General features: G+C 46.3%; 2 protein-coding genes and 1 long non-coding RNA gene across 9 annotated transcripts; 2 read left to right on the plus strand and 1 right to left on the minus strand.

Moving 5' to 3' along the window:
- The first annotated feature begins 57,591 nt into the window (after nucleotides 1-57,591).
- WSCD2 (WSC domain containing 2) lies at nucleotides 57,592-179,121 on the plus strand. 3 transcript variants are annotated; one of them, XM_522520.8, is made up of 9 exons: nucleotides 57,598-58,289; nucleotides 123,709-124,641; nucleotides 134,750-134,864; nucleotides 138,571-138,755; nucleotides 153,210-153,331; nucleotides 155,456-155,630; nucleotides 161,193-161,357; nucleotides 168,794-168,994; nucleotides 176,993-179,121. In XM_522520.8, exons 2-9 carry the CDS (start codon nucleotides 124,260-124,262, stop codon nucleotides 177,343-177,345), a joined length of 1,698 nt encoding a protein of 565 aa, XP_522520.2. In that variant the 5' UTR covers nucleotides 57,598-58,289; nucleotides 123,709-124,259; the 3' UTR covers nucleotides 177,346-179,121. The 3 variants fall into 3 exon arrangements, with proteins under 3 accessions (XP_016779602.1, XP_522520.2, XP_016779601.1); XM_016924112.4 differs by lacking the exon at nucleotides 57,598-58,289 and adding an exon at nucleotides 59,929-60,204; XM_016924113.4 differs by lacking the exons at nucleotides 134,750-134,864; nucleotides 138,571-138,755 and having other exon boundaries at nucleotides 57,592-58,289.
- Nucleotides 179,122-217,082: 37,961 nt separating this feature from the next.
- On the minus strand, nucleotides 217,083-268,324 carry CMKLR1 (chemerin chemokine-like receptor 1). 5 transcript variants are annotated; one of them, XM_016924114.4, is made up of 4 exons: nucleotides 268,029-268,324; nucleotides 258,983-259,195; nucleotides 222,629-222,704; nucleotides 217,083-221,999 (listed from the first exon to the last, which is right to left on the minus strand). In XM_016924114.4, the coding sequence occupies exons 3-4, from the start codon at nucleotides 222,629-222,631 to the stop codon at nucleotides 220,881-220,883; spliced, it is 1,122 nt and encodes a 373-aa protein (XP_016779603.1). In that variant the 5' UTR covers nucleotides 222,632-222,704; nucleotides 258,983-259,195; nucleotides 268,029-268,324; the 3' UTR covers nucleotides 217,083-220,880. The 5 variants fall into 5 exon arrangements, with proteins under 5 accessions (XP_016779603.1, XP_016779605.1, XP_016779604.1 ...); XM_016924116.4 differs by lacking the exon at nucleotides 222,629-222,704; XM_016924115.4 differs by lacking the exon at nucleotides 258,983-259,195 and having other exon boundaries at nucleotides 268,029-268,313.
- Nucleotides 239,777-241,501, plus strand: LOC107967632 (uncharacterized). The gene is made up of 2 exons (XR_001708256.2): nucleotides 239,777-239,948; nucleotides 241,192-241,501. It is a non-coding gene; the product is annotated as an uncharacterized LOC107967632 (long non-coding RNA).
- Nucleotides 268,325-288,358: the final 20,034 nt, after the last annotated feature.

Consider the following 288,358-nt stretch of genomic DNA (forward strand, 5'->3'; position numbering starts at 1 on the left):
AAGAGGGTCAGGTTGGGGCATGCACTCCAGATCCTGATTTTCTGGGCTGCAACATTTCACTGGTGTTGGTTAACAGCATTATCTTAGACATTTGTCTTCTCTCACTTCCTTTGTGGGATATGCAATAATAATGTCCCCTAACACTCTGGCTGTGAGGATCAAAGAGGTAATTCATGCAAACTCTTTAGCAGAGTGCCTGTGCCCAGTAGGTCTTCACATGTTAGCAGTTAGATGATCAGCTAGAATTAGAATAATGACAGCTAGTATATATGATGGCATTATACTAGCCATGCCTTTTGCTGGTTGCTTGATGCTCCTCATCCACTTTAAGCCCCATTAACACTCCCCTGAGATACAAAATATTGTCTATATTTACAGATGAGGAAACTGAAGCCCACAGAAGAGCTAACTCCTTTTGTCCACAGGATGAAACTGTAGAAAGGCTGATTAGGGCTTTCACAACCTGGCCCCCTCCACCTCATTAGCTGAGCAGAATGACTGCAAGAGCGGATTCTAGACCCAGCTGACCGGGGTTAAAATCTTGTCTCTGCCACTCACCAGCTATGTGACCTGGCAGCTATGTGACTTCTCCTCTCTGAACCTCAATTTCATCATCTGTTAAATGGGGACAATCTAGTGCAAAGGGACCTTGTGAAGATTTAATGAGTTAATATATGAACGGTAGGCACAGAGTAAGTTGTGCATAAGTGAAAGTCACTTTTATTAATGGTCACTTCCTATCTCCACTCTAAGCTCCAGGAGGACTGCATTACTGACAGTCCCCTTCCCATATAGACTACATTTTCTATTTCCATAATATGGGTCTCTGCCCAACCTGATGCAACCTAATCCCTACATCATGTTTCTTCCTCCCCTATTTCTTTGCAACTTGCTGCCCCTTCCTCCAGGAGATCTGGACTCAGTCCCCTCCAAAGAGCATCAACTGTCCCTGTTCCTCCCTCCCCATGTGGCCCTGGGATGAATGCTTGTCCCTGTCCCAGGACAAATGCTTCATCAGGACAGGACTGTGTCCATCTTTACCCCAACCCTAAGCACAGGACCTGGCCCAGGGAGAACACTCAAAAACACCTTTGACCCAGACAGAGTCTTCCCAATCCTTTAAAAAGAGGCAGTGACCATACTTTTACTGCCTTGATTCATACTGGCTGTTGGACAATGGCATAGCTCATTTTCCACTTGTAACAGGGTGAGTCTTTTTCCTCCAATACTCAAGGCATAATTTTCACACAGCAAAATGTGCAAATCTTAAGTCTACAGCTCAATTAATTTTGCCAAAGAAACACCCCTGGAAGTATCACCAGATCAACTTATATAAACCAACTCCAGAAGCCTCCTTTGTACCCTTCTCATTCAGTAACCTTTCCCCTGCAGGGCAGCTGTTCTGATTTCTATCACCTTCTAGTCACTTTGCCTGTTCTTGAACTTTAGATGGATGGAATCCTACAATATGTATTCTTCTGTGTCTAGCTTCTTCCACGGAGCATAATTTCCCTGAGATTCTGCCATGCTCTTGCCAAGATCGGTGTTCATTGCTTTTTAATGATGAGTAGTATTTCATTGTGTGGAGACATATTTTTTATCCATTCCCCTGTTTATGGACATTGGTGGTGTTGGCTGTACAAATGTTTTTTACACATGTATGTTTTTGTTTCTTTTACATAAATACCTCAGAGTAGAATGGTGAGGTTGTATGGTAAGAGTTTGTGTTACTTTATTATAAACTAGCAAACAGAGTTCCAAACTCGTTGCACTATTTCACTTTTGGCTTTAAGCCTTTGTTTTCTCTGCTGTAAAATGGGGATGATGCATGACATTCTGTGATGCAGGCATGTAAGGAGATACTAGTGTTGTCAGATACTTGCATGTCAACTGGCTTAGCTATGATAGCTGTCATTTGCATTTCCTCTCCTAGGGGGGTAATTCCCACCAGTGGTTAGGGGGCAAAGAAAGGGGAAGGTCCTAGTCCCATGGGCACCTGCAGGAAGCTCTCAGGGCATCATGGGACCCTCTTGTCAACATTGAACGGGGGAGTTTCACCTTAGAGGTGACCTTCCTCACCCACTCCTTGGTAGGATTTTATTTTCTCCTTGCTCTGTAAGGCAATTCAAATAATGGTGATTATTTGCACATCCTCAGATGAGAGAGAGCAGAGGACTAATGACCCACATAGCACACCCCTGCCACCTTGGAGAGGGACGTTCAGGTATCCTTCCGGAGCTGGTGTAAACCTCCTCCCTGCCTGGTTCACCTTGGGGAGGAAGGGACTTTCTAAAAGGAATTCATAGCCTGCTCCCCATGTCCTGTAAGTGCAGCATAGTATTTAGGCTGTTGTAATTAAGGCTCTGTCACAGCTTCGACAGAAACAAGTGTTTCCTGGGGATCTGGATTCAGTTGTCAAAATGACCTTGCTGTGAAACCCTGCATATGATTTTCAAGCCCTGAAGCCTGTGAGTTTGAAGGTGTGTCTCCGTGTATTTGTGGAATTTCTCCTCTATATCTTTTTATATGGGTTTCATTTTTTTCCATTAAAAAAATTATTGTGGTAAGAACACTCCACATGAGTTGAGTGTCCAATTTGAAGTGTACAATACATTATTGTTGAGTATAGGTATAATGTTGTGCAGTAGATCTTTAGTGCTTGTTCATTTTACGTAACTGATATTTCGTGCCTGTTTATCAATAACTTCCTATTTTCCCCAGCCCTCAGCCCCTGGTAGCCACCATTCTAGTCTTTGATTTCATGAATTTGACTATTTTATGTATTTATTATTTTTGACTGTCACTATGTCCTTTTTATTTTTATTTTAAATTTTTTATTTCCATAGGTTTTTGAGAAACAGGTGGACACTGCTGGTAGGAATATAAACTAGTACAACCACTATGGAAAACAGTGTGGAGATTCACAATTTGTAATTGCAAAAATGTGGAACCAGCCCAAATCCCCATCAATCAACAAGTGGATAAATAAACTGTGAGATATATATATACATATATATATATATAGTTTCTTGTGTGTACATATACATATAAGTACACACACACACACACACACACACATATATATATATATTTCTCAGTTACAGGTACCTCAGGAATGGAAAACCAAACATTGTATGCTCTCATTCATAAGTGGGAGCTAAGCTATGAGGATGCAAAGGCATAAGAATTGCACAATGGACTTTGGGGACTCGGGGAAAGGGTGGGAAGTGGGTGAGGGATAAATGACTACAAATTGGGTTCAGTGTATACTGCTCAGGTGATGGGTGCACCAAAATCTCACAAATCAACACAAAAGAAGTTTTTATATAGATTTCAAAAGACCCAGTGGCTCAGGGCCAAAGAAACATTGGTTCAACTGCTGGCTCTGCCATGTACCATCATACCATCATCATATGGTACCATGTACCATCATGGTCACCTGTGACAAGTCACTTCCCCCTCTTGGAGCCTCAGTTTCCTCATCTGAAAAGCAGGATTGTTGTTAATAGTAGTGGCACTGTGGCCAAGACCACAGTCATCCTCCTAGCATCCAATAGCCATTCTTCCCATTTCTTTCCCTTACTTTTAACCTTTTAATTTCCGTGTTCACCTGGAGTAAAAACTTCATATCCTAACACTCCCTGCTATTAGAGGTAGGCATTGTGACTACATTCTGGTGGAGAGATATAAGCAAAAGCATCATATGCAGATGCCTAGAAGGAACCTAAAAGAGAAGAGAGAGCCTTTTTTTTTTGAGATGGAGTCTCGCTCTGTTGCCCAGGCTGGAGTGCAGTGGCGAGAGGGAGCCTTTCTTTGTCCCTTCCTCCTTCCTGCTGGCTGGAATGTGGTTGTGATGCAGGAGCTCAAACAGCTCTGTTGGGCCATGAGGAGAAAGCTGCATGCTGAGGATGGCAGAACCTCAAGAAAGAAGGAGTTGCAGTCATTGACATATGTCCTGGACCAACTATACTAAGCTTGTTTAACATTGTAGAGAGATAAACTCCTTTCTTCCTTAAGCCACTGTTATTTTGTTTCCTATCCTTGCAACCCATCCCAATCCTAATTAAGACATGCTGTTGGGAAAGAGGACAGGCCAAATTCCCGGAAAGGCTTCAGCACAGTGACCGGTACCTAGTAATCACTCTGTATATTATGGATATTTGTGTTATCTTAAAGGCAAGAGTAAAAGAAATGGTGAATTGTGGATGGGCAATCTGGTGTCTTATTTCAGGTTTGATTTGGGTGAGGGAAATTAATTCCAAATGGAGCTCATTAAGTGTGTGTGTGTGTGTGTGTGTGTGTGTTTGTAACACCCAGGGCCTGTACTTCTACCAGAAGCTCACAGATGCATGTGTGGGGTCTGTGTATTCTCAGGACTTTTGTCTTCATAGAGCTGGCCCCCTCTCCTAAGGCAGCTCCTTATTTTTCTGAGTCTGGAATCCCATTTCTGCATCTTTAATCAGCTGGTTTGGGGCCATGGTCTGGAAGCCCTGGGCTGTGCTGTTATTCCTCACCTTTTCACCAGCACACAGAACACTGCACTGATGAAATTGGCCCTAATGATACTTTACTGCCTTTTGAAACTAGCAATTAGGTTCCTCTAGTACAGTTCCAGAGGAGGCTGGGGAAGAACAAGGAACCTGTTGCCCCAGCTCTGATTTCCTAAAAGAAGAAACCTGAAAATAAAGGCCCTGCAGTACCCAGTGCAGTCCTCCCTCCATACCTTTGCCCTTGCTGTTCCCACCAGCTATGGTGCTCCCCTCACCATCATCCATGATAGCAACATTATTGCATATGAACCCCTGCTCTGTGCTAGGCATGGGCTAACCTTCATGGCTAGGATTGTGCCCATCTTGCAGTGTGGAAGCAGAGGCTCAGCGAGGCCAAAGAACTTGCCCAAGATCACACAGCAGCCTAGAGTCAGGCTCCGTGGGCTCTGCTGGTAACCATTCCTTCCCCAAATTGCCTTTTCCCTCTGAGCCCTCTGCCACAAACCATGCATAGAGTAGGCACTCAAGACTTACTCATGGGCTCTCTGAGAATACACATGCTGTTGTTGCCATGGGAGACGGGATTCTCAGACATAGCTGGCCTCAGAATCCCTCTGCTCATTCTTATTAAACAAACATTTTCCTTCCAAACAGAAAAAGCTCTATTGTTCCTTTTTGATTATAAAAGTAATCTGTGCTCTTTTTAAAAATGCAGATGGTACACAAAGGCACAGAGAAAAGGCACTTCACCATTCAGAGATTAATTTATGTGAATATGTTGAGCTTTCCTGTGGGTCAGCCCCGAATGGGTGCACAGCAGTAGTCAAGACTGACCAGCACAGATTCACCCCTGCTCCCAGGGAGCTTCCTACTAAAACCTGGACACAGATCCTTCCAGCCTCTTTTCTATATGAAAAGTCAAGCAACACACTTTTTTTTAAAAAGAACGAGGCCATCCTACAGAATTGTCATAATTTTTCTGTTACTAGCAACTAATGATGCCTTTCCATTTGCTCCCAGAAAATAGACTGTGGAATGTCTATTCTGGAAAATCTGAAAACAAATTACTTTGGGTTCTGACAACCTGGATGAGGACTATTCTCCTGCAGCCTCAACTCTCTGCTCCATTTCCCTGATTTGCAAAACAAATGCTAATTTCTTCCCAATGTTCTGTTAAACAGTAAATGAGATGACACAGAGAAAGCCCCTAGCAACAGTGTCTGATACACAGTAGGTGTTTTTAAAATGCTGGATTCCTTATGCTATGACTCAATTTTACTCCAAGCCTGGCTGAGTGGTTTTGTCTTTGTGTTTCTTTACTTTTTCAGATCTGGGATGCTGAGGCTTGAGGCACTCATACTCCTTGGCTTATGACACATTCACATTATTGTCTGCAAGCATCTCCTGTGTGCCATTCATCCATTCATTTATTCCCCTTGATCTTCATGCCTCACTCTCCTCCTCTCCCTTCTCCTCTCACACACACCCCACTGGCAGCCTACCTAATCTGTTTGATGTATATCTTTTTATTTGTATTCGTTCCTGGGAAAGGTTTCAGGTGCATGAGTTTTTCATTTACCTAAATGATACTGTGCTGTGGATTTCATCCTGTCTATTATTTTCTTCATGGCACTGTGATTTTAAGATCCACTCATGCTGTCATTCATACATCTAGGACTGCTGCATGGTACTCCCTGGTGTGTGTTCCCCATATTTTAATCATTCAAGTATTTAGGGACAGAAACCTAGAGGGCTTCAGCTTGCTACCACTGCAGACTGCATGGTGGTAGTGTACATCTTCATGCATGCTCCGGTGTGGGTCTGAGTGGGAACTTCTCCAAGGTGGAGAAGTTCACCTAAACCCTCCAGCATGGCTGCCCTGGGCTGCCCTTGCAATCAACACCTTCATGTGATGCAAATGTCAGCAAGTATCTTCTGGTCAACTCCATCTGGATCCCTTTGCATCAGGGCCTTCCCCATCCTCTGCTTAGGATCATTTCTGAAAAGGCAAATGTTCGATATTTTGGTGTAATTGCATAAAGCTTCTAACAGCTGTTTGGCATCTCTTTCCGCCTCAGAACTACTACCTCTCAGAGCCTCATCGTCCTCACTTATACAATGAGTGGGGTGGATGAGATCACCTAGAAAACCAGAGTGGGAAAAGTTGGAAGACATTGGGTTCAAATCCTAGCTCTGCCACTTCCCAACTATGTGCCACTGGGCAAGTGTCTTCACTGCATTAAGCCTCAGCTTCCTCCTCTCTAAAATGGATACCTAATAGTAGCTATCTCATAGGGGTGTTGCAAGAACAAAATGAAACAATGCACAAGAACCTCTTAGCACCTTGCCAGGCAATACATATCAGGCACTCTTAGGCTGTTGATGTGAAGATTGATGATAATTACCATAACAACAGGCCAACAACAACAACATATCTCCATGTTCTGATAATCCATGAGCCTATGATAATTGTAGTGGCATGATTGATTGACTGATTGCCTTTCATGTCTTCCGTGCATTTTGCCGGACCACCTTGAGGAGGCACTAATGTATAATGGACCTGTGGTCTGAGTGATGAACATACAGTAGATGCATCCAAAACCTTCTGCTGAACCTCTTTCTGTGGGTTTCGAACCATGGGTCTTGCTTTTAGATCTCTTTTCTGTGCTCCCCAACTTCCACCCCATGCCAACTTGTTAAGAAGGCTGATGGGCAGTTGCCAGTCTTCTATGGAAACTGCCAGGCTCCACTAGTGTATCATTTATATGTTAATGCAGATGCCCAAGTTTCATTGCTTGTTCTATCTCTGGGCCCTACTCCAATGGGACAATATGTCTCACTTTTATAGAATCCAGTAGCTGTATGCCTGGCTGCAGGTTGGCTTTTCTCTAAACCATTCAGTCATACTGAATTCCATTTTTTTTAGTATATCTGCATATTAGTATAGTCAACAAATATTTATTGAGTACCTACTATGGGGCTGACAATGTGTTTGGCTAGAATAAAGCACTGTTCTCATGAAACTGTCAGGCCATAGAAGGAGGAGTTTGAAGAACTAATTACATAAATAATAAGTGAAATTAAATTGTCATAAATCTTTAATTATTAATACAAAGTGCCATATGATAGCATATTACAAAAGGAACTATGATTATATTATACAACACAAACATACATACACACACACACACACACGCACACGTATGGGAGGAGACCTACCAAAATGTGAATGTTGATTTTATTTGGGTGATGGATGTATTGAACCATATTCTTTCAGTTGCAAGAGCCAGAAACTCAATTTTAAGTTACTTAAGTAGGAAAGGAAATTTGTTTTCTCATGTATTGAGTTAAACCATATGAAATCATCATTTTCAGGTCAAAAATTGTCAAATACTGGCAATTGTATATGATTCAATTTACTACCTGAAAAGTCTATGTGCACTGGCTTCAGGTATAGTTGGATCCAGACACTCAGACAATATCAAAATTCTACTTCTACACATGCCTCAACTCCTCTGTGGGACTGGCTTTATTCTCAGGTAAGCTCTCCACAGACTGGGTCAAGAATGACCACTATCTGCTCCCATCCTCTTTGCAGTTAGGAAGAGGAAAAAAAAAATTGTTTCCCAATGATTCCATTGAAAGTTTTGGGCAGAGCTCTTATTGGCTAGGATTGGTGGTATACCGTGCCATGAGCCAATCACTGTGGCCAGGACTGTGATGCTCTGATTGGCCATTTCTGGGTCACATGCTCTTCTAACCCCATTAAAGGCAGGGGCATGGAATAAGCTTTACCTTAATGAGTTGGGTGGAGAGTGGGGGATATATGGTTTCTCAGGGCAAAATTGTAACATTTGAGTACTATTACTAGATCCAACAGGATAAAATGACTACTTCAGGGAGATTTCAGGTGATTGTTTTCTTTCTTTTTTTTTTTTTTCTTTTGCCTCTGCATTTTCTAAACTTCTACAATGAACATGAATTGCTCCCCCAAAAATGTTTTTTAAGTTATAAAAAAAAAAAAAAGTATTGAGAATGGAATTTGGACATGAATGTGGTCTGGCTTTGTTCCAGGCTGATAATGGTTTTCTGTGTTATCCATTCCAGGTATGATTTGCATTTTAACCAGAGTCAAAAAGCTGTGACTCCAAGGAGAGTGTAGTAAAGGAATTTAGGGCACTGAGCAAGCCCAAGATCACACGCCAGCCTAGAGTCAGGCTCCGTGGGCTCTGCTGGTAACCATTCCTTCCCCAAATTGCCTTTTCCCTCTGAGCCCTCTGCCACGAACCATGCATAGAGTAGGCACTCAAGACTTACTCATGGGCTCTCTGAGAATACACATGCTGTTGTTGCCATGGGAGACGGGCCCTGCGAGGGCCCCAGTCTATTGTCTGCTTTTGCCAGGGTCATATAGACATGAAATCCAATCGGCCTCAAAGAGCGTTCCTGAGGATTAAATCAATGACCTTGGAAGTGGCATTTAGCTCCAAATCTCAGTTTTCCCACCTTCGAGGCATGAGTAATAACCGTATAATTCCTCCCTTACAGAATTGCTGTGGGATGAAGGAGATAACAGGACTTATAGGACTTAATCCTTAAACAATGCTTGCCCCATTTCTTTCCTCCCATAGGCCCTCTTCCGGCCAGGTCATGTGGGGAAATGGTGACAGCATGGGATTTGGGACTGAGCAAAACTGAATTCAAAGCTAGCTCTGCCACCTACTAGCTGTGTGTCCCCAAGCAGGACATGTGCAGCCTCATTGCACCTCAGTTCCCGCACCTGAGAAACGGGGATGGTGATGCCCTCTGCACAGAGTTGTGAGAAGATCTGGCAGGGTAGCATTTAATTAAACAACTTGACCCTTGGTGGACACTCAATAAATGCTTGCTCTCATTCCTTTCCCAGTGGCCTTTGACCTAATTCTATTCCAGAGGCATCAATAGAAATCGCATCCTTGTATTTAGAGACTGTCTTTATAAATATATTTACATGCATGCTTGTGATTGTTGCATAATGCAAGTGAAGATGACAAATTCATGCAGCCAGCAAATTCTTAGCCTGTGATTTTTAAAATGTTGGTTTACTTGTTCTGTTTTAAAAACATCGTATACCTACCTATTCCAAAATGGTAATTTACCAAAGGTATTCATTTATAACATTTCTTAACCATGACTTGGGTCTGATATTTCACACTATGATTTGTCCATCCATCTGTCAATCCGTCCATCTCTATCTGTCTGCCTGTCTCTCTATCTATCCATCCATCCATCCATCTATCCATCCATCCATCCATCCATCCATCCATCCACCTACCTACCCACCTATCCATCCATCTACTTAACATGTAATGACTACTTTGTACCAGGCCCATGTTTCAGACACTGGGCACACAGTGATACATAAGATAGGCATGTTTCCTGACCTCATGGAACTTACTCCAGATTCTTGGGAAGTGGGATATGACTGGAAAGCTGAGGCTAAGCACTGCAATTTGGTGCGTGGGAGTGGAGCACTCCTCTACTGACATCCAGTAAGTGGTTCGTGCAAAGTCCAGTCCAGTCCTGCAATGCTGCTGATCAGGCCACATCACAGCCATCTTCACAGCAGCCCAAAAGTTAGCCAAGCACAGCAATGGTGCCTTGCCTGGACTCCAGCCTTTACTGTCTTCTGGGGAAGCTGCTCCCTGTGGACATTCTGCCCCGGGATCCACGAACTGTTCAAGAAGTGTTGGCCAACACCAAGTGAGGGTGCAAGTGGGATTTTAGGAGGAAGATGTTGAACTTCCTGCATGTGGGGGTCTGGAGTGATTGCTTGAAAATTTATACATGACGTGACTTATTTTGCATTCCAAGACTGAGTTTGTGCCCTTTCTGAGCAAATCCTCACCCTGCTTTTTTCTGCTTTAATTAGTCTGAGTGGGTTTCTGTTACAGCCAAAATTTCCTCAACCTCAGCCCATGAGGATTATTTTGCTTAATCTTTGAAGCAATCCTATGAGGCTGAATCAATTACTGACACCATTTGAGAGATGAGGAAATAAATGATCATATAGATGGAAGGACTTGTCCTGTGTCACAGAGTTAGACAACCTCAGAGCTGAGATTTGTACCTACAGTTCTAAAGGGTTTTAAAGACAAAAGTAGGAAAGGACATTCCCTGAAGTGTAAATGCACATGCAAGAGTTCAGAGTGGGCAGCAGTTCTGCAGTTCTGCTTGAAGAGAAGTAGGAGATGAGGTGGGTACAGAGGTCTTAGTCTTATTCCTGCACTCCTCTAATACGTTGGGTCCTTATGTGCTAGAGAACACCGTCAAAGGAAAGTTGCTTTTCACAGCTCAGAATGGAACTATCATGAACACTCCCTATCCCTGGTTGTGCCTCCGTCGGAGGTGACTGCTCTAGTGACACCCTGGACTGGGGCCTTTTTCTGCAAACAGATTACATCATTACCACAAGAGAGGCTTGAGTTGTGAGGATGACAGTTTTATGGCCCATAGACCCCCCACAACTGGAACCATCTGGACTTTTAAAAGCTTGGTAATGTAACATCATAAACAATCCTCTGCATGAGATGCACAGTGTGCTAAGATTTAGAATCAGGAGTTTGCCATGGGGGAGGCAGTGAGTTCTAACAGAGGACTCGGGTGATAAGGTTTTAGGTAGGGTGATTGCTGTTTGACCTCATGTGGATGTCTCCCCTTCTCTGTGCATCACTTTTCCTCCTGAATCAGCCTGGTTTACCTAGCACATAAGGAGACTCAGAACTAAGCATTATAGAGATGTTCTTTGTTAAACACTACCCAAGCCTGTTCTCTCAAGATCTAAGGACTTCCAATTATCCTGCATTATGGAGACATTGGCTTACAAATGGCTGGGAAATGGAATGGGTCCCCAGAGTGACAAGGGTGCTTATAGCAGAGGTCTGCCTTGGAGGCTCTAAGTGATCCATGCCAGGCAGAGACAGAGACAGTTGCAGAAATGCTGATGCACACCAGGGGTGTGAATAAAATACTCATTCTTAAGAGCCAGGTCATCTCTTTACCACAACATAGGCCTCCTCCCCTGCAGCCCAGGTTTTCAAAACTTGACCTGAGAAAGATAAAGAAAATGTTGCTTTTAGAGTGAGCTTATAAGCCATCTGCTCTCAAGTTGTCACTGGGAAAAGACAGAAAGAGAGTGCAGGGACATTTCTAGGTGTGGTGTATGGAGGATTTCAGAGGTTTTCATTTGAGCCACTGAGCTCAATGAAGGGGAAAAGACAAAATAAAATGGTGACAGACTAGTTTATATCATTTGGCTCTTGAGCTTCCATGGCATCATTCCACAGAGCAAGCAGATTAAAAAGAATGATAATATGTAATTAGGCAATTGTGGACACATGGCCACTCTCATGCCTTTGAATATAAATTGGTCCAGGTAGGAAAATTTTGCAGTATATATTAAAAACTTTGAAATATATGCACTTTGATCAAACAATTTTCCTCCTAGAAATTTATTCTAAAATAAAATTGGACAAAATCTCAATATATTTATTCATCATAGGGTCACTTCTAATCATGAAAACTTGAAAACAATCCATTTGGCTAACCAATGAGAATGGTTGAGTAAATTACATGATAGCCCCACACTGGAATATATATGGCTATTTTAGTATGAGCATAAAATACTTTTCTAAGTTAGAAAAATGATGTATATTTCTATTTCAAAAAGTGAAATACAATGACATCAGAAAACCAGTCTCATATTCACAGAGTTGTTTCTTATTTTACTCACTCCCCATGCTTTTGCCCTCAGAATAGTTCCTTCCTAGGCAGTTTCCTGGAGTTCATTTTGCACAGAGTTCACAAATCTTCTCTGGGGCTCCCAGCCCAGCTGGAAGTAAATGCTCTGTTTTCTCAACTGCTCTCTTCTGTTGTTTTTTATTGTCTGCCTGGTATTAAGATGATATGTGCCTATGATTTACATCCCTTCCTGGATGTCGAGATTTCTGAGGGCTAGATCCACATCTGATTCACCTCTGATTCCTTGGCATGGGTGATGGTAGGGGAGAGAATGAAGTGATGCTTGGTAAATGCTCTAGCATGAGAAAGGTGTTTAGATGAAGTACTGCAGCCAATTTTTAAACCAAACATGTTAGCTTCACTCTGATGTCCTAGGTGTTGTTGCCTTATACTTGCTCTCTGTCCTCGTCAAAGTTGGCACCACTTTTTGCTCACTCAGAGCAGAAAACCTTCGAGTATCAGGTCTTATGCTGGAGGAAATTGGCACCATGATGCTCTCTAGTGCAATGAGCCAGGGTGAGAGACTTAGAGGTGTTTGTGGTAAGTGGGAGAAACCCCTTTCTGTCTGCCTCTGTAAAATTCTTGAGTCTAGGTTAAGGAGTCCACTCCCATCCTCATTCCTGCTTCCAAAGTCCCACCAACCACCAGAGAAAGCCACAGAAAAAATTCAGAGAAGCAAGCGTGGTATCTCAGGATTGGAAACGGTTTGTGCCTTGATCCCCAGCTGCAAGGGAAGGCAGAGGTGCAAGGCACTCTCTTTAGGTTAGAGGCAGTATTCTTGGGGAGTGGTAGTTTATCTCTCTAGACATCATGATTGATTCTTACTGAAGATAGTTTCAACATCCATTTCTACATTCTTTTCTGTTGTTCTCACTTTTTCCCTTATGATTACAAAAGCAATATAAATTTTGACTGTAGAAACTTAAGAAAACACAGATAAGTAAAAAAAAAGAGAAAAATTTTAAAAGTCTAAATACCTCTTATTATTTTCATGAGGCTACCATGACACTGATAATGAAGAAATGGATGCTAAAATAAAATTACAGTCAACCATCCTTTATTAAATTAGGCAGAAAAATCATTAATCAAGTATTAACAAACCATATTCAGCTGTGTATGGTGTGTGTGGGGGGCGCATATATGAAGGATATTACATGACTGATATGGTTTGGATCTGTGTCCCTGCCCAATCTCATGTTGAAATATAATCCTCAGTACTGGAAGTGGGACATAGTGGGAGGTGTTTGGATCGTGGGGGTGGATTTCTCATGAATAGCTTAGCACCATCTCCTTGGTGATGAGTGAGTTCACGTGAGATCAGGTTGTTTAAAAGTTTGTAGCACCTCCCACTCTCTCTTTTGCTCCTGCTCTGACCGTGTGAGATGTCTGCTCCTGCTTCACCTTCCACAATGAATAAAATCTCCCTGAGGCCTCCTCAGAAGCCAAGCAGATGCCAGCACAATGCTTCCTGTACAGCCTGCAGAACTGTGAGCCAATTAAATCTCTTTTCTTTATAAATTACCCAGCCTCAGGTATTTCTTTATAGCAATGCAAGAACGACCTAATGCAATGACTAATGGGAACTTCTTTAGAAATAAAAAATAAGGCCGGGCACAGTGGCTAACACCTGTAAACCCAGCACTTTGGGAGGCCGAGGCAAGCAGATCACGAGGTCAGGAGATCGAGACCCATACTGGCTAACACGGTGAAACCCCCTCTCTACTAAAAATACAAAAAAAATTAGCCGGGCGTGGTGGCAGGTGCCTGTAATCCCAGCTACTCAGGAGGCTGAGGCAGGAGAATGGCATGAACCTGGGAGGCAGAGCTTGCAGTGAGCCGAGATCACGCCACTGCACTTCAGCCTGGGCAACAGACAGAGCAAGACTCTGTCTCAAAAAAAAAAAAAACCAAAAAGAAATAAATAAAAAATAAAAATTGTAACTCATGATATTATCAGATTAATGGAAAAAAACATACAATTTTAAGAAAAGCATTGAACAAAACAATTTTCATCTGTAATATTTAGAAAAACTCTCAGAAAACTAGGAAGAGAATGTACTTTCCTCAATCAGAAAAGGGACATCAGTAAAATACCTTAGGTAATGCTATACTTAATAATTGAATATTCAATGTTCTCCCCTTACTAGCAAAACAAGGACAGGCTGGACCATTTCTATTTAACATTTTACTTGAGACCATAATCATCCAAGAAGGCAAAAAGAAAAGATATTAATAGCATGCTGATGGAAAGGAATGAGTTAAGTAAAATCTATTTGTAAATGATGTGATTATTTCCATGGATAGTATTTATAAATCTACAAATAATCATAGGAAATACAAATTGAATATATAATTCCATGTTAATATGCAAAATATACAAAAATCAATTGTATATACTTGCTACAAACTATTAGAAACAGAAATTAATTAATTCTATTTACACTGGTGTTAATGAGCACAGAAAAGTTAGGAATGAACTTAACAAAAGACTTGCAATAATGTTAAAGTAAAAAAATCATAGTATTGCGGAAAGAGCTTAATAAAGAATTAAAGAAATGAAGTGGTGTGCCATATTTATAGATTGAAAAATCAAGGTGCTAATTTTCTGCAAGTTGATTTCTTAGAATTTTATTTTACTTTAGATTCAGGGGGTACGTGTGCATGTTTGTTACATGAGTATAAGGAAAAGAGGCAATTTAAAGACAACATTCTATTTCATGTTTTCTGTATGTTCATACACACAGAAGTATTTATATTTTATGTGACCAAACTATCCCCGTATTGTATATACAGTCTTTAGTTGCTTTTTACTCATGTAAAATATATTATGAATATTTTTTCATATTAAGTATTTATCAACACATTGTTTTTAATGGCTGGCTGGTGTTTTTCTGCAGCCAAGAGGAACCTCCAAAGTTCTGTATGTTTCAGATAAATGCCCTGTCCTCTGCTTTAGTCAGCACTGGCAGGGGTGAGGAGTATGCCTCAGGAGATCTGTATGCTCCTCATAAGACTCTCACCCCTTCCTCCTTCTCTGTCTCATCAAATGCTCACAGCCTCACTACAACTGTCTGCCAGGAGATGCTCGGAAATAATTTTGTCCTTTATACTTTTCACATTAGCCACCACAAGTAGCTCAGGACACCTGGAGTTTCTCTAATCCCCAAAGGACTCCATGGGCAGTGAGGTAAATCACCCTGCCAACCACAGAGGCATTGCCTAATGACTTTCCCTGATTTATTTTCTTCCTACTCCTACCATCATCAGAATATGTATGTGTGTGTGTGCATATATACATGCATGTATGTATGCATATATGTGTGTCTGTCTTTAATTACTAGGATACAAGCTATATGAGGTATATTGGATTTTTGAAGGCAGGAATTTTTGTCTTTTCTTATTAGGTTATAATCTCCAGTGCCTAAAATAGTGAATAGCACATGGTAGGCACACACTAAATATTTACTGAATTGATGGATGATTTCATGATAATAAAAAATACTGCCATAAACATCCTCATAGCAAATCATTGTACTCATTCAGAATGATTTACTTTTGATAAACTTTTACATGTGGAATTTGCTGGATTGAAAATAAAAAGTAGGCACCCCTTTTCCTTTTTTAAAAAAAGACATTTAGGCCATGAATGAGCAAACTGCAACATGTAGCATAACAGAAGCCTATTTCTTCATAATCTCAGTGATACTATTTAATAAATATTAGCACTTGAAAACATCATCACCCATTCTGGGAAAGACAAAACTCAAGAGAGAGTAAAATGAGCAGTTGATGCTAGGGATTTAGGGAGAGGGTATAGGGATGAGTAGGTGGAGCAAACGGATTTTTAAGAAAGTAATGAAATTCTGTATCACACTGTAATGGTGAATGCAAGACATTAAGTATTTGTCAAAATCCATAGAACTTTCAAGCACAAAGAGTGAAGCTTAATGAATGCAATTTAAAAAAATTATTTAAGGATCTGGGATCCCAGGAGGGAAAGCAGACTATGACAAAGAATCTAACTGTATGACAAATGCCTGAAGCAACCACATTGAAGGGAGTGTGACGGGAGGTGCTGGCATAACTTTGGAAATAAATGGAGTCTGCAAGACAAAAGGCAGAAGGAACTGCACATAAGGACTGTACTCTAGTTGATAAAGTTGTTTCCCACAGGAATACAGGTTAACAATTCTGATACTGCTATACATGTATACTAGAGTTGAAGAATTAAGTAAATGGATATAAGTTGGTGAAAGTCATGTTTCTCACTGTTGGAGTGGGAGTTTACAGATAAGCCAGGGCAGGAAGCTAGATGATCCATATGGCAATGAATCAGAGCTAGGGACATCAGTATGAACTCAATGTTTAGCTTAATATGGATACAGATGGTTACATACAGAAATATTTATAGATATGTGTATTTACACAGGTTAGTGAGTGTATTCACAGATCATAAGAAAATATGTCAGCTGAGAGGGCCTAGAAGCAAAGACACCCCTGTAGCAAGAAGAACACCTAATGCCCAGATCTTGGTTACTAATACCATTCTCTAATAAAAGGAACCAGAGGTACTTGGAGAAATAGCTGTTTCAATGACTGGGGCAGTAAAAGCACAAGATGAGCCTGGAGATTTTTATAGTGTCAGATTGCAAGGATGTGCTAAAACAAATGAGTGTATATCAAAGAAGCTCGGAAGCCAAGTGAGAGAGCTTCCAATGGCCAAAGCTGGAAAAATTGGAACAAGATAAATAAAGAATTGATTTATAACTCAAGGTATAAATCATATATCTCTGAGTGTATACTGATATAAATAAGTGACTGAATATCTTAATGAATGGGGGAGAAGAGACAAATCTCTCATGCAGCCTAATTCCAAACAATTTACCTAGATGCTCTGCCCTCAAAGAGGGATAGCATAACTCCTCACTCTTTCAGTGTGGGCTGGAGATACCTGACAAAGACTACCTTAGCCAGGTTATCAAGGCCAATACCAATTGTCATAAGTCATGCTGTTAGTATGTACCCTTGATATAATGTGATGAAAATTGCAGTTACCTCTCTGGTCTTACTCCCACAGACCCATAACCTGAGTCAATCCATTTAAAAAAGTCAGCTAATAGAGGGAGGGACATTCTACAAAATACCTGACCAGTGCTCCTCAAAACTCTCAAGGTAATAAAAAACAAGGAAAGTGCATAACTATCATAGACAAGAGGAATGTAAGGAGACATTATAACTATATGTAAATGCCACCTGGATGGGATTCTAGGCTCAAAACAAAGGACATTAGGTAAAACATAAGGATATTTGAATAAAATATAGACTTTAGTTAATAATTTTCTATCAATATTGGTTCATTAGCTGAAACAAATATATCACATTAAGATAAGATGTTACTAATAGGTAAGACTGGGAACTCCAAACTATCTTATTAAAATTTCTGTCAATCTAAAACTGTTCTAAAACATAAAGTCTGTATTTTAAAACATTGCCAATTGGACATAGGTGAAAACTAACACCTTGTTTTTTCTTTATTTGCCTTTCTTTGTTTACTAGTGTGATGAAGCCTTTTTATGTGTGCATGCATTGGCTGCTTATATTTCTTCTTTGAATTGCCAATTTTCATGTGTCCCTAAGGTTTTATGGTTATTTATTATGTGGCATTATTGTAGTTGCATCTAACTGATACAATCTCATAGAATTATCATAGTCCTATGAAGTATTATTTACCTGTTTTCCATAATTATATAAATATCCATTTTACGGGTAAAGATATGGAGGCTGAAAGAGACTGAATAATTTACCCAGTTCATAGAGTAACACCTAGGCTTTGAATTCACATCGGTCTGACTCCAGAATCCCCTAGGCACCATGTAATACCGTGAAGTACCAAGTGATGATGTTGGCAGAGGAAGGGGAGGGAGTCTTGGCAGATAGCTTGGGGTCCAGTGACAACCTTTGAATTCTGGGCTTTAGAATAATGACAGCACCCCAGAGAGGAGCACCACGTAGTCAAACTATATAGGAAGTCTCTGAGTGGCTGATGTGAGAAGTGGCTCCTGAGGGCACCAAATTTCCTGCAGGTCTCTCCAGACTCTGCCGAGAACAGCAAAATGGGTTCTCTGGAGTTGTGCCTGGAAGAAATGTAATTGTCAGGGGCCAGAAGGCAGCAGAATTCCATGCCATATATCATCATAATTTAATGTTGAGCCTCTTAAAACTGAAGCCAGGAAGGAGAACCTTCCTTCCCCAGAGTGCGTTAACAGCATCCAGGCTGCAGGGCCCTCCACTCGCCAGTACTTGCCTTTGCAAGGCTTGACCTCTAGGACCTGGGATGTAAAGGGCCAAAGATGTGGAGGTTCATAGCCACTAGTACTGATAGATCTCCGATGAGTGGAGGAACACCAGGGTTCTCCGTCTCGCACTGAATTGGATAAAACGACATGGACACATGTGGGGTGGTTTTAAGGAGCAAAAAGTTTAACAGGCAAGACAGAAGGAAGGAAGAAGAAAACAGCTCCCCCTTAAGAGACAGTGGGAGGGGGTACTTGAACAAAGAGAAAACCCGTGTGTAGAACAAAAGTGGCTGCTTATATGAGGACGTTGGAGGAGGTGGTGTCTGATTTGCATAGGGCTCAGGGGATCGGTTTGACCAGGTATGTCACTCATATAGCCCGTGAAAAACCTGGCCTTCCCACCCTAGCCTTTTAATATGCAAATGAAGGACGCCATGATGTTCTACACACATGGGGTTATGTGGGGGCAGCCATGTTGCCAGGCACTTGTGAGGGCAAGGGCAAGAAGAAGGCAGTGGGAATCGCCACGTATGGGTGGACCCAGTTTCTAATAGTCGGCATTTGCATATCAAAGGTTGCCCCCACCCCCGCTCCCCCACCAAGAGCTGGGGCTTTCCTGCTAGACAAGAAATTTTCTGAGGCTGCTTTAAAAGAAACGAAAACTTCCCAAGGACCCCTTTTCCTATCTGGCTAAAATAATTTCTTAATAACTCCTATAACAGTACCTGCCAGCTTAATGCTTGACCTCAAGGAGTTGGGATGATAGCCAAAGAGTCTAGGCTTAAGGAACTAAACTTGACCTCTGACTTGGCTGCTTGGTCCTGTGCAACCTTGGGCAAGTCGACTCGCCTCTCTGGTCCTTGGTTTGTTCATAACAAAATGAGGACCATAGTTTTGCTCTACTGACCTCACCGAATGTTTCAGTGGATAAATAATAGTACTGATGGCTAAGAACAACTTCATGCTCTCTTTCGACCTGCACCTTGCATGCATCATCTTGTTAAATATACACAGAAAACTTTTTAGGCATGTATTCATCTGATCCTCATTTTGTGGACAGGAAAACTGGTCCAGAGAGATGATGTCGCTTGTCTGAGGTCACCTGGCTTGCAAAGATTAAATTTAAACTTAGAGCTCATCCCAGTCGCCAGAGACTTGTGTTACTAATCAAATTCCAACATGATGCTAGACAGAAAAAATGCTGCAAGGAACAGACTTCTGGGGAAGAAATTACGGGCTGGCTGGGGAAGCTGGACATGTGGGGTGTGGCCAATAGCTGGAACTTGGTATTGATTGCAGGGTGGGTGTGCATGCGGAGGGAGTTTAGAGGAACAAGGTGGTTGAGGACAAGGGGTGGAGAGAGAAACAAGCATGACTGAGGAAGACTGGCAGAGAGGGAGAAGGGAGAGGCATGGCAACGTCCAGAAGAAATGGAAATCTAGGGAAGGCAGAGACACCAGAAGGGGATTTTTAGGGAGCTTTGCTCTTGGATATGCTTTGTAATCTCCACTCTCTGGGCCCTATTAAACCATCAGTAAAATCCAGAGTTTTTTGTCAATGCCTTCAGAAGTGCATCCAAGTTTGCTTTGGGGATTTAACAGCTTAAGAGACTGATCATGGGGTGGGCAGAGCCCAAGAAGCAGCTCAAGGCTAAGGGCCACACCCACTCTCCTTCCCCAGCCTCCTCGGCCTGCACCTAAGTTGGGGCCCAAAGCTGTCCCAGGGATCCCCAAGGCTGCAGCTTCCATGTGCCTCACTTTGGGGCCACAGAGGAGACAGCTTTTTACAGGCGGTAACCATGCAAGGTGTAGGAGTCTGGCTAGATCCTGGGAGAGAGAACTTCTCGAATATATGTTAGTGCTTTAAATCGAGGCAGAATCATCCTTCTCTCTCCTTCCCCTCCTTTCTACCTCATTTTTTCTTTCTCTTTTTCTCATTTCTCTCCTTTCTCTCTCTCTCCTTCCGTATTCCCTTGTTGTTCATCCAGCCCTCCCTCCATGTTCCAGGGCTGCAGTTTCAACCTCTATGTGCAAGTTACTGTGCTCTGCCCAGGATGCAGGGACGAGTGGCATCAATGTCCTGTGTTCTCTCACACATTTTTTATCTACCCTAGCTGGGCAACAGGGCTAGGAGCTGGAGATTTTACATATATCTCTCACAGCGCCTGGTCCCTGCTCCCCAAGTACCCAAATCCAGTGGGGAGACAAGCATGTGAGCCAATCCCCAAAATACTCACCCCTCCAGATTCAACTCCCCAGGGCAACCAGATTCTTACGAAGTTTCTTTTGTTTTCTCATTTAGTAAAATGCAGTTTTCACCTTTCACTGCCAGACTTAGTTTGTAAGCATCTTTTCCATATTGCTACACAATCTTTGTCCTCATTACTTTAATGGCCACATCATATGACACTAAGTAGCCTAATTTACATAATTGGCCTCCTGTTGTTGGACATTAGGTAGTTTCTAGTCTTTTCTTCATCTTTATAGTTTTAAAAGTATTAACTTTTTAGAGCCTGCCCTTTCTAGAGGATCATGGGTCCAATTTTAAATGAGAGAATGGAGGCATGGGTAGAAGGTTTGTGTCTTCCTGCCCTTTTCCCACCCCTGGTGCCACCGTGACTATATAGCATGGCTTGGTGGAGAGTACCTGCTGGCCCCTGTTCTAGGACCCATCACATTGCCTTAGAACTCTCCATGAAAGTGTCATCTCCATCACCTGTGACCTTTTTTCTTCTTTTCTTTTGTTAGAGACAGGGTCTCGCTATGTTGCCCAGGCTGATCTCTAACTCCTGGGCTCAAGAGACTCCCCCGCCTCAGCCTCCAGTGTAGCTGGGAGTACAGGTGCACATCACCATGCCTGGCAAGACTGTGTCTTTTCAATGGCCTTTTCATCTCTATGTCCCCAGTGCCTGATACAGGGAAGCCCTCTCAGAAATGAAGGGAAGGAAATAAAGAAAAGGAGGAATAAAGCCAGGGAATGGTTTCCTTTCTCATTCTGGCCACCTCTCATTACTAGGGCCTGAGACTGCTGAAGGGCATTAGTGACTGAACATGTTGACATTGTGTAATTTATTAGCCTGAACTGTTCAAATTATGCCTTCCCCCCAGGACTTGCCCGCAATGAAAGCAGATTTTATCCCGGGGCCCTGAATAAATACTCAGAGAAACAGAAACCTCATGAATTTTTTAAAGAGCTTATTGAAATCAGGGAAAAACCTGGCGTTCTGAGTCAGAAGTATCCAGTAGATCAGCATTCGTTTCTCTTTACCCTCTTTAATCTTTTTTAATCCCCTTGCTTTCCAGTATTAATCTGTGCTTCTCCCCCCGAATTCCCCTCCATTTTGGATCATCCGGAGAAAAATAACCCACCCACAAGACTCCCACCTCCATCTCCCATCATACTGGCAGGACTGGGGAACGTTGCCCAGCCCCTGTCAAAGGACAGGTCCTGGAACTCCAGAGGTGCCAAGACCCTGTCCCCTGCCTGCACCTGTTTGGGGGTGAGATTAGAGGTGTTGGGATCGTAATGCTGAAGCCCTCGTGTCCTCTTGAGAAGAAAAGCTTCCTGGCTATGAGTGACACCTGAGCTTGTCAACCCCCAAATGTCAGCCTTGCCGAAAGTTAAGCGGTTTACAAGGTCTTGCTGAGAAATTCTGTTTACTAGAAGCTAATAGAAGGTCAGCATTTTCCATTTTGATTTTTTTTCCTTCCCACTGCCTAGGGTCTCAGTAATGTTCCCTTTCTCTGGCATTTTGACACGGTTCCTATAAATTCTGGCAAGGTAGCTAAACACTTTGACTGTATGCTCCCCACAAGCCTAGGAAATACGGGTTGTTGTTATTTCCATTTTATACACGAGGAAACTGAATCTTGAACAGAGAGGGGTCCTTTGCCCAAAGTCATACACAGTAGCTGATCGAAGTGGCTTCAGGACTTATGTCTGTCTGAATCCAGAGGTCATGAGTCAGTGTGCTATGATTTATTCATTTCTTCTTCTGCTTGGCAAGCCAAGAATGACGCCTCCCCTGCCTCAGGTTCCCCCCTTGCAGTGACTTTTAGAATTGATGTAAACAGCCTGAGTTCTACCTTCCATCTCTGGTTTCCTTTAACTTCCTAGGTTAGAGGTGAGCAAACTATGGTCTATATTTGGCCCACTGCCAGTTTATGTAAATAAAGTTTTATTGGAACACAGCCATGCTCATTCATTTACATATTGTCTGTGCTTGCTTTCATGGTACAACAGCACAGTTGTGTAGCACAACAGACACCACATGGACCACAAAACCTGCAATACTTACAATCTGGCTCTTAAAGACAAATTTTCTGACCCCTGGTATCTAGGATAATCATTGCCCATTATCCCAGAATCTAAGGTAATGGATGATAACAACAACAGTAATAAGAATAGATCACATTTATTGAGGGTTATGTGATCTATAAGAATAGATTATGTTTCTTGAGTGCTAGTTGCTTTCTGTGGAATATCTCATGGAATCCTTCAACAATAGTGTCTGGCAGTGCTCAGAGAGGTGAGCCATTTCCCCACAGTCACAGAGCTAGAAAGAAGGGAATCTGGGACTTAAACCTGGAGCTCACTAACGAATAAATTCCAAAGTGCTCTATACTACTAAGGGCATAATGTTCACATACATTGTCTACCCAGTATCTGGCATTTGTGTTACCTGTTGGGATGGCAAGTGATACAAAATGAGTAAAGAAACATCTCTGTTTGTGGGAAACTGTGCGCTTGTGGGAAAGTCAGCCCTCCATGTAGACCAGCATCGAGATGGCTGTCACAGACAACCAAGAGCCCAGAGGAGGGGATTGGGAAAGAGGGCTCCGAGGTGACCCATCACACCCTTAATGGTGAACAGAAATGTCGTAATTGAGATGGAACAGAGAGGCGCATCCCAGGCCACAGGAACAAGTTAAGCAAAAGCTTAGAGCAAAGCAATTTTCATATGCCTGAGTTTAGAGTGAACGGAGGGGTAGGAGAGGATGAAGTGTTGACAGAAATAACAATAGGGGTTTGTTTGGAGTCAGGTGAGAAGAGTCTTGGATGTGAGGCTGAGAACTTTGGAATGTATTTCCTTCCCTTATCTAGAAAGAACCTCGGGTTTCTCATGGCATCCCATTTATTTCTGGTAAGCAGTAGGTCCTCAATAAATGCCTTTAAGAACAGAATGGCATCCCCCAGTAAGAGGGAGTGAGTCTCCTCTTGGCTTCTTCTACAGGAGGCTCACACAGCAGCAGATGCTGAGACCTGTCCAGGTGACAGTGACCCATCTGCCTGGGACCACATCTAGAGCTTCTGTAGAGTTACGAATTTGGGGTCAGCTCAATGGGTCTCTGGAGAGGGGTTTTCCAGAAGAGGCTTCTATTTTTCTGTCTATACACAGATGGTAGAGCAGCAGTCTTGTGCCCTTAAGGAACTACACTTCTGTTTTTTTTTTTTTTTTTTTTGAGATGCCGTCTCACTCCAACCCAGGTTGGAGTGCAGTGGAGTGATCTCGGCTCACTGCAACCTCTGCCTCCCAGGCTTAAGTGATCCTCCCACCTCAGCCTCCTGAGAAACTGGGACCACAGGCATGTGCCACCATGCCTGACTAATTTTTTGTATTTTTTTGTAGAGACAGGGTTTCATCATATTCCCCAGGCTGGTCTCAAACTCCTGTGCTCAGGCAATCCACCTGCCTTGGCCTCCCAAAGTGCTGGGATTACAGGCATGAGCCACCGTGCTCGGCTGATGCTTGTATTCTTGATCATTCACTTGAGTGGAGCAAAAGAGAGCAGGAAAATCTAGCCTTTGGGGCTCTTCAAATCCCAGCTCTGCAGATTTCGGATTGTATGACCTTGGACAAGTCCTCTAATTTCACAGAGCCTCAGCTTTCTCACCTCTAAAATAGAGATAATTATTCCTGTCTTATGATAAAGCCAACTTTATTTATTTATTTATTTAACAGTCCTGTGGATCATCTGGGGATGGCTCTGCAGGTTAGGAAAGACCCTGCTCCCTTTGTCTTTCATTCTGGAGCTAGTGGCCTTGCAGGACGTGCCCTTCTAAAGGAAGGGAAGAGAAATTTCAAGACAGCACGTGAAAACACAGGCAAAACTGTGTAAGGCTTAAGCTCAGAAGTGGCCCAGAGTTACTTCAGCATTTCTAAACATTTACTGTTGGCTAACACACATTGTATGGTCCAGCCCAGTATCAATGGGATAGGAAGGTACACTCCACCCACAGTGAAATGTAGTAAGAGTGGAGAAGGAAAAAAATTGTGAGCAAATTGTACCCCTACCACAATTGCCAAAACTCACAGCATGACTGTGGGCCATATGATCCCTTTTTCTGCCCAACATTGCCTTCTATGTTTCTCAAGGTTTATCATGTCATTGAAACCCTACCTTATAGGTGGATAAACCGAGGTTTGAGCGGCTTCCCATGGTTTGTCTCCAACCACAGAGGGTTGCCAAAATTAGGTTGGCTATTTACTCTGGACAGCCGTGTCTGTTATTAACCATACTCGTAGTGGTGGGGATGCTGTATCTCTCCTTTCATTTGGGTTCTAACCGGTAGCCTTCAGCATGAATTCCCAGAGGGAGACTAATTTACTGGGGGAATGTGAAGACAGCCACTGTCCTCTCCCACTGTGCCTCCAATGTGAGGCAAAATAACCAAACAGCCCCTATCTTGGATAGAGACCACCAAAATTCCAGTTAGAGGTAGTCAACCCTGCCCATTTTAATTCCTCTGGCTGAAATGTTTATTCTCCCACTGCCAAAACTAAGTTGGCTATTTATTCTGAACAACCATGTCTGTTATTAACCATACTCATAAAAAGGGCTTCCAAAATTATCTCAATACTAGGGACAACTCATTTAGGACACTAGCAGCAACACCACCACTGACAAAATCAGTAAGTGAGCCATGTGGTGTCCACCCTAACCCAAGGGAGTCTGTTGACAAGTTGATGAGTATATTTGGACGTAGATAACTTGGGCTTGGCCCAGATTCACTCATCTCTTCAGTAGAGCTTTCCAGAGAGTTCAAATTATTTCCTAATTTGTTCCAGATCCACCATCTTTTGTGGCTTCATTTGGGCATTGAGGTCATCCAGAGATTATTGAGTTGGGCAATGGAGAAAGCAATGAGAGGAAAGAAATTCTTCATTCATTCATTCACTCACTCATACCCTCACTCACTAGTTGCGGAGTGTTTCCAGTGTCCTAGATTCAAAGTTGAAAAAAAAAAAGCAGAAGTCCCACTGGGCTTGCCATTTAGCACACCAGATCCTTCTTAAATGCATTGTTTCAAAATAAATAGTTGGCTTCTCGTCAGACATTGCACTGCAGATGATTGGTTCCAGCTAATCACAGCAATACTATTCCCCTTGCCAATGATTGGTTTAAGGGTTAGCATGTGACCTGGTTCTGTCCAATGAGAGGTGAGAGAAAATTTGTTAGGGGCTTTTGGGAAACTTGCCATTACTAACAAGAAGGCATAAGAAGGGAGGGATACTCTTTACTGCTTGTAGCTATGTATTAATAAATGTGACACCTGCAATTCAGACAGCCATCTTACTATATGCCAGAAAAGGAAGCTAACTCTGAAGATAGCAGTGTTGAAAGATGAGGGAGCTACATCTTCCTTGACATCGTTGTGCTGCTAAATCTATACCCCAAAGGGGACTCTGCCTGGTGGACCTCCTGTTATGCAAGATGATAGATTCTGTCAATGTTTTGGCCAATGCGTGTTGGGGTTTCTTTTACCTGTACCCCCAAAGCATCCTAATGGGTGCAGCGCTATTACTGTAGAACCCTGATTTATCTCTGAAGGAGCAGGTGGACAGAGCACTGGATTAACTTGTTTAGAATCACACAGCTGGGAAATGTCTGATTAGGCTGTGAGCCCAGGACTCTGCCTTCAGTCCACCTCCCTCCCCAAGGGTGACTTACAGCTAGCCTCTAAGAATGAGCAGCCAGAAAATAACAGTTACTGAGTACTATCTAGTTTTTGGGCAGTGCTGGGTGCTGAGTGGTCGGGAGCTGATGCATAAAGAAAGAGAAAATGGTGAAGATCTTGATGGAACACAAAGTGGCAGCTGGGATTGAGGGATCATGCATGTGGGCTCTGGGCTAAAGTCCCTGCCCCATCTGCCCACACTCTTCATAACCCACACCTGCTTTACCTGGGGTAATCCTGTACAGTGGAGGACACTTCCGGTTTGGATTCGGGTAGACCTGGTCCAAATCCTGTCTCGGTTACTTCCTAGGTGTGCGGGGTTGGGCATCCTGTCACCCTTCTTGGCTTTGGTCAACTCATGCTGGGTCACAGTCAGGAGCAGACATGCGGCGTGACATTGCCGGACACCTAGAAGGTGCTGAATGAAGGATGACAGTGGGCACAATCATGACAGTTAGGACTATCCAGAAACCTGAGAGTCATATGGCAGGAGGGCTAATCTTAGTCCCTGCTCTGCTATGATGGGTTGTGTGACCTCAAGCAATTCCTGCCTTCTCTGGGCCATTCGCTTATGCCCCTGATCCTCGGAAATTGTGGGATTGGGCTTGATAGCCATTTTCAAACTCTGTTCCATGGAGATCTAGAGATTCCTTGGTTGTATAATGAGGATAGGGGCACAGGAGGAGAGACTGAAACCATCCCCTCCACACCCAACCTCATCTTCAACCATAGCAGCTCTTTGCTATTTCTTTCATGAGTCTAGGACTTTCTGTACGATGTTATTTGGAGAGAGATTCTGCTGCTATATATATGCAACTTGAAAACCCTCTAGATAGATCTCTACATTCCTTCTAGTTATTTAGTAGTTAATAGCATAAGCTTTGGTGTTCATTGCATCCAGATTTGAATGATGACTCTGCCGTTTATTATGTGTTAACTTGGGCAAGCCGATAACTTCCTGGCTCACAGTCTCCACATCTACCAGCCATTCAGGAGAACGTCCTTTCCCCTCATCTCCACCAGCAGGAGGTGTTAGAACTCTTTTTAATTTTTGTCAGTTCAATGGGTATAGAATAATATTTCATTGTTACTTTAGTTTGCATTTGTCTAACTTCTAGAGAATTGGAGCATCTTTTCCTCTGATTCTTGGCCATTTTGATTTCTTCCATAAATTCCTATTCTTTGCCCATTTTCTGTGGGGCCATTTGTCATTTTTCTGGTCTGTTTGTGAGAACTCTTTGACATCATATGGACATTATACTAATATAGCATGGATTTTATCTTTCACCTGCATTACAGTTTTTTTAAGAACCATCTTTTGTTCCTTCTAAAATGTTGCTATAATGGCATTACTGCACTGTCACGTGAGGATTAGATAGCCTAATGTATATAAGCACATAGTAGAAATCCTGGTAATTTCAATACAGCATTTCTATTATTTACAGGCTTTGAGTGTGGTTACATGGTTCTGGAGTTACCTGAATGTGTGTTGCTGATGGAGTTAGTTAAAATGACAGTGCCAGGCAAGGAGGTACTTGTGATCTATAATGTAAACACCTAGGAGAAGGGGAAAAAAGAATGTCACTGTCTTGTGTCTGCTCATTTGGGAGAGTGAGCAGAAGCGCTTGTCAGCAGAGTCGAGTCTAATGTGCATGTGACTGATGAACTGTGGAATTGACAGGGCTCCATTATTTACTCTGTGATAGGAAAAAGTATACTCATGCTTGAGAGCTCATGAGCAATGGAGATACCAAATAAATCAGAATAATAACTGAGGGGTGACACCCATGAGTCAGCTCCACCAGCAAGTCCTGCCCAGAACATCCCTTTTGCCAGAATCAGACTCCACCAAACATAGGTCAGCGTTAAGGGCTCCTCTTCTGTGCAGTCAGCGTGAACAGGTCCAAACTTTTATCAATTATTTACTGCTACGAAATGCTGCATAACAAACAACCTCAATGACATTAAACAATAAACACTTATTGATCATTGATCATTTGTGACTACTGGGTGGTCAGCAAAGCAGCTCTGCTGATCTTGGCTGGGTGCACTCACATGTCTGGGGTCAGTCGGCTGTCAGCCTGTCCTTCCATGCAGGATGTTGTCAGTGGCTTATGCATCAGAATTACCCATGGAGAAGAATATTAAAATACAGATTCCAGGGCCTCATTCCTAAAGAGTCCATTTTAAAAGGTCTGAGGGTAAGCTTAGGAAACTGGGTTTTAACTAATTGTAGATCCATGCTATTTCTATTTTACACTGGGACTTCTCGGTGCTAATTTTGGGTGACAGTGGTGGATAAAGAAACATTGTCAACAGTGATGACTGGAGTCTCCTCCACATGTATCTCATCCTCCAACAGGCAGCCTGGTGTGGTCTCATGGGAGAGGTATAGGCACCCACTTTTTAAGCCTCATCTTGGGTCATGCTTGCTAAAATCTCATTGGCCAAAGCAAGTCACTTGGTGGAGCCAACTTGAGAGAGGAGGAGCATTACAGTCACATGGGCAAGGACATAGGCACAGGGACAGATGAAGAATTGGGGCCACCACTGCAATCTACCACAATGGTTCAGCATGGAGGTTAAGATTACAGGATATAGAAACAGCTGGACCTGGACTTTGGTGCCTCTTCCTGCTGGGATTTTCATACTTCCTCCCATTTCTCCCCTAGGTGCCTACACCAAAGCCTTTTCCCGTAAGGCTTTGCTCTCGGCTAGCTGCCACAGTCAGAGATTTTCTTCAATGTTGCCTCCCAACTGCCAATGCCCTCTCTCTCTTTCAAGGATATTTGCATTAAAAGAGTCTTACTGCTTTTTCTGATTACAAGGGAATATGTGCTCTTTGCACAATGCTCAAGCCATACAGATAATCATGACCTAGCTCCATCACCCCTCTCTGAGTGGGAACTTTCCACTGTCAGTATGTTCTTTTTCATACAGACTTTTTCTTTGCCTATTTGAGATCTCTTTGTCAAATATGGGGTCAAGCTTTAGACAAGTTGCTTTATTCACTTAATATCAACAACAACAGCAACACTGTGTGGGTGTCTTTCCATGCAGGATGTTGTCACTGGCTTTTACATCAGAATTACCTATGGAGGAGAACATTAAAATACAGACTCCAGGGCCTCATTCCTAAAGAGTCTGTTTTAAAAGGTCTGAGGGGAAGCTCAGGAAACTGTGTTTTAACTAATTGGAGCTCCATACTATTTGTATTTTAACAGGGTCTCCTTGCCTGGTGCTAATTTTTGGTGACAGTGATGGAAAAAGAAATACCCAGTGAAGGGAGTGATGAGTGCAGGGGCTCCAAGCACTGTGGTAGCCGCTAGGGGAGACACTTGTGATTGAATCACATCACCTCAGGAGGCCAGTTTTTTTTTGTTTGTTTTTTGTTTCTTTTTTTTATTTTTCAGAGAAAGGAGACTGTATTGACTTGCACCTTCAGTTTCTTTGGAACCTGTCCAGGTATGGCCCCGTAAGTAACCAAATAACCACTAACCTAGGTTCAGGAATTTCCCAGCTGTGTGTTCTTAGGCAAGTGACTTCACCTCTCTGGGCCTCAGCCAGTTCATCATAACATGGAAATCATAATATCCACCTGGCTCAGCAGTTGAGAAAAGCAATGAGTTCACACCTAGAAAGAGCCCACCCAGCTGGGCTCATAATAGGTCTTCCATAAACAGTAGCTTCCCTTCCCCCATGCGATGTGGTGAGCAGGGACTTACTGGGCAGTCTGGGAAAAGCCAGAGAGCCCCCGAGGACAGCAGCAGCCATACCATGTGCCTTGATGAGTTAATTATGGAAAATTAGAGCAAGTCAGGTTTCTGCCTTCAGGAATCTCCTATTAAGGTCTGGATCATAGTGCAGGATTTTAATAATTCTCCAGGGGCTGGTGACAAGGAAGGTTCTTCCTGCTGGGGCTGATAAGTAGGGGAACCAATCAAAATGTACAAATACAGCCAAGAAAGAGGCTCGGGGAGGCCTTTGGAGTGGACCACAGCCTTTTTTGGATGTTTGCTGGCTGGGGACTCTGATCAGACAAATTCTGTGTGGGGCATTCCAGGTCTCCTGACATCAGTATTATGTGTGGTAGATGCAGAAATGGTGGCAATTTGCTGCCCTTCTCTGTATTTACTCTTTTTCCAATGTGCTTTTGTAGCTCCTCTCATTGAAAAGTGGAGTCTGGTTCCTGAAAAATCCTTGAATCTAAGCTGGCCTTATCACTTGTATTGGCCTATAGAGTATAGTGGAAGTGACTCAGAGAGTTCCTAGGGGTTCTCAGGAGTCAAGAGGACTAGAACACTTCTACTTTCTCTTTTGAAATCTTGCCCAGCTACTATGGGGACAACCCCAGGATATCTGCTAGCAGATAAGAGCTTGTGGAGGGGAGCTCAGTCATTTCAGACAAGGTCATTCTATATCAGCCTATGGCCAGTTGACCCTCAAATACTGAAAACCCCACCAAGACAACGAAGCCACCTACCTGACCTCCAGCTGTACTCAGACACTTAAGTGAGTTTAGCTGAGACCAGAAAAATCACCAGCTCACCAACAGACAATGAGCAAAATAATTAAAGCAATGAGTTTGGGGATGGTTTATTAGGCAGCAATGGCTAACCAATACAGTGTATGTGTAACGATAATGGTATAAAAATAATACAACTCTAGTAACAATAAAGGCTGCATTTACCCCATTCCAGAGACTTTGCTAAGGATTTTATGCCCATTAGCTTATTTAATTCTCATCAAGCCCTGCAAAGTAGGTGTTATCTTCATTTTATAGAGGGGGAAATGGAAACTCAGGAAGTTTTATGTGCATTGTCTAATTTCAGTTGCTTTCAAGTGGGGGAAGGCAGGACTGGAACTCAGGTCTGCACTGCCTCCTAAGGGGCCTCACCTGATCTGTAGAGAAGCCATTCTCAGAGTAAGGCCAGAATCCTCAGCCTGGTATATAGCAGACCTCCATGACCTGGCCCCTTGTGATTCTTTCCCTCTATCTTAGTTGACCTTCTCTCTTTCTTCACCTGGAAAACTCTTATTCATCCTTCAAAACCCAGCTCAGGTTTCCCCTATATTAGCTCTTAGAAGCAACTAATATAAATCCTTTCTTCAAATTGGCAGAACTAGTAAGAACATTTAATGTTTCACATGAATGGAACTTCAGAAGTCAAGAGGGGAGGAGAGTCCTGGTTTGGTCAAGGCAGCAGTTCAATGGTGTCCTCAAGCATCCCTGTCCCTTCCATGTATGTACTCTGGAGGTGTTATGCCAGGCAGGTTTCAACGTGGATGTAGCAGACCTGACATCATAACCAGACCCAGAACATGCAGAGAAACCAGATTTTTTTTTCTTATGCCTTGTTTTTGGAACCAAGAAAACTTTCCTGGCAGCCTCCTAACAGACTGTCCTTCATGTGTCCTTGGCCAGGATTGGTCTCATGTCCTTCCCTGAGCCAATCACTGGCAGGAAGGAGAATTGCATCACCATCATTGGCTTTGACACATCCAATCACTTTTGATGGAGTGGGTCTGGGAGAATCAACCACTATGGTGTGATATATCTCCCCTAGGAAGCCACCTCGGACTTTCCAGCCTGGATCAGGTGGCCCCACTGGGTTCTCTCAACTTCCCATGCTTGTCTCCATCACAACTCTGGCCACCATGTGTTATAAGGGTGGCTTTCCTGGTAAGACTTCCCCTCCGATTTGGCTCTTCCTCTCAGTCTCATCCATTGTTTCCTGTGCCACCCTAATTCTCCCTACACTCAGAATTACTTGCCCCAAATCCTTCTTCCCCCACAGAACTTGAAGTTCATAAGAGCAAGTGTTATTTCTGCCTCCTTTACTGCTGTGTTCCCAGCCCCTAGAAGAGTACCAGGCCCATCAAGAAGCATAATAAATATTTGTTTTGAATGACTTCTTTGCTAGGACTAGGACTCTGAATCAGGGATGGGAGACGCTGGAGAAGGAACTATAAGATAAATATTGAGCTGTCACATTCAACGGAACCTTATGCAAATTTCCACCAGGAGTGGTCCAAAGCTCAGAAAATGCCCACTGAGCTGAGCCACTGGGCATCACACCCATTAATGGCTCTGAATAATACCCAACAACTGTGGGGTGTTCATGGCTCACAAATGACCTGCCCACACATTAGACCTCCTGCCTCTCTAGGCGACCCCATGTAGGAGGCTCATTTTATAGATGACACCTGGGGAGGTGAAAGGACAGGCTGAGAGGCTTAGTTGTCAATTCATAGTGCCAAGGCTTGAATCCTGAGTCTGCCTTGACTGCAAACTGGTGCTCTCTCCTCTTCATACAAATACCAATGGGTTTCTAGCCTCCAACTCTATCACCATCTAGGTTACTCTCCTTGGGATAATGTGTAACTGTCAACCGCCCCCCGTATTGGATTTTGTGGGAGAAACTTTTTTTTCTCCCTTATAAAGAAGTTTATTAAACATATGGTATTTTGTACTATTACCCATCAAATATTCACTCTCTCCTTCCTGGTCAGTGGGCAGAGTATATTTCCTCACTCTACTGATGTTGGGCTTAGCCATGTGACTTTATTTGGCCATTGGAATGTGGGCAAAAGTGATGATGTGGCATTTCCAGGCAGTAGCCTCTATTAGGCATGACAAATTTCTGCCAATTCTTGCTTTCTCCTAAGAGAATAGCATGCTACATATTGCAGGAGGGCCTGATGCAGTGGCTCACTCCTGTAGTCTCAGCACATTTGAGGACAAGGTGAGAGGATTGCTTGAGGACAAGGTGAGAGGATTGCTTGAGGCCAGGAGTTTGAGACCAGCCTGGGCAACACAGTGAGACTCAGTCTCTACAAAAAAATTAGGAGCCAGTCCTATAGCCTTGATTGCAAAATGACAAGACACATGGAGCAGACCCAAATCTGATCCACAGCTAACCTGCAGGCATAAGCAAGAAATAACTATTTGCTGAGGACCACTGAGATTTTGGGGGTGTTTGTCACATGGCTTTATCATCACAAAAGCCGACTGATACAACCACTCTGTGCCTGATTGTGCAGAGTATTTTGCATACATTCGTTCATTCGATCACCACAATAACCTCTGAGGTACTATGAAGTCCTCTGCTGATCTATAAGTCCTTTTGTCCATTCCTGCATCACCAGAGCCCAGCACACTCCTTGGCATATAGTATATGCACAAGAAACATTTTTAGATGAATTAGTAAAGTAGGAACCATGTGGCATTGGCCTGATTTGTGAACAATGTCTGTGTAATAATAATGCCCTACTCTGTGCCAGGTACTGTTAGGTGCTTATTTAATTAATACGTTATTTCACAAATGTTTTTTGAGCACCTGCTTCATTCTGGGAATACAGCAGTGAACAAAACGGGCAAAACCTCTGCCCTCTTGGAGCTGATATTCTTACTGGGGAGAGAGAGACAACACATAAAATATATAAAACCATAATGTAGTGTGGTTAGTAGTAAATGTTATGAAAAATAAAATAGAGCGGGGAAAGGGAATGACAAGTGCTGGGGTGGAGTCGCAGTTTCTAACAAGGCAGTGCTGAAAGGTTGCACGGAGGAAGTGGCATCTGAATAAAGACTAGGGAAATGTGACTATGAGAGTCAAGCAATGTCTGGGGAAAGATTGTCCAAGGCAAATGGAATAACAATTCTTACATCCACCTTATGAATGAATAAAGGGGCTCACAGGCATAGAAACGTAAGTACTGCATGATCTCACTTCTATGTAGAATCTAAAAAAGTAGAATTTATAGACGTAGAGAGTAGGATGGTGGTTACCAGAGGCTGGGTAGGGTGGGGTGGGATGGGGAGATGTTCAAAGGGTGCAAAGTTTCCGTTTTACTGAAGGAATAGGCTTTAGAGGTTTATTGTACAGCATGGTGGCTATAGTTAATAATAATGTATATTTCAAAATTGCTCAAGCAGTAGATTTTATTTTTTTTTTTTGAGACAGGGTCTTTCTCTGCCACCCGGGCTGGAGTGCAGTTACATAATCCTAGCTTACCACAACCTTGAACTCTTGGCTCAAGCGATCCTCCCACCTTAGCCTCCCAAATAGCTGGGACTACAGGCACACACCACCACGACCAGCTAACTTTTTAACTTTTTACAGTGACGAGGTCTTGCTATGTTGCCCAGGCTGGTCTCAAACTCCTGGCTTCAAGTGATCTTCCTCCCTCAGCTTCCCAAAGTGTTGCAATTACAAGTGTGAGCCATCATACCCGGCCCTAAAAGAGTTGATTTTAAATGTTGCCATTAAAAAAAAAAAAAGATAAGTATATGGGATTATGAATAGGTTAATCAGTTTGATTTAATCATCCCACAATGTAAGCCTTGTGCTCCATATATATACAATTATTATATGTTAACTAAAAATTTTTTTAAAATAGAAAAAAGAGGGGCTCAAAGGAGCAGAGCTGGGATGTGGACCCAGGAAGCCCAGTCCCACTGCTTGTACCCTTAAGCACTTTGCAGATGGTCTTATCAGGACTGCCCTGACTTAGCAGTTGTTTTGGGAATCCACCCACTGATCCTGGGGCCTCTACCCTGAGCCCTGAGCTGTCCAGTCATCAGATTTCAGCTAATGACAATGGGAAACCACTTTGGTCCCTAATGGATTCAGCATTCCCCAAACGCTCCATCATATTAGCCATGGAAATGGGCTCTGTCTCATCCAGGGAATTGCTTGATGAAACAAGCAGGCACTCAACCTCTCTAAGCCAAAGGTGATTTAAAATATTGCAGGAGGGCTGGGCACCATGGCTTACATCTGTAATCCCAGCACTTTGGGGGCCAAGGTGGAAGGATTGCTTGAGACCAAGAGTTTGAGACCAATCCAGGCAACATAGCGAGACCCCATCTCTGCAAAATAAATTTATTTAATTACCTGGATGTGGTCGTTGCATACCTGTACTCCCAGCTACTTGAGAAGCTGAGGCAGGAGGATCCTTTGGGCCCAGGTGTTTGAAGCTGTAGCAAGGTGGGATGGCACCACTACACTCCAGACTGGGCAACAGACCAAGACCTTGTCTCTAACAAATAAAATAAAATAAAAATGTAAAATATTGCAAGAGCCAGCCTTGGATGAGGCTTATGCAAACAGTATCTTTGATTTCACGGGGGTGGGGATGGTGGTCCTCCCCAGTGACCGTGTGTTCCCGCTGTGGGCAGCAAGTGGAGAACAAGCTCCCCAGGCTGGGCAGTCAGTGTCCACCACTTTTGAGGCCCCAGGCTGGGCTTGTCTTTGACCTCTTGTGGAACCAGGTTGACCTGGAGAGACAGGGTGCGAACACTGTCTCCAGCAGCTACGGTCAGAGAGGCAGACAACAAGGCTCCAGCCCTTTTTTGGAGATGTTAGTTCTGTTTCCTGCTGGTATGCTCTGGAAGATTCCCTTTCTACCTTCCTTTCTTCCTATTTCTCCTTGTCTTTTTTTTCCATTCCCAATCTGACCTGTGAGTGGAAAGGTTTTCGTCTAACACCGTGTTGTTCCATACAGCAGCCATGAGCCAGTTGTGGCTACAGAGGACTTAACATGTGGCAAGTCCAAACTGAGATGATCTGTGAGGGTCACATAAACACGGGATTTTGCAGACCTAGTACAAAAAAAGGTATATAATAGCTCATTCATATTTTATATTTATTTCCTGTTGAAATGATCATATCTTCGATATGTTGGGTTAAATAGAATATTTAAAATATTGTAATATTATTTCACTTGTTTTATTTTTCTTTCTTAATGTGGCTACTGGAAAGTTTAAAATTACATGTGTGTGTTCTCAGTTATAAGTGGGAACTAAATATTGGATACACAGGGACAGAAGGATGGAAACGGTAAACACTGGGGATTCCAAGAGAGGAGAGGGAGGGTGTGGGGTAAGGGCTGAAAAACGACCTACCGGGTTCTATATTCACCACTGGGTGACAGGATCCTTAGAAACACAAACCTCGACATTACACAATCTACCCATGTCACAAACCTGCACGTGTACCTCCTGAATCTAAACTTTAAAAAATTAAATGAGAAAAAAATCAAGGTATGCACTTTAAATATATATGTATATATATAAAATTTTATATGTTAGTGATAGCTCAATAAAGCTGTTAAAATAAAAATGCAAAAATAAAAATAATAAGTATTGTGACTCCTATCATATTTCTATTGGAGAGCATAGGCCTAGAACCTGTTTCTCATCACCCCACAGTTTTTTTTTTTTGAGACGGAGTCTCGCTATGTCGCCCAGGTTGGAGTGCAGTGGCGTGATCTCAGCTCACTGCAACCTCCGCCTCCTGGGTTCAAGCGATTCTTCTGCCTCAGCCTCCCAAGTAGCTGGGATTACAGGCACGTTCCACCACGACTGGTTAATTTTTTTTTTTTTTTTTTTTTGTATTTTTAGTAGAGACGGGGTTTCACTGTGTTGGCCAGGGTGATCTCAATCTTGTGATCTCATGATCCACCCGCCTCAGCCACCCAAAGTGCTGGGATTACAGGCATGAGCCACCGCGCCCAGCCCACATTTTTAAATTAATATGTTTTTCTTACAACACATCAGCCAGGATAACTGTAACAGGTTAAATTCTGGGTGATTATAAAAAAAGAAAATAGGTCAGGTGTGGTGGCTCACACCTGTAATCCCAGCACTTTGGGAGGCCGAGGTGGGCAGATTGCTTGAGTCCAGGCATTTGAGACCAGTCTGGTCAACATGGCAAAACCCCCATCTCTACTTTTAGTATTTTTAATCTTTGCATTTTTAATACCAAAATTAGCTGGGCTTGTAGGTGCAGGCCTGTAATCCCTGCTACTCGGGAGGCTGAGGCAGAAGAATCACTTGAACCTGGGAGGCGGAGGTTGCAGTGAGCTGAAATTGAGCCACTGCACTTCACCCTGGGGGATGGAACAAGACTCTATCTCAATAAAATTAAAATAAAATTAAAAAGAGAAAGAAAGTGGAAAGGAACTAACATTTTGAGGGTAGCTACTCTATATCCACTTCAGTGCTATATGATTTACTTAGGTCAGGGTTTCTCAAAAGCAGCACTATGAATATTTTTTCCAATTTTTAAAGTTGTGGTAAAGATACAGCACATAAAATTTACCATTTTGGCCATTTTTAAGTGTACAGCTCAGTGGCAGTAAGTACATTTATAATGTGCAACCATCACCACCATCTGTCTTTAGAACTCCTTTCATCTGGGATGAAAGAGATGAGACTCTATACCGATTAAACAATACCTCCTTACTCCCTTTTCCCCCCAGCCCCTGGCAACCATCATTCTGCTTTCTGTTTCTACAAATTTGACTATTTTTGGTACCCCATATAAGTGGAATCATACAGTCTTTGTCTTTTTGAGACTGACTTATTTCACTTGGCATGACGTCCTCAAGACTCATCCATGTTGTAGCATGTGTCAGAATTTCCTTCCTTTTTAAGGCTGAATAATATTCTATTCTATGAATACACCATATTTTGTTTGTCCATTCATCTGTCATGGAGACTTGCATGGCTTCACCTTTTGGCTAATGTGACTCATGCTGCTATTAACATGCATATGCAAATATCTCTTCCAGGCTCTGCTTTTAATTCCTTTGGGTATTTGTCCATAAGTGGAATTGCTGGATCATATAGGCACTATTGCCATTTTGTACCAGATAATTCTTTGTTGCTGGGGCAGAGGGATGGATGTCTTGTGCATTGCAGGATGCTGAGCAGCATCTCTGACTTCTATCCACCAGATGTCGGTACCATTGCCCCAGCTGTGACAACCAAAAATGCCTCCAAACATCGTCCAGTGTTCCCTGGGAACAAAATCAGCCCCACTTGAGAAGCACTGATATAATTTATTCCTCAAATCCTCACATCTCTGTGAGGTGCTATTATTATCCCCATGTTGCAGATGGGGAAACTGAAGCACAGAGAGGTAACGTTCCCTGCACAAAGCCACACAGCTGCTAAAGTGGTGAAGCTGGGATTAGAACCCATGTCTTTCTGACTCCAAAGGCTGTATGGCTACATGCAGGGAAACCCAGAAATTCTGTTGCACTTTTGGGAATATTGACCCAATATACTCACTTTAATTAGAGGTCAGAGTGAAAGTCATGGCTGAAAAGCAAACAGGGTGAGCAGGAGGTAGTTGAGCTTTGGCTGGGAAGGACGCCTCCTTTGGGGAGGATGTGGGTCTGGATGGTGAGATAAGATCATTTTATATCCCTTTAAATGTTTCCACCATGGCCACCACGTTGTACAACTCCAGGTGTCACCACTCTCTGGAGCTTGTGCCATAGGAGGTGTTGTTTCTAGTCTTTTTTGTTTGTTTGTTTGTTTGTTTGTTTGGTTTGGACTCTCGCTCTGTCTCCCAGGCTGGAGTGCAGTGATGCTATCTGGGCTCACTGCAACCTCTGCCTCCTGGGTTCAAGTGATTCTCCTGCCTCAGCCTCCTAAGTAGCTGGGATTACAGGCACGCACCACCACGCCCGGCTAATTTTTGTATTTTTAGTAGAGACAGAGTTTCATCATGTTAGTCAGGCTGGTCTCAAACTCCTGACCTCGTGATCCACCTGCCTCGGCCTCCCAAAATGCTGGGAATACAGACGTGAGCCACCGCTCCTGGCCTGTTTCTAGTTTTAATATGAATAGTGGCCTGAAGTTGGGCAGCATAGTAACCCTGTCTCAGGACAGCTTTGTCAGTGGAGAAGGACAAAGACTGAGGAATCCACAGACAATGAGACCTGGAAGTTCATTACCAATGAGATTGTCTTGAGCTCAAGGATGGTGCATAAGTCACAAAAATCACATGGGAAAGAGAAGTGGGCCACTGGACATGAAATCTGGCAGCCAACCAATAACTCATTCATTCACTCACTCCTTCACTCATTCATTCACTCACTCATTAGTTCATTCGGTCATTCAAACATTCAACTATAGGTTCTTTCTGCCTATTTCATAGGGAAGGAGTTTCCATAATGGTTCTGCAACTCCTGGACTTCAGAATCAGATCTGGGTTCAAATCTTAGTTCTGCTGCTGTGTGACCTTGGACAAGTTATTTAACATCTCCTAGCCTTCCTTGCGTCAGCCTTAAAATGGGGACAGTGGAATCAGCACCCTATTATGGTTGTCAGAAGAGATGAAAATAGAATGTATACAAATTGCTCAGCACAGTCACAGAGACACAGTAAGTGCTGATAAGTGGATTGAGCACCTAATGTGTGCCTGGTCCCATGCTGAGAGTGTGTGTGTTAGTGTTTGTGTGTGTGTGTGTGTGTGTGTGTGTGTTCAGAGCTGGGCTGTCCTCCAGGGCAACGTGGGCTTCCTCACTAGGTCATAGACTCCATTTTCAGGGAATATGAGTTCTCAGGGTTACACATGAGCACAGCTAGTGTGGACTGGTTGGATATCTGGGGTATATACTCGAGGGCCCTAGGAGGCCTGACTCCTCTACCACAAGTCCCTTATGGGCCATGCCTTCCTTGACCCCCATGAACCAGGGTGGGTAAGACAACAGAAGCCGGGTTACACTGCTGCCTTGGACATTACCATTAAAACTCTCACCTTCTCCCCTGAGCCCACCAGCTGAGCAGGCAGAACCAGGCTCTGAGAGGACCTTAAAGCAGTAGGTCTCTACCCTGACTGCAAATTGGAATCACCTGGGGAGATTTCAAACCTGCCAATGTCCAGGCCACACCTGTAATAGATCTATCAAATCAGGATTTCTAGTGCTGGAGTGCAGACATCAGAATCTTCTCCACCTTCTCCAGGGCCAGGTGCAGTGGCTCACATCTGTAATCCCAGTACTTTGGGAGGCCAAGGTGGGTAGATCACTTGAGGTCAGGAGTTTGAGACCAGCCTGGCCAACATGGTGAAACCCCTGTCTCTACAAAAAATACAAAAATTAGCTGGATGTGGTGGCACACACCTGTAGTCTCAGTTACTCGGGAGGATGAGGCAGGAGAATCGCTTGAACCTGAGAGGCAGAGGTTGCAGTGAGCCTAGATCATGCCACTGCACTCCAGCTTGGGGGACAGAACGAGAGTGTCTCAAAAAAAAATTCTCCATCAGGAAGACCTCTTGGACCCCTGCTGGGCTGACTCCCTCTGATAAATGCTCCCTGCACCCTCATCACCAGGTCCCCAGAGCCCTGCACAGTGTCTGACACACAGTCACACCCAGCATAGATTTCAGCACATGGACTTCTGCTTGGCCCAGGCTCCTGGACTGCAAATGATTTCCAAAGTCTCTGGAGCTAAACATAAGCAGGAAGGAAAGTAGCTGCAGTGGATAGAAACCCACGCCAGGGATCGCAAGGCCACAGGCTGAAGATTTCGGGGCTGGTCACAGGTCTGCTTGCCTACTCCACCCGTCACCTTCATGAGCCCTGACAAAGAAGAGCCTGGCCCCTCAAGGTGAGAGGCTTCCCCACTCTTCCCAATCAGGAGCCTCAGAAAGTGTTTCAGTTTGAGCGTCTCTAGAAGAAGCAGACACTGAGGCAAGGAGCAAATCCTTAGAAATGTCAGTAGGGAGGAAGGGAAGTGAAACAGGGAAGAGAAGAAAGTCAACACAGGTATGTTGATGAGCAAGTGAGTGGTGTGACTGTGGGAGGCAGCATAAGACTTGCTCAAATGCTCGGAGTTATCCCACCCCAGGGACAAGGACCTGGGGTGTTTATTCACAAATTCCCATTGTCCTTGTTTTAAGGATCTTCCTGCAGGATCCACTCCCTAGCACTTCTGGATGGCCTGGCTCAGGGAAATCGTCAGGAAAGAGACCCAGGCTTGCACTATGAAGCTGCTGCACTGGGCGGGAATATAGGCCAGGCACTGACAGCATCTGCCCCAGAGGGTGTAAGGGCCAGCTCCCTGCAAACGAACGCAGTCCTAATAGAAAGCAGCTCCGATCTCCAGAAATGCCCTAGACATAGGTGGTTCCCCCAACACAGCAAGACAGTGTTCTCTGCAACACACAAATTAGATTCGAGCTCCCGCTCTTGGGGCTCGCAGTCTAATTTCTCTTCTACCATGGAGGGTTTAAACCGAGCAAAGGGAGATCTCAGAAAAGGCTGCAGCCCCAGTGGTGGGTGTGGAGGTAGCCTGGTTATTCTTAGCAGTGAGCAAGGGGAGGCAGAAGGGCTAGGCCGGTATTGCAACTTCCAGCAGGGGCAGCCAGGCCACAGTCTTTTCCTGCCTTGCCAAGTTTGGTTGGAAATTCTTTCCACCCTGAGGCAGTGGGGAATGTGGGGAATGCAGGGTGGGCCTTCAGAGCCCCTTAAAGAGAATTTCTCTATCCTGCTGTCAGAGGGGTGGTCAGAAGTAACGGGGGCTGTTCAGACTGCCAGACCAGGCAAGCAGGACCCCCAAGGCTGGGCTCCTGACCCAGCTGTAGTTTTCCTTCTGCTCGAATGCTTTGATTCATGCCAGGACTGGCCCAGGGAGGGTGACAGAAGCTGAAAAGGTACATGTCTTCAAAACCCAGGCAGGAGGCAGGACACTGTCTCAGCTGTGCTGAAGCTCTGAGTTTGGAAGGTTCTAACAGAGCTGAATGCAATCGAGATTTGGTCTTTTGGTTCTAACTTCTGTTGCCATCTGGGAAGTAAACAAAGGATGTGCCTTAGAGTGGCCAAATGGAGGACAGCATGACTCCTGGGGCCAGAGTCCTGAGTTCAAATCCTGGCTCTGCCTCTAACAACAAGCCACGTGGCACTGAGTAGGTCAATTCACATTGCTGTGCCTCAGTTTCCTCAATTATCATAATCCCTACGTGATGACATTGCTGTGAGGGTTGAGTGAGCAAACACAGTTCTTAGAACAAAGCCTGGCATAGAGAAAACAATAAATAGTAACCCATGAATCTTGCATACAGAAAAATAGGGACCACAGTGGGTACTGACTGCTTTTCTTTCCCTCTGTCCAGTTATAGAGCTTTTCAGAACATCAGATGCAAAGTCAGACGGATCTGGCCTGGAATCTCTGACTTACTACTTGTTACCCATGTGGCAAATGACTCAGGTTCCTCATCTGTCAAACGGCAATAAACCTAGTAGCCACTTCATAAATTTGTAAAAAGGATTAAATGAGTAAGTGAATATAAACTACATAGCACAGTGCCTGGCTCACAATACACATGACTGTTTATTTCTGCTGGAATTATTCCTTGATCCACTCACTCAATCATCAAACATTTATTGTGCTTCAGGCATGAGCTCTCAGAGAGAAATCAAGTGTGTGCTGTTACTCTCAACAGGCTAGTTCTAAGTACCTGTGGGTCCCCTCAGGAAAGGGGGGTTTTTTTCCAGAAGAAAGTGGAGAGAAATGTTGGAAAGCAGAAACAACTATATCCAACTCCAACTCCTAGATCTGTGGGTATAGTTGGAGGGGTGTGAGTTGGTGTTTAAAATGGAAATGTTTAGAGTGCCAGGAAACAGGGCTCATGTTCCTGTCTTTCTGATTTTGAGTCTTTAACATACTGTTTGGGAAGCCCGGGGCAGCGTGGTGGATTGAAAATGATGTACATTCTATTGAGAAACAGAGGCTATTTCACCTCCTGTGAATCTGGGCAGACCTTAGTAACTTGCTTGACCTATAGAATGTGGCAGAAGTGACATCCTGGAGCACCTAAGGCTGGGTCATAGATACCTTGCTGCAAGTTGGGTGTGGTGATGTGCACCTGCAGTCCCAGACTTGAGACTTGTGAGGCTGAGGCAGAAGGATCACTTGAACTCAGAAGTTCAAGGTTGCAGTGAGCTATGATTGCACCTGTGAATAGCCGCTGCATTCCAGCCTGGACAACATAGTAAGACTCTGTCGAAGAAAAGAAAGGGAGAAAGAAAGAGAGAGAGAGAGGAAGGAAGAAAGAGAAAGAGGAAGGAAGTAAGGAAGGAAAGAAGGAAGGAAGGAAGGAAGGAAGGAAGGAAGGAAGGAAGGAAGGAAGGAAGGAAGGGAGGGAGGGAGGGAGGGAGGGAGGGAGGGAGGGAGGGAGAGAGGGAGGGAGGGAAGCCAGCCCACCTGTCTGCAATTGTACCATTGTATCCAGAACAAGCAGTGCCTCCCAAGTGGGCTGTGAGCCATGTTTTGTGAGATCACTCAGAGAAATAGGTGCACCTTAATTCAATAAACTTGCGAAATGACACAGTAGACCTGCCTCCCCACTTCATACCAAAGAGACTTCTCCATATACTTTAGCATTTAAAGGTCCTGAGAAGTCCTGCATTAAGGAATCCTTTCACTTCTGTTTAACCTACAGTTACCTTGTAACACCTACCAATATATTCCCCTGTAATTTACCAACACTTCAGGGAATGCTAACCTAGACCCACGCATTAAAGACCTTTGGGTCAGAGAAGTTTTACAGCTTGCAGAAAAAGCCTTTTTCTCTCCCACCTCCACAGCCCCTCCCTCTTTTTCACTTCACTCCCTCTGTCATGAGTGGGCAGGGCCAAGCATTGTTCACCAGCTTCTGCATCTGGTTCAGCTAAGTAGAATAAACTGGCAACATTAAAGCAAAAAAGTCATGCTGCAGGCATTTTCAAATTACCTAGTCTCTCTGGAGAAACCAACTGGGGGTGAGGCCCAGAAATTGGGGAAATGTAATGCATAATAATAACCATTAAAAAAACAGAGGAAAATGATTTGTAGGATTATTGAGTGCCAGAACCCCAAAGCTATAAACAGGATGTTTGAAACGATTTCAAGCATAAAGGTCACAATCTGCAATTTAAATGTCGGTAGTTTGTTGCCTTTTTTCTTGGTTATGGTTGGGTACCACCAATTAGTTCAAGCGTGTGTGCGTGTGTGTGTGTGTGTGTGTGTGTGTGTGTGTGTATAAAGGTTTTTCAGAGTACACTGGGCTTCTCAATCAGGCTGAGTTGGTTGGCAGCCTGGAAACCCACACAGGAGTGGGCAAATCCTTTACAGCATGAAAGCAAGGAGGACCCTTCTGCTACACAGTGAAAGTCTTCTTCCTCTTTCTGCAAAAACAAAAATATAACACAACACAAACTCTTCACTCCCTTCAGCAGTCTGCAGTTATTTTACCCTGAAAAAAATGAATCATTGAAAAATCCTGGGGTGGGATTGCCACCAAACCTCAACCTAGTCTGGTGGTCTTATTAATGCCAATCCTATATTCTGACTTGGCCAATGCCTTGAGAGGGGATTTATTGGGGTGAACATTGGGGTTGTTCCTTGAAACCTTTGCTCATGGATAAACACCTTTGGAGTTGATTTTGTGGCTGGGGGAGAGGTCAGTAAGCTGATGGCCATACACGCCTGTATGTCTCTCTTGAGGTTGGAACCATCAATCCTGGACACAGGAAGGTGGGTTGTGACAGTCAGGAAGAGGGGGCTAAACTAGGAGTGGCTGACAGCACAGGGTCTCTCAAACTTTGATGTACACATGAATCACTGGGAATCTTATTGAAATGCAGATTCTGGCTCTATAGGTCTGGGTTGGAGCTTGAGATTCTCTATTTCCAACAAGCTCCCAGGTGAAGCCGGTGCTGCTAGTCTTAGGATAACACTTTGGCTAGTGAAGCTCTAGACCAGGCTGTCTGATAGACTGATTTGCTCTGATGGCAGTGTTCTATATTTGTGCTATTCAGTGTGGTAGCCACTAGCCACATGTTCCTACTGAGTACTTGAAATGTGGTGAGAGTAAATAACTGAATTTATTTGGAGAAATTCTTTATTTTTAAATGCTTAAAAGGACAAACTTCTTGCAGGAAGTTTCCAGAGTATGTAACATCTGTGTTATGATGACATTCTATTTCTGGAATCTCATGCTTAGAAATTGGCATCGGAAGGCTTACCAAACCTTTGAAATATGTGTGTGTGTTTGAAATGTATATGTGTATGTTTGTGTGTATGCATATTTATATTTTCATATACATATGTACACACACGTATATACACATATATATTCTAGGGTTCTATAAGGACTTCAACATCAACTATCAAGTAGCTCTCAGCAATGAACTAAATTTCCTCCTTGAAAAAGCAGGTTAAGTACCAGAAGAGGACGAAGAAAAGGCACTCAGATTTTTTTTTAACTAATGTGTTCTTTTTTCCCCAGCTTTATTGAGGTATAATTGGCAAATAAAAATTGTATATATTTAAGGTGTATAACATGATGTTTTGATACACATACATGTAGACATTGTGAAGAGATAACCACAGTCAAGCTAATTAACATATCCATCACCTCACATCTTTATTATTTTTAATTTTTTGTGGTGATGTTATAGAACCAAACTGGGTCCATTTGCCGACATGTAATGCCAAGTCACACACTGAAACACCGGGTTTTTGCAGTGATAAAGGTTTACTGTGAATTGACTGGCAAGGAGACAGGAGGAAACACTCCAAACTTGTCTCCACAAGCTGGGAGTTGGGGCAGGCTTTATAGTCAGAGGGTAATGAGGTGTGATCTGATTGGATCTTGCCATGAGGTGATACCAGGAGGCGTGCTCTGACTGGACCATACCGTGGGGTGATGCCAGGGCTCAATCTGATTGGACCCCGGACCCTGCCATATGGTGTCCATTTCTTAATTCAGTATCCCCTCCTCCAACCAAGCACTTAGGTTCTACCCCTGGTTGCATGCTTGGTTCATCTGGGCATGCTCAGGTTATGTAACCTTCAAACTGGGAGTCCATGGCAACTGAAAACTCACAACTTTCTTACATAAAAGTTGAACCAGATTAGTCTTGTGAAGTTACAATAAGAACATTTAAGATCTACTCTTTTGGAAAATTTCAAGCGTACTATAGAGTATTATTAACAATAGTCATCATGTTATATATTAGATCTCCAGAAGTTATTTATCCTGCATAACTGAAACTTTCTGCCTTTTGACCAACATCTCCCCATTTCCCCTCCCACTCTTCAGCCTCTGGCAATCACCTTTCTACTCTCTGCTTCTATGAGTTTGACCTTTTTTAGATTCTACCAAGTGTGATTGTGCAGTATTTGTCTTTCTGTGTCCGGGTTGTTTCACTTAGCATAATGTCCTCTAGGTTCATCCGTGTTATTACAAACAACAGGATTTCCATCTTTTTACAAGCTGAATAATATTTCAGTGTGTATGTGTGTGTGCCACATTTTCTTTACCCATTCATCTATCAGTGGACATTTAGGTTGATTTCATATGTTGGCTATTGTGAATAGTGCTGCAATGAGCATGAGAGTGCAGATGAGCATAAGAGTGCAGATGTCTCTAAAATATACTGACTTCATTTTCTTTGGATTTATATCCAGAAGTGGGATTGCTGGATCATATGTGAGTTCTATTCTTAATTTTTTTATGAATCTCCATACTGTTTTCCATAATGGCTGTACCAGTTTACATTCCCACCAACAATGGACAAGGGTTCCCTTTCTCCACACCCTTCCCAACCCGTGTTATCTCTCATCTTTTTGATCATAATCATCCTAACAGGTATGAGGTGATAGCTCATTGGGATTTTGATTTGCATTTCCATGATGATTAGTGATGTTGGGCACATTTTCACATACCTGATGACCATTTGTGTTTCTTCTTTTGAGCAATGTCTATTCAGATGCATTGCCTGTTTTTAAATCAGGTTATTTGTTTTCTTGCTCTGAATTTTTAATTTAACTTAACTTTAATTATTTTAAATTTAAATAGCCACACTGGCTAGTGGCTACTGCATTGGACTGTGCAGTTCCAGCCTGTCAGCTCTGTATGGGAGGGACCATATCTTTAGCTCACTGTTGTGTCCCATTACTTAGCTGAGTGCCTGGTCCACATCAGTTTCTTAGTAAATATTTATTGATGACATTATGGCACAATAAAACTGGAGAAGGAGTTTTAAACCATTCACATGTCAGAACCCTATGATTGTAAGTCACCAAAACCCATCTTAAACTTGAACCTACCAAAGGCCTACCAGTTGGCTCTTTTGACCCAAATTGCAGAAAGATCTGGGGTGTAGCTGGTCTTGGGGTGGGAAGGTTAGATCCAGGAACTAATTCATCAACATATTCTTTCTCTCGCGTTTTGTCTGCATTCATTCTTTCAGGACAGTTGTCCCCACTGGGCTCAAACCAACATCACAGGTAGCTCTGCACCTCCCAACTCAGAGCCTCATGACCACATCAAATAGAGCTGTTTTCCATTGTAGTGAATTCTGACAAATTTATGTTGCCTTAGCATCTGCTTGGAACACAAGTTTAATTTTCTCAAACCAGAAGCAGGGCTCGGTGACTCCTGACATAGTTTCAGTTCTACACCACACCCAAATTGCTAGAGCCAGTGGCTGAAGATAAGAACTCGAGGCCTCTGTCCTGCCTAGCAACTGGGCTCCCCACTTTCCTGTTGAATCATTTAAAGGGGCCATTCAGACATTTCCTTGCAAACTGAAAGTGACCCACACCCTGTTCCCTTATATGTACTGCACACCATGTCCTTCTCTCTCTCTCTCTCTCTGCCTGACTCTTCATTTCTGCCTTGCATGACCTGGGGACAGAAGACTGTCCTCCCAACTCATTATGCCCTCCTTGCCTTGAATCTTCTAGTAGAAAAATTTGAACTTATTTCCTCTTGTGATGGTGTATTGAATTTGCATCTTGCATCTGAAGAACTAGGGGCTGCCCCGGCTGGGTTTGCCCCAGGCTGGGTTTGCCCCAGGGACACCAGGTAAAACAGAAGGGCAGGATCCCAGTGCCAATGCAATGGTCAGACAAGGATAAACTGGCTACGGGTCAGATGAGAGCGACAGGGTGTCTGCCAATATAAACAAGTTTCCCATGTGAGAGATCTCCTGGTCGCAGGTCAGACAACTAGGCATTAGGTCATCTGCCAGGTAAAATAAGTATCTCATGAAAGGCACTGTGTAGACACCCATGTCCAGCTCCCCTTTGTTTCCCATGAGAGCAGGGCCACTAGCCAGTCTGCTACTGGAAACCTAGTTGAGCTGGGGGCTCTCAAAACACCCACCAAGACCAAGCAGAACAATTATCAGGGAAGGTTTCTGATTGGCCGGGCTTGAGTCATCATGTGCCAATTGCTGGACCAATCACTGTGGCCAGGGCAATGGAGTTCTAAGACTGGCCCAGCCAGGCTCAATGGCATCCCATCTACATCTACATTCAGGGATGACTTCCTCCAGACACATGTGTTGTAGTTCGGAGCAGCAGTTCCTACAAAGATGAGGTATGCTCTGCTGGGCAAATGAAGCAACAAATGCACGAGAGGAGAGGAGGGGTTTTGAGCTCATGAAAATGGTTGTTGTGATGTATTTCTTTGCACTAGACCATGGATACAAGGTAGTTGTGATGTATTTCTTTGTGCTAGACCATGGATACAAAACTGCCTTCTTTGATCATGTCAAAAGGTATAATGAGGGTAGTAAGATTCAACTGGCCGCACCAGTTTCCGTCTGTACTCCCTGGCCCTGCTATATTAGTGAGGGTTCTAGAAACTAAGACATCCCAAAGGAAGGCAACATGTGAAACACAAGGCTGAGCAGGAGTTTGTTGGATGGAAAAATGGAAGGGAGGAAAGAGCAGTCCAAGGAGAGAAAACCACTCAAAGGCAAGGCAGTAAAGGAGTAGAGCATGGGAGGAGGCATGGAGAATCCGCCCTGGAGGGTGGAGGGGAGCTGTGGAAATGCAGCAGGAAGTGGATCTGAGGCCAGACGTCAAAAGGCCTTAGCACTGAGTGGAGGAGTTTGGGCTTTTAGCTGTGTGTGCTGGGAAGGTCTTAAGCAGGAGCGGGATATAGCCAGAGCTGTGTCTGTCCTAAAAGATTGTTGCGGCTGGGTTTGGGGGATGGACAAGATGGTGAGAGGAGGCAGGGTGCCAAGGACAACGATGTCCCCATATGTCTTTAAAGAGCTCCTGCTTCAGAGGTGGGCGGTGGAACAGCAAGCTCCATTCTGGCTGCCTGAGTGTTGACTTCCTGTCTCTTGCTCAGACCCTGGCTGGGTGAGGTCCGGATCTTAGCTGCACCAGTTCCCAGCACTGTGACACTGGGCAGGTGATCTAACTTTTCCCTGAGCCTCCGTCTTCCCATTTGGGGAATACCTGCCTTTCACGGCAGTAGTGAGATTGCAAGGCCAAAATGGATGTGAGGGCTCCGGATCAGTGGACCCTGGACCTACACAGAATAGGAGCTCAGTAAATGTTGCTGTTGTTATTAACGGGCTGTGGCTCGTAAGTGTATTCACATGGAAAAGGTTTGAACTGTGAAGTCCTGGGGGAAAAGTGACATTCAAAAGACGGAAGCTTCTTGGAGCAGTTCTGTAACCAGGTCAGGCTGACTCCTGCAAACTGCAAGGTAAAAATCATCCATCCAGCCCGTGAGCCCATGGCTCTCAGAGATCCCAGGAGGCTTGTGTGTCTAAACTGGAACGTGCCAGAAGAGGCTGCTTTCCAAGATCCTTTCTCTGGAGGCCAGGCTGGAGTCCCCTGAGAGAATGAGGGCATCGTGCTACATTTTAGACTGCAACTGGGATTGACCCATTTGCCAGCCGTGACAGCCACGTGTCCCAGTGGAAAATCCCCAGGGTGGAGCCAGAATAACCTAGGCCTGAAACCTGCAAGTTCTGTGAGTTTGGGAAAGTCACTTCATCTCATGGGCCTCAGTTTTTCAATTTGCAGGATGGAAACAATACTGGCCATGGGGGTCTGTTGCAAGGATTAAATCAACAAATGCACGTGGCATGTGGCTGTGGCTCCAGCTGGGGGTCAGGAACCTGCATGTATTGAGTCCTTACAGTGTGTAAGGCCATTGCTAAGTGCTAGTGATACACAGACAAATTAGATATGGATCCTGCATTCAGGGGCAAGCTTGTGGTACAGCTAACTGAACAGATAACAAATGATGATAAAAGATAATCTCTGCTCAGTACTGTTTCTTTCAACAAGAGATGTGCCAATGTGTGCTGAATATGAGTTGTCCATGGAAGTAAAAATATACTTCAAGATAATATTCATGTCTTGGAGACTGTGGCCTTACAGTTTATGGAATCATAGAAATACTGAAAGTAACCATCTACATATAAGTCTGTTCATTTTAATAATAATGACAAAAATACTGTTACAGCATTTGACCTTCAAAACAACTCCACAGGTAGAGATTCTTGTCCCCATTCTACAGATGAGTAAACTGAAGCTCAGAGAGGTGAGATGGCCTGCCTAAGGTCACACAGGAAGAGCTGGGTCTAAGACTTGAACCCAGATCCAACATCTAATCCCTCACCTGTACCATTAAAATACACCACATGGAACATCTTCAGGAAGTACGTGGCAACCAACAGACACAGAGGAACTGGTCAGAAGAGTCTGTAAGTCCACAGATATTCATGGAGCATCTACTCTGCCAGGCTTGCTCTCTGAACAGGATGATTTCTGCCCTTGTGGAGTTTATAGTCCAGAGGGGAAGACAGCCATGCAATAAATAATTAACATGGATGCTCTTAAGAGATACTCTGCTCCCCACTCCATAACCAATTCACTGAATAAACTAATGCTCATATTCGCCTTCTGTAGAACATTTGGAGTGAACCCATGGTCTACTGAAGACAAGCAGGCAGGGCCATCCATGCCTAACCTGAGAATCCAAACCCACCAAAGAGCAGTCTTCTCCAGGCTTTTGCTAGGCTGGCTGAGACTTTCTCAGGGCTGTGCTGCAGTCCGAGGCTCTTTCTGCATAGCCTTCCTTCCTTCCTCCTCTCCCTTCCCAGGGGTCAGACCTGCATCACAGTCTGAAGGCACTGTCTGCTCTCTCTCTAACCTCCCTCTCTCTCTAGCCTCCACCTCCAATGAAAGTTTCCTCCAGTAAATCTTTTGTGCTCCTAATTCCACGTTGGTACCTGCTTTGCAGAGGACTGAGTGGATTGAGTGTCCTGCAGAAGTGAGGTTCACACCGAGGCCTGATGCCTCAGTAGCTGGGGCAAGTCATGGGGAACAGTGCTTCTGGGGGAAGGAAGGGTAGGAGAGGGTGTGGCTGAGGACAGAATCAGTTCAAAAATAAATAATTTAATAAATGATTTCACTCCTTTCTGGTGTTCACACTTGGGTGACCCATTGGAGCCTCAGTTTCCTCCCTTGCAAAATAGTAAAAAACAATAATGCTATTACCTCTCTCCTAGGCTGTTGGATTAAATAAGGATTAAATAAAATAATCCATGCTCAATGGCTCAGAGCCATGTGTATTCTGGCAAGCGTGTGGGAGGAACCACACGGCAGGATGGCAGGAGGTGGGGGCCCACCAGGAGCCCCTCGGGCATCCCAGGCTGCCTTACCTTTCCGTGGCCTATGAAGTCTCTCAAAGAGCTCCCACGGCTCTTCTTGCAGAAGCCACACCCGAGGGAGGCATCTGTTCTCTCTGCCCACAAATGTGGCCCCAGTGAAAGGGTCCACCTCACAGATATTTTTGCTGCAATATGTGGTGTCACTATGGCAGTTTGACCATTATCTGGGTCATTTGAGCCCAAGAATCTGCCAAATCAGATAATTTTGGTGGTTTGCCTGTCTCTCTGGATCACATGTCCTGAGTAATGGCCCTGGTCTCCACCTGGGCTGGTTCTACGTTGACAATCTTCTTTTCAGAAAGCCTGAAATGAAAGCTGGCTCTGGCTGGTATGTTCAAGGTCAAGGCTTAAGAGGGGACGCTAATTTAGAGTCCTACATTTACCCCCCTTATTATGTGGCTCCATCCAGGATGGTGCTTAGGCATCAGTAACTGATAAAGGTTAAAATACTGAAATTTGCAAATTTTTGCATTTAAAAAACACTTTTAACTGAAGTCTAACGTATGTACACAAGCGTACAAATAAGGGTACAGCTTGATGCATTTTTACAAAGAACACGTTCATGTAACCAGCACCCAGATCAATATTTCAGCCCCGGGAATCATCCCTGCCCCACTAGCCCCCTTCCAGTAACAACCTCCCACCCAAGTGTAACCACTCTTCTAGCAGCTTGGTTAGTTTTGCAATTTCTGAACTTACATAAATGGCAGCAGACCATGTGTGCTCCCCCAGGTCTGGCTTCCTTCGTTTAACATTCAGTTTGTGACATTCATCCATGTGATTGTATGGTAGCCATGCTTCATTCATTTTTACTGCTGTATAGTATTCCATGGAATACTATATTCCGATGGAAGTTTCCTCCAGTATACCTTCTGCACTTCTAATTCCACCTTGATGCCTGCTTTGCAGAGGACTGAACAGATCGAGCATGAATGAATTCAGCACTATTTACCCATTCTTCCACTGATGGATATTTGGCTCCAGTTTGGGGGTATTATAAATAGTCCACTCTAGGATGTGTATTTTTGTGAAAATATCTGCCCATTTGTGTTAAGTATCAAATTTTAAAAATCTTTTTACAGATAGGGTCTGGCTGTGTTGCCTAAGCTGGAGTGCAGTGGCATGACCTTGGCTCGCTGCAGCCTCAACCTCCTAGGCTTAAGTGATCTTACCTCAGCCTTCTGAGTCCTGGGACCACAGGCACGCACCACTATGCCCAGCTAATTTTTGTATTTTTTTTTTTTTATAGAGACAGGGTCTCATTTTGTTGCCCAAACTGAGTCAAATTTTTTGTTATTTAAAAGTTTAATTAGAAAAGGATGGCCTTATAGGATTATCATTCTTAATCTCTTTCAAAATAACATAAATACGTTTTGGATTGAGAGAAGGGGTGAAACCATGTTAGGACTCCTGAAGCTGCGCTTGTCCCCTGCCTCTGGGATCTGTGTCCTAGCTTTCCCCGGTCCGCCATCTGACTGTCATTGATCCCCTGGAACAAGGTAAAGGTTTCTGGAGATTTTGTAGGAAGTGCATTAAAGTGGAAGTCCCATACAGTACCTCACCCAGGAGAACCCTCCATGCACATGGAGAATTTCATATGACCTCGGGCAACTTAATCTTGTTAGTCTCAGTGATTTCACCTGTAAAGAAAGGTTAGCAATGGATGATCTTCTGAGATGTTTCCAGCCCTCAAATGATTTGAGACTGATTTGTTGTTGACGATTCATAATTATGACAACAGTTATCTGTTGAGTGTTTATATTGCTTTAAACAATTTCTACAGATTATCTCATTTAATTCGTCAAGGAAATAACCTTGGAAGAATCGTAATGTTTAGGAAACTAAAGCTCAGAGAGGTTAAATCCCTTGCTCAAGGCACACAGCCAACAAACTTCAGAATGGGGTAGAAATGAGGCCAGTTCCACTCTGGCATTGACTGTTAGCTGTGGCCCCATTCTTTTTTCTTTAATTAAATATTTCAGGCATACAAAAACGTGCAAAAAATAACAGAACAAGCTTCTATGAAACAGAACATGAAAAACACACTTAAATCTCTTTGCAAACCCTCCCAAACCACTTTCTTCCCAGCTGTGGTAACCTCTCTCCTGAATTTGGTGTTCATCATTCCATCATGTTTTTATGATTTTACTATATATATATATATATGCATAAAAATATACTGAATTGCTTTTCAGGTTTTTGCATGTTAGTAAATAGTAAAATTCTATATGTGTCCTGTGGCAACTCGCTTTTTTCCCCCACTCAACACTATAGTATTTTAGATTTATCTGTGATGATACATAGAGTTCTAGCTCATTAATTTTCACTGCTGCATGGTACTCTCCTTTAAGAATATACTGGAATTGATCCATCCATTCTCTTGTTGATAAGTATTTAGATTCCTTCCAGTTTTCCACCATTAAAAAGTGCTGCAATATATATTATTCTACATTTGTATACTGAAATTCTGATGGATGAACTCTCTTGATCATACCAGGGGCTCTGGTCTGAATATGTGTGTCCTTCCAAAATGCATATGTTGAACAAAGCCTCCAAGGTGATGGTGTTAGGAGCTGGGGCCTTTGGGGGGTGATTAGAGTAGGAGGGTAGAACCCTCATGATTGAGATGAATGCCCATATAAAGGAGTCTCCAAAGAGCTAGCTAGCCATTTCTACCATGTGAGGGCACGGTGAGAAGGTACCATCTATAAACCAGCAAAAAGCAGCCCCTTAGCAGACACCAAATCTGCTAGTGCCATGACCTTGGACCTCTCAGCCTCCAGAACTATGAGAAATAAACTTCTATTATTTATAAGCCATCCAGTTTACCATATTTTGTTATAGCAGCCCAAACAGACTAAGATACCAGGTTTTCTTCTAATTTCTATATATCTATGATAATATTGGACAGTTTTCTTCATTCATCAACTTTTTCCTGAGCACCTACTACGTGCCAAGCCCTGTGTCGGGTGCTAGGAACAGAGAAGTGGTTACAAGACACAGCTCTTGATCTCCAGGAGTTTGCTTGGGAGACCAAGCATCAACCTCTGTCAGATGGGCTGGGGGGTGCTGGGAGCTCACAGTAGGGCTCTAAATGGAGTGGCCAGGGAGCAGAGAGATGCCATGGATGATGGAGAAACACAGGGCTGTGGAGGTTATGACCAGCCTATCTTGGACACTGCACCCAAGCTCCTTGAATTCAAAGACCTCTTTCAGTGTATATCTGCCCCAGGACAAAGTCACAGTGACCCCTTGCAACTCCCTCTTCCCAACCTCATTCTCCCTTTCACATATTAATAGTAATGTGAGTCAGTTGTTTTTTGCCTGAAAAAAAAATCTGTGACAACTACACACACTTGAATTCCAGGGCTAGAATTCTCTCCAGTGCCCTGAATAAATGACATCCACACTTTGCCTTGGATATATACTGTCCATCTGGAATCATTATAATAACAGGTCATGGCTTGTGTGCATAATACATGTATGGTCGACACTATGGTAAACTGTCTGTATGAGCCTATCACTTAATCTGCACAAAATGCTTATAAAGTTAGAAATACTATTCTTTCAATTTTGTAGAAGATAAGGCCCAGAGAGGTTAATTAACTTACCCAACGTCACCCAGCTAGGAGATGGCAGAGCTGGGGCTCCATTCCAGGTCTGGCTGACTCCAGATTCCTTCATCTCAACCCTTTGAGCTCTGTCAGGATATGCCTGACATTTCTGAAGGCAAGTCCCCTTCTTTCCACAATAGAGCAATACCATCTAAGGGAAGTTACTTACCGCCTGACACAGCCCACTCACTACTCGCACATTCTCTCCACTTGCTCCAGCTACTGAGGAAATTAGAGCAAATCCTATTTTTAGACACTGTGGTTCAAATGACAGTGATGTATGGGGTAGTGACTCGTTTTATGAACATAGTTCGGAGGTGTCGGCGGATCTTAATGCTCGGAAACTCTCTTACATCACCCTGTTTTGCTCTTTATAATTTATTTCAAAGATCGCTTTGTTTCTTCTCCCTCCTCCGTGAGTCCTGCAACAGACTTCAGCCAGAAACAATAAAATTCTGAGCTGAAATAAAAGGCAATGAGAGAGGATGAGGCTTCTCTCAGAAACCTGAAACACAAATCATGTCAGGGATACATAGGGGTGGAGCACAAGCCCTTAGCAAAAATTAGAGTGTGCTCAATGGTTAGGACTAGAAAAAACAGACTTCATCCCTTCTTAGCAAAATTGATTGTGTGTGTGTTTTAGATGAAAATCCTAACTTTACTGCTTATTTTTTTATGGCTAATTATAATCTGCTAGTTTTGAAGGCCAGCAAGAGGGCTAAACAATGCTTGTGCAGAGCCCTGGCAACCTCAAGACAGGTAGGGATAAAGAGGAAGAACCGAAGAGGAGGGAGGGAGATGATTGACAGGAAGTGTACGGAACAAATGTGGAGGGCTTTAACATGTGCTGCTGGGAACACCCACCCACTTTAATCAGTTTCATTCTCTTGTCAACATTAGAAGAAATCTTTAGTCCTATTTTACCGATTGGGCAACCAAGGCCAGAGAGGCTAAGTCATTTACCTTAGGACATACAGCTGGTAATTATGGAGTTAGGATTGCAAGATGCAGCAAAATAAAATAAAGGACATCCAATTATATTTGGGTTCTGAGTAAACAATGTAAAAAAAATAGTGAAAGTATATCCCACGTAAAATTTCAGACTTATACTAAAAATTTAACTGGGCATCCTGTATTTTACCTGGCAACTGTTGAGGAGATTCAAATTCAGTTCTCTTTGTTATTTCCCAGACACCCCTTACTATGGGACATATATAATACTGTAGAATATGTGATCAGTACCAGCAGATACTGGTTGAGTTCAGGCCTCAAGCTTTATATCTGCCATTTTGCTTGAAACCCTTTAATCCTTATATCACCTATCCAGTAGGTATTATCATTGTTCCCATTTTATGGATGAGGAAACTGAGGCTCCTTAAGATGAAATAACTTGGTCACGGTGACACAACCAGAAAGTACTAGAGCCCATGCTTGAACCCAGTTCTGTTTTGCTCAAGAATGGTCTCTCAAAAAAAAAAAAAAAGAAACACAAAAAAACAAAAAACAGTTAAGATTTAACCCATGTACAGAAAAGCACTTGATATGTAAATGTACAGTACAACGACTTGTCACAAACACCTGTGCAGCCACCAGCCAGATCAAGAAAGAAAAGATGTCCAGCTCCCGTTAGATGCCCTGCCCCGTCATGAGAAGGGCTCTTCTGCCAGAGCTTCTCTGGGAATTCTTTGACTACGGGCATTACTGTCCCCATTTTACAGATGGGGACACAGAGGTTCAGAGAGGTGCTATGACTTGCCCAAGGTCACAGAGATTGGAAAGCAACAGGCTCAGAGAGGGCGAGTGATCACCCAGAGGTTACACAGCTAAAACTTACCACCTGTTAAAACTACAAACTAAATACCAAAAACCGAAACTGCGCTTTATTGGGTGTTTACTATTTGTGAGGCACCGTGCTAAGCTTCTTGGTCGACAACAGTAGCAGCAGCAGCAAGCACTCTGCCATTTGGGGTGCATACTCCCCATGTCAGGCAGCTTGGCACTTTGCGTAATCCGCTCAGTGAATTTTTCCAGCGACCCTATGGCTTGGGCTTGGGTCTCGAACCCATTTTACAGAAGAGGACACTGAGGCCGGAAGGCTGAGGCCCCTGCCCGATATGCTCAGCCGGCCTGGCACCGGCTATGCCCGGCTCCCCAGGAGGCTGCGGGAGGGCCAGGTGGCATGCAAGGAGTTAAGCGGTAGGCAGTGCTGTGGCTCCGTGCGAGGAGCGCGCCGGGCTGAGGCGCGCTGCTGGTGGCGGCGGCGGCAGCGGCGCGGGAGCTAGGGCTGGAGACGTGAAGTCCAGGGGAGCGAGCAAGGCAGCCAAGGAGGCAGCGGCGAGGCAGCGAGAGAGAGCCAGGCGGCCGGAGCTCCGCGCCGAGCCGCAGCCGGTGCCCTGCGCGCACCGGGCCCGGGCATCTCCATCCCCGGGGCGGGTGCCCGCGCGGGGCCTCGCCGCGGCTCGGGGCACCCGCAGTGCCGCCCGCCCGAGCGCCAGGCTCACAGGAGCCCGGCTTTCACTTCCTCTCGCTTCCGCCCGCCTCCCTGGCTCGCCGGCTGGCGTCGCCACCGCCTCCTCGTCCCCGGCCACCGCTGTCGCCGCTGCTGCAATTCAAGGCGCACACTATCCCACTTTCCCGCTGGAGGCGCAGAGGATGCCCCTTGAGCCAGACCTGGAGAAATAGCCCCAGGGCCCGGCAGGAGGAGCCTTGGTGGCGAGAAAGGAAATCCAGGCTCCCCTTTCCTTAAAGCCACTGCAGCAGCTGGGAAGGCGCCCACAGAGCGGGCGCGCCAAGCGGGACGCGGGAGTCGCAGAGAGGGACCCCGGGCGCCTGCTGAGCTCCGCTGGCAGAGTTTGCAAGTGGCGGAGACCCTTCAGGTAAGGACTCAGGTGCCTGGACCTGGGAAGAGGGCTCCAGGAGGGAGCCGGGCGTGGAGCTGGTGCGAAATGTCTTCTGCCCCCAGATCTGGGCTTCGCTTTCCAGACGCTTCCCCGCAGGTTGGGGGCTCGTCGTCCAGAGCCCGGCGAGTGAGGAACCCAGAGTGGTGACAGCCCAGCTCTGCGTAGATGACAAACTTTCTCTCCTCTGGCAGAGGGTGGGACATTCCGGCTCATCCAGGCATCCTTCCTCTGGGCATTCCTGTGCCCCCTACAGGCATGCATTCAAGGGCTTCTCCCGCGGAGGTGGGCCAGCGGGGAGGCAGTGGGCCCCCGTAAATTTGATTTATGAATCACCCTCTTTCTGGCCAGTGCAGAGTTCCAAGGGAGAGGGAGCTAGTCATATTTCCAAGTTGGCTGTAGAAGATGTTTCTTGGGGGTGATACTCTGGTGAATAAGGCTGCCTGTCATCTGATGCCAACGGCCAGAGCTGCCCAGGCAATGGGCTTTGTGTAGGGTGCCTTGCAGATTTGCTTATGTCCTTTCTGGTGTGTGTGTGTGTGTGTGTGTGTAAAGAGAGAGAGGGAACTAGAGACTAGGGGACCAACTCAGCCAAATCGCCTCCTTGCAAGCCTTTCCAGCAGCCCCAGGTATCTTGGAAAGAGCCAACTCACCTCCTTGGCAGAACCACTAGGAAGGGTGGAGGTCACTTCCTAATTCTTACAGCTTCAAAGGGGCTTCTCCTTAGGTGAGCAAAAAAATAGGGGAAGTTTCCTGGCTGCTCAATGAGACCATTCCTATTGGAGCCTGGGGAGGTGCAAACTTTTTGCAGAAAAGGGGCTGGAAGGGCCACGTGGAGAGGGCCTCCTGACATTCTCATCCCCGCACTCTAGGCCCCTAGAGGCTCTGCTGAGCCCCATGCACAGCTCATAAGTTTGGCTAGATGATTTTTTCTATTAGTAAAAAGCATGCTCCAAGGAGGTCACCTGGTCTCTGAGGATCATTTTGGAGCCGCCCCTGTGGTCACAGCCCCATAGATGGCATGGTGCTACCTACTTGGGCTGGGCATCTGCCTCTGCGGAGTAGCATTGCTGTGTTGTTTTTAAGACAGTTCTTGGGGTGTGAGGTGGGATTCCGATCTCAGGCCAAGTTAGAGCTGCGTCCCTAGGCTGCCAAAACCCAAGAATTCCTCCAGGGCGTCAGAATCTAGTGCTTGATGTCCTGGAAAAAGCCCTGGGTCTGGGTCAGGAGATTGAGCTTCAAGTTGGCTCTCATTTGCTGTGTGACTTTGGGCAAATCACTAGACCTCTCTGGGCTTCAGTTGCTGCTTCTCAAAAATGAAGAGATTTCATGTATCCTCAGAGGTCCCAGTTCAGTTGAGACACTCTATGGCCCTGAGTGATTGTCACTGATGAGATTTTTGTAATCCCAGGAGGGGATCTTAATTTAGAATTTAAGAGACCTAGGTCTCAGATCAGATCTAAGTTTGACCAGTGACTTCCCTCTCCACGCTTCGGCTCCTCCACTGTAGGATGGGAAGTTCACAGTTCCTACTTTACAGGGCTGTTGAGAGGACTAACTGAGATGGTGCCTGGAGGGTGCTGAGTGTAGAGTTTAGCAAAGAGTGAAGCTCAACGGTGCCAAGGCTACCTGCTTTTGGGTCTTGTGTGGGGGCATCTATCTGGGTGCTGTTTTCCCCAGGGAGGCTGGCCCTGTCCCACCGAGCACCAGGTGATCCTTGACTACATGGCAGGGCCCTTGTTCTCTCCAATCACCTGACACTGCAGTCCCCGCCCTCTCTCTGCTTTCTCATAAAATCTCTGCTGGACCAGCCACTCCTAGTGGGGAGCCCAGGGTGGTCTGGGAGTGCTAGATGCACCCAGCTGCTGTATCACCAGGACATCAGGAGGTGGAGGTAGGCAGTCTCCATGGCTTCAACTTCGCAGCTGTCTAGGGACCAGGGCAGAGAAGTTCAGAATGTCTGCGTGTAGGGCACTCAGCTGACGCTTGAGAACTACCCCATGCTGGGCAGACAAGGCTACTGTTCTTGGCAGGAAAAGTCAAGCTGGGGAAAGAAGTGTCTTACAGCATTGTGTGTGTGTGTGTGTGTATGCATGTGTGTGTGTGTGCCTGCGTATGCACACATGGGGGGATGCTGAAATTGTCAGGGAATGCAGTGGACTGGTCAGTGTGATTTTTTTCTGCGTGGTTCTGAGGCTTGTGGGTTGCCCCGGGTTTATGCTGAAACCATCAGTGGGGAAGGCAGACCCCATCCCAGTGACATGGAGTGAATTCATGGGGAACAGGAGCAATTCCACTGTGTGTTTGCTTGGACTTGACTTTTAAGACTCTGAGAAAACGAACAATTTGCTTTCATGGTAGAGTAAGGTGTGTGTGTGGACACGTGTGTGAATGTGTGCATATGTGTGCATTCTCATGCAGGTGTGGGCTCATGTGCTTGTGTGAGCATAACTTACATGAGAACCATAAGTGTGTGCACTCATGAGATAGTGTCAGTGTGAGTGTGTACTTGGTGTCTGATGGATTTATGAGTGTGAGCGTGCATGTCTATGGATTTGTGAGTGTGCGTGTGCATGCCTGCAAGAGAATTGGTGCACTTGTGAATCGGTGCAAGGGTGGTTATGTATATACACTTGTGAATGTTACGCAGTTGTATATATGTGAGTCGTGTGTCTGGGCTAAGCAGGTGTATGCCTGCACAGATGCACGTGTGTGCTCTAGGAGATCTGTGCAGAAATATCCGTGTTTAAGAAGCTGTACTCTCTGCCTGGTGCATGTTTTCATAGCTGTGTGTGTTATTTGCATGTGTATGTGGGCATTTCTCAGTGCCTGCATACATGTGCATACAGCCATGTGAGTGTGAGTTTGTGCTATGCACTTACAGGCATTATGTATCTGCATGTTTTTTAATGTATCTTTGTGTGTGCCTCTATGTGCATATGTGTGTGTAGCATTGCACACCTGATTGTCTCTGTATGTGTGTGCATCTGTTTGTTCTGGTGTAATCTCTGTGAATGTCTCTGTGTAAACGTGTGAGTTTCTGAACGTGTGTATCCGTGAATGTTAGCGTGTGCATTTGATTGTGTCTGTGTATACATGTGTGTTTCTGTAGGTGTGTGACTGTGTGTATTGCAGTGTGAACTTTTTGTGGATCTCTCGACATATACACAGGTGTTTCTGAGTGTATGTGCCTCTGTGTAGCATTGCACACTTGAGCATATCTCTGTGTGTATGTGTGTGTTTGTGAGTGTCAGTATCTGGGTGTGTCGGTTGCAGCGTACATTTGAGTGTGTCTGTGTGCATGTGAGTGTCTCTGAAGGTGTATTTCTGTGTGTTCCAGTGTAACTTTTGTCTCACATATGAGTGAATTTCTGAGTGGTGTTGTACTGTATCTTTTTGCACATCTCTGGGCGTACATGTGTGTTTTTCTGAGCGTGTTTGCCTGTTTGTGCAGCAGTGTAACTTTTGTGCATGTCTGTGTGTATGTGTGTGCTTCTAAGCATGCACATCTCTGAGGGTGCGTCTGAGTGTCTCTAGGGGTATAAACAAGTGTGTGGGTGGAGGGGTGTGAACATACCTGTGAGCTTCCAAACAGAAACCATCTCTGAACCTTTAAGATCACTCTTCTCCCTGCTCCTCAGGACTGAACTGTGCTTGTGCCGTGCACCTTCCGAGTGTTGATTCAGCAATTGGTGCCAGCTCTGAGCAGAGTGTTGGATGTTGCGTGCTCATTTTTCCAAGTGCCTTTGCCTTGCAGTGCTCCAAAGCCCGGTGTATCCCCCTGCCCCCGCCTCCCTCACCTTCTGTAACAGCCCAAATCTATCTTGCCAGAAGCTTCCACTTAGGACGGCTGCTGAACAAACTCGCAGATGTTAAAAGCACAGGTATAATTTTAGGCAGAAGGTCTGAAAATAGGCAGCCTAGGATGTGCTGAACATCTCGACAGCAGTGTTTCTAATTAGGAGCAACTTGTTTTCCTTAAATAAACAAATCAAGTGAGGAAAGAAATTGCCCGAGATTAATGGCTCCCTGGAGCAGGTCCAGATGTTGGGAAGATAGGGACTGTGGTGGGGTATGGGTGGGTCTCTGGTTCCCCACGGACTGCAAGTGTTGCTGCTTAGGGGCCTTCCAGACTTTGCCCAAGAGCTGATGAGGCAGAACCTTGAGGTGAGAAACTGGTGAGGAGGGCAGGACTGGGCCACTGTGGGGCCCCTTTTCAAGGTCCGCCAGTGCCTGGTTATTGGGATGGGTGCATCACTGTTCCCATTTCCTCCCTCCTCCCTGTATCCATGCCCTTAGCCATAAGACGTCACTGCTCTTCTCATTCAAGGAGCAGGCAAAACTTATGCCCCTGCCCCCTCCCTTTGGGGTTCGGCCATGTGACCAGGTTTGGCCATTAGAGTGAAGTGGAAGAGATAGTGTACCCATTCCAAGCTTAGGCCTTAGGGAAACTTGTGTGTTTCTGCCATGGCTAGGTGGAGAGCTGCCCTCTCAGCCTGGCCCTAGAATGGGCACATGTTAAGCCCAGACCTTGGTGAAGGGATGAGTCCAGCCAGTTTCCAGCTGGTCACAAGCAGATCAGCAAAATAAATGCCTCTCACAGGTATCTCACTGGGGTTTTCTGGTTGTTTGTTACACACCACTCTCATGGTCATAGCTAACTGATGCAGTTACCAGTAAGTCATCTTTATTTCCTTCCCCTGTTTGACCCTGGTACCTATTCAGAGGTGCATAATGAACACCTGTACTTTTCACTGTTGGTGTCCCATTCCTACCTTGCTTTCTGTCCATCCTAATATCAACACTAATAATGATAAGTACCATATACAAAGTGTTTACCAGGTGCACACACTGTGCCAGGAGCTTTGTATTCATCTAGTCTTCTGTCAGAGAGATGAATGACTTGCCCAGGTGACACAGCTCAGAAGCCAGGCTTTCTGGGATTTGCACACAGATCACCTGATGTCAGAGACTGTGTTTTTAACCATGATGTCATATTGCCTCCCAGTGCCAGCAGGCATGTTTTATGTAACTGATGTCATAGCATACATTTGACATTTCCCCCCTTCACTCACCTGGAGGTTTGGTTGGCAGAAGTGAATCATGTCACAGAAGTGGGAATTGTCTATTTGAATATGGTGAGATTTCTTCATCCATCCATCCTTCCATCCGTCCGTCCATCCGTCCATCCATCCATCCATCCATCCTTCCATGCATCCATTCAAGTATTCATTCAGCATCAGTATTTGCTTATATTCAGTGTTTGCTCAGAATCTTCTCAGCATCATACTCTGTGCTGGGCACTGAAGATACAGAAATGAGAGACCCCAGCTCTGTCTTCAATGAGCTTACAATCTGAGGTAGAAGTAGGAGAACCTGGGTTCTGGAGGCAGATGAAGCTGGGTTCCAGTCCAGACTTTACCCTTTACTGGAAGGAACTTCAGCCCCACCTCATTGGATTGTTGTAAGGATCAAACAAAGTAATTTGGCAAAGTCCTTCACATAGTGCCTTTCATGCTGGAAGCCATAATAAACAATAACTCCTCTTCCTCCTATTCTTTCTCCTCCTCCTCCTTATGGTGGAGACGGTTGAATGTCACTACCAGAGCAATGCAGAGATAAGAGAAAGTAGGGGCCTCCAGATCCCAGATAGGGTGACCAATCATCCTGACTGTCTGAAACTGAGATGTTTCTTTAGGATACAGGACTTTCAGTGCGAAAACTGGAAGAGTCCCACACAAACCAGGACAAATTGGTTACTCTCATCTCAGAGGAAATATTGGACCCAGCTTGGAATGGTCTAGAATAGAGGCCAACAAACTATGGCCCACAAGCCAAATCTGGCCCACTGCCTGTTTTTGTAAATAAAGTTTTATTGCAACTCAGCTAAGCCCATTCATTGGCCTATTGTCTATGGCTGCTGTCAAGCTACAACAGCAATGTTGAGTATTTGTGACAGAGATCACATGGCCTGCAAAGGCTAAAATACTTACTATCTGGCCCTTTACAGAAAAAACTTGCTGACCCATGAGCTAAAAATCTCAGCCAGGGTCCTGAGCTTTGGACTAGGATGACCAAGGCAAAAATCTGATGGATTCGGCTGTATCATTGTGAGTCAGGTGACATATGGGGTTTGCATTCATCCACAGGTGAGGCATCTGAAGGGTCAGAAGAGGTGCAGTAACTCCAGAGACTGTGAGCTGGAGAATTCTTAGATGGAGAGATGGAGACCCAGAAAGGGAGAGAGACAACCCAAGGCCACATAGACAGTAGGAGGCAGGTGACAATGGTCCTGGGGGAAGAGTTTCTGAGTGGGAAGTGAAGAGGTCTGAATCCCAGCTCTGCGCCAACTGACTTAGTGGCCTTTAGCAAGTCCCTTCCCCTCTTTGGGCCTCAGTTTCCCATCTATAGAATGGGAGAGAAGTTACATATGATCACGAAGGACTTCTCCAGTGCAGCTTTTTATGGTTCCATTTTCTTTTCTAATTGGAGTAGCACTAAAGCCTTAATATATGTTGGCCTGTGCTCCAAGGTGGCCCTGCAGGACCCTGACCTGGGGACCTTCCTGATCACCGTAGCTTCTGTATGCAGGGTGTTTACAGTGCCTGGCATTGTAATCAGACTTCACTTCCATTCTCTCACTGAATCCTTGTGACAGTCCTGTGAGTTAAGGGACCCCAGTCTCCACTTGACCCATGTGGACACTGAGGCTCAGAGAGATTCATTCACTTATCTAAAGTCACAGAGCCAGCGCATGGCAGAGCCCAGGTCTCTCTGACCTCAAAGCCCGTGTTCTCAGCTACTCCTCCCCCTGCCTCCCCGCTCTGTCTTTCCCAGGTGGGGGTGATGCACGGTTTCAGGAACTCCTCGGAGGAAGCTTTCCCTTTTCTCTCCCTCTCATTTGTTAACCTGGAAATGGCATGCACCAGGCCAGGTCCATCCCCACAGGCCTGAGGATAGTAAACATGGGTTTATCAGTGAGGCTGAGGCTGGGCAGGCTTGGGTGACTGAATGGCTGGAGGGTCCCCTGCTAGGACAGTTAAAGGCAGACTACTCACCAGGACTGGGGGCTGAGCCTGCTGGGGTCTGGATTTGCAGGTTCATAGAAAGCCCCTAAGCCTCCAGAGACAGTGGATCACCCACATTTCTTCCCCACTTGGCTAAGATGGCCCTGATTTCTGCCTCTAGAATATCTGTTTACACTCCAGTGTCCTGGGCTCTTTGCATTTTGAAAGCCTCCCTGGTGGGACAGGTAGAAAAGCTAGAATCTCTGGAACAATTAGATTAGTTTTAATTTTCACATAGCTCTTAGGTGTATCACCATCATAACTGCATGCCATTTACCCTGGGAACTCAACTCTCTGTAAAACACAATAAGAAAGTAGTCTGATTTAATTACTCCAGTGCCCATATCAGAAAAGAGCCAGCATTCCCTCACTCAGGGCCTGTTTACTCTTTCTCTGCACACCATTGTGATGAGCTCAGTGACCTGATTTCCCAGGCCCTATAGCACATAGAGGAAGCAAGTGATGAGACTGTAGAATGGTAGAGAGTGCACAGTGACAGCAGGCAGAAGAAACAGCTGACAGCCTGGGAACAAGGGTGAAGATGAAGAGATTACAAAACTAAGAAGCATGGAAATAAAAGAATGACAGCTTGGGGGAATTTAGTGTAGTGGTCCAACAACCTCATCCCGTAACTTCTGTCCAGCTGAATGTTATAGGACACTGAAATGGCCAGCCTCTGTGCTGGCCCCAAGAAATAGTTAAATCCTATTTAATAGGCAGGAGCAAGGGCAAGGAATAATTCATTGAATACAGTATTTGATCCCATGGCTAAACTAATAAATGTTTCTGTGTAGGTAGCCTCTGGTGTCTGAAAAATTCACTTACGTGGAACTCTTCATTTTTCACAATGTTGGATAAGTGACATCTAGCTGTACCTAGACAGTGTCTGGTGTGTGATAGGTGCTCAAGAAATGAATATTCTTTGAAATCAGGCAAATCTAGGTTCAGATCTTAGCCACTTAACAGCAGCCAATGGCTCCCTCTCAGCCTCAGCATCATCCGCTATACACTGAGGACAGCTGTACATGAGCTACAACTGCTGCAGAAACCCAAAGCACCTTCTTGTCTGTGCATGGTAGAAGGAACAGCACCACAGCCTGTCTCATGACATTTGCTTTCAACTTCTATATCTCATGTGGGAGGTGGGCACATGCAGAAACCAGGCTGGAGAGGACTCTGAGAAGTGAGGTTCTATCGTTTGATGGCCAGCATGCGGGAAGACCCACCACTGGGACAGGACATTGGATGGAGTTGGGTGAGCCAGCCTGCCATAGATGCCCCGGCCTCAAAAAAATACGATGGCATCTTCATACATGTCCAGTAGCTGGGTAAAAAGATGCCCCATTTAACTCTGTTGTGCCTTAGGAGTGAGGGCTAAGAACTTGGGCTTTGGGATTGAACAGGTTCACTTCCGATCCCAGCTCGGTAGCTTATAGGCTGTGTAATCTTGAGCAGGTTGCATGAGCTCACGGTGCCTCCATGTCCTCATCTGTAAAATGGCAATAATACCTACCTCATAGGGTTCTTACAGGGATTCAATGAGATCATGCTTAGTGTAGAGTAAGTACTCAACAATGGTCATCTTAGCCAGAAGATAAGTCATTTTCTCCAATGGGCATAACTAAGATTCTTCCTAGCACTAATGTGTCTGTGGGCATCTGTTCAGGACTCATGATGAATCAGTTATTTTCTGCCTCTTCACACCATCTGGGGCATCTCCAGTAAGTTTTCTCTTTGAACTTCAGCTTCCTCTGCGATGAATGTTATTTAGTGATTTGCTTGATTCATAAACATATTTGTGCATCCATTCATTTATTTAACACTCCTTTATTAGGCACCTATTTCATTTCAGAGCTGCTAGGTCCTGTGCTGGGCCCTGGGAGATGAGCCCAACTTGATAGACCTGGATAGTGATGCCCCCTGGGAGGACAGAGGAGACACCTGGATAATTGTCCTGGGAGGGCAGCAGGCTTCATGTTCACAGCTGTGCCTCTGCACCAAGGTGGGACTGGTGCATAGTAGATGCTCAATGTTTGTTGAGAGAATGAATGAATGAGTGTTCTGTGCTTAGCACCATCAGATGGGTGGATCCTATTGCTATCTGAGCCCCAGAATTCTTGAGTCCCAGACTGAGAAGAGCAGCCTCAGCTTACCACCTTAGGAAAGAAAATAATGAAGGTGTGAATTCCTGGATCATTCCTTAGGCATTGGAGGTCTATCTCCAAATAAAATTGGATAGTTGCATGAGATGGAATTAATTGGGGGAAACATACTTTCAAACAAGAGAGAATTTATGGCTGAATGACTTGTAGTAATTCTAGGAGGTGTTCTTCTTCTTGTTTCCATTTTTATGGAAGACTCCCTCACCAGCCCTTGTGAACTGGGGACTTGGATAAAGTATTTGATCCCATGGCTAAGACCCAACGCCTGCACCTAGGAAGAGTTTTCCCAGCTCAGGTTCAGGTGGGGAGGAGATTAGGGTCCAGAGTGGTACATGCTGCAAAGTGAGCGAATTCGAAGCTGTGTAGTTTTGGAGTCACCAACATGGGCTGTAGACTGAAACTGCTTGGCTTCACAGCCCAGATCAGCCACTTGCACACTCTCTAACTTTGGACAAGTGTCTTAACCCCTGTGCCTCAGTTTCTCATCTGTAAAATGGGGATAATAATAATGCATTCTCCAAGGGTTGCTATGAGTGTTTTATAAGTGAATTCACATAGAAGCCCAGCACAATACCTAGCACATAGTAAATGCTCAGAACAATATTCATCGTTATTAGTAGGGAGAGAACAAGCCCATATGAGGTTCTGAAATGTCAGAATGGGACATGGCAGGTTTTAAATAACAGAAACTCTCTCACACTGGCTGAAGCCAGTGGCGAGTGAGCAGGAACCTAGCTCAGCAGTGAAAAGCTGAAAAGAGGCACCAGGCTTGGGTTAGAGAGACCATCAGCTGATCACACAACCTTGGGCCACTGGCATCAGCTTTCTGTGCCTCGGTTTCCTCACCTGCAAAAGAGAGAGGGTGAGCTGATGTGTCTAGGATTGCTGTGAAGATGACGTGACCTTATGCATGGAGAGTTCTCAGCCCAGGGCAAGAACTCAGAAGGCACACGGGGTAGAATGATGGCATCATCCTGAGTCACGCCCGGGGTCAGCCTGCCTGGGTTTCAATCCTAGCTCTGCTGCTTCTCAGCTGAGTGGCCTTGGGCCGTGAGTTAACCACTCTTCGCCTCCGTTTCCCCATTTGTAAAACAGATACAAAACTGGAAGGGCTGAGTGAAGATTCAATGACCTAAAATGGCACCTAGCATATGGTACAGGTTACATAAGTGCCAGTTAGTAACATAATGATTGTGATTGGGTGGCTTTTATTTCAGGTCTTGTCAGAGGTGAGCTACATCATAGAGTGGTGAGGCACCTCCTTACTGTCTATGAGCAGAGTGAAGAGGCATGGGGATTCTCTGGTCATCAGGGCCTCTCCCCATAATCCATCCTGGCATAGCTTTTACGGCAACCTGCTGCTCTGTCTGTCCGCCTGATTTTGGGCACTGGCTGATCATGAGAGGTAAACCTGTGTGTCACTCAAAAAGAACCAGGTGGTAGTAGCTGGGGGCCCACACAGCTTGTTCCTCAATGCTGGGGATTGAGGTGTCAGTGTCTTCTCCCCTGGACCACCCAGATCTTCTGCCCTCACCCCTCATGATCCCCCAGCCAGGGGCCTTTGCTGGCCCCCTGACCCCCTGCCAGCCCCTGCTACAGTCCTGAAGCCTTGGGCTGCTGTGATCACTGTCCCCGTGAGTGTGAACTTCAGCAGAGCAAGGCTGCCAGCTCTGGAAGGGGTCCCAGGGAGCAGCCGGCCAGCCCTCCCACCCCCTGGGCATCGTGGCAGAGCTGGGACTAGAACATAGGCCTTTCACAGCCTGATCCATGACAGGTCCTGCGACCCCTTTGCTCCCATGCTGCTTTTCAGCGTGAGCGGATGAGTTCCCTATGGCTACGGGAAACAAAGTCCACAAAGGTAGTGGCTTGAGCAAGACAATCTTTAAATTCTTTTCTTTTCTTTCTTTCTTTACTTGTTTATTTATTTTTTAGAGATGGAGTCTGTATCACCCAGGCTGGAATGCAAGTGACACGATCATAGCTCACTGCAGCCTTGAATTCCTGGGCTCAGGTGATCCTTCCATCTTAGTCTCCCAAGTAGCTGAGACTTACAGGCAAGTGCCATCACACCCAGCTAATTTTTAAAAACTTTTTGTTCTTTTTTGTTTGTTTGTTTTAGTGATTTTTAAAAAAATTTTGAAGAGATAGAGTCTCACTATATTGCCTAGGCTGGTCTCAAAATCCTGGACTCAAGCGATGCTCCTGCCTTGGCCTCCTGAGTAGCTGAGACTACAGATGGCCACCACCATCCCCGGTTCTAAACAATACAAATTTACTATCTGCCAGTTCTGGAGGTTTGAAGTCTAAAATGGGTCAGCAGGGCTGGGTTCCTTTTGGAGGTTCCAGGGGGAGAATCCACTCTCTTACCTTTTCCAGCATTGGAGGGCCGCCCGTATTCCTTGGTTCATAGCCCCAAACCACTCTGATGTCTGCTTCCGTCATCACATCTTTGTCTCTGGCTGCAACTCTCCATCAGGACCCTGGTAATGACATTGGGCCTATTTGAGTAATCCAGGATAATCTCTCCATCTCAAAATCCTCCACTTAGTCACATCTGCAAAGTTTCTTTTACTAGGTAAATGTCGCATAGTCACAGGTTCCTGCTTTTGGGGTCGGGGGAGCTGGTATATGATGAAACTGGAGTGTCCTCAGGGCCTTGTGAGCCCCTCCCAGCAGTGGGAAACCTTGTAAAGACTTTAAGTAAAGGGGAGTTGAATGATTCCATTAAACCCTGGCCAAAGCAAGAAGAAGAAAGGCCTCCCAGCTGTCCCCCCTCAACTTGAGATGGGAGCCTATTGAAATCCCTGCAAAGAGCAGAGAGAACAGGGTGATTTCAGCTTCATTATGCAAAACACACAGCCTTCCAGGGAGAGGTGAGCTTTGGAGAAAAGAGTCAACAAATTAGTTTCTTAATCTGCTTTAAGTTGCTAAAATGCCCCCTTCTCCCTTCCTTTGTCACCTGATGGGCCTGTGGGCTATTTTAACTTTTATTAGAAGATTTTTATTTTTTTATTAAAGGAGCTTTTTCCTTTTTGAAAAACTAATCCCAGCTGTGTTTTGATAAGGTAGAATTAAAAATGGCACTGGGTAAATGCCACAGAAAGCTTTGATTTTTCTTCTTATGGCATCTGAACTGATTTAAATAACAATTATGTATTTCATTTTTATGTAGCCTCCTCTCCTCCCTCCCTGGCCTCCTCAAAACACCACAGGTACCAGCAGCTCTGAACACATGCTATTTCTAAAATCTCCAACCCTCAGCTCCTGGAGGCAGAGGGACAGCCCTATAAGAGACCAACATTTCTAACCCAGCAGCTTCAGGTGTAAGGCAGATCTCGCTCAAGTACAAGTGCTCCAATTCACAGTTGTGTGGCCTTGGATAATTTACTTCAATCTCCTTGGCCTCTGATTCCTCATATACATGAGTAAAATAGAAATAATGATAGTGTTTGCATTCATCTGGATTCTGTTGGTTGTAGGTGACAGAAAACCCAACTTAAACATCCTTACACTCTTTTATTCTCAGGCATAAAATGAAATTTATTGGCTTATAAAACTAGCAACCTAGCTTCAGGCTTGGCTGGATCCAGGAGCTTGATATCTTACAGGTCTCTCTTTCTTTCTGGTCACCTCTCTCTTTTCCTTCCTTTCTCCTTCCTTCTCTCTCTCTCTCTATTTTTTTATTTCTCTTTAGAGACAAGGTCTTGCTCTGTCACCCAGGCTGGAGTGCAGTGGTGCTGTCAAAGCTCACTGCCTCGACCTCCTATGCTCAAGAGATACTCCTGCCTCAGCCTCCTTAGTAGCTGAGACTGTAGGTGGGTGCCACTGTGCCCGGCTAATTTTTAAAAAAATTTTTGCAGAGATGGAGTCTCGCTTTGTTACACAGGCTGGTCTCAAACTCCTCGCCTCAAGCGATCCTCCCACCTTGGCCTTTCAAAGTGATGGGATTATAGGTGTGAATCACCGCATCCAGCCTCTCCGTCATGCTTCACCAATCTTTTGGCTCCCATTTTCTCTGTGTGGGCTTCATTTTAGACTAGCTAACTTCTTCTGAACACAAATACCCATCAGTCTCTCCCTACTTATATTGCGGCATCTGAAAGCCCAGTTCCAGCAATTCTGAAATTGAGACCTACAGCCTCCTGGCACCTGTCACAGTGACTAGGGAAATGATCTCTGCTGTTTGATCAGGTCAGGGTCATGTGATCAACCATGACACCTCTTTGGGGGAGGGGCGTGAATTACTGTCTGTGGCTTCCTGAGCCACAAAGACCAATAGCTGGGGAGGGCGTGGGCCCCCAGTGGAAAATCAGAACCTAGTTAACCAAGGAAAGGGAAGAGATAACTGGTCAGACTAAAATGACTGGTCAACAAGCCATCTAGTCCCCATCTCAGAGCCTTGCTGTGAGGATGATATGAGATCAGGCATGCAAGGTACTTAGCACTGCCCCCAGCATGCAATGTGCCTGGTAAATCACGCCTATTATGACTGATGTTACAAATGTGATTATTCTCAGCATGGTGATAATATAGGCCAGACAGGGGCCCGTCAATATCCAGGGCAATGGGAGGCACTCCACATCCTGAAGACTCAACCTGAACATCCCACTAACCCCTGTGTAGCCTTGGATCAGTCACTTCCCTCCCATTTGGTTGACAAAAGTGGCTGTTCCCTAACAAGCCCCCACCTCCTGTGTCAGTTTATCAGCGGAAAGCTGTGATGGCACCAGGGATGCAGGGGGGCGGTCACAAATCCAGATGCCTCCAGGACAGGTGGGTCCCATAGGCATGAGACAGGCCGGAGGACTATGGTGAGCCAGAGACCAAGTGCCCCATCCACAGGGCACAGCTTCTCCCAGCCCCAGCCCCAGCCTATTGTTGCCACACAAGAATGCCTGTCCAGGATGGTCACATATCTTGAATTTTTTTTTCCAAGAGAATTCCACCAATTCGGGCAATTTTAAAACATAGGGCAGGCTAGATGAGTGTGTCTGTGAGCCCTGTTGGACCACTTCTTGTAAAGCCAAGTCTCCTCAGCATGTGGGACCCAGAGCCTGTACTGTCTGTACGTTGAGAGCTCGTGTTATGGATGACCTCAAAAGACACAGCGGCCCATTGTTCTACAAACCTGGGTCATACGCGTTATGCATTCAGCATCCTTTTTCATGGCCATGGGAGCACCTGTCTTCCTCTGAGCTGTGCCATTTGTAACAGGCTTTGTGGATGGAATTCAGCGAGAATGGCTGCTTCGAAGCAGTTCATTTTGCTGCCTGAGCTTATTAATGTTCTCTCTGATTTCCTGCTTCACACTATTGATTTCCTGGGATAAAACTCTGTCTGCAGAGGCTGAGAAGGTAATTCAGCTGCCGTCCTTATGTGTGCGGGAGGATTCTATCCTAGCTGTCTCCCAGTTTGTAGCTGTGTGTTGGAGAGCAACTCACTTCACCTCTCTGAGTCTCAGTTTTTTCATCCGTAGCATGGAGACCCTTGGAGCTCCTGCCTTCTAGGAGGTGTCAGGAGCATGATAGGTACACAACAAAGCTTAGCTCCTCCTGTAAAACTGCAGCCCCAGCAGCCTGGTGAAAGGGAGTGAGATAATGATGCCCCTTATTGTGAGTGAGCACTCACTCCATACCAGGCCCTTTCCCAGCACAGCCTCCTTTACTCCCCCAGCAGCCCTGAGTGGCGGCTTTCCCATCACTGTCCTCTTTTTTACAGATGAGGAAACTCTGAGAGGCAAAGAGACCTGCCTAAGCTCGCACAACTCGGACATGGCAGAGCCAAGATTTGAACTCTGGCCTGCCTGAATCCAGGCCCTGCTCTTGTGACAGGGCCTTGCATTTCAAGGGAACCGGTTTACATTTGCACTGGCTGCATCCATGAGCACCAAGGATCCCTGAGCAGTGAAATCCAGGCCCGGCTCTGCTACTCACTTACTATGTCATCTCAGGAGACTTTCTTGACCTCTCTGGGCCTTTGTTTCCCCCAGCTCCTTAAACACACCTTGCTGCCTCCCACCTCAGGACCTTTGCACATACTGTGCCCTTGCCCAGCATGCTTTGCCACTCAACCCCCACCCCTCTTCACCTGATTAACTGCAGCTCCTCCTTCAGGTCTTGGGTGAAGCATCACTTCTGGAAATTCCTCTGGGGCTCCCCTTGGCATGTGCTCTCCAACCTCCACAGCATTCCTTAAGGCTTTGTGATTACAGCGTTCTGTGTTGATCTAACCAACCTGCATCCCCTCTACCGGACTGTCTGCTTTTGGGGGTCAGGGAACCAGCTGGGTCTTGTTCAGTAGGCTTCCCAGGCTAACACTCCAAGCCTGCCACATATGTACAACAAAACTGTGGAGTTAATAGATGGAGTTCAAAGAGGCCTTAGGACCCTCATACACTGCTGGTGGGAGTGTGAATTGGTACAACTGCTTTGCAAAACTGTTCAGCAGTATTTATTTAGGCAGCACAATACATGCCCTATGACTCTGCTGTTTTATGTCAAGATATACACTCAACAGAAATCGCTATACACATTCTTTTATTGTTTTATAATACTCATAACTGTGACAGACAGGAACTGCTGAAATGTCCATTATGGTAGAATAGATAAGTAAAATGAGGTTTAGACATACCAAGGAATAGTACACAGCAGTGACAATGAACAACCTACAGCTATAATCCATGAAAGGAGGCATTGTGCAAAAATAATGGTGAGTGAAAAAACCAGCTACCAAAGGGCACATACTACAGAATTCTTGTTATAAAATGCTCAAAAGAGAAGCTAAACTACATTATAGTGTTTAGGGTTGCAGGCATGCTTTGGTGGAAACATAAAAACAAGAAAGAAATTACCACCATCGTCCTGAAGGTAGTTATCTCGACTGGAGAAGGAGGGGGGCATGTCATTGGAAGGGGTCTCAAGGTGCTGGCAGTGTTGTTTCTTGCCCTGGATGGGAGTTACATGGGGTGTGCATTCATTGTGCAAACTGCACATCATTGTACATGATGCAAATTGTACATCTTTGTTTTTTGTTATCTTCTGTATTGTGGTCATGAAAAATATCCCTTCCATCCCCCAAGATAATTATCTTTGGGGGTCCCCATCCACCAGGACCATCATTGGTTGGGCTTTATGCACAGAGAACATCCTCTGAAATCCTGTTTTAAGCCAAGTTACTCTCTAGTTGAGTGTGGGTGTGCCCCACTCTGTCCTGTCATTCCCCCAGGAGTTCAGATTTACATGTGTGAAAAGAACCAGAGCAGCTTTTGTCCTGGCACAGAGGCCACCTGCCTAGAGGATACAGTTAGCCCCTTTTCTCAGGACATGATAAGGATGGAGGATTGATTTCACCAGAAAGTATTTTTAAAAGAAAATACGAAAGAAAAAGAAAACTAAAACCTGGGGAGAAGCATTTTCAGATACCTACTTTTGCAGGCCAGGGAGATAAACTGTCCCAGACGGAGCTCAGGTGACAGGGCTGGGCAGTGATTTGAATCAGGACACAGGGCTCCAAGGTGGGGCAGCTGAGGCCCAGGCCTAGGGTGGGCTGGCGTCCAGGTTCAGGAGAACTAGGTCTTTGGACTTAAATGCTCCAAGTGTTCTCCAATGGCCTTGACCTCCCTTTCTGCACAGACTGACAGGTTGGCCTGGGCCCTGGCTAGAGAGCAGAGACGCTGTGATTTTTATAGGTCCTTCAAGCTCAAGTCAGGATGGATCAGGGTTAGGGTCTTCCAGGGGTTCCCAAAAGTCCGGCCAGTCCTTTTGGATTATTAACTCATTAACAATGAACTTCATCCATACATACAAAACATTTATACATCTCTTGCCATTTATTAAGCAGATAGTAATTGAGCTTAGCTGGGCCTAGACTCTGCTAAACATCAAGTATATAATGAGAGTGACCAACTGGTTGTGGTTTGCCTAGGATTTTCCCACTTTTAGCACTGAATGTGTAACCGGCCTGGGAAACTGGATCCCAGGCAAACCTGGATGGTGGGTCACCCTGGAATGGTGAGCAAGAAGCTCTGATGCCCACCTGCACAGAGCTCAGGTGGAGGAGACAGGACATCACAGACCAGCATGCTCAGCAAGCACTTTGCTTGAGGAAGCTTCCTGGAGGAGGTGGCATCTGACCTGAGCCACTCAAGAGAAGCAGGGTCAGGCGGGGGTAGAGAGTGGAAAGGGGAGGAAGATTGGGGAGCCTGCAGGGTTCATGTCATGGTAGGCCTTTGGGTCAGGGTGGGTGCTAACAGCCATTGGGAGCCATGTGGGCTTAGAGGTTAAAGAAGGGAATAGAGGTGTAAAATTTCTATTTAAAGACTCTCCTGGCTGCTGTGTAGGGAACAGGGGAGGGATTGGCAGGGGAAGGGAGGGTTACTAGTGGATATCAAGGGACGTTTGGATTGGGCTGCCCTACTCATTTATTCTTCTAGATGCTCAGGTCAGAAATGTCAGGGACAGCGGGTATGGTGGCTCATGCCTGTAATTCCAGCACTTTGGGAGGCTGAGGCAGGCTAATTGCTTGAGCTCAGAAGTTTGAGACCAGCCTGGGCAATGTGGCAGAACTCTGCCTCTACACAAAAATTACAGAAATTAGCCGGGTGTGGTGTTGCACACCTGTAGTCCCAGCTTCTTGGGGAGCTGAGATGGGTCGAGGCTAAAGTGAGCTATGATCACACCACTGCACCCCAGCCTGGGAGACAAAGTGAGACCCTGTCTCAAAAAAAAAAAAAGAAAAAAGAAAAGAAAATGACCATACTCTTTCTCTCCTACCCTACATAAGATCTTTGGTAAATCCCATCACCACCACTTTCACCCCCTCCATCCCATTCCTGGCCTCTTCCACCACAGCTCTGTCTTTTCTCCATAACTCTTATCACCTTCAAATCCACCCTGTGAATGACTTATTTATTTTGTTTCCTGCCTGTGTCTTCCCTCTAGAACAGAGTTTTGCCATGTTGGCTTTATTGACATTTTGAGCTGGGTCATTCTTTGTGTGGTGTGGGGCCGACCTGTGCATTGTAGGATGTTGAGCAGCATCCCTGGCCCCCTACCCAGTAGATGCCAGTAGCATGATTTCTGTGACAACCAAAAGTCATCTCCAGACATTTGCCGAGTGCCCCCTGAGGTGGGGAAGGGGTGGCAAAACCACCCCCATTTGAAAACCGCTGCACACAAAGCCTGGGATGTTTGCCTGTGTATTTGCCAATGTAGCCCCAGTACCTAGAAAGGGGCCGCCTGGCTTTTGTGGTGCTCACTACGTGTTTGTTGAATGAATAAGTGAGTGTGGTGTGAAGTGATGAGGCCTGGGCTGGGACAATGGTGGTGGGTAGTGTGGGAGATAAGGGTTTTGGAAACAGTTCAGTGATAGAATCAATTAATAAATGGAATTATCATTATACTTATGATGGTGATCATTCTCATCCACTTCATTATCCTCTCCAGGGCTTGAATTCCTCTCATCATATGATGGAGGAAGATCAGAGAGGTTAGGGGTAACATGATGTGGGTAAAAACCACTCAGTAATGAGTGGTAGAACCAGGCTGGAACCTAGGTCTTTGGAAGTCTTTGCAAGTGTTAGATGATGTCATACAATAACAATGACTGATGTTTATTGAGCTCTTACTAAGTGCCAGAAACTGGGCTAAACATTGTGTATGGATCACTTCACTGAAGCCCCTGACAATATCCTGTGATTACTGTTATCATCCCATTTTTACAAATGAGGCCTCTGAGGATCAGAGAGGTGGAGTGAGTTGCCCACAGTCACACAGCAGATGTGGAGCTGGGCATGTCTGACTCAGAGTCTGAGGCTGATTTCAAGGTGGGGGTCAAGGAGGCACAACCCACCTTCAGGTAATAGGCATCACCCCAATGTCCCTTTCCTTTCTGTTTAGTCAGCAGAGGAGACATGATCAAAGGATTCTCACTGGCATGCTAATTATGGAAGGCTTCAACTTTAGAGTGATTTGCAGGAAACCCTGTAAAATTCACAAAGACCCCTGGTCATGTGAAACCTCTTTGTCCTTAACCTTGATCTCCCTGGCCCAGTGGGATGGGCAGGGACTGAGCAGAGAATGGGACTGAGGGATTGCAACAGATTTGCAGTCAAGCTAAACATTGGGAAACCTCTGAGCAAATGGAGGGTCTTTTATTTCTTTTCACCCAAAGACAACAGAGACTCGATGTTAACTTAATTAAATGCTGGAATGGAAGCCAATCACAACACTGGCTTTGCAGTTTAAACAAACAACCAAACAAACAAAAACTCCCTACATTTTACCATTCTCTCTTTTTGGAAATCTCCCCAGTAGGCCTGTCAGAAGCTTTCAGTATGCACCAACATCGGCCCCCACCAGCCAGGCCCCCATTCCTGTGATGAAAGTCCTGTTGAGGGCCCACTTGACAGATGAGGAAGCTGAGGCTGAGCCTTCAGTGCTCAGGCAGGGGGATGCTCTCTGGAGGCCAGAGTATCTTATTTACCACTACATATAGCCCCAACAAGATGGTGATGGTGTGACCATGATGTGCCCCCACCCCGCCACACACACACAATTAGGCTGTGTGCTACTTATGCGGAAACTTGGTAAACAAGTATTTATTGAGCACCTGTTGTAGATACAACAGTGAACAAGACAGACCCAGTTCCTATCCCCTGGCTCTTACAACATGATTGTAACAAACCCTTATGTTCCACCTACCATGCCCCAGGCAGTGTTCTCAGGACATCACATACACTGGCTCATGTGATGTTCTCCACAACCCTAAGAGGTAAGAACTATTATTGTTCCCATTTCACAGACAAGGAAATGGAGGTCCAGTGAGGTCGGGCAATTTGACTTTGGATGCTTGGCCCAAGAGTTCATGCTCTTAACCACCATGCTAGTGATGGTAATAATAATAATTATAATCATGATGATGGATTATTATGTGCTGGGCATGTTGCTAGGAGGACCTCATTTAATCCTAACAACAGCCCTATGAGGGTGGTGTTATTATTACCCTCATTTTATAGATGGGAAAACTGAGGCTCTGAGAGGTGTGGGGGTTTGCTCTACGTCATGCAGTTGGTGGCAGAGCCAGGGTTTGAACCTGCCTTTGACTGATGCCAAAGGCTGTGCTCTTAACCATTCTTCTGTCTTTCCCCTCTGGGCAGAGGATGGAGTATAGAATTCACCCCCTCTAATTGTAAATAAGTTCTTTAAAGGAAGTGTTGTGAGCTTTCCAAAGGGAGAGGCTAGAGTGTTACGAGAACATGGAGGAGGGAGACTTGGTTTATTTCGGGGGACTGAAAGGGTCTCTCCCAGGAAGAGGTGTGGAGTCTAGGATGGGAAGGATGAGCGGGACTCAACCATGCAAAGGAGTATGTGTGGTGGGGATATTCCAGTGTGAGGGATGGATTTGCAGAAAGTCCCCTACAGAGGGTGGAGTTGGAGTATGGTAGGAACACAGCATGCCTGGCCGGAGCACAGAAGCAGAAGTAAAGAGGATGCAGTGACACAGGAGAGAGGCAGGCAGGACCCCGATATGCAGTCGGTGCTCAGTGTATGCTTGGGAATGGATCCACTTTGACCTTCCCTTTGGCACTCTTTCTGCCCACCCTGCCCGGATACAACTTCCCCCGCACACAAGTCCAGGTGCCAAGCCCAGTGGGGTTGCTGCTGGGGCTGAATGTTGCTGGGCCCAGCAGGCACTTGAGCAGACCTTTGCGAGAAGCTCTGGAAAAAAGGCCCTTTGTTGGAGCCTCCAGGAGCCAGCCTCCTGGTGCAGCCTGGCTTCGGTCCCCACCTCACAACCCTTCCTCTGACCTGAGTTTCTCCTTGGATCTGGGCTCCTGCCACCTGAGCATGAGCCCACGCCCTGGCCCCTTGGTGCCCCGGTGCTCAGCTTCTGCTTGGCTGAGTCCAGTGTGGTCAGCGCTCGAGCTTCCCTCACTGTCCCTCACTCCTTCCCTGTGCCATCTCCCAGGGAGCTCACTCCCATGAGGTCCCGCAGATTCATCTACTGGTCAAACTGCTGACCTACCATCTACTGCAGGCTTTCTCATCCTCAACCCTGTTGACATTTGTGGTGAGATAATTTCTTTTTGCGGGCATTGGGGGCTGCCCTGTGCATTGCAGTGTGTTGAGCAGCATCCCTGGCCTCTGCCACTAGATGCCTATAGCACCTCCTCCTCAATTATGACAATAAAAATGTCTCCAGACATTGACAAATGTCCCCTTGATGCAGGTGGAGAGGGGGAAAAATTGGCCCCAGTTAAGAACCACTGGTTTGGGCCAATCATAATACATTCCCTGGGAATTGGCAAATGACCTCCTTCACAGGGGTGGGGGTTCTATTAGCTAGGAAGAGGGAAGAGATAGAGTACAGGATTCACTGAATCAAGATCAGAGGTGGATTCAACTCTTATTATGTATTTGGGGAAATTGATGTTCAGAGGGAGAGGGATTCGCCCAAGGTACACAGCCATTTAGAATAAAGTCAAGATTAGAATCTAGGCCTAACTCTGCCATGCCTCCTGATCCATGCAGCCCTCCTGGGAATCTCCCGGACTGCCGTGAATATTGATTAACCACACACTCACTGGGGACTCCCTTGAGGCCACTCTCTGGGACCTGATCTAGTTCCCTCTCTCTCACCTCTGAGGGTTTTTTGAGATGAAAACCTACTCCATGGGCTAATGACCAATTAATTGCTCTCTTTGGACAGATAACACTTCTCATCTTTTTCTAGAATTGTGTTTGCCTCCCCTGAGGTCAAGCCAGTTCTTTCCAACATTCTCTCAGCTCCCTCCCAGCCCTCCTCCTGCACACACTGGCCCAGACGGGAGAATGGCTCTGCAATAGGAGGGCCATCGATCTCCTTCCAAGGGCGGCGTCACTGCTCTCCTGGATCCAGCTCCAGGCATCAGGGACACTGCAGTTGCTCTCACAATGAGGGCATTTAGCTGCACTCTGCTCCCCCCGGGGAACGCTCAGAGGAAACCCGAGGAAGGGCCAAGAGGAAAAAGAAGAGAAGCAAAACCCAGCAAAACTGCCCATTCTGAGTGTGCTGCACTTGAAGAAGGAGGCCTAGCCAGCTCCAGTTTCAGAGATTTTTAGAAAGTGCCTCTGTTTGGCTTGGTTTCCCCATTGGTGGGCTGTGACCAAGGAATGATAAAGTGAGAGCCCCATTCAGGCCAAGGCAAGGGTTCAACCTGAGCAGGGCAGGGTGGGAGGCCAGGAGAACAAGGGCTCTGTGTGCTCCTGGGCACAGGACATGTGCGCTGGGCTCCCACAGGCTCCAGCCAGGCGCTGGACACAATCAGAAATCCACGATGTGGCCAGAGAAATACAGGGTCGGGCAGGTACTGATGCTGTGTAATTCAGCCCTGAATAGTGCATTTTCAGGGTGAGCCACATTAGGGATGATGACGAACTTCCCCTCTTGGTGGCAGAGCCTGCTCTGGGATAAAGATGAGTCCCAGGAATTAACCGGGGCCATCCCAGAAGCCCGAGGGGCCTTTGGAGGCCAGGTGGGTGGTATAAGAAGGGCCTGTTGCAGACCATGGCAGAACGAGGAGCCCATGCCACATCTGGAGGCTCAGCTTACCAGAACCAATCTATATGCTAGGTTCAGATCCCTAAACTCAGGCAAGCGGTTTAACCTTTGTGCCTTTGTTTCCCCATTTAAAACTGAGTTTGGCTGGGCATGATGGCTCATGCCTGTAATCCCAGCACTTTGGGAGAGAAGCCAAGGTGGGCAGATCACCTGAGGTCGGGAGTTCAAGGCCAGCCTGGCCAACATGGTGAAACCCTGTCTCTACTAAAAAATACAAAAATTAGCCAGGTGTGGTGGTGCACACCTATAATCCCAGCTACTTGAGAGGCTGAGGCATGAGAATCGCTTGAACCTGGAGGCAGAGGTTGCAGTGAGCCGAGATCACACCACTGCACTCCAGCCTGGGTGACAGAGTGAGACTCTGTCTCAAACAAACAAACAAACAAACAAACAAAAACTGACTTAGCATGAGTACTTACATTGTAGAATTGTGAGGATTAAAGAAGTTAACACAGAAAGCACTTAGAACGGTGCAGCTCATTTTATCTTTCAAGAGACCTAGAGACTGGGTTTGTATTTAAAAGCTCCCACTGGCTCAATGTTAGTGATGAATTCAAGTCAAGAAAATAATTAAATAAAACCTGTGCTCTGTGGATCTCTGTAGCCCATATTCCGTGAGCCATCCTGGCAACCTCTGGCGGAGGGTTTTAGACTCAGCCTCCACCACTGTCTCTACCCCTCATGGGTTCCTAACCTTGGAAGAGTGATGGCACTTGTCTGTGCTGCGTCTGCATTTTCTGCAGTATCAGTGGGGATGCTGGTAAGAGTGAGGGCTTATAACCATAGGGGCAGGATGTGGGAAAATCACAAGGGATGGTGCAGCACCCCAGAGTTAGCAGTAGTGGGGAGCTGTATTCACCCCCAAGCCTGAAAAGGCAAAGTGCAGAAACCTAGAAAAATTAGCTCTATGGAGAGGGTCACCTGCAGTGCCATGTTCTTTGGTAGAGGGGCTCAGCCAACCCTGGTGGCTGCACAGAGGGAGAGGTGATGGGGAAAGACATGTACGCCCTGACCATCCTTGACCCAGCTTCCAATATCGTGCCAGGGCCTCCCGTTGGCCAAACTCTAGTGGAAGTTAGGGAAGCAGAAAGCTCATTGATGTGGTTCCCCCAGGCCACCTCCAGGTGGACAGCAGGGCAGTTGAAGGGGAAGAGCGTGTCTCGAGGGGCAAATGGAAGACAGCAGACAGATCTGAGAAATGGAAGTGGTGGTGGTACTGCTTGCCTTGATGCTGCTGGAAGGTTTTTCTTAGTCTAGATGAAGTGTGATGCTCAACACATGGCTGTAAAGCATTAAGTTGAAGGTATTTCTGTTGTTACTGGTTTAGAGAAAGCAGAGGCACCAGGAGGGAAGGTCAGGGCCCCCTGAGTGTCCTCAGAGTGGGTAGATGGTGTCCTGGAGTTGCGAAGGGTGTATTAGTTTCCAATAGCTGCTGTAACAAATCACCACAAACCTGATAGCTTAAAACAGCACCCATTTATTCTACTACAGTTCTGAAGGCCAGAAGTACAACATGGGTCTCACCAGGTTGGCATGACTGAGTTCCTTCTGGAGGCTCCAGAGGAAAATTGGCTCCTTGCCTTTCCCAGCTTCTAGATGTTACCCACATCCCTTGGGTCATGACCCCTTTTCATCCTCAAAACCAGCAATTGTATGCCTCTGGGCTCTGTTTCTGTTGTCTTCTCTCCTTCTCCGACTCTGACCCTCCTGCTGCCCTCATAAGGATGCTTGTGATGATATTGTATCCATGAGATAATCCAGGATAATCTCCCCTTCTCAAGATTCCTAGCTTAATCACATCTGTAAAGTCCCTTTTGCTTGCATGACAGGTCACATATTCACAGGTTATGGGGTTTAGGACATGGATATCCTTGGGGTAGCATTCTACTCACCACAAAAGGGTTCCAGGAGGCTTCTCAGAGGAAAGGCATCTTCCCACTGTCGTGCACAAGAGTCCAGAATCACCTCCATTAACATTTCTTTTTCGGATTAATAATGTCCACAAACTCCAGCATTTATTAACCTATCTTCAATAATTTTCCCAGAGCTGCATATTTTTCATGAATCCAAATGAACTCATTATTTATTATTGCTTCATTCTAAGCAATAATACATATGCAATCAAGGTGTGATGGGCACTTATGATTTTTGTAACTATTCCCATTAAAATAATTACATAACTATTGACATTTTAAGAAGAGTTTATCTGTGTACTACCTAGAAGTACCACGTGAGACATGGCGAATATGCCCCAGATCCGAGCCTGCAGCTACGGGGTAATGTTGTGGAAAGGATTCTGAAAGAGGAGTGAAGAGACCTGGGTTTTGGTTCTGGATCTGCTCTGTGACCTCAGCCAAATCACATTCTTTTGTGGGGCCTCAGTTTCCTGATCTATATAATGGGGACAATTCCTAAGGTTAACTCCAGCTTAGATATGATAAGGTTTTGCTATTAGCATATTAGTATGTTGGAAGTGGGAGAATGGGGCACAGGACAGGTAAGTTTTGATATGGATGGAAGAGAGTTGGTATATGGGGGTACTGTTAGGGGCATGATTGTGGCCCCCGTACCCTAGGACCAGAATTACTATTCTTCCTGATGCACAGCTAGTACCATATGCATACACCAATCAGGGCTCTCAGCAGGGAGACAAAATTTTATTCAGCCGTGTGTGTCTTATTAAGCCTAGAATAAGGACACGTTATATTTTCTGGTTGTTGAATGACTGATTGACTGACAGAAGAAATGGCAGTATGATTCTTGTGATAGTCCCAAGAGGTCAACACTGACTGAAAGGCCCTGCTTATGACTGGAAGACCCCAGGAGACTTAGTGGTGGGTATGTGATCTCTGTGAGTCAGAGACCTAGGTTCAAATCCCAGCTCTACCACTTGTGAGTTTTGTGACCTTGGGCAGTTTACATCACTTCTCTGAGCCTCATTGTTCTTATCTAGATGATGGAGATAAGAATAGTACCTCCTCTGTAAGTTTGTGGTGAGATTTAAATGAGATAATCTATGCAAAGAGCACAGCCCAGTGCCTGGCACATAGCTCCATAAATATTAAGAATGACAAATACTATTGTTATCATTCTGCCTCCCATATTATCTGGGAAGATGAAGATGATCTGAAAAGACTCCCAGCCTCTCCCAGGCTATTCAAAAGATTTAGGGAACTGTTGGAGACCCCACATAGGAAGTGGCATGTTGAGTTCTTTCAAATATACATCGACACCACCCAGGCTGTGCCCCCCACACACATACCAACGAGCCATCTGCTGAAGTTCAAATATTGTTCAAATGTAATATTTTGAAAGTGTTTTTCAGATGCTTCCTAAATGCTTGCCAAAACTCTAAAAATCTCACGTGAGCAAAAAATATAATTTTTATTTGGCTTTGCGTTGTGTGAATAGACTGTCAGATGGTGAGAAGATGAAGGCAGTAGATTTGGTTCTTCACAAAGAGGAAGGGGAGGAACACGTGCTCTGAAACCAGGCAGGCTCAGGTCCGTGTCCTGGCCCCACCACTTAGCATCAGGCAACCTCAGCCCACCATTTAGTACCTCTGAGCTGTTTCCTCCTCTGTACAATGGGTTAACTCACAGGTTAGCAAGTCAGGTTAGCTCAGCACATAGTAAGCACTCAATCAGTAGTAGCAGTTATAACTTTCTAAAAGAATATCCATGTACTGGCTGGTGCATAGTAGGGTCTTCATAGGTCTTCATTTCCCCATAAGCAGGACCCAGTAGTAGAGGGATGACCTTGGGTTGTTGAGCAGAGCCTTTCTAAGAATGGGTTGAAATCCTACGTTGTCTATATATTTAAGGAGCCAGCACATTAAAAAATCTGATCTGACAGATTGCTGATTTCTGCTAAGGTGGACAGGTGTGGGTTGTGGGTATCAAGAAATCTATTTAAGCCCACAAATACAGGTGTACCAGAAATATCAACTTTCTTAAATCTTTTTAAATTAAGTCAAATTCGACTTGGAGTCTCTACTGAGTTGTAGAAAAACTCTGATTTCAGTCATTACTGAGGCTCCTTGCTCCCAGGATGGATGAATTTCTCCCTGGTCACCACCAAACCCCAACTAGCCATCCAGCATGTTTCCTCTAAGTCTAGAAACTCTGCTATTCTGAGCCAAGCTTGGAGCAACAGGCCAACCTCTGCCCACATTGGTATTTCTGGCACTACGTGTCTAGACGCTTTCCTCAGGCACTGCCAGGACTTGTTTGGAACCTCTGGCTTGTTCCCTGTCCCAGAGAAATCGACTTCTCACCTCCACTTTCCTCCCCAGGACCCCACCCCATAAGCTCATCAATGAGCTTTCAACAGAATTTGCAAACAGGCAGTTGTAAACTTGAATGAGGGCCCCAGATATTTCTCTGTGGCTTCTTCGTTGTTTGTTTGTTTGCTTTTAGTTTGTCATAATAGACTTTACTTTGGAGGGCAGTGTTCAGTTTACAGAAAAATTGAGTAGCAAAGTATAGAGAGTTCCTCCATATATTCTTTCCACTCTGTCCTTCACTCCACCATTATATGACCATCTGGTCTTAGTGAGGGTCATTTGGCACAACCAATGAACCAATATCGATACATTATTATTACCTAAAGTTCATGGCATACATTGGAGTTCACTCTGTGTTGCACAGTCTTTGGGTTTTGACAAGTGTATAATGACATGTGTCCACCATTACAGTGTCCTACAGAAGAGTTTCATGGCCCCTAACTCCTCTGGGCCCCACCTATTTCCCTCCTACCCCTGGAGCTGCTGATCTTTTTACCCTTTCCACAATGACTGATCTTTTTACCCTTTCCACAGTTTTCCCTTTTTTGTATCTTTTTAAATTAATTACTTTAGCTTCCAAGATTTAAAAAGTGGAATATTTTATATGAAAACCCTGATGTCCAAAGTCTCTTAAAAATGTAGGATATTCCAAGCAACCACAGGCTGGAGCTGAGTGCAGCTGCTGTCTCCCCCAAGTTCCCTACCCAGAGTGGGGTGAGCTCCTGCATTTGTTCTTCCTCATCATCTTGCAAGCGGCCTCCTCTCCCTTTCTTGGCCCTGGTAGACATTTGGGTTTGTGAATCTAGCCTGGCCTCCTGCAAACACTATCTCCTGCCCTGCAAATATATTCTTGGGGCTGAGGGTCACAACAAAATTGGCCACCTGCTTGAAATGAGAAAGAGAGAAAAATTTAGGGAAATCAAATACAAATGAATTCCTCTAGCAATTATCTAGTAACTTTTAGGAGGCTCCTCTGAGGCCACACAAACACCCAGCCACTACAGGCTGTCTGAGGCTGGTACCATGTCAGTCAACATCCTACACTCGGCAGATTCCTTCTGCATTCTCCGCACAGCCTGTACTTATGGGATGTCTGAGGCTGTGAGCCCGGTTGTGGGCTACACATAAAGTCCTTCAGTGGCCATACATCTCTGGGTCAATAATTTATGCTAATGCTGCAATTCACCCTACTGACCTCGTTTCTGGAGCATGTCAGAGAACTGGACACCCAGAGATTAAATTGCCCCTGGAGAGGCGTGAGTGATAGCAGCCACAAACGGAGAGAGTAGGAGAGGTTCAAGTTCAGAGCACACTACTGAGACACAGCCAGCAATGAAGGCCACCCTTTAACTTGGCTACAAGGTTTCATTTTGGAGAAGAGCCTGAGGCTCTAAGCAGTGAAATACAACCTGGCGTTAGGCTGCGCATGTTCCCATCCTTTCTCCTATGACAAGTCCCTGGGGCGGGCAGGGTGGGGGTCTTTACACACAGGGCTACTGGGCCGGGTGAGGAGTGGCCAAAACAGCCCTAGATGCAAGGCCCAAAACTTGCCCCTTAGGTGCTGTGTGATCTCGGGTAAGTTGCTTTGTCTCTCTGAGTCTCCATTTTCACCTCTGGAAGATAGAGGTGGCAATGATGCTTCTCTCACAGCAGAATAAACAGGGATGTTATATCCCAGGGGACTTCCAGGTCTCCTGTCCGAGCCCTACATCCCTCCCTGACAGTACCAACATCCTACCAACTGCCCAAGTCATCATACTCAAGTCCTCCCTCTCCCTCACCCTCCATGTCTACTCAAGCCACAAGTATTACCTGAGCACCTCCTATGTGCCAGGCACTGACAATACAATGGTGAACAAAACAGATCCCACCCCACCCTCATGGAACCAACATTACCCTCCTTGTGTCTTTGATGCTTGTACCTTCACCTCTGGGTATTCTGATCCAAGCCATCTGTCTTTTGCCTGGATTCTGTGACATCTTGCACACTACAGCCAGAGTTCTTCCTGGAAACACACATCTGATGGTTAAAGACCTTCTGTGGCCCTAGAATAAAATCAAAGCTCCCTGTGCTCCAGCCATCTTAGCCTCTTCTGTGTCTCTGAAAGGAATCTAGCCCTGTCCCACCTCTGGAGGTTGTCCTGGTTGTTCCTCCATCTGGTTTCCTTTTCTTAATATGACATCATCTTCTCAGGTGTCACTCTTGAGACCTCCTTCTCCAGCTGACTCTCCTTAGTCCTTGCTGCTTCCCCATCACAGCTCTGGTGATGATGCTGGTGCTGATAGCCAATGTGCCTGTCGTGCTTTCTGTACACCATACTCAGTCCTAAGCCTCTTTTGTTATAGTGACACATTCAGTCCTCACAACAGCTCTGTGAGATAGAAACTACTCACAGTATACCCATTCTACAGATGAGAGAACCAAGGCAGAGAGGAAAGTGGCTAAGCTGGGGCTCCACAGTACTACAGTGTTATGCCTCTGGCTACTCATTTGTGATCCCCGTGGAGGGTAAGACTCTTGTCTTGCTCATCTCTGCATCCCCAGCACACAGAGTCTGGTACATCATAGATGCTCAATGAACTCTCATAGAATGATGAATGGCCATCTTGCTGAAACAAATGAGCTAGTGATGTTCTGAAATCCCCACTCCAACTGCTTGGGATCATCTGAGCGTGAGGGACTCTTATTCTTGCTCTTGGACTGTGAGTTGGTTCTGCCCAGGGGAGGAATCTGTCTCCTTGCCCCAGAAAGCCCCCGGCAGCCCCTGCAGCATCTCTTGCTGGGGAATGCAGGCGTGGGAGGACGGTCCTTGCCATCATTTGTTTTTCTCAGCGTTGGCTTTTCTCCTATACAATCTGCCCCTGGCAGACAACAGAATCCAAGGATTCAGTACTGTTGAGGGTATTTCTGGCTGTGAGGGCTCCTGAGGTTTCCCCCTGTGCTGAGACAAAGGGAATTTGCCCAACCAGGGCTCTGCAAGGGGCCTTCGTGGAGATATTAGACACGTATGATAACACGAGAGCCATGTTACATTCGTTACAGCTTCATAGTTAATTTAGGATCTTGGCTGGATGAGGGGTGTGGCTGCTTGGCCTTTAGAGGCTGCCAAGGATGGCTGCTGAAGGTGAGCTTCTTTCAAGACCCAACGTGAAAATGAACTGTTGCTGTGAGTTCTGCAGGAAGATGGTTGGTGGGATGGGCTGATTCTAAGGACTCACTTCAGAGCCTGCAGTCTGAGGGTGGACAGAGCTTACTTTAAATCCCACCTTAGTTACTCTGTAGCTATAGGATAGTATATGACAAGATAGTATATTGTATTGGTCTGTTCTTGCATTGCTATAAAGAAATACCTGAGACTGGGTAATTTATAAAGAAAATTGGCTCATAGTTAAGCAGACTGTAGAGGAATCATGATGCTGGCATTTTCTTGGCTTCTGGGGAGGCCTCAGGAAACTTACAGTCATAGCAGAAGGCAAAGGGGAAGTAGGATCATCTTACATGGCCAAAGCAGGAGAAAGAGAGGCTGGCAGGGGAGGTGCCACACACTTAAACAACAACCAGATCTTATGAGAACTCACTCACTATCACAAGAACAGCACCAAGAGAGAAATCTGCCCCCATGATCCAATCACCTCTCACCAGGCCCCACCTCCAACACTGGGGATTACAATTGACCATGATGTTTGGGTGGGGACACAAATCCAAACCATGTCAGATATGATATATGATGTGATAGATAATACAACGCAATATACTGTATTATGTTATGCTATACTGTGTTGTGCAGCACACCCAGGATTTCTCAATAGGAGAGGGGTGAAATTGTCAAGAGCACAAACTCAGGAGGCAGGTGCCTGCATTCCAACCCCAGCTCTGACATTGACGAGCTTTGCAACCCTTGGCCTTGTCCCATCACCTTCCTGAGCTTCAGTTTCCTCACTTATAAAGTGGTAATAATAACAGAAGCCACCTAACTGGATTATTGGGATGATAGATGAAAGCACGTGTATGGAGGCAGGCAGGTGTGTGGTAGAGAGAATGAAATTTGGAATGGTGCAACCTGATGTTTAAATCTTGGTGCTGCCACCACACACATGGTGTATGTGGCTTTAGGGGAGTTTTTCAGCTCTCTGAACCTCACTTTCTTCATCTGTGAAATAGAAATATTGATTCTAATTTACCTTGCAGAGCTGTTATAAGAAAATATCATAATGCATATAGGGGCTGTAAAGGGTTGAATTGTGTTCCTCCCTCCAAATTCATATGTTTAAGTTCTAACCTCCAGGCCTTCAGAATGTGACTTGATTTGGATATAGGGTCATTGCAGATGGAATTAGTTAAATTAGGATGAAGTCATAGTGGAGTAGAGTGGGCCCCTAATCCAATGTGACTGGTGTTCTTAGAAAAAGGGAAAATTTGGACACAGACTTGAACACAGGAGAAAGGACATGGGAACAGGAAGGCAGAGATCAGGGTCGTATTTCTGTGAGCCAAGAAATGCCAAAGATTGCTGGCAAACCACCAGAAGCTTCAAGAGAGGCCTGGAACAGATTCTCTCACAGCCCCCAGAGGGAACCAATCCTGCTGACACCTTGACCGCTGACTGCCAGCCTCCAGAACCAGGAGAGAATAAATTTCTGCTGTTTAAGCCACTTGGTTTGTGGTACTCTGTTGGCAGCCCAGCTTAGCACAGAGCCCGGCACAAAGCGAGTGCTCACTGCATAGTTCTTGTTTTGTTATTCCTATGACCAGCATGTTCAGTCCTGTGATGCCTGGGAAGCTTGTGGTGGGTCCAGAACGGGTCAGAACCCAGAACACAGCTGGGCTATGTGATGTGGGTGAGTTGCTTTCCCACTCTGGACCCTCAGTGCCCTTATCTGTAAAACAAAAGCTCCACCTGATCAGAATAACGAATGAGACCCCTCACATGCAGATTTTACCGTGGCTTCACTGTGCACTGTCATCTCAAGCTCTCACCATGGCCCATGCATCACCGTCCTCCCCACTTTACAGATGGGGACACTGAGGCTCACAGAGGGAAGAAGTCGCTTGGCCAACGCTGCACAGAAGCCAAGTGGCAGAGATGGGGTAAAATGGTAGACAGTCCATGCTAAGGCCTGCCCTTGGCCACAGAATACTGGCGAGGGTGGAAAGGAAGGACGGCAGAGGGACTGTGACCTCAGATTCTCTTCCAAGCCTGAAGACAACATTGGCCACGTTGTTCTCATTTCCTCCTTTGGGCTTCTTCAGCATCTTCCTTGCAGGCTCACATCTCTCCGGAAGCTCTTGGAATCCTGCCTGTTCATAGGGAGGAGTCACCAAGCCCCCTTCAGACTCACGGGTGGAATAATCAAACACATATGCCTTGGAAAATGGGCTGGGGGATCCCCAGCCCCCCAACCCATTTCACACTCAGATGCAAGCAACACCCTCAGTCCCCAGGGCTCCCAGAGCTTTCTCATTCCATTTGTATCAATGTGCCCCACACATGTATGAGCCAAGTTCTACTTCTGGGGGAAAGAAAAAAATCTATTTCTTTCTGCATCTTGGCATCTATTTTTCCCAAAGTGCCAAGGAAATTCCATCTCTGATAAATGACAGGCAGCCACCAGAAAAGCTTGGATGTTTATTCCCTGCTGGGGAGAGGAACAGGGCTCAGACCCTCTTCTGAGCATCCTGGAGACTGCATTTCCTCCATTTTCTGGAGGGGCTGGGAGTAAGGCCTTCTCTTTTCTCTCTCCAAATGACCTCTGCTCAGACCTGGAGGCCTTTCCAGAACAGTTTCTGATGGATTCTGGAGTCTGACAGACCTGGTTAGCAAAGTACCCTGGACTTGGTAAATGGCTGTTTCCATCAATATCATTCATTCATAAGATATCACTGCATGCACAGGCTGTGTGTTGAGCCTGCATCTTGTGCCAGCCTCTGTGTTAACTGCCTTAAACATCACTTCACTTACTCCCCACAAAAACCTGGAGGAAGTAGAGTGATGCCTCATTGTATAGGCAGGAAAACTGGGGCTTCAAGAGAGGCTGAATTGTATTCCTATGGACATGAAGCTAATAAGTGGTAGGTCATCAGCTAAGTGATACCACTAATAAGTAGTATTTGAATCCAGATGGGTCTGATCTGATTCCAAGTCTGAGCTCATAAAAAGTCTATACCATCCTCCTGGCTAGCACGGTGAAACCCCGTCTCTACTAAAAATACAAAAAATTAGCTGGGCGTGGTGGCGGGCACCTGTAGTCCCAGCTTCTTGGGAGGCTGAGGCTGGAGAATGGCATGAACCTGGGAGGCGGAGCTTGCAGTGAGCAGAGATTGCACCACTGCGCTCCAGCCTGGGTGACAGAGCAAGACTTTGTCTCAAAAAAAAAAAAAAAGAAAAATTAAAAAAGAAAGAAAAAGTCTATACCATCCTTCTTTCTAAGTGTGGTGGGTTGAATAATCCTCCTCTGCCCCACCAAACCTGTCCACGTTCAAATCCCTGGAACCTGCAAATATGGTACCTTAAGCATGGTAAGAGGTACTTGGCAGATGTAAATGAGTTAAGAATCTTGAGATGGGATATTATCCTGGATTCTCCAAGTGGTCCCACTGTCATCGCAAGGATCTTCATAAGAGGGAGGCAGGGAAGATCCGAGTCAGTAGCAGGAGATGCGATGATAGAAGACGTTGGAGTGATGGAATGCAGGCAGGAAGGGGAGGGGCCAGGAGCCAAGGCATGCAGGCAGCTTCTAGAAGCTGAAAAAGCAAGGAAGCAGATTCTCCCTGAAGCCTCCAGCAGGAACCAGCCCTGCAGACATCTTGATTTTACACTTCTGATTTTCAGAACTGAATAGAATGAACTTATGTTTTTTTTAAGCTAGGAAGTTTGTGGTCATATGTTACTGCAGCCACAGGAAACTAATATACTAAGCATGGATAAAAAAAATTAAGGAAAGATACTAAAAGAATAAGTGAATGCCTGGAAAGGTAGTGAATAAATGAGTGAAACATGGTGGCATCAATGATGGCTTGCCTTTGACATCCCAGTGGGTCACTGTCTTCTCTACAGCCCAGGACCCATGACAGAGTGGTTGGCATTACCACTAGACCTGTAGCCCTTCACTTATTTATACTGTTGTTTAATCTTAAATCTTTTTTTTTTTTTTTTTTTTTTGCAGAGAGGGGGATGTTTGAAAACTTCCTACAATGGTATACCTTACATACTGTAAAGTACAAAATCAATAAATTTTTACAAACTTATAGAGCCATGGAACCATTGCCAAGGTCAAGATACAGACCATTCTTATCACTCCAGAGAGGTTTCTTTGCATTTCTTCCTAATTGATACCCCTGTCACCAGAGATTAATTTGCCTGTCCTTGAACTTCATATGAATGGGATCTTGTACTGTCTTTTCTTTTGTGCCTGGCTTCCTTTGCTTGATGTTATTTTTATAAATCCGTGAGATTTATTCATGATGTTGCATATATCAGCGGTTTCTTTCTTGTTCATTCAATTTTTAATCCTTTCTCCTTTTGAAGGACACATGGCTGATTTTCTGCAGTTTGGGACCCTAATGAACAGAGGTGCTAGGGACATTCTTGTACAAATCTTGTGGGAGATTTAAGCACTCATTTCTTGTAGGTGTATACCCAGGAGTGGAATTGCAGGGTCCTAGGTATGTGAATGTTTCGCTTCAGTGGACAACACCAGTCTCCAGCCTGAATCTAACTTGAGGAATGCCTTCCTTGCCCGCAACGGCTTTCTCTCCAACAGATCTACCCACGTCTCCACATTGTGTGGGTCACAATGCTTAGGAGACAAGGAGGCCCAATAACTCCTCACATCCCAGTCCAGGAAAGCCTCATCTGACCTGATGGGTTTCAGAGATGTGATGTAGGAGAAGGTGGGGACAAAGGGGGTACCCAGTCTCCTTTTCATGTGGGCTCATTTGCTAGCCAGCAAATGGACTTGCTGCCCAATGCACATAAAAGCCAATGACTATGGCACTGGTTTTTGAGAAAAGAAAGACTTTATTGTAAACCTGGCTGGCAAGGAGACAGAAGTCAGGCTTAAATCTGTCTCCCTAATTTGGGATCTGGAGCAAATTTTAAGGGATCAGAGGGCAAGGGAAAAGATTTAGGAGTGGTGGGTTGGCAGGGTCTGATTAAAGGGCTTCAAATTTGACCATTTACAGTAAAGTATGTTGAGGCAGATTTTAACCCTGGATCTTCTGGGCCAATAGACTCCTCACTTCTGAAAGAGTTCCAGAGTTCAGGTCCTGGTCATGTCCCAGTCTTCTTGGTTCCAAGGGGAGGATTCATGGTCCCAGGTGTTGTTAAAGGTCAAAGATTTTTCTATTGTGCATACCCAGGCTCTGTTACCCCAAAGGGGACTCTAATTCTTTGTTGTTGGTGGTTTTTTTGGTACAGACAGGGTCTTGCTATGTTTCCCAGGCTGGTCTTGAACTTCTAGCTCAAGTGACCCTCTCATCTTGGCTTCTCAAGGAGCTAGGATTATAGGCATGAGCCACTGAACCCAGTCTACTCAGCATTTTGTCTTCAACAGAGCAGGCCCAGTTTGGGCTGGTACCAAGGTTACATGTTCTTTCTATGTGGGACCCTCCCATTTGCTGAGTTGATGAGGCAGAGGTTTGGAGTTTAGTTGAGTGTGAGGTGGAGACATCTCCCAAACTTAAATCATCAGCACACCACCCTTGCAATTTTTCCCACATTTGCTATTTTTCTTGGAATTGATTTACTTTTTTACTGAAAATTGTTTATTTAGGAAGTTAACTTACCTGCAAATATGAAATCAATATGACTTTCCCTAAATAGAGGTTAATCACTACAAACACTCCAAACAAAGACAAGGTAGATCAATTCTAGCCCGGCACCATTACCTGCCTGGGATTCTGTGCCTGAGGCCTCTCTCTGTTATAAAGGCAGATTAGCAAGCATTTGAGAGGTGTTGAAGCTCTGTTAGCACCAAACTGAGATTTTTTATTGATGTCATCAGAGATATTGAAGGAAAATTAAAAGTGAATACTTTTCTCACTTTATGATAGAATGGTATTTAACACTGGAATCTTCCCTTATGCTGAGATGGCTCCTATACTTTGAGAAACACTGATGTATTGAAAAGCCTCCTGGTTGGGAGTCAGATCTTTGTCCAAATGCTCTGCTAGCTCTGTAATATTGGATCAGTGACTTGATCTCTCTGAGCCTTAACTCCCTCATTTGTGCAGTGGGATGATCATAGCACCTGCCTCAGAGGCCTGTGAGTGTGAATGAAGAACTCAGTAAATGACTCTGCTCTTGGTATTTTTGTGATGGGGTCATCTAATGAATCTTATGTCTAAAGATTGATGCCAGCAGTGGGAATGGACATCCCAGAGATTTCTACATTGAGATTCTTAGGGTGTCTGCTCCTAAGCAAAATCCTCTGTTGGCTTCAGCAAAGTTCTCTGCCATTTTGGGGGAATGTTTATTGCCCTTGGGATTCTGCCAAGGTTAAATGGAGAAAGTGGTCCTGCTGAAATTCACACATTTTGTCATTGGCTCGCAGGCACAGATACTAAATCTGATCCACCGGAGAGTAAGCAGGATCTCTCCCATGCATCTGTTCTTACGGAGGTGATGATGTGTTGGGGCAGGAGATTCCCTGTCAGACCTACCTGTGTGCCAGCCCAGTTTCACTATTTGCTGCATCTTTCTTTCTTTCTTTCTTTCTTTCTTTCTTTCTTTCTTTCTTTCTTTCTTTCTTTCTTTCTTTTCTTTTCTTTTCTTTTCTTTCTTTCTTTCTTTCCTTCCTTTCTTCCTTTCTTTCTTTTTTTCTTTTTTTTTTGACAGAGTCTCGCTCTGTTGCCCAGGCTGAAGTGTAGTTCCGTGATCTTGGCTCACTGCAACCTCCGCCTCCCGGATCCAAGTGATTCTCCTGCCTCAGCCTCCAGAGTAGCTGGGACTACAGGTGCCCACCACCATGCCCAGCTAATTTTTGTATTTTTAGTAGAGGCAGGGTTTCACAATGTTGGCCAGGCTTGTCTCGAACTCCTGACCTCAAATGATCCACCCACCTCGGCCTCCCAAAGTGCTGGGATTATAGGCGTGAGCCACAGTGGCCGGACTATTTGCTGCACGTTTTAGGGGATGCCACTTCTCCTCTCTGGGTTTCAGTTTGCTTATCTCGTAAATGGGAATATTCGAACCTTATAGAGTGATATGAATGATAAGATGAGATGAAGCACAAAATACAATAACCAAGTATTTAATAGACAAAAATCATTGCTATAATTATTCTTACTTGAGGAAGTCATAGGCTGCATTTAAATGTTCTGCAGAACTTACTCTGCCTCTTGGACTCATGATCATTCTAACTCTTTGTTTCAGAAAGACCCTCCCCCACCCCACTCCAATCCCTCAATTTTCATTCTATTCCAGATGTTCACTTGTGTGTTCTCCACTGCCCAAACCCAGGTGGTCATTCTGCAACAGCTACAACTTGAGTAAGACCAAAACACAACTCAAGTGGACTTTCTAAAAAGACAATAATTTATTTTGGCTCACAGACATCAAAATTCGCAAGGGATTGCTTCAGGTATGGCTTGATCCAGGCTCAAACAAAGCTCATGAGATCTTAGTTTCTCTGCATCTCTACCTTCCCCTAGGCTTCAGCTGCCCTGATGGTAGCAAGATACTGCCAGGAGGCCAAGCTCACTTCTCCCAGATGCCCAAATCCATAAGAATCTAGAATCTTTCTCTCCCAGCCAAAGGCTTATTGTTTCTGATTAGAATACCTGCTTGTTTCTGAACCAATCGCTGTGGTAGGAGAGAGATATGGGCCATGTTGATTGGCTTAGGCTAGGCAGGACCTATTTTTGGAGGTGAGTGTTGGGTCAACCCCATGCAAGCCCCACTGTTGGATGAAATGTGGATTCTGGAGAGCATCAATGCTAGAAGAGGGTGAGGGGCAAAATGATCCTGGGGCTGCAATCAACTGATGTCCCATTGTTTTTTTCAAATAAATAACACATTTTCCATTAGAAACTCAGCAATCGAGCAGGATTGAAGGAGCCTCTCTCTCTCTTTCTGTCTCAACTCATTCTTGTGCCACGTTGCCTGAAAATAACAAGGTTGAAGTCAGAGTGATGAATGGGGGCAACATTGACTCGGCACTAATTTTGCCTGGAAGCCGTAGCTATTTTGGGCTCCTGCTGAGCCCTGGTTTAGCTTAGCTGGTTAGACAGTAGGGCTCGTGAGGTCAAGGGTATGAAGAAGGAGCAGAAACATGGGATTGGAGCAGAAGTCCTGGATCCTGATCATGCTCTGCCACTTTTCAGCCAGAAACCTTGAGCAAGTCACATATCTTCCCTGGATCACCATCTCCATGTCTCCCTTAAATGTCCCTTTATTCTGCCCCCATCTCCTCCATTAGGTCACCCCTACACATCTCTTATCCCAAGACTGACTGCCCATCCCAAGACTGGGTGGGATGCTCCTCCATGTGCCTATACAGCCTTATACTTCGAGTTCAAATCCTAGTTATTCCACTTACTTACTGAATGACTTTGGACAAGTTTATCAATCTCATTGTGTCTCAGTTTCCTTGTCTGTCAAATGGGGATACTGTGACTAGTACCTATCTCATGGGGTTGTTGCAGTGATTACAATGGATAATTTATGTAAGCATTTAACATGGGGCTGGGCTCAGCAAATGCTAGCTTGAAAGAATGGTTCTGAAATCCAAGTGGAATAACAAGCCTGTGACATAAAACTTCTCCCTTACTGTATGAGATTCATGGAGCTGTGTTTTTATACCATTCTCTCCTGCACCTCAGTATCTAGCAATGTTCCTGGTGTATAGCAAGTCCTCAATAAAATTTGTTAAATCAATGTCCTAGTTCAGCATGTTCTAGGGTAGTGGTCCTCAACCACTGGGCCACACAGCAGGAGGTAAGCAGTGGGCCAGTGAACAAAATATCATCAGTATTTACAGCCACTCCTCATTGCTCACATTACTGCCTGAGCTCTGCCTCCTGTCAGATCAGTGGTGGCATTAGATTCTCATAGGAGCACAAACCCCACGGTGAACTGCGAATGCAAGACCTCTAGGTTGCACACGCCTTATGAGAATCTAATGCCTTCCATCACCTCCAGATGGGAATCTAATGTCTTCCATCACCTCCAGATGGGGCCGTCTAGTTGCAGGAAAACAAGTTCAGGGATCCCACTGATTCTACATTGTGGTGAATTGTATAATTATTTCATTATATGTAACAATGTAATAATAATAGAAATAAAGTGCACAATACATGTAATACACGTGAATCATCCAGAAACCAATCCCCCCCACCCCCTGGTCCATGGAAAAATTGTCTTCAGTGAAACCGGTCCCTGGTGCCAAAAAGGTTGGGGACCACTGTTCTAGGGTATTCCCCTAGCTCTGCTGAGAGCACAGAATTGCAAAATTAGGCTGTCCATGGGCCTTGACAGAAACATCAAGTTTGAAAGGTCAGTGTGAGCTGGTAGGAGGCTTCGTCTGTGACTGATTTGAGTGGTGCCAAAGTCACTCCCCTTCTTGAAATCCCATTCTTGGCTCTCTCTGCTTCCCACCCACCCAGAGCTTGGAGTTTAGGAAGACCCCTCTGACATGCAAACATCTGCATAAAAATCCACAATCACCGTCTTGTCACTGGCTTTAACGATCTCATTAGACTGGCAGCATGTAGGGGAACAGGGCACAGGACAGTTTCCAGGGTCATGGTTGGAGGAATGAAGAAGTCAGAGAGAGGCTACCTCCCTGGGTGAGAGGAAAGGTAGCCAAAGAGCACACTGTTGGTTTTGCCCAGAGCTTGACTGGCAGTGACTCTGTAAATTTTGTTGGCAGTGTTGATATAACACCCCAAACAAGGTCCTCACTATTTGAGCAGCACATTAAAGACCCAAGGGAGGTTATTTTACTTGGCAGCTTCCCCACAGGGTGGCCAAGAAGCTGAAGGCAGAGACTGTGCTCCCAAAGCCTTCTTGTACTGGGAAGGGGAGAATAAGCCCTGCAGAACCTGTGGCAGGTAGCTTGCTTTTCTTTCCCCAAAGGCATTCTTAAAGCTGTATGCTGGCAGTGTTCTGTAGCCAAAGAAAATGTCCTGGATGTATGTGTGTGAGCTTGTATGTGTGTCTTCCAAACAAGAACCACCTTTCAGCCTTACCTTTATTTTTTTTCTGTTATGGGTTAGTTTTAGCACAATTTATTGCTTAGCTAAGTTAGGAAACTCACTTAATGCAGGTCCAGCACTATGCAGTGTACTCACTACACACACACAGAGAAACGGGAAAATAAGTGATAATGATGATGTCAATGATGGTGATGACAAAGACAATGACAAGACAACAATGATGATGATGGTGATGATGTAAATATTAATGCTGCTGATGATGGCAGGGATGATAATATTGACAACAATGATGATGATGATGATAATGAGAACAAAAATCTATTGCCCAGTACTCTTCTAAGTGCTTTAATTTACTAACTTATCTAAGTCCCATAATCACCTTATGAAAAAGGATCTACGATCATTGAATCCACCACCGGCTAGTTGTATGCGGCTGGGCAAGTTATTTCACCTCTCAGAGACTCAGTGACCCTATCTATGAAATGGAAATAAAAATAGCAGTTCTGGGTAACACACTTAGTCAATGTCTGACATGATGCCAGCGTTCAAGAGACAAAAGTGATTCTTATGTAGCCCCACTTGATCCTCCTGTCAACTCTGTGAAAGAGGAAGTATTTTTCTGACCCTGATTTTACAGAATGGTAGGCAAGTTCTCCCAGCTAGGAGTGGCTGAGCTGGGGCTCAAAGCTAGTCATGAGATTTCAGTCCTGTGGGCTTGCAGAAGCTGTTTTAGGCATCTCTGCAGGGCTAATTCTGATCCACAGGGGTCCCTGGGCTAAGGCTGGGCTCAAAGGTCCACATGAGACCAGACTGGCTTCAGAGCATACAAAGCCCTCAGCCAGGGTAAGGTATTGCTAAGGTGGGAGAGGCTGGTTCTTTTGTGCCCATGAAATGAATCGCTGGGTACCTGGACTAGTCTGGGTGGCAGAGACACAAGTCACTTAAATCTCTTACCTCCTGCCCAGGAAGGCTGGTGGTGCTTCTTGACTTGGAGCCAAAAGAACCTAGTTTTCTAGCTCTTAGGAAGACCTCTCTGACATGCAAACATCTGCATAAAAATCCACGATCACCATCTTGTCACTGGCTTTAACAAGCTCATTAGACTGGCAGCATGTAGGGGAACAGGGCACAGGACAGTAAGTTTTCCAGGGTCATGGATGGAGGAACGAAGAAGTCAGAGAGAGGCTCAGACACCCATATTGCTACAATTACACCACTTATTATGGTGGCCACTGGCCACGTATGGCTATTGAACATTTGAAATATGGTGAGACTGCAGTAAGGTGTGCTGGACATGTGAAATACACATCAGATTTTTAAGTCTTTGTATGAAAAAAAGAATGTGAAATATCTCAATAATGCTTCACACTTATGTTGAAATGACATTTTAGATCTAATAGATTAAATATATTATCAAAATTAATTTCACTTGTTCCTTCTTCATTTTTTAACATAACTTCTAGAAGATTTTAAGTTATATATATGGCTCATATCGTATTTCTGTGCTCTATAGTTTATAGTCTACTGAGGTGATTAAACAGCTGGATTAAGAGTTTCCATCCCGGAGTCAAACAGACTGAATTCAAATCCCCATTTCACCTCTAACCAGCTGTGTGACCTTGGGCAAGTTACTTCCCTTCTCTGGGCTTCAGCGTACCTGCTTGTAAAATAAAGGTAAATATTTGAGAAGAATTTTGTCAAACTGTATGATTTTAAATAAGAATTCTTTTTATTCCTAAACAAAAAAGAAATACTATCAGAAACACTGACAAATATTATTGATGAGGAATTCTACTTGCCTTGAGAAAGAATAGGCTTTGCATTCAGTCAATTCAAATCTAGCCAAAAGCACAGAGCTGCACCATTGTTGAGAGTTTCTATATGATTTCTAGGGTTTTTGGAAATCCTGAGGGGTCCCTTGGACCCTAGAGGGCTGTCAGAGACCTCTAAGAAGCTGGGACTATGGGAGAGAAAGGAGTACCGTGATCAATATTCACTCCTTACAGACAGGGGAATGGATGACCAGAGAGGTTAGGTAACTTGTTCAAGGTCACACAGCAAGTAGGTGGCAGACTAGGTCCTGCCAGGGTCTGTGCTCGTGATCACTTGCTATACTTTGTCATCATACCCAATTATCACAAAAGTCCTACTTTTAGCCCTATTTAAAGATGAAGAAACAGGATCAGGGAAGTTAAGGCACTTGTCTGTGGTCACACAGCGGCAGGTGGTATTCAATGCCAGATATACTGGGCTAAAGAGTGCCCCCAAAATTCCATGTCCATCTGGAACCTCAGAATTGGATCTTATTTGGAAATAGAGTCTTTGCAGCTGTAACTAGTTAAGTTGAGGACATACTGGATTCAGGTGGGCCCTAAATTCAGTCACTAGTGTCCTTATTAAAGAAAACAGACATGCAGACACACAGAGAGAATGCCACGTGAAGACAGAGAAAAAAATTGGGGTTACACCTCTACAAGTCAGCAAATGCAAAAGATCGCCAGCAACTGCTAGAAGCTGGAAGAGGGGCACAGAACAGATTTTTCCTCAGAGCCTTCCCAGAGGACCAACTCTGCCACCACCTCGATTTTGGACTTCTGGCCCACAGAGCTGTGAGAGAGTAAACTTTTGTTGTTTTAAGCCACCCAGTTTGCAGTAATTTGTTATAGCAGCTTTAGGAAGCTAACACATCAGGTGCTATGGTGTGAAAGTTTGTGTCCCCCCAGATTCACAAGCTAATGCCCTAATCTTCAATGGGAAATGATTAGGTCATGAATGAGATTAGAGATCTTGCAAGAAGAGACAGGAGATAGCTTGTTTCCCCCCACTCCCCGCCCCTTCCCCCTCTCTGCCATGGGAAGACACAGTGAGAAGACCAGGAATCGGGGCCTCCACAGACACTGGATCTGCTGGCGCCTTGATCTTGGACTTCCCAGACTCCAGAACTATGAAAAATAAATGTGTGTTGTTTAAGCCCCCCAGTCTAGAGGGCTAAGACACAAGACATGGCACCCTTGCTGCTGCTTCACTAGCAAAGCCCCAGCTCATCCTGGGGTGCTGTCGAGATGTCCCCCTCCCATCCTCATCCCAGACCCTCCCACCAGCCACCAGCCTGAGCAGCTGCGGAGGAGCCTCAGAGTGGCCCTGCTGGCTCTTGGCTGTGAGAAAGGCCTTCTGCTCCAGGCATGGTGAGCTCTTGCAAATTACTGTTTTCAGTTGAAAAGAGGCTCCAGAGGGCTCTTCAGCTGCTCAGCAGGAGACGTGAAGGCTCTTGAATTAACTCAGAGAATCAGAAGCTTCTATGGCTGATGGCCAGGAGGCCCCCCACCCTCCCCTGCCTTCATCCTATCCCTTGGTCGGGGGTTCCCTGACCAGGTGCTTCTCAGGGGTTCCCACAAGAGCAGCCTTGGTGGAGGCCAGATCCAAGTCACCTGTGGACTGATTGCCCAGTAGATGCTGGGGTAAGGGGATGCTGAATGAGGCTCTGCTGTTTCCAGGGGGTCAGCATCCTTCTGACTCCTATGGTGAAGGGGCCTGAGTATGCTTCCTGTACAGCCAGGAGTCCTGTCACTGGTCTGCACACACAGTCGGCCTTTATTTGATCCAATCAGAAGGCAGGAAGCCATTGAGGCAGAGCTGATTCCTGGCTCTATGTGTGTGTGTGTGTGTGTGTGTGTGTGTGTGTGTGTGTCAGGGACTATCAGGGGTTTGAATACCCTTGCCCTACCGGGTGATCTGGCATAAATTCACCTCTATCTCCACCTTAGTTTGGGCCATTCTCCCCAGAGCCTGCTGTGCATTCATCCAGCCATGCTCCTTGAATGTGGGGTGTTTGCCAGGCCCCGTTACGCACTTTACAGCGTCATCTCACTTGGTCTTTACAAATCCCTGTGCTGAATTATGATCACTGTCCCCACTTGACAGATGACAAAACCGAGGCCCAGTCACTTGCCCAAGTTCCCAGAGCTGACAAGTGGCTGAGCAGGATTTGGATGTTAGTCTATCTTGCATCAAAGTCCACACTCCTTCCCGTAGTAATCTGGGCAGCTTCTCCACTCTCCACCCACATTCCCTCCCCAAGTATGTAGGCATCTTGCCCTTAAAAAATATTCAAGGCTGAAGCTGCCTTACATAGAGTATTATAATTAAGAGACTGGGCTCTGGTGTCAGACATTTCCAGGCTTAAATCCCAGCTCTACCACCTGCCAACTGAGTGCCTCAGTTTCTTCACCTGTAAAATAGAGACAATCATGGATTTTGATTTCGGGGGCTCCTATGGGGATTTGGTGAGGGAATATGGGAACAGCCTAGCACTTAGTACATGAGTCCCCACATGGTGGCCAGAGTCTGATGTCATTGCTGGACAGTGTCCTCCAAACCAAGAAAGCTAATGAACACTGGGTCATTCCTATTGCCAGGGTTTGCTCATCCCACAAAATGTCTTTGAGCTCCTAATTTTTAAATTATTTTTCATTTTTTAGAGATAGGGTCTTTCTCTGTTGCCCAGGCTCGAGTGCAGTGGCACAAGCATAGCTCACTGCAGCCTCAAACTTCTGGGCTCAAAGGATCCTTCTGCCTCAGCCTCATGAGTAGCTAGGACTACAGGTGCATGCCACTGCACTTGGCTAACTTTAAAACGTGAGTTTTTTTGCAGAGATGGGGTCTTGCTTTGTTGCCCAGATTTGGCCTTGAACTCTGGGCTTCAAGCAATCCTCCTGCTTCGGCCTCCCAAAAGGCTAGGATTATAGGTGTGAACCACCATGCTCCGCCTCCTTGAGCTTCTAAAATGGAAATGTGTCAGTCACTGTGGTGGGAGCCAGGGACACAGAGGTGAGAAAGACAAGACTCGCCCCTCTCTTCAGAGTGCTGATGGTGGTCTTGGAAGGGAGGGGGACCCTGAGCTGAGCATGCATCAGCTTTCTTTTTATAAGCAGGTGATTCTTCACAGGGCACAATTCCTTCCCTGCCCAAAGAGACATTTGGCAATGTCTAGAGACAGGTTTGCTTGTCATGACTGGTGGGTGTTACCAGCACACAGGGAGCAGGAATGCTAAACATCCTGCAATGCACAGCACCGGACAGTTCCCCTCATCAAAGAAGCACCTGGCCCAAAATGTCAGTAGTGCAGAGGCTGAGAAATGCTGGGACATGCACAAGTGAGCCCCATGAGCACTTCTGTGGCCTCTGCACAGAGACCCCAGGGTTCCACAGACTAAAAGAGAGGAAGCATGTGCCCGCACCACCCTCTTCCAACCTGCCTTCTCTCATCAGCTGCTTCCAGCCAGATAATCAGGCCTCCCCTCGGTTTAATAGGATCCAGGCCGCTGAGGCAAATGTAAAAACAAAACCCTGTGCAAATGTGTTTTTATGTAAACACAGCAGGGGGTGGTGGCTGCCTGCAGAGAAAGAACCCTGTGGCTGGTACTTCTCACAGCAAAAATAACCCCAGTGTTACTGCTCTGGGAGCAAAGCAGGCAATGGGATGAGGGGCGTGTGGGAACCCAGGTGTTCCTGGGAGCCATCCCTGCCCCACTGAGCCATCCTCTGCCTCCAGGTGAACCTTTCAGGCACCTAGAATAAGTGAGCAGGCGTTAATCCTCTTGGAAGCATCCCTTCCTTCAGGGAAGCAGCCAGCATAGGAGGAAAAAAGCACAGTGGGTTAATGTTACATGGTATTTTTCTTTTCTTTTTTTTTTTTTTTTTTTTTTTGAGACAGAGTCTCGCTCTGTCGCCCAGGCTGGAGTGCAGTGGCACGATCTTGGCTCACTGCAAGCTCCGCCTCCTGGGTTCATGCCATTCTCCTGCCTCAGCCTCCCAAGTAGCTAGGACTACAGGCACCCGCCACCATGCCCGGCTAATTTTTTGTGTTTTTGGTAGAGTTGGGGTTTCACCGTGTTAGCCAGGATGGTCTCGATCTCCTGACCTCATGATCCACCCACCTCAGCCTCCCAAAGTGCTGGGATTACAGGCGCGAGCCACCACGCCCGGCCTATTGTTATATTTTCTTTAATGTTTTGTATTGAGTATCGTTTACCTACAGTAAAATGCACCCATTTTAGTGTACAGTTTGGTAAGTTTTGACAAATGTGTACAACCATGTAACCTCTACTGCAATCAAGATGAACAAACATTCCGTCACCCTCAATTCCTCTTTGCCCCTCTGTGGTCAATCCCTCTTTCATCTCTCGCCCCAGGCAACCACTATCTGTTTTGTGTTGTCTTTCTTTTCTGCCATTACCAGAGTGTCATATAAATGGAATCATAATAGCCTTTGAGTCTGGCTTCTTTCACTCGGCATAATGCATGATGCCTTTGAGGTTTATCAGTGCTGTTGTGTCATCAGTAGCTGATTCCTTTTCATGGCTGAGTAGTACTCCGTTGTATGGAGGCACCATAGTTTGTTCATTCACCATTTGTTTGCTTTCATTTTTGGCACTTACAAATAAAGTTGCTATAAATATTTGCATGCAGGTTTTTGCCTGAGCATGTGTTTTCATTTCTCTTGGGCAAATACCTAGGAGTGGACATTTAACTTTTTAAGAAATGGTCAAATTGTTTTCCAAAGTGGCAGTATACCTTTTCACATTCCTACCATGGATGGTTGGGAGTTCCAGTTGCTCCACATCCTCTCCAGCACTTGGGATTCGTTTTTGTTTTTTGTTTTTGTTTTTTTTTATTTGAGCCATTCCAGTACAATGTGTGTGTACTGGAATTTAAAAACCTCCTGTCTAGACGATTAGAACAGCCCACGTGAAAGCGATTAGAAGTGACTGGAAAAAATCAGGTGTGTGGTGGCATCTCATTGTGATTTTAATTAAAGCACAGGTTGTTGAGTTCTGTGGTCCTGGTGCTGCTCTTAGCAGCAGCTGGCAGGAGGCAGCTGATGTCAGTAGTTATAAGCATGAGTTCTGCAAGCCATCCCAGCTCTGCCTCTTGCTGAGTCTATGACCTTGCATCCATTATTCAATGCTCTGAGCCTCAGTTTACTCCTCTGTTAAATGGGGCTTGTATTAGTGTTTCTCACTGGTAATATTATGACGTATAGAAAATTTAGTATGTATATATGTGTAATATATATTATGTGTATTATTTTATATAGATATATTTTTAAAATACTAAATAGGACTGGTGTGCGAGTTAGATGAAGTAATGTGGAGAGAGCTGGCATGGTGCCTGGCCCAGAGTGAGAGCCCCTGCTTGTTAGAAGTCGCCGTGATTATAGTTACTGGGCACTTGCTGTGTATTTAAAAGCAGTAAGTATAGTGAGTGCAGCCAGACTTACCCAGTCAAATCCTGGCTCTGCCTCCTACACCCTAGCTGTGTGACCTTCAACAAGTTACTGAAGCTCTCTGGGCCTCTGATTCTACACCTGTAAAATGAAGATAATTATAGTGCCTGTCTCAAGGGGTTTTTATATGGCACAAATGAGTTTAAATGTAAGGGGCCAGCTTCCTTTGTTCAACATTGTTCAGCCATTTATGAGGCTCAACAGCTGGGCGTGGTGGCTCACACCTGTAATCTCAGCACTTTAGGAGGCTGGGATGGGAGGATCACACTTGAGCTCAGGAGTTCAAGACCAGCCTGGGCAAATAGTGAGGCCCCATTTCTAAAATAATAATAAGAGGCTCAAGGATGTACAAAGCTAACCTATGGTGATAGAAGTTAGAAAAGTGATGGCCCCTGGGGAGGGTGATTCGCTGAGAGGGGACAGTGGAGAGCCTCTAGGAGCCAGGGGAATGTTCAGAGTCTTGATCTGGGTGGGTCACCTGGGTGTGTACATATGTGAAATTCCTGTGCACTTGTTTTTACCATGCCACATATGAATTCTCTCATTAAAAAAAAAAAGGAAAAGGAAATGTTGAGGTCCTGTGCAGAGCACTGGTGTATCAGTTTGCTAAGGTTGCTGTAACAAAACACCACATGCTGAGTAGCTTAAACAACCAAAATTTATTATCTCACAGTTCTGGAAGCTGGAAGTCCAAAATTAAGGTGTCAGCAGGGTTGGTTCCTCCGAGGTGTGTGTGGGAAGAATTTGCTTCCCACCCCTCTCCTTGGCATAGATGGCCCTCTTCTCTGTGTCTTCATAGCGTCTTCCCTCTGGATGTATCTGTCCCGATTTCCTCCTTTTGTAAGGACACTTATAAAAGGGCGTGGTGGTGACCAGCATCTATGGTGACCAGCATCTGAAAAACACCCCCCCTAATAAAAAGTATAATCACTTGTTCATTGACCTACCAGCACCATCGAATCTCTCTGCATGGTGAAACTTTGGCTCGCTTCTAGGCCTTTGCCTGACCCTTCAAATCATGACAGGATTGTTCCTTGCTATGCACTATACATCAGATACTTTACCACCTTCTCCTCAGTCACACACATCTGTCAAGATGTAAACTATGGCTGAATCATTCGACATCTACATGCCAACGGGGCTTCAATATTCTTTATCCGCTTATTTTTACATGTAAGCTAACGCCTATACTACAGATCCTACACCTTCTTAGAAACTTGAAACACTGGTATTATTCTTCTATTCACAGTAACAGCAACAATACTCATAGGCTACCTGTCATATTAGATTAAAGCACACCCCAATGACCTAATTTTAACTGGATTACCCCTGTGAAGAGACTGTCTCCAAAGAAGGCCACACTCTGGGGTACTGGCAGTTAGGATGTCAACGTATGAATTTGGGGAGACATAATTCAACCCACAACCACCTATGTAGAAAACACCCTCTGAGGAGTAGTTTGTGGTAATTATTATAAGGCATTCATTCTCATTTAATTCTCACAACCTCTGAAGGAGATACTGTCCACTTAACATGTGCAATCTGAGGCCTAGAAAGGTTCTGGGACACACCCTGTGTCTCATGGGCATTAATAGCAGGCTGGCCTTTAAGTCAAGGTCCACCTGTCCCCTCACTGAGGATCAAACTCTGAGTTTTTTTTCCAGCCTCCTCTAATCACTTTCACATGGCCTGTTTAATTGTCTGGATAGGAGGTTTTTAAACTGTAGTCCCTGGACCAGCAGCATCAACATCACCTGGAAGCCTGTTAGAAATGCACATTTTCAGGCTCCACGGGAGTCCTGCTGTGTCAGGAACTTTCAGCGGGGGAGGGGGGGGCAGAGGAGGCACACAGCCTGTATTTTAACAAGCCCCCCAAAGGATTTCCAAGCTCACTCCAGTTTGAGAACTCCTGCTCTCTGCAGCCCCTGAGCATCACACTGTAGCAATGAGTTGCCTGATTGGATCAAACCAAAAGGCCAAACCAGATTCCATATGGGACATAAAACTGCAGCAAGCACGTGGCTAATGGCCAGTAGCTTTCTCTGGGCTGGAAGGTCTTCTCTCTGATTCAGGAGACTTTAAAGACCAGCTTGCTGTGTGAGGCCTCCCTTCTCTCTGGTGGGATTGGCAATTGTACATGAGATTCCTTCAGGAATGGTTTGATCCAGACGATCATCCAGGACTTGGCAATGAGCTAGCCATAGAGGAGAGGGGAAGACCCAGCTCCAAGGAGTGCATGTTGCCTCTGGGGAGGCAGTGGTGCCACTAAAATCCCTCTGGAGCCACACAGCCCTAGGTTGAAATTCCAGCTCTGCCACTTATGACCTGCGTCACCTTGGGCAAGTCGCTGGACCTATCTGAGCCTCAGTTTCTCATTTGTATAATGGGGAGAATAGCACTCGCCTTCTAGAGTCATGGTGAACATTAGAAATTATGCATTTCAAATACAAAAGAAAAAATTAGCTGGGCGTGGTGGCAGGTGCCTGTAATCCCAGCTACTTGGGAGGCTGAGGCAGGAGAATCTCTTGAACCTGGGAAGCAGAGGTTGCAGTGAGCTGAGGTCACTCCATTGCATTCCAGCCTGGGTGACAGAGAAAGACTCCATCTCAAAAAAACAAAAAAACAAAAAAAAAGAAAAAGAAAAAGAAAAGAAAAGAAAAGAAATCACGTATTTCAAGGTTCTGGGAGCCCAACAAGTAAAATTGGGATTGATTTTGCTTGAAATTAAGACAGACCCCAAGATTTTACAAGCTAAAAAATAAGATTGTCATTTTCCTGATGGCAGGGGTCATATCATCTTCATGGATGTATTCACAGCACCTGACATACAATAGGTACTCAATAAATATTTGTTAACTGAAGATATAAAAACATGCCGCCCCCCGCAGTGGAGAATATTTGGCTCCCACTGATTAGAATAGACGTCTTTTCAGCCAAGGAGGGAGAAATTTTCCTCAGAGATGATGCATTTGTGCAGGTTGTGCAGGATACTCTCGCTGTGGATAGATCCCTTGGCTCAGGCCAGGCCCGTGGGACAAACCTTGGCTTGCCAAGTGGCTGTCACTCAATGAATGTTTGTTGAATGAATGGATGAGCTGCAGTTTGAATGTCGGGGGAGGGAGAAGTAAATAGGAACCAGAAGAAATTTTAAGGTAGTTTTTATTTTTATGTTTTACTAAGCAAGAGCCAGAGGAACAGAAAGCTCAGTCCACTTGCTCTAGGCCACACAGTCTTTAGAATGAGGTTAAAAGATGGGGACAGGAAGAAGGAAAGTTTGAGACCACAGCTTGAGCCTCCTCCAACTCTCACAACCACCCAGCACCCACTACATAATTTGCAGGGTGCAAGGCAAAATGAAAATGCAGGGCTCCTTCTTCAAAAATTATGAAGAATTTCAAGACAGTGACAGCAGAGCTTTAAACCAAGCACAGCAGGCCTTCTGAGTGTGGGTCCTGTGGGACCACACAGTGCAGGTTGTGAGCCTGTGAAAATGGCTCTGCAACCACTTCCTCTACAGATGGCGAAACCCAGCTCAGAGAGGCTGCAAATGTCACCCAGGACACCCAGCCTGTCCTGCAGGGGAGTCCGGATTCAAGCCCAAGAACCTTAGTGGTCATCTGATTGACCTCTTCATGGAACTAGCCTGTCTGACTCCCTGTGCACTGCCATGGGCAGAGGGTGTCCTGTGCTATCTATGAGAAATGAAAGGAGCTTACCCGTCCCCTTAGGAACCTGACATGCTGCAGCCGTCAGCATCCTATTCCAACCCTCGTGCCTTGCTCTTCCTCCCTGGGATGCAACCAGACAGACCTTCCTCCCTCCCACCCCGGCGGATTTATTCCTGGGGGTGTGTGGGCGGCTGCGTGTTTGTGTGTGGGGTGTTCATCTAAATTTAAAGACATCATGACAGCAAAGACCTATTAATGTTGGGGCTGGTGAGGACTCACTTTTCAAAGAATCCCAAATAAATTAAGAGATACAAGACCGTCCCAGTTCTAACTTCTGTCCCTGTTCCACCTTACTCTGTGCCTATCAGCCCTCTGGCCTGGGATAAGAAGAGTAAAGGATATTGACGGGGACTAGATGCCTGTCGGGGACCCTGAGAGGTGGCATGATGGCACCCATTTACAAGTTGGGAAAATGGAGGCTCAGAGAGGTGACATGCGATTGTTAAGGGTTTTTTGTTTATTTGTTTTTAGAGACAGGGTCTCACTCTGTTCTCCAAGCTAGAGTGTGATGGCATGATCATAGCTCACTGCAACCTCAAATTCCTGGGCTTAAGCCTTGCCAAGGTCTTGAGTTAAACAAAGTGACAGAGCTGGAGGAGGACTCCTACACATTCCAGAACTCACCTTCCGCCAAGCCATAGCCACCCCTGTTGATACAAACGTGCAAATAACAATAACTGTGGTTGTGCTGAGGCCTGGGAATTACCTGGCCCCATGGTAAGCATTTTAAACAGTTACTGCAGGTAACTCTGCAAATAGGCAGATGCTTTGCATGCCATATTCTCATCCCATTTTATGGGCAAGGAACTAAGGCTTAGAGAGATTAAATGGTTTCCTCAGCTTTCTCACTGCTGTTAAGTGACAAGCCAAGATTCCAACTCAAGTCTAACTGACATCAAAACTCATGCTCTATCTCTTTCTTTAAATCCAGCTAATTATGGAAAACAGAAACACAGATCTGCAAAATGAAAAAATAAATCACTCCTAAACCTACCTCCAGGAGGTAACATCTTTCTGTATATCGTTGTGTTTCCATCCATCTGTTTTTCTCTGCCAAAAGGGAGGTTCTTGCTCCCGGCAGCTGACCTTGCTGTTCTGTAATTGCCAGGCAATTTAGAGATGACTTGAAATATATAATTCATGGGTGCATCTTTCATCCTGGTCACTGGAAGGCAGCGAGGCATGACTGTCTCCCGGAGAGAATTTCAACTTTGACATGGGAGATGAGATCTTAGGAGCTTAGAAAAAAGTTTCACAATTGGAGAGCCCGCCAACATTGAAACTAAACCAAAAACTATCTGAGACAGGTCTCAATCAGTTTAGAAGTTCATTTTGCCAAGGTTAAGGATATGCCCAGGAGAGAGGTCTGTGCATTTCTCCAGAGATGACTTTGAGGGCTTCAGTATTTAAAGGAGAAAAGCAAGCTGGAGGGGAAAGAGGGTATGGTCACGCTACTAAACCCACAGGTTGCAAGAGAAAAGGAGCAGGTAGAGGAGTAGTCAATTACGTTATTTGTTTCCCTCTCAGTAAATCAGCACTTTACATAAGATAAGGTGAACATCAAGTAGCTACCTGTGGAGATATTTCACCTTTTATCTGTAGCTATCTGCTTAGGAACAAAAGGAGAGGCAGTTTCTTGCCTGACTCAGCTTCCAGCATAACTTTTTCCTCCTTTTAATATGGTTTTTTTTTTTCCTTGCACAGAACGGACCCTAGTATCCCAGCATAGAGTGCTAGAAGTTGGGGATCCTAGCGTGGAACCTCACAATAGGATCTTATGATGGAGAGCTAGGATAAAAATCTTAGAAAGGAGCTCTAGAATCTGGCACCAAAACTTTGTAAGCCTGGATTCAGATGGGTCCACAGGCAGTGTTCCGGTTCTCTCTTCTGTTAGGTGCAGGCCAGGGATGCTGTCAACCACCCTACAATGCACAGAACAGCTCTCCCCAACAAATTATCCAGTCCAAAGTGCCAGTGTCACTGATGATAAGAAACTCTGGTCGTGACTTTTCAAGACAGGTGCTTCTTTATTCTTTTGACAATCCCAGGGGATGAAGAAACCACCTTTGGTCAAAATGAGAAGATCCAGTTTCTAGTTTTAGCTCCAAGACTAACCATGTATCTCAGGCAGGTCCCATGGTGTCTGCTGTTTCTCACTCATGAAGTGGGAATAAGGATTCCTGCCATGTGTTATAAATGGGTATGGCCTGATAGGGCTGGTTAACTCTGTGTATGTGCTGGGGGTAAGGGGGATGACAGCCATGGGGCTGTGCACATGTTCAGCATGCATGAGTCTCTGCACCTCTGTGTGGCCTCCTGGCACCTTCTCTGTGGTACGATGGTGTCCAGGTGATGTCTTCATGGATAGAATGGTCAGTCAGTTTCTGGCACTTGTTGCTTGCATATGAAGGGACATCTCTCTGTTGGATGCCAGCAGAACTCCTTGGGCCACTGAAGGCTTGGGAACCCCTGTGCCTTCTGAGCGGGCTCTGAGCATTCAGAGGAGAAAGGCTGTCTTGTACAGAAAGCCTCCAAATCACCCCACTTGCCCCACAGAGAGGAGGCCCTGAGGTCAGAGGTCAGAGGGTGGCACTTCCACAGAAAACAATGTCACATAGAGGTTAGGATTAAGGGTCTGGAGTCAGACAGGCCTGGGTTGAGTCTTGTTCTGCCACTCACCAGCTCTGCCCTTTGGCAAGTTGACTGACCTCTCCAGGCCTTGGTTGTCTCATCTGTAAAGTGAGATTAAACCCAACCTACCAAGCCCCTGGGGAGAGGCAATGGCACAGGGTACATGGAAGGGCCTGGCACATAGTAATTGTGCAACAAAAGGTGTTTATCCATTTTTCTTCTTTCTCAGGAGGGTGCCAAGGCTGAAGGCTGGGATGCAGGAAAACTGGGTCTGGGTAGAGTCACCCTCCACCTCCCCTTTAGGCCTCAGTTACCCCATATGTCTGTGAGGAAGCTGACCTGGAGGTTATGAAGAGTCCTCCCTCCTGCTTTGATGGCTGTGAGCCCACCTCTCAGTCCTGCTCAGAGCTGGCGGTAGGTGCTGGCAACCCCTCCAAGGGCACAAGGTTCTCCGGGACAGGGGAAGAGAATTTGAACCTGTAGAGGTGGGCTGGGGAGCACAGAGACCACCTCTCCACCACCACCCCTCAAACACACACACACTGCCTTGGACAGAAAGATTGGGCTTGGGTGATTTGGGGGTGGGGATGGCAGTTATTTTTCACTCCTGGTGGAAAGTTCCTCTCTGGGGAAGGGTTGCTAATAGGTGCTGTCACCGTTCCTAAATTAGAGTTCAATCCACCGTGGTCAGTGTGGAACCAGCAAATGGCAATTTGCTCGTGTTTGCGGCTGGGAGCGATGGGGGCTGCCAGGGAGCAGCGTGTGCTCTGGGAAGAAACCTGCAGGGCAGGAACCAGCTCAGCCCTGGCCTGGCCGTGTGACTCTGGACCACTCCTCCAGCCTCTCTGAGCCCCCGGGTTCCTCATCTGTAAAATATCAGACTTGAACTAGCTGGTGTCTAAGGGCCCTTTGAACTCTAGGATTCTATGGTATCATAATCATAATCTTGGTAATAGCTAAAAAGTATTGAGCACTTACTTGGGTCCAGGTCTATGCGAGACATTTTATATGGACAGAGGTTATTTCATTCAAGTTTCTCCGAGCCTCAGTTTCCCCTTATGTAAAGGAAGGCTGTTTCGCTAGGTGTTGGATCTCCAGGCTTTCTTGTAGCTCTGTCACTTGCTGTAAGGAAGAAGCTGAGTGACCTGAGAGTGGCCTTTGAGCTCTGAAGAGGGACAGGGTGAACTCCTTCAGTGGTCCTAAGCCCCTTCCCCCATAAACTCTATATCAGTTTCCATTGCTGATGAAAATTAAGGGTCAGCAAATACTTTCTGTAAAAGGCTAGAAGGTAAATATTTTAGGCTTTGAGGGCCACATTCCCCCGAGCCCCAGCCAGAAAGAAATTCTAAATCCTCCCACAAGCCTTGCCAAGCACCTGGACCTTGGACCTTTCTAAGCTCCAGCAATCAACAAGCATTTTTCAGCTCAGCCTCTGAGAAGTGGTCACATCCCACTGGGACAGGAATGTCCTCAATGCATTATTTAGGAAATGGGCTCCGGTCACACTGCAGTTCAAGAACAGTCCTGAGCAGAAACTCTAGGCCCTTGTGGGATGGACCCCCACCGACCCTTTTCCACCTCCCAGTCTCTGCATGGTGTCTCCTGCTGCCTGGGACATTCTTGCCCCAGATCCTCCCATGACTGTCTCCTTGTCATTTTGCAGATCTCAGCTCAAATGCCTTCTGAGAGGGGCCTTTGGGAACCACCCTACCACACACAGCTTCCTCCTATTCTCCATGCTAGGACTTTCCAATTATTTCAGTGACCCCACAGTGAGAAATGTATTTGACATTGTGATGCGCACACACAACCGAGGCAAAGGTTCACAAGATAACATTTCTCCTTACTGTATGTGAGTCAATGATAGCTTACTCTACGCCATTCCCTTTCATCCTATCCTAGTCCATCCTATCTCCTCCTTCCTGCCTTCCTCCCTGTTCTCTGCCATTCCCTGTAGGTCTGCCTCTTGGGTAAACACTCTGCGCAGAACCAGCAGAACCGTCCATTATCTCCCCCAGCCTATTAAGGAACTCTATGCAAATGTGCACTAATTGACCCAAGACACAGCAGCTCCTGGAGGAGAAGGATGACTCCAGATGGCTTAATGATAGGGATTTAGAAGTCCCTTCAGAAGTCCCTCTTGGGGAAGAAAGTGATCTGCACTTGGAGAAGGGCTGCCAGCTGCCTCATGGGTTGGCCAGTGGACTGGGTGACCTGCGCCTTGGGTCCCTTTCATCAAACCACTGAACAAGGGAGACTGTCAGCTCACTCCTTCATCTCTCTCCAATCCCCTGACCCTTCCTGCAACATGGCCCCTTCCCCAGAGCCCACAGTTTGGATATTTCGTTGACATGTACCTCAGTGGGTCTCTGCCTTTTCAAATAAATTATTGTCCCCCCTTTTTAAATAGACTTTTAAAAAGCCATTTTAGATTCATAGCAAAATTGAGTGGCAAGTACAGAAAGTTCCCATATAACCCCAGACCCTCCTCCAACAGCCTCCCCCTCCATCAACATCCCGCACCAGAATGGTCCCTTTGTTACAGTTGATGAACCTACACTGACACATCATTATCACTCAAGTCTGCAGTGTCCATTAGGGCTCACTCTTGGTGTTGTACTTTCTGTAGGTTTGGACAAATGTATAATGACATGTGTCCACCATTATAGTATCATACGGAGCAGTTTCACTGTCCTAAAAATCCTATACTCTACCTACTCACCCTCCCTCTAGCCCTCAGCAACCACTGACCTTTTTACTGTCTCCATAGTTTTGGCTTTTCCAGAATATCATATCACTGGAATCGTACAGTGTGTAGCTTTTTCAGATTGGCTTCTTTCACTTGATAATATGCATTTAAGTTTCCTCCATGTCATTTAGCCCTGAATAATACTCCACTATCTGGATGTACATACTCCTTTGGGTAAATTCCCATGAGCATGATTGCTGGATCGTATGGTAAGAGTATGTTTTGTTTTATGAGTTGCCCTTTGAAGACTAACTGTAGCTTATTGAGCCTTTTTGGTATACCTAGCACCATGGTAAGAAGAGACAAATGAAAAGTTTTCTCATTCACTGCTGTCTATAACCCTGGAAGGCTTGGTCCTACGAGATCAAGGACCCAAGTCTTTCTCGGGTCCTTTGTCTCTTCTTTGTCTCGGTTCAGTGTCTCTTCTCTGCTCAGCTACTTTCTTCTTCTTCTCTTTGTAGACTTAACTTTTGCTCTTTCTTTGGGCACCTGGTGACAGCTCCTGAGGCTACAGGTCCATAGTCTAAGTGATCAGCAAAGATGTGAATGTCTCAAATCCCAACTCCATATTTCTGGGGCCAAGAATGGATTGACCAGTTTTAGATCTGAGCCTACCTATTATCCACCAGCAGTGCCAGTGGGAAGGGTAATATGCTGCAAACACAGCCCCTAGGGTCTGCCTCTGTAAGCAAGGGGTGGGTGTCACACACTAGACAGATTCCTCAAAATGTGTCCTCCACACCTACCTTAGGTAGTCACCAATCATTGCACCAACTCATTGAACCTTTATCTTTTTCTGAAGTCTGGGCAAAGGGTATTGTCATGAGAAGAGGTAAATGTTTTGTTTAGTTGGCCAAAGTTGTGGCAGAGAATGACTACCTACTAAGAAACTGTCATGACAGGTTTAGCATACGGTTAAGAGTGCAGGCCCCAGAGCCAGACTTCCTGGGCTCGAAGCCTGTTCCACCACTTGCTAGCTGTGTGACGCTGCACAGATGACTTAACTTCTCTGATTTCCTAATCTGTAAAATGGGGCTAACAAGTGGAATCTTTCTTATAGGGTTGTTGTTAAGGATTACAAGTTACTCTCTAGACAGTGTCTGTCACATAGTTGGTGCTCAATAAATACTAGCTCACATTATTATTAGGGTGCTATGTATTTTAAAAACAGTAGCTCATTTAACCCTCCTACCTTTCCAATGAGGCAGGGTGGATTGGCCCTATTTTGCAGGTGAGAAAACTGAGTCACAGAGAGGCCCCTTGCTGAAGATCACACAGCCACCACCGCCCTGAGGCAGGTTCAGATGCAGGAGTGTGTGACTCTGGCCCTGACCCCTTTCCACGTTTCCTCTCCGTGGCCATTCCTGTCCATAGTGGCCCAGCCTGACCCTGCAACAAGCGAAGATGGCTGTAAAGATTGCCCATGGAGCAAGAGGCACTAGAGTCATTACCCAGATAAACAAAATTTTAATATTTATTTATAACGGACACCATATGCTCCCTCTGATTTTTTTATTTAATTACATCATGGCAGATGGCTGGGTGTTAAAGGCCATTAAGCTAATGGCACTTTGCCTTCTCATTTATTTTCTTGAGTTTTGGGGAAGATAAATGAAAATGGACATGGTTGGCAGGCTGTGAGCGTAGGGTAGTGCTGAGTGAGTTTCCTTCCTGGGAACAGAGGGAAGTGTGGGGACCCAGGGGATTCTTTCTGGAGGTGGGGTGAGCAAGTGTAGGGGGCAACATACGGGTGTGCCTAGGAACCTGGTGAAGCTTTCCTGGTGTGTACATGCTTCCTGGTCAAAAAAGTGGGATTGTTGTGTCAAAGATTCTGCAGAATTGTTGCATCAAAGATCTGCAGAACCACAATATGTCCATCATGAGCACGATGGAATCATTAAACTACAGCACACCAATGAATGGAAGGGTGTGTCCCAGAGAGGGTCCACCCACTGTACGGGGTGCAAAAGCCTTCCTTAGGGTTAGCTGGGTTAGTAAAATTCTGGATTCCTAAGACAATGAGGGAAAGGATTTGGCATTTATAATGGCATTTCTTCTCAAGCTGTTTCATTAAGTCTTTCACTTGCCAAATGGCTGGTCCACAACCAAGAAGGGTGGGAAAGAACTTTGATTAAAGGAATTGGGGGTTATCTACCTGAGAAGTGTTCGAGGCATGGCCATCCATATCTTCAGGCTCAGAAAGGTTCCTTTCATCAAGGCTTGGATTCAACTGAGGGATTAGTGGTTAAGATAGGGAATAGCTGCCTTGCTGGTCTGCATAGTGTCCGCCATGGCATCATGACACTGAGGCTCAGTTTTGCACTTGAATTCATGCTCCACTTTTTGTGTGTCTGGGCAAGTTACTTAATCTCTGTGAACCTTAGCTTTCTCATCTGTAAAGTGGGTATAATATGCCGATGTCTCATCATTGTTGAAAGGTCCTATATTGCTTTCCGGGGATCTGTTTAAAGATTTACATACAGGATGTTTATCATAGCATTACTTATTTATAAAAGAGGGAAGACTGGAAATATTTTACATGTCTATGATAAGGAAAAGGTTGAAAAACCATTGATATGATATGAATCAACCATATTGATTCCTATTCTAAGGAATCAACTATTCCAAGAAATGAATACCACTGATAAGTAGTTCATTTAGGAAATAAAGAGTATACTTACTCCTGTCCTTCCCTGAGTGGGGAAGTGAGACAGGGAAAGGAAGAAATCAATAAAGGGTGTATTATTGAGTCATCTGTTACAGAGGGTGGTTGAGGCTAAGTCCCACTGGAGAAATACACACTGCAGAGTTATTCCAGCTGAGGAGCAAGGGAGCTGGGGCATTTATACACCAACTCCCATCAGTCATATTTGCAGCTGCTTCCAAATGTTAATATTCTAGCATGTCTTGCCTGCCAACCACACAAGCACAAAAACCATTCAAGGTGCTGGAGAAACCCCTCAGACAACCAGATGAACATTCAGAATTTAACTCTGTGGGTGGGGCACATACGGCATCTGTTACAGATCTACCAAACTGACCAAAAAGGAAAGGACTGACAACATTAAGTGTTGGTGTGGATTTGGAGCAGCAGGAATGCTCAAACTGTACTGGGGAAGTTGTGACTACAGCAACCTTGGAAAAAAACTGGCATCTTTTAGGATAATCATAAGATGCTCATACAAAAACAAAAACAAACAGACAAAAACTAGCACTTTCACTCCTAGGTATACATGCACCCTACATTAATTCTTATATACATGCATCAGGAGGGAGGTATGGGAATGTCTGCAGCAACTGGCAAGAGGAATCCATTTTATCCAAGCCACATGAGCTGAGAATTAATGAGGGAGAAATTCCGTGAAGGAAAATAGACTCCTTGTATCAGAATGAAGGGGCACTGAACAGGCAAAACCACATGTATTCTCCAGAAATTATTATAAGATGTAGCATTTGCACCTAAGACATATAGATATGATATATTTGTATATATTGACTTATTTAGTTCTCACGCTAACCCTAAGAGATAAATTATATTACATCATCACTCTATAGATGGGGAAACTGATGTTCAAAGAAGTTAATGACCACTTCAAAGAATGATAGTGGGGATTAAAAGGCACAATGGGAATAAGATGACTGGCATATAGTATGCGCTCAACAAACACCAGTGACTTCTGATATTTTTATTATTAGAACAAGACTGAAATTTTACCTGGGCTCCCCAGTTTCTTGGAAACTTCCCAGATGGGTCTCCTACCCAGAACTCTTAAGAAATCAAACCTTCATGAACCTGATTTCTCAATAGCTATTTCTTGGTGAAGCTTGGGTGGTCTGGGGGTCAGTTGGTCACTGGGCCTGCCCAGTCCCTCCGAACTGCCTCTGCCCCCCAAGTCAGGTGCTGGGGATTGTAGAGAGGGAGTCAGCCCCCTACCCAGCCTCACAGGCTTCCATTCTGGCCTACCCTAGCCACTAGAACCTGGAAGGGGGAGGCATAATTTTACTCCCAGGGGAGGTAAGGAACCACAGGGCAGGCTATGCCTCTGTTTTTCTTTCCCCTGCAGGCAGCTCTTCCCCACCCATCTTCAAGTTGGCAGCTCAACACCAGAGCCTCATTCTGGTGCTAAAAATAGTCTGTGTTTAGACACTTTGAGGCTCCTGCTGGAAACATGAACTGCAGTAACCGAATGCTGCCACTCCCACAAAGGGGGCCTCTCAGCCTCCTCCCTGTGGAAACTCATGCCAGCCCTGGGGGGGAGGCAGAGTAGAGGTCGTCCACCACACTTAACAGATGGGGAAACTGAGGCTTAGAGAGGTGTCACATAAAATAAAGGGGGATGAAGTCGTGATAGCCAGCCCTGTGGATTGTCTCGTCGAATCCTCCCCACACCTCTGGGAGGGGCATTCTATGGTTGACTTAACTTTATAGAGAGAAGATGGCAGCTCAGAGAGATGAAGTCCCCTGTCTGGGCCTCACACCTGTAAGTGAATGACAGGAGGGGATATTAATACAATTATAATCCTCAACATGCTATGAACAAATAGAGACAGAGAGAAGTGGGTTGCTGAAGGCCAACAGCCCCCGTCTCACCCAGGGTTGTAGACACATTATCTGTGGATTGTGAAGAAACATCACACCTGCCTTGCAGCTATCCCAGAGGGAGGAATATGGGAGAACGTATTTGTAAAACCTTCAAACACAGTATCCAGCATATAGTAGGTATTCAACAAACGCAGTTAGTTTCATTTCCCCATTCCCTTTGAGGCAGAATTTCTCTCTGGAGAGAGATAGCAGAAAGGGACAATGACAGACTAGAGAGAGACTTGGAGAGACAGAGATGGAGAGAGAGGCAGGAGAGAGAGAATGACAGATGGATGTGGGAGGCAGGGGAGTCTGGGATACCTTTGAGGATATGGGGCTTTGGCTCAGCCGAATCCTGGAACCCTTGAACCCCAGAACCACCCAGTGCTGAGTAACACAAATGCTGCCTCCACAGAGCCCTGGATTTATAGTTCTCCAAGGCTGTCTGTCACCTGAGTGTTTTGGCCAGTGTGTGAAGCCATGGTTGTAGGTGTAAGCCCTGGGGGGATGAACCTGACTCTTTTTACTCATTTTTCTCTACCAGTGTTTCTTGGGACCCTCCTATGTACCAAATAGCCTTATCCCCTCCATGGGGCTCAGATTCCAGGGGGCTCTTCCTCTGGGCGAGCCCCTGCCTCCTCCTAGCACCGGCAGGATGCTGTGGGATGGCTCAGGTCAGCATCTTCCCTCCCCAGGAGAAAAGGGAGCTCTGAAAGTGGGGGGTGGACACAGCCCCTCTCCACACGGTCCACATCCCTCCGGCAGATCTCCTTCATTTTCCACATCACCCATGCCTCAGTCTCTTTCTGTTCCCTGCCAGCCCCTAATGAGCTCATTATCCTCTTAAAGCCCATTTGGCACCCACTTAGAGAAGAGATGTGTTGGAATATGAAAGAACGAAGAGGGAACAATGAAAAAGGACTAGACCCAGAAATATCCTGAGAGAGGCAGAAAGCCACAGGGAACACTACAGCTGAAAACTTTGCTGTCTCCACGACAGCAAATGTGCTGAGGTGGCAAATGGCTTTCAAGTGTCTCACATGTGCCCTTGAGGGGCGGAGGTGGGGCTTATCTTGAGCACCTCCTATGCATCAGGTATTCCTCCTACAATGTTTAATTCAGTCCTTCCAGCAACATACTTTTTAGGGGAGAAGTCAAGATCCTTTAGGCCACTTTACAGGTGAGGAACCTGAGTCTTGCTGAGAAGGGATGTCTTGCCCCAGTCACTCACCTGGGGTAATGGAAGAGGCAGGATTTGAACCCAGGTCTGTTTGCCTGTGGAGTCCACCTCTGTTCTTTCCTGAGTGCCTCTGGAAGGGCTGGTGTCCCCTTGCCCATCCCACGAGGACTGCTGGCTTTTTCTCATCCCATCCCAGCTGCAGAAACATCTGGCACGTGTTGGCACGACCATGAAACCTCAGTGGATTCTCATGTGCGTTTTTAGGACACAGTCCCAACTCCTGAGCTTGGCATCCAAGGCTTCCCATGGTCTGGCTCCTGCCCACTGCTTGGCTGTGTTCGCAGCCCACAGTCCCCCAAGCTCCTTTGTTTCTTCCCCCTCAGTGATGCACCCTCATGTGGGCTGTTCCTCTTCCCTGGGCTAACCTTCTGTTGCTCCTTCACCCAGAGAATTTTGACTCCTTTTGCAAGACCTGCTGGCTCAAAGACTCCTCCCTGGGGAAGCCCTCTATGGTTCCCCCAGGCAGTTGCAGACCCTCACTTCCCTGGGCTCCCACATTCCATGGCTTCTCAACCCAGGGTCCAAACCCCACCCTGATATTTTAAGCCAAATTCTGGGAGCTTATGTGCAAGGGCTCTTTTTTTTCTGGGCATATATCTATAGTTGTCATGAGATCCTCAAAGAGTTACAAGACCAGAATAGACATATGGTTAGGAATATAGGCTTTGAAATCAGGTGGCACTGGGTTTACCATCCTGCTGCCACTTACTAGCTCTGTGACCCTGAACAAGTTACCTAATCTCTCTGATACTCATTCCGCTCTTGTGTAAAAATAGATACAGGTCTCCCTTATAGAAATGTTTAAATGAGAGTATGTATATGTGTAGAAGAATGTCTGGCATGTATTAACTGTTCAATAAACATTAACTATAATACTGATTGCTGTATCTTGTACACACATCTACTATGGGATTTATCATAGTCTGTCTAGCATAGTGATTGTTTACATTGCTTTCTCCCTCAGTTGACTCTGAATTCTCTGAAAGCAGGGACTGTGAATTATTTATTCCTGCATCTCAAACACACACATAGTAGGCAATCAGCATATGTTTTTAAATAAATGGAAGAATGAGTGGATGACTGGATGGATGGAGAGTTGGATGGATGGATGGATGGGCTGCTATAGTTCAGATGGATAGATGAATGGATGTATAGTTGGACAGATTAATGAATAGATTAATGGTAGGTGGATGGATGGTTCAATGAATAGATGGGTAGGTGAACTGCCGGAAGGCAAATGGATGGATGGATGGATGGATGGATGGACGGATGGGTTAACGAATGGATGGGTGGGTGGATGCTGGATGACAGACAGATGAATGGTTGGATGGATGGATGGGTGGATGGATAGAGGGTTGGCTTAATGACTGGATGGGTAGGTGGACTGCTGGATGACAGACGGATGGATAGATGGACAGATAGTTTGACTTTACAAAGGCATGGATTTTTGTCTGTTTTGTTCACTTATTTATTCCAAGTGCCTACGAGGGTGACATAGTTTGTGCTCAGTACTTAGTTCTTGAATAAATGGGATGGCAGACTCTACCTTAAACCACAGTTAAATGCCCACACTACTGTCTGGATTAGGAGAGTATGTTACAATTTGTATCTTCCATTGGCTGACTATGGAATCTCAGGCGTTGGCTAAGATGGTCACGGGGCCCCCTGCTGGTGGTAATATGAAAAAGCATTGGCTAAATGGGGTTTTCTGTTTTCTAATTTACATTCTATTTTTCCTCTTGACTGATGATCCTGAACATTTACTCATAAAACTGTGGTACTCAACTCTCTGTGCTCATTACCATTATCTGAGAGCACCTGGTTACAGATGTGGGTTGCCCCCTCAACCAGACATTCTGGTTGGAAAGGTTAGGAATCTATATTCACCAGGCTCTCAGGTGATTCTGAATCAGTTGTTTCTCAGACCCACACCCGGGAGACCCTGACAAAGGGTGAGCCATGCTGGTGACCGGGAGGCTGTAAGGATGGGCTACCGTCTGGGGGGCTGTCTCTGAATTCTCAAGTGATGTCCAGACTATGTGGGAAAGAGGCAGAGTCAAAGAGACACTGGTTAAGAGCTGTGATTTGCGATTTGGACTGTCCTGGGTCCAGATCCCAGCTCCATCACTCACCAGCTGTGTGACCTCCATTTCCTCATCTGTAAAGTAGGGAAATAGTTACCTCCCATAGGAATGTTGGGAACAATAAAGGAGACAAGTGTAGATGGCTGGGCACAAAGCTGAGCACATGGTAGACACTCAATAAACACTGAATGGACAAATATGCTGCTAAATAACCCTACTTTCCTTCTTTTTCCTTTTCTTCCTTGGATAGAGGAGAGGGGCTATGGATTTTATTTCTCCCACTAGAATGTGAGCTCTATGAAAGAGGCGATTTTGCCTCTGCCGCTCACAGCTTAATTTCCAGCACCTAGGACAGTGCCTCACACAAAGTAGGTCTCACTGAGTGTTTGTTGGGAAAAAAAATGAATGAAACTGGTCTGGTTCAGAACCGCCCAGGTTCAGCAGGTAGTTCAGCAAGGACCTTGAAAGTACTTTTCAGACTTAAGGTAATCCTTGGATCAGTGTATATTTGACAAATATATAGGAAGTATGGAGCAAAGCAAACCACTGGCCCATAAGAACCTGTGCTTGTCCAAGACAAAGTTTGTCCCCAACTAGGGCCCACTAGGATCCAGGTCCCCAAATTCCCAGTTTGGTGTCAAGAAAAAGGCAGTGTTCTAGAAGACTCAGGGATGCTCTTTATCTAGCACTGCTCTTAAGCTGTTTCATGCCATTGGTGGTTTCCTCCCCTCTCCGGGCCTCTGCATTTCCCTGTAGGATGCTCAAGAACCCTGTGGGTTCTGTGCTTTGGTGAAGGGGCTTCTCATGCCTGTGTGTCTGCTGTTTTGCAGGTGGCATCCCTGAGTCCTGATGCCTGACTGGATGGAGGCCCACCAGCTTCTGTTCCCATGAGGTAGAAAGGCCAAGCTTGGTCTTCAGCTGGGGAAGAGGCCAGAAACAAGGCCCCCAGTGAAATAACCCAGATCCATTGGCCTGAGGAGCAGAGAAAGGGCAAGAAGTGAACTGCAGCTGCTGGTAACCCTCAGAAACCTTCTCCAATTGCTATTCTCACAGTTCTTTGGGAACACTCTGAAGTGAAGAACAATATGTAGGAAAATGGGACCAACTTATGTGTGTTCTGAGCCTCAAAACCCCTTTGTTGGCCCAAAGAAGCTCACCTTCAGTTTGGGAGGGCTGGTAAGCTCCATCCTTTCTCATGGCCTCAGCCAAGCATTGAACTTGCCCTCCCCTTCTGGCCTTGGTGATCACTATTTCAGGAAGAGTGAGACTGAGGACCCCCAAGTGTTCCATCCCTAAGGAAAGCTTAGGAAACCAAGCCCCTTCCATCCCCTCCCAAGCACCCCAGCCAAGCCCCAGAGAGCCAGTCCGGAATGATCCCACTATGGCCAAGCTCTGGTTCAAATTCCAGCGGTACTTCCGCCGGAAACCTGTGCGCTTCTTTACCTTCCTGGCACTCTACCTGACTGCTGGGAGCCTTGTCTTCCTTCACTCTGGCTTTGTGGGCCAGCCCGCTGTCTCGGGGAACCAGGCGAACCCCGCTGCTGCAGGAGGCCCAGCTGAGGGTGCTGAGCTGTCCTTCTTGGGTGACATGCATCTGGGCAGAGGTTTCCGGGACACAGGTGAAGCCTCGAGCATCGCTCGCAGGTACGGACCCTGGTTCAAGGGCAAGGATGGGAATGAGAGAGCCAAGCTTGGTGACTACGGTGGAGCCTGGAGCCGAGCCCTCAAGGGGAGGGTTGTCCGGGAGAAGGAGGAAGAGCGAGGTAAGAGCGAGGAACATCTGGACACTGAGGGGCTGGGGAGAAGGGAGGAGATACTAACAATGTAATAACAGCTGTCAGTTTTCAGTGTTTAATAGGAACCAGCTGTCATATCATTGTAGCTATAAATAGTGCCTGCCATTATCATCCCCATTGCACAGAGGAGAAAATTGAAGCTCAGAGAGATGAAGCAGCTTGCCCAAGGTCACACAGCTTGTCAAGAGGCAAGTTTGGATTCGAACTCCACATCTATCAGAGGTCAAAGTCTGACTCTCCCCTGTAGCCTTTTACAGTCCTTGTTAAACATACATGAAAATAAAAACAGTCAGCATTTATTGGGTACTTACTAGGCACCAAGTACTGTTTCCAAGCACTTTACATATAGAGAAACATCATCACAACTGTAGGTGATAGATTTTATTCCCACTTTAAAGATGAGGAAAGTGGGGTACCAAGAGCACAAGATTACACAGCTAAGTGGCAGAGCTTCTGCTCCACCAGACTGTCTCTCAGTCCATCTTGCTGGGTCCCTTGGTGATGGATCTCAGGAGAAATCATTGCCCTGGATAGATTTCATTGCATTTTCTCAGCCATTTATAATCTAAAAAGGCTTTTGTTCATGACTGCATTACCTTATTTGATTTTCACTACACTTCATGGGCTTAAACAAGGCCCCTATGATCCTGTGCCCAGCTAATAGATGTGGAAACTGAGGCTTGAAGAAGGGAAGACACTTGCCCAAAGCTGCGCAGCTGGTCAGCAGCAGGAATGGAGTTTAAATCTGATTCATCTGGCCTGAATGCTCAGTTCTCTAAGGCTGTCTCCTAGAGTCCACTGGCATCTACCCATCCAACCAGCATGCTAGGGAGGAACCCACAACCCCTACAATTCATAAGATTAACACAAATGGACGTTTCAGAAATCTGGGCCAGATGGTTTGGGAGAATAAACCACCAATCAAGGCAGATGGAAAACCTCACTAGCCTTTGTGTTCTACTGTGATTCAACTCATAAAAAACCCTTCTGCTACCATGGAAGGAAGCAGGATTAATGGAGGGGATTCATCTTGGAACACATTCTCCTGCCCCAGTCCTGCCCCCTACCTGGCCTGGGAACCATCTAGAAGACTCTATCTTTCTGCCCTCAGGAATTTCCTAGACTTCTGCCTCTTCAAGAACCAATGCTCACAGGGAGGCAAAGGAGATGTTGGAGGTGGTAGAATGGATCAGGGGATGTGGATTCATATTCCAGCTCCACCCCCACCAGCCATGTGGCCCAGGCAAATGGTTTTACCTTCTCCTGCCTCAGTTTTGAAATCTGTAAAATGGGGATTTTACTGGATGCTCCTGAGAGTTCAATGAGACAAGGGTGATGAAGGCCTAGCACTGAGTAGATGCTTAGAGGTGCTCAGGAAGTGCTCCTGGGATCTCCCGGGGGATCATCTTATAGGTATAGGTGAGGTGTGAAGTGCTGCACCCCAGCCACTCCAAACTCCATTCTGGCCTTTGAAAGCCCCAAAGTCCTCACCAGCCAGCACCTTGAGATATGCTCCCCATAATGCTTAGGACAAATTCCAGACGCCTCCCACAGTCCAACTCTGCAACCTCATCTTATAACCCCACTCCCCTCACCATGCTCTGCCCCACTGTCCTTGCAGTTCACTGAACACACCAAGCCTGTTTCTATCCCAAGATCTCTGTATATGCAGTGCCTTCTATCTGGGATGCCATCTCCCCAGATGTTTGCATAGCTCCCTTCTTCCTTTCCTTCAAGTCTTTAATCAAACCTCGACTTCCCATAGAGACCATCCCGGATGGTCTAACTTAAATAACCCCACTTCCTACCCAGTCACAACCACAATCCCCGACTCTATTTTCATCATAACACTTATCACCATCTGAAAGCATCTCATTTATGTGTTTGCCTCTTTGTTTAAGATCAGCCTGTTCTACTGGACTGTCAGCTCCAAGAGGGCAGGGCTATTGCCTGTCATGCCTGTCTGTGTTCTATCAGCACCCGGGACAGCACCTGGCTAAGTGCTGTTGCTGAATACCTATTTGTTGAATGGGTGAATGACTGGCTGAATAAACGAATGAATGACTATCCCTTTGCCTGGAGTACCTCTACAGTGTTAGCTCTACTCTTCCTCCAAGTCTCATCTTTGCTAATCTTCAAGAAATTTTCCCTGATCCCCTTACAGGTTTGATCAAATGCTCCTCCTCTATGCTCCCTGGCATGGCCCTTATATGAATGGCAATTGTGTATGTTTGTCCATGTCCCCTGATAGAATATGAATTCCTTATGGTGTAGATGATACAGAAACAACAACGTCTCTCATTTGTTGTGAGAATGAAATACTGCCATCAATGCTAATAATAAGGACCATTTCTTGAGTACCTACTTCACACCAACCACTTGTCTATTTGCTTTTCATGTATTATTTGAATGAAATGATATATGTAACATGCTTATAATATCCTCTGGCTCATAATAATAGGTCACTTAATAGTTGCTGTCCTTGTTATTTGTAGTAATATTAACTGATATCTAGTGAATGATCATTACAGGCTGGACCATGTTATGTGTTTCATTGATTCATTTAATTACTACAACTCAGTAAGTTAGGGATTATTATTCCATTTCACAGATGGCAAAACTGAGGTCCAGAAAGAAATCACTTACCCTAGTTTACACAGGTCAATAGTGGAGGAACCAAGGTTTAACACAAGGTCTGTTTAATTCCAAAGCTTGTGAGCATTCTTCTATACCGTGCCACCTGCACCCCCACCATGCCTTACCCAGCAATCTTATATATTTTATAAAGTGCAGAGAGAAGGAAGAGAAAATAAGAACATAGCCCCAAGGCCAGGGCTCTCAGCAGACAGCCTTTGGAATCAGGCAGTGTTATCAAGAAAACACAAATCCAGCCTGTCCTTGATTAACTTATTCAGAGTTTAGCGAGGAAAGACAACATATTAGATTAACGCTAATAAAAATGAGACACTTCTCCGGCCTGACGCTAAACTCATTTTGTTTTCTCCAAGGCTGATGAGGGCTCTGCTTGATGCAGTGATGCAGGACTCAGGCTGTAGAGGATTCAGAGCCCATCATGGCCCAGGAGTGGGAGGGGAGGAGCTGCACCCAGGCTGAGCTGAGGCTGGGCAGGAGTCTGAGTTCTTTGGTGTAACTGACACCTACCATGTGCCAGTCATTTACCTAGGCCTCCCTAGGTTCACATGGCCATGTGAGGGCCTGTACTTTGAGCAGCCAAATCAGGGTTCAAATCCCAGTTCTGCAACCTGCTGGCTGTGCAACCTTGGGCAGGTCGCTTCACCTTTCTGACGTGCCATTTCCTCTTTGGGATAAAAAGTACTTAACATCAGATGGCGTTGTGATGATTACATAAGGTCAATTCAGCATGTGCTCTCTAAGTGCCACGTGCTGTTCAAAGCATTTACATCTATTACATCACATAATCTTCATAGTAATGAAGGAAGATAGACACTGTTATTAACTCCATCTTATAGGAGGGAAAGTCAGGCACAGAGAAGTTAAGTAACTTGCCCAAGATTACCCACCTGGGGGAGGGAGTAAACCAGTATGTGAACCCAGGTGTTGTGAGTCTTACACCTGAACCTTAAGCACTACATCACGTCACTTCTCAGTGTACAGAAAGTACATGCCAGCTATTATTATTATAATAAGCTTGCATACTACCTTAATACATGCCAGCTATTATTATTTATACTGTAATTTTGCAGGAGAAAATGGGGGAATAGAGGTAATGTAAATTTCCTAAAGTCACACAGCTAATCTGGGGCAGAGCCAGGAGCTAAACCCACTTTGACTTCAAAGGTTGTGCTGCTTCTATTTCCATGAGATTACAGAGAGGCTCGGGCTGGGTGTGAAGGTGGCCATGGGAAGATTTAGTCTGCATTTTTTTGGAAGGATAGCAGGAGCACCCACTTCCCATCTCCTCCAGCTGGAGATGCAATGGCTGCAGGTTACTGAGGTGCTCTGTGTCAGGGACTATTTGTCCATATTCTCCTTTCAGCTTCATATCAGGTAAAAATATTGAGTGCCATTTCACGGATGAAGAAACAGGCTCAGAGAGGTTCAATTATTTGCCCAACATCACACAGACGCCAAGAGGCAGAGCTGACTCCAGCCCAATTTGATCAGAGTCCAAAGCCCTTATTCTTAACCACTGGACTTATACTACGTCTTTCTTAAAATATAAGATCTCTAACTCCATTCATTCGTTCATTTATTCTTTCTTTCATTCATTCATTCATTCTATATTTATCAAACACCTACTACATGCCCAGATCTTTGCTGGAAGGTGGAGATAAGGAATGATTCAAGCACAGGTTGTGAATATTCCTCAGAGGAAAAAGCTGTGCTTTTCCCCATTATAACACCTTTTCATTTTATTAAAAGTTCTTCTACAATAAGCCAAAATTATTTCTAATTTGAAAAAATAATGGACAATACTAAGAAAATTTAGAAAAGTTTTGGGGGACCCCAAAGCAGGGACCCCATTCAGTCATGGGGTATCACAGCTGGCTTTCTGGGAAAGGAGATGGGTGAGCTTAGTATGTAGGATCCTTATGCCTTGACCAAAGTGAGTGGTGCATCCCTTCTGCCCTGGGGAAGCCTAGATATGAGCAGGAAATTCCACCACCGGTACAAGGAAACCCGGGCAGCACTGGGTGGTCTTCTGGAGGGACCATCTTCCAGTGTTTCAGAGAATCCCCAGAAGGAGAAAAAGTATTTCTTGTGTCTTCCTTCTGTGCCAGACCCTGTGATAGGCTCAATGCATCAAATTAATGTTACTTAGGTCACTCTTAACAATATCTTTGTATTAGCTTTCTCAGGCTGCTATAACAAAGTATCACACACTGGGTGGCTTGAACAACAGATATCTATTCTCTCACAGTTCTGGAGGCCAGAAATCTGAAGTCAGGGTGTTGGCAGGGCCATGCACTCTCAAAGGCTCAAAGGGAGACTCTGTTCCATGCCTTTCTCCTGGTTTCCAGTGTTCCCGGCCATCCTCAGCAATCCCTTGCTTGCAGCCACATTACTCCAATCTTTGCTTCCATTTTCACATGACCATCTCCTTTGCGTCTGTGTCTTCATATAGCCATCTTGTTATAAGGACACCAGTCATACTGGATTGGGACCCAACCTACTCCAGTTTAGCCTCATAACAAAATTCCATCTGCAATGACCCTATTTCCAAATAAGGCCACATTCTAAGGAATTGGAAGTCAAGACTTCAACATGTCATTTTGTTGGGGTGGGGGTGGGGGGCGGGGCAGGGCACACAATTCAGCCTGACAACCCTAGTTGAATTTTTGCTCCCACTTTTCAGGTGGAGAACTGCACCTCCAAGAGCTTGAGTAATATTTGAGGCTATTGCAGCAACATGTGTGGGATTTGAACCCAGATCTGGTTAGATCTGGTTGACTCCAGTACAGCATGAGGCCTCCTATTCGTGAATCTGTTCACAAACTATAAATCAGAGGCATACAAATTAGTTCATGTTTAGCTACGCTTCTAACAAATCACCTTCATTGAAGAGAGCAAAATTTCATGAAAAGATTAATTGTAGCAAAAGAAAAAAGTAAAGGAGGAAAAAAAACTGCCACCAGGAGGGTTCTTTTCAGATGCTGGTTTCTGTACTGGAGATAAATAGCCCAGCTGGGGTGACTTTGCCATTTCAGCAGTCTTCAGACTTCTGTGGAGACGAGCTGATAGATTGTGTGAACTTGGCCATTAATCCACCCTCAAGTGGCCTGTGATTTTGTCCCTGTTTTACATATCTGACCTCCTGTCTCCGAGAGATTCTGCTACCACAGCAGGATTTGAAGGTGGAGCCCTGAGGAATGGCTGAAGAGGATTTTAGCGGGCTGGCAGTAACCACGCTAATGAGCTCAGCAGGGTGATACAACTCTGAGGACAGGGACCATGGTTGTATTGGTCGCAGCCTGCACCAAAGGTCTGTGGGAAAGGGGTCACCAGATCTTTCCCAAGACAGGAAGGAAACTGACTCAATATTGATATCCTGATCCATGGAGCTCAGTCCATTAATCAGGCCATGATGCATAACATGCCTGTGTTTTCCAAAAGCATTAATAAAGGACCATGTATCTTCCTCTCCCTCCTGTTGACAGATAAGGAAACAGAGGGTCATTCGTTCATTCAACAAGTCTTTGAGCACCTGTTGTGTGGGACATCTCAGCCTGATGCCTGGTCTGGTGGGAGGGTGAGGAAGGGGACAGAGCACCATTTAAAAGCCCAGGCTTATAAAAAAGAATAAGATCATGTTTCTTGCAGGAACATGGATGGATCTGAAGGCCATTATTCTTAGCAAACTAATGCAGGAACAGAAAACCAAATACTGCATGTTCTCACTTATAAGTGGGAGCTGAGTGATGAGAACACATGGACACAAAGAGGGGAACAACAGACACTGGGGACTACTTGAAGGTGCAGGGTGGCAGGAGGGAGAAGAGGTGAAAATATAACTATTGGGTACTACGCTTAATACCTGGGTGACAAAATAATTTGTACAACAAACCTCGTGACACGAGTTTACCTATATAACAAACCTGCACATGTAACCTGCACTTAAAGTAAAGCTTAAAAACAAATAACTAAAAGCCCAGGCTTTGGGGAAGATGGACCTACAGTAAAAATCCCAGATCTTCTCCCAACGAACCACCCCACTTCCCAGCTCCATCCTCCTCCTGGGCAGGTCTCTCTGGGGAGACACCTCCTCCCAAGACATCTCCTCCCAATCCTGGACTCAGTGTGGCATATAGGAAGGGGCAACTTTGAATAGACAGACCTGGCCATGGATTTGGTCTGAGACCCTCACTGTGGGGTGGACTCGGGCAAGTTGCTAAGCTTGAATATCAGTGTAGTAGTTAGTGCTCCCCCTACCCCAGTGCCAAGGGACAAAAATCCACCTGGAACTAGCTTAAGCTAAAGAAGAAAATGCATTGTGTCATGTCATCAAACTACAGCAGTGGCTTTGCTGGACTGGATTTTTTAAATGAATAATTGGTGGTCTTCTTCCTGTCACTCTCATCTCTGCTCTTCTATGCCTTGGCTAGTTTGTTCTCCTACACAGATTGGCCTTGGTGCCAGGGACTGGGCTGGTGGTAGCTCTGGGGTTATAGCACCTGGGAGAGGCAGATTTCTTCCTCCCAGCTTTACTCTATCAGAATGCAACAAATGGGTCATGTGTCCTTCCTTGAAGCAAACACCGGCTGCTGGGATGGACAATATGATTGACCTTGCCAAGGTCATCATGTCTCCTGTGGTCAGGGAAAGTAAGGTCTGCTGAGGGAAAAACCTATCTAGAGCAGATGCTTTGAAGGCACAAACAGTCCACTACAGTCCACCCCTTCACTCCATGATGGACACGCAATGGACATGCCCACATACATCTTTACTCCCATTAATTTGCTTATAAAAATCTTATCTAACATGATCCACTGTTCCATAGGTAGCCGAATGTGCCTATCCTTACCCTAAGGTGAAGTCACCCAAAGTCCTATCACATCCAACTTCAAGCCCAGCATTTCTGCAGCATGAGCATTCCTCCCCTTCAGGTCTTGGGGTGGCCAAAGAGAAATGAAACTTCCTCAAGTGTAAGATGGTTGGAGGACAGACCTGGGCTTTAATTTGAAGTCAGATGCTACAAGCTGTAGGAACTTGGGCAGATGACATAGGTTCCCACTGCATTTTGAAAAGAGGAAAAGCAGAAGTAACATGAGTAGTTACCAGTCAGAACATACACCATATGCCCAAACTAAGATTTGCTTCTAAGGTAAACAGATAGAAGAGTCACTATGATCAGTTGCCTCATCTCTAAAATGGGTTCATAAGAAGTTTGTGAAGATTGAATTTTTAAAAAATGAGACATGGCCCACAGTAAAGTAGATAGCACGTAGTAGGTGTTCAATACATGATAGTTTTGTCTCCTCTGTTTCTGTCTTTGTCTCTCTCTCTCTCACACACACACAGACACACATTGCACACACACACACACACACACACACACACAATCTGTTGATCTGCTGACAAAAACTTCAGGGCACCAAAATAAACCAAACTTTACCCCCTCTCTTCCCTTCCCTCTCTCTCCCACCCTACTCCATCATCCCTCCTTCCTTCCTTTCCTTCCTGCTCTTTCTCCCTCCAGCTCCCTCTATTTTTCCCTCTTGTCTATCCTACAATGCATCTTTAGACACTCAGTCCTCTAGGGAATGGCTGAACTGAAGTTAGTGTGCAGCCCTTGCCCACGTGGCCACAAAGTGCTCTCTCCCAGCTCAGGTGTGAACAGCATTCGTGCCCCAAGTCAAGGGCTGTGGCTCCATCTGTGGTGGGAGGGGCGCGCACTGTTGAACAAGCACAGAGACAAGACCTGGGCTTCTCCAGGGTTGTCACTGTCTGGTGTGCCTGCTCCAGGGAGATGATGCTTCTTTTAAAGATGGACTGTTCTTAGTCCAGCAAATCACCTCTGTCTTATGAAGGAAATTCAAGGTGATCAGGTCAAGACACATCTCCAGTGGGGCTGAAAAAATAGTGCACTTAGCAGAGCTGTGTTCAGGGGAATGATTGCTCAGTAATGAGCCTGCATTCTCTGCTAGATCCTGCTCTCCCCACAAGGAAGCGGGGAAAGAAGCTCAGTTTAAACCAGACAGCTGCCTAGCCAAGGAAGTGATTAAGTGGCATTTAGTATTTTCTTCAATCATTCCCTATAAGGGACATTTAATTCCAAGTGCTGGCTGGATCCCTGGTCTAACCTCCAGTTACTGATTTGGGGGTCTCATAGACCTGGATTTAAACATTTATTCTGTGAACAATTAGCTATGGGTCTTAGGGAGGCCACTTCACCTTTCTGGGCCACTGTTAGTTAAATCATCTAAGATAAGAGCATGACAATGTCAATGTTCTCCACTTCACATGGGGGCATTACAAAGATCCCCCAACTCAAAAAGCAAGCAGTTCAGAGCACAGGCTCTGAAACCAGATTGCTTGGCTTCAATTCTGAATCCACACATATGAACTGTGTTACTTTGAGCAAGTGACTTCTCCGGGCCCTTTTCTCTTCTGTATACAATGGTAATAATATTCTCATAGGATCGCTGTAAGGATGCAAGGAGACAATGTATGTAAAGCACTTAGCAAAGTGAATGTCCAAATAATAATAATAATAATTTTAAAAAACATATGGGAAAAGACATTATAAACTGTGAAGTGCTATTTTCACGTATGGGGGTTACTATTTACCATAAAGTGCAAGAAAAATGTTTACTACTTTAAGAAAACTAAGTGTATGATTTATAATTGGATGGTTATTTCACATTATTTACAATTTTCCTTTGAATGGAAACATTCACCTTGACCCACAATAGAGGCAAACTGTAAAGTACTTTACACAGCACTGTGAATGGCCAGTTTCTTATTCTACTCATCTTAATTTGATGCCTATCATATGCAAGACACTATGGTAGAAACTTTTACATAAATCATTCTATTTTAACCTCACTAGATTGTTATTTTTGTTCCTGATTCAAATAAAACTAGGTATCTGAAAGGTTAACTGGCTTAAACTTTCTAGGCCCATGCTAGGAGGTAAACGAAGTGAAATGAGGACCTAGACCTTGAGATAGCTAAGTCCAGGGCACTTTCCAAGGAAAAATATATGTCTTAAGGCAGCTTGTAGAGATAGCAACATGTTGTCAAATGTTAAGCCTTTTAGAGCTGTCTTAATGCAAGAAATAGGAAGCTCTGTTTGGTGCTTAGGGAGTGGCCTTGGCTTGGGTTCCTGGATGCCCAGCTGTCACCAGATGACCTCAAGGGCTTGGCTGCAGCCCACAGAAGGCTTCACTCCTCTCTATTGGTCTCCGCTGCCCTGATTAGACCAGGTTCTGCCAAGACAAATGACTTTCACTCTCTCATTTCTGCCCAAAGGAAGGACTTGACATTAAAAGGTCAACAAGGTCACATAACCAGAGACACATTGGTGAGGCTTCTTCCTGTAACCCTTGCAGCTTTGTCCCCAGCCACCTTTGACATTTTCCTTTCCCCAAAGCCAAGTACATCGGCTGCTACCTGGATGACACCCAGAGTCGGGCCCTTCGAGGAGTGTCCTTTTTTGACTACAAAAAGATGACCATCTTCCGTTGCCAGGACAACTGTGCTGAACGGTAGGGTCCCAGCATCCCAGACTTGTCCATTTCAGGCTCTTCTGTCTCAGATTCCCACCTGTGGTATTCTTTGCCCTGCTATGGGAGGGTGTGTTGAAGGGTGAGCACGTGACCACAGGAAAGGTTGACGCAAGGGTGTGTGTGCATTGTGTGTATGTGCATAAGCACATCCACACAACTGAGGACTGCTCAAGAGTTGGTCTATGGGAGTCTGTGGTTGTGCAACTGTGTCATATTGTGTCTAGGAACAATTTTGTAGCATACAGGGTACAGGGTCAGCTAGCTGTGTTTGTGAGCTTAATGCCAATATGCAATGATCTTTAAATAATAGTGGCCGTGTATGCAGGAGTCTTTGTGAATATGTGTGCAAGAGCTGAGAATTGTGCTTGTGTGTGTAGGTGTCTGATTTCATTTGTTGAATGTTCAACAGTGTGTTGAGAGCATGCAAGGTTGTGAAGAATTGCACACAACTTAGAAATGCACCATTAGATGTGCATGTGCATGCAGATGAGTAAGCATAAGGCTTGCAAGATGTCCAAATGAAGGGTAAGGTGAAGGTATCTAATAGTTTCTCAATATATAAACTCCTTGTTTTTCTCCAAGGGAGAAACACTTGCCTGTTCAGACAGTGTTTTCCAATCTAAGAAGACAACGATGATTTTTATTAGACATGCACTGGGACTAGCGGGGAGTGAGTTGATGTTTTGAGAGTGGACAAGTCCCCAGAGGCCTGGTGAACAGGGACAGGACCCCTGGGGGCACCATGGGGCTGAGCTGAGCTTCTCTCCTTGTTTCTTGGGCCCCTTGACCTTGTAGTGGCTCATGAAGGGGCTCTAATATGCTCACCTTCAGGCTCCAGGTGGCTGTCTCTGATGGTCACAAGCTCTGCCAACCTCAGCTGCATGCCTGGTGTGGAAATGGGCAAGTGGGTGACCACTGAGAGACTCTTCCTGCTGTTCTTTATTTTTTATTTTTTATTTTTTTGAGACAGAGTCTTGCTCTGTCACCCAGGCTGGAGTGCAGTGGCATAATCTTGGCTCACTGCAACCTCTGCCTCCCGGGTTCAAGCAATTCTCCTGCCTCAGCCTTCTGAGTAGCTGGGACTACAGGTGCATGCCACCATGCCTGGCTATTTTTTTTTTTTTTTTGGTATTTTTAGTAGAGAAAGGGTTTCACCATGTTGGTCAGGATGGTCTCGATCTCCTGACCTCGTGATCTGCCCACCTCGGCTTCCCAAAGTGCTGGGATTACAGGTGTGAGGCACCAAACCCGGCCCCTGCTGTTCTTGATTAGGAAACACTGTCCCCTTTAAAATCAGCTGCCTAGGGAGCCCACTATTAAAATCCTGAGCCCAGGACCCTCTCCAATTTGAAAAGGATTCCAAGTCCTTGATAATATGAAATCACTAACTTATCTGTCAAACTTGGGTGCAGGGGGGTGGGGGAAACAGAGGTGGATTCTACACAGCCCCTGGCCTTAATGAGCTCACAGCCTGAAAGGGGAGACAAACATGTAAACAGAGAGGGATAACATAGTCAGATAAGGGTTGAGATGGAAGAATCGCAGGCAGTTAGACATGCAGACAAGGTCTAAGCTGCCTGGGGTGAAAGGAAATACTTCTCAGAGAAGGTGTCAGCCAAGATAAGTCAGAGCTACTCATGTAATTCAATTTGGTTCAGCAAATATTTGTTGACTGCCCATGGGTGCTGGACCTGATTCCAGGTGCTGGAGATGAAGAGATGAGCCATCCACAGCCCTATCCTCAGGGGGGCTTCCCATCTGGTTGGGGAGATAGAGGCATGAACAATAGGCTTGGGCAATAGAATAACAACAGTTTACAACAGTTAAAAAGCACTTGTTCTGTGCCAGGCACTGTCTGAGCATTTTGCAAATATTAACTGTTTAACTTCACAAGATCCCTATGAGGCAGGAATGCTATGAGCCACATTCCACAGATGAGGAAACCAGGGTACAGAGACATCAAGTATAATGGGTGCTGGGATGGATGTGCTTTGCAAGGTGCAGGAAAGTCAAGAAGATGGAAGGGATGGAGGGCTCCATGTGGAGGGTTTAGGAAGAGTTATCACAGTGAGACCATAAGCTGGGTTTTGAAGGATGAGTAGGAGTTTTCTAGGTAGGGTAGAAATAACAGCATGCTCAAAGGCCAGGACTCCTGAAATACACTGAAACACTCAGGGTACTCAGATAGGCAGCATGGGAGTGCACAGAGGGTACAAAGGGAGTGTCAGGAGGGGAAGCCACAGAGGTGTTCAAAGCCCAGTGAAATGGGGACTTGAAAGCTAACTAAAGCATCCAGATTTGACCAGGAGGGCAATGGGGAGCCACTGCAGGGTGTCTATCAGGGAAGTGGTCTACATTCATTCCATGAATGTGTATTAATCATCTGTCATATGCCAGGCATTGTTCAGGGATAGGTGGGCAAGACCCACAGGGTCACTGCCCTCCTGGATATTATATTCTAGAGAATAAGAACAAAAGCAATTTACAAACTACATTAAAAATCACTAATATCATTTCAAAAGTGCTGAGGGTGTCTAAAGATATTATATTCTAGAGAACAAGAGCACAAGTGCTCCCTCAAGCCTCTTTTATGGGTTTTCCTGAACCTCAGTTTTCCTCCATCTCAGGTTTTGTCCTTCCTACTCCCAGAGCCAGAGCAAGCAATGCTCTTTTCATTTGTTTACAGAGTGGGGTAGCCACTAAGCATCCTTTTTAGGAAAGGATTCCATCACTATGAAAAATTTCAAAAAAAAGTTGAAAACCTTGCAGTGCCTGGATTTTTATTTTTAGGAATTTTTCCTTGGTGAATGTGTGAGCTCATTTTTGTCCTCTCTCGAAGGGGTGTAAGAGTCCCTGCCTCCCTCATGAGCTCCCTGTGCCTCTTCCCCTCACCCTAGCTCCTCTCAAGGGACAAGGAGGCACCATTCCTGGGTGATATTTCCAAGAATAAAGAAGCTGGACTCTGGAGAGATGAATGTCTCAGGTTTCCAGACAGGGAAGAGCAAGAAAGAGAGTGGGGTAGCGGAGACCACAGGATCTGGGGTGTGTGTGTGTGACAGGTGTACCATGAGCAGGTGTGTACAGGTGAGTGTGAATATGGACATGGTGTGTCTATGTGAGTAGGTGTAGAAGGGTGAAGATGAAGGCAGGTGGATGGTCCCTGGGTGTTCCTGTCCCCTCCCTGGGTCTCTATGTCCTCTAGGGGCCTCCCTGTATTCCTTCTTGGCTTTCCTGCCTCCACGCTGCCCCACTGCAAGGCTAACTCTGCAGCCTCCCTGACTCCTCTTAGGGTCTCCTTATCCCAGACCCAGATCCCCCTGCCCCATGGAGCATGCCTGTCTCACAGATTTCCTGGAGTCTCCCTGCCCACCTCAGGGTCTCCCCTGCCCTCTTTCCAGGGTCTTCCTGTGTGCTACCTCCCTAATCTCATTTCTTTGGGGTCCCCCTGTCTCCCGAAGGCCCCCATCTCCCAGGTCTCCACAATGGGTAGGTCTCCTGTCCCCTGAGGTCTCTCCTGTCCCCTGGGGTCTCCCAGTTGCCCCAACCTCCCATCAGCAGTCTCCCCATTTCCCCTGGGATCTCCTGGTCCCCAGAGCCCTCCCATCCCCGAGGTCTCCACGTTGTGTCTCCCTGCCTTGGGGTCTCCATGGTGGCAGCTACCCTGCTTGACAGCAGCCTCCCCCAGGGGTTACCTGTATGCCGGGCTGGAGTTCGGCGCCGAGTGCTACTGCGGCCACAAGATCCAGGCGACGAACGTGAGCGAGGCAGAGTGCGACATGGAGTGCAAGGGCGAGCGAGGCAGCGTGTGCGGCGGCGCCAACCGCCTCTCTGTCTACCGGCTGCAGCTGGCCCAGGAGTCGGCCCGCAGGTGTACGTGAGTCTGCCCTGCCCCTCTCTGCTGCTCCTCCCTCGGCTGCAGCCCTTGCCCACCAGAGTAAAGAGTCCCACATGTCTGCCCTGTACCCTCCATGGCTCCCCATCACTCTAAGGCCACCACCGTCCTGCCCCAGCTTCGCCTCTCCCAGTCCCTCACAGAGCCCTTTGCCCCAGCTCCTTTGAATGGTCCTGCATGCGCTTTTCTCTCCCTCCCACTCTGAGCTGCGTCTGGTTCCAGCTTTATCCCTCATTCTCACCAGTCTTCCTCCTTCTGAAACTGAGTTGGAGCCTGAGCCTCGCCTTCCCATCCTGATTTTCTCAGAGCAGATTGTCTCTAATGATGATGATGGTGGAAATGGCAATAGCAAACACTTTGTCCTTTTCTCCATGCCTCATATAGAATAGCACATCTATCTTCACAATGACCCTTGACATAGGTACTATTATTTACTTATTCCCATTTTACAGATGAGGAAACTGAGTCTCAATGTCACAAAGCTTGTAAGCAGCAGAGAATTTAAACCGACTCTGGAGTCCTTGATGCTTTCAAAGAGAGAATTCATCCTGGCTTGTTCAAGCTTCTGGTTTGAGTCTTGTTGGAAAATCTCTCTGATTTCCAAACCAACAGAAGGAGGGAGTGAATAAGAGGACAGGAGCTGGCTCCTTGTCTGAGGGCACTCCTGGGTCCCCTCCTGGGGACTGGGGAGGAATGTTTAATGACAGCTAGTAACTATTTATAAATAATCTGCTGTATGCCAGGCACTGTCCTAAGCCAATTACAGACCTGATTTCATTTACCTTCCCTACAGCCTTTTCAGGTAATTACTGTTGTTCATTATCCCCAACCAGTCCAAGGTCACATAGCCTAATTCCAGATGACCTTAAGACCCATGAGAAGAGTTAATGGGCTTGATAAAAGATGGGGGGTGCTGACCTTTCTGGGGGTTACCCCTCCCACACAGTCCAAGGACAGAAGCAGAAATCCACAGCTGCTTCTCTAGCCCTCTGGCCAGTGCTTCCCAGATTTGCATGTGTCTGAGAGTTGCCCTGGGAGATCTTGTTAAAATGCAGATTCCAATTCAGCAGGTTCAGCGAGATGCTGCATTTCTAAAGAGCTCCCAGGTGATGCCAGGATGCTGGTCCACAGACCACATTTTGAGCCTCTGTGGATCTCGTCCAGAATGTAGTCCTGCCCACCCGGGTGGCTTTAGCAGAAAGTTAACAGCTAGTCTGTTTGCAGAGAAGGGCCTCTTGCATGTGAATTTCATCGTTTATAGAAACTCATTGTTTGTTTGCTTGAAAATGTGTCCAGTGTTTCAAATCATATATATATATATATATATATATACACACACACACACACATATATACATATTTTGAGACGGAGCCTCACACTGTTGCCCAGGCTGGAGTGCAGTGGTGTGATCTTGGCTCATTGCAACCCCTGTATGCCAGGTTCAAGCAATTCTCCTGCCTCAGCCTCCCAAGTAGCTGGGATTACAGTTTCCCGCCACCATGCCCGGCTAATTTTTTTTTGTATTTTTAGTAGAGACAGGGTTTCACTGTGTTGGCCAGGCTGGTCTCAAACTCCTGACCTCGTGATCCACCCACCTCAGGCTCCCAAAGTGCTGGAATTACAGGCATAAGCCACCACACCCAGCTTCAAATCCCATATTTTTGAAGCTCCATTCAAGCTTTGCTGTGCAATAGGGTCAAGCATGCGGTCAATTTGCAAACTGGCTGGTTTTTCCAAATTAACTGCAACTTCCACCTCCCCATAGTCACCTCAGTTCAGGTATGAAGCCCTAGGAGGGCAGAGGGCAGAGGGCAGAGGACAGAGGTAGCACGTGAAATCCAGGCCAGAGAATGTCCATAGAGTGGCTTTGTGGTTTGGCTGCTAATATTATGAGTTTTTAATTTAGTGGCAGATTTGTCACCTTTACAACTGATCGCCTTTATGTCAATATTTATGTTATGTTATTTTGACAGCAACATTTGGACCATCTGAAGAGATGACCTGAAAGTCAGGGATATTTATAGGGAAAGCTGCTGCCGGTAACACATCCTAGTGGATGAAGCTGAGACAGATAACAAGAATTGGACTGTGTATGTCATTAGCCAGACACTAGCCAGACCTCCTTTTGGTTAATGTTCAGGTTGGCTGAATAACCTGGACACACTCTCTCTCAATATCTCTTTCTCTCCTCTCTCCCCTCTCTCCTTCTCCCGACCTCTCTCTTCCTCTTTCTGTCCCCCACCTTCCTCCCTCTCTCTTCCTCTGTCTCTCCACCCCCATTTCTCTCTCTCTCTCACACACACACACACATACACACATTCAGACACACACACACACTGCTGTGATCACCTTGAATTATATAATAACACTTTCATTGGCCATGGGTGAGCTGGGGGGCTGCTGGCAGGAACACTGCTGCACCCCTCACCTGCCCCCTTCTGTGTGGCACAATTATTTGGGTGGTGCTTTGTACCATCTGAGAATAGCATTTTTGTATTATGTCCAAGAGGAAGAAACACACTTATTTCTATTGAGAGTGGAGTCCTGGATTCTCTAAAGTCCATCACCGTTGTTCCGAATCATCGCCATATAAGGTTTGAAGCTTGAGCACCTTCAGCTGGAGACCCTAAAAGAAAATCTAAGCCTTATTAGCCTCGAGGCTACTAAGGCTGAGACTTAGAAGGGAGGCAGCTTGGACAAGGAGAGAGATGGTTGACAATGTTTCAAATCCAGTTGGCAACATGGTATACAAAGAGAGTGCAGGGACCATTCATTGAACCAAAACACTTGATGAGCTCCCTGTGGATGAAGTATGGAGAGGCTCAGTGGTCAGTAAAGCACAATGCCTGACCTCAAGGAGCTTTCCATCTCATGGGGCAACAGACCTGATACTAATGAAATTGGTTCAACCATGAGTTAAAAGGATAATTTTGTGCAGACCCAATACAAGTAGGATTGGTTGAACCACAGACCAAGAGGGCTGCGGGGGCTCTGTCTTCAAGAGCCAAGGGAGCAACTTTTGAGCTGAATCTCATTCTGAGAGGATTCCAGGTGAAAGGGACAGCCATGTGTTCTAATTCATGATCAAAAGTCCAGAGTCAGCAAAGGTCATGTGTTGAATGCTATGTTGGAAGCACCTTTCTCACTGATGTCTGCATTTTATATTTGTAGAAACTGTGGCTCAGAGAATAGAAATGGCTAAATTGAACAGCACTGGGGGAGGCTCCACAAAGAAGGGGGCAGCTCGATAAAGGAGGGGACATTTGACAAGAGCCTTGAAAGGTTGTTGCCTGGCGGAGAAGAGGAGGATACCCAGACTCAAGACAAATCACCAAGCAGTGGGAGAGGAATTAGGCAAATAAAAGAGTGCACAAAAGCCTGGTGCCTATTGCAGAAAATGACTGGCAGGCATGGTTTTTCCAAGGCTACTGTGCCTCTTAGGGACTGAGCGTGGGCTTGAACCCAGGTCTGTGAATCCCAGTTAGTATACCCACTTGCTACAGTGTTGTAGACACCCTGACCCTGGAATTTGGTTCAGAACACCATCTTCTCTCTTTTAGGGGAGCTCCTTGGCTCCAGCTCATCTCCTTCCTTCCCTGACCCCGATCCCTCCTTCCACCTTGTTTCCAGACTCTAGCCAATGTGAAATCTGCAATGTCTTTGCTCTGACTCAGTGGCGCCTTTGATTTCCTAGGATTATGCCTAGGATTTGCTTTGTACACAAAGAAGTCAGAAAGGGATGCCTTCCAAGTCACTGGCACACAACTCTGGCATGTATTACATCAGGCAAGAGAAATGAGCGAACGCTCCAGCAAACAGCTATGGCAGAAACCAGATTTCATTTATAGAGTCATTAGTTGGTATTAACACTGTGTCCTAATTGTGTTTTCCTAAGCAGTGGCACAGAACCTTTAATGATTGGAGAGATCTAAAGGAAGGTTTTTATCTCCCAAGGACCATTCTGGTGGGGCATCTGCCTCACACAGGGTGCCAGCCTACGTGTTTCTGAGGTGAGGTGATGGAATGTTCCCATAATAGTGAGAGCATTAAAAGGTTAGCAAAGCAAATGTCTCCAGGCACCCTGCTATTCTGCCTTGACACAGACTCTCGGGCACGTGGACTCTTTGCCCTTGTTACAAAAGAACTGAGAAATGGACTTCTTTCTTGGTCAGATTACATTTTTCACAGCAGTTTGCTAAATGTGTCGGCAAGTGTATCTCTCCTCCCAGGGGTAGAGACATGCTGGTGATTTGAGAACATTATGGCTTTAGGCGATGTTGCAAGAAATTTCATTTGCCTGAAAGATTCTTGCAAGATTTGGGTTGCAAAGTTCATCAGAACGGGGCTCCTGAGTCCCAAGGGTGGCTGTCCATGGTGCTGACCACTGCACTGCCTAAAACCCCAATGATGGCAAATCAGCCTCTCCCAGGGATGTGTACTTTTTTCCTTTTGTTTTTTCCTTCCTAGTTTAGTGAAGACATTATGAAGCTTACACTATCACTGAAAAAATAGATACCTTATTTATGGTTCACAATTTTTTACATGGTGGTTTTTGTGTACTGTTGTTAATTCCAGCAATTTTTTGTCTCCCAAAGTTAGGAGAATTTTGTGCAGTGCTTTGCTTTATGTTCACTGATACTCCATTCCAACTACTTTTACTGAGGGGAACCCTCAGATGATTAGGGGACAGTCACATTTGCTGGAATGGACCACGTCTAGTTCCTTCTTTGCTAGACCTGGAGGCTTCTTCTACTTCCCTTTGCTGTAGGTCTGGGAGCCCTGAATTTCATAATTCATATGGGACCCCATGAGCTCTTCTCTGTAGGGCCAAGGGAATGATAGAAAATATTTCTTCTTCTGCATCATGATGGGAGAGAATTGGTTTGCTCTTCTCCCCTAAGCAAAATCTAGGCCATTGGACAGGAAAATATTGGGAGCAATGCAGGTTTTGGAATCAGGCATAATGTTTCTATCCCAACTCTCTCACTTGATGGCTGTATTGACTTTGGCCAAGCCACTCGTTCTTTCTAGGCATCTGGTGCTTCATCTATAAAATGAAGACAATCCCAGTCTTTCACAATTTCTGGGGCCACCGAGTGAGGTAAAGACTAGAAAGCACCTAGCACAGTGCCTGTTACAGAGTAGCTTTTTCCTAATGGAAACTCCCCAATTCACTCTGAGACGCACCCAATTCAAGTGATTTGAATTTCCAACAGCCCACAGGAGCCTTTGGTAATGTCTAAAAATAGCTGGCTTGAATTCTCTTTGGACAGTTAGGCTCTTTGTGTAATTCAATCTCTCTCTGATTATAGGTAGCTAGGTAGCCATTAACAGCTTCCAGCTCACTGCCTTTCCTCCTCACCAGCATCTTTAATGCAGTGGAGCTTGGCCTAATTACCCAGGGGGTGGTGGCTTCTTTCAAACCAAGGAGAACTCTTCCACGGCTGCCTCTAAGCTGATGCCTGGTGACATTTACCTCATTTTTGTGAAGCTCCAGAACAAAGAGATGATAGGACTTCAGAGACACTTGCAGCTGGTTCCGGGCTGTTCTTCATCTGCCCCCAGCAAAGGGAGTTGATGAACAGTTGCTCTGCTTGCTTCTTGCTAGTAAAAAGCCCAAGCTGCTGAGGTCATGTACCATCCCAGCTAGCCTGGCAATGCAGAGCTGACATTGTCAGAATGTGGGGCATGGGCTTTTGCAATCCTTGGACTCCCACTGTGGGGCCGAGAGGATTTCTGGAAAATTCAGGTAGCTGGAATGGGGGTCTATGGAGCCCAACTTGTTAAAATTGGGCAGATCTTCTTCAGGATAGTAGAGATGGGAAACAAGGATGTGATGTCAAACAAGATTGGGGTCAAATCCCAGCTCTGCTCCCTACCAGCTGTGTGACCTGGAAAAGTAATTGAATCTTGCTAAGTTTCAGGGTCTCTGCCTACAAAATAGGATAATAATATTGTTCATCTCATAGGTTGCTGTGAGGATTAACTGAGATATAATACACACAACATACTTAGCACTAATGACATAGAGTAAACAGCTGTTATTACTGCCATCATTTTTATTATTTAGAAAGGGTTAATCATTAGGAAGATGCCATCCAGGGCTACTGCTATTGTCATTCATGACTCCAGGGAGTACCATTCACATAGACTATGAGCTGTGAAAAGCAGTGGCCCTGAAATCTGTGAAGGATTTTCCTTGTAACTGAAAGTGCTCAAAGATCCAAGATGTTTTAAGTTGGGTTCCCCCAATACAGGGATGTGAACCTTGGCTACCTGGAAGGTGTTGCCAAGATGCACCCGTAGGGGACTAGAAAGGTTAGATGGGGAAGAAAGCTAATACAGGGTCCCTGACAAAGCAGGTCTCTAGTGAGGACAATGGAAGCTTAACCCCACTGGAGAGCTCTGGGGGATGGTATTGAACAAACCTCAGACTTGTTCCACCTGAGGAGCAGAAAGCTGCTGTATTTTTTTTTCCTCCAACTCTCATCCATCATTGGCTGAGGGTGGCTCCTGGAGAAATTAACTCCCTGGCAGGCCCAGCCTGTCCCTCACAGGCCCTAAGGCAGAGTCATGGTCACTATCAGCCAATAATGGAATGGCAAATGCCAAGAGCAGGCATATTAATGGACTACTGACAGCAAGCAGTGCATGGGATCTAGCCACCTTCCACATATTATGGGCAAGTGATGAAAGGAACAGGAAGTGGCATGGTTTGAGTACTTGTTATGTCTCAGACACTGTTGTAAATGCCATCTCATAGACTTTCACCCCAACTGTGCAGAGTAGATACGACAATCCTCATGTACAGATGAGAAAAACTGAGGCTCAGCAAAGTGAAGACACCTGCCCAATGGCACACAGCTAAGTAAGCAGCTGACCCAGGTCTGTCTGACTTAAAGCCAAGGCCCTTTCCTCGGGACACCAGAGCCTTTTGCAAACAAGAAAGCATCTTTTCACTGCTATGGAAATCCAGAATTCTTTATACCACAGGAGAGTGTCAGGGAAGCCAAGGGATTCCCTAGCCACTTCCCTTTCATTTTTAGACATAAGAGATGAAAGAGCCTCTCACCCACTGAAGGGGAGGGCCAGGTGACCCATATTGCAGATGCAGGAAATGAGGGAAGTGGGGAGATTAAATGTCTTGGCTACCATGTGTATTCTGTGTCCAGATCACCAAGACAGTGGAGAGCCACCTGCAGAGAGAGATGGTCTCCAGAGAGCTCCCCAGGTCCCTGGGTGTCGAGCTAAACCCTTCCCTTCCTGGCTTGGAAGGCTCTCCAAACTTTCCACCGGATATCAGGAAGCCCTCTGTGACTTCACACCATTTCCTCACAAAGTAAAATAGGCCAGACTTCAGGAATACCTTCCACCCAGGAGATTAACTGCTCCTGGAACTGACTTCCCAAACTTATCCCCCTCACCGCACCCCCAGAACACATCTTGCCCAAAGAGGTGCACAGCAGTAGCTTCTAATCCATCTCGGGCCCTTTAAGTCCTCTAAAAATTTCACCTTACTTGGTATTCAGAGCATTCAGTTTAGCCCTCGTCTCTAAGCTGGGAGAGTCAGGGACTCATTAGCAGGTGCTTAAATGTCAAAGGGAGGCCAGTCTCTGCAGAGCTGGATCTACAAAGACTTCCTTCCTCTTCCTACTCTGGCCTTCTAATATCTAGGCAGGCTGGAAGAAATCACATGGAGAAATGCCATCCTAGGGATTCCACATGGCTCTCCCCCTCTTTTCAGTCTAAGGACAGCTGGCAAGGAGACGGACCTTTGACTGCCCCCTCTTTAGTACCTGCAGCTCACGAAGTTTATCCATGTCCATCTCTGAATGATCCACCCAATATTTATGCCCCCGTTTTAGAGATGAGAACATTAAGACTCTGAAATGAGAGGAAACTTGCCCATGGTCAAAGACAAGGAAGGGCAGAGGTGCCAGTGGGTGCCATGTGAAGGAGAGTTCCCCATTTTACAGCTGAAGATGCTGAGTTCCAGAGAGGAGAAACAGAGTCGGGATTAGAGCTCGTGTTTCCTAGTTGCTAAGTCTTCTGTTCCTCAGCCAGAATGGCTCATCCTGAGCCTGTCAGTCCAGGGAAATGCCATGGCTCTCTGGTGTGGTGCCAGAATGGAAGGCCTCTCCTGGGGCTCTGGGCCAGGGTGGGTCCCCTGAAGCTCATCTGGAGATGCATGTCAATGTGACCCATCAGTGGACTGAGCCCAAAAGATGGGTGCCCAGCTTGGGGGTAGGGGAGAGGGCAGAGCGCTTGGCCAAGGAAGCCTAGAGGAAGATGCATGTGTGCCACCCACAGGCCCTGAGTGATGCCCCAGTGCCTTCAATTATTTGGGGCCATGCTCTTAGAGGATGCAAGGGTGACTCCTGAGGGTGAAGGACCCCAAAGACCACCCTGGGCTTGCTTCAGCTTTCACATACCCACAGTCAGACATGCACACTGCCATACAGAGATGACTTGTATATGAGGTCCACTGTGATGCAAACAACCGGGACAGACACCAGCAGTGTCCCTGGCTGTGGGCACCAGGTGCAAGGGTCCCCAGTGCTCTTGGCATCCTGAGAAAAGACTCCACCTGGGCTGGACTCCATCAGAGGGACCTACCCATCAAGTTACTCTCTCTTCTTATGATGCATTTCCCCTTGTACTGGGGAAATAAGTATTTTTATCTGAACCTAGGTGCCAGCTGTTGAGGGGATGGTTGGGAAACGTCAAACCCCTGGTGGCATTGAGCTGGGCTCATGAGGGACTGGCTGAAGCCCAGCCTCATCCTCTACTAGAAGAGGAGCCCTCTTCTCAGCCAGCTGGTTGCCAGGCAACCCAGAGAGAGCCCGTGGGATTATTGTCTCCACGTGCATAAACACCTTATGGTAAGACTTGCCCTCCTAGAGGTTGATTTGATGCACAACCACACAAGTTATCTACAGAAGCGCAAAGTCAAGTGCACAGGGCCAGAGACTCCTATGTTCCCCCATAGACAGACCCACTATGTGCAGATGAGCACGGTCCACAGGATCACATTTGCATTCCCAGAGGTCGGCATCCACATGCCCAGACAGGTGGATCTGCACTCACACTGGCATGAGCACAGTCACACATACCCATGGGATGCACACATCATCACTCACACCCTTTCATACACAGATGCGCGCTGTGTGCACAGCAACAGATACACATTCAGTGTCATGTCCCACTGCCCAATCTCAGTGCAGCCAGACCCACAACTGCCCTCACACAGCCTCTCCTGCCCCCATTAATGCACAGACACACACAAACACACACACATGCACAAACACCACTCACTTCTTCAGACACGACTGTGTCTTCCCAACACACTGCTGTGTTGGGGGCCTCAGACCCCACCAGGGTAGTGGAACAGGACTCAAGAAAGGACCCACATTAGAGGATAAGAGCTGGTGGGCTTGGGATCCCTGCAAGGGTACCCAGGACAACCCCAAAGGGGCCTCCGCTTGGCCCCAACCCCCAAAATACTGTCTGTAGCAACCCTCCAAGCTCTAGGATTTCATGATGGTCCCTCAAATAAGATCCTGGTGGCAGGTTAACAATTTGAAGTTGGTTCTAGAGACCCAGGGTCAAGATCTGGACATTTGAGGATGCTTAAAGAATAATCAGACTCCAGTGTCAGGCAACCTCAGAGTGACAGCCCTGACTTTCTGAGTGATTTGTGGTGAAAAGCAGAGTGGACATGAAGGGTGGGAGAGAGAAAATCAATGTCCCACTGTTGTGAAATGCTAAAGCCAGGGGTGGCTTTTTTAAAAAAGACAGCCCAGGACAGTGCAAACTTGGAGTTCAGACATTCTTAGGTTGGAATCCAGATACTGCCACTTGTCAGCTGTATGGCCTTGGGCAAGTCACTTCCCCTCTGCACCTGTTTTCTCTTCTTTATAATGGAGAGAATGAGATCTTCCTGCTAAGGTTTAGGAGGGTTCCATTGGATAAGATATATCAAGCGTTTACACAATGCCTGGCACTTGATAAATATCAAAGATGTCAGACTAACTCTTGCAAGCTGGGTGACCTGTATCAAGCAGTTTCAGTCCTCTGAGCCTTGAGTTTCCTCATCTGTAAAAATGGGAAGCCCCATAGGACCAGGGTGAATGGGAGAGTTCAATGAGACCACGTGTGTGAACAGCTCAGCCTACTTCCCATCACATACCACACAACCAGTACATGGTAGCAATAATGATCACAACAATATTACGATTTTTTTAAAGACAAGGTCCCACTCTGTCAACCAGGCTGGAGTGCGGGGGCATGATCATGGCTCATTGCAGCCTCGACTGCCGGGGCTCAAGCAATTCTTCCATATCAGCCTCCTGAGTAGCTGGGACTACAGTTGTGTGCCACCACACATAGCTAATTAAAAATATATATATATATTTGTAGAGATAGGGTCTTGCTGTGTTGCTCAGTCTGGTCTCAAATTCCTGGGCTCAGGGGATCCTCCTGCTTTGGCCTCCTAAAGTGTTGGGCTTACAGGTGTGACTCACTGCACCCTGCCAACATTATATTAATATAAGCATCTATTCATAATAGTATCATTATTATTGGAAGAAGCACAGGCTTTGGAGACACAGAAACCTGGTTTCGATCTCACTCTGTTGTTTGTCAGCTCTGTAACACTGGAAGCCAGCGAGCCTCCCTCAGCCTCCTCAGTTTTCTCATCTGTGAGATGGAGGTACTCATAGCATCTATCGCCTATGGCTGCTGTGCAGACTGAATGGACCCAGAGTTCCCAGCATGGAGCCTGGCATCAGCAGGAACTCAGTAAATTCAAGTGGAGTGGAAAGAGGGAGGAAAAGCCAGCATCTGGTTGCCCAGTGACCTGAGTTAGCATCCGGCTAACTGAGTTTTCTGGTTAAGTGAGGGTTCATCCACAGCGCTTGGGACTTCCCGCCTCATTGCCATAAATCTTTAGCTCAAATGCCCACTTTCCCGGTGGGTGTGGTGACTCACGCCTGTAATTCCAGCACTTTGGGAGGCTGAGACAAGCAGATCACTTGAGGTCAGGAGTTCCAGACCAGCCTGGCCAACATGGTTAAACCCCATCTCTACTAAAAATACAAAAATTGAGCTGGGTGTGGTGGTGCACATCTTTAATCCCAGGTACTCAGGAGGATGAGGCAGGAAAATCACTTGAACCCAGGAGGCGCAGGTTGCAGGGAGCCAAGATTGCACCACTGCACTCCATCCTCTGGGTGACCTTACAGGGCATCCCTCTCAGCACCCCAGGCCACAAGATGGAAGACTGTCCAGTGTTTCTTTACAGGGCACTAGTGGCATCTGGATGTGCATGTGCTCATTTAGGAGGTGAAGGGCTGTCCTGTACAGAACAGGCATGCACATTTCTGGCCCCAGCCTTTCAAGTGCCAGTGGCCTCAAATCACTGGAGCAGGCGTTCCCACACCTCTTTGAATGTTCTCAGGGTAGTAGGCATGAGAGTTACTGCATAGTTTAACTCCCAGTCCTCGTTTATATGTGGGGAAACTGAGGCCTGGAGGGACCACGCAGCAGATCAGCAGCATCCTGACACTATCACCACTACCACTGCCACCTGTCTCACCAGGATAAAGCCAGAGACCCAGAAAGCTAAAACAGCAGGAGTCTGGGGGATGCCTTGGAAATTCATCATTTAACCAAATTCCTAATGTTCTCTTAGTTTTCTTGGCTTGTCACTGCAATGAGCAACTTCAGGCTATCAGGCGCCATGTGGTAGAAAGAATCACTAGGGAGTCTTTGGTGGCTAAAATATAAAATTATCATTCATAAACACCTTCCCCCCACCCTTCTACTCAGGGAGTTATTCCATATCCTCTTCTCTGCATATAAATATAAATATATATGTGTATGCTAAAAAACGCTTTTACACTCTAGATAGACCCAGACACCGCTACAGAGAGAGACATATGGTTTCTGCAACTTGCTTTGCTTTTTTCCAAAGGCTAACACTTTGCTTCTGAGATGAGGCTCAATAAGTTTTTGCAAACGATGGGTCCTTAGATTTGTCTTGCAACCTCTTCTCTCGAAGCCCTGTTTCTCTCATCTGTAAAATAAGAGTTTACAATGAACCTTGCAGGATTTTCAAGAAGGTGACATGAGCTGTTTCTGAAGTGCTCAGCAGAGCAGATGACACATAATAGGTATTCAATAAATGGGGTCTGTTCTTGTGCTGATGCTTTTGATCACACTGTGTTAACAATGCCCTTTGTTATATGTGGATGGCTGTGCTTCTGGAAGGGTATATACAACTCAGAATTTGAGAAATAACCCAATTTTAAATGTATATCACCAGCCTTTCAAATGATTTAACAGTGGCCACTTAAAATTTTTTTTAATAGAGATGGAGGTCTCACTATGTTGGCCAGGTTGGTCTTCAACGCCTGGCCTCAAGCAATCCTCCTGCCTTGGCTTCACTTTTTTTGTCTTTATTACATAAAAATACATATTCATTGTAGAAAAAAGTTAGAAAAGAGTTTTACAAAGAGATGGAAATAAAAATTACCTATATTCCTACTTGATTGGTCAGAGTTCTCTAGGGAAACAGAACCAACAGGATTAAAACCAATAGGATATGTGAATAGATATATTAAGAGATTTATTTTAAGGAAATTGGCTTACGCAATTGCAGGAGCTGGCAAGTCCGAAATTCATATGGCAGGCCAGCAGACTGGAAACTCAGGCAGCAGTTAATGCTGCGATCTTGAGATGGAATTCCTTCTTCTCCAGGAAGCCTTAGGTTTGCTTTTAAGGCCCTCAACTGATTGCATGAGGCTCACCCACATTATCAAGGGTCATTTCCTCTACTTAAGGTCAACTAACGGTAGATGTCAATCACATACATAAAATACCTTCATAGCAACATCTAGACCAATGTTTCACCAAACAACTGGGCACCATGGCCTAGCTAAGTTGACACATAAAATGTATCCTTCACACCTGCTGTCCAGGGACATCACAGTTATTAAAATGTTGGTATATGTCTCTCTAGAGATTAGTTTTTTACAAAATTGATATTTTATAACCTGTAGAATTTTACATTCTCAGTTTTTATTTAACTTTGTATCTTAAACACATCTTCACCTGGCTAAAATAACCTTTAACACCATTCCTTTCAATGGAATTCCACTTTCAGTAGAATTCCATTGTGTGTTGTCATTCCAGACATTATTGGCACAATTATCTCATTGCTAGACACCTAGGTTGTTTCTACTCCTTCACTTGTTAATTTTTAAAATGCTGCAATGAACATCCCTATTGATAAATCTTTGCGCACATCTGTACTGGATGCTATAGGCACCCACCCAAGTCCCCTTTCCTGTGGTGACTGTTGGTGGTGACCAATGGCTCACAACTGCCCCCTTCTCTGAAAAATAGCCTTGGGCCCAACAGGAGCAAGTAGCCCCTCCCAGGAAGTTACGCCCCAGCCTGGGGGACAGCCCATAGCCAAAAACTGACTGACATTGGAAGCTAGGATAGACAAGGCCAAGGCAAGCCAGCCCCCTTTCCTTAAGGTGGGGCCAACTCTGTAGTGCAATTTCTCATCCAGAGCCCCCTCCTGATCCCTGCCGTGAGACCAGGATGGAGGTGGCACCCAGCTGAGATCACATCCTCACTTAGCTCTATCTGGTCCTGCCTCCCGCTTTCTTTCTCTGAGAGCACACCTTCAATGAAACATTTGTCTCAGGCTCTGCTTCAGTAGCCCCAACCTAAGACAACATCTCTGAATATTTTCTTAAGGGATGACTTCTATTGAAGATTTGACAATGGGCTCCAAATTTTTTATTGTGTAGCTGCACTATTTCTGGGTTAAATTTTCTTAAAGGGATTGCCTCTGACATGTCAGTCCCTTGCAGCTTATCAGTGCCCAATAGTGGGTAGGTAGAGACTTCTGAGGCCCAGGACTTTTCCCCTAAAGCCCAGGGCAATGAGAGGGAGAGGAGAACCCTGGTAGTAGTGAGTAAGGACAGGACAGCCCCAGAATCCTTGCTTCCCTCAGTCCTCAAACACTCAGCCCTGATGAGATCACAAAAATCCTCCGTGTACTTGATCATTTCCCTGAATGGGGCATTGCCATGGTTGGGAATGAGGAAGTGAGGCATGGGAATCTGACAAAGAAAGGGGGATAGCATGGCCCAGGAAGAATCTAATCTCAGCGACCTGGGTTGTTGACAAAGGGGCCAGGGTTGAGGAGAACATTCTTTGATGTATCGAGCTCATTGACTGCGAACGGACATGTTCAAGAACAGAAAACATGGCCACTCTTTCCATCTCTGCTTTGGCTTGCTCTGTGACCTCGGGCAAGACTCTTGCCTTCTCTGAGCTTTCTTCAGAATGTGGTTTTCCCAACCAGATCTGACTCCTTGTATATCTGACTAGTCGTCTTCTCTCTGGCTCTTCAGATGGAAGTGCAGTGTTCCGGGGCTGCTTCCGCAGGCCCGACAACCTTTCCCTGGCCTTACCCGTGACAGCTGCCATGCTGAACATGTCTGTGGACAAATGTGTGGACTTCTGCACTGAGAAGGTGAGCACAAGGTGGGGCCCATGGAACTCAGGGGGAGGGAACCATGCAGCAGAGCTGAAGGAACCACATGCTTGGCTGGAGAAGCAACAGCTCAGTAGGGATAGATGTAGTCATTGACTGGGATCTATGACGTGGGAGAGGGATGTGACCATTTCACGTGGATCTAAGGGGCTGCAGCTACACAGAATAGATTTTCCTGCCTTTGAGGAAGTGAGTTTTAATACTGACGAATACTTAGGAATGAGGGTTATTAGTCCATTTTCATACTGATACTGCTATGAAGAAATATCCCAGATTGGGTAATTCATTTGAAAAAAAGAGATTTAATGGACTCACAGTTTCACATGGCTGAGGAGGCCTCTCAATCATGGTGGAAGGCAAAGGAAAAGCAAAGGCACGTCTTACATGGCAGCAGGCAAGAGAGCGTGTGTACAGGAACTGCCCTTTTTAAAGATGTCAGATCTCATGAGACTTATTCACTATCATGAGAACAGCATGGGAAAAACCCACCCCCATGATTCAGTTACCTCCCACCAGGTCCTTCCCATGACACATGGGGATTATGGGAGCTACAATTCAAGATGAGATTTGGGTGGAGAACACAGCCAAACCACATGAGGGGTGACATTTGAACTGGGCCTAGAAGCATGAAAAAATTACCAGGTAAAGGTAAAGACAGTCCCACCTTGGGACAGAGGGAGTTCCCCACTGGTGGAGGTGTGTGAGCAGAGGCCAGGCAGCAGTGTCATTCAGAGCTTTGGGCACTGGATAGCACTTGGGTTGGATGATCTTTCTTCGGCCTAAGGAGCTAGATGTCTGACTGTTTATGTTTCCTCCCTAGCCAGGTTGTGAACTCCCGGAGGGTAGGGGCTGTGCCTTGTATATTTTGTGCCCCCCTTCAATACCCCCAGCACAGAACTGGGCACATAACTGGCACTCAGCGATGTCCAAGGAGCTCCAGCTTTTTCTTAAAATGAGCTAATGACTCAAGTGTCCAGAGGAGAACCATCCCTCCTCCACCACAAAAAGATGGTTGGGCATTTCATTCATTCTAGAGAGTAGTTGAGGGTAGAGAGGTATAAATGCTTAAACACTGAGATGAAGCTTTCTCCTGCAGGACTGAAAGAGAACTGAAAAAGAAATCCCTTTCTCACAGTCATGCAATACACCACAGTAAATGCCCCCTTGGTGTGATGGTGATATGGGACCCACGCTTTGGGAAAAGCTGTCTGAGTCTGTTCTCAGACTCAGTGGCTCTGAGTCACACAGATCCACTGGCTAGTGGATCCAGCCACACAAGTGTGACCCTGGTTTGCTACCAGATTAGTCCTGGACTGGCTACCAGGGAGAACTAGGGGTGGTGGGTCCAGTTTAGAAGCAAATTGGGCAAAAGACAGACCCTTGCCCGCCAGATCTCAGGTCCATCTTGCCCCCACTTAGCTGTTCAATAGAACAAATAAAGCAATCAGAAGCAGCTCTCCCAACAAAGACTCTGGGAACACAGGGGTATCAGTATCTCCTTTGGCTTAAAAGAGCAGACTCAGACAGCTTTTCCCAAAGCATGGGTCTCATATCACCATCTCATCAAGGGGGCATTTACTGTGGTGTATTGCATGACCACGAGAAAGGGATTTCTGTTTCAGTTGTCTTTCCAGGAGAAAGCTTCGTTTCAGTGTTTAAGCATCAACACCTCTCACCCTTAACTACTCTCTATGCAGGAAAAATGGAGCCAGCCCCAGGCTCACAGTCTTGGTTGGCCAGAGTGCCTAGGAAGAATTTCATCACTTGTTTTGTTTCTATATTATGTGCATTTACAGTATGGAGATGTATGGAAGTGCTACTTGTCCACAAGTACTATTAGTGGTAGCCATACAAAGTATCCTTTTAAATTTAAGTTTCAAAAAGTGAATCGACTTAAAGGAAACGAATAAGTAAACAATAGTACAGTAGGTGCACAGGTAGGGCAAAATCACAAAAGCAGGGTTTGTGGATGGAATTTGGGGACCCTCAAGTTAAGGGAGACTGACAGAGAAGACAGTGGTTGAAATGCAAATCCTGTTCTCCATTTGGAGTCTGAAGCTGTCCAGCAACTCTCTTCCTCTTGTTCTCCCACTCCATCCCCAGGAGTACCCGCTGGCAGCTCTTGCAGGCACCGCCTGCCACTGTGGGTTTCCCACCACCCGATTCCCGCTCCATGACAGAGAGGATGAGCAGCTCTGTGCCCAGAAGTGCAGCGCGGAGGAGTTTGAGAGCTGCGGGACTCCTAGTTACTTCATTGTGTACCAGACACAAGTCCAAGGTGAGCTAGGCCCTTCCCCAGTGGACCCCAGATGCACTCCCAGTGGCTTCCCTCCCAGACGTGTTCCTGCCAGTCCATCCCACACAGCCTGCAGCAAGGAGAAAACCATGCAAGCCAGAGGGCAGGGCTGATGAACTCCACCAGGCTTAGAGTTCCTGGATGGGCAACAGAAGGAATTCCCAGGGTGGGAAGCGTTCTGATGACCCATCTCTATCCCTCATCACTGAGGACCCTTGGTGGCTCCTGTAGTGAGACTGAATGAGAAGAGAGACTGAGTCTCCCACTGGCTGCAACACAGATTCACTGCGTTATCCCGGACAAGTCATTTCCCCTTTCTGGGCCTCAGTTTTTCCATCTGTAAAATGAAGCTGTAGACTGTTGGCCTCCAGTGTTCCTTCCAATTCTAAGATTTTGTCATTTTATCTATAAGTTCTTCCTTCTTCTCTCTCCCTGTCTCACTCATCCTTTCCACTTCTAGTCTTCTTCCTTTGCTAGCGGAATCCACACTTACTGTTATCTCCTCTTCTGTCTCTTGGGGCTACCAGACATGATGATAATGATGGTGATGATGATGATGATGATGATGATGGTGATGATTATGATGATGGTGATGATCATAATGATGGTGATGATTATGACGATGGTGATGATGATAATGGTGATGATAGTGATAAGAGTGATGCTGATAGTGCTGATGATAGTGATGATGAAAGTGATGATGACGATGATGGTGATGAGAAGGAGGAAGAGGAGGAGGCAGCAACACTTGGAGTTTCTTGAGGTCTTACTCTGTGCCAGACTCAGTGTTGCATCCTTCATATGAAGGATGTTTTCATTAAATCCCCTCAACTCTCTATGAGTTGGGAACAGTCATTATGCCCTCTTTACTGTGGGGCGGGGGAGGGGATTGAGACTCAGAACAGTTGAGGAACTTACCTTAAGTCATACTGTTTATAAACTTTCCCAATAAAACCCGTTTCTCCTGACCGAGGTATCATGAAGGGTGGGTGGCACTTGGATGGGGATTGGGGGGCATCCCTTGCTAGGACACTCAGCCCAAAGGAAGCCCCTGAAGGATCACCTCAATATCTGAATATATTGACCATCTACTATGTACCAGTCCTTATGCCGAGCCTCATCTCATTCAGTGATGTGAAGTCCACAGTAAACCTATGATCAGGGCAGTATCATCCCCACTTTACAGATGACAGAACTAAAATTCAGAGAGATTAGGAACTGGCCACAGTTATACATCTACAAAAGCAATTTGTTTTCAGGTGTCTGACTCCAAAGCCCCTGCTAGAAACCTTTGCCCATGCTCCAGTGACACTCCCCACAGTCTGGAGAGCCAAGAAAACACCACTTGGCTAGACCTCCTCCTTCTCATTTCCCAGTCACCAAGCTGCCATATGTGGTAGAGCAGGTTGAGCATTGCACTGGCACAGCCAACAGAAAAAGTGGTGCCTAAAAGCCAGCCACATGTTGTGTGCCCTGGATGGCAGAACATGTCCAGAGGAAGGAGTGGGCACCTTTTTCTGATTTGCACAAAAGTGCTGTACGAGCTAGTGGCAGCCCCACCAATAGCCTGTCCCTGTTTGACTGATGGGGTACCAGTGGTGATCAACTGTGGCTGTTTCTATGGTAGCTAAAGTCCTTCTGAGAGCCTAGTGAGCATGTGGCTCTTGGACCTATTTACAGTCCGATGGGGAAGGATGGGTTTTTGTTAGCTTTCGGGGAAGTGCTGGTTAGTCTGTGCAGAGCTGTGCTGCCTTAGCCTGCAGGGGAAAGTCATACACAGATTAATTACCCTGTGATCATGAATGGCTTTGAGGTGGCCAGAACAGACACTGGAGCCTTTTCAACGCAGATAACAATTCCCTAATTGATGAATTTGCTCATTCCCAGTGCCCTACCCCCAGGCCATTACTAGGGCTTCCATTTTTCCACGTCACTCTTGCAGTTTCTACACACTGGGGAGGTTTGACAGTTATGTGGCTCATCAGCCTGCCAAGAGCCTGGCCCACCAGGACTGACATTTATTGAGCACCTACTGTGTGCTAAGCCCTGATGCCCCTTATGGGATAATTATTGAACACTTGCTCTGTGCCAGGCTCTGTCAAATCTTTTACCTGCCTTAAATCATCTAATCATCCAAACAGTCCAGTTGCATAAGCACTGTTATTACCATTTTACAAATGAGGTAACTTGGCACAGGGAGGTTGAGTAACTTGGCCAAAGTCAAACAGTTCTGACATGGCGGTGTAGGGATGCAAACCCAGGCAATCTAGGTCCCAAGACTGCACTGTCAACCCTAGCTTCTCAAAATACATTGTGAAAAATTCACACTCATTATCCCACATAATTGTGTAAGGTTTATTAGCCCTGTTTTATAGGTGAGGAAACTGAGGCTTAGTGAGGGGAAAGCCTTGTTCCGTGTCACACAGGTAGGCCATGACAGTTCTGGATGGAAACCCAGGTCGGTCTGATTCCAAAACTGCATATAATACTGCCTGCAACAGCTGCTTAATGTATGGGGCTTAGGAACCAAATCAACTTTCTTTATAGCATTGAAAACCACAACTTTTACCTTCGGGTTGGCCTTGGCCTCCCAGGAAATATTTGAATAGAGAATTCTGTTTTGGGGGGACATTAAGGAGCCTGGTCTGCCCCACCCGACCTATCAACCCAACATTTTGCTGTGGAAAAAAAAAAAAAAGTCAAACCTCCAGAAAAGTCAGAAGAATTATGCAGTGAACACATATATACTCATTCCATAGAATTTTGTGACATATGTTAACTTTTGCTGTATTTACTTTATTGTCCATCTCTCCTTTTCTCCATCCCTCAATCCTTCCTAATTTTTGGTGCATTTCCAAGCAAGTTGCAAGCATCATTATACTTCAGGATGTTGTCATTGGTTATAATTCAATATTAGCTTTCTGAAGTAACACTTCCATAGAGTGGAATGCACATATTTTAAGTGTACTAGTTAATATCAACTGGCTAATCCACTCCCCTATCAAAATATAAAACATAACCATATTCTATAAAGTCCCTGTGTCTGGGCTCCTTTTTGCAGTATATTCCAATGAAAACCATTCCCTGAAGCTTACTTGGCTTCTACACAGATGTCCCCTGGTTTATTTTATCCTAAATCTGATCATCTCAGAACAAAAATTAAACAGGCAGGAGAAGAAAGCTGAACCTCCAGCTAGCAGGAACAATACCAGGAACCACAATTGATTCTGTGGGCAATTCCGGCATGTTTGTCTTAATCTAACACTGCATTCATTCAAGAATTTCATTCTCCTAAACAACCTCAGGCTGTCATCGCTGCTTAATAGTCCCATTTTATAAGTGAGCAAACTGAGGCTCCGACAGATCATTTTTTTCCTATGTCACCCAAAAAGTAAGTGGAAGAATTGGAATTTAAATCTAGGACTTCACACCTCTCCTTCAAAGGGCTTTTGTGTGAAATTAATGAGGCTCACAGTAAGACTTCAATAAATAGCAGCTAATGCAGAACAGGAAAGACCCTGGTAAAATCTTGGGAAGGAATTACCTAGAGGAGGGCAGTGCTCTGCCCTCATGCCCGAGTAATCACGTGAGGTGAGCTTGTCTCTTGAATTGAGCATGGGGCAGTCACTGAGGACCTTGCCCATAACCGGTCCAGGGCAGTGACCAGGGAGGAGGCCAAGTGCAAGGGCCAAGGAGTAGATGGAAGGGAGGAAACATGAAGGAATGTGGACAACTCTGCTGGCAATGTGGCGGTGATGGGGTGAAGGGGAGCTGGTGGTCGCTGGAAGGGGCTCTTTCTAAATGAGGGAGCTATTTGTTCCTGTTTCAGTGCTAATGTGATTGAGCCAGCTGAGAGAGAAAAAATATTGGGGTTTGGAAGGAGCAAAGAGCTTGGAGAAGGAGGGAATGGAGAACACATACATGAGCAGGGGATGGGTGGCTTCCCCAGAAGAGGGAGAGATGGAGGTGAGGGGCCATGGGAGGTGAGGGAGGTTTGCCTGCTTTCCCTTGGATGGTAAATAAGGGTGGAGCTCATCTGCCCCAGGCTGAAGAAGGCAGCACTGAGACCTGGGGCCTCCAGGCCTGGATCTGGGATTCTCTCATCTTCCTTTCTGCTCCAGCGCCCCCTGCTCTGAGCCTTCCCTCAGCTGCCTTTGCAAATGAGGGAACCAAAAGAAAAGCTTGTGCTTTCTTAGCTCCCTCTGGGGTTGCAGTGGGAGGTGCTGGGGCTTGCGTTTTCTGTTAACTCTGATGGTAATGGCATTCTGCGGGCTCTGAAAAGCCAGAGAATCAAAAATATCCAAATGGTACTCACCACATCCCAACCCATTTTACAGATGAGGAAACTGAGGGCTAGAGAAAAATAATACCTATGCCTTTTGAGCACTTTAGAGTATTAGCATATTACATGCTTTGTTTCATTCAATCCTTACAAGAGCCCTACAAAATAGATATTATTGTTATCCACCCAGTCACCATTCTACCCATTCATGCATCCATCCAAGAAGCAGTTATTAAGTACTTGCTGTATACCAGATATTGTGGAAACTTTTGGTGAATCAGCAAAACACAATATGGGCAGGGTTTCTGACCACACGACTAATTGCATGAATAATTATCTGAATTGCAATTGTGATCAACAATATGAAGGAGATGGATATAGTAATGCACTAATGATAGCCCAGGGAGTCAGGAAAAGAGGAGAGAGAGGAAGGGAGGAAGGAAAGAGGGAAGGAAGAAGGAAGGAAGGAAGGACAGACGGATAGACAGTGGGATCCATTCAACTGAGAGCTGAAGAACAAAAAGCAAAGGCAGGTAGGAGGCAATGGAGAGGGAACAGCATGCATGAAGGCACTATGTCAGGACACAGCAAAGCACAGGAGAGGAAGTCCAGAGAGACCAGGTGGCTGGCATGTGGTGGAGTGGATTAGAATGAGCCTGTGAGTTTGCAAAGGCCAACCATGTGAGCTTGGAGGCCAAGATAAGAACCCTGGACTGCATCCTATACTCAAAAGGCATAGATATTATTTTTCTCTAGCCCTCAGTTTTCTCATCTGTAAAATGGGTTGGGAGGTGGTGAGTACCATTTGGATATTCCTGATTCTCTGGCTTTTCAGAGCCCGCAAAATACAAGAATAACAAAAAATACACGACGGATGCCATTGACGGTTTCGATCTGGAGGAAAGGGTAGGGGTGAATGGGAAAGACTTGCTCTGCTGGGGGGAAACTGGGGCTGGAGAGAAGATTCCCCCTTCTAGCTGACTTCTATTGGATCCCTACTATGGGCTAAGCACTGTGCTTATCCCTTTCCATCATTATCCCATTTAACACTCACCTCAACTCTATGAGGGAGGAACCATCTCCCTCATTTTACAGATGGGAGAGCTGAGGCCCAAGGAAGCTTTCCCATGACCCATGCAAGTGTCCTGTGCCCTTGATCACCTGGCTGAGAAGTGGCAGGGGTGTGACTCATACCCTGGCCCTTTCAGACAGGCTCCATCTGCCCCTGGTGTTGACCTCTGTCCATGCTCCGCCCTTTTCAGACAACCGTTGCATGGACAGAAGGTTCCTGCCAGGCAAGTCCAAGCAGCTCATTGCTTTGGCCAGCTTCCCAGGTGCTGGCAACACGTGGGCTCGCCACCTCATTGAGTTGGCCACAGGCTTCTACACTGGCAGCTACTACTTCGATGGCTCCCTCTACAACAAAGGTGAGGAGATGGCAGGGAGGGCAGGGCAAGAGGTTCCCTAGGCTTGGGAAGGTCCCCACTTGGAGGGTATGGGAATACTCCTCCTTGAGTGTCTACTGTGTGCCACTCAGCTCTCCTAGGCACACTTTTTGAGACTCACTGCATGCTTGGTACCCCCCCGCCTTCCTTTATGCCCCACAAACATTTCTTGAGTCATGTCCTGGATACTCCACTAGCATCCATTCAATAATTGACATTTGTCAAGTACTTATCCTATGCCTGGTACCTTTCCTCCATTTAGGTTACAACAAACATTTCTTACACACCTACTGTGTGCTGGTACCTCATTACAGATGTTTACTGACCAGCAGCTCTTTGATGTAATAGAGGTACAAGAACTAAGTTCACTTTGGGGACATTTATTGAGCACCTACTATTCACCAGGTGTCCTCTCCACATTTAAGTCGACAATATTCGCTATGCAGGGTGCTCTATTTTCATTCCATTCACAGATGTTTACTGAGCACCGGAATGTTCTGGATGCACTTCCTAAGTTAGGTGTCCCAACATGCATTTGTGGGGCACCAACTGTGTGTGAGGCACCTCATGTAGGTTGAGATTGCCAAAGATGTTCTCTTGGCACCTAGTAGGTGGCCAGGTGCTGTATTCTTATTTAACCCTGAATAGAAACCCTGTGAGGTAGGATGATGATGTTCTTTCCCAGAAATGAAAACTGAGGCTTGGAGAGGAGAAATAACTTGCCCAAAGTCACACAATTTTTTTTTTAACAAGCTGATTGGGGATTGCATTCTAGTGTTTCCCAGTTTCAAAGCCCACATCTTTATTACTCTATCACACAGGTAAGAAATTCCTGGGTTTCTTACTGAGGAACAAGAAATCATGGATGAAATGCCCCTTGGGCATGAAGCCCTCTCCTGGGCATGGTGGGAGACATCAGGGAAGCAAGGCCTCCTCCTGTGGGAGACTTTGCATCTACATGTGGAGCAGCCCTTGGCCATGGTCTTTGTGTCTGCAAACCAGCTGAAGACCACTTCCTGGCTGTGTGACCTTAGGCAATTTACTGTACCTACCTCTCTCATCCTGTGTCCTCATGCACAAATTAGAGATAAGAGTATGTACCTCATGAGGTTGTTTCAAAGCAGGGGTGTCTCATCTTTTGTCTTCCCTGGGCCACGCTGGAAGAAGAAAAATTGTCTTGGACCACACATAAAATACACTAACACTAATGATAGCTGATGAGCTAAAAATAAAATAAAAATAACAAAAAAATCTAATAATGTTTTAAGAAAGCTTACGAATTTGTGTTGGGCCGCATTCAACGTCGTCAATAAAAGCTGGCTCTGGGTACTCTGGTCTGGGTGCCAGGCACTAACCAGGCACAGCTTGGTGCTGATAGAGAGTCATCCCCTAACCCTAGCTCAGGGAGAGCCAGGGGGCATGTCTTTCTCAGGGTGAGACACAGGAGGGAGGCAGAGACTGGGGGAGAAAAGCAAGAAGGGTGAAGAGGAACAGGCTAATGGTTGGAGTTGGCAACGGGTCAGGCAGGGGAAGCTGCTTAAGAATCCTAGCTTTTTATATATTTATTAATTTCCAGTTTTGGCTTGAGTGATTGTTTATTAAGCACCTATTACATATGAGGCTCCATGCTGAGGGTATTACATGCTTATATCAGGATTTGAACCCAGGGCTGGCTGTCAGCAGTCCCTATGATCTTAACCCCTATGCTGTGCTTCCTTGTGGGAGCTGCTGGGAAGAGCATTGGGATATTCCAGAATCTCTTTGGCTTGTCCTGAAGCAGTGGCTGTGGAATGCAAGTTCAGAAAGGATGCCATGGCTGGCCCACATTCTCACTCTCCTGGCTGTGGCAGCAACCCTACTCATGCAATCCCAGAATGTCACAAACAGAAGGGTCCCTCAGGATTATTTAGTTCAGGGATCAAAATTGGTTTCATCTAGTGTTGATTCCAACGAATTTTTGCTTAAGGATGATGTGTTAAGAAAGATTCTGAGGTTCTTCTATTCTCTCTCTGAAACAAAATGCCTTAATCTAGTAGTGACGCCTGTTGAAAGTAGAGAATGGGGAATGGTGGCCTATACACCAAGTATTCGCCATCTGATCTAACTCAACCTCCTAACTTCAGAGAAGAAGAAATGGAATCTTAAGATGGAGTCAAGAGATCTGATTTTCAGTCTGAAAGTTCACTCTGATACTTATCAGCTATGAGAGCTTGTGCAAAATTCTTCACCTCTCTGAGCTTTAATTTCCTAATCTATAATACAGGAATGTCAGTACTGAACTCAAAGATTTTCCAAAAAATATAACAAGATAATGTTTGTGAGATAATATGTGTAAGCCTGTGGTGTAAAATAGACATTTTTTAAATGCTATGTAACCAGGACAGTCATTTACTTAGTCAAAGGCAAAGGGGGTTGGTCTCTGACTACACATTAGCATTGCCCAGGGAGCTTTTAAAGTCTTGACACACAGGCGGCATCTCAGACCATTTCCATCAGACTGTCAGGAGTGGGCCCAGGCGTGGGTGTTTTCTATAAGCTCCCAGGGGATTCCAATGCAAAACCAGAGCCAAGACCCCTGGCCCTAAACAAAGAACCCAGCATTCTTACTTCCAGACCCAAAACATTCCAAAAATTCATTTTTTTCCTGTGTTTGTTAATACTCTAGTGTGGGCAATATTAATTGGTCATTAATGGAGTGAGACACCTACTAAAACTTTAACTTGATTTAAAAGAAAAAAAAGAAAACATAACCCCCCTGTGGCAATTCTCTGCCTCAAGCTGTGTCTAGTTACTGGATGTTTCCTTCATTTGTACTGAGACAGGCAGGGGGTAGTGGGCTGGTCACAGGCAGCTGAGGCTTTGAATGTAGTTGCCTTTTCATTAGGAGCTTTAAAATCCTTCCCGCAGCCTGAGCCCTTGCAGTTAACATTGAACTCTCCCTGGGAGCTTGGAGCTGGCAGTAGGGGTGTAGACAAAATGAAGAGCCGCTTGCCCCCCAACAGCATCAGTCAATCTAGCTAACCCTGCCCAGTCTCTCCCCACATCACCTTGCAGCTGAAAGATGCTTAACTTCATGAAATCCTTTGCCACATTTGCCACACTGGGGCAAAGTTCTGCAGCCCCTTTCAGACTCCAGGTATAATGAGCTCTTTGTAGTTCAAGAATGCACTGGAGATTTGCACGTGCTATCATCTGTACAATGAGCTGATCCCCCGGCAACTCTTGCTGATTTATCTAAGTCCTTTAGAGTTTCTTTTCTTCTGCTACCAACTTGCTGGATGGCTGGACGTATGTTCTCCTGCCCCTTGAGACCTCAGTTTCCTGCTCTGTGAGAAGCATGTATCAGATGGGTGGTCTCCCAGACCCTCCTAGGCCTGACAGGCTGCCTGATATTTTCTCTCTTTCCTCCACATTTTCTGCAACCTGCTCTTCCCTCAGTCTGGAAAAGGGTCCACTCCACCAGTGAGCTGGTAAGGCAGGGAGGGAGGGAATTAATGAGTGAATGAATGAAGAAATGTAGGGACCTCTCCCTCCCAGAATCCAAATGTCTGTCCCACTTGGGTCTTTCTTCCCTTTCCCTCACTCGGTGCAACTGCCATTTGCAAAGCATGGTTTTCTCTGTCTCTGTGTCCATCTGCCATCTGGCGTGCTCTCTCTCTCTCTCATTTTCTCTCTCTCTCTAATTGTCCTTTCTCTGCATGTCTACCTCTGCCCAGTATGTGCCTCTGCCTCTCTGTGCTTCTCTCTTTGTGTCTCTCTCTGTTCTCTCTCTAGGTGTCTATCTCCCCTTCTCTGTTTCTGTCTCATTTTATTTCTGTGTCTGTTTATCTCCCCCAACTCCTGCCTTCTCCCCGACTTTGTCTCAGTCCCTCCCTCTCTCCAGGTAACTGTGTCTTTCTCTCTCACTGTTCCCCTTTCCCTGGGCTTCATCCCCCCTCTACCTGCCTCTCCCCATCTCAGAGACCTCATTGTCCTAATGCAGACTCAAGCTCTGCGGTATGTGAGGAGCCAGAGCCCTGACTTCTGAAGGAGGGGAGACAGAAGAGGGAAGGGCGGGATGATGTTCTCAGACTGGTACATCAGCCTACAGAGTTGGCAGCCTCTCAGCCCAGCTGATGCAGGACAACAATTTCTGAGGATTTCCTTGTCCTCAAAACAAATCCCAGTGTCCTGGAGAACCACCAGCCTTCAGGGGTGTCCATGCCTGGAGCCAAGATGGGACTTTCCTGTCCCAGTAAACTCTAGGGCATGCAGAGATGTGCAGTATCTGCCACTTCCCTTCTCTGTTCCTTAGCTCCCCTAACTGAAAAATGCACGAGCAACTATAGTAACAGAGGTTTGGAAGAGAGAAGGGAAAAACATGTCTTGTTCTCTCTGTGGCCCTGAACAAGATTGTTTCTCCAAATCCTGGGACAGTTGGGCAGCTCCTTAGAGTTTGAGGGTCACATGGGTGCCCAAGATAAGCTGATATTTTGGTGACTCTTAAAAGATAGGATTTAAATATATCATGTTTATGTCATGGAGATGCTGGATCCTGGGTGTCAAGGACAGTGGAGAGGGGGACACCCTGGTGGTGGAGTCCAGCAATTCCGCTCTGGCTCAAAGCTTGCATCCATGATTCCCTTGCAGTTACCTAGACAGGCCCTCTTTAGAAGACAATTGAGCAACTATCTGTTGTTCCTCAGGCAAACCTATTCTATGTGCCTTCTCAAAAGTTCCTTTCCAGACATAGTACTCTTCCCTCTCTGGGAGACATTCTGCTAAATGAATTTTCTCTACATTTGCAATACTCCTATAGATAAACTCCTCAGGCAACCAGAATCTGGAATAGGAAACAGATCTTTCCCAATCTTTATAGCTTTTCTAGGTTTTTTGTTTTTGTTTGTTTTTAATCTTGATAAATACTGTGCTAAGTTGACCCCATCATGAACAAATAGAAATATTGTAACTTGGGTCTCCCAATGCATGGAGCTGACTGAAAATAGTTTGACCATCCTTCCATGTTTCTGGCAATTTATTTTCCTTGTTAAGAATCTGTGTGAGTTCTGGTATACCCCCTGCCTGTGTTTTCCATTGCTGTGCTTATAGTGAAATAGATTTTGGTAAAGATAAAATGAAACCATGGATGGAAAGCCCTTTGTCCATGTCATGCAGAGCTCTACCAGAATACATGACATGAAATTATATCCAGGGTTGCCTTGCATAAATGTTTATGTCTGAAGCTGTCTCTCTCTCTCAAGCTCCCACATCCTATTCCTCATTCTCCTCTGGAGGAGATTTTTTCCATGACACTGTGCTTCCCATTGACCTCAAAGGCTGTGGGTTAATATTTTCTCATGGGCACGGGACAGTGCTAATTTGCAAAGCTAGGCTTATCCCAGGCAACTTAACTTGGCAAGTCCCAGAATGGAACCTGATTGAAAAAATCACATTCCATTCTTGGCTCTTCTGCTCAGTGGCCATGTGAGGAAGGCTGCACCTCTCTGGACTCCTGTCTCCAGGAACAGCAGCAGATATCAAGCCAGTCTTCACCTCCATCCATCTTAAAAGCCAGAGCACAACAGGGAGGGAAGAAGCCATACTCCAAGATTTGATGATACGGAGCGACTTCTCAGTCCATGATTTCACCCTAAGTCTTATTCTGCATTAGCTGCCATTTATTGAAGTGTTACTGTGGGCCTCATTGACTTCTCACAATGGCCTTGTGAGGGAGAAAGTGCATGGACCCATTTTACAGATGAGGAAAACTGAGGCCCAGAGAGGTGACATGATATCCAGAATGACTCACTGGGTTGTAAACACAGCCAGTATCTTGAAGGCTTACTACAATAACATTTCTACCTGGCCTTAATATCACATCCAAATGCCTTAGCTTGCATGAGCTAAGGGGCACTTAGAGGGTGAAGGACACATGTGTGCCCGGAGCCCAGGTTTGTATTTCGGCTCTGCCTGTTCCATAGCTCTGTAACTTGGGCGAGTTATTGGACATCTCTGCCTCAGTTTCCTCATCTGTAAAATTCCTCATAGAATTGTCGAGAGGATTGGATTGCTTAATATATGTAAAGGGCTTAGACTAGTCTCCAGCTGCACAGAACTTCTCTCAACTCCTCAGCTTTTGAAAGGAAAACCTGATCATGCCCCTCTTTTTTGCTTAAATCCTCTTAAGGGTTCTCCAGTCTTTCTGGTCTAGTGCTGGCCTCTTCATCACAGACCCCACAAACCTCTCCAGCCCCATGCTCCCCTCTTGCTACCTGCATTCTCTCTGCAGTCACTCATATGTGACAGATTTCTTCCCACCCACCACAGGCCCTTTGTACCTGCTTTTCCCAGCACCTGGCCCTCCCTTCCCAGCTCTCTTGAGCTAGTAAGTTTCTCCTCATTTTTCAGTTCTATGCTTAAGCATCTCTTCCCCCAGGAAACCTTTCTGGATGCCACTTGACTAGGTCAGTGATTTCGGTTGAGCTGACTGGGCTGCCCACCTCCAGGCTGCAGGTTAGGACCATGTCTATTCTATGTGTCTGTCATCATCTGGGACCAATCCCCCACCCCCACCCCCAGGGCATGTCCTTTCATGGTGATAGCAGAGCTCCCTCATGGAGAGTAAGCAGAAACATATGATGTGTCTTGAGACTGTGCTGAAGACCTACTTCAGCCCTCATTCTATGGGCCACAGGAAGTCATATGGCCATGCCCATCATCAGTAGGGTAGGGATGCTGACTCCCCACAAAGAGGAATCACCCAGTATATCACTGTCTGGCCCCTCTCACAGCACCCAAGCCTTTTCTCTTCTTTTCTTTTTTTGTCAAGAGACAAGGTCTCACTCTGTCCTCCAGGCTGGAGTGCAGTGGTATGATCATAGCTCACTGCAGCCTCAACCTTCTAGCTCAAGCAATCCTCCCACCTCAGCCCCCCAAGTGGCTGGGACTACAGGTGCATGCCACCATGCCTGGCTAATTTTTTTTTAATTTTTTATTGTAGAGAATGGGGTCTCACTATGTTGCCCAGGCTGGTTTCGAACTCCTGGGAGCAAGCTATCCTCCCACCTTGGCCTCCCAAAGTTCTGGGATTATAGGCGTGAGCCACTGTGCCTAGCTAGCACCCAAGCATTAATACTCCCCTTTTGTAACACTCACCAGGGCAGTGGTTTTACATTTATTTGTGTTCACTATTTGAATAATCCAACTCTCAAAAACAGGAAGACTCGTGAATATTTTTGAAGACCCGTGAATGTTTTTGTAAGTCATTTTAATCCCGGGGTCCTAGCACAGTGCCTGGCACATAGTAGGTGCTCAATAAATATGCGAATGACTGAGTGAACAAATGTATGAGGATTCCCGAGGTGGCCCAGAAGAGAGTGGGGTGGGCTTCTTGCTTCCCCAGCTCACCAGTCCTGTTCCTCACCTCTGGCTGCGGGAAGGGTTTAAAGGTGAGCGGGACCACTGGCGCAGCGGACGGACCATCTGCATCAAGACGCACGAAAGCGGCCAGAAAGAGATCGAGGCCTTCGACGCCGCCATCCTGCTCATCCGCAACCCCTACAAAGCCCTCATGGCTGAGTTCAACCGCAAGTACGGCGGCCACATAGGCTTTGCTGCACATGCCCACTGGAAGGGCAAAGGTACCGCTCGGGAGGGGAGGGGAGGGGAGGGGAGGGGAGGGGCTTCGGGCTGCAGGGGGCGGTGGGAGGGTCCCGTGCTCCGGACCAGCGTGACCAGCAGGAGGCAATGCCTCATGCGAGGAACCCTGGAGGACATCCTGGAGGGCGCGTGTCATGCTCCAGTCCTTGCTTCCAGTAGAGTAGGTGCCTCCCACAACCCCCCACCACCCACAAGCAGCACCTTCTGTGAGCCGGGCTGCTGCATCGCACAGGGGATTAAAATCACGGGCTTGGGAGAAAGACTCTTTGGGTTCAGATCTCAGCTCTACTACCTCCCATAAGGGCTCATTAACCTCCCTGAACTTAGATGGCCCCATCTATAAAGTGAAGATTATAAAACTGTGAGGCTTTAAGAATTTTACAAACACTCAGTAGGTGTGACTTTCATGGCACTGGAGATGCTCATGAAATTGATGTGGGATTGATGGAAGCAGGTTAAAGAGCCCCACCCTGGGAGTCGAGAGACCCTGAATCCAGCCCCAGGTCAGTGCCTGTGTTGCCACGAGGTCCTGAGAGCACAGGTACAGGGCATCATTTCAATGAACACTCCCAAGAACTCTGGGTGGCGAGGCTCAGAGAGGTTAAGTGACTTGCCCCGCATCACACAGCTGGGAAATGACAGCATTGAGCCCCAAGCATGGAACGTACTAAGATGACCTGGGTTTGAGATTCAGCTCTGGCACTTACTAGGTGACAGAGGGCTGTGTGGATCAACATTTCAATGCAGAGCAGCCACCCAGGGCAGTGGCCAGAGCTTTGAAGTCAGACCCAACTTCTGCCATCTTGAGTATTCTTAACCGTTCTCAGCCTCAAAGTCCCATATCCATTATAGGATGATCTCCACCACCATAATGAAAGTCACATCTACTGAGGGCTTTGGAAAAGGCTAACTTCTTAAATCCCCACCATAATTGCCCCATTTGATAGATGGGATAACCTAGGTCCAGGGAGGTTAAGGAGCTTTTCCAGGGTAAGGGGGATATAGGGGGTTGTTGTTCAATGAGTATAAAGTTACAGTTATACAAGATCAGTAAATTCCACAGTCCTGCTGTACAACATAGTGCCTCTAATTAACAAGAAGGTATTCTTTACTTAAGATTTTGGTAAGAGGATAGATCTCATGTTAAGTGTTTTTTACTATACACAAAAACGAACAAAGAAAACAGACTAAAGGAAACTTCCAGAAGTGATGGAAATGTTTATTACCTGGATTATGGTGATGGTAACATGAGTGTATCCATATAACAAAAGTCACTAAATTGTAGATATTATGTGCAGTATTTTGTATATTAATTAGATCTTAATAAAGCTGGGGTTGGGAGAAGTTTTTCCATAAGGTGGTAGAGCTGGGATTTGAACTCAGGGAATCTTGCTCCAGAGCCCACGCTCTTCAGCACTGCGCTGTGATAATGGATTAGATGAACCGTTGGTGGCTATGAATCACCCAGTCCAGAGCCCCCGACACACAGCAGGCGCTCTGCAAATGTGAGTTGTCCCCAGCTCATCCAGCCTCCAGGAACCAGGCTGCTCCAGTACTCCAGCCCCTCCCCAGAGAGGAACAGAGCGGGGCAGGATGATGTAACTCAGCAATTCACTGGTAACACCCTCAACGCTGACTTCGTTGATTAAAACCCTTGGGCCTGCCCCTCAGGTCCCAATTCACTCAAGGCGGTTTTTCTGTTCCTCCCTCTGCCTCACTCCTCTTCTCAGTGAGGGGGTGGAAGCTTGGATAGGTGGTGACATTTGTCCAGTTATTCCCAGGGGTAGAGAGGCCTCTGAATTATTTATTGGTAGAACAGTCAATCAAAAGCAAAACTGGTCGCCAGGCTGAGATATCCATATGTGCAAATGGTAGTAGCCTGTCCTAAGAGCACAGACTCTGCTTGTCAAAGCTGGAAAAGACCTGGGAGATCAGTGACCTCGGTGGGCCTCTGTGCTGGCTGCTCCTTACGGTCCCTGGAGGAGAGTGGGAAAACCCCAGTGCCCAGGCTGCACCCTGGACTATTACTGGGTGGAGCCTGGACATCAGTATATTTTTTTTCAACTTTTATTTTAAGTTCTGAGTTACGTTTGCAGGATGTGCAGTTTAGTTACATAGGTAAACGTGTGCCATGGTGGTTTGCTGCACAGATCAACCCATCCCCTAGATATTAAGCCCTGCATGCATTAGCTATTCTTCCTGATGCTCTCCCTCCCCAACACCAACAGGCCCCAGTGTGTGTTGTCCCCACCCCACTCCCACGTTGTGTGAATATTTTTAAAGTTCCCCAGCTGCTTCTAATGTGCACGGAGGGCTGAGAACCACTGATTCCTATTGAGTAGTGGGGAAACTGAGGCCCAGAGAGAAGCAGAGACCACCAAGGTTGGTCTAGCCCAGGCACCCTGCTGTCCCAAGTGAACAGGAAAGGGGCTTACTTGGGAAGCTCTTGTGGGCACTTCACATTTGATATCTCATCTAAGCTCTCTAGGGACCATATGAGGTAAGAAAGGCAATGATCACCAGTACACCCCACTTTACAAGTGAGAGAGCCATCCCAGGAAGGGACAAGTCTCTTGGCTAAGACCCTAGGTACTGACTAAGCTGGGATTCAAACCCAGACGTTAACCACCAGGCTCTACTGCCTGAGACGTTGCTGACCATTTGGTACATTCAGATATTTTCCTCTTCCAGAGGAAGAGGAACCTCAACCCTGTCTTAGGTTCAGACAAGTCTCCTAATTCCCAAGACCAACCAACTCTCCTCTTTTTCCTTATTCAAAACAGCTGGGAGCTCTAAACCAACACTAAGGAAGGAGTCAGAACAGGCTGAACGGAGAGGCTGCAGGGAGTATGGGATAAGGGGATCCACCACACTCATCTCATATTGGGGGCCTGGGGTCCCATATGAGTCTGAGATGGGAGAAGGGATCTTCTCCAAATGCCCCCTCCAAGGCCTGACCCAGGCATGCAAGGGCTCTGGTAGAGAGACTTCCTTAAAGAACAGAACCCCCAGTCTCCACTCAGCCCATTCTTCCCCTTTGCATTCACCATCTGGCCCCTGGAGACACTTGAGTTTGAGACCCTTGCTTTAAGGTCCTGAATCAGTGGCATCAGCATCCCTTGGGAGCCTGTTGGAAATGCTAAAACCCACTGAATCAGAAATTCTGGGAGTGGGGCTCCAGAAATCTGTGTGTGTGGTTTTTTGTTTTTGTTTTGTTTTGTTTTGAGACAAAGTCTCACTCTGTTGCCCAGGCTGGAGTGCAGTGGTGTGATCTCGGCTCACTGCAACCTCTGCTTCCCGGGTTCACGCTGTTCTCCTGCCTCAGCCTCCCAAGTAGCTGGGACTACAGGTGCCCAGCACCACACCCGGCTAATTTTTTGTATTTTTAGTAGAGACAGGGTTTCACCGTGTTAGCCAGGATGGTCTCAATCTGACCTCGTGATCCACCTGCCTCTGCCTCCCAAAGTGTTGGGATTACAGGCGTGAGCCACCGAGCCCAGCCACAATCTGTGTTTTAACAAAACCCTCCAGGTGATACTGATGAGCACCCTAGTTTAAGAACCATTGCTATAAGTCCCTGCTACTCAAAATGTGGCCTGTGGACCAGCAACATGGACATCACCTGGGAGATTTTTAGGCAAGCAAATGTCAGGCCCTATCCCAGGCTTCCTGGATCAGAATCTGCACTTTAACAAGATTTCCCCAGATACTTCATGTGCACTTTAAGGTTTGAGAAGTGCTGCTTTTGGATGCCCTCGGTGACAGAATGTGAAGATCACCCTGTAAGAGCCAAGGTCACCTAGCTATTGAGTGTGTCCACCCCACCATGCCCTTGTCCCCCTCCCAATTACAGCTCAGTCCAGACTCCTAGAACCACCACCCCCACTCTGCTTTTGGTTCCATAGAGTTAATTTTACAATCTCCCTAGAGTGAGTTCACAGCAAAATTTTATGTGATATGATCATACAAGGTGAATTGTCCTGGATCTGCTTAATGAAACAGATACTGTGTTTAATCATTCCATGGGGAATTAAGTACAGTTAAACTATTAATCAGGCCCCAGTTCTTTCATCAACAAGAAGATGGAGGGGAGGCTGGCCAGCCTGCACCCCGCCAGGCACACCTGTATGACAGTTCCGGTGGAACCAGAACTCATTACCAATGTTCCATGGCTTTATTGCCCAGTTTGCAGACAGCAATCAATGATCAGGAATCCTGAGTTAAACGAGGGCTTTGGTTTTTAATTTTTCTTCTTCTTCTTTCCAATGAAGTAATTTGAGAGTTTCAAGAGAGGAAGCATTGCCATAGGAGGGGGCCAGGTGGACAAACATCTGCTGCTGAAACAGCTTGGATATCTATTGTGCTTTTGGAGGGATGTTTGGACTAAAATGATGGAGCATGTGGAGAGTCAGGAGATACAGGAGGACAAATAGCATCATGGACAATCATAACACTAACCAGTATTTATTGAGCACCTTGCTTGTCCCAGGAGCCATACCAGGATCTTTGCAAATCTTATTTCGCTCGATTTGCACAGCATCTGTAGGAGGTAGGTCTTATCCAGATCACCACTTTGCAGATGGGTGCACTGAGGCTGAAGATCGAGTAATGTCTCCAAAGTCACATACCTCATGTGGGGAGGAGCTGGGTCCTGAACCCCAGCAGTCTGACTGCAGAATCATCTATAAACAGACTCCAGGTCTCAGACAACAGCCTGAAGGTAAAGTGAGCAGTAGGCAGCCTAGAAGTCATGCTTCCCTGGTCCTGGAGTGAAAAGAGGGCAGGAGCTGATCAGACCAGGTGCTCTATTTTTTCTTTTTAAAAATTTATTTATTTTTATATATTTAGGATGTACAAGTGCAGGTTTCTTAATATATATAAGTAAATATATAAAATCAATATTTTATATATGCATGCACACGCATGTATATGTACCACATTTTCTTTATCCAGTCCTCCACTGAGTTTGATTCCATATCTTTGCTATTATGAATAGTACTGCACTAAACATGTGTGCAGGTGTGTTTTTATGTAACAATTTCTTTCTCTTTGGGTAGATACCCAGTAGTGGGATTGCTGAATTGAATGGTACTTCTATTTTTAGTTCTTGAGAAATCTCCACACTCAGTCTGGGATAGGTGTGGGTTGGAACTCTGCCTTCAATGCCCATTGTGTGGACTTGGGCAAGTTGCTTCCTGCTTCTGAGACTCCTTTTCCCTGTGTCTAAAATGGAGCCAGTATTAAGAATTCCTACTCTCTAGGCTACTTGAGAGCACAGAATGAGATCATGCATGCAGAGTGCCCCACATAGCTCCCAACGCCCAAGAAATGCTCAGGCAACATACATTCCCTTCCTGCCCCTCAGACAGAGGCACCTGGTGTCCCACAGAAGTTTGCAGTCAACAAGGACACTCTGTCATCTCCATCCCACCTGCATCTAAGACTGGGATACCTGGAGCTACCTGAGAGACTCCTTCCTTTTTCTTGAGCCATCCTGCAGCCCTCTTTCAGCAACCACTTGAGATAGTGAGAGGTGGCCAAGCCTAGAAGTTTGGATCTGTGTTGTTGCTGGGTGCTGGGTGACAAGCACCGTCTCTATCACCTGGGCATCTCCCCTGAGAGTAGCAGCTATTCTGAATCACCAGTGATGCTGTGAGGTGATGCAGGAGTGGGGAAATTCTGAAAAAGGAAAACAGAGCATACAACATGCTCAATTTTTCCTAATTACTCAGATACATCTGGTCTTAACCCATTATAACAGTACGGGCCCAATTAGCCAGATACATTATAAATAATCTATTTTAAGGATAAAAAATATCCTTGTCAGCAGCATAAATATCTCCCAAGCAGCCATGATGTTCCAGGGGACTTGGTGGGGAAGGAGTCTTGCCACAGATTCTGATGTGTTCTGCAAAGAAAGGGAGGCCTTTGCCACACTGCAATTTGGCAGTTGCAAATTTCAATTTAGTTCAACAACCGTTCACTGAGCACCTGCTGAGTACAGGCAGTGGGAGGAAGTGGCGATGAGGCTGCTGGTGCCTGGGAAAGATCCATCCTGGAACCAGGCAGCCCTGATCTGGACGGTCCTTCCTGGCTGTGTGGCCATGAACAAGTCACTTCACCTCTCTGAGCCTCAGTTTCCTCCCTGGTGAGGAGCAGACAGTAGTCCTTTTCCTTTCAGGGTAGTCAGCAGGATTAAATAAGATAATGGGTATCCATCACCCAGCAAGGGACTAGGACTTAATTTTTAAGAAGCAGCTGGGCTCCCCAATGCAGCCTGGGGGACTCACCACCCTCGTTCCATAAACAGAGTTCTTCTGTTGCCTGCTCTGGCAGGCACCGGGTAGTGTTTGTCCTTGTGAGAAGCAGCAGGTCTCAGTTCATGGTTTTGGAGCTCCTGCCCTCTGATTCTCCAGCTGGGGCTCAGAATTGAGGCTGTGATTCCTCTTCTTTGTTCCCAACGCCCTCCAGGTCCCCCTTCTGCACTTTCCCCAGCTCCTCCTTCTGCGGGAGTTTCAGCAGCTCCAGGAACTGACTGCCTCTCCCCATGGAATTCCCAGGTTCTCTGTAACCTGTCTTTCAAGTCAGACAGTCCCAAATTCACCCTCCAAGTTTGCATGACAATCCATCCTGTCATTTCACCATGACACTTCCATGAAAAATGAAGAAGGGTAGGAAAGAAATGTGTGAAGATGATGATAAAAATAGTCCCACTTAAACCCTGCCCTCAGATAGCTTACCATCTGCTGGGGAGACAGACTACAGAAGTGGGGGGTTTCTGCACAGCATAATGAGTGCTGTGGGGGGCTGCAGGGGACGGAGAGAGGAATTGTGAAACCCAGAGGAGGCACCCGCCTGAGCCCAGGGAGTCTGAGAAGATGACCTGAAAACAGAAAAATATCAGTAATAACGATAGCCAACATTTATTGAGCACCTGCTGAACTCAACGCGCCATGCTAGAAACTTTATTATATGTTTTTTCTACTTTGTACAAGAGCTCCATTATTATCCTGTGAGGAGATACCACTACTACACAGAAAAACTTAGTACTTAAAAGCCCAGACTTTGAAGCCAGACTGCTTAGGTTCAAATCCTGGCTCTGCCAGTTATTAGCTATATGACCTTGAGCAAATTACTTAACCTCTCTGTGCCTCGGTTTTCTCTTCTGTTAAATGGAGATAATGATGATACCTCTTAAGGTTGTTGTGAAGATTAAGTAGAATTAAAAGCTATATTAATATATTTATTAATATGTAAGTATGTAATCTAAAATACACAATATATATTAACATAAATAATATATAACATAATAATATGTTGTATATTATATTACAGTAACACATACTTATACATGGGGTTTGCCTGGCATATAGTAATCACCAAACAAGTAACATTGTTATCCCCAAAGAGAAGGTGGTGGTCAAGAATATTCCAGGGAGAAACAGCATTGAGGTGAGAAGTATCGGGGTGTGTTTAGAGCTCTAAAAGGAGTGAATTGAGCTAAGTTGTTATTCTTTTTGTTTTTTAGAGGCAGGGTCTTGCTCTGTCACCCAGGCTGAAGTGCAGTGGCATCATCATAGCTCACTGCAGCCTCGACCTCCTGGGCTCAAACAATCCTCCCACCTCAGCCTCCTGAGTAACAAGGACTGCAGGCATGCACCTCCATGCCCGGCTATTTTATTTTATTTTTTGTAGAGACAGGGTCTTGCTATGTTGCCCAGGCTGGTCTTTAACTCCTGGCCTCAAGCTGTCCTCCAGCCTTGGCCTCCCAAAGTGCTGGGATTATAGGTGTGAGCCACCTCACCTGGCCTGTATTATTACCGTTAATTGTTAATTGTGTTACCCTGTATTATTACCGTTAATTGTTAATTGTGTTACCGTATTGTGCTGTGAATAATGGTAACCACTGCCAGCACCATCTGACTGGGTCTTTCGAACTCCTCCTCCCTCTGACTGTGTCCTTTCTCCTCTGTCTGCAGAGTGGCCAGAGTTCGTGAGGAACTATGCCCCGTGGTGGGCCACTCACACACTGGACTGGCTCAAGTTTGGCAAGAAGGTGCTGGTGGTGCACTTTGAGGACCTGAAGCAGGACCTCTTCGTCCAGCTGGGCCGGATGGTCAGCCTGCTGGGCGTGGCTGTCAGGGAGGACCGGCTGCTCTGTGTGGAGAGCCAGAAGGATGGCAACTTCAAGCGCTCAGGGCTCCGGAAGCTCGAGTATGACCCCTATACTGCGGACATGCAGAAGACCATCTCTGCCTACATCAAGATGGTGGATGCAGCCCTCAAAGGGCGGAACCTAACGGGTGTCCCCGATGACTACTACCCAAGATGATGCGTCCACACAGGGGGAGGGTAGACTGGGAGTCCTGACCACGCAGGCCCTGGGGACTCAAGACCCCTGGTTACCCCCACTCATCTGTCCTCTCTTTGGTCTGGGGACAATCCCCTTGGCTGCTCTTTGCCTTCAATGAGTTTCCTGCATGACAGAGGAGGCTCAAGGGAAGAGATTGCCCAGGCACTACCACTCTGCTCACATGTTCCCCCCTTGGCAATGTGGGGCATCTTGTTTGGGGGGTTCTAGTTACATGGACTCTTTTCTGTCTCCTGGGTCCCTGCCCCCACCACTCTGGGTTCCATTTGTGGGAGGGAGGGCTCATCCACATCATGGAGACTTGCCGGATGCCCCATGGCAATTGTCAAGGCTCTTGATGTAAGAGCCCAGGGGGCTATTGTAAAAACTTGGCCCCAGATGCTTGTCCCTTCTGGGCTGAGATTTCGCAGCCCCCTTCTCATCTCCACCCAAGAAGTGCTGGCACCGATGTTTAACTCAGGCCACCTTCTGTTCTAAAGAAAGATTGCTGGGAAGTTTCTCTGTGGCCTTAGGTTTCTGACATCCTGGATAGTGTGGGGAGGTAATGGTGCTCACAGTAGGTTAATTGGAGACACCATGTGGAGCCATTGGTGTTATGAGCCCCCCAGGCCACACTGCTTCTCAGAAATGAGCTGCTTGCCTTTCCACCTCCAGGGCATGAACCCTGCCCCTTTCTATCCATGCTGTGTCCAGGAGGTGACCTTGAGATCCTGATACCACCTTCAAGGAACCTCAGGCACCAACAATGAGCCCACGAGGATGGTCACATGCCATGTGCAGAATTTGACTTAAGAGAGAGCCCCAGTGACACATCTCTCCATGGTGGGCTCCAGTCGGTCTTACACTGCCCTTCTGACCCCTACAAATGGGTCCTTTGCTATCCAGGTGAGACAGCAAGAGTGTTCTTAATCAGATGGAACCACACCCAAAATGGACCCCCACTACCTTCCCAGACCATATATCTCCCCTTGATCATAGTCCAACAGGGCCAGCTTCCCTTGGGGGCCCTTTAAGGAATGGGGTGAATGAAATTGTGTCATTTCTATACAAACACTGCTCTCTTGATGCTGAAATGCCAAACCAAAGGATTTCTGAGGACCTAAATCACGGAGCATCAATCTTACAAAGTGTTGGTCCAGAGTCCCATCTCTTCCCCAACCCTGGATACCAGTAGCTTCCCACCCAGTCCAAACCTGCACCATCCATCATTGTGTAGATGAAAAAGCCATAGGTCATAGCCTCTTTGCTATTCTATTGGAGTAGCCTCCCTAGGCAGTCCCTCTGAAGCCTTGGGGTGCAGGTAAATGCTCATTCCCAAGTAGCAAAGAGACCATGGAGAAGGTGCGTGTAAAGAGATATATTTTTGTAAGAGGAATATGATTAATACATTCCGCCCCTTGGAACCTGGCCATGCAAAGCAAGGGCACAGGGATTAGACCTGTGGCACACTTCCCCAATTCCCTCATCTGTAGGATTTGGGCTGCCCCAGGCCCACCCAGGGGGCTCTGAATGTATTTTGTACCGTGTTTCTTTCCCCCAGGAGAATTTCTAGTCTCCTTTCATGAAGCAGTGGAGGGGTTGGCCTCCCTTCTACTGGGAGGTTGACTCTCTCTGGGAGACTCTTGGTCCAAGACCTGGGTCAGTTCTTTGCTGGTGGTCCCCTCTGACCACAAGCTTCTGCCTGAAGATTCCTCAGGTCAACACCATCATTAAATGCGAGTTTTGTTGATGATTCTACCATGTGGTAGAGTGTTGTGTAAGACAGGTTCACAAATGGGATGTTTTCCTAGTGTGTGTGTGTGTGTGTGTGTGTGTGTATGAGAGAGAGAGAGAGAGACAACAGAGACAGAGAGAGGCAGAGAGGCATAGAGAGAGAGAGAGAGAGAGAGACAAGAAACAGAGATAGACAGAAAATGTTCGGGGTGGCGGGCGGGTTGGTGTATAACTGCTTTGTGCCTGTGTGACTCTGGCATAGCTGCTCAGGGAGAATTATGTGCCTCTGTGTGTAAAATTGCCTTTGTGTTCTCCTGCCTCTCTATGTTTTGAAACTGTATCCCACAAGTTGCCGGTATGACCATCTTATTTGTAATGAGTCTGTGCAGGTCCTTGTGTATGGAATTGCACCCGTGTAAAGGAGGAAATGGTCAGTGTGCATGAAATCCATGTGTGAGAAGCTGCCTGTCTATTTTGGGGGGGGGGGGCACATCTTCTGCATATACCTTTTGTCCTTGGCTGCTGTGACAGGGAGGGTATGTGGGGAGAAGTGGTGGGTGGGATGAAGTCACTAGAGTGTGGTGGAAGTGTTCCTACCTGAGTATGTGCACAGGTATGGAAGAGGTTATCTATGAGAGGCATCCCTTCTGTGTATGTTTGTAAGAGAGAGAGTGTGTGTATGTAAGCAAGAGAGAGAGAGACAGAGAGAGAGAGAGAGAGCAACAGAGACACAGAGACAGACCCTGAGCATCATGCTTTGCACAGCCATATGCAGCAGGGAAGTCAGTGAGAGTCCAGGAGGACAGAGAAGTCTGCTCTGTTCCCTGGTGGGTGGGGATGAGTGTTTCTAAACCTCCACATACCGCTGAAGGAAGACCCTGTGTTCTTCCTCCTCGTGCATCAGAGGGGCTTCTGTGAGGAGGTGCTGATGTCCAGGGGCTGTTTCCCAGCCAAACGGAGAGGCAAAGTGTTATATACTGCCACATGGACAGCAAGCGGGGTAGGAGCTGGGCCAGGCAGAGGAAAGAGAGAGGGGCTTCTCCTCCCCCAAGCACGGAGAGCTCAGGAGGACTGAGAGTGCTGGGGTGACTGTGTGGGGAGGGGAGAGGAAGATCTCAGAAAGGGTGTGAGTTTGTTCCAGAATCCAGAAGAACAGGGCCTTTCTCTAGGGGTTCATCTTGGCTCACAAAAGTCATTCTGTGATGACTGATTGAGCTCTGATCTGGGGCCCAGGCTACACTCTGTCCCCAGTATTAAACCAAGTCTGACCTGGTCACAGACTGAGCCCAATCCTAGAGCCTTGAACCTGAGTCAAAGTTAAGCCCTGATCCTGATCACAGACTGAGCCCTAATCCTGTGCACATACTGATCCACAACCCCTCATTCCAGCCCCACATTGACTGAATCACATTGGACTGAGTCCCAAACTACTTCTACTGAGCCTTCACCCTAGTCATTGACTACACTCCAACCTGGGTCACAGACTGAGCCCTGACCTGCCCCAGAACTAATGCTGATAGTGTCTCCTAACTGAGCCCTAATCTCTGTCACGGACTGAGCTCTGATTCTGGTCACAGGGGGAGCCCCAGTCCTGGCCCTGCAGAAGTCATGATCTTGGTGACTCCAAGCCCTGAGCCTGGTCCTGCCCCTGATCTCAGATCAAGCCTTGACTCAGGTCACAGGCTGAGCCCTGAACCAATGTGGCAGTTTTCTTTCACTTTTCTAAATATTATCCATGCGACCAAATCCTCCCAACTGGAAGTGCAGGAAGCCATGCAGCTTCTAGCCCCAAGCTCTCACGGGTCCTTCTTAGAACTCTCAGATTATGTGCCTTATGCAACTCCCTGCTTTCCACCTGCCCCCAACCACAGATCACTGTCGGGTGGGAGGGGGTGGCGCGAAAGCCCTTTAGGCCATAGGTGGGGCTGGACAGTTTACCAGCCTCTTCTTCGGCTAATTTCTGCCCTTCTTATCACACTTCGTCAGCCATCTGGAATAAGATCTTTGTATTTCAGACCCAGAAAGAACCAAGGTAGCATTCATTCATTCATTCATTCAGCACATATTTACTGAGCATCTACCATGTGCCAGGCAATGCTCTCAATTCTAGGAACTAAAAAAGTAATAAGACAGACACAAATCTATGCTCCAGCAATGTACGTTTTACCAGTACTAAGCAGATATCTCAAAGTGATCAGAAAGCTTTCAGGGAGAAGACTGTGAGTCAAAGAAGGAAAAGGACTCGAGTGGCTCCTGACCAACCCCATGAGGTTGTTACAACAGAGATCATTAACTCCATTTTAGAGGGGGACATCATTGCTAAGAGGCAGGCAGTGGCTGGCCCAAGCCACACAGAAACTAATAGTGTTACCCACACAACCGGTGGGTTCAATTGTTTGGCGGGTGACTACAACCAAGGAGGATTTAACAGGGGGATTTTATTATTTGTCACGAGTAAGTAGGACACTAGAGATGGTTCCCAAAGCAGTGCTTCCCTGAACAACAGTGAACACAGGGCTCGTATTGAGCTGGTGAGCTGAGCCATTGTATGCAGAGGTGGGGTCAAAGCCGCAAATGTGCAGTCAAGGATCATCCTTCCACATATGTCGCATGCATAGAAAATGGCCAATAAGTTCTTCCCTGGGATTGGGCAGGATGTGGGGTTAGTATGGTAATGAGGAGAGTTCGCCAAAGTTCATCTCCAACTCAGGCATCTGTGGATCCAACTGGGTTTTGATTTTCCAGGGCTGAGCTTCTTCCTGGAACTCTTTTGAAACAGCAAAAACTCAAGGTGCAACAGTCACAAGTGGATACTTGTTCACAGTGCATTCCCCCAAACCCAGAAAGCCTAGGTTGCTATAGCAGAGCTGGGGCCACTGCTGTCTCCTCCAAGGGCCTGAAAGTCCTTTCCACATACAGAGAGTGACAAGGCCCTTGCACCCAAAGAAGAAGGAAAGCTTTGGATCCAAGCGTTCCCCAGTGTAGGGTCCATGCCTGGCCTGGAAACCAGGGCACCTGGACTCTCCTCCTGCTGCTGCCTTGGGCTCACTGTGGCTCCAGGACTCAGGAGAAAGACCAGGGCTCAGAATCTGCTGATTTGGGGGATTTCTTCTGGATTCTCCTACAACCCCAGAAGAGGCTGCACACACATCCCAGTGGAAAACGTGGGAGTGGGCAGAGGGGGAGGCAAAAAGGATGCTGGGAGCAGATCCTCAGGGACCCAGCCTCCTCCGGAGGCCCAGCATCCTTCCTTCCCCTTTCTCTCCTTCATTGTTTTCTTGCCTCATCCCTCCCCCTTTTCTCTCTGTTTTTCTTTACCCAGCCTCCTGTTCTCAATTCCCCTCTTTGTGGTCTCTGATTTCCTCCAGCTGCTCATTAAATCTCTTTTCTTTCCTGTCTTTCTGCCCCTCCTTCTCTTCTCTCTTCTCCTCTTCCTTCCCCCCCTTTCTCTCTCTCCCTTTCTCTCTTCCTTGATTTTTGTTTCTGCCTGTGCAAAATCTCTCCATCTCTACCTTTTGATCTCTGAGCTCTCTGCCTCTCTCTACCCCTCCCTTCCCCCACCCCTGTTGTCCTCTCCCATCTCCTCATCCTCTTCCTGAAGAGTGGGGGCGACTCAGCAGGATCCAGACATAGTGAGACAAATGCTACCCAGGCTGGTAACCAAGGAAGTGGTTTCCTTAGCAACAGAATCTGCAGGCACGCGCTCCACTGCCCCAGCCCTTAGCTATTACAGTAAGAGAGAAAGAGAGAGAGAGAGAGAGAGAGAGGATGGGGGGGCGGGGGAGGACAAGCCTTAAAACAGTAAAGAAACTGCTATGTGCTCCTCATGAGAGGGGACAGTGCTCAGAGACCAGATCAGTGCCTGGCACTTTGGGGGCACTCAAAAATATGAGAAGTGTGGGGCTTTGGGGTCAGAGAGAGGCACAGAGTGTGGAGAGAGCTGGGGAAGAATCTGCAGGACACGGTGACACACTGGATGTGGGGATGGGGAGATGACAAGACAAAGAGGACCCCAAGGTTCTGGCCTGAGCAGCTCCAGGGAGGGAGCAGAGGAGCCAGGGAGAAAGGGAGAAAAGAGGTTGAGTTGGCATGGCTCCCTGTCCCCGAGAGTTCACCACCTAAGTTGGGGGTGCGGGGAGGGAAGGTATAGAGATGACAGAAATATCTCATTCAATTCTCTCTTATAAATAGGCAACGAGGAACATGGGAGAGGAAACATGTATAGTTTTAAATTGCTGAACTCTGAGCAGTTAAATGATTTGCTCAAGAGACACAAAAGTTGGTGGCAGCACTTGGATTTGAACCTGGGGATGATCCAAGGCCTGTCCAGAGGGTGGAGGGGACAGAAGAGGGCAGAATATGCAGAGAGAGAGAGAGAGAAAGAGACAGAGGCAGAGAAAGGACAGAGAGAGAGAAAAGACAGGGAGAAAGAAGCAGAGAAAGAGAGATTTACATCATTGATCTTGCATTTCTTCCCACTGGGAAAACAAAAATATGTTCACTTTTAGAGAAATGAGAGGAGACAAAGGCGCCCCACTGTATGATAGCTTTGGTGGTTATAAATAACTGTCCCCAAAGAAAACACCTGTCAAGACACATTCACTTCCAGAGAGACGAATTGTATCCCCAGTCCATGTTGATATTTAAATGACTCAGAGTAGATGTCAGGGGGCGGAGGGCAGAAAGTTGATCAATGTAACACGGAAACCTAGCTCGGCTTTCCCAAAAAGCAATAAAACGGGTAGGTGCGGAGAGCTGTAAATCTGGATGATAATAATATCCGTCCTCGCAAAAGCAACATGTTTGTTTATCATGTTTGCAGGTTTACTATTGCCCCTCAAATTTACAGTCAGCAATCTGCCGGTGAGCACAGGGAGGAACGCGAGAATGAGAACAAACTGGCAGAGCACTGAGGAGGAAGAAATGATAAAATATTTATCCCCTCACCCCACCCGCTCTGCCCCGGTTGCCTTAAATCCAATTTCAAACAAAGGTGGTGATTTATCCAAGCAGGGCTGGGCAGCTCTATTTCAGGCCTCTGACAGCTAATTGAAATGAGCAGTCATTACGGAATGGAATGTGTTGCAGCAAAATGATTTTTGTGTATTCTGGAGTCATTTGCTGAACAATTATGGAGAAATGAACAGTCAGCCAGGGGTGAGACAGAGGGTATAGCACTTGATGGCGACAAGACTTTTGCGTGTCCTTTCAAAGTGGGAGACAAGAGGGAGGAAGGGAAATTCCTTTCTGAGACATAAGTTAGGTACCTAAACTGTTACCGTAATTACCTGGGCTTCCAGAACTTGGAATGCCTAGTTATTATCCCAGACCTCCTGAATCAGATTTTCTAAAATATGGGGACAGGAAGTCCTTTTGTGTTTCCCAAAGCTTCCCAAGTACAGGCAACCCTGCAATAAGAGACGGTGCACCAGGAGGGTGGGTTACAATGATCCTGTAGACTTGCTGTGAGGCACAGGTGTGTTTACAATGGACCTCTTGATAACTACTGGCCCCAATGTAGGCACTGCTATGACAGCAGAGCACAAAGCATTGTTGATATTATCTGTGCATCCATGGCTCTTCATGCATTTTGATCTATGTATTCCTATAGTTAGCATAGTACCTGGCACATAGTAAGTGCTATGGAGATGTCTATTGATTTTCTGAATAAGTGAATCAAGGAATATTAAAGGATATTGAAATAAAAGCCACAAGCCACTTGCCAGACCAGGCCTGACCTAGTCCTTTAGCTGCCCTGAATATTACCTCTGGTAATATGGAATTGTTTTTTATCGTCCCAACCCCATCTTGGACCCCCAAAGCCAATGGTGTGGTGCAGTCCACCAGCCCAGCCCTCAACAGCCAACATATCTCTTCCCAAACTCACATTCAGTGGCATCCCATGGGTGGTTTAAAATTGGCCATGGTAGGAATATACACCATGGAAATTGGCAAATGCTACAAATCAGGTTTTTCTTTTCATTTCTTCCTTCCTTCCTTCCTTTCTTCCTTCCTTCTTTCTCTTCTCTCTTCTCCTTCTCCTTCTCCTCCTTCTGCTTCTCCTTCTTCTTCTTTTTTGGAGGTTTAAACAGTTAAGTATTTACCAACACACCACTGCCCAAAGCACACAGGCACGTACCATGCTATTTCTTTTCTTTTCCATGTCTTCATTCATACTGTCTCCTCCACTTGAAAGCCTTTATCTGACTGATGCCTTGGCCTCCTTATAACTTCTCTCAGCCTCCTCCTCTTCCAGGCAGCTTCCCCTGACTACAGAGACCAGATTTGATTCCTCCTCTAACCTCCCTAATCACAGCTCTGGACATAGCCATTTAGTTTAGTAATCTAGTGTGTGTGTGTGTGTGTGTGTGTGTGTGTGTGTGTGTGTGTCTTACAAAGATATGAGCTTCATTATGATGAAACAAAATCTTCATTTCTGGATTCCCATTGTGCCTCCTGGCACAGACTATATGATGTGCAAATGTTCAGCTGATGAAAGAATGAATACATTAATTATATTTAACACCATCTACCAATCTGTTGGCCTCATAAATCTTTGAGTCAGTGGGTAGAAGGATCTGGCCTGCCCAGAGATTGGCCAAGGAGAAAGGGAAACAAGAAACTACAGTGATGATAGTAGCTAATATTTATTGAATAATAATTCTGTGCTGAGCACTATGATGGGAGCTTCACATATGTAACATCATTGAAGTATCCCTGGGGGGCAGGGATTCTTATTGCCCCTATTTTTCAGTCGGGGAAACCAAGGCTCAAAAAGGTGAAGTTATTTTCCCAAGGTCACACAGCTTGGAAATAATGGACTTTGAACCCAGGGAGTCTAGTTTCAGAGTCCATATATTTAACCACTATACTGCATCCTGGCGGGGGGCATGTGTGTCCAGAGTCAAGAAGACAGGGTGGGTCTTGCAAGGCAGCAGTGAGGGTTCTGGTAGCAAAGTGCTAGCCTTTCTGGGGCTGAGGACCCGTGGGGTGAGGTGAGATGAAGATCAGGCCACCACAAGGGAAGCAGGCTGGGAGCTGGTGGTACAGATGCCTTTGGGTTCTTAGCTGCACAGTTGGTTTATAGGTTCCCATGGCAACTGCCAAGCAATAATCTCTTATTCCACAGCTCAGTGGTTCCCTAGAAATTCTTTCCTCCTCGCTTCCACCACCACAGCCCCCAGCCCATGGAGGCAGGGTGGCAGTTTCTTCTCCAGGAATGACTACACTGGAGAAGAAACCATAGCCCAAGACCCTTTTGTTACAACAATGGAGGAGGGAAATTTGAGTGGAGGCAGAAAAAAAAGAGAAAAGGGACTTAAAATCTCAAAAGTCATATCATCCAACTGGGAAGGGGCTGGGAGAGGAAGAGGAATTCTCAGACCCCCTTAAAAATCTAATGAAAACCATGAGTTGTTTCTCCAGAAAAATGAGTGCAAGCACATATACACATGCACGCACGCAAAGTTTTATGTATAGTTTTAAGGAACATTTGGACCCCTTGGGACCGAAGTTAGGAAATTAAAAATCAACGAATCCAGTGGTTTCCAAATTAGGGCAGTGGAACCCTATCTTTAATCAAAACCAAGTGCAAAATCCTAATCTCTAATGGTGGTTCTCAAGCAGAAATGATTTTTCACCCCAGGGGATATTCAGCAATGTCTGGAGAAATTTTTGGTTTTCATAACCAGGGGAAGGGGGAGATGCTGACGTCATCTAATGGGTAGAGGGCAATGATGCTGCTCAATGTACTCCAATGCACAGAACAACCCACCACAATGAAGTGTGATCTGACACAAAATGTCAACAGTGTCTACTTTGACAAGCGCTGGTGTAATATAATAAATAAAGGTGAGGAGTGGGGGATGGAACACCTCCAGTGTCAGACAAACCTGATTTACATTTAGACTCAGCTGTGTGACCTAGGACCAAATGTCAAATGTCAGAGAGCCTTAGTTCTGTCATCTCTAAAATGGAGGTCATCATGGAGTTTAACTTATGGGAGTGTTGTATTAGTCACCGTGCTATATACACAGGGAAAAAAAAAGGCGACAGTATTATTATCTTTATTATCGTCGCTATTATTGTTAGTGTTGTCATGGAAGATTTTACAAATTAGGAAATCAGCTTGTAATAGCTCAGAGAAGTGTCTGCCATTGGCTAACTTGAGGGATCAAGGACATGATTAAGCCATGAAGTGCTTTGTCAGCTGAAAACCTGGCACAACAGTGTGGTCATGAGGCTTTTTTCCTCTGTGTAGTTTATAAACTAGCCCTAAAGGGTTTGAACTTCTCTCAGTAATGTCAAGTGGGGAAACCTGTCATAGAGACTACCTTGCAGAAGCCAGAAAAACCCATGTGGACATGTCCAGTGTGGTGGATTCATGCAAAACCTCACCTTATAATTGTACAGATATGTTTCCCACTTTCACCTATTCAAACTTCAATATTCATCCATGAAAAAATCTTGATTCAAGAATCTAAGTATGTTGCCTGTCTTTGCTTGGGGTCCTTTGAAAGAAGAGCCTGAGGCAAGGATTTGTGTATAGGTTGTTTAATTGAGAGATGGCCCTAGGGAGCAGGAGAAGTGAGACAAGAAAGACAAAGACCAATGTGTACTGCATTATCAAGTCATGACTTTGGGTCGTGAGGGTGTGATTCCACTAGGATCTCCTAAGAAGTATATAGAGTGCCTCCCAGGATCAACTGCCAGAAGGAATTGGGAGTATATGTTCATCAACTCTCCACTTTTACTAGTTGAGGGTTGTCCCTGGGGCTAATAACTCCCCTTGCATAGGCCCAAGCAAGATACAACCAAAGTTCATGACACTAGAGAAGCCAAGGGCCAAAAGTAGGGTGTGTGGCATTTGCTTGAGGTGAGAAACAAAAGAGGGAGCGAATGGGAAGCCTTGCAAAATTGATCTATGCCAGCCACAACTGAAATTGGAAGTGGGCTGACAGGTGCAATTTAGAGCACCAGGTGAAATATTACAGCACATAGTATTATGGACACAAAGTTTCTGAGGTTCTTGCTGGGTTTAAGTCTCACCTCCACCAAATATGAAACTCCCTGAGTCTCAATTTTCTCTTCTGTAAAGTAGAAGTAATGGTACCTATCTCACAGAGCTGTTGGGAGAATGGAATAAGCTTGTGTTAATGAAGCACCTGAAATACAGTAGGTGGTCTGTAAGCAAGAGCTACCACCCTTATGCCTGAGGAGCAGGACTGGTCTCAAAGCGGCTTTTATTGGATATGGAATCTACTCCACTTTCATTAACCTGTTTGACATGATTTATGTCAGACACAGAGTAAATTCCCAGAAAATGAAATTTGGTGACTCTGGGGAACCCTGAGGCCAAAGGCCAAAGGAAGGACAGATTGGCAAGAGATAAAGTGAGAAACAAATCACCAGTAGGCTCTTTGGAGATTAATGCTGTAATAATTATCTTCCACTAGAAGACCACATCAGAGTCATCCCCAAGTCCTTATTAGTAGCTTATTAATATCCAGAGTAGGTTTCACCTGACATTGTCTCGATAGAACAGAAATAACTTTTTCTTACTTTCCAACTAAAGAAACTACCAGACCATCAGTAGAGGGTCTCAAATTCGCATGGCAAGAGGAGACAGATGTGTACCACAAGTGAGTTAAGTGTGAAGTAATTTCACATACTGAACACAAAAGAATACTTCTCATTTCCACAAAGAAATATATTCTACCCCTGTAATTTTCATGAAACATGGGGTTCTCATCATAGCCTTTTTTCAATTCTCACTTTTGATAAAGACATATAGAGAAATGTACTTCTCTACTACAAGAAAAATATGCCGGCACAGTACTAAATGGCCGCTAACTCTATATCAAAGAACCAATAGGGAGTGGTGGGAACTGGATATCATCTGTTTCAGTGACATCACAGAAAAATATAGAGTAGGGAATTAAAAGAATTAGTCTCTCCACTAAAACAACCATAAGGTGGTGAAGACTGAAAGAATAAACGTTTTGGAACTTGGGAATTTAATCCAAAACTTACAACAACCAAGGGAATGCTTAATGAAGAAAAGAGAAGCTGAATTTCAGCATTTAAGGAAATCTTTGTTGGGTCACTGTCTAACCACTGAGATGGTAGAACAGAGACTTCACTGACCACACATGACAAGGAATACAGACTTTGCGAAAATAATTTGGAAAAGTTACTAAACAAATGAACAGTTGCAGCCTCCAACAATCAACAACAGTAAATCCTGGGAGCAGGGAGAATATGATATCCAGGGTTACCACTCTATAATACTCAACACAACCAGCTTTCACAAGGCATGCAAAAGAATGGGAAAGTATGACTTAGTCAAAGGGAAAAATAAATAAATTAACAGAAATCATCCCTGAGAAAGCCCAGACATTGGAGTAACTTGACAATAACCTTAAATAAATGGTTCCAAATATATCTGAGCAATTAAAGGAAACCATGAACAAATAACTAAAGTAAATCAGGAAAACGATGTATGAATAAAATTAGAATATCAGAAACAATATTGAAACTATAAAAAGAAACCAAATAGAAATTCTAGACCTGTAAGGTAAAATAACTGAAATCAAAACTCACTAAAGGGGTTCAGTAGCTGATTTGAGCAGGCAGAAACAAAGAATCAGTGAGTCAGAAGATGGGAAAATTAGAATGATCTGGTCTGAGGAACAGAAAGGAAAAAGAATAAAGAAAAGTGAACAGAGCCTAAGGAACATAGGACACTATCAAGAATAACAACATATGCATATAGGAGTTCCTGAGGAAGGAGAGAAAGATAAAGGGATATAAAGAATAGTTGAAAAAATAACAGCTCAACACTTCACAAATTTGAATAAATACATGAATCTATACATCCAAAAGCTCAATAAACTCTTAGTAGAATAAACTAAAGGAGATTCACTTTGAGATATATTATAATCAAATGGCCAAAAAACAAAAAAAAAAGAGAACCTTGCAAACAGTAAAAGAGAAGTGATTTGTCCCATACAAGGAATCCTCAATAAGATTAACAGCCAATTTCTCAACAGAAATCATGAAAGCCAGAGGGCAGTGAGACATTAAAAGCCCTGAGAGAAAAATAAAACTGCCAACAAAGAATTCTATATCCTGCAAAACTATCCTTCAAAAATAAAGGAGAAATGGAGACATTCCTAGATAAACAAAAGCTGAGGGAGTTCCTTGCTAGTAGATCTGCCCTACAACAAATGCTAAAGGGATACATTCAGGCTGAAATGAAAAAACAGTAGACAGTAACACAAGGCCATGAAGGAGTAATGAACTCTGATAAAGGTAAATACATAAGTAAATATAAAATCCAGTATTGTTGTGTTTTTATATAATTTGTGACCCTACAACACAAAGGTGAGGAAGGGAGATGGTAGAGCTGTATAGGAGAATTTACATCCCATGAAGGAGATGGCTACAACTTAGCTTTAGTCAATTATTCCTACATAAGCTACAGTTTCCAGAGCTTCCAATTTTTTCGAGAAACTTTTAGGTAAAATCTCTTACCTTTTTATCATTTGAAACACAATGTTGGTCAAACAGAACATATTTATAGATTACATGTGGCCCCATGATCAGCTGGCTTGTGAACATTATACTGGAGAAGCCCGAAACCGATGGTATTTTACTCTCTATGATCTATACATAGCTTCAATCTTCCTTCTGCCTCTTATTAAGTTTATGAGGCCAGAAATCTGCAGTTGACAATAAGTGGATGCCCTGGGGTGGATAGTGCCTGGTCTCTCAGGAAGAAAGGCAGGGCTTTGAAGAGGGAGGATAAAGGTTTCTGCCCCAGAGGTAGAACCCTCCGGATCACTCTGAACAGGGCTTTCTTGATCTGTAATCTAGAAGACACGTCCTCAGTATATGGTGGTACAGATTGTGCACTGCAAACTGGTTGGTGTTGGACTGCTGGGAGGTAGTGTATGGCCTTGGGTCTAATTCCCTTCCCCCAAGCAGGTGAGTATGTAAATTAGTCCCAGAGCTAGAGAACCAAAGCCAGAAGGGAGCTTGCAAACCACTGGCTTCAAACCCTTTATTTATCACAGTGAGATTGGGACAATGATAATGGGAAGAACTTGCTTGAAGCAAAACCAGTGGCTATGATGAGTAAAGAATTGCTGACATTAAACAAAAATTGAACCAGTTCAGGCACTCTGCTAAACACTTTACATAGACGAACTCAATTAACCTTCACAATTCTATGGCATTTTGCACATGGGGAAATTGAAACTCATGGAGGTGAAGTCACTTGCCCAAAAGTCACACAGAGGAATAGAGATTCACGCCCAGGCTGTCAGCACCAGAACCTGTGCCCTTTATTTGTTTATGGATGTGTAGTCTGCACAAGAACAGCTCATCCCTGTTCCACTGGGCATTGGCTGGCAACGAGAATCTTCTGACTGCTCATCTCTCATATGTCAAGGGGTTGGAACACCTGGGCATCTCTCTCTATCCCCATGTGGTCTCTCCAGCATGGCGGCTTCATGGAAGCATTTCTTATTTGTGGTCAGGGATCCTAAGGCATGTGTCCTGAGAGAGGGGGCAGGCAAGTGTATTGATTTTATAGATCTAGCCTCAGAAGCCACAGAGCATAATTTCCTCATAGTCACAAGCCCACCCAGATTCGAAGGGAGGGGACATAGACTCTATCTTTGATGGGGAAGGCAACATTCCACTGTAAAAACAGTACATGGGATGTGAGATCATGGTGTAGCATCTTTGAATAGTATTAGCTGTCATGTTGGGTGAGGAAAAGTAGAGAAACTTTGGGGAGAACTGACTCACCGCAACTGGGGCACAGTTCTGGGATCGCCCTTGGTTTGACTCACTATTTGCTTCAAGGTACCTCAAAAGGGTATGCATGGAGATCAGAAGTAGAGAATTGCGAGTTGTAGAAAATTTCTGGAAGGGGCTGGATGATGTCTGTATGCCCCTCTGAATCCACTCCCCTGCCTCTCCTCCTTACCTTCTTCTCAGGAGGCTGACCTGTGTGGGCTGTGTCAGAAGAGAGCTGGCAGGAGATTGGGGACGGGAGCAGAGGGAGGTAGGAAATTTATTCTTCTGGCCTCCTCCCTGCAGGGCAGCTGTAGGCTGGCTCTGCCTTGGATCACAGCCTTACTTTTGCTTCTTTGCACATTCTCTCCTTCCAAGTTCCAGGAGCTGCCCCTTTCCTTCCTCCTTTTGAGTCTGGAAGTGGAAACAGTTTCCTAGGTCACCACACTCTCCTGAGGGTCCCCCGCACTCTGATGACAATTTCATAAACATCCATCTGTAATAAAATCTTCCTTGGATTATCCTAATCTCCTGGGATTCTGACTGAAACATACAGAGACTGACATCTAGTTGCCTCTCTAATATCATTCATTCATTGATTCATTTATTCATCCATCATTCATTTATTTGCATGTTCACTCACCCCTTGGCAATTATTTGGCTCACACAGTCACTCCGCACTGCACCCTCCCTCCACTTATCCAACACACCCCACAAAAGCATCCAGTCCCCTGCCTCCAGATCCAGGCTGCTCCATGAGGACTGAACCATAGTGTGACTTTTCCAGCAACTCTTTCTTCAGCCAAAATCTATGTATTCCCCTCTCTAATCATGGAACTGGATTTTGTTCAGAAATACTATACCAACAAAGCCCTGCCTTCTCCAGGTCTCAGTCCTCCCCACTGTAACCCCAAGGTGGTGGGCTGAGTGATCCCCTAAGGATTCAGTGCATCCTTGAAATGGGAAGTCTAGGGGTGTATGCAGGACTTGGAATCGCATGAACCAACTCACTGAGAGAAACGAGGTCCAAGAGGGGAAGAGCCTTGCCCAAGGGCACATAATATTTCACACCTACATTCCCTGTTGTCAAAACTCTGATTTAGAGGGGGCGGCAGGATTGTGTGCCTTCTCTCTGCATGTCGATGGGCTGAGTGAACCAAGGCCACAGGGCCCCAAGCTGAGACTGGCAGGAGCCTGACCTAGGAAAAACTGCACCCAATTCCTTGCCTTTGTCGGCTTTCCTGGAAAGCCGACCATCCACCCTTCCCTCACCTCCCAGTTCTGTGCAAAGTGTTTAATTAATAAACATACCTTTAAAGCAAGCTGGTGTTACAGAGAGAGATGGTTAAGTGCTAATTATTGTTATCATAGGCCACTTTCCACCTCATTAAATACATGGATTTGGTAATTGTTAGCTAATTCTAAAGAGAAACCAGGGGCCCCTCAAATGTTAGGATTACGTCTTTCCCCAGCAATTGACCTAATTCTTAAGCCACAGAATGGCAGTCTGGTTGGTCTCAGGGCCTGAATGGGGTCCTGTGGAAAGCAGATGGGCTCCAAGCTCACCTTCCTGGGTTCAAGTCTTGACTCTGCCACTTCCCAGTGGTGTGGACCTAGGAATGTCATTTCATGTTCTTGACCCTCAGTTTCCTAATCTAGAAAATGAGACAAGCCTATCAAAGCCATTTAATCAGTATTGTCTATTAATACATCCTGTACCATGGGCTTAGTGTTTTCTTTTGTCATGTTCTTTGGTCAGCTTTATTAAAGTATATTTCACATACAACAAGGTTTACCAATTTCAGGTATGTGATTTGACGAGTTTTGACAGTCACGTATACAGCCACGTAATCACCATCACTATCATGCTATACAACATTACCATTTTCCCAAAAAGTTCTTTCCTGACATTGACAGTTGATTCCCTTCCTCTGCCTTATGACCCCCGGGCCACCACCAATCTGCTTTCTATCACTACAGTTTTGCCTTTTTGAGAAATTCATATGAATGGAATTATACAATGAGTCTTGTTTCTTTCAGTTGACTTCCTGCTATTGTGACTTATCCATGTTGTTGCATGTGTGAGCAGTTCATTCCTTTTCATTGCTACACCGTGCCCTGCTATATGGACATACCAGAGTTTTTTTGACCATTCACCAATTGTTGGCAATTTGAGTTATTTCCAGTTTAGAATAGCTGCTATAAACATTCACATATAGGTCTTTGTATGGACATATGCTTTCATTCTGTTGAGTAAATACCTATGAGTGAAATTGCTGGGTCAAAAATTAAGTGTAGGTTTAACTTTATTTTTTTTTAAAAAGAAACTGTTTCCCAAAGAGGCTGTACCATTTTGCACTCCCACCAGCTATGTATGAAAGTTCAGTTGCTTCACATTCTCACCAACACTTGTTATTGTCGGTTGGTTTTTTGTTTTGTTTTGTTTTGTTTTGTTTCTTAGAGTCTCACTCTGTTGCCCAGACTGGAGTGTAGTGGTGTAGTCATAGCTCACTGCAGCCTTGAACTCCTGAACTCAAGTGATCCTCCCATCTCAGCCTCCCAAGTAGCTGAGACTATAAGGTTTATGCCACCATACTTGGCTAATTTTTTATTTTTACGTTTTGTGTAGAGACAGGGTCTTGCTATATTGCCTAGGCTAGTCTTGAACTCCTGGCCTCAAGTGATTCTCCCACCTAGTAGCTAGGATTACTGGCATGAGCTACCATGCCTAGCCATGGAATTGTCAGTCTTTCTACTTTCAGATATTCTAGTGGGTTTGAGTGACATTTCATTGTGGTTTGTATTTGCATGTCTCTGATAAGGAATGATACAGCACATCTTTACACATGTTTACTTACTATCTCTATATTTTCTTTAGTGCAGTGTCTGTTCAAATATTCTGTTTTTTAATTTGGTTGTTTGTCTTATTAATGAGTTGTAAGCATTATTTACATATTCTGATAACAAGCTTTACTGAATATACATATTTACATCAAGTCGATGGCTTCCCTTTTTATTTTCTTAACAGTATTTTTTGAAGGGCAAAAAATGTTCATTTTAACAAAGTTCAACTTCTCAATTTTTCTGTTTTAATTTGTGCTTTTTCTGGTCTATTTAAGAGATCTTTGTTTAAATTTCACATGCTCTTGTGAACCCAGGCATATCAAGGTCTCCTAATTGCCAGTGGCTTCCAAAGAACATTACTGTCCATTTCTCCCATCCTCTCCCATTCTCTCAATTCCCTTCTCCTTGGCATGGATTCATGCTTTGTGTTTTCTGTCTCTCTACCCTACCTCATTCTTACCATCAAAACACATCTACCCTCTGCCTCATTCCCTCTCCCAGTTGGTGGACAGCTTGCTAATCTATTTTAAACTGGGATAACTATTCATGTGCCTCTATTCTTAGTAACTTAGTTACCTTTCCAAGGAGACCTGCAGGTGGTAGCTCCTTACCTCAAGAGAACAGTGTTCATGAAAACATTTTTTCTCAGTCATTACAGCAGATTGCTGGGAACCATTTGGTTCTTCTCCTGATGCTAAAAGTACACCACACCAGTGGATGCCTCTGGGTGAGGCCAGAGGCTGTACTTGGGAATTGGCAGCAAATCAGTAGAAGGTGTATTGTTGACAAATTGGATTAAAGCTAGTAGCTTGTTGATTTCAGCTAATGGCTGTTGCTCCCTATGGTGCTGGTTGTGTCTCTCAACTTGATTTCATAATCTGAGTGTTGTTTCTAACTCATTGGATGTGCTAGGAACACCTGACCACATTGCCTTTATTGTCGAACAACTTATAGTTTCCAAAACTGTTTTAGGTTCATACCTTTTTTGATTATTTCAAACATACTCAGAAGAGGTATTCTTGTTTTCATTCTGTACATGAGGAAAGTGAAAACAAGTGTGGGTTAAATAACTTGCCTGAGGTTGGACAGACAGACCTTGGTAATGCACCACGGACCTTTCCATCTGCTCCTGATAATGATGTCCCTGAAAGCCAAAATTTATGGTGCATTTACTTTTTGCAGGCACTGTTTTAAGTGTTGTCCATGCTTTATCTTATTTGTATTGGCCAGCTATTGTCTTGATAACTCTGCATTGCAAACCATCCCAGGTCGGTGATTCAAAACAGCAATCATTTATTTTGCAGGTTTAAGTGTGTGCTACAACATGGCAGGGCCAGGCTGGACTTCAGGTCTTATGCTGCAGACTAAAGTTTGAGCTCCAATTTTTCCATGTAGGTTGCTTCTGGGGTTCAAGCTGAAGAAGCAGTTGCTACCTGGGGGAAGCTTTGCTCATGACAATGACAAAAGCACAGGAGATAATTTCTAAGCACATTTGTAGCCTCTGCTTGTAACACATCTGCTAATATCCCGTTAGCTAAACAAGTCACATGGCAAACCCAAAATCAAGGAATGGGGAAATATACCCTGACTCCAGCAGAATGAACTGCCAGGTCATATGGCATGAAAACAAGTAGGGATGAAGAATTAGAGCCAGTAATTCAACCTACCATGCCACTTAATCCCGACAACTCTAGGAGTTAGAAACTTTTATTTTTCCTATTTTACTGAAGAGGAAACAGAGGCTGTGTCAAGCAGGTAGTAGTGAGAGGGGGTGGAGTGACACTGAGACGTGCTAACCCCAGACTCCAGCTCTTAACCACTTATCCATTTCCCGATGAAACAGTGCTCTACAGAGAGGAAAATTAAGCAACAGATTTGTCCTCCATGGGCTGTGTGATAGACATACCGTGTCTACTGTGTCAAGGGCTTTATCCGTGGTCCTGAAATACCCTTTATGCCTAGGCACCATTGTTTCCTTTGGGATGCTTATAACTTCAATCTATCCCTTCTGGAGATTCTAATTCAGGTGAAGAAAGAGAAAGACATGAACAAAAGTAAGACACATAAATGCATACAGGCTGATGGTTTCCTGAAAAGACTGACTAGGTGAAGATAGGCTGTTATTTGGACAAACTTTCAAGTGGTGGCAGCTCCCAGGAAAGAAATTGCATGTGAGCATGATGAGAAAATCTGAAGAAGAGTGGAAACCCTGTGTATCCAGTGGCACAGAGCTGTGTGGGTGGCCACACAAATAAACAAATCCTTGAGCGCAGGAGGGTGAACCAAGCACCACATAGGCAAATGCAGCATATTGATGTGCCAACCTCAGTTAGTTACATAAGTATGCTCAGTGCTTTTCTTTTAATCTTGATGAAATTCATGTGTCATGCAACAAGTGGAACTTTAACTTATGTTCCACTATTCATATGGCTGATTTCATGAGTCTTTGACAGTCCCTTCATGTTTCTGAGCTACAAATCATCCCTCTCCCCACTCAGGGACACTTGGGTGGGAACCACAGACTCCTTGGTTCTCCTAGTGTAATTCTTAAATGTATGGATATAGGTCTAATCCACTGAATCCCCACTATAGGTAGCCATATTTGTCATCACAGGTATATCTGATCAACATCTAGCTGGTCTGAGGTATTTAAGCCCAGGTGTTTTGTAGCATATGCCCTAAGAACTAACCTGCTAAACCATGTGGTTGATCATTGAAATGGAAAAAGCCACTTCCTTAAAATGGGGTTCCTGTGGACCTTTCAAGGTCATACATTTAAAATCAGGAGGATCCTCAGATACCACATGTGTTACATTGTAAAAATGGTCCTAGTTTCTTACCCCTCCTTACACCCTGCATCATGTGACTTTGCAGTACTTTCCCACTCCATCTGTGGGTTTGGCCACGTGGCCTGCTTTGGTCACTGGGCTGTTAGCAAATATGATATCATCAGAGGCTAGAAAAGTGCTTGCCTAATTAGGCTTGACTGCTGTCTTTCATGTCTATTACCTCTGCTGAAAGGTGAGACTTAGAGAGGAAAGCTTAGTGACCCCACTGCCCAAGCTGATTCCATTCTAGATCAGCCAACAATCAACTGTGTACCAGACATATGAGTGACCCCAGCCAAGATCGGCAGCATTCTCTAGTTAACCAGCCCAGATGGTGAGCAACAAGCTCTTATTGCTGTATGCACTGAAATTTTGTGATTGTTACACAGCGTCATTGCAGCAATAGGTAACTGACACACCACCATCCTCAGTTTGAAAACAGGATTCCCCAGAGATCTGTGGAGGTGCCCAAATGGAGGTAAGTATAGGAGGGAAGGTCTAAGCTTCCAGGTTTGCTTTCACTACAACAGCTCTGATTTCATCTTCACATATAAGGTTCCATGCAGGGTTTCATAAGGCCAAACAATCCCTATTAATTTGAAATGCTTTGGACAATAAGTAATAGAATATCTGACTCACAGTACTTAATACAATATCTCACTTAACAAGAAGACTGGAGATCAATGGTTCCAGGCCTAATTCAATGATTCAACAATGATACGAATAGCCTAGACCCTTTCTCTTTTATTTTCTTTTCTTCTCTTTACTTTTCCTTATCTGTTTTCTCATTTATTTATTTAATTTTCATTCTGCCATCCTAATGTGATGATCCTTTGAACTCATGTTGCCTCATGGCCTCAATAGAGCTGCTACAGCCCCAGGCATCAATGACTACATCTGGAAGAAATGTAGGAAGGAAGAAAATGGAAAGGGGTTGTCAGTCAAATTGCCCTTTCAAACCTATCACTTTTAGTCAGAAAGCAAAGTGTCTTTTTCAGGACCACTATTTCTGCAGGCTATCTCCTCCATCACTGCAGACTTCTCCTTATACCTTATTGGCCAGAATTGGTCCCATGATCACTGCTAGCTCTAAGGAAGACTGAGAAGGAAAAGATGGTAAAGGGGAAAGGGAGAAAGATGAAAGGCTTTAACAAGTCAGGGAGTCAGGATTTAACCCTTAGGGCTGGTCATCAAACAAAGCAGAGCTCTGTCAACAATGAATAGACTGGGAGTGGCTGTGGGGCTAGGTGGGGGACTCTAAAATGTACTGCTCCTTTCAATGAAGTCCTTGGGCTCAACTGTCAGTTATTCAGGGATTGCCTCAGCTTTCAAGGTCATGCCCTTCCTGGGGCAGCCCTTATTGAAGGACTAATCGATATAAGGTAAAAGGTCTGAACACACAGCACAACTTAAGACAACTCCCAAAGAGGCATTCTATGTCTCTAAGGAGTCAGCTGAAACTGTCATTGAGCCTGCATCACAGCTCAACTTCTCTCTCTGGCTGGTTCCACTTCCTTCCCCATCCTTCCACAGGTGTTGATCCAAGGGCACTCCCTAAAAAAAAAAAAAAAAATGTCCTGGACACTACATTCCATCTCAGAGTCCACTTATCTGAAAAATCCAACATGGAACAGGTAGGCAACCGAGAGTGTGCCCTATATCAGCTGATAAAAGTTTGCAATTCACTGGACTAGCCCAGGGAACATCAAATATTTTTATGTAACAGGTAAGATAGCAAATATTTCAGGCTTGTGGCCATAAAGCCTGTCATGACTAATCACCTCTGTCTCTGTAACACAAAAGCAGCCATAGACAATATGTAAATGAAAATGAAGGAGCATGGCCGTGTGCCATTAAAACTGTAACTACAAAAACAGGCTGCAGTCCACAGGATATAGTTTGTCAACCCCTGGACTAGCTCAACTTTTCCATTTTACAGTTGAGTACATTGGGCCCCCAGAAAGCAAGAAATTAACATTTGCTCTTAACAGCTTTTGACAGGGTGCTAGTACAAGCCCCATTTGACAGATGAGAAAACTGTGGCTGAGAGGTGAATAATGTCTTCAGGATCACACAGCTGTGAAAAAAGCAAGACCAGCTTGGAACCCAGGCCTGGCTGTTTCTGCAGACCAGACTCCACCCTACTGCCCTGCTCTGATGCAATTGGAGGCATGATACCAGGATTTTTACTTCCTTCCTCAGATAAGAATTTGTGTGTAAACAAAACCCCACCACACTTCAGGACATATGCCTTAGCAGTCAGGCCACGATGCAGTCCAGGTCAGACAGTTCCATCCCCAAAAGCATCTGTGAATTGCTGCCCAGGCCAGTGATCACATAGGACCAGCACTCCCTGGAGGGACCATGTGGGACCATGTCGGACCATGTGGGAAGGCACAGCTTGGGACATGAATTTTACTGGAATATAGAAGAAAAAATATATTCAGAGAGGGGAGTGTTATTTTTACATAAGAACAGGCTCAAATATAGCACATTGTCAAATGCAAAACAGTCATGGAAGTGTAAGACAAAATAAGGAAATGTTGATATAATTTCCCACCCAGGCTACAAGCTTCTGAGACCCATCTGCCCTGCTAGATGCCTCAGGATACCTGTTCCCCATCCTCCTGCTGGTCTCTTGAGGAGGCAGAGCACAGTTAAAAAGGCCAGCTTTGGGGGCAAGCTGGCTGGCCTCAAATCTTGGCTTCATCAACTCGCTAACTTCTACTAACTCAAGATATGGCCCTCGGACAAGCCCAGTCAGCATCACCTGGGAGCTGGTTAGAAGTGCAGAATCTCAGGCCCTGCCTCAGATCCTTGGAGTCAGAAACTGCATTTGAACAAGATCCCTAGGGGACTTGCACACACATTAGTTTGGGAAGTGCAACTCTAGCCAGCTCCTATTCATTCTTTAAATGCCACCTCCTCTGGGAAGCCATCCTGGCCCCTTTGGCTGGGTTAGGTGAGTCTTCATTCAGTACGTATTACACTTACAGGTGGCTGTCTCTATTTAGCTGGGATGTCAGCTAGATTTTGGCTCCCATGAGAGCAGGGGCTGTGACCGCTCCAACTGGCTCATGTTATTAGTGGCTGCCATTTTGGTGAACCTATTAAGTGGCGGGCAACTTACCAGCATGTAATGCTCACATCAAACCTACAGGGCAGAAACCAGTACCATCCCTTTTCACCATGGAGGAAACTGAGGTTCAGAGGATTAAATGAATTGCTCAAGATAAGCAGGAAAGTGACAGGGTCAGGGCTTGGGCCTTTGATCTCAGACCAAAGCCAGTGGGTAGAACCACTTGTCAAACTGTACATAGCAGGTGGGGAGGGAGAGTGGAGGAAAGACACCACCATCTCATGTGCGTCTGTGTAAAACATGGACATGAATACAATAGCGCACAATTTATTCAGCAGGAAGCCAACGCCTTGTGCAGAATGCCCCAGGGTGGGGGAAAGGGTGTGGATAGGGGCAGTCCAAAGAAGCAGAAAATCTGAAATCTCCAAGAGCCCTTTTTCTCCAGCCCCTCTGTGGTTTCTATGGTCACCAAGCCAAGCCCCCGTTAATCCAATTAAAATGGACTTGTTTATGCTTATCAGCTCTTTATTTGGTTTGTTTAAAACGTGCAAATTACCCAGGGGCCTCTGCATTGCCTGAACCAAAAGGCATCAATAAGACTATTAAGTTAAATCCAATTACTTGCAGCTGCTGGAACTTGAGTCTGGTGGAGCAGAACAGAATTGGGGGAGGGGGAGGCAGGATTTGCTGGAGAGAGAGGAGATCCTTCGACCCCCTCACTTAGCCTGGCTCCTCTCAAGCATTTTCTGAATGTGGGTGGGAGAAGGCAAAGAGACCCCATTTGCCATATGCTGGACAGTGCAACCTGTACTGTATCATCTAATTATCTCAGTAGCTCCACAAGGTGGGCACTATTGGACCCATTTTGCAGATGAAAGAACTGAGGCTCAGAGAAGTCAAGCAACCCTTCCAGAATGTCACACAGCTAGAAAGTGGGAGAGGCAGGATTGGCCCCTCTGCCTGGAATCTTGGAATGTCAGAGATCAGAGTCCCGAGAAGCTGTCTGGCCAAGAGTATGGATCTGGCAACACACCAAGTTGAGTCTCCACATCTGTAAAACATGCACAACCACGCCCACCTCCCAGGTTTTGGGGAGGAGTCAATGAAGTAATGTGAGTCTCCAAGAAGAGGACTCGGCGAATAGTAGATGATTGTTACATGCTAACTTCCAATAATTGCACTGGTGTCAAAACTCATCTCCTTCCCTTTCCCTTTCCATACTTTTCAGAAGGGAAGGCTGAGATCCAGATAGGAAAAATGACCTCCGCAAGATTGCACAAAGACCCTGGGACAGGGTTAAGTCCCAGGACTTAAGCACAAGTCCTTGCCTCCTGGTCTAGCATCCCATTTCAGACCCTGTGCTGCCTCTTCATTTTGAAGATGAGGAAACTGAGGTACACAGTGTAGAAACCAATTGCCCATGGTCACTGGGTTCAGTGTTGAGCAAAGTAGCTTGGTAGCCACAGTGTCCTGGGCCTGGTTGTCCCTTAGCTGTGTTGCTTGGGCACATGGCTTGACTTCTGTGAGCACCTGGTCCTCATCTTTAAAAATGAAGCCCATCACTCCTGTCCCAGTGAACCTGTAGAGTGGGATGAAGTCAGGCAGATGAAGCCCTATGTAAGCCAGAAAGTACCATCCAGAGACACACTACAAAGAGCATCACATACAGGACATTTGGGGAAGAGCTTGAGCATCTATTTTCTTAGTCTCCAAAGGCCCCAGATGGGTTATTAATTCCTGGCAATCCTCAGACCCAAGGGACACACGGAGCACAGGAGAGGAGGACAGATGCCCAGGATTCCAGGCAACACTAATCCTATTACAAATGCATTAAGAACCTTAGGGAATCACACCCAGCACACCCTTTCCATGGATATTTTCCAATTCTGTCCCTGGCCAGTCCCCAGGTTCTCAGAAGTCTAGTAAGCAACTCCACATAAGTGAGCAGAAAAATTGTGTGCAACTGAACAGGTACCTGAGTACAGCAATACCAGGCTGTCCATGGATGAGGTTCTTTGTGTTGCAATGATCAACATCTGGAAGTCAGATGAAGCTGTGTTCAATGCTGTCCTTCGGGTTATCTCACCAGCTGGACCACCTTGAGCAGGCGATGTCACCTCTCTGAGCCTCCATTTCCTCCTCTGTGAAAGGTGGAATAATTGTTAATAATGATTGAAGAATTTTTGGTAATTATCTTAATAATGATCATTTTGGCTTTTTATTCTAGCATTTAAGATCCAAAGCCTGTTGGGAATAGCAGAAAGAATTTTTAAAAATTGTATCTGATGACTCTTCTGGAAATTATGAAGGAACTCGTATGGTTAGGGTTTCAAGTATGTGATCTTGTCCAATTGGCCCCCAGAGTTCATGTGCATGGGAGGAAAATAGGATCTGTTATGTAAGAGAAAGAATGATGTGATATTCTGTTTCTGACATGCAAAATAGAATTGTGCAGCAAGGTTATCAACTGAAGTCAGGCTATTGCCTTGAGGGAGGATGTTCCAGCTTTTATTCTCTTCCTTTGACACATGACAGCTAAGCCAGAAAGGATTGGCTTCTGGATCCTGCCAGAGCGAGGGACTGACTGCCTTCCATCTATAACTTTGGGGCTTACCCTTAGATGACAGGAGAATATTACAAAGGGAAATACAGAGAAAAGCTGACCCTTTTCCAGAACCCAGGCTAGTGAAAGAAGAAGAGGGAGGGGATTCAGGAGCAGAAGAGCAGACTGGCCAGTTGTGCTTGCTTGGTTTTCCCTCTCCCCACTTTGTTCCAAGTGCACAGAGGGCAGAAGAGCCTCTCTGGATCACATCCCCACTTCCCTGGCTTTCTCGGGCCCCTCAGTTTTCACATGACATGGATGTGGGGTTGACAGTCAGCAGGGCAGCCATGGGACAGGTCTGGGTGACCTTCAAGCAACCATGCCCACCCTCCTGGGATACATCATCTCAATCAAAGCTGGATGGAGGGTGCAATGGCTTCATGTGTCCCCCAAAAGTGTATATGTGGGAAACTTAATCCAACAGTGTTGGGAGGTGGGATCTAATAAAAGATGATTGGGACATGAGAGTAGAGCTTTCGTGAATGGATTCATGCCCTTACTGATGGAGCAGATAAGTTATAGAGGCAGTGTTATTATAAAGCAAGTCCAGCCCCTGGTGCCTGTCTGTCTTTTGTGTTCACTTCTGCCTTCTGCCCTTCCACCATGGGATGGCCCATGCCAGATGCCAATGCCATGCTGTTTGACTTCCCAGCCTCCAGAATCATGAGCTAGATAAAATTTTGTTCATTATAAATTGTCCAGTCTTGGGTATTCTGTTATAGCAACAGAAAAATGACTAAGACAAAGGGTAAGTCAGGGGTGCCTTGAATGACAGGGTTTACACATAGGGGAGCCCAAGGGAAGCTTGTTGGCCAAGCCCAGAGTAAGCTCCCTCCATCCATTGTATTCTACCACCTGTGGCATGGCAAGCAGCACAGGGGAGAACAGAGGAGCCTAGTTGCTCCTCACTCCTCCATACTCTCCTAGGACCATCAAATCATGCCCACCTTCCATATGCCCAAAGCCTCCCCAGGAGAAAATTGAGGAGGGCAGAGTTTCAGAGAGGATGCATATGTTTATCCATAGAAGATTTGCCTCAGGAACTTGTAAAACTATCATTAGGACAAATATTTTAAAACTTGGTTGTATCAGTTTGCTAGGGCTGCCAAATCAAAGTGCCACAAACCGGGTGCCTTAAACAATGGAAATTTATTGTTACAGTTCTGCAGGCTGCAAGTCTGAGATCAAGCTGCTAGCAGGACTTGTTCCTTCTGAGGCCTATAAGAGATCTGTCCCAGACCTCTATCCTTGAGTTGTAAGTGGCCGTCTTCTCTCTGTGTCTTGTCATGGCATCTTCTCTCTGTACGTGTCTGTGCCCAAAATATCCTCTTCTTATAAAAACATTAGTCATAGTGGAATCAGGGCTTACCTCAATGACCTAATTTTAAGTTGATTCCTTCCGTAAAGACCCTCTCTCCAAAGAAAGTCACACTGTGATGTATTGAGAGTTAGGCTATTAACATGTAAACTGGGAGACAGGGGATACAATTCAACTCATAACAGGGGTATAGCTTAATTTTTTAAACTTTCTTTTTTTTTTTTTTTTTTTTGCCAACGTAGGGTGTGTGTCAGAGAGGGAAGAGAAGACCAGATCAGCTACAGACAAATAAAATACATTTTCTTCACACAACCAAATTGAAGCAAGCATTAAACATGCAACCCCAATACATAATTTAGGCAGATTTGTGCAGCCTCCTGAATCAATGGCCTGGATTAGATATGGCCCCCAGGAGATAACAAAGCAAATGCAATCTTGTAGCTCCAGTTTTGAAAGAAAAAAAAAAGAATAAAACATTACAACAGTGAGAGCTAGCAATTTCTTTTTTTTTCTTTTTTCTTTTTTTTCTTTCTTTCTTTCTTTTTTTTTTTTTTTTTTTTGTGGAGACAATGTCTCCCTATATTGCCCAGGCTGGTCTGAAACTCCTGGGCTCAAGTGATCCTCCCACCTTGGCCTCCCATAGAGCTAGCAACTTTTTAATCACGTAGTTTTCCAGACCATGTGATAAGCTTTATAAATGGACTATTTTGCAGAATCCTCATGCAACCCTGCAAAATGTTTGTTATTACACTCCCAATCTTACAAATGGGAAAACTGAGGTTCAAAGAGGGAGAATCATTTACCCAATTATAGTGGCTTGATTCCAGAGCCTGTGCATGTGATCACTGCCTGCCTACCATCCCCTCTTTTCCAAGCTGGCTGACCTCTTCTTAAATGTTCCAAAGAGCTCTTCCCTCTGCTCTAAGAGGGAGGCAGGGACCCAGAGGCCGGGCTAGTGTGCAGAAAGCCTGGGTTAGTTAAATCTGCTGGCTTCCTAGGGCTTAAGTGTGGGGCCTCAGAAACTCAGCTGTACTGGAGCAAGAACCCATCAAGAAATTACAGAAACAATTATAAAAAGGAACTAACCTAAGCGTCCATCAGTAGGGGATTGGTCAGATAAATTGCAAAACTTCTACTATGTCTACTAGGCAATCACTTGAATAACCAAACCTGCATAGAGGAACATTTAGTGAACTGATTTTTTTTAAATTTTATTATTATTATACTTTAAGTTTTAGGGTACATGTGCACAACGTGCAGGTTTGTTACATATGTATACATGTGCCATGTTGGTGTGCTGCACCCATTAACTCGTCATTTAGCATTAGGTATATCTCCTAATGCTATCCCTCCCCCCTCCCCCCACCCCACAACAGTCCCCAGGGTGTGATGTTCCCCTTCCTGTGTCCATGTGTTCTCATTGTTCAGTTCCCACCTATAAGTGAGAACATGCAGTGTTTGGTTTTTTGTCCTTGCGACAGTTTGCTGAGAATGATGGTTTCCAGCTTCATCCATGTCCCTACAAAGGACATGAACTCTTCATTTTTTATGGCTGCATAGTATTCCATGGTGTATATGTGCCACATTTTCTTAATCCAGTCTATCATTGTTGGACATTTGGGTTGGTTCCAAGTCTTTGCTATTGTGAATAGTGCCACAATAAACATACACGTGCATGTATCTTTATAGCAGCATGATTTATAATCCTTTGGGTATATGCCCAGTAATGGGATGGCTGGGTCAAATGGTATTTCTAGTTCTAGATCCCTGAGGAATCGCAACACCAACTTCCACAATGGTTGAACTAGTTTACAGTCCCACCAACAGTGTAAAAGTGTTCCTATTTCTCCACATCCTCTCCAGCACCTGTTGTTTCCTGACTTTTTAATGATCACCATTCTAACTGGTGTGAGATGGTAGCTCATTGTGGTTTTGATTTGCGTTTCTCTGATGGCCAGTGATGATGAGCCTTTTTTCATGTGTTTTTTGGCTGCATAAATGTCTTCTTTTGAGAAGTGTCTGTTCATAAATAAAAATGTTATAGAACAGAGTATCTTTTTTACTAGATAGTTATTAAAAGATATAGACATATAAACTAGACTTTAGATTATAAACTAAAATGATAATAGTACTTATTCCTGGGTTCACAGGTAGTTTTCCTTTAATCAATCTTCCTTTCTTTCACTTTCTCTTTCTTTCTTTCTCTTTATTTTCCTTTCTTCCTCCCTCCCTCCCTTCCTCCTCTCTTTCTTTCTTTCCTTTTCTTTTCTTTCTTTCACTTTTTCCTTTCTGTCTTTCTTCCTTTCTTACCCTTTCTTTCTTTCTCTTTCTTTCTCTTCCTTCCTTCCTCCCTCCCTCCCTCCTTTCTTTCTTTCTCTCTTACTTTCTTTTTCTTTTTCCTGGTTTATATATACTAAATTTTTTGCCAAATATGATGAGCTAATATTAAAAAAAGAGAAAAATTATTACTCTCAAGGGATAACGCATTCTGATTTTCTGAGAAATAAGTTCTTACTTTTTAGGAGAGCCCACCCCACCAAACACCATAATTTTGCTCAGATCCAATAGTTTATGTTTTCTCCTAACAAAAATGTGAATCTCTGGCCTGAACAGGTTGGACATTATTTTTTAAAGTGTCTCCTGTCTCTTCTGTAGGAGACACCACTCAGTGCCTATCCCTAACCCATTCCCCTCCTTCCATGTAAATGAAACCCTGATCTTGTCTGAATGTCCACTTCTTTGTCCTGTGTCCCCTGGGTGGATCCTGATTGGTCTAAACCAATCTTCTTTCCTTATCAGTGATTGGTTTAGCAGTAGCCATGTGACCCAGTTCTGGCCAAAAAGGTGTGAGGGGAGTTCTGCTAGGGGGTTGGGGGCGGGGGCAGATTCCCTTGCAACATTCTGAGGTAATCAGTGGCTCTTCTACTTGATGCCATGGGCGGCTGCAATATCTGATACTGTGAGTGCCATCTTTTGACCAGGAGATATGTCATTTTGGGGACAAAGCCAATCCTCTGAAGATGACAGAGCAAACAGAAGGAAACACTCTGGATCCTTGATGCCAATATTCAGTTGCTGAGTTCTCAACCTCCAGGCATTCTTAGTATGCAAATGATGCACTTTTCCTATAGATTCTACCGTTTTGAATGAGGTCTCTGTTACTTGCAGTCCAATGCATTCTAACTGATATAATCTTATTTCTTTCAAACTTTGCTTGGTTTATTTTAAACCGTGATTCCTAAGATAAATGTTAAATAGCATAGGGTATCAAGACTTTTATTCATGTAATGTACATTCCTAGCCCTTAAAGATATACTGATTTTCTGTTTCTGTGCTTCTCAAGTTTACAGGGATTGATGTGTCTGAACCAAAATATGAGAAGATGACTGAGCAGTTGAATGAAATGGAGGATCACATCATGGAGTGGGAAACTGGAGCCGGACGTGGACATGTCCAAGTTTTTGCCATGTCTCACTGCTAATGTATTGTGAGACTAATTTTTCATCAGAGATCCTGGGATGGGCTTGACAATACTGATTATAGGGCTTTTTATCTCTGACATGTTAAGATTGAACTAGCTGTTTCCATACATCTATCTATATCTGTGAGGATTCTGTGGCCAGGAGACCGAAATGAGGTTTATAAAAGGATAGAATGCCCAAGGAATTCAGGAATCAGAAAGTGGGGACATTTCAGATTCTAATAACCTGCAAAACCAATCGTCCCTATAGGGAGAATGGAAGAAGCTAGGGAGCCTCCACCTATTCCCTGTTTCTTTATCCTTTAACCTGCCTCGGTTCCTGCAATTTCACCTTTAGCATGCCATTCACTTGGGTTAAGCAGCATCATCTTTTACTGCTTTTTCAAAGGAAGGAAAAGCTATTGGGTTAGGTCACTTTTCTGTTTTGAGAATTCAGGGATGGGAGAGCAGTTATTGACAGGTGCGTCATAAAACCCAGAATCAATCTCAACTCAGCAATCCCTAGCCAAAATGTGAGTCTTCTCTAACTCCTGACAAGTTCAAGCCTTTATAACATGAAGTCTTTCCCTTTGCTCTGTCCTAATTCCTCTGTATCTAATTTATTTAACTCAGGAAGGATATGTAGTAAAAGAGTATAAACTACACAGTTATACAGCTATGGGTTCAAATCTCAGCTCTGCTGCATGCCAATACATTGTAAGATTCATGAAGGTCAGGATGGCATCTGCAGCTGTATCCCCAGAGCCTAGCACATTGCCTGCCATATAGTAAATGCTCAATACAAATCAATGGGTAGATTCTGTGTGGTTCTGGGAAGCTTACTTGTTCCCACTGAACTTCACTTCTTCGTTTCTTTCTTTTTTTTTTTTTTTTACTTTCATGCAAAATCTTTATTTGGAACATGTGTGTTACTGAGCAGGCCAGCCGCCATCCTGAAATAGCAAGGGTATTTACATTGTGCAGAGAAACATAACAGCTCCTTGAAGACATTCATCTGTGCTTGGCCGGTATTTTATCTGGTACTTTGCTCTGCTTCTCTCTTCCCTGTGCTCATTATTCTTCATGCACCCTCACCCCTTTTCACCTTAAGGCATCCTGTACCAGCTGACCTATGGGCAATGACCGAAGCCAACAATCAGCCGCTACCAATTGTGTCTTTCTGGGACCCATTCTACCTGCCTTAGGTATTAATGGTGCCTAAAGAAAGAATAAACAGATGAAAGTTTCTGTGGTTAGCTGGCCATGGTGGTGCACACCTGTAGTCCCAGCTACTTAGGAGGTTGAGGTGGGGACAGCACTTGAGCCCAGGAGCTCGAGGCTGCAGTGAGCCATGATCACACCACTGCACTCCAGCCTGGGCTATAGAGCCAGACACTGTTTCAAGGAGAAAAAAGTTTATTTGGCGTTGCCAAGCCTTGTCTTCACCAAATTTTAGAAGTTTTTTTTTATTTAGTATTTCATTTTATTCTTCTACATATAAAATCAAATGGTCACTGGATTAGTAAATTTGAAAACTTTCTGTGTGTATTGACCATAATCTTAACTACTGTATCCTTGAAACATGGTATAAATTTTTGATTAAAAGTAATTCACTCTGATTTTTTTAAAAATCTACTTGTCAGCCAGGCACGGTGGCTCACACTTGTAATCCCAGCACTTTGGGAGGCCAAGGTGAGTGGATCATGAGGTCAAGTGTTCGAGACCGGCCTGGCCAACATAGTGAAACCCCATCTCTACTAAAAATACAAAAAAAATTAGCCTGGCTTGGTGGTGGGCGCCTGTAATCCCAGCTACTCAGGAGGCTGAGGCAGGAGAGTCACTTGAACCTGGGAGGCAGAGGTTGCAGTGAGCCAAGATTGTGCCACTGCACTCCAGCCCAGACAATAGTGCGAGACTCTGTCTCAAAAAAAAAAAAAAAATCTACTTGTCAGGAGCTCATTGCTTTGCTAGTGTCCACTGCTCAGCCAGAGATAGTGGTGAATGGCCTGTTGGCATTTCTTGAAAGATTTCCATTCTGCTGCTCAACACAGGTTTTCTGCCTTCTTTAGAGTCTGAGGTCCATCCTATGGTTTTCCTGATTCTGGAGAATGGCCTGCAGCCTCCCACTTAGGGCTTGACTGTGCTCATCTAGTCCATCCCAGGGCTGGAAGGGACGTCCCTGGTGGTCCACAAAGGTGACCCAGCAGTGCCTAAACTTCCGGAGGTCATGATGGAGATTTGGGTCCCAGCCCTCTGCAGCATGCACAGCCCCTCAGATCCTGGGAGATAATTATAGATGCATGCAGCAAAGATGTGCAGGCTCACACATCTGTTCTCCCAATGAAATGTAGCCACTTGCTGGGCACAGCTGAAGCAGGGACTCCAGGAGATGAACCAGGTGACCCTGTAGCACTGAGCCCGGTCCAGCTTCCAAAAGGAAATCAGGTACAGGAAGCACTGCTCTGCATGGAAATCTTAATAGCAACTGAGATTATTCAAAGCCTGGCTGGGTAGGATGCCCTTGTTCTGGTCCAGAGGGACCCAGGCATCATTGTTTTGGCACTCCACCTTGTAGCACAGGTAGGTCTGGTGCTGCCCAGAGACTGAAGGATCATTGGTAAAATTGTAAGTGAATGTGTCTGAGAATCTCCCCCAGCATGCTGTGCAGTAATGCATAATTTGTATTCAGTTGCTTCCAAGGATCAAATACCATGCTTTGGTTGTACACAAATTTGTCCCAACAGTGTTGAAATTCATCATAGTTCATGATCTTCATGCTGGCATGTGGACTGTTTTTTCTGACACCGTCTGTGAAGCTCCTCTTGGTTATCTGCTTCCCAGAAGTAGTAGAGGTGGGCAATGAAGATGGTCAGGGTGACCTTGCCATCCTTGGCCAGGAACTCTGCCACATTCCCTGCATACTCTGGGCAGGGACTCCAGGAGATGTACCAGATGACCAGGTAGTCCTGGTGATGATGCAGCCTCGAGTTGCAGAACCAGTCTACAAATCTCATCTCTGGGTGGTGTTCAGGCTTGGAATAGACCTGGCCTCCAAAGATCCTTGCGTCCAAAGGGGGCTTTGAGGGGTCCTTCTTTGTTTTCATTTTGTAGCACAGCCAGATGGTGTTCCAACCTGAGAGGATGGGTCTGTTTTCAAAGTTGTAGTAGAATGTGCCTGGATACATCCACTCCATCAGGTTTCTTATCTGAGGCTTCATGTGCAGCCTTCTTGGCAGGCTTGCCCTGACCATAATCTTTGTCTGAAATTTGTCCCCTGTCCCTACCTCTAAGATGTTTCTGCTTAGCTTCTCTGACAGTGAGGGCTCAAATTTCAGCTGACCCAGCATTTCTTCGTTTCTGAAGACAAGGTGGTTTTACCATTTAAGCTTCTGATAAGGATGAAATAGGTTGACCAATGTGGAGTTCCCTCTGGCTGCCTGTCACCATCCCTAAAATCCCATCACAAGTCAATCCTTCCCAGTAAGGCACTGGTGCCCAGGCAGTGGGCTAGGTATTGTAAACTGCCTGCCATCCACCAGGCTATCATCTGCCACCAGGCAAGGCTGAGAGTCTCCATTCCACCTCCCTGTATGCGCTCTTGCTCTACAACCGCAGTCCCAACATCTGGAGGCAAACTGGAGACTTGTTCAGTCATCTTGATGTTGCTCTGAAGGTGGAAAACATCTGCATAGTGGAAACCAGGGCAAAGATACCCTGGATCTGCCTCTTTCTGTGTTAGGCTTCTGGGCCCCATGGGACCCCCAGGTATTTGGCTGTGTGTTGGTGTCTTAGCGTCATCCAGTGTCAAGCACAGACCTTAATGCCCAGTTGATTATGATTTCTAAGTGAAGGGATAAACACAGGAAGTTTGTGGTCACAGTGGTACCAGCCAAACCCTTAACAGAAACCTGGTCCGGAAAAGAACTACAAAACAATATGAGGAGGAGGGAGGCATCAGGTTCCTTTGTTTTCTGGCTGTAATAAATCAGACAACAGGGAAAAGAAAAGGCCAAGGGAGGTGGAAGCACTTGATAGAAACCTCCTTTGTCTGTGATTACTCTTTTTTTTTTTTTTTTTTTTTTCTGAGACAGGGTCTCACTCTGCTGCCCAGGCTGGAGTGCAGTAATGTGATCTTGGCTCACTATGACCTACACCTCCCAAGTTCAAGCGATTCTTGTGTCCCAGCCTCCCGAGTAGCTGGGATTATAGGCATGTGCCACCATGCTCAGCTAATTTTTTTTGTATTTTTAATAGAGACGGGGTTTCTCCATGTTGACAAGGCTGCCCTCAAACTCCTGGCCTCAAGCAATCTGCCCGTCTCAGCCTCCCAAAGTATGGGGATTGCAGGCCTGAGCCACCGCGCCCAGCCTGTGATTACTCTTAATGGCACAAGTAAAGAACTGTGTCTCCTCCACTTCTAAACTAAGTGACCTGCGACCTCAGTTTCCATGTTGGTGAAATGAGGAAAAATCCCACCCTCCCCAAGTTTCATTAAGATAGGAAAAAAATGTGAAAATACTTTGGAAATGGTGTATTATAAAAGTGATTGTCATGAAACTCGATGATGATGATGGCAAAAATAATGTCAGCTTATGATAATGTCTTCATTCATTCAACCAGAAGTTATGAGCAGCTTTTCTGGGCTAAGTACTGCTAGGGATACAATAAGGTGGCCAAAGTCCCTGCCATCTTGCTGTATCCAAGTAGGGGCCAGACTTAAGGCCACTAAATACACACATAATAATATGATTTCAGATGGCAGTAAATAGTATAAAGAAAACACTAATACAAAATAGGGATCTGATAGGCAGCGAGTAAGGATGGAGGCTACCTTAGCATGGCCTGTCTGAGGAGATGGCATTTGGACTGAGACCAGAAGGAGGCGGACGAATCAGTCATGCAAAGGGAAGAGGCAAGTGGGCCCAGAAACAGCAGGAATAGCAAGTGCAAGGGCCTGAGGTGGGAACAATCTTGGGTGTATTGTTGCTGTTGATCTGTTTGTTTCATTTTGCTTGTGAGAGGCAGAAAGGATCACCTAGCTGGAAAGCAGCATGAGATGAACTTAGAGAAGGAGGCAGTAGCCGATCACATAGGGGTTTTGATGCCATAGTAAGGGCTCTGGATTACTGTATTCTGTGATAAAAGCTCACTCTGGCTGCTTCCTACAGTGTGGGTTGAGGGAGCAAAGACAGAAGTGGGGAGGCCAGCAAGAAAGCCGATGCATATACAGATGAAAGAGCCTGGCACCTGCTAAACGCTAAAGTGCAGCAATCTCACTGAATCCTCACAGCAACTCTGAGAGCTGCAAAACTTTATCATGCCCTTTGTCATACAGAGGAGAAAACTGAGGCTTCGGAGGCATTGAATAGCTTGCCCAAGGTCACAGAGCCTAACTCTAACCCTGCCCTTAGCTGACGTAAATAGCAGAGCTTGGATTCGAGCCCTCGCAGTCTGATTCCTGAGCCTACCTGACCCGGTGTCATAAAAATCAAAGGCCCTTTGAGTCAGGTGGTGAGGCTGGGGAGGCCCCCAGGAGGGCTTAGTCCTTCCTGAGACTCTACCTCTTTGGATGGATGCTGCAGGAGCCACTGCCCTCTAAAATGCTCTCTTGAATCAAGGACAAACCGTCAGACCTGGTCCTGTCCTGCCACTACCTGTCCTGGGTACCAGTGGAGGTGGGAACTCATTTCTGCAGACAACATGAATTATTTTATTTTTACAAAGACTTTTGCTGAGGCATAACTTAACTACAGTGAAGTGCGTTCATCTTCAATGTACAGATAATTGGGTTTTTACAGATGAACCCCCATTCCCCACCCCTTACCCCGTGTAACCACTATCTAGGTCAAGATGGGGAGCATCCCTCACTCATATTCAGGACAATCTTTAAGAGTAACACTTATGCCCCCAAACAAAGCATGTCTGCCCTACAGCAGTTTTTGCCAAGATCTCCCGCCTCCCCTTCAGCCAGGATTCTGCTGGAAACTCCTCAGGGGAGCCCAGACCCTGGGCAGAAATTCTTTACAGCAGATTAGCACCAAAGTGCTTGTCAATAAACTAAGAAGTGAAGCAGGGTGGCTTGGTGAATGCTCAGGTCTCTGGGGTGATGGTGTTTTAAGAGTGACTCAGGTGAGCATTTTCACACACTTCTCATCTCCCAGCAGTCAGTGAGGCAGGTGGTCTCCATCTGATTTTCAAAGAGGTCTCAGTTTCACCATCTGTGAAACGGGGGAACAGGAAGGGACAAACTTGAGGAAGTAGTCCTTTCCAAACACAAAAACCCTAAGATTCTCAGGGTTGTGAGAAAGTGACAAGCCCATTCAAATGCAATTTCCTCCTCTCAAGGAAAAAGCAATTCCTCAGACTCCCCGACTCCCACATCCTCAAAATTTGACATGGGAAAGAGAATATGTTCTTGTCCTCTTCTCTCCAGGGAAGGGTCTCTACAGAGGACATTTTGCATTTGCACATTTCTGGGGAAAACAGCAGGAGCTTTCAAGATAAACATACTGGAGTTTGAATCCCAGCTCTGTCACTTACCAGCTGTGTGGCATCGGGCAAAGTCACTTCACCTTTCTGAACCTCAATCTCTTCACTTGTGTATGGAGATAGCAATACCCCTACTGTGGAATCCTTGTTGCAAGGACTCAATGAGACAATGAAACTGAAGAGCTTGCCCAAAACTTAGACAAAGCTGAATTAGTATTTGCTATTATTACTGCTGTTGCTGTTTCTGCATCTTTGAGCACAAGGGAAGTGTTTTATAGACCTGTGCTTCTTCCTCCCTCACCAACTCTCATCTTGCCCCCACCTGTCTATTGACTAGATATCTAGAGCAGTAGCTGCCTGACTTGTCTGGGGGTATCCCCATATCCCAGGGGGAGAGACTTCTGGAAGATTCCCCAGGACAGAACTCAGGTGACCCCCAAGGTCAAACCCCAAGTCCAAGTGCTTGGCATCTCATCTGTATAAAGTCCCCACAGCACAACCTGCAATTGCAGCATTAACATGCCTCTGTTCCTCTTAGGTTAATATATGTATTATTTATAGGGCTTTATTATGTGTTCAGAGGGCTCCCCTGAGAAATATAATTGTGCATTGGGAGGTACATTTGAATAATATTTACAATTAATTTCAGACAATAAAGCAATGCACCGAGGCCTCTGTGTAGCAGAAATGGGCCCTGGGTTGGTTTCCCACTAACCACTCCCCTGAGAAAGCTTGGGTAGCTTTTAAATATCTTTCCAATAGTCCATTTCTCTCCAGCATCGCCTCTGTTTCCCCAGTCCAGATTCCACCATGGCTCATCTGAGGCTGCAGTAGCCTCCGGGCTTCCCACTCTGCCCCTCTCCAACCTGTCCTCCCCAGAGCAGCTAGGGGCATTGTTCCAGCATGCAGATCTGAGCATGGCACTCCCCTGCACATGGCTGCCCCATCTCAGGGTGAAGGTCTCCCCCACTGCCTGGCCCTTCCACTCCACCCCCACCTGGTCTCACTCATCCTACACCCTCCTTGCAGCCAGCCCCCCACCCCCACTGCTTCCCGTCACTGTGAGCATTGCTCCCTCTTGCATCAATGCCACTGCCCCTGCTGTCCCCTCCACCTGGAGCACCCTCCTCCTGCACCTCCTTACCACATCCGTGCCCACCCATCTTCCACATGTCAGCTCAAGTGTCCCCTCCCCAAGGAAGTTTCCTTAGTCTTTGGACAGGATCGGATCCCTCTATAATGTGTGTGCAGGCCTGGCACCATGGCTCACGCCTGTAATCCCAGCACTTTGGACGTCTGAGGCAGGAGGATCACTTGAGCCCAGGAATTCAAGACCAGCCTGGGCAACATGGAGAAACCCTGTCTCTACAAAAAATAAAATAAAATAAAAAATACAAAAATTAGCTGGGTGTGATGGCATGTGCTTGAGGTTCCAGCTACTCCGGAGGCTGAGATGGGAGGATCACCTGAGCCCAGGGAGGTCAAGGCTAAAGTGATCGTGCCATAGCATTCCAGCCTGGGCAACAGAGAAAATATTTCCTGGGGTTGTTTCCCATTGGGGGAAGTGTATAATTTTGATTATTGGCTGTCTCTCTCATAAGTCAATGAATGAGCTCAGGAGGACAGAGGCTGTGTACGTCTTGATCATCTCTCTGTATATAGTGCCTACCACAGAATTAGCCAAAGAGTAGCTGTTAAATACATTTTAATGGAATGGATGAATGGGTGGATAGATAAATGGTTATGTAAGTGAATGGGTGAGTGGATGGATGGCTAGGCGAATGTTGAGATGAATGGCTGGGTGAGTGGATGTCGGAGTCAATGGGTAAGTGGGTGGATGAGTGGATGTTGGGGTGGATGGGTGAGCTCATCTTGGGATAATGGGTGGGTGGATGGGTGAATGGATCTTGCGGTGAATGAGTGGGTGAATGGGTGGGTGGATGTGTGGGTGGATATTAAAGTGAATGGATGGTGGATGTGTGAGTGGATATTGGGGTGAATAGATGGTTGGATAGGTGGGTGGATCTTGGGGTGAATGAGTGGGTGAATGGGTGGGTGGATGGGTGGGTGAATCTTGGGGTGAATGGGTGGATGGGTAGATCTTGGAGTGAATGGGTGGGTGGATAGGTGGGTGGATGTTAGGGTGAATGGGTTGGTGAAAAGGTGAATGGATGAATGTGTCATAGGAGCATCTGTCCTTGGGCCACCTGATGCAGTGCCAAAGAGTATAGACCTGGCCATGAGGAGGCCTGGCTTTATGTCCCTTATCTGCTAGGGTTTACTATATTATCTTGGGTGAGTAACTACCTCTTTCACATCCTCAGTTGCTAGAACAGCAAAATAAGTGAAAAGAATTTTTTTCAAAATGCAAATTTCTTGGAGCTCGAAGGTTTGAGAATGGCAGGTTGGGGACTTCAGGGCTTCTCCTGCTGCCCACAACATAGCTCTGTGACTTTGCACTGGCCGCCTCACCTCTCTGAGCCTCAGCTGCTGTTCTGTGAAGTAAGTGAGGAAGGCAAAAGGGAGGTGATGGCAGGAACCCCCAGAACTGAGCCACACACTCTTGCTTCAGTCTCTTTATTCGAGAGAAACTTTGTCCTCAAGGGGAAGAAGTAAGCAGACCCCCTGCTGAATTATTTCACAGTAGAAATAGTAGATTCCTCTCTGGTCCTAGATACCACCCCCAGCAGCAATTTTCCAAACCCAGGATTTGGTAACCATGGGCCTAGGGCATCCCAGCCCCAACAAGAGCATAACATGTTAGGGAGGAATGAGAGAGGGAGGCAGGGCAGGAGTTGAGGAATCACCGACCACTTTCATCCAAACCAGACACCACCTCGTTTTGCAGAGTCCTCAGGGGAAGCTCTCAAAACCTCAGTTCCCTCATCTGTGAAATGGGAGACATCTGGGCAAGATGAGTTTGAAGGTCCCTTATGGTTTTCACGATTGGATTCTATCTTCTCCCACCCATCCAGGCTCCCAACCCCACCAGAGCTGACTCTGGGGTCAAATTTGAGCCAATCCCCTCCCTTTGTCAGTGCCCAGTTTCCTCACCCCTTCTGAACCTTGCTGCCAGAATCTCTGTGCCTCTTCTCTGGAGAAGGACCCAGAGAACCTGCAGGGCTCTGTGCGCTCTGGGAATTATCTAAGGCTGGCAAAGGCATCCCGGTGCTTGAGGCCCTTCGTGTTCTTGCTCTTCCCTTCTCCCTGTCCTTGCTGGCTCAAGGGTCAGCTGGAGATGGTTCTGAAATCAAATTCCTCCCACTCTTTGGACTTCCATTCCTCTCCCCTTCTCTCTTCTTTCTTTCTTCCTTGTCTTTTCCTTCTTCTTCTCCCCACCCTCTCCTTCCAAGGGCTGAAGAAGTTGGGCATTCAGGCAGCTGACCTGATTCAAAGCCCAGCTCCATGCCTCACTAGCTGTGCAACTCTGAACTAGTGAAGTCTGTTCTTGAAACAGAAACTCACTTTCTGCACCCCCCCTCCCCCACCTTGCTATGATGGTCCCCTTCTGCCAGGGCCAATTTGAGGTTTCAGTGTTTGTGCCTGAACCATCGTAGGTGCTTCATGAATGCCAGATCCCTTTCCTTCATCATCATGCTCTGGGACCTTTCTGTCCCCTCTCCTGTCCCTCCCCTATCCTCAAACACCGTCTTCTTTTCTTTTCCCTCTACCTCTTGTCCTCACGATCCCTCAGCTCCCCCACCCCACCCAGGAGGCAGGGCTAAGTAAGGCCCCATCACTGAGTCCTGGGCCCAGAGAGAAGGCTCTGGGCACTAAGTGTGTTGGTTGCCTGTGCAGCAATGCAGGTGAGCACACTTTGCACACTGCAGGGACGATATATGCATGACCCATGGAGATGTTCACATGAAGCTGTGGGGACAAGACTGTATGGGATGTTAAGGCTGCATTTAAGTACTTGACAGGAACCTAAGTCAGAACAGGAAGACCCACAGAGCAGCCAGAAAGAGGGAGGCCAGACTCTAAGGAGGAAAACAGCCGGTTTGAATTGTGCTCCTGTTTATCAGCTTTTCCAATGACAACATGAATTCCTGCCTCCCCTATCCTGGCCTGGACTGCCAAAAGCCCAGGAAAAGCAGCATCCTACAAGCCAGGAGGGCCAAGTCGCTGACGACTGCTGCTGTGACCCGGGACAGGTCCCATCCCATCTCGTGCCTCAGTAAATGTGGGAAGAGGGGAGATGGGGGCCACTGAGCAATATTTAAAGCTCCCTTTTTGCTCTCAAACCATCTATATTCAAACTCTTCAAAGCATTCAGAGGCTCCAGCTTGGGGTCAATTCAGAGCTGCCTTGTCATAAGCATTAAGGCACAATAAGGGAAGGAACAGTTTGTCTCTTAATGAAGTGTGATTCCAAACAGCCCATGGCCTCGGGAACTCGCCCAGCGCGGGGTAGACATTGCATCTGTTCATTGCATCTTGTTGGAGAATCAGCTTAACAATGAAGGGACTTGGAAGAGAACAGAATGTGGACACTTAGGAGCCAAAGGGCCTCAGGCCCACAAGGGACTGCCTCCTGCCAGCCTTCCCTCCCCATTGCCTTGATCTCTGGAGACATAGGAGGTGGGAGCCACGGTAGGAGGCTGTTAATGGCTGTTGAGGGAGCTGGAAGCCAAGTGCATTTTCTCTGCCATGTTGCATCATTTTTGAAAACTATTTGCAAAGTTTCTTAAAGGCCATTAAGATGTTCATATTCATTTGCAGAAAAATCAATATTTATGGCAAAAATCTCCAAACTTTTTAAGTCCTTCCCAACTCTGCAGCCTCATTTGAGCCAGGCAAACTGAAGTTCAAATCCAAGCTCCGGCAGAGACTAGCTGGGTACCTTTGGGCAAGTTACTTAACCTCTCTAAGCCTCAGATTCCTCCTATGTAAAAGGGAAGTTATAACCATACCTAACTCAGGGTTGCTGTAATGATTAAATGAGAAAACATATGTAAAGTGCATAATATAAAAAGTGCTAAATAAATGTAGGCTATCAATATACTAGAATAATCTCCACAGATAAATTCCAAATAGAACAGAGTTTCTGGAGCCAGACGGAGCCAGGTTCAGATCTTAACTCTGCCACTGATTAGCTGTGTGATGCTGGGCAAGTTACTTTCCCCCTCTGGGCCTCAGCTATGTCATTTGTAAATGGGGCTATGACACTCTGTGGCCACAGGGACGTGTCAGTATTAGATGAGAAAAGCCATGCCAGGCACCTGTATCCAGGAGGTATTTGGTGTCTGCAGCTCAGAAACACAGTTCAAGGAGTCCAGCTCCAGACTCTGTCTCAAGTGACTGAGTCCTCGGACATACTCTTCTTCCCAGGGGACTCTCCGGAGTTGCTTCCCAAAGCTGCATTTTGGACCTGTCTCCAAAGGCGTTGAGGAAATTAACCAGAATGAGAAGCCCCACCACCAGTGTTTTATTCTAAGCACCTCCAGCCAGAGCTGAGTGGATTAGGAAAGGCAGAAAAAAATCCCTGTGATGGGGTGAGGGCTGCTGGTGAAGATGCCTGCCACAACCCCACCCCCAGGTAAGAGGGGCAAGGTGAGATCAGGGGCTGGCACCACCCTGACCCCCCAAATAGCTCCAGCCTAAAGCACCATCAGCCTGCGATGTTCTAGGGTGAGCTGCTCCATGCCTGCATCCTTTAAAGGTTCTTTTCTCCTTTCTCATTCCTTTGCCAAATCTCAAGTCCTCGTTGCATCCCTCACTTGTCTTGCCCTTGCAAAGAGCCCACAGGGCCTCTCAGGACCAGTTCTCTGTCTTCCTAGCTGATCCGAAAGCCAAATTCATGGCCTATGGAGTTCATGGGCTGATATGTCACCTTCCTCTCCCAGATCACCTACGCATTTCCACATACTTTAACACAGAGCAGTGACTTGAAGGTAGGGTTTTCTGGCCAGCTACTGATAATAGATATACAAGGGCCAAGTGTGATCTGCATCACACTGGGTTTGCTCTGACCCCCTCACTGCTCACACCAGGAATGGACCTTGGAGAGTGTCATTTCTGGGGCACACACAATAGGCAGCTTAATCCCACCGCCCTATGCCAATCCCAGTTCATGGCAATGCTTTTGAGAATTCTTCCTTTTTTGCTTTGAGTCAGTCAAGGCTGGCCTCCCAAGAAGCATAAATTGCTAGTCCAAGGCTGTATGGAACACAGCATGTTCTGTCCACTAGAAGAAAGGGGTTCCAGGCCCTAGATTCCCAGCATAAAACACTGTTCATCCCATGCAAAATGCAGTGAAAATTGGTGGATGCTAAAGAGGTTCTTGCCTTGATCTTCAGAAGATATATCCTTGGGTGTCCCTGGGTTGAGAGAGTCCATTGAGGGGTTCCACAGTGAGGATCAAAGCATGCCGGTCTCCCTCTCATTCATCGAAGTCCTCTCATTCATTGATGACATCTTGGTAAAGCTTCTATGGCTGGGGTAGGAAGAGTGGCCTGTATCTTCACTTAGAGCATTGACCAGGCGAGAGAAGAGGGCCACCTTGAACTTCTTGAAGTCCTGACCCATGAAAACGTACAGAATGGGGTTCATGCAGCTGTTGGCAATGGCAAGGGCAGTGGCCAGGGGCAAACCCAGGCTGAAGACAGAGCCAGGCATGGCAGTGTGGTGGAGCTCTAGGAGGTTGAGTGTGTGGTAGGGGCACCAGCAGAGGAAGAAGGTAATGATGATGGTCACAATAATCTTGAAGGGCTTCTTGGTCTTGGCCAGGCGGTTGCGCTGCAGTTTGCAGACGATGGTGAGGTAGCAAGCTGTGATGATGAGGACTGGGACCAGGAAGCCACAGAGGAAGCGGGTGACAGTCACCACCATGTGCCGGCTATACCCCACAGGGTCCATTTGGGAGTGAGTGGGCCACGAGGAAGACCCAGGTGTGGACAGGCTGAAGTTGTTGAAGCAGGATATTTTCCCATGCAGGTTGGCTGTGTCCCGGAAGACGAGAGATGGGGAACTCAAGAAGAAAGCCAGGACCCAGATGACCATGCAGGCCATGTAAGCCAGGCGAACGCTGCGGTGGTTCTGGGACCAGACAGGGAGGAGCACAGAGATGCAGCGGTCAGAGCTGATGATGGTCAGCAGGAAGACGCTGGTGAACATGTTGTGGATGAGAAGGAAGTTGCTGATCTTGCACATGGCTGTCCCGAAAACCCAGTGGTAGTCCATGGCGGCATAGGTGATGTGGATTGGGAGGAAGACGTTGAACAGGAAATCTGCCACTGCCAGGTTGAGGAACCAGACCGTGTTCACTGTCTTCTTCATCTTGAAGGTGGCAATGATGATCACCAGACCATTGCCCAGAATCCCGAGGAAGCAGACGATGCTGTAGACCACCACCAGGAAGATCCTGGTCACCCTGGCTTCCAAGGGGGATAAGTCCTCCAAAACCACAATGGAGTCTAAATAATCAGGGTATTCATCACCGTAACTGATGGAAGTGTTGTAATCTTCATCCTCCATTCTCTGCAAGAGAAGACAGGGACCATTAGAGGAACCCTAGAGTTGGCTTTAAGAGGTTGACCAATACCAGCAAGACCAACAATGTTCCCCCTGACTCTGAGCAAGTCCAGTTTTGTGATTTAACCATTTCCTTCTTTGCTATTTTATTTATTGAACAAATGCCTCTCTGGTACCTCCTACATGCCAGGCACTATTGCATTCTACACTCTCTTAATCTTCACAATAACTCAATGAGGTAGGTAGGTTATGAGCCTCAACTTACAAATGAGGAAACTGAGTCACAGAGAGCTTATGTCATTTGCCTGAAGTCCTACAGCTAGGAAAAGGCAGACCTGTGATTCGAATCCAAGCTTCAGAGTCTTTCCTTTTGACAACCATGTTTTCTGTCTGCTTGGGGCCCTGTCTTCCTCTAGAGCCTAGTGGGGGAGACAATTGTTCATCAAAAAGTCCCTCAAATAATGGGAACATTGCAATAATGCTAAGTGCAATGAAGAAGAGGTACATGGTGCTGTGAACTTGATTCCAACATGCTTCTAAAACCAAGTGGACAGCCTTGTTGTGATCCCCCTGTGCACCCAATCTGTCAGTGGTCACTGGTGCCCTTTGGAGTTCAGACCACAAGACTTCCTCACCATTCACCGTTATGTTGTCTGCAGCTCTCCAATGTGAGTCCTCAGCCAATCAGTCCCTGTACACAGCTAGAAACACCTGTAGGGAAAAAAAAAAAAAAAAGCAGCAATTGGATCCAGGTCTAAGAACCAGAGGGTTGAGTGGACCCAGCCAGAAATAAGATCTGTTGTTCTTATTCCCATTTTACAGAGAAGGAAGCAGAAGTTCAGAAAGGCTGTTATTCAGCCAAGGTTATGCAGCCAGGAAGGGATGGAGCCCCTTGAACCTAGGTCAACTGACTCTTCCCAGGTCAAGTGCTGGACTCTTCATTCTAACCACTCCCCTCTCCGAGCACATCCCTAGCTGACAGCTGGAGTTGGGCATGAGTAAAGGAAGACACAGAGGAGGCACATGGATGGCTCAATCCACTAACAGGTCAGGACTCAACTCCACTACCAGGGCAGGACCCACAAAATACTGTTTTAGGAAGTGTGAGCACAGAGAAAACAGAAGAAGACCCACACAGAGTACCTGCTATGTGCCAAGAACTTTTATTCTTTCTTGTTATTTATTCTTTCTTGGGACTTTTCCAGGCAGGTGTTATTCCTTTTGTGTTAAGAAATAGAGAGACTGAGGCTCAGAGAAAGAAGCATCATTCTTGCTCGATATTCTCTGGGCCCTATGGGAACCATGAATGAGATGCAGGCTCTGAAGCCACAGCAGTCTGGTGTGAAGACAGACACAAATATATCCACTGAGCCTCCGCTGTGCAGACAACTTAAGTGGCACTTTAAACAAGCCCCATAACAATCTTGCTGAGTATTTTTCCAGTCTATGGAAGAATAAACATATTCTGAGGAGTTTGCAAGTTTGCAAGATCTTGGAGGCAGTGATCACATGCAGGGTTCATACCTAACCCCAGACACTTATGAGCTGTGTGGCTTTGGGCAAGTGATTTCTCTTCCCTGAATCTCAGTTTTCTTATCAATAAATGGGATTTCTCACTTCACAGAGTGTATATAGGAACTAGAAGCATCAGAAATGTGGAGCATTTAGCTTGGTATTGGCACACAGTGAGCCCTCAATAAATACTAGTGATTGCATTATTGCCTAGAGGTGCACAGCTGATAAGCAGGATTTAAAACCAGGGCTCTGATACCCCAGAGCCCATGCACTTTTTTCTGCTGCTCATGATCTCCCCATCTTGTCAAATGGGCTCCAAACCAGATATTTCAGCTTCACGAGGCTGCTAATCAATGCTTTATTATAAATAACTCCAACCTTCCTGCACATAAATTCATTACTGATCCTTACCGGCTTAAGGTTATATTTTATTACATAAAAGTCATCTTTTGCTTTTATTAAATAAAAGCCACTTGGAAAATTCCATTGAGGGCTTTGCACTCAAAGGGCTCACAATCAAAGCTTGGGTGTCATCCCACTCTATGCTGGGACAATATTTCAGAAGTGCCCACCAAGGGGTTCCCAAGGGTTTTCTATGGCACTGGAATGCAGAGAGAAGATGGGGACACTGGAGCTGGCCTCCCATGACTGGAGGTAACCTGACAGGTGTGCATGACAGTAGTGGGGAATGCACATTGAGCTCTTGTGTATGCCAGGGACCATGTTAAGCCCTCAGTCCAGATGGTCTCACTTTAACCCCATGAGGGGCTACAGCAGGGCTCAGAGAGATCAGGACCCATGCCCAAGCATGCAGGCAGGGGCTGGAAGAGCTGGGATTTGAACCACATCTGCAAAGCCTGGGCTCTTAACCGTCACTCCACACTGCCCCTGAGACCATGATCTGCTCAGATTGATGACCATCACCAACCTTCCTTTTGGAAGAAATGACCAAGTTGACATTCCCTGGGCCAAACGGTGCAGGCACCAGGGATGAGGACATGGCCTTACTAGGGTCCCTTCCCAAAAGGAGCTCACAGGTATGAGACAAAGAGACAGGGTTGAGGCTGGGGCAAGACTAGAATGCCCCAAGAAGCCCAGAGGAGGGGCTGTTACCCAGCCTGGGAGTCTGAAGCTTCCTGGGGCCAATGGCATCTGAGTTGAGTTTTAAGGACAAGTATGAGTTAAGAAGGTGGAAGGCAGAGAAAGGAGGAAGGGCACGCCGGGCATCTCCCCATCTCTGACCTTCCCCTCCCTCATTGACAGTGGGCTGGGTGTGTGAGTCCCGAGAGGAGGTCGAGGAGGATCTGGGACTCAGGACTGAGTGCTTCGCACAGCATCTGCAGAGATGCAGCCTGAAGCAGATGACATCATGTCGGGCTCTCTGGCTGGGCTGGGAGCAGCTTGGGGTCAGAGGCCATGCTTTTTCATCTTAGAGCTGGGGCCAGGCTGGGCTGGTACAGAATGGTGCTGACATCCTCTGGGCATGTCCCTCCTTCCACCCCTAACTCCTCATCCTTCCAGGAATTGAGTGGATTCGTGTCCCCTGTTGGTGCATCGCCCCCACCCCAAGACGCCTTTCTCTCTGGAAGCGTAAGGGAGGCACAAGTCACAGGTTTGCTTTGAGCCTCTGCTCTGTCCTAACACACATCCCTCCTGTCCTGAGCACATTTCTGCTACCAAACCAAGCGGAAGAGCAGACTCTGGGGCCCAGCCAGACTGCCTGCATCCACATCCTGGATCTGCAGGAACTCCCCTGTGACCTTGGGCAAGTCAGTTACCTTCTTTGCAACTCAGTTGTCTTATCTGTAAAATGGGCTTGAAAATAATAGCTCCTGCCTCATAAGAAGATGGTTGTGAGGATTAAGTGCTTGGAACAGGTCCCCTTATGGGGTAAGCACTATATTGTTGTTATTGTCATTGTTATTATTTCTCAGGCTTCCACTCTTAACTCCCTTCTAAAATGGTCTTTGCCTGGGAAGGTGGGATGACGCTAGGAAGCCAGAGGACCAGTGAGTTCCTGGCCACTTGTCTCTCCAGCTGTGGGATCAAGGGCAGGTCAGAAAGGAACACAGAGGCCAGGCACGGTGGCTCATGCTTGTAATCCCAGCACTTCAGGTGGCTGAGGTGGGAGGATTACTTGAGGCCAGGAGTTTGAGACCAGCCTGGGCAACATGGTGAAACCCGGTCTCTACTAAAAATACAAAAATTAGCCAGGCATGGCAACACATGCCTGTAATCCCAGCTACTCAGGAGGCTGAGGCAGGGGAATTGCTTGAACCCAGGAGTGGAGGTTGCAGTGAGCCAAGATCAGGCCATTGCACTCCAGCCTGGACCACAGGGTGAGACTGTCTTCAAAAAAAAAAAAAAGAGGGACACAGGTAAGGATTTTGCTTCTCTAAGCTCCAATGTCGTCTCCTTTCAAGTGGGGGTAAGAACACCTCCCTCGTGTTGTTGGGAGAATCATGTGAAATGACAATGAAGCCTTTGCCAATTGTGAATTATAAAGAGCTGTAAAATTCTAGTTACCCAAATTCCTTAAATCCTCCACAACCAGGAAGCTTATGAAAAAAATATGTGTCACTGTATATACCGCTGACCCTTGAACAGTACAGGTTTTAACTGCGTGGGTCCACTTATTTGTGAATTTTCTTCTGCCTCTGCCACCCCTGAGACAGCAAAACCAACCCCTCCTCTTCCTGTTCCTCAGCCTACTCAACATGAAAACAATGAGGATGAAGACCTTTGTGGTGACCCACTTCCACTTAATAAATAGTAAATATATTCTCTCTTCCTTATGATTTTCTTAATAACATTTTCTTTTTCTCTAGCTTACTTGATTGTATGAGTACAGAATATAATACATATAACATAAAAAAATACGCGTCAATTGGCTGCATATGTTATTAACAAGACTTCTGGTCAACAGGAGGCTGTCAGTAGTTAAATTTTGGGGGAGTCAAAAGTTATATGTGGATTTTTGACTGTACAGTGAGTTGGCTCCCCTAACCCCTGACTTGTTCAAGGGTCCAGTGTACATAATATGTACATACATATAGTTAACGTTTGCTTGATCTCTCACTGTATGTGCTTTGCAAGACTCCATAATAGCCCTGTAAAAATAACTCCTATTTGCAGATGAGAAAACTGAGGTTCAGAGAGGTGAATACACTTGCCTGAGGCCACACAGCAGGGAACTCTGACTCCAGAATCTGACTTCCAAGGATCCCAAGTGAAAAGGCTGTTGGGTTCCTCCTGTTTCCCTGAGGGATTATCAGCTCTCATCCCAACCACTCTGACCTCCGTAAGCCTCAACCTTCAATCCTGATAGCCCAAACCTTTGTCACATTCCTGGTCCTGCCACAGAGCTGCCTTCTCTGAGCCACCTTCATAGATTTCCCTTCATCTCCTCCTCAAGTCCTCTGCAGTCAGTTACCACATAAAAATCACACCTGCAATGCTATGTAATTCCTAGTCAATGATGTTGCTCCCTGACTCCCTTGGGATACCCTTTATGAAGCTCTGTGCTCAGTGAGAAATACTCTGGAGGATTCAGGGTAAGGAACAATGTAGCTTCTCTTGAGGAACTGGGTTGCTTTCTCGTTCTTGATCATCCATTTTCTACAACTGATCACATTTCCCTTTTTGATGTGACCACAAGGAAGCTCAGAGTCATGTTTGTTGGTCAAAGGCACAAAAACCTCTAGTCTGCAGGTTTCTGCACTGGTTTTGGTTGGTCCTTATGTCTACATCGAATTATACTTTATATTGGTTTTACTTCCTTGTAATAACTAATAATTGATTGGGTGCACATAAGAGTCCAAACACTGTATCAAGCACTTTCATTGCATCAGCTCATGCATCTCCAACAACCTCCAGGAGTGGTACTGCTATCACTCCCATTGTAAAGGGAGGAAGTGATGCTAATGTCACAGAGTTCAGCCCGTGACAGATCCACATCTGGGTTTGCTCTGACTATGAGTCTTGCTCTTCACCACACTGCTTACTGGAAAGGAGAACACATTTACCGATGTCTGTTCACACCTTTCCTGATACACCAGGCCGTCCAGCTCCACCCTAGAGGGACACCCTCCTTGTTGCTCCACTTTTCCTAGCCCCTCAGGGAATTCACCCTCCCAGTTTTCAGGACAATCTAGCTGAGGTCTGGGACACACACACGGGGGTTACTCACCAGAGACCACATCATTCATCACAGCCCATGGAGGCAGGCCAGCCTGACACCTGTCTGCCTCCCTTTCCACCCTCAGCTGCCCAGAGAACCCAGGGGAAGCCCATTCTCCAGGCCCAGCACCAAGATTCTGCCTGAGACCCTGAACTCACACTGGATTTGGCCCCAGGGCAAAAGCCACTCCGCTCTTATCCCCCTGAGTCAGAATTCCCTAAGCCAGTCATACTGGTCCATTCCCTGGGACGGTCCCAGGAGGGCTCCAGAAGGGAATGCCAGGGAGGAGATGGCAGCACAAGGTCCACGTGTGGGCGGCAGGAGACCTGCTGTGTCACCTGAACAAGCTGCTTCTCCTGTCAGGGCCTCAGATGTGCAATCTGCAAAATGAGGGTGATAACAATACCCACCCCACATGCTGTGCAGGACTAGAATAGCTAAAGTGACAGGAATTTGTGTTTGGAGTCAGGACTGGGCAGCAGACGGTCTCGAGAACACTTTGGGCTCTGGGATGCCCTGCATATGCCTGCACCAGGTGCTCCTCCCAGCTCATCAGTCTTGGCAAGAATGTCAGAGAAAGACCCAGAAGGTCAAGGCCCCAGAGGTCTGAGAGCTGTGCTTTGTGGGAGAGGCATGAACTGGAACAACTGAAACTTCTCTTGACCAACACATTTGCTAGGTGGCAGTCTCTAAAAATCAAAATCACTTTTTTTTCAGTGTAGGAGTTTCTACTCCCTTTTAAATTCCTTCTCTAAGTCAACCTCATCCCTAGCAACCAGGTTCAGGCATCCTTTCTAGGAAGCATCCCCTCTCCTTCCTGTAGTAAGTGGAAGGATGCCCTCTGCATTCCACCCCCTGCCCCCAAATGGTGCATCCACTAGAACCTGTCAGTGTTACTTTGTTTGGGAAAAGGGTCTTTGCAGCTGAGATTAAGGTAAGGATCTCATGATGAGATCATCCGGGATTAGAGTGGGCCCCAGATTGCAGTCACCGTATAAGAGGAAAAGCAGGGGGAAGATTTCACATGGACACAGAACAGAAGGCCATGTGGGGATGGAGGCAGAGATAGGAGGGATGCTGCCCCAAGCCAAAGAACATCTGGAGCCACCAGAAGCTGGCAGAGGCAAGGAAGTATCCTCCCCTGGAGCCTTCAGAGGGAGCACGACCCTTGATTTCAGAGTTCTGGCCTCCAGAAGCATGAGAATAAATTCCTGTTGTTTTAAGCCACTCAGTTTGTGACAGTTTGTTATGGCAGCGCTGGAAAACAAATACACGCCCCATTCTGGCTCCTACAGGGTCCTGCTCACCCATGTGGGGCACATGGCATTTATGTGATTATTGCTGGCATATGCATCTGATTAGATAACAAGTTATCTGAGGACAAGAATTGGGTCTTATTCAGCTCCATTTCCTCAGACTGGAGCAGAATCCAGGCACCAGACAGGTCCTCTGGATATTGGGCTTTGTTCGGTTTCGTTTTGTTTCTCTTACACTATGGACCAGGGTGCCATGTGGCTTGAGCTTACTCACAGCATGGCAGCTTCAGGGGAGTGGGCTTGTTGCCTGGCAGCCCTGGGCTCCAGGAGCAGGTGCGCCAGGGAACACGGCCTTTTACAAGCTAACCTTGGGGGTTAGTGCTTAGAAATCACATAGGGGTCACTTCTGCCTTACTCCTTTTATAACTCTATTTTGAAATAATTACAGACTCACAAGCAATTGCAAAAGTAGTACAGAGAAGTTCCATGTACCTATCACCTAATTCCCCCAATAGTAATATCTTACGTAACTCTAGTGCATTACCCAGAATATTGTTTGATGAATGAATGAATGAATGCTTGTTTTTCTGTCTCACTGGATCTGTCTGGATATTAGAAATAATAACAGTGACATTGTTGATGCCATAGAACATAGAACAACACAACAAAGGGATTAAGGGCCCAGGATATTGCTTCCCATCCATCAGGGCTGGACTCTTGCTCCGTGACCTGTGAGCTGTGCGACCCTGGGCACATTACTTAGCCCTCTCTACAGCCTCCATTTCAATATTGGTGCAATGGGGATAATCCAAGGACCCACCTCCTAGGGCTGTTGTGAGAATTGAATAAGTGGCATTGGTGAAGCATTTGCAGCACTGCCTAGCATAAGAAAGTTCACCATTAATCATTAATAGAGTACTTCCTTTGTGCTGGACAATGAGCCAAGGAGTTTATCCCATCTCGCCCAATCCTCATGATCACCCTACAGGGTCGGGACACAATTATACGCATTTTCAGACAGGGAGGGACACAGAGGCTCAGGGGGTGAAAAAAGCCCTGCGAAGCACGTTCCATCACTGTAGAGCAGAAAGTCAATGTTGTTATTGTTGTTGTCAGTGGTGGTTCTGACCACAATCAGCATCCACCCAAGTCTTTTTTTTTTTTTTTTTTTGAGACGAAGTCTCACTCTGTTGCCAGGCTGGAGTGCAGTGGTGCGATCTCAGCTTACTGCAGCCTCTGCCTCTCGGGTTCAAGTGATTCTCTTGCCTCAGCCTCCCGAGTAGCTGGGACTACAGGCACATCCCACCACGCCCAGCTAACTTTTTGTATTTTTAGTAGAGATGGAGCTTCACCATGTTAGCCAGGATGGTCTCAATCTCCTGACCTTATAGATCCGCCCACTTTGGGCTCCCAAAGTGCTGAGATAACAGGTATGAGCCACCGTGCTCGGCCGCGTCCACCCAAGTTTTCTATCAGCACCTGGTTCTGATTCTCACTCTGTCTAGTTCCCCAGGCCTCTCCCTCTGCTGCAGACCATGTCTTACCTGAAAATGCCACCCAGGCCACCCACACAAAAAAGCCCTACTATGTAACATGTGTTCATCCTCCACCAGCCCCCAGCTCAGTGCCTGGCACATAGTAGGCACATAATAAGCACATGCTTTACTATTGCTGACATCATAATTTATTAAGCACCTACTATGTGGCAGGAGCCAAGCCCATTAGAAATGTTGTCACAGACTTTTTCCAAAACAACCTTGCAAAGGGGGTGTATCCTTCCCCCATTTTACAGACGAGGAGACTGAGGCTTTGGAAACATACAGAGCTTAATGCCCATGTTGTTGTTGTGTTATTGTTATTAGTGTTGCTATTTGTGGCTCCACTCAATTGCTCATCTTGTGTTTGGGAATCCAGCCTCCACCTCTCTGCCCTGAAGCTTAGCTCATGTGGGAGCCCAGATCCCACCATTATAATGGGCTACACACACATACACACACAGGCATGTGTGCTCACACAGACACACACATTAGAATGCACACACACACACTTCCTGCCTCCAATGGAGGAAGATATTTACAATCTCCAAACCCAAAAAGGATTGCTATCTAGCGTACTCAAGGAGCCCCTTCCTGCAAATCCAAAAAACAGCGACTCTGACAGGACAATGGGCAAATGATAGGAACAGGCAATTGACAGGAGGGAAACCCCCAAACCCAGGCATATGACAAATTGGAGATCAAAGAAATGCACATGAAAACCACAACCAGATGACATTCTACACCTTCTAGACTGTGGCAAGAACTAGAAAGCTGGACGCTTCCCAGGTTGGCCGGGTGGGAGCACAGGCACCTCATGCCATGCTGCAGGTATCTGCGAACCCTCTGCGATGGCTCCTGAGTGAATATCCAGGCAGTGCCCCACCTCCCTGCAAGGAAACACACAGGGAGGTGTCCATGTGCATCGTTTTTGGATATGTCATCTTTCCCCAGAAGCAAATCCTCAACTGACGATTCTGGCAAAAGTGATTTATTAAGGAAGCATTTCAGGAAAAACTGGTGAGGGAGTGAGGAAGTGGGAGGAGGCCAGGCAGGGGTGCAGCATCCCACAGAGTCCTACAGAGGGTGGCCTTGGCTCACACCCATCAAGGACCCTGGGAACAGTGCAGGTCACATTCCAGGAGTATTTGCATGCCTCCGCCCTGTCCTGGAGTGTGCATTCCCAGCCACTCCCAGCCTCAGGTCAGTTCAACAAAGAGCCACAGGTGCTGGCTATCAGGACCCTAATAGTGCTGTGGTACATTGAGAACATGTCTGCAAAGCAGCAACACACGTTTTGCAAGAATCCAGCCAAATAGCAAGACGCACATTGAACACATTAGAATGGCTCCATGGGAGAGAGGGTGGGAGGGGTCACGGGACTAGGAAATAGGGCTACTGGGAAATGAGCACAGTGAAGAAAGAAAATACAAGCGCAGGGACTTCTGGGGGCCCCTGATGGAGAAGTGGAGGGATGGAGGGGTATAATTATGTCAACCCTCCCTCCTCTCCTGAGGTCCAGAAAACCCCAAAACAAACAAACAAACACTCCAATCCCTGCCTGGGGCTCATGCTTGGGTGGTGCCCAGCTCAGAGTCTTGGTTACTGAATCCCTGACCAAGCCACAGTGGCCAGGCAGGGGGCCAAACATGCAGCCCTCAGAGCTCCACCCGTTTTCCCCGTTAGGCGGGAATGAACTTGGACCAGCCAAAGGAAGTAACAACGTCAGCCCAGCCAGGAGAGGCTGTGCAAAGAGTCCTGGGCCCTAGTCCTTCCTTGTCGAGCCCAGCCCCTGCTGGGGGTGGGATGGTCACCAGGCAGACAGTTGTGTCCTGCCCACACCCCCGCTGCCGGACCCTTGCTGGGAAAGGGACAGGGCCTCAAGGTCACATCTGGCTTCTCCTGCCATGCAGAACAAAAGCCTCCAATGGACATTATTGGCTTAAGTTTTATTAAACAAATATACATACAGTCCTCACTACAGTCCAGCCACTGTTGTAAGCACTGCTACTAATGAGAAAACAGGCACAGAGAAGGTAACTAACGTGCCCAAGGTCACACAGAGCGCTCAGGTAAGTAAGGTAGGCCCAATTAGCCATTCTGAAGGAATGCTCAGAGACAGGCTTCAAGCCCAAACCCTGCTGAATTGACAAGCTCACTCTCTGTCCACTGCTTCGCTTCCTTGGAACATTCCACAAAACTCTGGCTTTTGCCCCAGTGGAACCTCCCAAGGGCCCCCAGAAAATCAATCTGGCAAGATTCAGGGTGTGCATTTTACAGACGAAGCAAGGCAAGGCTCCGGGTCCCCTGCAATTTTCTCCCCCAGGTCCCTCTGCCTCTGGTTAATAGCCTGAATGTGAAATGCCTCCAATCTCGGTTACAGGAGAAGCCTTTGGAGGCGGGGATCATTCATTTATTCATCCATCCTCGAAGGACATGTGGAGCCTTCTGCACCCCAGAGCTGGTGTGGCTGCTGGGATGCAGCACACCATGGGTGAGAGCACACCTTTTCTCTCTGCAGCCTCCCCCTAACCCTGCAAGGTCACTGGTATCAGTCCCACTTTACCAACGGGGATGTCTGAAGCTGAGGCAGGGGAGCAAGTAGCTTGCCTCACACCTGCCTGGTTGGTTGATTGATGACAGTGTTAAGCAGAGATTGCAGGGCTGGAGGAGAGCAAGGTTGGGTGTTTACCCTCCAGCTCCTTCCCTGTAGGGTCTCCATGGGTCGACTTGGCCACAGCTATACTCTCCAGGCACCAAGAACCACTGCTCCCTCTTGCCCCTCAGCCTAGAGACAGTGAGTTCTCCTTGCCATTACCAGGACTGGGATTCAAAACCCGAGTTCATATGGATCCAGGGCCTCACCTCCTCTGGCTGTTCCCCTGCCGGTGTGTGTCCTATGGGCTCAGTGTACAGCAGGGCCGGGGACCATCTGGGCAGCAGATATTTACCTTCTGCTTCCTTGATTAAACCCCTTTGCCCAATGGGTTCTTACATCGCAAAGCACTGGCTCCTTTTCTGCCCTGGTCTGTCTGTCCTTTGTCTCTTTCCCTGCTTCCACCTCTGTCCTGTTCTTACTCTCCTCTGTCTCATATCTGACTTGTTCTTTCTGCCTCTCTCTCTTCCCCAGTCTCTGTGTTTGCCTCTCTTTTTTCCTGGCCCTCTCCGTCTCTTCCATCTCTCTGCAGTCTCCCTGTCTTCTCAGTCTCCACCTCCTCCTCTTTCTCTTCCCATGTTTCCTCCACCTCCTGCACACCGGTCATGGGTCAGCCCTCCCCCTCTGACAGGCTCGGCTGCCCCTCACCTGCAACATTCCTCACCTGTGCGCCTAGCCAGCCCAAGCTTCCAGCAGCCGCTCTGTCAATCTGCTGTCTCTTTCATCGCAGGCTACCACTAACCTCTTCCTGAAAGCAGGCCACAGGCCAAATGCAGGGGCTTTATCAGGGCCTGTGGGCGTAAGAGCCCATCAGGGAAACTGGAAACATTCCTCGCTCTGCAAATGACCATGTTTGGCCTGGCTCCTGTCCCCATCTTCTCCCCACATGACCCACCCTGACAGTCCAGCCAGATGGCTCAGACACCTCTCCTCCAATTCTGTCAGCCTCCAAAAGGAGCTGGGAGGCCCCTCGGAGGACCATCTCTTGTAGCAGGGGAAACTAAGGCCCAGAGAGTGCATGACCCTCTCTAAATCATAGAAAAGAGGGACTTGGTCTCTCTTGTTTATGGTGTATCCTCAGAGCCTAGAACTGTGCCTGGGACTTCCATAACTTGTGCCTCAGTGTGATCCACATAGACTGTTGCATAGATTTGCAAATACGGACTCAGAGAGGTGAAGTGACTAGTCCAGATTCACACAGCCTTTAAGCATCAGCTCGGGATTTGAACCAAGGACTTTTTGACCCCAAAGCACAAGATCACAGCCTCAACCAGCAGCTGAAATGTAATGAGGCGGGCCAGTCACCACTCTTGCCCTCAAAAATGTCTCTCCTGAGCAGCATACCAGCCTCCCCCAGGCCTGGACGACTGTAGGTGCTGATGTCTTTGCATGCTGCCTTCTGGGCCAGTCCGTTCACCAGATCTCCTACCCTCCAGGGCAGAGAGAAGGGGCCTCTCATCTCCCAAGGATGGCTCCAGAGACACCTCCAGATCCCTGTATCCCCAGGCTCTGACAGACTCGGGAACCTGGAAACCACACAGTGCCTGCAGATGTTCCAGCCACAGGCCTGGCTGCCAGCCCCAGGACAGAATTAGCTCCGTGTCAGGAGAGAATTTCCTCCCTGGTCCCACGCCCACATGTGGGAGCTCGCACTGAGTCACTGCAGCAGAGCAGAGCGGCACGGGCTGCCTAACAGACTGTCCCATTTTCTTTCGGGTTTGGAAGGGGCCACGATGGAGCTTAGGACTCCATAAGAATGGGCAAAAACAAGGAGCTTATGCCCCTGAACCCAGACAGCCCACCTGCTTAGAGGCCAGGAAAAGCAGCTGATGAGCACACGGACTCAGGGAGACCCCCCCCACCAAAAATATTCACGCCACTGCCTGGCATCCTCCCATTAGAACACTACTCCTTGAGCCTTAAAAGCGTTTCCTTCCTCTCCGGGGATCTCTGTCTCCAGATCCCTGTCTGTTCTGTGCCCTACAGGCTGACCTGCTTGAAAATCTCAATAGGCTGTTTGCCCTCTGACCTCTGGTTCGATCCACAACTGCAGGCGTGGAGCGTGCGGTTGGGTACAAACCCTCCAGCTCCCTCCTCGTCAGAGGTGTGCGGGTTGGCCACAGCCACACTCCTTGGGTGCCTTAACTACTTCCTGCTCTAGCCCCTCAGTCTAGGAACAGTGAGTTCTCGCCTTCACTGGACCCGGAGCGTGGTAGGGATCCCTTGTACTGTCTACCCTTTTGTCAGTCCTCCCCTGACTAAGTTCTCGTTAATCACCTCATTTGAGTGGGTTGTCCATCTCCTGCCAACACTCTGACTCAGAAACCAGACTCTCCACGCTTTCCCATCCCTCCCTCCCCACACATCTATCAACAAATTCTTCCCATTTTGTCCTCCCAACAACTCACAGCTGTGAGCATCACCTCTGCTTACCTATGTGGCTACCAGGGGCTCCTAACTGGTTAGAAACCTATCTACCTAGTACACAGACCATTTTATTCCTAGTAGACAAATCTTTTCAAGAAGCAAACCACATCATGTCACTCCTTGCTGAAAACCTCTTAGCACCTCCTTGTTCTTAGAATCAAGACCAATGCCTTACTATGGCCTGAGCAATCTAGACCCTGATTACCTGAGGACTGAGCTGAGGCTCGACCCCAGACCCAGACCGAACCAAGTTCCATGAGAACACGCCCTTGCAAACTCAGCCTCATTATTTTATTGGACACCTAGCTGCCCTTGTAACCATCTCCCCAGCAGCCATTCCTAGCCACAGAAAGTCCCCAGCAAGAGCATTTGATGGACATCTGTCCTTCCAAGCCAGGAAGCCCCTGTAGCCCCCAATAATGGGTCCCATACACAAGCCCTAAGTATCTTCCCAGCCATCCAGCTTGTGCCTCTCCCCATAAACACCGCCCCAGCCCCTGGAGCTGGCCTGTAAACAAATTTTCTCCCCTGCGCATATCCCACTGGACTGGGAGGTCCAGCACCATATTTAGTTAATCCCCTGATGTCAGCCTTGGGTCCACTCATGCAAATAATCCCCAAGCTATGAACACATTGTAGCTAAAGGGTGGCTGGTGCTGGGGATGCTTACAGCTTGCTCAGGATGTGGTCAAGAAGGCAGCCGGGGTGAGTGACTTCTGCCCATGCTGGGAGCCAGCCTGTGGCACGCACTTGGTGTGCTGTTCTGAGTGTAGGCTTGGAATCTCGACTCTGGGAGGTGGCGGAGGCCCCACATGCCTCCAGAAGCGCCCCCTGAGAAGTCACTGTTCTCTTACAACCAGGTCAGCACAGCTCACCCTCTGCCCTTGCTTCTCTTCTCTGGTACCCTGAGATACCTGAAAAGTGGCAACTCAAGAAACTTACCCAGCCACAGGGTCCCAATCTGCCAGTGGGTGGGGAGAAGGGCGAGGAGGTGGAGAACCCAGACTCATCCGCTCTGGAGCCCTTGTGTTTAAGTCCCATGCCTCGCTCCTTCCTTTCTGTTGCTCTGGTGGGCTGGATAAGAAAGCCATGGTTTCTGCCATTCCCAGCCTCAGCTCAGCCTCCCACCTCCCCAGCATCCCTACATCCTCTGCAAGAGGCTCTGCAAAGCGTGTTTCACTTTATTCAAGTCCCTCAGCTGAAACCAAGCTATTGTCTGGCCTCAGTCGGGACAGGGCATTAACACCTAACAAGGAGGTGGTCCTGGCTGGGTGACCTGGATCTGCTCTCCACACCTCCAAGTCTCTTTTTCCACTTCTGGGGCATGTGGACCACCCAACATACCATGATGGTGAAGGAGAATAACCTCTGTGGCACACCTGGAAAAACAGCCAGCCCTTCGTCAGGTCACAAACAATGCCAGTTGCCCATTATTCTCATTTCACAGATGAGAAAACTGAGATTCAGATTCAGTGAAGTGACCGAGTGAGCACGTGGGTAGAATCAGGAGCTCCAGGCTAGGCTTCCAGCTTCTCCTCCCTTGGTTTTCCATGGAATCATGTCACATATCATGTGGAAGTAGGTTTCAGTTCTAGCTCTAGCACTTCCTGGCTGTGTGACCTCATAGAGGTTACTTACCTCTCTGAGCCTCAGGAGCCTCATCTGTAGCATCTGTCTCAAGGAGTTGTGAGGATTCAATGAAACAAGGCTGGTGAAGTGCTTGTCACCACCACAGCCACTGCATTAATAGGGAAAGGGGATTTCTTTCACAGGGTGAAACTGAAATGTGTTTCTACTGCTCCCTCAGTGAAGTCCACTGTTTTAGGGTCCCAGGAGAATTTCTCAGGACACAAGCCCCTTCCCAGCTCTCTCTTCTGCTCATCCCCTGAGCACATCTGGTCCAGGGTAACCCCGCCCGGACCTCTCGCTGGCCGCTCAACAGCCTGTTCCCTGCAGGCCACCTCCTTCTGGAGACTTCCTGCCCTCGCCTTCACTGTTCCCTTCCAGGGCTCCCGTCACTGTAGGAAGTGTGCTCAGCATGGGTCCAGGGAGCTGGGAATGAGGTTTGGCACCTCTTCTTGGGAGAGGTCAGAAAATAGAGGTTCCATTAGAGGGTGAGGACGGGCAAGGCAGGGGCCCCTCCAGACAGGCTGACTCAAATCCCTCAAGAGGCTGAGAAGCTTCCGACAAGACAATCTTGATGTTGGGCTCAGCTCTGAAGGCCAAAGGTTCTTCCTTCCAATCCTCTAATCCTCCTGTTTCCCTTCCTCCATCCTTCCAAGAAATAGTCATTAAATACCTATTATGAGCGAGGCCTGGATCTGAGTACTGGGGTTGCAGCAGGGAACAAACCAGACACATCCCAGCCCTTGGAGTCGAGGGGTAGTCGGGGGTGACAGATGCTAAACAGTCAAGTAAACAAATACATAATAAGGAAGACAAACACATCTGGAGCCAGACTGCCTCGGTTTGAATCCCAGCTCTGCTGTGTGACCATGGGCAAGTCATCCCACTTCTCTGTGCCTCAGTTCCCTCATCTGGAAAATAGGAGTGATCATTGCTCCTCCCTCACAGAGTTGTTGCAAGGATTGAATGTTGGTAATGGGTTTATGTCGGTAATGTTTTAGAAGCATGCCTGGTTCATCGGAAGCTCTATGTAAATGCTGAAAAAATACAATGAATATAATAGCAGGCAGTGATTTCTGCTGTGAATAAAATACAAAGAGGGTCATCTTCTCAGAGAAGCTTCTTGGAACGCTCTCCCTAACATAGAATTCCCCTCCCCCAGCATTTATGCCCTGTTCCACCTTTGAATGGAGACCCGAATACACAGAGAGGGAGACATGGGCTGGTGTTGTGGAAGAGCATGGTAGGCAGTGGGAACAGCAGATGCAAAGGCAGGAGGATCGCTTGAGCCCAGCAGCTTAGTGCTGCAGTGAGCTATGATTGCACCACTACACTCCAACCTGGGTGACAGGGTGAGACCTCCATCTCCAAAAAAAAAAAAAAAAAAGCCAGTAGCGGGCAACGTCTAAGGGTCACACTCCTTGCCAAATGCTGTGGGAGTAAGATGGCCCAGTCACTACCTTCATGTAGAGAAAGTGGTTGCAGGAACAGATCGTGGCACAGTCAGTATTCTGAGATGTCACCTAAATTCCAGGCTTCCAGCAAACTGGCCATGCTGGGCTTGCATTACAGAACAGGGGTTATCCACATTCCCCACCCCTCTCTATTGTTCCCTGGGGTAATAAGCCAGTTGCAATTTGCCATCGAGTTTGTCCAGGGTCTCTGCTGTGGCAGAAATAAGTGCAATCCAGTGAGAGAAAGAGGAACCAAGTCATTCTCATTTTCAGCTTTCATAGGAGAGCACGTATGTCTTTGTGGACGTGAAAAATGTTCATAAATGGGTCATTTGGGTCTCCTGCCTGGCCCTGTTGGTCACTGAGTGTGTGGCCCTGGCTCTGCACAAAGTAAAGAGAAAGGGCTGGGGAAATCAGGGGATGCTTCCTGGAGGAGGTGGCATTTGAGCTGAGCCTTGGAGGATATGAAGCCTTTGCCAGGTGGAGCAGCCGAGGGAAATGACATACCTGCAGAGGAACAGAGGCTTGATAAAGTGTGGTTAGGGGCTGTGTGTGTGTGTGTGTGTATGTTAGGGGAGGGGAGAAGGCAGGAGATGTGGCTAAGGAAAGAAGAGGGTTTCAGATTGTGAGATCCCTGCAAGCCATCAACTTTACCCTATGGGCAATAGGGAGCCATGGATGGTTTTAAGCAGAGGGTATCATCCTTCTAAAAAGATTCCAGCTTCTAACCTGGGTGGCTGATGTGGGCACTGCGTTGGAAGAGGAAAGTCTGGAGGCAGGAGAATAGCAAGAGGCCTGGTGAACTGAGGATCCTTCTGCCAGTTCCAGGCCGACCCAGAAAGTGCAGTTTTTGGAGGCTCCAGGCATCAGGATGTCCCATCAGAGAGCCAGGAAGCCAAGCAATCTCTTTATTTTTCTTAAGGGTTTTTCCTCAGCCCACAGGGACTGGTTTGCTTCCAGAGCCATTTCCATGGCAACCACCAATGCTCCAAGAAAGGTCTTGAGTGAGCGGAGGAGTGAGGACCAGAGATACTCAGATGGGTCTTCACGGGAAAAGCCAGGTCACAGAGAGGGGCCCATACTGTCCAGTCCTGGGGGCTGGGAGCCATCTTCCCCCGGATTCCATGATGCCACAGATAAGCTATGGTTGCCATGGTAACACCGAGTCCCCCATCCCCGGGCCTCATGGACCCAGGGCCTTTCAGCAGTGGGGGGTAGGCAGAGACAGGAGGGAGGCAGTGCTGAGGGGCAGCCAGAACCTGCAGCTCACCAGGGAGGCACATCCCAGGACACGTGTGTGAGGCAGGTAAGTTCGAAGACCGCCCCCCGACCCCCCGCCCAGGAGATGAGCAGGGTGCAGATGAAGGAGCAGTCAGCAGTCTCTGGGGTCTGGTGTTGGGGTTCTGGAAAGGCATCCCCCACTGCAAATTGATGCCAGATACACGCTGCTGCTATGCCTTCAATTCCACCATCAGGGTTCTGCTTTCAACTTTCCCCCAGTGAACTGAAGTCAATGTCATGATGACGATGGAGAAGCAGAGGCCCACACACAAAGGAGGTTTTTGGCCACAGTTATACAGCAAAATGGCGTCAGGACTGGGGCTCAGATGCCAAAACCATTCCTACTATGTCAGATCCAGTTAGTGGTTGACATGAATGTGTGTATGTGTGCGTGTGAGATATTAACACTTAAAAGTGCTAGGGAGACTGGGCACAGTGGCTCACGCCTGTAATCCCAGCACTTTGGGAGGCTGAGGCGGGAGGGTCACTTATAGCCAGGAGTACAACACCAGCTTGGGCATCATAGAGAGACCCTGTCTCTAGGGGGAAAAAAATTTAAATTTAAAAATTTAGCCAAGTGTGGTGACACTCACCTTGTAGTCCCAGATACTCAGGAGGCTAAGGTGGGAGGATCGCTTGAGCCCAGGAAGTCGAGGCTGCAGTGAGCTATGATTGCACCACTGTGCTCCAGCCTGGGTGACAGTGCAAGACCTTGCCTCCTAAAAAGAAAAAAAGTGCCAGGGAAAGGATGCTAAGGGGAAAAGGCAGCACAGAGGGGGAGAGCTGGTGGAGTCAAGAGGCAACAGGAGGAAGGGTGGGCCACTGAGCATGGGCATTAGCCTTCCTTCCCCTTGGACAACCCAAGTGAGGTCAGCGACCCCTGACCCAGGACAGGGCTGCAGGACTCATGGGAAGCCCCAGGCTGGGGGCACAGAGGGACTGCTGGGGGGACCTCAGAGGCCAAGTCCTTCCAAACCAACCTGCTCCCTGTGCTTAAGGAGCCCAGTACCCCGAGCATGGTTCAAAGCACCTGGGCCTCTGCTCTTGCAGGTCCCTCTGCCTGGGGTGTGCTTTTCACAAGCATCCCCTTGCTTCTCCCAGCCTCATGTGCACAAATCCAGGCAGAGCAAATAGCAAGGTGACAAGAGGAAAGAGACCCATCCTGTTACGTGCCAGGCACCTAGCTGTGAGCTTGACACCCCCTCATCTCCTTGTGTCCTGACAATCCATCTTCCCCCTGGCCTGAGGACATTACCTCCATTTCACAGATGTTGAAACTGAGGCTCTAAAAGGAACCAGATCAGGATCGCCAGCCAGTGCCCGGTGGAACCAGGACTTGAACTCAGATCTGTGAGAACTCAAAGCATCTATGCCCTTATCACAGCATTTCCAAGCATCGTGGATGGGCTGACAGGCCCCTTTCATCACAAGACTGTGAAACGTGTCCAGGCAGCATTCCTTCCTCTCCCTAGGACTTCCCTTACAGCCTACCAGCACAGCTTCTCCATGGGGAAGAGCCCTCACCCACTGCCTGTCACAGGGTCCTGGGGTGCAGCTATGGGGTGAGAGGAACCAAAACTGAGAGTCTGGGGCTGATGGAATCCACCCCCTGCTTATTAGGCACAGACGGCATACTCAGTGCCTCCACTCACAACAAACCTTCGAGGTAGATATTTTCATTCCCATTTTTCAGATGTGGAAATCAAGCTATAGAGAAGCAAGGGCACTGGCCCAATATCTCACAGTAGGAAGGGGCAGAGGAGAGATCTGAATCTGCACTGCCTGACTCTGGAGTCCAGGTCTTCAGTGACGGTCACTGTCCTTTATGTTCTGTGGCTTGCCTGCTGTACACGGGGCCCTGTGATCTTATATCAGTTGTCCCCACCTGTGCAACTGTCCACACCTTGCACATTCACAATGCTACCTCATTGACTTGGGGTACTTAGAGACTCCAAATCACCCCCCTCTGCACAGTCTCCACAGGCTGGCCAGACTCCCAGGGCAGGGAGTCTGTAGAGGCCTGTCCAGCCACATGGAGCTTTGAAAAATCCCAGAGCCCTGAGTTGCCCCAGGGTCCTCCTGCCTAGGCTGCCAGCCCCGAGCACAGAGGCCTTGGAGTGCTCAGGCAGGCTCTGGCCCCTTGGAATTCCCTGGCTCCAGCCCAAGCAGCTGACAAATGGACTGGCACCACTGCCAGCAATCAGGACGGTGGAGTATGAGATCCCACCCTGTTCCCAGGCACAGGGAAGGAGGGGCAGGCTGCCCTTCCTTTTGACCCTGTTACCAGGCTGTCACTTCTCCCAAGGCAAAGCCCAAGCCTTGACCTAGGAGGGGTCTTGCTGAAAAAATTGCCCCCCACCCTACCCCACCCCACCTTCCATGGAAAACAAAAAGCTGCTCGAAGACCAGAGGAAATTCTAGAATCCTAAAAGTCATTGCTGGAGAGGCTTTAGGATCAAGGGGTCTCACACCCTCATCTTACAGGAAAAGGGAAGTGGCTCAGTGCAGCTGAGAGCTTAAGCCTCACTCAGTTACAGCAAATCCACATGTGAATCCCAGCTTGGCCCTTCCCATGCTATGTAATCTTGGGTTACTAAATCACAGACTACTCGTCTGTAAAGGGGGTCAATGTAAAGATTTCATGAGATCATATACGTAGGGTGCATAGGGTGACCAGTTGTCCTGGTTTGCCAGAAACCAAGGGGTGTCCTGGGATGCAGAATGTAAAGTGCTCAAACTGGAATGTCCCAGCCAATCAGGGCCCGCCGGTCACTCTATGAACATGAAGAGACTGGCTCAAACAAACATGCCCTTTCGCTGTTATGTTTAAAGAGAGCTATGTCTGGAGTCAGCTATCAGTGAGTTTGAAACCCACCAGTAGAACTTCTAGAAAGACTTGTCAAGTCATTGGAAAGCTCTTCCTTTTTTTCACTACACTGACCTTGAGCAAACTGCCACATTCATGTCAGTGTTGGTTTAGGCCCCTGGAGTCACACAGGACAAGCCAGCCACCTCCCTCCCCAGGCAGCAGCCACTTCCTCCCTTTAATCTCGGCCAGCACTTCCTCTGCATCATTCTTAACCCTTTGCCAGCCGACCCCCACCAGGCCAACTGAGCTGCTCTCCTGGGTTGGGGAGGGGTGCCACAATATGGTTTTGCTTGCAGGTTTGTCGATTTTTTATTTTTGTTCACTTAATTATTGGCGTGATGCAGCTGTGGATGGTGGGAGGTTCAAAAGAGGCTCACTTATACAGGGAACATAAATTAAAGTAAAAGAAGGAAGGGAAACATGTGTAGAGACAGAAAATGGAGTCACGGCTAAGGGTGAAATGCAGGGGACACAGAAGTTCCTAGACACTGACAGTGGCTGGACCATACACTGGAACCCCAGCTTCCTGAAAGGGGGACCCAGTTACATGAGTCACATGCTCCTTGCTAAAAACCAAACCCACTCAGGGGAATAGTAAGGCTTCCTGATGCTAGGAGCAGAAGGACTGTCTCCAGAAGCCTGTGGAGAGAAGACATGGGGGATCTGATCACGGAACGGGGTCTCCAGTTCCTGAATGTTTTAAGGGAGGCTCCAAACACTCACTGATGGACAGCACTGCCCCAAACTGCAATTCAGTAAAAGCTGCTTTTCCTAGATATGACTGTGAGTTTCAGTCTACACATCCAGGTGTATGCACTGCTGGTGTAATCCAAAGAATTTTCTAGAATATCTGAGAAGGGGCCTGAACTGTGGCCTTTAAGTCATTCTCCCTGATGTTTTTTCAGAACTGAAGCCTTGGTAGCAGTAGCAGTGATAAGTGGGACACTACTCTTTCTTTTTTCCCCCTCCCTTTTTAAAATTTTATTATTTTAATTTTTGGAGATGAGGTCTTGCTATATTGCCCAAGCTGGTCTTGAATTTCTGGCCTCAAGCTATCCTTCCACTTTGCTTCCCAAAGTGCTGGGCTTACCAGCATGTTCCATCATGCCCAGCCCGAGGGACATCATTCTCTATGGCCCAGGCTTGAACACAGCCTTGTTTTTTTTTTTTTTTTTTTTTTTGAGACGGAGTTTTGCTCTTGTTGCCCAGGCTGGAGTGCAATGGTGCAATCTCAGCTCACCGCAATATCCACCTCCCAGGTTCAATCGATTCTCCTGCTTCAGCCTCCCAAGTAGCTGAGATTACAGGCATGCGCCGCCACACCTGGCTGATTTTGTATTTTTAGCAGTGATGGGGTTTCTCCATGTTGGTCAGGCTGGTCTCAGGTGATCCACCTGCCTCGGCCTCCCAAAGTGCTGGGATTACAGGTATGAGCCACTGCACCCAGCCCAAACACAGTCTTTCTCCACACCAGCTGGGGGTGGGCCTGGGGCATCCTTATACTTACCTATCTGTGAACATATTTTATGAAACAGACAATCATGACAAAGACATACTTGATACACAGGTAGAGTGACCCTCCATCCTGGCTTGCCCACGATAATCCCTGTTTATGCTTCTTGTCATGTTCCTTTCATTCTCAAAGTGCCCCAGTCAGGACAATAAATCCTACAGTTTCCCTACTCATAGATTACTCCCTCCTCTGGCCTAGAAGCTCCTGTGTTACTAGCCTTGCCCACCTATTTGTGCCAGGCCCTAAGCTAAGCACACGTCCTGTGTCATTAAATTCCCATAAGGGTCCTGTGAGGCAGGTACCACCATGATCCCCATTTGACAGATGAGAAAATGGAGGCTCAGAAAGGCTGTGGCTGCTGTTTCAGGAGGTAGCCATGTGCCAGGAACTTTCCAGGATTTAAACACCAGCTGGTTCTGCACAGATGGCTACTTTCACTACCTCTATTTTCCAGATGCAAAGACTGAGCCTTAGTTCACTGATAAAAGGGTGGCTTACCAAAGCCCCTATGGTTTCAGCCAGGAAAGGACCACAGAATGTCCAAATTTCAGAGTCAGCTTCCTTCAATCCGGGCTCATGAGCTGTGGGTCCCTGGGCAAGTGACATGGCCTCTCTGAGCTTTGATTTATCTCATTGGTAAAATGAAGATGAATCTTGCTGCTTACTATTGGGTGAGTGAGGAGCAGACGCAGGACCAGCACTTGGACCCTGCGCCTCAGCCCAGCTCTTACAGCTCTAAGAGGAGGGGATGTGTTCCCCCCAGGAAGTTCATAATCCTCAGCAGAAACAGTGCATACTTCATGGAGTCACTGCAAAATGAAAATGCAGCCCCTTATTCAAAAATTACTGAGAATTCAGGACAGCAACTGCCAAGTGTTAAACAAAGCGCAGGCCTTCTGAGCCCTGTGTGGCTGCACTGGTCACCAGCCTGAGATGCTGGCCCTGCCCCTCAGCTCTAGGGAATTTGAGGGAAGAGCCCTCTTCACTTCAGGCCCCAGCAGGGCAGGGGCTCGGCGGGATAGGTGATCTTAGGAGGGAGGAAGAAGCAGCACAGCCAAGAAAGAGCAGAGAGAACAGAGGATGACACCTCCTCAACGTAGACAGAAAGAGAGGGGGAGGAGGGGCAGGGAGAGGAAAGCCAGCAGGAAGAGGAGAGACGCACAGGGACTGGAAAAAGGAGGACAGAGCGGCCAGGGCAAAGCAGCAAAGTGGCAGAAGAAAGACGAAGGCAGGGTGAAGAAAGTCCCCAGGAAGAGAGACCCAGAGGCAAGAGGAAAGGGACAAGGCTAAAAGGAGTCTTCTGCCAACCTCTGAGAAGGTTTAACAAGACCCCATGGAGCCACCCGGTGTGGGCAGGGAGGGGCCCCATGAATAGCTGTCCTCCTGGGGTGAGGGCCATTTGCTATTGTATTTGCATACATTTAAAAGCACAGGAAAGGCAGTGCTGGGGATTTCCAAAATCCCCAAAGATCAGGGAGCTACGGGCAAGGTGTCAACCCCATAGCAGAAATGGGTGGGGCTTTTGCTTTGGGATGGAAAGCCACAGGCACCGGTTGGAACCGCAAGTGGGAGCTCAATCACAGCTCACTGCAGCCTCAACCTCCCTGGGCTCAAGTGATCCTCCCACTTCAGCCTCCTGAGTAGCTAGGACTACTACAGGCATACACCACCACACCCCACTAATTTTTTTTGTATTTTGTAGAGATGGGGTTTCGCCATGTTGGCCAAGCTGGTCTCCAACTCCTGGACTCAAGTGATCCACCCACCTCAGCCTTCCAAAGGGCTGGGAATACAGGCATGAGCCACTGCACCCAGCCTCAATGTCATTGGTTGATTTTAACAGGAAAAGGTGTGATTTAACACACAGCCTGTTTGGTGGTGGGCTGGAGGCAGTGTTTGGGAAGGTCCTGGCAGACTCAAGATGAGCTGAAAGCCATCCCAAGCAGTTCTCTTCATTGAGCATGGGTTTCAGTCATTATGTGCTCTAGAGGTTCTCTTCATCCATGGTTATTAGTGTCAAGGAGAGCCCACAAGAATGCATTGTTTTCCCTACAAACATTTCACCAAGAGCTTGGAATGAAATGGCAGGTCCACTATGAGACATAGGTATTGACTACCCATGGCCTCAGGAGGCCACCAGGAGTGCATCACGGTCATGAGGATGATGTGGACACTGGAGGGAGGGGTGGGCTCTGTGTAAACCCCACAGGACTCTCTCAGCTGGTTCAAAGTGGGCCAAAGGTGGCCTCATTCTGACATCAAGGAAAGCCATAGTCAGCTGGGCAATAAATCCAGCTAGTTTGAAAACCCCAAATGTGCTTATGTCACAATCAAGGAGAAAATAGGAATGAAAACCACGGGCCTTAGAGTTTACAACACACATACTATTCACATAATAACACTGTTAGCCTAACAGCCATCCATCCACAATTCTAATAGGCTTTTTGAATTTAAATTGCTGACCAGGCATCACAACTTCATCTAACTGGTGATGTTCAAACCATCTAAAACTATAGAAAGATTAGAATGAAAAATCTTGCTCCTACCTGCCACCATCCATCCAGTTTCCACTGTACCCACCTCCCTATGTTAGTTCCTCATGTCTCCTTCCAGAGTTTCTTTGGAGAAATACATTCTCTTTTCATTTCATTTCTCTCATTTTGCATAAACGGAAGTATACTAAACACATTATTTTGCAACTGGCCTTTCTTGCCTAACAATATCTCTTGGTGATGATTTCTTATTAGTATATTCATATGTACAAAGCATCTTATCCTTTTTGATAGCTGCATAGCATTCCATTGGTAGATTTGCCAGCATTTAATTAACTAGTCCCAGGGATGGGCACTTGAGTTGCTTCCGGTTTCTTGCTGTTACAATGTTATAATAAATCATTGTGTGTGTTACAATGTTACAATTAACTACATATGTGTATCATTTTCCACATATTCTTAATAGAGTCTGGAGTTCTCAAGCCCTGGTCTTTTATAATGAGCAAATGGGCTTTAAGCACTGCCTTTGCACTGACTGTGCTGTGTTTTGATCCATCAAGAATATCCTTCAGTCCTGGGCCATGTCTTTAGTACAAAGTCTGTCTCATGGGAAGTCAGAGAACCTTGGTTCTTATTCTAGCTGTACTGGCTGTTCCAACTCCCTGTCCTCAGTTTCCACGTTTATCAAAGGGAAATGACAATTGTTTGCAGGGTCACTGTGGGGATCAGCTATCAGGAGAGAATTCTGTGGATATATGACAGTATCCACAGTGTGAGGGAGATTTCTGCCTGAGGCCTCCTCGTCACCCCAGAGGGCAGATCTGTACTCTGTGGGTTCCCAGAGAAGATGCCAGTCAGGCTAGAGGAGGGAGTCTCTGCAGAAAACAGAGCAGCCACCTGCCAATGGCAGGTTTCCAGTGTGGTCCCTGATCCCATAGCAGCCGGAGCCTAAGCCCACAGGGAGCCATGTTCTGGAGGTGCCTTTGGTGGCCCCAAGCAGCCCTGAGAACTGCCAAGTTGAAGCTGCTTTTTATTCTGTTTTAAAATAAAATAGTGATCACATTCCCAAGGTGTGGAGACACCCCTCCCCTCCACGAATTAGTCTCAGCTTTCCCAGCCACTCAGGAAAGGATACAAAGGAATTTTCCACCCATGCCTTATGCAGAGCAAATCCTGGTGGACAACAGGGTGCCCGCCTCACTTCCAGGCAAGAGTCCTCATCTCCCTCTTTGTAGCACTCACATCTTCCCAACTTGCCTCCCCTAGGGCCCCAAGGTGCTGACAAGGAGCCTTTGTCTCCCTCTTCCTGGCCTCCATGCCCTTTGCCAAGAACCCTGGCCATGACGTCTCTGCTGATGCAGGTTTCCAAGGCTCATTTTGTAACCATGAGCAGAGATCTTTGAAACCGCTGCCTCGCTGAGCCATGAGAACCATCCCTGTCAACCCTCAGGGTCCTTTCCATCCCTTACTTCGCCCCAGCCTCCCAACAACATTGAGGACCGCCCCTACCTCACAGGTGAGTAAACTGAAACTCAGAGAGGTCAAGTAACTTGCCCAAGATCACACAGCTAGAAAATGGAGGAGCTAGGACTTCAACCCAAAAGCCATGTTCAGTGTGTGATGGTTAAGGGTACAGGTTCTGAAGCCAGACCACCTGAGTTCAGAGCCAGCTCTGTCATTTACTACCTGTAAGACCTCTTTGTTGCCTAAATTCTTTCCTCAGTTTCCCAATCTGTAAAATGGAGCAATACATGCCTCACAAAGTACATACCTCATAAATAATATATACCTTATAAAGTTAGTATTAGGATATAAGAGAAGGAATATAAACAGCTAGAATAATAATACCTGGCCCATGGTATGTTCTCAGTATATTATCCATTGTTATTATTGTTGTTGTTGTTGTTGTTGAGTATAATTATGAATCTTACCATTATATGACTTGGCCTCACACATAAATGTGGCATGATTGTAAGGGAGTATGGTTTAAAAACAAAACAAAACAAAAACCTCCTCTCAGAATTTCTTTCACACTGAGGTATAAATATCTGATGACATATTACACATTTCTCATTCTTACATTCAATAAACCTTACTGAGCACATATTACCTGCCAGGTGTCAGGCTGGGAGATAGAATACAAAGATATAGTTCCCACTCCCAAGAAACCCAAAGCCAGGTAAGAGCAACAGACGATGAGTAAATCATGGCAGAGTAAGCCCAGGGCTGGGGGACCTGTCGGCATAGTATCCACTCCAGCTGCCAAGTTAGGGAAGGCTGCCTGGACACAGTGAAATTTGAAGGACAAGCAGGAGTTGGCCAGTGGGCACCCCAGGCTGAAGTAACTGCAGAGGCACAAAAGCATTGCACTTTCACATGATACAGCTGGAGAAGAAGGTTGTGAACTGAGTTGGGATTTAAAGCTGTGATGGTGGAAACTCAGGCACTGTGTGGAGCAGAGGTAGAGTTTCAGCCAGAACATATGGACCCCGGTGTCTCTAAAATCCCAAAGGGGTGGCATGACTAGGGGACGAAGCCCTGAGCTTCCCTCCCCAAGCCCTGGGAGGTATGCGCCAGGTACGGGGTGCTTTCTCTTGAGTGCCAGCAGAAATCCCAACCCACTCCAGGGATCCGGGACTCAGAATGAACATCCCAGCCCTCAGACTGTGAATACCTCTCCCCCACATTTAGAAAGAGCCAAAAGTGCCAATCCACCTCCTAAGCCCTTCATATAACATATACCTGATTACCCAAAAGCAAAGATTTCTCCTTCCTTCCCTCCTTCTTCCATCTTCCCCTCAGCCTCTTCCTCCTCCATGTCTCCTTCCGTGGGCAGAATCACAGACACCTGTTCCACTTTGGCCTTCCTCTCCCCAGCTCCCACCCTCCAGGAACCTGAGCCAGCAGCTTAGGACCAACCAGGTCCTCAGGTCACACCCACATCCACACTGGCTCCACCCACCCTCCTGCTCATTCATTCATTCTACAAGAGGAATAGAAACTGGACCCCAGAAACTCCAGCACAGCCATATTCAAAGAAACACAGTCCAGCAGCCAAAAGTGCTTGTAAACCTTTGAAATTTTTACTGCCACTTCTCAAAGAACAACAGGATGGTATTGTAGTGGATGTTTTTGGTGCCCAGTCTGGGTCCTCTTCACTAGCAGGGTCCCCCATCTGCCAGCTGCAGGGAATATTAGATGCTAACAGCTCACAGCTGCCCTCTCCTCCTAAGAATTGCCCTCAGCAGAGCAGGAGCAGCCTCTCCCTGGCTGCCGCAGAGCACAGTGCTCACTCCAGGGGTCCCCGTGGGATCAGACTGAAGCTAGTCTCACCTGAGGCCATATCCTCAATAACCCCTTCCCTGATTCCCATTCTCCTGAGAGCACAGCTTGGACTGGAGGAGGCAATTGAGGCACTTGCCTTGAGTGCAAACTTAGGGAGGAGGGTTGCCAAAAACCTCACTCATCCAAAAAATAATAATGTAATGCAACATTTTTTCAAAATCAAATTTACAGCTATGCAGGAGGCTAAGGCGGGCAGATCAATTGAGCCCAGAAGGTCAAGGCTGCAGTGAGCTATGATCATACCACTGTACTCCAGCCTGGGTGACAGAGTGAGACCCTGTCTCCAAAAAAATAATAATAAATAAATAATAAAAATTAATGCAAAATATTGCATGATGAGCAAAACATCAAAATAAAGATGGGATCCCATCCTGCACTTTCATGCGTCTGCGTCACTCACCACCCCCTAACTCTGACTCTGCTGGAGAGCACACCCTAACACAGAACATGCACCCAAATCCCTGTCTCAGGCTCTGCTTCAGGGAAACCCGATCTGAGACAGGGATCCAGATCGGAACCCACTGCAGGGGTTCTTAGAATGTACTTTGACTCATTCCTCTCCTCTGTATTCCCAGATCTAAGACACCCTGATGCCCTTCCCTAGCTCCTCCCCACACAGCCCCCTTCCAGCCAAGGCTCTCTGTCTGCTCACTGCCCTGACTGAACTAGGAATTGAGCACATATGGTGATACAGTTTGAATATCTGTCCCCTCCAAATCTCATGTTGAAATCTGATCTCCACTGTTGGAGGTAGGGCCTAAGGGCAGTGTCTGGGTCATAGGGGTGGATCCCTCCTGACTGTCTTGGTGCTATCCTCCAAGTAATGGGTGAGTTGTCTATTAGTTCCCACAAGAATTGATTGTTTAAAAGGAAGAGGTTGAGGGGAAGGTAGAAGAAGGGAGGGGAGAAAGGATAAATCTTTGCTTTTGGGTAATCAGGCATATGTTACATGAGGGGCTTGGGAGGTGGGCTGGCACTTTTGGCTCTTTCTAAATGTGGAGGGAGAAGTGGTAACAGTCTGAGGGCTGGGATGTTAATTCTGAGTCCCAGATCCCTGGAACGGGTTGGAACTCCTGCTGGAGCTCAGGAGAAAGCACCCCTTACCTGGCGCATACCTCCCAGGGCTTGGGGAGGGAAGCTCGGGGCTTCGTCCCCTAGTCATGCCACCCCTTTGGGATTTTAGGGAGACACTGGGGTCCATATGTTCCAGCTGAAACTCTACCTCTGTTCCACACAGTGCCTGAGTTTCCACCATCACAGCTTTAAATCCCAACTCAGTTCACAACTTTCTTCTCCAGCTGTATCGTGTGAAAGTGCAATGCTTTTGTGCCTCTGAAGTTACTTCAGCCTGGGGTGCCCACTGGCCAACTCCTGCTTGTCCTTCAAATTTCACTGTGTCCAGGCAGCCTTCCCTGACTTGGCAGCTGGAGTTGATACTATGCCAACAGGTTCCCCTAGCCCTGGGCTTACTCTATTAGTTCCCACAAGAACTGATTGTTTAAAAGAGCCTGGCACCTTCCTTTCCTCTCTCCCTCCTCTCCTCATGTGATGCTGGCTCCCCTTCCCATTCTACCATGAATGGATGCTCCCTGAAGCCATCACCAGAAGCAGATGCTGATTCCATGCTGTTTGTGCAGCCTGCAGAACCATGAGCAAAATAAACCTCTTTTCTTAGTAAATTACCCAACCTTGGGTATTCTTTTATAGCAACACAAAATGGACTAAGACACATGGTAATCATTTCATCCAATTGCCACAGCTGGGCACCTACTATGTGCCAGGTGCATTCTCCCCCTGCAATCCAGCCTTGGATCTGGCAGCAGATACCTTTCCCTCCATACCTCATTCTCTCAGACTCCCCCTTCAGCCAGACAGTGCCCACCTGAATCCCCCACTGAGCTCAAAGAAGCCCAAGAGACCAGCTTAGTTCAGTCAACTTCACGCCTTGGGATTTCATGAACTGGTTACATTTCCCACAAATTTTTGAGACTGTCATAGAGTTGCCACCTTTCTACATTTGCCAAGTAAGGACACTGCAAAACTAAAACCATCCTTTACCATCACCACCACTTCAGAAAAGAAACAACACATTAATACCCATGAAAATAGGTGAGACATAGACTCATCTTTTTCAGTTGAAAATGTTTCACTTTATGAAATGCTTACCTTGCTATCTGTGATTTTCCCTTTTTTATTTTATTTATTTATTTATTTATTTATTTATTTTTGTGGCTTATCTGCAGACTGGTAAAAATGTGGACACAGATAGGCTCCAGTGGGCTGGGGTTGTCAACCCTTCTGTTTGACATTGGGGGAAACTAAGACCCAAAGGACAGCTTGTCTTCCCCATTCAAACCCTAGCCCTCGAATGTTTCCCTGAGGGAACCTGAGGAATGAACGAGGTGCAGTGGAGACAGGAAGGCTGGGTTTTAGTCCTGACTCTGCTCCAAATGTTCCGTGAACCTGCACAAGTTTATGCCCCTCTCTGAACCACAAGGCTGCAAATCTTCAGATGACACTGAGCTGGAAGTTGCCATCTGGTCCAATGTGTAGGACTTGGGGTGCAGTCCCTGCCTGAGCTCACAAACAAGCTTGGCTGGAGAAACAGGACTGGATGCCAGTCCTCTTTCTCTGATATCCAATCTAGCACCTCAGTTTCCTCTTCTGGAAATGAATTCTTTGATCATTGCCAACTCCAGACTGCCACACAGACAGTGGCACAGGGGCCAAGGGAAGAGAACTGGCAACAGCTAAGCCACCTGGAGGAAGAGGCTGGCCCCACAGCCAAGGACCTCTGATAAGAGGCACACAGGACTACTTCCAGCTCCAGAGAGACCAGGGGTCTACAGTCCAGCCCTGGCAGGTCCCCTCCCTGTCAGAGACCCAGCCCAGGCCAGAGGTCTAGGGCTCCAGCAGGGAGACCCCAGAGTTTACATCTCTGGGCAAAACCAGGCATTTACCTGTCCCCAGTGGAAAGGTACTTGGGGTCCCTGGTGACGACTGGGTTCTTGGTGGTCTCTTTTTTCTGGGAGCTGGACGTGATCACGCTTGTTGTAGAACAAGCACATCTCAGCTGTCCAGGAAATGTGGCCTGGCTGCCCAGACACAGATGTAGGGGGGCAGATAGGAACAGGGCTCACCAAAGGGGCATCTTTTCAAGTGTTGTAGTGAAGGCTGCCTGGATTCAAGCCCTGGCTCTGCCGCTTACCAGCTGTGTGACCTTGGGCAAGTTGCTTAACCTCCCCGTGCCCCTATTCCCTCCAATATACAATGGAGAGATGAGGGGAAGAGGATCCTATCATGTGGGAGCACTCCCCTCAGACCTGAAAATCCATGAGTTCTCTACCCCAAGTTTCTCCAAGCAAGCCACGCAGACGGGAAGCCAGAGCACAGACGAGGCGCCTCTCCCTGGAGCCGACCCAAAGACTTCCGAGGGGCTCCACTTTCATCTTTAAATGCATGGGCCTATTATGGCACTGAATGCAAAGTTCCCAAGCTATTTTTTTAAAGCATGTGCCCTCAAAATAATTGTATGCAGTTTAAAAATAAAACACATGGCCTTGAAATAATTTTAGTGAGGGTTTGGTTTTCCCTAAGGGAAAGAGATCCTATTCCCTGAGGGCTGAGGGTGCACCCTTCTGCTGTTGGGCTCACTTGTTCATTTCCTTGCAAGTGTTTACTGAGCACCCACAATGTGCTGGGTGCAGGGGTGGTGGGTGGCCTGAGCATGCTTCCTCCCACAGCCTCCAGTCTGACCACAGCCAAGTCCCAGAGGGAAGAAACCAGCAAGAACCCTGTCAATACCCAGGGCCTTGAGAACCCTCCCACCGGGAATAAGTGCTTGGTTTTGCCCAAAGTTGCTGCACTCAACCTCTGGAAGACCACAGCTGGTTCAGAGCACTTGCTACAGAAGAAAGAGGGCGAGAGGAAAAGGAGGAGGGAGAGGGAGACGGAGCAGCAGAGACAGGGCAGCAGAGCCAGGGCAGTGGAAGGTGCACTGGGAGGACAGAGATCAGGCAGCCTGGAGTTGTCCCCAGCATTTCCAGAGGGCTTCCAGACACCACACCCCTCGGGGAGCCAGAAGACACCCAGACAAGCCTTATGAGTCGTTCTGGAAACTTGTCCTGGGGGCCTGCCTTGGACTGTGGCTTCTTTCATTTCACCCCTGTCCACTCTCAATCACCTGAGAGCATGAAGATCAGAGCCACAGAGCTTCTTACTAAATCCACATCGTGGCTGGGGATATGGGTCGCTGGTAACAAAATAGCTCAGGCTGTACACTCACTAAGCGCAGCCCTGTGTAGACTCCTGGCAGGTGCAAGGCAACTTGCACCCCTACTGTTATCAGCCCAATTCCAACTTCCCCAATGGGTAAATAGCTGGCTGTGGCAAATACCAAAAATATTTAAATAGCTGGCTGTTGTAAATACCAAAAGCAAGAAAAGAAATAAAACATACCCTCCCACAGATCCATCTCCCCCTGCCCCACCCAGATAACCCTATGAGGCAACATCATCCTTACACCCATTTTATAGATGAGGAAACTGAGGCAATCAAGCAAGGAAGTCAAGGAATTTGAAGCCAAGCCACCGAATTCCAGAAGCTTTGACCGTCTTGCCATCCTGCCTCTCTAAACACACCTGGATAAAATACACTTCTACCCACAACAGCGCAGCCACCAACACCACATCCTCTCCCAGTTCTCACTTCCACTCCCTGAACAAGGAGGGGAGGAAAATGAGTTGAAAGACAGTTTTACCAGTTCCGCAGAGAGTGGCAAGGACCCCAGGCTCCTCATCCAGGGCACAGGACATGTTGGGGTAACCACTCCTACCCCCAGGCTCTGTCAGAAATGCTGGCAGGTGGGCGGGCAGTGTAGACATGAGTGCACCAAGATTGGGACACTCACCTCCGTGACCTCCCAGGCCTACATGCAGCTTTGTCATTTTTTTCAAGATAACCCAATTTTGGCCATTCTGTCTACAAGAAAAGGGAGGAACAGAGAGGCCCCAACGGAGGTGCAAATAAGTTGGAACTACAAACTTCTCCTATGAAATTGACTCAGTAGTTTTCTTTCCTCAGGTCCTTGCAGCAGAGGAGGCTGTGGCTTGCTTGTCTCTAAGAAGATCCCCAACCAAAAGCTTCCCCTTCCCTGTGTTTATGTCCACAGCACCTGAATGTCCCCCACCCTGAGCACTCTCTGCTGGCTTAAGGCATCCTGCTCCCAAAACTTCCACTCCAGCAAGCTATCATCAGTTGCAAACACCTCAGTGTGAGTGAGTTTATTGCTTTGGTTTCCAACTGGCCATCTGGATGAGAACAGGCTTCTGAGGCAATGGGCCATGACACTGATGAGTCAAGCCATGGAAGATGAAGAGACAGTCCCATCATAAAGGCCATAATCAGTATAGAAAGGGTCTGCAGCACAGGAAAGGCAGAAAGGCCTGGAAATCACAGGGGAGGATTCATGGACTCTGGAGAAGGGGACTGGGAGAACAGGGTCAGCCTGGGCAATGTGGCCTTGGGCACTCAGCTGATGTCTTTGAGCCTCAGTCTCTGGGCCTCATCACACACAGGGGAAAGCTGGCTGCTAAGGGGCTGGGGGCTAGAGCAGAGGAGGTGATTGCAGAATTCAATCGCATTTCAGAAAGTATTTCCCAAGGACCTCGCATGCACCCTGCCTTATTTTAAGTGCAAGGAAATCTTCAGCATGCTTCTTTTACAAGGGATCTACTAAGCACTGGTCCCACTGCTATGTGTTCTTTCATGGATTCGCTGATTTAATCCTCACCACACAACTCATGGCAGATCCTGTCATCAACTCTAATTTATAAGTGAAAAAACTGAGGCTGAGAGAGAGAGAGAGAGAGAAACTGATCCAGGATCACCCAGCTGGTAATCAAGGGACTCAGGATTTGAACTCAGGTCTAACTCCAAACATGGAACTGTAACACGATAGAACCCACCAAAGAGCAAAGAGCTACAGCTGCTAGAGGGTGGCTGCCTTTCAAAGACAGAGAGGGGGGTTGGCTAAGAAAGATGTCCTGAGGCCAGGCACGGTGGCTCATGCCTATAACTCCTTCACTTTTGGAGGCCAAGGCAGGAGGATCACTTGAAGCCAGGAGTTTGAGACCAGCCTGGGCAACATGGTGAGACCCTGTCTCTATAAAACATTTTAAAAATTAGCTGGGCATGGTGGCACATGCCTGTAGTCCTAGCTAACTTGGGAGGCTGAAGCGGGAGGATGGCTTGAGCCCAGGAGTTCAAGGCTACAGTGAGCCATGATTGCGCCACTGCACTGCAGCCTGGGCAACAGAGTGAGACCCTGTCTCTTAAAAGAGAGAAAGAGATGTTGTGAATTAGAGAATGAAGGAGTGAGTGAACACACATCATCTCTCTGGGCCTCCATTTCCCTGGCTATAAAATAGGACTGTTTTTCCCACTGCCCACACATCTGATGAGTGTCTGTGAAGCCAGCAGGTAGGTACTTGGCTTATAAGCAGCCTGTTGTGATCAGCCAAGAGGTAGGACTGGTCCCAGAGGACAATCTTGGAGGCGGGAAGCAGGACTGGGCAGCAGCCCAGCCTGAACTCCATGGGTGAAGGCTAACTGTCCCTTCAGGCGGTGGAACCAACACAAAAGGCTCTTGGAAGGAAGAACGAGGAGGTGCAGTGGGCTTCCTGGGCCCCGGGAAAATGTGAAACACTGGGCGGGGTGGGACGGGGCTGAGAAAGTGTGGATCAGAGGCCAGCCTTCCAGGACATGGAGGATGTCCGGGGTCCCAGCCTGACAATCTCCTCCCGGGAGACCTGTCAGAAACCCTGTGATGGGGAAGGGAAGGTATCTCCCCACCAGCTGGCTTCACAGGCTGCTCACAGCAGTTCTCTCCCCTCCCCAGAGTCGTGTTTATGATTTCCTGATTTCCTTCACATCTGAGGCTTTTCATGGGGTGAGAGGGAAAAACAGTAAAAGAAAGGCTTGTTTAGGCCAGACAGGGCCAGCTTCCCCCGGGAGAAGTGAGGCCAGCAAGTCAAGGTCTCCACCCAGTCCCTACCATGTCTTTTGGCCAAGGCAGGAAGTCGAAAGGGAAAAGCTTGGAACGAAACTATGACTTTGGCATTGCCTACAACCGGCATTTCTTAGCCCTTCATGGTTCAAGAATGCTGATCTCCCGCATCCCTTCCCCACCAGGCAAGCCCCCTGACACCAAGGCCACGCTTTATTTTTTAGCCCCAACTCCGGGCCACACGTGATCTCGTTTAAGCCCCACAACACTTCAGTGAGGAAAGCCCTTTTATGATCCTCTTCGTAAAGTTGAGGAAACTGAGGCTCAGAGCAGTTAAGCAACTCTTCTGAGGCCTCCCAGCCAGCACGTGGCTGAAATGGGTTTCAAAAGAGGTCTGGAGAAAGCAGAGCAGCTGCCTCTATCCACCTGGTGGCCATCCCTTCTGACTCAAGGGAAGCCCTTTTTCTTCATGACCTAAATCCCTGACAGCTGAGTAGGCCCCCTGTGAGTTGAGTCTGTCATAAAAAAGACTGAAAATTGCCTGCACTCCCTGAAGACCTGTTCTTGACGTCAGTCAGCCGTACCTCCCCATAGCTAGGAGGCCGGGGGGCCCTTTAATACCCAGCCTGGGTTAGTCTGGCTGCTGCAGCTGGTGGCCAAGTCTGCCTCTCTCCAGTAAAGACATCACCAAATGGCCTTGGGCAACCCAAAGTGCCATCTTAAATCAGCTCTCCTTTAGGATTAAACCAAAAGGAAACACCTCATTTCCTCTCAGCCTCTATGCCTAGGTCCATCAGCAAGTCCTGGGAGTGGTGGGAGGGGGACCCACCATTCAATCAAGAAAGCCCCCAGTGGAGAGAAAGATTCTCTTCTCCAAGCTGGTTTATGGGCCAGACACCCCATGAGATAAAGCCACAAACCAGCATGCCCACTGGAATTTCAAACTTAATTAGCTTCGGGTTGTCTGGAATCTTCCATTGTCCAAATGTTCAAATTTAATCAACTGAGTTTGGAGAGGGCAAGGGTTGGAGGCAGCAGGGTGCTGTTCCCATGAAATAAAGCACATTGGACCACCTGGAAAATTGGGTGGGGCCTTCAAGGCCCTGAGGAGCATTCCGACCTCCTCCTGCCATCCCTGCTTCCTGCCCACCACGCCAGACTCCCTGCACTCATCAAGTCTCTGGATCTGTGTTCATGCAGCTCTCCCTGCCTAAAATCTCTCTCATGTCTAGCCAACTGCTCCTATAAGCAACTGAAGGCCAATTCACCCTTTGAACCCAGCTCGAATATATGCTTCCTTCTCGAAGCACTATTTCCTGGCTTTCCCAGTGAAAGCTACCTCCACTTCACTCCTGCAGTACTTTGCACACTAAATGTATCAAGCAGGCATAAGTGGGAGGGTATTTAACAATAAGCACTTGGTAAAAATGGCCCAGTAGTCACTTACTGTTCTGAATGGATGATGAATGGAATCATCATGGGTGACTGTGAGCAAAATTTGCCCCAAGCACCCAACGTTAAAGCCAACCTTCTGGCTAGATGGGCCTCCACTCTGTCTGTTTACTCACCTGTCTCCCACTCAACAGGAGCTCCCTGCATCCCATGCTCCTAGCACACAGTTAGTGCTCAGTAAATGCTTGTGAAGTGAACAGAGGCTCCTTTAAACAAATCCTTTTTGAGTTTCAGTTTTCCCATCTGAAAAATGGGAGTGTAGTCTAACTTACAGTGACAAATGATTATCTCAGATGGCCACTGTCATTCGTTGTTTTAAGATGAAGATGGTAGATTGTCTTTAAAGATAGACTCTAACATCCCACCCTGCCCCAGTACTCACATGTCACGCCTCCCATCAAGAAGTGGACTCTATTTCTCCTCCCCTTGAATCTGCACTGGCATGGTGAGTTGCTGTGACCAACAGAAAGTGGTAGAAGTGATGCTGTGCTAGTCCCAGCCTAGGTCTCTAGATGCCATCAGCTTCTGCTATCATTGTTGCAGAGCCCTGAGCCTCCTGGTAGAAAAATCCAAGCAGTTCTGCTGGAGAGATGGGCTACAGAGAGAGAGAGAGAGAGAGAGAGAGAGAGAAAGAGAAACAGAGCACACAAGTTCCAGGATGTGAGATCATCTTATATATCCCAGCCCCAGTCAAGCTCCCAGCTGAATGCAGCCCATGAGTAACGCAGCCAACACTATGTGGAGCAGAGATGCACTGTCCCTGCAGAACTCTGCTAAGTTGCATAATTATAAATGAATAAGTCAGTTCAAGCCACTAAATTTGGGGGTGTTTGATCCACAAAGATAAATGACAAAGACATCTGGGTTCAACTAGAGGAAAAGTCATGACTGATGTGTGATGTCTGCCACAGCACATGGTGAGGGGTGTGGACTTCCATCCCTGGACTAGATCATGTCAAGGTCAGTGCCAATTCAATTCAATGCCAATTCATGATTCTTCTGGGACATTCTAGAAATGCAAGTTCCAGATTCAGAGGGAATCCATCCACCATCAGAGAGAACCCCAGCAGGGATCCAGTGGGGACCCTGGAAGGATTACATGAACCAATGAGGTAGCCCCTCTTGGGGCATATAAACAGTGACTTGGAAATAAAGTAGAGCAGTTGGTAGCAGGACTGGGAGCAGAAGGAGGTAGACATAGGAGACACTGAGCCCCATTGATAGTAGAACAGCTGAATGGGGGCTGCAGGCTCCTGCAGCCTAGGGGACAAAGATAATCCAGCCCTCAAGCCAACACATATCCCGAGAGCCTTCCAGGTCAAACACAAGGCTGGCTGGGCAGCTGGCACCTTCTCCCCTCCTAGTTAGCATCCACATCCTCAAAAACGAACCTCCTCTCTTACAGGGGGGAAGAGAAGGAGCCCTTGTGCTCCTTGCAGCCCATGAGCCAGACAAGCGTGTCTCCCTAGCATGGGGCAGAGACAGAAAGGTTCTCATAACTAGAAATCACCAGTACCTGGGGATGGAGAGACTCAAGCTGGGAAGTTAAACTCCTGGGGGATCATTCATTCCTGTTGAGCCTCCTACCAGGTGCCAGACACTTAACTCTTGCTATCTCCTTCCATCCTAACAACTACCCTATGTACAACATGCCACCATGCCCATTTCACAGATGGGAGAACTCCCTCGTTCAGAGTCAGCAGGTTCATAAGTGCAGGGACGTGAACGCAGTCTAAATGATGCCAAAGTCTGGTTCCTGGTTCGGTCCTGATAATCACTGAATACTCCCTGGTAAAGCCTCACTGGTTGCTAACACTTGCATCCATTCTAATTGGTCAATACTCTGCTGAACCAACTGTCAATAGATGGCCACCTGAACTCCCAATATCTAAACTCGAAATTCAAGAAACAATCAGATGCAGACCAATGTCACTGTTAGACAGAATAACAGATCCCCAAAGATGTCCACATCCTAATCCCCAGAACCTGTAAATATGTCATCCTACATGGCAAAAGACACTTTGCAGACGTCATTAGGAATCTTGAGATGGTGGGATTATGCTGGATTACCCAGGTGAGCTCAGGGTCTTTAAAAATGAGACAGAGAGGCAAGAGAGTCAAAGTGATTTGATGTGACGAGGACTCAACCTGCGGTTGCTGGCTTTGAAGGCTGGGGAAGGGGACCATGAGTCAAGGAATGTGGCAGCCTCTAGAAGCTGGAAAAGGAGGGCAAACAGATTCTCCCCTAGGGCCTCCGGAAGAGATGCAATCTTTGATTTTAGCCCAGTGAAACCCATTTGGGACTTCTGACCTCCAGAACTAATAAGATAATAAGTTTGTGTTGTTTTAAGCCACTCGGTTTATGGTTATTGTTACAGCAGTAACAGGAAACATATACACTTGCTACCTGAATTCTTACTTCATATAACAGTCAGGAATTCATATTCTGATAACTGTTCAAACCAATTCAGGTAACAAAGGATGGGCATTTGAGTGTCCCCTGCCCTTATTCCCCACCCCAAGTCATTTACTGAGCACCTACTCCAGGCCAAAGAACATGGCAGACACTCTCTCAACAACCCTGGACAGGAGGAAACTGAGGCCTAAAGAGGTTATATGTATGTGACTTGCACATGCTCACAAAAACAATAGGTGGCCGGGCTCACCGCAAAAACATGCGGTGGCTCATGCCTGCAAGCCTAGCACTTTGGGAGGCCAAGGCAGGTGAATCACTTGAGTCCAGGAGTTCAAGACCAGCTTGGGCAATGTGGTGAGACCCTGTGTGATGGTTAATACTGAGTGTCAACTTGATTGGATTAAAATATAATAAGTATTAATCCTGCATGTGTCTGTGTGGGTGTTGCCAAAAGAGATTAACATTTGAGTCAGTGGGCTGGGGAAGGCAGATCCACCCTTACTCCGGTGGGCACAATCTAATTAGCTTCCAGAGACTATAAAGCAGGCAGAAAAACCTGAAAAGGAGAGACCGGCCTAGCCTCCCAGCCTACATCTTTCTACCATGCTGGATGCTTCTTGCCCTCGAACATCGGATTCCAAGTTCTCCAGTTTTGGGACTCAGACTGATTCTCCTTGCAGATGGCCTATTGTGTGACCCTGTGATCATGTAAATTAATACTTAATAAGCTCCCCCTTTTTATATGTAGAGAGAGAACCATAAGAGAACCCTCTAAGAGAACCCTGACTAATACATCCTGTCTCTACAAAAAATACAAAAACTAGCCAGACATGGTAATGCATGCCTATAGTCCCACCTACTCAGGAGGTGGGAGGATTACTTAAGCCCCGGAGGTCGAGGCTGCAAATGAGCTGTGATCATGTCACTACACTCCAGCCTGGGTGACAGAATGAGATTTTGTCTCAAAAAATAAAAAATAAATCAATAGGTGTCAAACCCAGGATTAGAACTCACATCTGCCAGACCACAGGGCCTGCCCTCTTCTCACTACACCACACCCTCTCTCCATTGACTTCCTGTTTCTCTGACCCCTGATTTCCAGGAGGAAAAACCAAGTGTGCTCACTGTTGTTTTTTGTACCCATCTCCCCACCCACCCACCTCCTTGCACAAGAGCTACCCTCAGCAGGAACCCAGGGCTGGAATCTGAGGACCCATGTCCTATACCCCAAGAAAGCAGAACCGATTCTGACATTCTGCCTGGATAGCAGCTGACCTCCCTGCTGAGTCAGCCGCTGGTACTTCCAACATTGCCAGAGACTGTCTATGGTGAAGACAGTGAGGCCCAGGGCACTCTCCACCAGCAGAGCCCAAGACCTCTCCTTGGGGCCAGACATGGAGACAAGAGACTGGCCCAAATGACATTTTCCAGTCTGGGAACCCAAGATCACAAGGCACCAGACATCCAGATGTGCAAAGGTCAATTTCAAAGCTCACTGTCCCAAAAATAAAAATAGAAATACCTTCATTGAACTGACCACGTGCTGTACTCAGTGCTTGATGGATATGGACTCATTTAATCTCACCATAACCCTGACAGGCAGGTACTCATAGCATGCCCACCTTATGAATGAGGAAGCTGAGGGGCTCAGGAGGTTAAAGTTCAGAGCTGGGATCTCAACTCTGGAGCACTTGGATCTGGGATCTATCATCACCACAGTGTGCTACCAGCCAACGTCACCCAGACGTCAACATTTCTTTCTCTGATAGCACCACGTAGAATTACTGCCTCTTGATTCCATCTGACAGTGCAAGGATTTCTACTTTTTCTCAATCATACCTGTGTCCATTGCTGCAAAAATCTAGAGGTTCTAAAAAGAAATAACTGGTTTCGTGCTATCGCCTGAAACCAGCATGTCCTGAGTCCGGCAGCAGCTCAAAGTGGCTGCCAATAACAGGGGCTCCTCACTGCATCTCAGTCCTGGCCTACGGCCACCTCCTCAGCAGGGGCTATGGAAAAAGTGCTGGGCTGGAAGCCAGGTGTTTCAAGTCCTAATCTGGCCAAATGATCTTGGGAATGTCACGTAACCAATCAGGGCCTCACTTTCCTCATCTCTCAAATGGGTTCCACAAGGATAGGAATCCTGTCTTTCCATCGTTCTTGCCCTGTGGAGAGCCAGATGTGTAGTAGATGCTAATAAATGTTTGTTGAGTGAATTAATAAAAGTATATGTTACAAGTTTGTCTCTCCTCCCCTGAGGGCCTCAAAGACAGGAAGCAGGTCTGATTCATCTCATTTTCTCACAGTGCTGCAGCTGTTACTCCCACATGCATTTATTCACACAGGAAATTGCTCCCAGGCACCCACTATGTGGCCAGCCCAGTTGAAGCCTCAGTGTCTTCCAGGACCACACAACACCCTCATGCACTGTCCCTTCTCTTTTACACAGCCAGTGGCTGTAATACTTGGTCACACTGTACTTCTTCACCCCAGGACCTAGGACAACCACCCAGCTGCCTTATAGTCAGCAGCCTTGGCCCATTCTGGGGAGTTTGAGCATGATTCCTGAGCTTTCACTTCCCTCATGCCCAGCCCTGGGGGAGCCCAGCCCAAGGAAAATCCCGACTCTAACCACACCATGTACACGTACATGCACACCAACATTCAAATGTGCAGTGGGGCCCTAGGACAGGAATAAGACGTTTTTCGTTCAAATTCCATTCTTTTGCTATGAGCTGTGTGACCTTAGGCAAGTCCCTTTAGCTCTCTGAGCCTCATTTTATTCACCTATAAAATGGGGATGATAGTCCTGAGGCCTTTCCATGTAGGCTTGTAGGGAGATTCAAGTAGATAATGGATATAAATACCTTTGGCTTAATAACCCGCAACATGTTCTATCAAATCATTATTCTTATTTCCTTTTTCCAGGGGGAAAAGAGAATGGCAGTTGCCTATGTTTCAGAAAAATCCATGTTTAGGGGCCTGGAGTCTGGAAATTTACTTAGTATATTTGATGGGAATTACCTTGAGGATAGGTGATGTTGTGAGTCCAACATCATCATGTTAACTAAGGTTGACTAATGGAAATGTAGACTTAGAATCAAAGAATGGAAGCAACCCAAGAGGTCACCACATTTGTGACAGAGACAGGTAGCTGTCCACAAAAATTCATTCTCCCTGTCCACAATACACGATTGTGGCTGGGAAAGAGCTGCTCTTTGCCAAGAACCTCATATCCTTGTAACTCCATGTCCTGGCCTCCTTTGCAACTAGATTGGCCACATGATAGTTCTCATGTGAGTGGAAGTCATGTCTGCTGCTTCCAGGCCAAAGCAGATAAGCAAATATGCCACCTCCATACTTTCTTTTGTCTTGTGCACCTGGCTGCAGACAATGAGGATATCTGAGGAGAGAGTGGGACCACCAGATGAGTCACTGAAGTACCATGAGGAAGAGGACCACCCTCCATTCAGAAATACTTGCCTTATAATAAAGCTCTGTTTTGCTTCAGCCCTTATGCCTTTGGGGACCTATTTGTTACTGCAGCTACTACCCTAGCTGATATACCATTCGACCTCCTTATTTACAGATGAAATTATTGTGGCCAAAGAGTAAAAGTGCCTTGCCAAGGTCACACAGTAAGCTCAACAAATGTCTAGAACTTTGGTCTCTTAACTCCTTGGAGTAGAGGAGTTGCAGTTTCCTGCCTGGCCCATGGAGCTACAAAGATTCTTAGAGGCCCTTCAGCAACAAGAGTGAGATTTAGTGGCAGCCCGGAGTCTTCCACCTCTGTTTCAACAAGAATAACACCACCTTTATCTGTTTTCAAATTACACTTCCCCATAAGACTTTCATTTGTGGAAAGGATTCTGCAACTGAAAATAATTTCAAAGCCTCCATGCTGGGGGATTGCTAACACGATCTGACTTTCTGTGGTACTATAAGACAAAGTTTCGCTTCTTCTCTGCCAAACCTTCTGGCCTCAACTGCTGACACAGAACATGTGGATTCACAGAAGTACATGAATATTTGCTTAGAAAGGAAAAAAGAAACCTTATTGTGCAGCAAAGAACCCAAGACCCCAGTGTGAACAAAGGGCAAAAAGGAAAGACTTTTAAGCACTCTAGGTTGGTAGTTCTCAAGTTTTGGGGTGCATCCAAATGACCTGGGGTGCTGGTTCAACATGTAGACACTGAAGCCTCATCCACAGAGATTCTGATTTCCAAACTGAAGCTTTAAGAAACACTCACAATTGGCCGGGCGCAGTGGCTCACGCCTGTAATCCCAGCACTTTTGGAGGCCGAGGTGGGTGGATCACGAGGTCAGGAGATTGAGACCATCCTGGCTAATACGGTGAAACCCCGTCTCTACTAAAAATACAAAAAATTAGCCGGGTGGGGTGGTGGGTGCCTGTAGTCGCAGCTACTTGGGAGGCTGAGGCAGGAGAATGGCGTGAACCCGGGAGGCAGAGCTTGCAGTGAGCCAAGATTGCGCCACTGTACTCCAGCCTGGGCGACAGAGCGAGACTCCATCTCCAGGAAAAAAAAAAAGAAACACTCACAATTATTCTAATGCAGGTGGTCTAGAGATTGCACTTTGAGAAGCTCTGAGTCTACTTCATAGCCTCGCAACTGGCGGTAATGTCTGCACCCATGTGGTGTAGCTCAAAGAGAATGAAATAAGCTTTTGGTTTTCTTGTACATCAGTGGGAATAAGAGCATTAACAATCCACTAAAGAAATCAATAATAATTTCCATTTGGCTCAGATGAGTGTCACAGGTATAGACAGGCACAGTGGAATAGAAATGATCATCAGAACAATAGCTAATGTTTATAGAGACCTTATTTTACAACAAATCCTCTGCTTACAGCTTTACTTGTATGATCACATTTACTCTTTAGAATAATCTTATGAGGCAGTTACTGATCATATTCCCATTTTATAGATGAGGAAACTCAGGCACAAAGATGAGGAATAACTGATTCCATGTCACTCAGTTGGCAGGTGGCAGGCCAATTCAAGCCCACCCCCAGAGTGATAATAATATCAAATAATATCATCCTTATTTACAGATGATATTATTGTGGCCAGAGAGTGGGAATACCTTGCCTAAGACCAAGGTGCCCCTTCTTGCACAATGTTCTATTCCCTTTTGTGGGGAGGTCTAGCATCAGAACTCTCCAGGCTTCTGTTTCCTAATCTGTAAAATGGGCATGTTAATAGTACCTTCATCATGTGGCCATGGTGAGGATTTGATAAAATCATCTCGAGAAAGTGGTTTGCAAACTGAGAGGAGTTATTAGGTAAACATCTAAGAGATGGGACTTCAGTCCAGCTTCCCCCACCCCATTTTACAGATGGTGAAACTGACACCTGGTTACTTTATTTATTCCATGAACAATGACCCTAATACATGCTAGTTCTTGTGCAGGGGACTGAGGATGCAGAAAAAAAGTAATATCCCAGATCTGGCCTCTAGGGGCCTCCCGGCTAGAAGGAGAGACAGACAAGATGACTGGTCATTAGAACACGGTGTGGTAGGAGCCGTGATAAGGGAGGGATAGGCCCTGGGAAAGCCTAGCAGACAAGCCCTGACCCAGTGCGGGTAGGGGACTTCTCAGAACAAGTCAAGCCGGAGAAAGGCATGACTTGCCCAAAGTTAAGGTTATCTATTCCCTGAAGTTTTGGGGGAGTCCAAAGAAGGCCCCTGTGCATCAAGAGATAACTCTCCTGTGGACCTCCCAAGTGTCTGACACATCATCATTTGAGTGTCACTGGTTTAGGTTAAAGAAAAGGCCAAGCTGCCTCCTCCTGCACCAGAGGCCTGAATGACCCAGTCACACTCACCTCAGCAGCCAAGGCATTTAGAGGACTCTTACCTTCAAACCAGTTTGGAAGGGGCAGGAGATACAGCAAGAACCACAGAGAAGATTGGTCTTGAGAAGGAGGTAGGGGATGCAAAAGGGAAGTTGAGGGCGTTCCCTAATAGAAAAAGAAAGACTCAGAACCTGGACGTTCAGGTGTGTGACCTCAGACCAGTGATCTGGCATCTCTGAACCGCACAGGTCTGAGTGATTGGGCTTATATCAAGTAGTAGTTCCCTGATGTTGTAATGCTTATAATTTTGCCAAAGCTGGCTTGCCCATTTAAAATGGGCTATTCTGAAGACAGAGGAGGGAGTGGAATATTTTCAACAGAGAGTGCCGGCAAAGGGTTTGTGTCCTTTGTATACAAAGAACCCTTAGATATCAATAAGAAAAAGATAAACATGCCCCCAGAGGAGAAAAAAATGGGAACAGACTTGAACAGGAGAGTCAGACTAGAAATGTGAAAAATAAGTTTATAAAAGAGAATCAACACTAACAAAGAAATGAAATGCCTATTGAAGCATCTAGATATTATTCTCAACTTCACATCAGGGAAAGTTTAAGGGATGGGTAGCAACAAGGTGGGTTTAGGATGTGAGAATACTGTGCCCTGGTATAACATCATAGAGAGGTCAAGCTGCCACGGCCTTCCAGGATACAGTGTGACCAAAAGCTCAGAAGTCTTAAAAATAGGCAAACCTTAAATCTAGCAATTTCTAAAAGGTATTCATAAGACACACACACAAAGATGTCATACTAAATATTCATTGCAGCACTGTTCTAATAAAAAAAAGAAGCAAATCTATTATGGAAAAGTCAAATAATCTTAAGATAGCCTTTCTATGCAGCCATGAAAAATGTATATTGGAAGAATATAGGTGATATGGAAAAAAGTTCACAATCTGTGGTTAAGCAGGTTACCAAACTAGATGTGGAAATCCACATTCATATATTTAGTTGTGTATCCTTGCTATTTCTTTAAACAATGAACATGCATTACTTTTGACATCTGAAAATAATAACAAAACTCTTCCTTTTGACAAATATGAAATTATAAAAAGAAACAAACTTTTCACTCTGTTAGTATTCATTCCCCTTCCCTGGCCCCCCTCAGAAGACACCCAAGGCAAGTGTGTGATGATACCTTCCCTCTGGTCTCTGCCCGGAAGGTCTTCCTGAGGGTTCCCTGTGACTGCAGGCCACTCGAGGCTGTTGGGGAGACTTGCACACCCTGGCTTCTTTCTGCCAATCACAGGCTCCTCTGGCTGTGGCTGTTTGCCCAGAAAGCAGTTCATTCATTTGTTCATTCAAGATCCCCCTCTGAACCCCCAGAGCGCCGCAGCTGGAACACCCCTATCACCCGGAGGCTTCCCAGGGAGCCTGCTCTGTCCTGAGCTCCCTGCTGGCCGCCGGGGCTGCTTCCCTGAATGGGACTGGGACAGAACTCAGCCAGAGAAACAGCTGGAGGGAGGAGAGCAGGAGGGAGGGGCAGGAAACTGGGCTGACCGAGGGCGGGGGCGGCTAGCTGCGTGGAGAGGGGGCTGCGAGGGGAGGGTGCCCCTACCAGCCGGGGACTGGGCTTGTGGGTGGCGGCGGGGGCCCGCTGGGGACGACCCGCCCCTCTGGCAGCCTCTTGCAGCCGGGGAGCCGTGCCCACTGAGCGCAAACAGGGAGCACATCCGAGCACGGGGCTGCTGGGGGAAGTGCAAGCGCCTCTGCTCCCGGTGAGGGGCTCAAGCTCCACACTGACCGAGAGATTGGCTGCCTCTCACCCTGGGCCTTTGCAACGCTGTTCCTCCCACCTGGATGCTATTCCTGCCCTAATTCGTGGCCCGATGGTCTCCTACTGCCTCTTCAGGTCTCAGGTTGAAGGTCACCTCCCAGGGAAGCCTTCCCCAACCCTCGGGGACTGCTGTGCCCCTCAGGGTCACCCCATCACCTCACTGATGCAGTGCTGTCCTTGCCTGTTAAGATGTCTCTCTCCTTGCACCGAGAACTCCTTGCACCAGGAACTCTGTAGGGAAAGAACTGTATTCTGGTGCCTGGTTCATCGGCTGTGTGGTCACCATCATTAGTGGAATAATCAAAACAACCGACAGCCAGGCAGCGTGCTAGGCGACGTGTACTTACTCTTCACGGCAACCCTAGATAACAGGAATTATTACTACTCCAGTCTTACCAATAAGGAAACTGGGGTACAGAGAGATTAAGTCACTTGCTCAAGACCACACCACCAGCAGCTGACAGAGCTGGGATTCCAACTATGTTGTCTGGCTCGGAGGCCCACCCTTGGCCTCCAGACTGAAGAAATAACAGAAGTGCCCATGTGGGCCCCTGTGCCAAGTGCTTCCATGGAGTAAGCCGTGTGAACCACCACCCACGTCAGGGGGGCATCACTTGCCCATTCTACACATGAGGATGCTAGGGCCACAGAGCAGAAGTCGTTTTGCCCAGGGCACCAAGCTCATGCTGACCGAGCCATGGCTGGATCTGAGTCTGTCTGATTCCAAAGCCAAGACTGCCTACGACTGCCTAAAATAATATTTTTAGAAAGGAAAAGAAAAGGGAAGGGCAGGGGAGGGGAAGAGAGGGGAAGGGAGGAGAAGAAAGAAAGGAAGAAAAGGGAGGGCAGGGAGGAAGGTAATGGGGAGGAGGGGAAGGTGAAGGGAGAGGGAGATGGGGAGGGAGGGAGAGAAGGAGAGAAACCTGTGTTTGGGGCCTCAAAGTCTTGGGCAGGTGGAGGACTATGTCCTCATCGTCTGATCAGCCTTAGAACCCCACTGACCTCTCCCCACCATCCTCAATCCTTTAATTCAGAGAGCTTTACACTTAGAAACCATCTAATTTCATTCTTCCATTTCACAGATAACTTGAAGCCCAGAGAGATTGAGTCTCTTGCCCGAAGTCACACGGGTCTCTATAGTCAGAAGTCAGGCCCAGTCTACCCAGCTGTCTTCTTTGCTCTCTTCTTCTTTGGGCTTATCTAGGGAACAAAACATCATATCCAAACAGTTACTGTACAGATGAGAACACTGAACCCAGAGGAGGCAAGGGACTCACCCAAGGTCACCCAGAAGTTAGTAATTGTATTAGTCCATTCTCACACTGCTGTGAAGAAATACCCAAGACTGGGTAATTTATAAAGAAAAAAGGTTTAATTGACTCACATTTTCGCATAGCAGGGGAGGCCTCAGGAAACTTACAATCATGATGGAAGGTACCTCTTCACAGGGTGGCAGGAGAGACAATGAGTGCCAGGCAAAGGGGGAAGCCTCTTATAAAACCATCAGATTTCATGAGAACTCACTCACTATCATGAGAACAGGATGGGGGGAAAACCACCCCCATGTTCAATTACCTCCCACCTGGTCCCTCCCATGACTCGTGAGGATTATGGAATTCCAATTCAAGATGAGATTTGGGTCGGGACACAAAGCCAAATCATGTCATTCCCCAGGTTCTCCTGGTAAAAGGAGAGGATATTTCCATAACGTGGCAGGGATCTTGTATATCACCATCTAATAGAGACCAGAGGTTCCTAAAGTCTAGTTTCCGTACCAACCCCAGCAGCCTCACCCAGAAGTTTGTTAGAAACACAAACCCTTGGGCCTCACTGCAGACCTAGGCAATCAGAGACTCCAGGAAGCCATCTGGGTTTTAAGAAGCCCTCCAGGGGATTCTGATGCTTGCTCAAGTTTGAGATCCACTGACATAGGCATTTCAATTAGGAATCCATTGAAATGGGCCCTGGAACAAGTTACCTTGCCAATGCACAGAATAGTGGCTAAGAACAGAGGCTTTGATAGCAGACGGACCTGGTTTGAATTCCTGTCGCTGTCACTGTAAGCTGTGTGACTTGGGCAAGGCCTTTCACCTTTGGAGTCTCAGTTTCCTCATCTGCTGTGGACAGTGGAAGAGGAAGAGGAGGAAGAGGGAAAGGGAGGAGGGAGAGGAAAAGAGGAGGAGGGAAAAAGGAGAGGAGGAGAGAAAAAGGAGAGGAGGAGGGAAAAAGGAGAGGAGGAGGAGGAAAAAGGAGGGGCCAAGTGGAGGAGAGGGGAGGGGGAGGAGGAGGAGGGAAAGGGAGGAGGGATATGAAAAGAGGAGGAGGGAAGAGGAGCGGAGGAGGAGGGAAGAGAAAGAAAGGGGAGGAAGAGAGGGCGGGGGAGGAGGAGACGAGGAGGGAGTAAGGAGGAGGAGGGAAAGGGAGGAAGGAGATGAAAAGAGGAGGAGGAAGGAGGAAGAGAGGAGGAGGGAAGAGGAGGGGTCAAGGGGAGGAGAGGGGAGAGGGAGGAGGAGAAGAGGGGGAGGGGGTAAGGAGGAGGAGGGAAAGGGAGGAGGGAGATGAAAAGAGGAAAAAGGGAAGAGGAGAGGAGGAGGGAAGAGGAAGGAAGGGGAGGAGGGGGGTCAGAAGGAGGAAGGGGGAAAGAGAAGAAGGGGAGGAAAGGGAGATAAAGGAGAGGGGAGGAGAAGAAGGAGTGGGGGAGAGGAGGGAGAGTGGGAGAGAAGAGAAGGAGGCCAGAAGGCAGCCTTCGAGGAAGATCAAGCACACGGGGACTATGGAAGAGGAGCTGGGTAAATCCAGCCCGGGGATGGACTCCTGGACATGCCTCTTCCTCCCTGGAGGTGGCTGTGGCTGTGGCATGCCTCCCTCTGCCTCTGGCCTCCCAGCCAACCCTAGGCTCGGGTCTCATCAGCTAGGAGCCACAACTGGCAGAGCAAGGACACTGGTCCCCCAGCCAGCTGGGCCCCTGGGTGGCTGGCAGAGGAGGTGGGAACCCACAGCCCCACTGGGCCAGTGAGGAAGGCGTGGGGCTGCCTGGCTTATGACTCTCCACCTGGTGGCTGTGGGACAATCTGAAGCCACGGGCCTTTGGTCATCCCTTTTGAACAGGGCTGAACAGTTTGGCTTTTCTTTCTTGGAGCAAAAAGTGTTTGTTGTTGCTTGTAGGGGGTTTTATGCTTTTGTTTTAAAGAGGATTTTGAAATCTAAGGGCTGACCTGGGGATACTGGGACTTGAGAGAGAAGCAGTCTCCTCCAGGACCCTCAGAGAAACCTCTGTGTACACCCCGGGCAGCTCCACATAGAATCAGGATGGAGGGTCAAGCTTCCTTTTGAGGTCCAGCTCGGGTTGACCGGTTCTTGATTCCTGGAGCTCTGTGTTAAAGGGAATCTGAGGCCACATCCTGGCCTGGCTGGAAGGAACTCAGTGATCCGTGAGCGATGCCTGCCCTGGACCTGGAGTGGGAGGAGGGTTGCCTTTCTCATCCCATGCTGTCCTCCAACTAAACTCTGTCCCATTGGCGCAGGGTGGACTGGTTCAGCAGGGACTGGTTCCACCCCTACCACTCCCTCTCCCAGTACTGGCTGTGCCTAGTGTAATGGAGCTTATATCTCATTCCCAAGCCACTGGGTAGCTCCTTCCGGCAGATCTTTAGTGTTCACAGATTCCTAACACTCTACTTAAAGCTGAACAGTTTCCCCAGCCTCCCTGATCATCAGTGGCTAAACTAGGCTCACCAGAGAGGCTCCCAACCAAAGGAGGTCTTCAAAGATGCCTCCTGCCACATGAAGGATCCTCTCTAAGTCCAAACTCTGCCTACTTTGGACTTTCTTTAAGGCATAGACAGGCCACATGGGAATGAGAGCTCCTCTATTTCAGCCAAAGATGGGCTGTGCGACCTTGGGGGACTCATATGCCTTCTCTGGTTCATTCAGTGCTCAATAGATGCTTACTGGACCCCATCTCTGTGGGAGGCACAGGCTGGTGAACAAGACAGCCATGCCCTATGCTCAGGAAGCTGGCCTGCTGGAGAATTCATTTTATTTATTTACTTTTTAAAAAAATTCTTTTGAGACAGAGTCTCCCTCAATCTGTTGCCCAGGCTGGAGTGCAGTAGCAAGATCTGGGCTCACTGCAAGCTCAGCCTCCTGGGTTCAAGTGATTCTCTCACCTCAGCCTCCCAAGTAGCTGGGACTATAGGCATGCACCATCACACCTGGTAAGTTTTGTATTTTTAGTAGAGACGGGGTTTCGCCATGTTGGCCAGGCTGGTCTCGAACTCCTGACCTCAAGTGATCCTTCTGCCTTGGCCTCCCAAAGTACTGGGACACAGGCGTGAGCCACCGCGCCCAGTGAAACTCCCCATTTTAAATGAGATATGATGCTTTCTAAGAACCCCTTAATTACCAGGAAAGATTCTCAGGCAGGCTAGGCATGGTGCCTCATGCCTATAATCCCAGCATTTTGGGAGGCCGAGGCAGGACAATTGCTTGAGGCCAGGAGTTCAAGACCAGCCTGGCCAACATCGTGAAACCCTGTCTCTGCTAAAAAAGATATTAGCAAAGCATGGCAGCACATGCCTGTAATCCCAGCTTTTTGGGAGGCTGAGGCAGGAGAATTGCTTGAACCCAGGAGGTGGAGGTTGCAGTGAGACAAGATGGCACCACTGCACTCCATCCTGGGCCACCACGCAAGACTCTGTCTTAAAAATAAAAATAAAAATAAAAATAAAAGATTCTCAGGCAACTAACACGTCCTGAAGATGCAAGCAGCCTTTAAAGGAGCAGAGGGCAAAATAGGCTGGAAGACTGTGACAGGCAGAATAATGGTCCCCCAAGATACCCACATCCCAATCCACAGAACCCGAGAATATGTTACCTATGTTACCTTAGGTGGTAAAAGGGAAAGGATTTTGCAGATGTGATTGAATTACAGATCTTGAGATGGGGAGATTAGCCTGGATCATCCAGGCGAGCCCAGTGTCCTGTTAAGAGTCCTATTAAGAGTAAGGCAGGAGATCAGGGCAGGGAGAAGGCAGTGGGGTGATGAAGGAAGCAGAGATTTACTGATGTGACCAGGAGCCAAGGAGTGTGGGCAGCCTGCAGACACCAGAAGAGGCAAAGAACAGATTCTCCCCTGCAGCCTCCAAGAGGAACCAGCCCTACGAAAACTTTGATTTTAGCCCATGAGGCTCATTTTGGACTTCTGAGCTCCAGAACTGTAGGGATACAAATCTGTATTATTTTAAGCCACTAAGTTTGTGGTGATTTATTCTAGCAGCAGTAGAAATCTAATACAAGAGCTGTTTCAAAGAAGACCAGAACATTGGGCTTGGGGGCAGGCAGATCTGGGTTTGAGTCTCTGCTCCACTTGCTAGCTGTGTGGGCTTGTGCAATTTCCTAACCTCCCTGAATCTAATAGAGTCCCTACCTCAAAAGGTTGGTGGGAAAATTAGAGTTGATACACATAACATGCTTAGAAAACTGTCTAGCCCAACTGTCATGTAGTAAATATTGGATTTCCACCCCCTTCTATTGAGCATTAAAAAGGCCACATACCTTGTGCAGGAGGTGGGTTTTATGAGGGAGAAAAAGGCCACATTCCCAAATGCAGGCCCTCAATTGTGTCTTGGGACACGCAGAACTGGCCATCCTGACGTGCTATTTTGTTTTGTGTCACTCCACTGCTCAACAACATTTCATGGCTCCCTATTACAGTGTCTTGATTCTGGTCTATCAAAATCCCCCATAACCTGGTTCTTGCCAACCTCATCTTCCAAGATGGAGAAAAACTAAAGGGATGGCACAGCTGGAGAGAAACCTAGGGGGAGCAGGACCTTCAGAGGTCAGCTGAAATGTCACTTTCTCCCAACCTCTCATGGCACCCTGAACTCCACCACAGCACCATCCTCAATCGTAATGCCATGATGATGTGTGCAAAGTATATTTCCTCCCTCCACACCTAAAGCTCCAGGGGGACAGGGACTGGGGACAGGGACTGGGGCCAGGGACGAAGAAGCTGCTCAATACATGTATATGTTAAATGAATGAATAAATGGATGGCCAAAGTCAGCAACCAACTCAGGCCAGCTGGGCCAAGGACACAGGGGAGCATTCCTGAAGTCTGAGTTCTAGTTCTTAACCACGGAGAGGACTGCAGAGTTACCAAGACACGAAAGTTGAGCATTGAGCTGTCACCAGACACGTGCTATGCCCCCAGACAAATATTTTATTGGAAACAGGATTCATGTCTGTGCAGTGTTTCAGGAACTGTGAGAGTTACTTCTGTCCTATAGACCAGGCTCAGAGAAGGAGGGGGAAGGAGGAGGGAGTTTCTTGAGGACTTGGAGACTGAGGTGGAAAGACAGACAATTGTGAAGCTGAGGGTTTGGAACTGAGAAAGAGAAACAGAAGGAAAAAACTGGCAGCCTAGTCTGTTCTGTCCATTAGATGAGCATCCAGGCCCCCAGACTTTTGTCCAAGCTGGAAAGGGTTAACAGCACTGAAGGGTTAATGGCCCTCAGTGAGGATGGGGAGTCAGGAGGCCCCACCTCTAAGGCCAGCAGAGGGGTTTTCTCTGATGGGGGAGGGCAAGGCCCACTGCTCTCTGGTGAGCCCTGGGGACCCCACCTACCCAGCCCCTTCTGAAAAAGGTAGTTTTCCACTCTGGGGGTGGTGGGACCACCCTGGATGCCTGGGAGGGGTCGGAGGGCTGGGCAAGGTTGCTCTAGAGCATTTTTCCTAGACCCCAGACTGGGATGGGAGGAGCTCAGAGCTGATGAGACCTGTGGCTGTTCCCCAACACTCAGGTGACGTCCAACTGCACATAGCTTCGTTCTGCGAAAGCTTCCATTTCTGGGGGGTGAGAGACATGCAGTGGGGAGAGACATGGAGAATGGAGGCCCAGAGAAGTTTAGTGACTGCCCAAAGCCACATCGCAAGTCTTGAGCAGCTGATCTAATCTCCCAACTCCCAGAGAACTCCACCAGCCCCCATTTCACACACACAGACACAGGGGCTTCTGGTGGCCTCACCCCTGGCCATCCCCCTAGCTGCATGGCCTACCTCTTCCCCTCCTACTCTGAACCTATCATGCAATTTAAAGACTCCACACCTTTGTTAGAACTGCCCCTTTGGCCAGAAATACCCTCTCACTACCATGTGCCCAGCCACCAAGTAACCTCCTGGTCATCTTTCAAAATCTAGCTCAGATGTCCTGTCCTCCAGGCAGCCTTCCAGGATTGTTTCTTCTCTTCCCATCTACCTGATCATCCTTCTGCCAAGCATATCTGTACTTGGCCAACACATTCATGCTTTCTCAAATCACACTGCTTTTTTGCTTCACCATGTGTGCATCTGTCTCTGCCCCCTGGACTGCCACCGCCCACCAGGTCTCTCCCCCAACATTGGGAATTGCAATTCAACGTGAGATTTGAGTGGGACACAGAGCCAAACCATATCAAAATCCTTAGACCCAAGTCCTGGGGCACCTCCACAGCCACCAGTCTCTGGCTTTCTTTTTAAAGGACCCCTTTTTCCCAGAAGAATCCATATGGAGCCCCAAAATACAAGGCGTACAAAAATGGACCTGCTTAGTTAAGGAAGACAGGGACAGTGGAGCCACTTCTTTCGACATGCTGGGTCCGCTGGGGTCGTCCCAGGCTTCATCTGAGCACAGCTCAAAGTCTCCCAATTAATCCGACACCCCCTCTTCCCACCACTACCTGGGGTGTGGGGAAGACTTTTCATTTTTACATAATTTCAAACTTACAAAAAAGTGGCAAGAATAGTACAAGAAACTCCATTATAGGGAGTTTATATTTATTAAAATATATTTATTAAAATATTTAAAATAATATTTTATTTATTAAAGTATTTTAAATAAATATTTTATGTAGTAGAATATTTTAAATAAATATTTTATTTAATAAACTATTTTAAATTTATATTTATTAAAATATTTTAAATTTATATTCATTTATTAAAATATAAATAATTGGCAACTGAGGGTAAATATAAACTTAAGAACTTCTTGTAAAACATATATTTTGTAAAATATATATTTTGTAAATTATATTTTGTAAAATATATATTTTGTAAATTATATTTTGTAAATATATATTTTGTAAATATATATTTTGTAAAATATATATTTTGTAAATTATATTTTGTAAATATATATTTTGTAAATATATATTTTGTAAAATATATATTTTGTAAATATATATTTATAACATATATATTTTGTAAAATATATATTTATAACTATATATATTTTGTAAAATATATATTTATAACTACATATTTTGTAAAAATATATTTATAACTATACATATTTTGTAAAAATATATTTATAACTATACATATTTTGTAAAAATATATTTATAACTATACATATTTTGTAAAAATATATTTATAACTCTACATATTTTGTAAAAATATATTTATAACTATACATATTTTGTAAAAATATATTTATAACTATACATATTTTGTAAAAATATATTTATAACTATACATATTTTGTAAAAATATATTTATAACTATACATATTTTGTAAAAATATATTTATAACTATACATATTTTGTAAAAATATATTTATAACTATACATATTTTGTAAAAATATATTTATAACTATACATATTTTGTAAAAATATATTTATAACTATACATATTTTGTAAAAATATATTTATAACTACATATATTTTGTAAACATAAATAATATGGTAAGTTTATATTTATTTATAAATATAAATTATTTATATTTACCAAATATAAACAATTTGCCAATTATTTGTATTCTATCCCATCGATTTCACCATTATATCCTCTTTCTCCTTCCTCTTTCTCCCTCTCTATCTCCAACTTTCTACATATTTTATCCTGAAACACTCCCATTTTGCATATGGGTAAACTGAGGCCCCAGGAGTTGCTTGGTGCTCCTGACCCTGGCCCTGCCCCCATGGCCCCACACTTGGGGCCCAGAACCTGGAGCCCACCAGCTTGTTAAGGGCCTGCAGAGATATTTGAAACCTGTAATCATAAGTGAGTTGGCCCCAGAACACCAAAAGGAAACTGCGACATCAAAATTAATAAACGTCTGGTTCAACGTCTGCAATACATGAGTGAATCAGCTGCACCTCCACGGCCCTCCTGTCGTTGGAAATAGAAGAGCACAAGTCACGAGAACACGATGAATAATTTATTCTTCATAAAAGCCCAGATTGTATGAACCATTTTAAAACCTTTCCAGATATTTTTATAAGAAACACGCATTTTGAGGTTCACCATGATGTGGGGTGGTGTCCCCAAATGTCAGAGATCCCAGAGCCTTCAAAGACTTTAAAACAAGCTCTCCTTGCCTCATATCTTGATCCTCACTTGAATCGGGCATAAGATGGAGGTTTTTCCATGTATTTTTACAACGAGGCTGTATGTACCTTTTTATGTGGGTCATAAAAAAAAATAAAAAATTTTCAAAAACACGGAGCAACACGAGGAATTCGTCATAGCAACGGGGCTGCCTTTCCTATTTTTGAAAAGTAAGCTTCCCCCTCCTCCTCTTAGTACAGAAAGTTTATTTTCCTGTGGGAGCCTCTGACTCAGGACTCAGGCTGCTGCCACTGCAGAGAGATGGGAGAAGTGGGGGCGTTGGCCCTGGGCCTGGGTGGGTGAGGCCCAGGGACTGAGTTTATTTGCTCAGGGGTCCCAGGCCTCAGATCCCTCTACTGGCATCTGAGCTAGGAACCTGACGCCCGGGGAATTCTGGTCACCACCTGGGCCTCCTGCTCTGCTCATCCACGCACCCCACCACCCAGGCCGGCCTCCTTAGAAAGCCCTCACCTTATAGTGGCACAGCTACGAGAGTTGTACCAGTTCTGTAAATATTAAAATATTTCCTGATCAGTTGGTTAAACCGCAGTTACACAGGATGGTCTCCTGGGACCAACCCATGATCCAGGAAATAAAGGGGTATCGCTTGTTAGCTAGGAGCCCAGGATCCTCATGTAGGGCTACGTTGTTATTAGTCAGGGCCCAAGCCCTATCAGATGATAAATGGGATATTATTGTAGCGTGTGTGGGCTTCAAAATAGCAACTGGGGGAGGTAGAGGGCACAGTGTAGGTTTGAATCCTGCCCTCATACTTGACAGCTGTGTGACCTAAGGCAAGTGGCTTAACCTCTCTGTGCCTCAGTTCCCTGATGGGCGTAATAATAGTAATAGCAGGTTGTGGTGGGGATGATACGTGTTAATCAGTATGCCTTCATCCATTTGGGCTTCTGTAACAAAATATCATAACTGGGTTGCTTACAAACAACAAACATTTATTGCTCACAGTTCTAGAGGCTGGGAAGTCCAAGGTCAAGACACTGGCAGATTCAGAGTCTGGTGAGGGTCCTTCCTCATAGCCATCTTTTCACTGTAACTTCATGTCAGAGTAGGGGAGGTCCTCTCTGGGGTCTCTTGCAAGGGCACTAATCCTAATCAAGACAACACAATCACCTCCCAAAAGTCCTCACCTCCTAATACCCTCACCTTGGGGGTAAGGATTTTAACATACGAATTTTTGGAGGGACACACAACATTCAGACATTAGCACTGTAGGAGGCACTTAGCATAGTTCTCAGCACATAGAAGACTCTCAAGAAATGTTCTCATTATGTATTATTAGTTGATACTTGTAATAATTTAATAACAATATCATTATGTCTCTAACCTCCCATCCTTCATAATACTTTTTGTAACCATTTCTTAGGAACAAAGCAATGAAATCAGAATCTCTGCTCCATCAGTTACTAATGGCGTGGCCTTGGGCAAGTTATGAAACCTCTCTGAAACTGATTCAGCTTCTGTGAAATGGGGATAATACCATAAACACATAGCTCAGCTCCTGGCTCACGGTGAGTGTTCATTCCTAAAAAGTATTATAATATTATCAGGGGTAGGAAAACTATAGCCCAAGAGCCAGATTTGGCCCACTGCCTGTTCTTGTAAGGGAAGTTTTATTGGAACCCACAACCATGCCCATTCATTTATGCATTGTCTGTGGCCGTTTCCACACTGCAACCGTGGGCTGAGAAGTTGCAACAACAGACTGCATGGTTCACAAAATCCTCAAATATTTACTCTCTGGTCCTTTAAGAAAAAGTTTGCCAACACTTGATTTTGATTATTGTAAGCTTCTTTAATAGCAATAATTGCAGTACATACCACATTTCAGTTCCCTCAGTGGACTACACAAGGTAAGGTTTGCTTTCTAGGGACTACCAGTGACCCATGATTGTCCTGCAATGATTCAAACCCCTCCTCAAATTGTTCACCATAGTGTATGGGGAAAGAGTCCAGAGCTTTTCAAAGGAGGCTGTGACCGATGAGAAGCCCATAATCACAGGAACATAATAAGCATCTGAGGAGCTGGCCCATGCTGAAATCAACACCTGCCTCCATTTTCCCAGGCTTACCTGTTCCCGGACAGTCCCACTCCAAGACACCCAGGGTTCATAAATAAGGTTTTGTTTTGTGCTCCTTTAGTGCCTGCTCTGCAGCAGCTGGCTGCCTCCTGGTCCATACATTTCCACATTCCTTTTGTGTGATGTTGAGGAGAGAGAAAGGAAATGGGAGCCCCAAGAAGTTACCTAGCATTCAGCAAAAGAAACCTGTGAATCACACACGCCAAAAAGATGTCACTCGCCCCAGAAATCACTCACCCCAGAAAGATTCCTATATCTGCTCAGATGCATTCCTTCAGGACGCAGGTGAGAGAATCTGCTCTTTCTCCTTGGTTTAATAGGATTTTGGTTGTGTGATGTAGAAAACACCACAAAATGTCACCATAGACCTTCCAGATGTTGAAGATGTTTGTGGCTACACTCGTTGGCTTTGTTGCACGCCCACAGATGTCCCCTCTTGGTTTCCACCAGTCTAGGTGTATTTGTTCCTAAACCCTTAATTGGGCCCTGATGTCATCTAAAAGACCAGGCTGGACTCAGTAACCTGCAACACCCGTCTTCATTGGAGGTTCCCAAGGCTGGTGTGATCCAGGCATGCTGACACCAAAAGGGCCCCACTGCCTGCATGCCTCTCTTCTGCTCATTTCATCCTTGATTCTTCCTGGCCCGCTGTTTTTGTCTTTTCTTTCTTTGTTTGTATTTATTTATTTATTTTACTTTTTTAAAAAATCAAATTCATTTTTTTAGACATGGAGTCTGGCCATGTTGCCCAGGTTGGTCCCAAACTCCTGGTCTTAAGCGATCCTTCCACTTCAGCCTCCCAAAGCACTGGGATGACAGGCATGAGCCACTGTGCCCAGCCCTGGCACAGTGTGGATGAGAGCCAGAGCTCAGATGATCTCATGAGATCCATCAACTATTTCTGAGAGAGCCTAGGTCAGGTGTGAACAGGAGTCCATCCCCAGATTGCAGGCTTCATAAGGGCAGGGAGCATGCCTGTAGAGCTGCCTGCTGAAGCTGCAGCACCCCAAATATCCCATGCATACAGCCTAGGCACCCATGTTCAAATACCAAAGCCCACAAATCCTGCAGTAGGAGGAAGAAAATCTTTGATTAGGAATCAAACTTCAAGGTGTTTTATAATAATAATGACACAAATAAGACACCATATTTTTTGTTCATTTATTGGAATACAACAATGATTCTGAACCTGGAAATCTTTGTATGACCTTCAAGAAGACTCCCTAATAAATCTATTGATCATCTTCAAGGAGGCCATAAACACATAAAATTATGCACATATGTCTGTGTGGGCACGAGCTTTTCTGGGGAGGAGGTCCAAAATTTTCATCAGATTCTCAAAAGGATCCCAGAACCTCTAGTGGTTATAAGCATAAAACCACAAGTCTGATTCATATTCATGTACCTAGTTCCTGGCACTGTGGCTGGCACATGATAGGTGCTCACAGAATGTTTGCTGAATCAATGAATGAATCAACTGATGACAGCTGAAAGCAGCAAGCTGCCTGATAGGAGATTTCCTGGATGGTCAAACCTCACTAATCCAGAATTTTAGGCAACTTGAATGAACTCTTGTCAGAATATCTTTGGTCACTAGGGAAAAAAAGAGATAAACTAATGGTGCAAACAAGAATGAGTAGTGACTGATGCTGAAGGGTGCCTACTTGTCAGTAAGCGTTTGCAGAATTGCCATTTAGTGCCCTGTTTGTTGAAGCAGGCTCCCCAAGGAACTTTATAAAGTTTGGAGAGAATGTGATGAAATCAGAACCCTCATACTCTACTAGAGGGAATGCAAAATTGTGCAGCCACCTTGAAAAACAGTATGGTAGTTCCTTAGAAAAACCAAAGAGTTACCTTATGACCCAGCAATTCCACTCCTGGGGAAAATTAAACTATATATCCACACAAAACCTTGTACACCAATGTTCACAGCAGCATCATTCATAATAGCCAAAAAGTAGAAACAACCCAAATGTCTATCAACTAATGAAAGGATAAACAAAATGTGCTATATGCACACAATGGAATTTATTCCAACATAATAGGACTGAAGTACTGATCCTTGCTACAACATGGATGAACCTTGAAAATATTACATTAAATGAAGGAAGCCAGACACAAAAGGCCACATGTTTCATGATTCCATTTATATGAAATGTCAGGAACAGGCAAGTTTATAGAGACAGAAAGTAGATCAGTGGTTGCCTTGGACTGTGGGAGGGAGATTGGAGAGAAATGGGGAGTGGCTGCAATGCATACAGGTTTTTTTCTTCTTCTTCTTTAGAGACAGGGTCTTGCTCTGTCACCCAGGCTGGAGTGCAGTGGTGCTATCTTGGCTCACGGCAACCTCTGCCTCCTGGATTCAAGTGATTCTCCTGTCTCAGCCTCCTGAGTAGCTGGGATTACAGGCATGCACCAACATGCCCAGTTAATTTTTTATGGATTTTTAGTAGAGCTAGAGTTTTACCATGTGGGCCAGGCTGATCTCAAACTCCTGACCTCAAGTGATCCACCCACCTTGGTCTCTCAAAGTGCTGGGATTACAGGTGTGAGCCACTGTGCCCAGTCACACACAGGGTTTCATTTGGGGGTTTTTTGAGGAAAAGAAATGTTCTAAAGTTGATTGTGGTAGTGGTTGCACAACTGTGTGAACATATTAAAACCATTGAAATGTACACTTTAAATGGATGAATTGTATACCATGTGAATTGTATATAAATAAAACTATTATGTATTATCATTTAATATGTTATATAATTTAATATGTTATATAGAAGTATATGTATGTTAAAAATATAACTATATATGTTAAATATATAATATTACATTGTATATTTACATCGTACATATTAAGTACATGGTGCCTGGTGATTGTGTTAGTCCATTTTGTGTTGCTATAAAGGAATACCTGAGGCTGGGTAATATATAAAGAAAAGAGGTTTATTTGGCTCATGGTTCTGCAGGCTGTACAGGAAGCAAGTTACAGCATCTGCCCAGCTTCTGGTAAGGCCTCAGGAAGCTTTTGGTCATGACAGAAAGGAAGGGGAGCTAGTATGTCACACAGCAAGAGAAGAAGTGAGAGAGAAGGGAGAGATGCCACACTCTTTTAAACAACCAGCTCTCGCATGAACTAATAGTAAGAATTCACTCTTTACCCCAAGGACAGCATCAAGCCATTCATGAGGGATCTGCTTCCATGACCCAAACACCTCCCTCTAGGTCTCACCTCCAACACTGGAAGTCACACTTCAACATGAGATTTGGAGGGGACAAACATCCAAACTGTATCAGTTAGAGAGAGAAAGAGAGAGAGAAATACTTATCCTACCTACCCACCAAATGAATGAATGCATAGCTCTGCAGGTCTCTGGTGAAGCCCAAGACACTAATGCATTTTTCAATGAAGCCTCATAATTTCTTTTACAAAATTCGGGCACATTCTGCCTTCTATTTCAAAATGTGGCCATGTTAATTTTAATATAAAAAATATTTTTTTCTCCAAATTCATGAATAAAATTTGTGCTCTAAGAAAAAAAAATAAAGCATGTATAAAGCTCATGTGTGTGTGTGTGTGTGTGTGTCTGTGTGTGTGTCTGTGTGTGTGTGTGTGTGTGTGTATGCAGAGAAAAATGACTGGAAGGAAATGTGCCAAGATATTAGCAGTGGTTATCTCTATCTGGGTAGTGGGATTACAATTGGTTTTTTCTTCTTCTTCTTGATACTTTTTTCCTTTCCCATGGTCTTAATGCATGTTTCATAATATTAAAGAATAAACATTGTTTGGTTCAACAGTTGAGGTCCCAGAGGGAAACATCAGGCAATGTCCTTCTGGAGACCACTTGGCACAGCCCTCACTGTGATGCACACACCCTGACCTCATGCCCCAGGCATCAAAACTGAGCCCTATGCGGGACGTGTGTGCACACAAGGAAGCTTCCAGCATTCCCTGCTTTCTGCAGGTGCTGGTAGAGAAAGTGGATTTATTCCCAGAGAGGAGATAAAGCCAGAGCCTTTGCAATATTCTGAAGAAAGAAAAAGCAAATGGTCATTATATGACAACAGCTAGAGGAGGCACATAAGGGCTGGGCATGACATGGGGGACAGAGCTCTGGACTGCACATTAAAAGACATGGGTTCAAGCCTCTGATTTGCTTCCAACCAGCTGATGACCATAGTCAAGTCACTTCCTCTCTCCATGCTTCAGATTTCCCCTCTATTAAACAAGGGAATTGGGTCCTTCTGATGGTTTACGATTCTGTGGATTTACATCTCCTGTCCTCGTTTCCACCATTCATGTAAAAAAGAGTAGGGATCCCCTCATATTGACTGCCCAGCACAGCCCTTGTTCCCCAGGAATCTCAAGAACCATTCTGCCCCAAAAGGCAGTCTCTAAATTGACACATGCCTCTTTTCCACCCACCTAATTGGAGAAGACATTCTTAAGAAGGCAGCATGAGCAGACACTATTCCCCACCCTTTGTACCCCCAAACTTCCTCAAATGTGATGATATGTATTGAGCGTGGACTAAGTGCCAGGCCCTAGTGCTATTCAGTGAATAAGACAGATACTGCCCTGCTCACTCAGAGCTCACAGGATCCACAATGACCATCAATTAAGGACCACCTGCCTTGTGAGAGGGGGATTCACATGCAACAACTTCTTATAGGCCTTACATCAACCCCATGTGGCTGATACTACCATTCACATTTTACAGCATAGAAAATGTAGCCTTAAAGAAGTGAAGTGCTTTGTGCCAGATCAGGGAGCGAACGTGGTGAGGCTAGGGTTCTGACCCTGATCAGTTACACTTCAAAGGCACCTGTGATTTGTCAGTGGTTCTTAACTTCACAGGCCAGGCAGAACAAAGGACTTCAAAATGAGGTGGGTCTTGAAGTCTCTGTCTGATCTCCACCCTTTTGATCTGGTTATAAAAAATAACTGGAGAAAAGCAAAATAAATTGCAATAAACTTGATGCCAAAACATAAAACTTGCTATTGATTTTATAAGAGCAAGCTATGAGCTCAGACAAATCAATTTGTATTATAAAACAATAGCCTATAACATAGACAAGACACTAAATAAATATTGAATCACAACATGAGAAAGTTGCTTTTTCAATTCTTTTTCCGTCCTTCTAATTATACCAGGGAAAGTCTCAATTTGGTGCTACCAGGTCTTTAACACCTTCTTCAACATTTGCCAATCTCCCTTTATAACAAAGAAAGAGCAGGCTTCAAGCTCAAAGCCTTGGGCAGGCAACAGTATCAACCAAACATTAATAACCGTGTTTTATTTTGATTGTTTATGTAGGGGTGGTATTTTATGGTCACTTTCTATTTGAGGAAATTGATATTGGTTTTCTATTTACTGTAGTCATGTAAATTTCCCTTTTGAGCTACATTTACTGATATTTTTAATGAGTACATTCACTGACATTTTTAATGAGTAGATTTAAAGGACAATATTAAATTCACGACACCATAGAAATGGTATACAAGCAGGGCAAAAATAAAAAAGGTGGCATTGGGATGGCTGAAGCTTGAGGAATGCTGTCCCATGAAATTAAAAATAACCCAGCCATGTAATTATATTGTCCTGAAGGTAGATTGCAAGTTACCTAAATAGCACAGATCCACTATAGCCCATCACTATTAAAGCAAATTTTTGAAGGCTTACGTAGCAGTTACTTTAGCAACAGAGGTATAACAGAATCATATTTGAGCCACAAGACATATGTGCCTGAAAGTCTAATTACTGGAAAATTACAGGCCTCAGAAATACAGCTATGCCTCACTGCATGCTGCAGGGCTGGCTGAGTAGCACATGGTAATTGGATAAACCACATCTACATAGAGGTTGTGTGGAAAGGAAGAACCCTTCCCCCAACACCCTCAACAACCTCGATGATTCATTCATTCATTCACTCATTCAGTCATTCATTGCAATTTTTACTAGGTCCCTGCTAGATACATTGGAATACCATGAAGGGCTACAAAGGCCTGGCAACTGCCCCTAGCAAGTTTCCAGTCCAGGGTGGGGTCCCCGACTTCAACCCCAGCCTTCCATGCCTGAGTGTCTAACTGCCAACTAGGCTCTGAAAAGAGCCCCATTCTTTGAATACATTTAACAAAGGAACCTGCCTACCCAGAGGTGGGTGGTCAGGGGAGGCTTCCTGGAGGAAGTGAGCATCAGGTTGAGATCTGAAGAAAGAGTAGGAATGAACGAGGGAAAGTGGGAGGGGAGAAGGATGCGAAAGGGCAGGTGCTTCCGTGTGTGGGTGTGGCCTCACATCCCATAAGCAGCCCACAAGGTGAGCATCTCGCCCTGGGAGTGTGACTCTTGGATTCCAAGATATGCATTTCATATGTCTTGACCCCTAAATACAATCCAGTAATGGCATCCGTTCTTCAGCAAGAAAACAGCTATCTGATCTCAACACTGAGGAAAAATGTAGGGATGTTGAGTGGGTTTCCGCATCACCCCCACCCCCATGGGATTTTAAAGAAGGATTGTGACCACTCAGAACTTTCATCAGATGCACCAACATTTTAAAAATATACAAAAACAGTTGTTCTTGACCCTGGCTGCACTTTTGACTCCCTAGGGAGCTTTCAAAATCTCCAAGCCCAAGTCACACCCAAACCAAGTTAGTTAGAATCTCTTGGGGTGGAGCCCAGCGGTCAGTAATGTGTAAAGCTCCCCAGGGAATCCAATGTGCAGCCAAGGCTGAGAACCACATAAGGAACCTGACCTCTATGGTGGATATGGTGGATGCAAATCTACAAAGACACACTGAGCACTTACTATGTGCCAGGCACTGGGCTGGGGGTAAAGTGGAGATTCGTGAGAATCGGATCCCACTGTGGTTTAACAATAGTGTGGAAGATGGCACCCACTTTCAAAGTATGCACTAGAACCAAGATAAAGATGAAAATTTCTCTGGTCACACCAATTGCCTGGGGAGCTCAGTGCAGATTCTGTGTCAGTAGGTCTGGGTTGGAGTCCAAGAGTCTGCATTCCTAGCAAGCTTCCCCTGGATACCTGAGATGCTGCTGGACTGAGAACCACACCTGGGTGGCAAGATTCTAAAGGAAATCTCTCAGATCCAGGCTACTTTTCCCCACCATGTCTCTACCACTCTGACAAGGCTGAGCACTGTCTGGAGATGATTTTTTCTTAAATTTAGGAAAAGAAGGAAATGCACCCTCGCAGCCTGCCAGGTGTGGGCTTGTATCCCCATGTCAGCTCCCAGCACACACCTTCAGATTCAGAGCAAGGGGCATAGCTCAAGAAGAAAGAGAAGGGCTGGGGAGGGGGGTGCTGGGTCGGAGGTTTTCAAAAATAGCAAACTGTCTGTGCCCAGCAGCCCCCGCTGCCTAACGAGTCCCCTATCTGGGGCCAGAACAAAGGCAAGGAAATTCAAGAAGCATAGAGATCAAAACCGCCTCCGAGGCTCTCCCACAATGAGTCCTCGTTTCTAATTAATCATCCCATTCTTGGCAAATCAATTGTGCACGTTTTAAAATCCGTATACCAAGAGCAAGCGATGGGGTGGGAGTTGAAAGCAAGAGGGCTCTGGAGCTGAGCTCAGGGCCATGAATTCTTGCGGGAGTAGCCGAACAGCAAGAGGGAACATTAAAGTCAGCCGTGACCCATTCGGCAGAACCAGAAAAGAATAGATCAGGGGACACAAATGTGTGCAGAGACCAGGCAGGTCATGGGAACCAGTGGACTGGACAGGGGTTCGTTGAAGGAGCGATGGGAGCAATGGTGGACCAGTCAGGGATTGGTCCACCGGACCCCAGAGGGTGGCTACTCAGTGCCAGCCCCTCCTTGCCAAGCAGAAATGCAGGCCTGGCTTTGCTGGATCTCCCTTTTTTTATCTGAAAATATCTGAAAGTAAGATTCTTTTAAATATGAAATATCCTGATTTATAGAAGTTGTCTCAAATGGTTTGGAAACACCATGCCATCCATCAGAATACATTGGAGAACCACATATGGAGTGCACGCCGCCAATGTGTAACCTCTGAAGTAGAGACTGGAGGAATTACCTGGAAAATGAAAAGTTATTTCCAATTAATTTAAGCCCAAACCCATCAGATTCTCTGGGAGTCCTCAGATGAAAGAATGAAAGAGAATGTATATTCACATCATGCCTACTGGCAGCAGACACTGCATCCACCTCTCCAGTTGCTTATTCATTCAAACAAGACTAA

The sequence above is a fragment of the Pan troglodytes genome, chromosome 10 (genome assembly GCF_028858775.2).
Source record: "Pan troglodytes isolate AG18354 chromosome 10, NHGRI_mPanTro3-v2.0_pri, whole genome shotgun sequence".
Lineage (NCBI taxonomy): Eukaryota > Metazoa > Chordata > Mammalia > Primates > Hominidae > Pan > Pan troglodytes.

Excerpts from the sequence above, each read along its gene's own strand:
- WSCD2 (XM_522520.8), top strand. The coding sequence starts at position 124,260 with ATGGCCAAGCTCTGGTTCAAATTCCAGCGGTACTTCCGCCGGAAACCT. Across the intron at positions 124,642-134,749 it reads GGAGAAGGAGGAAGAGCGAG|CCAAGTACATCGGCTGCTAC; the intron begins GTAAGAGCGAGG and ends CTTTCCCCAAAG. Across the intron at positions 168,995-176,992 it reads TGCCCACTGGAAGGGCAAAG|AGTGGCCAGAGTTCGTGAGG; the intron begins GTACCGCTCGGG and ends CTCTGTCTGCAG.